At 42.2% G+C, this 288,358-nt stretch overlaps 1 protein-coding gene, 2 long non-coding RNA genes and 1 other non-coding gene across 9 annotated transcripts; 2 read left to right on the forward strand and 2 right to left on the reverse strand.

Annotated features, from left to right (window-relative positions):
* Nucleotides 1–68,096: 68,096 nt before the first annotated feature.
* Nucleotides 68,097–227,335, reverse strand: SNCAIP (synuclein alpha interacting protein). 6 transcript variants are annotated; one of them, XM_058737948.1, is made up of 12 exons: nucleotides 227,222–227,335; nucleotides 144,306–144,409; nucleotides 130,394–130,466; nucleotides 109,647–110,515; nucleotides 107,597–107,776; nucleotides 100,439–100,552; nucleotides 92,739–92,864; nucleotides 87,747–87,916; nucleotides 82,784–82,876; nucleotides 81,170–82,238; nucleotides 79,804–79,874; nucleotides 68,097–68,660 (listed from the first exon to the last, which is right to left on the reverse strand). In XM_058737948.1, exons 2-12 carry the CDS (start codon nucleotides 144,360–144,362, stop codon nucleotides 68,576–68,578), a joined length of 2,907 nt encoding a protein of 968 aa, XP_058593931.1. In that variant the 5' UTR covers nucleotides 144,363–144,409; nucleotides 227,222–227,335; the 3' UTR covers nucleotides 68,097–68,575. The 6 variants fall into 6 exon arrangements, with proteins under 6 accessions (XP_058593931.1, XP_058593941.1, XP_058593921.1 ...); XM_058737958.1 differs by lacking the exon at nucleotides 227,222–227,335 and adding an exon at nucleotides 227,057–227,137; XM_058737938.1 differs by lacking the exon at nucleotides 227,222–227,335 and adding an exon at nucleotides 226,608–226,873.
* LOC131516672 (uncharacterized) lies at nucleotides 82,237–83,000 on the forward strand. The gene is made up of 2 exons (XR_009264191.1): nucleotides 82,237–82,381; nucleotides 82,541–83,000. It is a non-coding gene; the product is annotated as an uncharacterized LOC131516672 (long non-coding RNA).
* Nucleotides 227,249–231,055, forward strand: LOC131516676 (uncharacterized). Its single transcript, XR_009264193.1, has 3 exons — nucleotides 227,249–227,323; nucleotides 227,978–228,117; nucleotides 230,922–231,055. It is a non-coding gene; the product is annotated as an uncharacterized LOC131516676 (long non-coding RNA).
* A 24,278-nt stretch (nucleotides 231,056–255,333) lies between these two features.
* Nucleotides 255,334–255,418, reverse strand: TRNAQ-UUG (transfer RNA glutamine (anticodon UUG)). The gene has a single exon. It is a non-coding gene; the product is annotated as a tRNA-Gln (tRNA).
* Nucleotides 255,419–288,358: the final 32,940 nt, after the last annotated feature.

The following is a 288,358-nucleotide window of genomic DNA, read 5'->3' on the forward strand; positions in this document are numbered from 1 at the left end:
AGAGAGAAGAGAGAGAAAGAACCCCAAGCAGCCTCCTCACTGTCAGCACGGAGCCTGACACAGGGCTCGAACTCACCAATTGCGAGATCATGACGTGAGCCAAGAGTCAGACACTTAACTGAGTGAGCCACCCAGACACCCCTGGATACTGAGACACATTTAGAAGGGCACCGAGTAGGTGGTAGAGTTGAGGTTATCTAGCTCACTCCAAAATCCTATTTTGTTAACAGTATGGTTTAGTACATCATGAAAATAAACAAGAATAAACAAGACATTGGATTTCATGATTTAGTGGATTAAAATGAAAATTAGTAAAAAAAAAATCCTATCAATTGGTAGTTTAGATATTTCTGAACTATTTCGGCCACAGATTTTAATTACCAGACCATAATTTTTGTTCAAGAGCTCTATTTACCTGTGAGCAGACTTATGTTCAAAGTTAAAGAATAATGCTTAGATACGCAGGAAATGAAATACACCCTTGCCTTTACATTCTTACAACTTTCCTATAATTTTCCAGATGTTCTTTAAGAATTCCAGATAACCCAGAAATCCCTGAAACCCCGTAACCCCAGCTGAGAAACAGATTTTTGGATGAACAAGATTAAAGACGATAAAATTCAGATTTTTCCATTACTATCAATACTGTTACAAAACACTTCTGTGGTTTTCTACCAGAGCAAGCCATGGGCTATGTTCTGATATGTGTTTTTTTGTGATCTCTCTCTCAATTTACAGAAAGCCACATACAATGGAATAATTTCTTTTTAATGAATGGACTCATCGAGTCTTACTTTCTGCATTGCTTTGATCTAGAAGATTGGTGCCTCTTTACTTCTCCAGTTATCCCTGTGTGTTATCCCTGTATAGCTACTGAGGGTTATGACATATTAGGCAGGGTGGGAGGGAGGGGATCTCAGTACTGAACGTGACCTCAGATGTAATAAACTCAAATATCCTCATTTTACAAATCTAGAAATTGAAGCTTCGAAAGTACTTGCCAGAGACCACTGGGCAAGTTTGTGGCAAAGCCAGGAAAGAACTTTAGTGACCACACTCTAGCAAAATGCGGTGATGCTCTCGGATTACTGTTTGTAACATCAAAATTGGCGTAAACAACATACAGGGCATTGTACTATGCTCCTTAAAACACTCTGTGAGCCTTGAAAGAGACTGGAATATTCTTTTGCCTCCCCTCTCAAGGGAACACAAACTTAACCTTGCCCAGAAAGATCAAGGTCACGCTTAAAATTATTCCCCCAAAAGTGTATGTGCAAGCATTCTGAACGTCAATATTGGTCATTGTCATTTCCCTTAGCACAGGTGGAGAGTTACTCATTGCCATGTAACTGTCTTCCCTGTGAAACAAAATGGACCCAGTGAATTTGAAAAGCCTATTTCCTGATTTGACCGAAGAAAGCAGGAGAAATGGGAAAGCAGGAGAATGGAGCAAACCAAGTAAGAAAAGAACTCTAGAGGAGAAAGAGCACAGGACAAAGTGAGATGTCTAACTTAGCCTCAGGACACGCTTCACACTCATTAGGATGGCCATTATAAAATAAAATAGGGTGCCTGGCTGGCTCTGTTGGTGGAGCACGCAACTCTTGATCTCAGGGTTGTAAGTTTGAGCCCACACTGGGTGTAGAGATTAGTGGAAAATAAAATCTTTTTAAGAATGCATTTAAAAATAAATAAAATAGGGGCACGCCCAGCTGGCTCAGCCGGAGGAGCAGGCAACTCTTGATCTCGGTGTTGTGATTTTGAGCCCCACATGGGGTGTAGAGATTACTTAAAGAAATGTTTAGGAAACTTGAAAAAATAAAATAAATGAAATAAAATCAAACAGGAAATAACAAGGTTGGTAAGGATATGGAGAATCTGGAACGCTTGTGCCCTTTGGTGGGAGTACAGAATGGTGTAGCATCTGTGGAGAACTTCATGGTGATTCTTAGAGGAAGTACGTGTAAAATTATAATACGATCTGGCAATTGTGCTTTTTGCTATATACCCCAAAGAAGTGGAAGCAACGACATGAACCTATTTTCACAGTAGCATTATTCACAGTAGCCAAAATGTAGGGGCAGCCCGAATGTCCATTGATGGATGAATGGAAAAACAATGTGACATATACATGCAATAGAATACTATTCGACCTGAAAAAAGAAGGAAATTCTTTCTTCTTTCAAGTCCATTCATGAAAAGCAAAGGGAATAGATAGAGTCAATGGGATTGCTGTTGTGTCGTATGGTAACAGCTGTAGCCACCCTTGTGGTGAGAGAGCATGTACAGAGTTCACGAATCACTACGATGTATATCTGAAACTAATGTAAATTGCATGTCAACTACACTCCAATTGTAAATAAACTAGATAGGGCTCCTGGGTGGCTCAGTTGGTTAAGCCTCTGACCTCAGCGCAGGTCATGATCTCACTGTTTGTGAGTGACTTTGAGCCCCACATCGGACTCTCAGCTGTCAACAAAAAGTCCACTTTGGATCCTCTGTCTCCCTCTCTCTCTGCCTCTCCTCCATTCTCTCTCTCTCAAAAATAAATAAACATTAATAAAAAATAAAATAAATAACCAAATAGATAAATAAAGGGGAAAAAAGAGCCCAAAGTAGAATAACGATACAAATAATATTAGCAAGGGGAGAAATTTCTATAGCTTTCACTCTGTGCTAAGTGCCATGCTAAGGCATTTGCATATATTATTGTAAATCCCTCCAACAACCATTCAAGGTGGGCATTATTATTTTTTTGTTACTTTTTTTTTTTTTTTGAGAGAGAGAAAGTACGTGTGCCAGCAGGAAAGGGACAAAGGGAGAGAGAGAGAATCTTAAGCAAGCTCCATGCCCAGAGTGGAGCCTGATGTGGGGCTGGATCTCATGACTGCGAGATCATGACCTGAGCCAGAATCCAGATTCTTGGATGGTTAACTGAATGAGCAACCCAGGCACCCCAGGAAAGGCATTATTAAATCTGGTTTTCAGGTGAATATCCTGAGGATGAAAAAGACTATGTAATTTTTTTTTTTTAATTCTGAAGCATCAGTAAAGCTGAAGAACTGAGACTAAATCTAGGTCCTTCTTACTCCATAGACTGGCTCTTTCTACTATGCAGGTATTTACCATTTGCTTCTTTTGTCTTTTCTGTATGTATTTTAGCAGAGCCCTTCACATGCAAAACTTACAAAATTTTATTTTGACCTTATCTCTGTGAAATTCATGAAGGTGTGCCCATTGGATAACTTCGTGTTCATCTAGTCACAGAGGGGATTATTTTTTGGATTCAAAATTGAAGTGCTCAGACATCTCATGGATGTCTCATAATGCCACAAAATGTGCCAACATTAGTAAACAAAATGATGCCAATACAGTCAAGCTGATTCTCTAGGGGAAAAAATAAAAGGAGGGGATTCTGACACATGCTACGGTATGGATGAAACTTGGAGACGTTACGCGAAGTGAAATAAGCTGGTCACAAAAAGACAAGAACTGTGTGATTCTATTTCTATGTTGTACTCAGAGGAGTCAAAGTCATAGAGACAGACCATAGAAGAGTGGTTGCTGGGGGGGTGGGGTGTGGGCGCCAGAATGGGAGGTGGTTGTTTCATGGGTACAGAGTCTCTTCTGGGAAAGATGAGAAAGTTCTGGAGATAGATAGTGGTGATGGTTGCACAGCAGTGTGAAGGTATTAATGGCACAGAACTGTTTGCTTAAAAATGGTTAGAATGGTAAGTTTTGTGTTATGTCTATTTTGCCGCAATTAAAAACAAAGGGGTACTGTTAACAAAAAGAAAAGGAAAGAAAAGTACCGGGGAAATACATGAAAAATGTAAATGACCCTTATCCTTCATATCCACTTAAAAAAATCTCTCCAGGGGCACCTGGGTGGCTCAGTCAAGTGAGCATCTGACTCACGATTTCAGCCTACACTCATGAGATGGATCCCTGCGTGGGGCTCTGTGCTGGGGGTGGAGGCTGCTTAAGATACTCTCTGTCTCTCCCTCTGCCTTCTCCTGCTTGCTCTCTCTCTCTCTCTCTCTCTCTCTCAAAATGAAAAAAATAAAAAAGAAATAAAAGGAAGATCTTAAAAAAAATCTCTCTGAAGTAATATTCATTATTTTCAGCAATTTTCAGGCACTCTTTTTAGCTTAAAAAAGATACCAAGGATTTCGGAAGTATATGCCCTATCGAGCACAACTATTTTTTTCCTTGTGCCTTACAATATTGAGTGATTTCTATTTGAAATTAAATAGCCAAGTCTTGACTCTTGCAATATTCTTTTTGATCGATCCAAAGGCAGCAGGAATGAAATATTTGTTCTTTCTACTCCTTTACAGTTAGTTTTTCTTTAATTATGGGAAACTCTTATTATAAATACACTGTGTTATCAGGCAGCATCGGCTACTGGATACTTAGCTTAGCTGCCAAGTTTATTTTAGTCTTTACGGCTGGTACCTTGCAAGGATATTCCAACTACTCCCATATCCTTTTAGAGATTGGGTAAATGGTCAAACTGCAAAGATCATTATTTATTCAATGATAAAATGGCTTCCCATGAGCACAGATGGTACAAAGCAACAAACTGAAATTTTGGTGGTGCTCATTTTTATTTAAGGCGGTACTCATTTTTATTGGCAAAATACACAGTATCGTGAGATGAATGTTTGCTTAATCACCACCGCAAGAATGTCCTATTACTATTACTCTTTGAGATTTTAGGAAGCTGTTCTGTATGCTAGATCACTTACGATGTTGGGATAGAAATGGCCGACAGATATGGTTCTTGCTCCGAGGATCTCGCCATTTATCAGAGGCACCTATATGAATTGTCCTTGGTTAACTTATTGTATAGAATTTTGTAGTTGCAATGGTTCAAGAGCAGTCCTGTCCCCAGCGCTGCCAGAAAATGCATCCTTTTTCATCTATCTCGATCTCTTGTAGTGTGAGGACCACACCACAAAGCCTAGTATCTATAGTAATACAACTTTATGATCCCACTGCTGTCAAGAGCAGAACTACTATTTCAAGAGTCTCTTGCCCAAGTAAATAAATGGATTGTTTTTTACAGGAATTTCCTGAAAGATCCATCAAGTCTTTAACTGAAAGCATCAACAGGCAGCTCACAATCTCAAGACTCCGTAAGCTTGTGCTTCAAAATGCTTGCTGTTTCTAGGAATCTCACACTATTATATAACAATCCTTACCCAGTCCTACTCAAGTCCTGGCTTTAGAAGTCGACCCTTGAACCCAGACTTCATAATTCCAGTAAATCAGAACTTACCCTTCCCTCACAGCCAAAAGATGAGACAGCAACAACAAACCAAACTCAAACGTCCATCGGTGGAAGAAGAATGGATAAACAAAGTGTGGTCGAGGCATAGAATAAAATACTACGCAGCCATAAAAAAACAAAAACAAACAAACAAACAGAAACAACAACAACAACAACAACAACAAAAACCAGAGTACTGATACATGCCACAGTGTGGATAAACCACAAAAACATTATGCAAAGTGAAAGAAGCCAGATGCAACAGGTTATATACTGTATGGTTCCATGTAAATGAACTATCCACAGTAGGTCAATCTATGGATAAAGAGGGCAGTAAATGGTTGCTGGGAATTTGGGATAGATGTAGGGAAACGGGGAGTGACTTCTTAATAGTTACAGGATTTCCTTTGGCAGTGATGCAGATATTTTGGAATTAGATAAAGGTGATGGTTGCACAACATTGTGAGTTTCCTGAATGTACAGACCTGCCCACTTTAAAATGGTTGATTTTATGTCATGTGAATTTCACCTCAAGTAAAACAATGTTTTTAAGTCTATGGAGCTATGTTCTCTCTTACCTTGATAAGGAATAAATTGTTTTGTATTATCAACAGGTTGTTCTACCGATATTTGGGTAGCCAGCATTTGACAGCTGTAATTTAAACCAGAGCCTTGTTTGGGTTTCGTAAATAGATCACGATCCCCTTGGTTGGGACCTTGAATGACTTTCAAAGCTAGAATGCAGTTTCCCTTCAGTTTACCCCCTGCTGTGAGTAAATGGTCCCCTGTTTACCAGGATGTTTTATCCTTGTGTGTCTCATCTTCCTACACTTGACTGATCTTTAAGATGTCATTCATTTCCAGGCACTCTGATTTGTAAATTCTAACCCTGTTGCATTGGCTCCACCTTTCTATAGCTCAGTTTTTCCTTATGGTGTCTCAATTCTTTAAAAAATCGCAGTGATGGGGCGCCTGGGTGGCTCAGTCAGTTAAGCGTGCGACTTCAGCTCAGGTCACGATCTCGTGGTCCATGAGTTCGAGCCCCACGTCGGGCTCTGGGCTGATGGCTCAGAGCTTGGAGCCTGGTTCCGATTCTGTGTCTCCCTCTCTTTCTGCCCCTCCCCCATTCATGCTCTGTCTCTCTCTGTCTCAAAAATAAATAAACGTTAAAAAAAAATTTAAAAAATCTCTGTGTTCATATATATCCACTTTTTGGGTTGTTTTTGCTTATTTGCAACCTTTGGAAAAAAACTATTCATTTTTTAAGTTCAAGTTCTTATGTTGAAAGCATGGAGACCCTCTCAAGCTTTCCTAAATAAGGAGATCTGGCGTGAGGACCCTACTTTAGGTTGAATGGTTAGGCTCTGCTTCCCGAAGTGCCAGTGTGAGAGGTGTGAGTGTGTGGGAAACAGGCCCATGCCTGTCTTATTTGTCCAGGTCCTTTCTGTTTTGTTTTGTTTTTCTACTCAGATATGCTTGTGCTGACTCTTATTCCATTTTTTTCCCCCGATGGCTTTTCAATTTAATCAAAGTATAACACAGCCTGAGATGAGCAATCAGTGTGAGGGTGTGTACGGCCTCCCACTGCCATTTTCGCGTCCATTACTTCCCACACCGCAAAATTCACTCGGATCTAAACATGTTCTAAGTCACGGATAATTCGTGTAAGTATGTGTCTGCTCTGTTCAGAGACAACTGTTTCATCCTGAAGCCCCAAATCACTAGATTTATCTTCAACAATTACGGGGCTTTGATCACCCTGGAATAGGTGGTGTCATGTGGTATGTAGCTGTCCTCTTCCAGTGCACTTCCCTTATCAGGATACATGTCTGTTGATTTGCGGGAAGCTGGCTGTTTTTCGTTCCTGACAAACCCCAGTGATTAAAATGTAGTGACAGCTGCAGTTTCCAGTGGTGGTGGATAGCGTCCATGCAGATTGCTTTTTAATGAAAGCAATATATTATCTTACCTAGAGACCCTGAAGCCTTACCTTGTTAATGTATTCTAGTTTGGCACCACATTTATCTATAAATTAGTTGCATTAAACACACTCCTTACTATTTATCCAGCCTTTAAAGAGTTTTTCTAGCGGGAGGATTTTGCCCCCTTTCTTCACCCTGAGTATTGTTATGCCCAGTGACAAACCCCAGTAATATTTTTAAAGTGTCGTTTTGAATAGAACATTCCCAGGCTGGAAAAAATGTGACTACAACTATACGCCATAGCTCGATAATCCTTCACCGCGTTCAGCCATTAAAATAAAAGAGAGGATGGAATTCATCGGAGAACCAGCCTTGCAGCCGAATCTCTAAAACGTGGGCAATAATTCTGAAAGCAGAGTCCACCAGATAGTGGTTAAATAAACCAGAAGGAAGAAGTCAGTTTAAAATTTACACTGTACACATTGAAGGTTTGATATTCTAGGAACCCTCCTATCCATAGGTAGAAAAAGAAACAGAAAATCCTGCCGTTAGTTAAAAGTCAAATAATCCCCAAACACGCAACTCTTTGTGGTCACCCTATCTCGCATAGGGTATATGTAACGACACCAGGTCCACTGTGAGTAGTCACCTTTCGGCGGGGAGTGAATGGCATCTATTGTCCTCTTGGATGAGGACTCCACAGTGCGGGGCGAACTTCATGCTGTGGCTTTGGAAATAGTTACAACACCAAGGCCTCGTAATGACCCATGAACCGAAATTGGAAACAAACAACTATTTTGCTGAATGTGTCCTCTCTGACCTAAACCCAATATTAAACTTTTTACAGAACTATAAATCAAATCCATTAAAAACAAAAAACCCAGTGAACCAGTCTGAACTAAATCCAAACCTACATATTTTCTAAAACAACTGAACTGTAACAAAACTAAAACATCAAAATATTCTCCAACCTGAATCGATATTTCATTTGGTTCAAGTCTCTGAACCATATTTTCTATTTCAAGACAGGATTACTGTTACGTGCTAACCATCACTTTAAAAAGGAAACACAGAAGGGAAATAAATGCCATAGTTAGCACTGAGAATAAATAAGAAAACGCATGCAGTTAGATGTGTGAAATACGTCCTTTTTATAAATTACTTAAGTAGACGTGCAATCATGTAAGTAGAAGCAGAGGAGAAAAATTACTGAAAAGAAACAAATGCAATAATCAGATTTGTGATCAACTGAGAAAATGCAGGAAACAACGCAGATCACATTCAGCAAGTGGCAAATTCCACGGGGGAGTGAACAGATTCCATGTAGGGGGTGGAGGAAACAAGCTAGAAAATGTATATTAAGTACTGCTAACATTAACTTATACTTTAGATTCCAGGGAATTATATTCATTCTTGTTAGCTTTTTCCTTATTTACTGACTCCTTTTGTTGATTATGAATAGTAGAGAGAGAAGTAGTGAATAGAAAATAATTTCAAAGTAACTTTTGGTCTCTATAAATAAGAAACTAGAAAATTCAAAAATATTTTTAAGTTATGCTAGCCAGGTAAAAATGTGGATGACTTTCAAAACAAATCTATGTTAAGGAAAGATTCTCCAACATCCAAACTTCTGTAAATTGTCCTTTGGTAGCGTAAAAATAGGAATATGTCTCTAAAAATAACTGAAATGTATTTTCACATTATATTTAGTCTCTGGCATATACGTACATAAGTATGCACACACACACATTTATCTAGAAAAGTCCAGCTTTTTATGAATGGCATGTAATTAGGGAAGTGATCACAGATCACAGCCTGTGAATCCATTATTTTTCCAAGTTAAAGGAAACCATGGTTCCTGACAAGGATAGTAACATATTCATTCTATCTATCGCTTAGGGCTCTGATGAAAAGCTAGAAGCCGGACACGTGTTCAAAATACTTCTAAAATAATAAAATGATTCTCCATTTCTGGAAATTTCTCTTAAAGAAATAATCGTTAAAATAGGACACTTACACACAAAGATTATCTGCAATCACTATGCGGTAGAAACTATCAACTAATCACCAACCCCATTTCCTCATCTTCCAGGGCACATGGCTAATGCATATTTCCCAGCCTCCCCTGTCGTCAGGGTGGGCCATCTGATTAAGTCCTATCCAACGGAATGTGAAAAGAAGCGATATGTGACGTGTGTCACTTCCAGTCTCACTGGTGACTGTTTATGCTCTTGCCCTTTCCACGATGACCTTAAAAGCCACATGTTAAAGATGGCAGAGCCTTAATGTGGAAGGACATTGCACTGAACGTGACCAGAAACACTGGTTTGTACCATACCTGAGCAATGAATAAGCAGGAAATAAATACATTAAGTATGAAATCTATTGAGATTTATGTGGTATAGTTCATGTGGTATAGTATCACCTTAATATGCATCTTTTTTAATAGTACCAAACAATCGGAGACAAGCTGAATACCTAACAAAGTTGCAGTGACTATTTTGTGATCATTGATAATTTTTATTTTTTTTCTCCTGAATACATCTGGATAGTCTTCATTTTCTATCATTTGTATACATAACATTTAAAACTAATACATAAAATTTATGATTTTGGATATTATAAAAATCAAATTAAATGTGTGTAGTTAGGCCGTGTATGGAATTGATGACATCTAGAGTGATAGTTTTAACAGACGGAGAAAATATTTTTAAGCTCATAATACATTGTAAGTAGTTGGGAAGAAGAAATATTTTTTTATTTTTCTCACAGCTTAATTTGATTTTACTCAATGGAAAATTTGTGATTTTAAGTGGAAAAAAGGTTATTGGTTGACTCTTGCATACATATTGTTAAAAGGCTGTGTGTGTGTGTGTGTGTGTGTCCGTGAGAGAGAGAGAGAGAGAGAGAGAGAGAGTGAGATCTAATAGAAATCAAATCAAGATGTGACCTAACAAATGACTGCGGATGACTGGATTCTTCCTACTTCTAAAAGTCATATTGAAGGAGAGCCTAACTGCTGTGGAAAATATAAAGAATCATTTATCATTAGGTGACTAATATAAGGATACAAGGGCATACTGAATTTTCTTTTATATTCACTAACTTTTATTCTAGGTTTCAACTATGTTATTACCCCTTTTCATGATTGTCATTATCTCTATTACATGATCAGCTTTAACTCATTACTTTTATTAAAGCTACGTTCATGTTATCATTTATTCACAGAGTATGTGGTGTCTTTTTAAAAAAATTAATTATCTTTTTTTAATTTTTAATTTTATTTTTTAAATTTACATCCAAGTTAGCTAGCATATAGTGCAACAATGATTTCAGGAGTAGATTCCTTAATCCTCCTACCCATTTAGCCCATCCCCCTCCCCCACAATCCCTCCAGTAACCCTCTGTTTGTGCTCTATATTTAAGAGTCTCTTCTGTTTTGTCCTCCTCCCTGTTTTTATATTATTTTTGCTTCCCTTCCCTTGTGTTCATCTGTTCTGTGTCTTAAAGTCCCCATATGAGTGAAGCCATATGATATTTGTCTTTCTCTGACTAATTTCACTTAGCATAACACCCTCTAGTTCCATCCACGTAGTTGCAAATGGCAAGATTTCATTCTTTTTGACTGCCAAGTAATACTCCATTGTATATATATACCACATCTTCTTTATCCATTCATCCATCGATGGACATTTGGGTTCTTTCCATACTTTGGCTATTGTCAATGGGTCCCTTTGAAACAGCATCCCTGTATCCCTTGGAAAAATACCTAGTAATGCAATTGCTGGGTCGTAGGGTAGTTCTATTTTTAGTTTTTTGAGGAACCTCCATACTGTTTTCCAGAATGGCTGCACCAGTTTGCATTCCCACCAGCAGTGCAAGAGAGATGCTCTTTCTCTGGATCCTCGCCAACATCTGTTGTTGCCTGAGTTGTTAATGTGAGCCATTCTGACAGGTGTGAGGTGGTATCTCATTGTGGTTTTGTGTTTCTCTGATGATGAGTGATGTTGGGCATTTTTTCATGTGTCGGTTGGCCATCTGGATGTCTTCTTTGGAGAAGTGTCTATTCATGTCTTTTGCCCATTTGTTCCTTGGATTATTTGTGTTTTGGGTGTTGAGTTTGATAAATTCCTTATAGATTCGGGATACTAACTTTTTATCTGATATGTGATTTGCAAATATCTTCTCCCATTCTGTCAGTTGGTTTTCAAGTCTTGCTGATTGTTTCCTTTGGTGTGCAGAAGGTTTTTATTTTGATGAAGTCCCAATAGTTCATTTTTGCTTTTGTTTCCCTTGCCTCTGGAAACGTGTTGAGAAATAAGTTGCCATGGCCAAGATCAAAGAGGTTTCTGCCTGCTTTCTCCTTGAGGATTCTGATGGCTTCCTGTCTTACATTTAGGTCTTTCATCCATTTTGAGTTAATTTTTGTGTATGGTGTAAGAAAGTGGTCCAGGTTCATTCTTCTGCATGCACTGTCCAGTTTTCCCAGCACCACTTGCTGAAGAAGCTGTCTTTATTCCATTGGATATTCTTTCCTGCTTTGTCAAAGATTAGTTGGCCATATATTTGTGGGTCCATTTCTGGGTTCTCTATTCTGTTGCATTGATCTGTGTGTCTGTTTTTGTGCCATAATTAATTATCTTTTTTAAGTTTCACTTATTTAAGTCATTTCTACACCTTACATGGGGCTCTAACGCATAACCCTGAGATCAAGAGTCACATGCTCTTCCAACTGAGCCAGCCAGATTCCCCTCATATAGTAGGTACTGTCTTAATTTACTTGTACCTAGCCAACTTAACCAGAATATCTATGTTGGCTTTCCACTGAAGAACCAACGTTCCGATTGAAGTTTATTGCACATTGAATGCATGCAGTTAACAGGTTATTTTCGAACACCTCTGCATATTTCCAGAACTACCAGTTGAGCTTCATGCTTGCTAAGTGTTGTCAGGTCTGAGATTTGATTTTTACTCTACTTACAAACTAATAAATCAGCCCATGATTATTTCATGGATGCTGGCAGAAGACATAAGACTCTTGGGTCAGGGACAAAGCACTTTTTTACTCATGGTGTAACAAGCAACAGGAACATTGGCAGATTTGCAGGAGTCCCCTTTGCTTCCAAGTCTCACCAATGTGATAGACTACACGTGCAATTGGCTTGCATTACAGCCAAGGATCACTAGAGTTGGGGAATCTAACTTTCTTTAAGCAAGCAGTAAGCAAGTCTGCTCTTTGTCTGGGGAGAGATGTTACCTTATCTTCCAAAGTCACTGCAAAAACAATTCTGAGTAATGATCTGAATGAAAGAGCAGTCAGAGTCATTTGGTCTTTAGCAAAGTTGTTTTTAAAGATTGTCCTCAAGGGGTACCTGGGTGGCTCAGTTGGTTGTGCGCCTGACTTCGGCTCAGGTCATGATCTCACGTTGTGTGAGTTCAAGCCCCACCTTGGGCTCTGTGCTGACCGCTCAGAGCCTGGGGCCTGCTTTGGATCCTGTGTCTTCCTCTCACTCTGCCCCTCCCATGCTCACACACTGTCTCTCTCTCTCTCAAAAATGAATAAACAGTTAAAAAAACATTGCCCTCGAATATAGTACAAGGGAGATAGTTTTGAAATCCTGGTAAATACTGCATACAAACCTAGTTGGCTCTTGCACTAAGAATATATCACAAATTTTATGTATTATTTAAAAAAATTTTTTTTTACATTTGTGTATTTATTTTTGAGAGACAAAGAGAGACAGAGCACAAGCAGGGGAGGGGCAGAGAAAGAGGGAGACAAAGAATCCAAAGCAGGGCCCAGGCTCTGAGCGGTCAGCACAGAGCCCGACGTGGGGCTTGAAGTCAACACGAGGTGAGATCATGACATGAGCCGAAGTCGAACTCTCAACTGACTGAGCCCCTACATCACAAATTCTAAAAGATCTCATTGCATTTTAGAGAAACCGGAAATAGAAATCACAGATCATGCATTCTGGTTTGTGAAATAAAGTCAACAAAGGATTGCAATTAGTATGTACACAAAGTAATGGCACTAAGTGAAAAGACTGGCAAAGAAATGCACATTTATGTGTGAAGCTAAAAATACATATATATTTAAGGGGTGACTGGGTGGCTCAATCGGTTGGGCGTCTGACTCTTCATTTTGCTTTAGGTCATGATTCCAGGGTCATGGGATCGAGACCTGCTTTGGATTCTCTCTCTCTCTCTCTCTCTCTCTCTCTGCCCCTCTCCCCTGCTCACATACTCTGTCTAAAATAAAAAAAAATTATATATATGTGTGTGTGTGTGTGTGTGTGTGTATACACATACATATACATATATATGTATATATGCATGTGTATATATATATATATATATATATATATATAGGTAACTCCACATACCTTGGAGGTACTGTGGGTTCAGTTCCAGATCATTGTAATAAAGCAAGTCAAATAAATTTTTTGTCTTCCCAGGTCACATTAAAGTCGTGTTTACGCTATAGTTTATTGAATGTGCAATAGCATTATATCTAAAACAACAAAGTATATACCTTAATTTAAAAATACCTTATTGCTAAAAAGTGCTATCCTCTGACCTCTCTGTGGTCATAATCACTGATCACAGATCACCATAACAAATATAATAATAAGGAAAAAGTTAGAAACATTGTGGCAATTACCAAAATGTGACATGAGACCCAAAGTGACCAAAAATGGCTCCGATGGACTTGCACGACAAGGAGTTGCCGCAAACCACCAATGTGTTAAAAAATGTAGTGTCTGTGAAGCACCATAAAACAAGCTATGTCTGTATAAGTGTTTCTGACTCAGTCAGTTGCTTTCACCCACTTTGTCAATTAATTATCGTCCCAACTATTCCACTTTTCTTCCTTTCCAAGAGTTGTTTATCATGGCCTCACGCGTGGTAAAGAACTAGACTCTCCCTTGTATATTTCAAAGAATGTGTCTAAGCTCAGAGTGTGATAGCCATGCAAGATCCAGAACCACATTACTCGTTTTCCTGAGTGAAGACCATACTTTCTCTCTCTCAGAAAAAGCACACCTTTCAAGTTGTGGCAGCAATGGCAAACCTAGCTACCACAAGAGCTAGTTTCCACTCTATGAATCACTCACCAGAAGACGTTTGTTGACAACCAGTTTCCAGATAGAAGGTCCACGGCAAATTAAAAGGAAAAAGGGGCCTGAGTAGCCACAGCATGCATCCTAATGCAATTACTTATGAGTTGTTTTTCCAGAACTTTTCATGAATCATCAGCTGCCTTGGACTGAGCTGCTGTTTTTCCCTCGACAGATGCTATCAAGGTTCACACCTATCCTGCATGGGTTTGGAGCCTGGGATTGAGAACAGAGAATGTGGATGGCCCCATGTGAAGAGCCCCAAGCTAGAGCCATCAGTATTATTGTGTTTTATGAGCATCTCAACTATGTCAAAGGGTATTGTTATTTTATAAGCCTAGAGGGCTCCTAAGGGGGCAGTAGGCCCATAAATACAGAGACCCATTCACACTAATCAAGTTCAAAGCTTTTAAAACTTAATCTGGTGTAGGACACAGAAGCTTGAAAATAGCTTACTTCAGTTCTTACTGAAAACAAATTGTGTTGAAAATGTTGCAACCCAACCTAAGTTTGACAAATTAGTGCTGTGACCTGAATTTATATTATATTCAGAGATACTAGGACATAAAGAAGCCTTCTTCGTGAGAAAAAGTTTTGGCCGTGACTTTTCCCAACAATTACAGAGTTCCACAAAACATATACAAGCAGATCCCTGAAAGCCCAGACTAGCCCATTTATCCTGGGCGCCCAGAACACCAGTTCTGGCTTTCTAAACTATTAACCTGCTGGGTCGCTCCTTTTTTCCACCTCTGTTTTGGGCTTAATTCCTGTTGCATCCAGATAATGTGATTGACAAAAATGACCTCCTGATGCAAGAGAAGCGAAAAATTTGCAGGTTTAGATTACCAGGGAAAAGAAGGAGATTATCAAAGATCTAAATAATGCAACCGATGGCAACACATCCTAGTAAATCATGCAAACCCAGCTAAATTAGATAGCACTGTCCATATACAATTACACTGTTCGGCTCCCATGACAGCCTTTAAATGTGACATGTTATTTGACATGTTTGCAATTAGAGCTTAGAAAAAAAAATCAATTTTTTTCTATTCCACTTAAAATAAAAAATGTACTGTTTTCCAATGAAACGTACCTTTTTTTAGTTTGAGACAGACCAAAAAAAAAAAAAAAAAGTAATACCAGAACAAACATATCACAGCTGCATTATGAAGATAGACATTTAAAGTCCGATTTTATTAGATTTTATGAAAGGGCAGAACCTAGAAGTAATTACCAGCATGTTGTATTTACTTTCACATCATTATCCTTATTCACGTTGCCCCTAGACTTGAAGAGGCAGTGAGGCAGACGGTAACTGGCGGTCCTGGGTGAGCTGAAGGGGCTGTGGGGATCTGTGTCTTTTACTAGCTCAGATAGGGGGCACGTCCCTCCTTTCAGCAGCCCCAGACCCGCTAAAGGCCCGGAGAAAGTTGAGTTGCCCTTTATCCCTCCCCCTTCTGCTTTCCCTCAGTGTTGGTTTCAAACTGCACTGAATAATCCATACGTGTTGGATATGGATATTCGAAGGTGAGATTCTCAACTCAATAAAATGCCTCCAATTTCTTGTTGTTCTTCCCTTCTCATCGCCCCTTTCTTCTTCTCTCATGCTCTTAAGATCTAGAACCAACATTTGATATTTTTTTCTCTTTCAGGGAGGCATTTTGACCTCCCACATACTTCACGCCATTATTATGTATCAGAGAAATTAATGGTAATGATAACAATAATAGGAGAAATAATAGTTTCAATAAACTACCATGGATTGTGTAGTTTCTATGCACCAGGCACTGTTCTAAGTGATTTATAGGAACTGTTTCAGCTGATGTGTACAGCAAGCCTATAGTTGTTATGACCATCATCAATAAATGTATCTGCCATTATCAATAGGTTAAGCGATCCCAGCAATAAATCCAAAGTAAATGATTGTAATTCTTCTTAGTGACTTTAATGCAAATAGGGGGCTTATGATACTTAAATAAACTCTGAGATAATTTTGGATCAAAATTATTAAGCATTGTGGTAGGCAGAATAATGCCCCTTCCCTCAAGACATCCACATCCTCATTCCCAGAACCATTGAATGTTACCTTATATGGCAAAAAGGACATTGCAAGTGTGATTAAGTTAAGACTCGTGAGATGGTGGGGGGTGGGGGGTGGGGGGATGTGGTGCAGGGGTGGCTCAGTTGGTTAAGCATCTGACTCTTGGTTTCAGCTCAGGTCATGATCTCAGGGTTTGTGGGCTTGAGCCCCGCATCGGGTTCTGCACTGATAGTTCAGAGCCTGCATGGGAGTCTCTCTCTCTGTCTCTCTCCATCTGCCCCTTCTGAGATCTCTCTCTCTCTCTCTCTCTCAAAACAAATAAATAAACTTGGATAAAAAAGACTCTTGAGATAGGAAAGTTATCCCAGATTATGTGGGGACCCCCTCTCCCCCAATCACAAGAAACCTTAGAACAACTGGTGGGATTGTCAGAATGGGACAGAATGGAGGATGCTAGGCTGCTGGCTTTGAAGATAGAGGAAGAGGCCATGAGGTAAGGGATGGAGGTAACCTCTAGAAACTGTAAAAGGCAAAGGAACAGATTCTCCTCTATAGCCTCTAGAAGGAACACAACCCTGCTGACACCTTTATTTTAGCCCAGTGAAATCCATTTTGAAATTGTGAGGGCTGGAAGAGTAAGGCAATAGAAGTGTTTCTTTCAGCCACTAAGCCTGTGGTAATTTGTTACAGCAGCAATCAGATACTAATACAGGAACCCTGATATATTGTGTTATTATGTGGTATGAAAACATGTGGGGCCCCAGAGGAGGGGCCTCCTGGAAGAGTCAGAAAGTCTCTCCAAGGGCTGGTCAGGTTACTGGGAGCACCATCCATACAAGACTGCTCTCACTTCTGACACCAACTTTAAGTTCAGGGAGTTCCTAAACAACTCTGTTTTAATAATTCTGAAGAAGGACTCACAGAGCTCACTCAGAGCTACTATACTCATCATCACGGTTTATTACAAGGAAAGGATATAGGATATGGATTAAAATCAGCCAAGGGAGGAAGCACATAGGGCAGAGTGGGAGGAAGTATCCAATGCAGATATTTCATTGTTCTCTCCTTGTTGACTTGGGGACAGCCTCACTTTGCTGGCATTGATGTGTGACAATATTGGTGTGTGGTGCAAAGCAGTGCCAAACAGGGGAGCTCACCCAAGACTCAGTAGAGTTTTTGTTGGGATTCTATCATGCAGTCACAACTGATTGATTAACTCATTGCTCACATGGTTGACCTCAGTTTCCAAGTCAACTGATGCCCCTTTACTTAAGGTATCCACTTTACCTTCTATTATCGATCTTCCTGGCCAGTCTCCACTCCAAATACCACATGGTGTGGCCGGTCCCATCCTACGTCACATTGTTAGACTGCCAGATAGAGCATTACCTAAAACCCCCAGGCAAACCAAAAACCTCTTAGCAAGCATGACACTTACAAGAGCCCAGAGATGACCTCTGAGGACTTGAGGGAAAAGGCCAAGCCTTCTCTTTGGGCAGAACTAATTTTTTTTTTTTCAATTTCAATTTCTAGAGAGAGAGGTGAGGGCAGGGGGATGAGGGAGAGAGAGAGAATCTCAAGCAGGCTCCATGCTGTCAGGGTGAACCCCAACATGGTGTTCAATTCTAAGACCATGGGATCATGACCTCAGCTAAAATCAAGTGTCAGACACTCAACCCACTGAGCTACCCAGGCATCTCTGGGCAAAACTAAATTCTTTATGATACACATCAAGCTTTAAAGTGTGAGGGGGATTGTTGCCACTGGAGCATTAAGAAAGGGAAAGAAGGTACAAATGCTTGCGGTATTTCTATAAAACAGCCAGTAACTGATTGTAATTTGAATACAGGGTACTGGGCCCTTGGAGATGGGAGTGGCTGGAGAAAAACCTGATTGTGAAGGCCCTGATGAGATATTAAGGACTTCTGTATCAAGAGCAAGTGCCATGTGGAAGATTTTTCAGAAAAGAGGGATCTAAATGAAGGACACTGTGTAATGTGAATAGCCATCTCCAACTTTATGTTTTATGAGTTCATGCTTTTGTGTATTGGATGTATTATTGTTATTTTCATGTTTATTTTTGAGAGAGTACAGTGGGGAGGGGTAGAGAGAGGGGGACACAGAATCCGAAGCAGGCTCCAGGCTCTGAGCCATCAGCACAGAGCCTGATGTGGGGCTCAAACCCACGAACTGCAAGATCATGACCTGAGCCGAAGTTGGAGGCTCAACTGACTGAGCCACCCAGGTGCTCCTGTATTGGATTTATTTTCAAGTAGCACAATTTGTATTTATAAGAAAGGGAGAAATGCCTCTTTTCTATAGGAATGCTGACAACAGAGTTAGACAATCTGCTCAGGGTAGACCAGCCAAGTTCTAGTGTGCAGGAGAGAAATTCAGGCAGGGGTGGGCCAGTAGGACTGCTTCTTCTGATTTCTTACCATCATCTGTAAAATGCAGTGTAAGTTCTGGAAAATGCAGTGATGGCAGGCCTGTAACTGGACTCCTGGCCAATAGCCCCATGTGGCTAAAACTCAAAGAACGTTGCCCTAACGTTCGTCATTGAATCTTTGTTGTATTGAATGTTACAATGCTGTGCTGGTCAAGACTCAGAGAAAATCTGAAACTCACTGTCTTCATCCAGTCTGCTGTAATGAAATACCACAGACCGGGTGGCTTAAATAACAGATATTTTTTCTCACATTTCTAGAACCTGGGAAATTCCAGATCAAGGTGCTGGAATATTCAGGTCTCAGTGAGGGCCCTCTACCTGGCGTGCAGACAGCCACCTTCCTGTGCTAACCTCACATGGCAGAGAGAAGGCTCTGGTGTCTCTTCCTCCTCCTAGAAGGGTACTAATACCATCATGGGGCCCCACTGTCATGACCTCATCTAAACCTCATTACTTCCTAAGGGCCCCATCTTGTAGCATCATCACACTGGGGGTTAGGGCTTCAACCTATGGATTTTGGGAGGGACACAAACATTTAGACTATAACACTTAACGTCATTTTCCCTATTTAGTTGAGAAGGGCCCGTGGGGGCTTCCCACACAAAGGCACACTGTTGTCTGTCATTCGTTTTTAACAACAGACTTATTTCTATACAAAAGCTAACTTGAAGCTGTCTTTTTTTTTTTTTTTTTTTTTAGAGAGAAAGAGAGTGCTTGTGAGCAGGGGAGGGGCAGGGAGAGAGAGAGGGAGAGGGAGAAAGAAAGAGAGAGAGAGAGAGAGAGAGAGAGAGGAGAGAGAGAGGGAATCTTAAGCAGGTTCACTCAGTGCAGAGCCTGACTCAGGGCTCCAACCCATGACCATGACATCACGACTTGAGCCGAAATCAATCAGTCGCTCAACTGACTGAGCCACCCAGGCGCCCCAAGAACGTATGTATCTTTCATTTGACAAAATTATGCCATGTTGTTCCTATAGGAAGGAAGGACTACAGGATTTCTTGGACTGAGAATGTGACTTAAATATCTCATTTATCTTTTGTGTGATCTTGTGCACATCTTCTTTCTAATTTTAATCTGTAAAATGGAAACAGCAATTATGTTTTTTTTTTTTTTTTTCTTGAGGGAGCTTACTTCACAGTGTTGTGAGGACTGAGGAATACTGAGCAAGTTACAGACAATTGTACATGTTACTTTTCATCTACAGAGCACAAGACTACAAAACACAGCTTTCATTTTCTAGGAGATTTGTGGCCCTCCAGGAACTGTTCAAGGACCCCTCAGTTAGAAATCACTGCTTCCTGAGGAGGCTCTGGGGAAACAAAAAATTCTAAAACCTGAGGCCCATATTCTCAAAGACCTTATGATCTAGTTAAGGAGATAAGTTTCATAGACACAAAGATAACCCCAGAAGTTGTTAGATTCAGCAGACAAAAATACAAGATTTTTAGTTAAATGTGAATTCTGATCAACAATGAATGACTTTCTTTAGATAAGTATATCCTAAATATGTTGCCTGGGACATTCTTATACTTAGAAAAAATGACTTGTTGATCTGAGGTTCAAATTTCACTGAGTATTCCATAGTCTACTGGGCAATCCTACTCCTAAGCCAAATGTGCAGATGAACGCTCTTGGGACTCACAGGAGGACCTATGTCCGTAGGCTCGCCAGGAGGCAGATGCTGAGACAGAGCTGGCAACACAAAGTTTAAGGCGCAGCGAGGCCTGCGAAGGGATGGTCAAGAAGCAGAGCTGGGTGGGGAAGCCGTCAGACAGTGATGCTATCCTGACGGAGTCAGGTCACCAGGGGCTCTGCATGGAATGTCCACTGGTGGAGTCCATGTTGGGTAGAAATAACGAGGTGTTTTGCACCACTGAGTTTCTCATTCTCCTCCCAGTTCCCACCCAAAGCAACTTCCTTCTTAGCCAGTCACTGATGCCCCAAATTCTATAATTCAAATACCATTGTCACCCACCAGCAAAGTACTGGGTACATCCTCTACCATTTCACGTTGGTGTTCTATGTTTTCATTAAATACAATTTTAGAAAAACGTTTCCAAAAAGTAGGTTAAAACTCAGGTCATGAAACAAGAACTAAAGTATGCTCTCATTCTGTGAACACGTGTATCTGAGTCCACGTTTACACGCCCACATTTGCACACACACTCACAGAAGGGGGATGGAGAGAGAAGGAAGAAAGAGAAGGGGAGAGAGAGGAACTGTTAGGATATGCACTAAAATATTAGCGATGATTATCTCTGAGCGATAGGACCATGGGAGACGTTCCTTCTGTTTGTAGGTGATACTTTCTAAAGTTTCTACAACGAGGTAGTGTCATCTTTGTCTCACAGAGGCCAAATCATTATGACTTGTTTCAAAGCCACTATAACACTTCTTGGCCTTTCCTTCCCTTACCTGCAAGAATTAAGTATTTTTGTACCTGTTATATTTAAAGCATCAGTGGAAGCTGCCGTAGGAAAACACGTCACCCTTGCTTCGTTCTACTGGAGAGAGTGATGGAAGCCGTTTCCCAGGGTTCTGCTTCTTAGAACTCTGCACCTGATTGCAGTGAGAGCAGACAAAACTGATAAATGCTGGCGGTCGCAATACAGATGACCTTTGCTTTTTTCCTCCCCTACACAAGAGGGGAAGAAACAGCAGCTTCCTGTTACTATATTCTTCTGTCTTTTTACAAAACATTTCACCTCTTCCTCATTCTGGGGAGCAAACACATCACTTTACTAGTAAAACACCTTGGCTTCCTGAAGAAAGTGTTTTAGATCAAGGAGCTAGATGTGGAATTGAAGAGGTTGTGACAATTTTATTTATCGGGGCTATTGATGTCTGCCGGTTTTCTCGAACCATATCAACTACTGCCTTCAGCAGCATTGTAAGAAGGAAGTAAATACTCTTGAGAAGAAAAGAGAGAACTTAAGTTCTGATTTAGTTTGGATGTTTTGGAGTTACTTCTTTGATATGGTGAATCCTGTGAGTTTGCTTTTTATCTCACTTTAGGCAGAAAAGGTAAAATAAGACAAATTAGAAAGAAAGAAGAAAGAAAATGCCTGATTCATTCATGAAGGATGTTTTCACTAGAGCGATCAGTAAAAGAAAACTGAAGATCTTTTAAAAGCTAAAAAACAATCTCCTTGCCTCCTCTTTCCCTGGAGGAGAGGGGCTAAGTCTTCCTAGGGGTCCAAAGAGAAAGTTCCCAACCTGCCTACGTCTGATCTGTATAACCTGGCTGACAACGGTTCTCGTTTCCAAAATGATAACATCCAAGTTTGGCTGTATAAGTTGGAACATATAGGCGAGCTGCCTTTCAGCTTTAAAGTTCCATATTGCATATGTTTTGCAGAACAATCAGAATTGGAAGGTTGCCAAAATCAAAGCAAGCTAATGGTTTAGCTAAATATAAAGAAGAAGTGAACGAAAATCAAGAAGGTGGCTGCCTACTCAGCCTGGGGGAGGAGACATGGGGAAGTCTTCCTGCAAGAGGGAATTCCTTGTCTGAGTCTTGGAGGGCAAGGAAGGGGGGAACGAAGGACAGCAGAAGGGGCAGCTGTGCACAAGGGCTCTGCAGCAGTGGAAGGGTCTTCAGTGACTTTGGGGACCCAGAAATGGGTTGGTATAGCTGGAGGGTAAAGATGGTCACCATGAGAGTGAGGTAGAGGAAGAGCTCATGTTGATGGCTCGACACAGTAAATTAGGACATTTGGGGAGCCCATGAAGGGTATTGAGCTCTGATTTGGAATTCAGAAAAGGACCGTGACAGCAGCTCAGAAAACAGGTGTGACCTGGGGGTGGGTGGAGAGGGGGAAGCCAGAACAAGGAGAGAGATAGGCGTCTAATTGGATGGCCTGAACCAAAGCCATGGGCATAAAAAGAGATGTGTTCTAGATCTATTTAGAATGCAAGACTGGAAGAACTGGATAACAAATTAAGTGGGTGGGAACTAGGGTTCCGTGTGAGGGGGTTGGGTAGGATTCTGGATCAACTCCCAAGTTTCTGGCTCATGTGACTGAGGGATAATGGCATTACTCACTAAGGGCATGCAGATTAGGAGGGCAGCAAAGATGATGATTTGGGTTTTGGACATGCTGAGTTTTCATATGTGGCGGATCGTATTTTCTAGAGATGGTCACATGCTCTTATTACATTTGGATTTCAATATGTCCACCGCTGAGAGACGGCGGGGGGGGGTCTATGTTCCTTCCTTCTGAACCCGGGTGGGGACTTTGTGACTGCCATGACAAATACGAAATATGACAGAATTGATGCCATGTGATTTATAAAGCTGTATCATAAAAATTTCACGCGCTCCTGTTCTGTTGCCCTCTTGGGATGCTTACGCTCAGGATGCAGGTGCCATATTGGGGGGATGTCCAAAATGGCACCAGGTGGAGACACCACATGCAGAGGCTCCGTGCAGTTTTCCCAGCAAACAGCTCCACTGAGCTTTCGACCAACAGGTCACATCAACCGTCCAACATATCCACATGATTTCAGGCCCAAACTATCAAGTTGCCTGAACCTTGAATTGTCCCCACTGAGGTCTCTGACATGGTGTATTACAGATCAGCCAGCTCTCATGTATCCCCTTTGAAATCCTGGCCCAAAGAATCTGTGAGCATAGTAAAATGGGTGTTTTTTTTGTTTTGTTTTTTAATTTTTTTTTTATGTTTATTTATTTCTGAGACAGAGAGAGACAGAGCATGAGTGGGAGAGGGACAGAGAGAGGGAGACATAGAATCGGAAGCAGGCTCCAGGCTCTGAGCTGTCAGCACAGAGCCGGATGTGGGGCTCGAACTCGCAAACTGTGAGGTCATGACCTGAGCCGAAGTCGGTCACTCAACCAACTGAGCCACCCAGGAGCCCCTAAAACGGGTGTTTTAAACCACTATGTTTTGGGGTGGTTTGCTACGTAGCAAAAGTATGTGGACTAGGACACACGCAAGATATTCATGTGAATGTGCCAGTGACGCACTTGAGATATTCGCATGAATGTGCTCATTGAAGATTTGGCTACATGTACGGGAGCTCACAGCAGAGGTCTAGGCTGGAAATGCCGAACTGGACATCACTGGCATAAGATTATAAGTGAAAACATAGATACAAGTGGTATCCCAAACAGTGTAAGAAGACAGGAAGGGACGATCTGGAATCTAAGAGCGCCCTTGTATTTAAGGAGTATTTAGAAGAAAAGAAGCATGCAGAAGAAGCTATGAATAATACCGGTCAGGGTTTAGACAGGAAAGGAGAAATAACTAGAAGCATTTCAAACAGAGACAAAAGTACTAGAAAGGCTAGGCGTCTGTGACTAGCTTTCGGGTTCACTGCCATAGCTGCGGTACGGAGTCAGAGAGCTGCAGAAACCGTTGCGATCCTGGAGAACCACCTCAGCACTGAGCTGGTGATCGGTAGGGGGGCACGGAGGCTACTCTTCTCCACAGCCCACGCCTCTGTTGCCACTGTTGGTGGAGAAAGAATAGCTTCCAACTTTCCAAATCCAATGCAATGCATCCCACTGCGTCCAGAGCACAGATTTTTACCCAGGACCCGCGTGCAAAGGAAGAGAAAGAAACGTATCCCAGGCTCCTCCTACTAGAAAGCCTACGAGGGACGGGAGAGTGAATGCTTTTTACAAAAACCAACCAAACTGAGCCAGAACACAGCCCTGTGACTCTCCAAAGACATGAGGTAGCTTGAGGTGCAGAAGAGAGTCCATTTCTATAGCGAGGACTATTGGGGAGGGGAAATTGAGGGGTAGAAGGGCAGTGGCATCTGGAGTCCAACAATCCTGAGTTCACATCCCAGTTCAGTCATGTACTATGGGGTTCACCACCCTTCCTTCCAGGCTTCTGTTTCCCCAGTTGTCAAACAGGCAAAAAAAAAAAAAAAAAAATACAAACACTGCAGTGTTGTTGGGAGAACAGAGAACAGTATGTGTTGGGTGCTGAGCACAGAATGGAACACGGAGGCAGACATAGATGGTGGCTTGTGTTATTCTTAAGGCGCTAAGTGTGGCGTGATACAATCCAGCAGCGGGAAGGTCCTTGTCCCTAAGGGGGGCAGGTGCGGGGGAGGGTTCCATCTACTTGGATGAAGGGCAACACATTGGGGAAGCAGAAGCTTCCCAAGTGGCGTTTTGTGAGACTTTATTCAAGAGCCCTTGATTTAACACTGCTCCTTCAGATATCTCTAGATAAAAGATGACTTATATCCCCTTACAAAGTTAATTTCCGTACATACTTTGAAGGGTGAAAGGAAGCGGCCGAAACAACAACCACAACAGTTGCCAAGACATTAGGTTAAAGCGGCTGGTACCAAACTGGCAAGTTTCAGAACTGACTCCATCTCTCCTTACGTGGTAAGCTTGCTCTGATCCTAGGGGGTGGCTCGCTTAGCCTAGTATATCTTGTGAATGCCACGCTGTTTCAGTCCCATGCCTAAATGAGAGTCCAAAAGATGGAAGAGTCCAAATCTAGTGTGTAAGATTGAAGAATGCTTAGCACAGTGTAGTAGAAAGATCACTGCTCGATTTTGATCCAGGTGATGCTACTTTTACGCTAGGTCACCACAGCTACATTCTGAACATCACTGAGCCTCAGGAGTCCTTACTTATACAATAGAAAACATGGACTCGCTACCTTGCAGGATGATTGTGGAGATAAAATGAAATCGGTAATTGGGGACGCTTGGGGGGCTCAGCCCTTGTGGGCACCAGACTCTCGATTTCAGCTCAGGCATCATCTTGCGATTGGCTTCTTGGGTGTGAGCCTCCCACTGGATTTTGTGCTAACCCTTCTCCCTCTCTCTCTCTCTCTCTCCCCCTCCCTTGCTCGTGCTCTCTCTCTTTCAAAATAAATAAATAAATAAACTTAAAAAAAAACAAGAAAAAAAGAAATCGGTAGTTGATGGCAGCTGCCGTTTGTTGACAGGTCAGGTGATGTGTCTAAAGGCTTTGTATACATCCACTTAATTTAATCCGCAGGGTAATTTCGGGAAGATTTGTTCTAGCTAATCTGTAGACAAGGAAACTGAAGTTTAAAGAGAGTAAGTAACTTGATCCAAATCACAGAGATCCCCCATGTACAGCAGAGTCAGGATTGGTACCCCTGCTGATGGAAGGGCCTCGCATGGGGTCTGGCATGCAGTAAGTGCTCAGGACATGGAAAAGGATATTTTTTTACTAGTCCAGCCCACCCCCTCCTTTGACAGCCCCCAAACTGATTCACAGAGACTTGCCAAGGATGAGCTTGGGCTACGGTTGTATCTTATGTCTCCTCATTCTGAGTCCAGTGCTTTTTACCTTCACCTAAGCTGTCCTCCCCATATCAAACCCCGTTCTAGGAAGACTGTAAACGAAGCTTGGCTTGGCTGGAGATGCAAGGTTACATGTGCATGCCAACAGCGCTCTCTGCTGGCCATTAAGGGAACTGCATGGGGGCCTGAGGACGGTTGATCATGACCGTAACTTTGCTGTCTCCGCAGCCCAGGACTATGTTCTCCTCCTTGCTTTTCTTCATTTTCATTTTCATTTTTTTATTTTTATGGGAACCCTTGTGCCCTTATATCTTTATTTTATTTTACTAGAAATGTATCCTTGGTCTTGGAAAACCCTGTGATCCTGCCCCCAAGGAGATGGACCCAATCTTAGGGGGTTCCTCTGATTGTCATCTAAGATTCTAGCAGGCTGTCGCCAACCGCCTGGCTCGCTGTTACTGACAATCGCTACCTCGGTGAGTACGCTAACCAACGTCATCAGTTTCAGGTGTGCTGGTGAATGAGGCCGTACCAGGAACACGAGCGTGTAAAGAGAGAAGTTTATGGCAGAGAGTTTGTCTCGTCTCAATACTGCAAAAGTCATGCGGAAGAACCAATCTGAGCATACAAGGCTACGTTTGACTCCAGCCTAGGTTTCGTACTTCTGTATCCACCAAGCTAAACAGATGTGCAGGCATATATTCTGTAATGAAAAAACCCAGAATCTTTTGGTGTCTAACTCCACAGATGAAATAGATGGTATTCAGCGACCACTATGTATTTAGTTACTAATGTTTTGAGCAAGTGCTGGTGTTTCTAAGTGATGAACACACCGAGAGTCAAATCCCTGCTCTCGCTGAGAGTTTGCAGGGACATAGTAGGTTATGTGCACGGCATGGTGCCTGCCACTCAGAAAGCAATTAAACAGGAGGTGCTAGAACAGACAAGACAAAACCAAGCCATTATCTTCCCGGGACTAGCACACACTCCCCAATCTCCTAAATTCCTTCTACAGACTGAGCGCTGGCAGAGTCTCAGAAAGACAATCTGGCTGCTGGTCATTTCATCCCAAGCTCCAATCCCTCAACAGCCCTCAACAGCCTTCTCATGGCATCAGAAACAAACCTGTGATTTTAAATATCCTCCCCTTCAATCCTCCTGCAATTACCAAGAGAGTTTGCTTTTCTACCCTTGATTTTCAAATTAAAGATAATTCACCCAAACTTTTCCTTGAGAGCTCTCGTCCAGAAAAGGAAGGGAGATGGGGCTCCAGGGAGGAAAGGAACTCAATTATAGCAGTGACAGAACCTGCCAATACCGGCCTGGATGCAGTTTTCCGTCTTATTTTCACGAGCAGGGACCAGGCAAAGTCCCAATGATGTATACAATTCTACGGGAGTTTCTGTTACTACTTCAAGGCTGACTGTATTTATATAATCATTTCATTGAAAGGGGTTATTAGGCTAAGAGCACAGACTAAGACAGTCCTGGGATCACAGCCACATCCATCACCCACTCAATGGGCAGTTTTGGATAATTTAACTTCTTTGAATCCAACGCTCAAATAGTGATAATGGTAACAAGATTTCTCCCAGCAGCTCTCGCAAGGTCTGTAGAGGCAAATGTCTGGAACTGCTGGTAATTATATCTGGCAAAGTATATAAGCATTTAATATTTATTCAACAAAAATTGATTGAGTACCTACAATGTGCCAGGTGCCGATCCAAGTTCTGGGGATTCCGTGGTGAATGCATGTAATGGCCAGCATCCTGCCCTTAGAGAGCCCACAGTCTAGCTGGGGGAGACAGATGCTAAACTTGTGAGATACATCTGGAGGGGTGCACTGTGAAGGAAAAAGAAGAGTAAAGGCTACGTCATGACCTGGGCACTTTTTGACAGAGGGAAAGCTTTTCTGGTTATTTTGTTTGTTTGTTTGTTTGTTTGTTTTTTTGACAGGAAAGTCTTCTCTGGGAAAACGGCATTTGGGAAGAGGCGTTAAGGGAATTGCGGAAGACAAGCCCTGGGGATGATAACCACAGGAGGAGTGTTCCAAAGGGATCAGCACATACCAGGCTCGGAAGCAGGTGCATGCTAAGGGAGCGACAGCAGGCGAGCATGGCTGGAATGAGGGGGGCAAGGCGGGGGAGTCAGCTCATGTGTGCAGGCGGGATCTGCAAGGTCACGGGAAGGACCACTCAATGAATGACGATGGTTTTCGGGCCAAAGATCCAGATGAGGCCACCATAGTTTTCTTTTTTCTTGGCTTCTTCTCATTTGCCTCTTTTACACCTGGCGCAGTCATAGTAAGTGTCTGCATCCAGCAGCGACCTTGAAAATTATTCTACTTCGTGGCTGTCATGTGACCTCTCCTTGATCCTGGAGATCTTAAAGCCTCCCAACAGCTGGAGCTCGTGTTGTCTGGGTTAGAGACGCCTCTGAAGGAACTCTATCCTGGCATTCCTTCTGCCTTCTCTATTCAGTACCGCCATCAATATCATTATTAATATTAACTGCTTCCTAACAATAGCCTATTTTCTTGACTGCCCAGAGAAGGCGTTATAATGACACATTTGAAAACTTCAATGATTAGAGTTGAGCAAATTAACCCAGTTTGCTTGGCTCATCCAACAGGCAGGAGGGTCGCACTTGCCTTTCCCAGGAACAACAACTAAAGCTATGGATTCCTTCTTTCCTTCAGTCCACAGAAGTAAATATTTTATTTTCAAACTTGAGAAATATCTCAGAGAGTGATCCTGAAAATGTAAACCTGTCTGTCAAGAATGTGTTTGGTGACACAAAACAGATGGCTCAAGCTACGGGAATCATCTTATCGGAAGAGGAATCTTGTTTTGAAGGATATTTGTGTTTAATTCCTGTGTGTGTGGTGTGTGTGTATAGGCATATACGTACGTATACACACACACACTCACATATGTACGTGCCTAACAAATTATCCCAAAGCTTAGTGACTTAAAACAACAAATGTAGCTTGTATGTTCTGTAGCCCAGGAACCCAGGCAGAGCATATCCGGGTGGCTGTGGCTCATGGTCTGTTACGTAGCTGCGATCAAGCTGTCGGCTGAGGCTTTAGCCATCTTGAGGCTTGACTAGGGAAGGATCAGCTTCCGAAGTCACATATACTCACATATACATATTCAGTCTGTGGTAGCCTCCAGGGTGGGCTTCCAATAATCCCTCCTCCCCTAGAATTCTTGCCCTTGTGAAAATCACCCACTCTTCTGTGTGGACTGGCCCTCGTGACTTGATTCCAGCAAATAGAAAAGCGAAGAGATATCACTTCTGAGTTTGTGTGCCAAAGACTGTGGCTTCTGTCTTGCGGACCTTTGACTCTCTAACTTGTTCCCTCTGAGGGAAGCCAGCGGCCATGTTGTGGGCTGCCTCATGAAGAAGCCCACTTGGTAAAGGACAAGTGCCTTCGTCCAACAGCCAGTGAGGACCTGAGGCCTCCAAGTGAATGATGTTTCCCCGGTGAAGCCTTACACTCTGGATGTAGTCCCAGAGAAGGCTACAGTCTTAGCTGACAGCTTGATCTCAGTCTCCTAACATGCCACGAACCAGAGGCACCTTGATGAGCTGTGTCTGGATTCATGACCCACAGAATCTGTAAGATAATATTTATGAAGCCACTAAGCTTTGGGATAATTTGTTATTTAGTAACAGAAAGCCAACTGGTAGCTCTTAAAGAAAAATTTTTTCCCTTCTAGCTTTTTCTTGACATCCTGGTTCAAAGAAATATTTTAGGAACATTATGCTTACTAAGAGCACTAGATTTGCATTATGACTCCAGAAATCTAAGCCCAAAGACCAAGGGTCTAGGATCTTTTACTACAGAGACTGAAAAGCAAGTAAACAAAACATTTTAAGTGAAAAAATAGTACAACAGATGCTTTAAAATTGTTTCCACTATTATTCACTGCTTTGAAATATCTCAAAACATAATTAAAGAGTACATTCAGTTCAGCACTGATTGGCATTTATATCACATGCCACATGGGGGACAGGTGCAGAGGGTACAAGTTGACACATGGCTCTGCCCAGTATCTTGCAGCCAAGTTCATAGTTGCCACACCAAATAATCTCGACAGTATTATCACCACCATGTACCAGGCCTAGGGAAAGTTCCTGATTCCTTCTAAGAAGATTTGTATGACTTGGATTAAAATGTCAATACTACCCAAAGGGACACCTGGGTGGCTGAGTCGGCTAAGCATCTGACTTTAGCTCATGTCATGATCTCACAGTTCCTGGGTTCGAGGCCCACTTTGGGCTCTGTGCTGACAGGTCAGAGCCTGGAGCCTGCTTGAGATTCTGTGTGTGTCTCTCTCTCTACCCCTCCTCCACTCGCATTCTCTCTCTCCCCAAAATGAATAAACTTCAAAAAAAAAATTAGAAAATAATAAAATGTCAATACTACCCAAAGCAATCCTCATATCCAATGCAATCTCTATCAAAATAACACCAGAATTCTTCACAGAGCTAGAACAAACAATCCTAAAATTTGTATGGAACCAGAAAAGACCCTGAATAGCCAAAGCAATCTTGAAGAAGAAAACCAAAGCAGCAGGCATCACAGTCCTGGACTTCAAGCTATATTACAAAGCTGTAATCATCAAAACAGTATGGTACTGGCATAAAAACTGACACTCAGATGAATGGAACAGAATAGAGAACCCAGAAATGGACCCACAAACGTATGGCCAACTAATCTTCGACAAAGCAGGAAAGAATATCCAATGGAATAAAGACAGTCTCTTTAGCAAGTGGTGCTGGGAAAACTGGACAGTGACATGCAGAAGAATGAACCTGGACCACTTTCTTACACCATATGCAAAAATAAACTCAGAATGGTTGAAAGACCTAAACGTAAGACAGGAAGCCATTAAAATCCTCGAGGAGAAAGCAGGCAAAAACCTCTTTGACCTCGGCTGCAGCAACTTCTTACTCAACACGTCTCCAGAGGCAAGGGAAACAACAGCAAAAATGAACCATTGGGACTTCATCAAAATAAAAAGCTTCTGCACAGCAAAGGAAACAATCAGCAAAACTAAAAGGCAACTGACTGAATGGGAGAAGATATTTGCAAATGACATATCAGATAAAGAGTTAGTATCCAAAATCTATAAAGAACACCCCAAAACACAAACAACCCAGTGAAGAAATGGGCAAAAGACATGAATAGACATTTCTCCAAAGAAGACATCCAGATGGCCAACCCACACATGAAAAAAAATGCTCCACATCACTCATCATCAGGGAAATACAAATCAGAACCACGATGAGGTACCACCTCACGCCTGTCAGAATGGCTCACATTAACGACTCAGGCAACAACAGATGTTGGCGTGGATGCGGAAAAAGAGGATCTCTTTTGCACTGCTGGTGGGAATGCAAACTGGTGCAGCCACTCTGGAAAACAGTATGGAGGTTCCTCAAAAAATTAAAAATAGAACTACCCTAAGACCCAGCAATTGCATTACTAGGTATTTATCCAAGGGATACAGGGATGCTGTTTTGAAGAGGCACATGCACCCCAATGTTTATTGCAGCACTATCAACAATAGCCAAAGTATGGAAAGAGCCCAAATGTCCACTGAAGGATGAATAAAGAAGATGTGGTATACACACACACACACACACACACAATGGAGTATTAGTTGACAATCAAAAAGAATGAAATCTTGCCATTTGCAACTATGTGGATGGAACTAGGGGGTGTTATGGTAAGTGAAATTAGTCAGAGAAAGACAAATACCATATGACTTCACTCATATGAGGACTTTAAGACACAGAACGGATGAACATAAGGGGAGAGAAGCAAAAAGAATATAAATACAGGGAGGGGAAGAAACATAAGAAACTCTTAAATATAGAGAATAAGCAGAGGGTTGCTTGAGGGGGTGTGGGAGGGGGACATGGGCTAAATGGGTAGGGGCATTAAGGAATCTACTCCTGAAATCATTGTTGCACTATATGCTAACTAACTTGGATGTAAATTAAACAGTAAATAAATTCTTAAAAACTTTGTCAGTTCTGGTATTACCATTTGCTCCTATAAAAAATCAGATAAGCAGAATGATAAACCATGACTTGGATCTAGAATATGGATCTGAGGCAAAAGGAGGACTGAGATATCATCTCTTTCATTTACCTGAAAAATTCCACCAGGTGCAAAGTGGTTATAAATGTTGTTGAAGATTCCAGAGCTAAGTAGTTACACGCGGTTGTAGGGAAGGGTTTTACTCCGGTGCGGGCACTTGCCTACTGATAAACAGCTGGAGGTAAAACAAAAAATATCCCCAGAATCAGTGAAATGGCAGCAAAGCAAATAGCTTTGTTTATGGAGGGAAAAGGGCCCCGGATAAACATAATAAATAAACCAAAAATAAGAAGCACTGACATAATCATGAGAACTCACATAAACAGACCTGGATTTCTGCAAATTATATTTACTTCACTAAATGTGAATGCAATATTGCTAAGGCTTATTTAAAGAGTCAGGAAGCAAATGAGACTAGAATTAAACCAGATACGCTGGCCAGGATGCCTTTAAAACTTGCTTTCCGAGTCATAAAAATAGTTTGGAAATCCAATGACCTAAAAACTATGGAAAACCAAAGCTCATAATAAATATGTGTTTATCTCTAGTTTCAGCTCTTAGTCTGTGATCTATGTGCACATACAATGAGTAGTCTAGGCATCGAAGATTTGTTCGCCAAGAGACCTTCATAACTTTTCCAGAGCATTTACTGCTCTGTATGTGTCCTTCTTCCTCTCTCAACTATGAACCCCCGGGAAAGGGGTCTAATTCATTTCTTCAGTTCCCAAGTAGTCCCATTCCTGGCACACAGTAGATGACCACCATCTGCCAAATGAATAAATGACAAAGTAAAGAAGCAGATGGAGAACTTGTTCGAAGCTTCCATGCCATAATCCTTCAAGAGAGGACCACCTCACCCGACCTTTACTTTCCCCACAAAGGACCACCATCCTTGATGTGAACTGCAGGGGTCTCCCCCATGGACGAAGACTCTACTCTAAAGCTGCTACCATCACCTTGAATCTTTCCATCTTGAATAGCTCTCTCTACCCTGCCTCCTTTACCCAGTTCTTCTATTTCTTCTGCGCTGTGCAGGGTTTCCAACATAGCATTGCCACGACGGGGTGTGCGGACAGAGCTGAGACTGAGGCTTTCTGTCCATCCGCCACTGTGGGGTCAACTGTTACCCAGAATTACTTTTATCTTGTTGCATGACTTGAGGAAAGTCAATCAGAGCCCAATTAACTGAACAAGAAATAAATCTAACTTATCCTATTTAACTTAACGTGTTCAGGAGATTTTAACTGGTACAGAACTTTTAGAATCCTGTTATGAACAGGGTGTCTTGACTAAAAAGAAAAATGATTTACTACGGAATCATTTAAAAGGATGGACTAGGGGTGCCTGGGTGGCTCCATCGGTTAAGCATCTGACTTCAGCTCAGGCCATGTACTCACGGTTGGTGAGTTTGAGCCCTGTGTGCTGACAGCTCAGAGCCTGGAGCCTGCTTCAGATTCGTGTCTCCCTCTCTCTCTGCTCCTCCCCTCATCATCCTCTCTCAAAAATAAATAAATGTTAGAAAAAATTGGAAAAAAAAAAAAAAAGGATGGCCTAAATATATCAAAGGAGTTGTTGACATACAGGCACTTTCTGAACTTTGGCTCAAAGCACTACCCTGTGGCCACTCCCTCAGCTCTTTTACTGCCCTTCCATTAAAGGTCTTGAAGCATACCTTCTGTTTCTTATATGACCTCTGAAGGAGGAAGCCACCACTTTACAGAATGGAAAACTGAACTGTCATAGCTGGTTTCTTAATCTGGCACAGAGACGGCCAATAAGTAAGTCCTTCATGGCACAGAGTTGTCAATCAGTCATGAAGCTCCCTTCTGTTAGGTTTGGGCATGACCCAGCATCGTTTTCACTACAGCTAAGTATAGCTACACCAATTGGTGGCCTGTGGGAAGATATGTACGTACCACTCCTGAGGACACAGGGCAAATGCTAGTCGTGGCCACGGAGAGCCTGTCCTGTAGGCATCTTAGCAACCGGGGCCCGCAAGTTTCCTACATGAGCACCTTGAAACTCAGTGAGATTGTCAACTGACCAAGATTATGCAGCAAATGGAAGGCACAGCACAGTACAGTTCGAACATGTCTAAGCTGCAACTCTTCAACAGTACTGGGTCACTTTCCTTTTCACCTCGGTTTTGTGTGCCATGTTCCTAAGGGAGAGCATCTGGGAGAGACAAACAGAGCTAAAGCCTCAGTATTTTTCCTGATTGTTCACTGCCCTTCTCTAACCTCTTTGCCAAGTTATGGCTACATAACCATTATGTTACCTTCAAACGCCTTGCTGTCTAGAGCCCAAAGTTCAGAGTCTTGTATACCCCTTGCCCCACTCTTGACAGGCACTCCTCTCTATTTCCCCAACTATGGGTCTGCACAAGTGTTTTCATCATGAAGCCTTTCATAATAAGCTCGAGACTCTTGCCTTCCAGAATATATCCAAAAAAACACAAAGAGCTGAAATCAAGAAATGTGTGAGTCCGCAAATAATTTTGGAAATAGGTGACAAGGCAGTCAGAGCCCTTGTAGTTTTATAGGAGAGATATTACCAAACACGTATTTTAGAAACCCTTCCAGAGCAAAGAAAAATGGAGAGCTTCTCACCTTAGTCTGTGCGGTGAGACAAAATGCCTCCTCCCGAAGTGAAGAGAGAAAAACACACAGGTAAGCAAACAAACAAAAACAGCAAACCCCAAACGAACCAAAGGGTTCTTACCCCTTTCATCTTGCCACCTTCCTGAGGACTCACTTTAGGGCCTCAGGACGCAGGTTGGTCACAGATCTCATCAGTGGAATGAGCCTGATTGGTGGTCCACTTGGAGGACAGTGGGCCAAGGGAAAGGGGACTAGAGCTTGGTAGGCATTTCCAACTGCCAAGGACAATGAGTTACTGTTTTAGTGGGGGCACTGTCAGAAAAATAATTCTCTTTTCCCCAACAGCAGAGTCTCTTTTCCCCAACAGCAATTGGCTCAAGACACCAAATATTTTTTTAAATGTTTATTTATTTTGAGAGAGACAGAGAGCGCGCGTACAAGTGCGGTAGGGATAGAGACAGAGAGAGAGAGAGGGGAGAGAGAGAAAATCCCAACCAGGCTCTGCGCTGTCAGCACAGAGCCTGACACGTGGCTTGAACTCATGAACAGTGAGACCATGGCCTGAGCCGAAATCAAGAGTCCGACACTTCACCGACTGAGCCACCCAGGAGCCCCAATCCTATCAATTTAAAAAATTCGTTTCGCTCCCACTTTGTGGCACATATTGTAAGGAGAAGCCTTCAGAGAGTTTAAAATCCAGAAATTAGAAACTAGTTCTTTAAAAAACGATGCCAGATATCAGAATAGCTTTGTGTATCTGTTCCTTACAGGCAGTGTTTTGGTATTTAAGAATCTAACATACTTTTGAGGCAAAAAAAAAAAAAAAAAAGATCCTACAGAAGAATTCCAAACTCTCCTTTGCCTTGGCTGTGTTCAATTGCTTTCCTACAAAAAAAAAAAAAAAAAAAAAAAAAAAAAAAAGAAAGAAAGAAAGAAAAAGAAAAAAAGAAATTTTATCTAGTGTTGCTTTTGTGTCTCGGTCAAGAGCCCCAGGATCTGACGGAGGAGATGTGGAAACTCATGCCTTCACACGCAGACAACGGTGTGTTTGCTCAGGCTTCCGGGGCTGAGGCTCTGGGCAGGGGCTGGACCTCGTCAAAACATCCTCCTTGGACTTGCACACTCCGGTAAAGCTGCTCCTTACCATTTAGAAACAGGCAAGGAAAAGGAAGATGTAGGACAGGAAGTGGAGGAAGAGGAAAGAAAGACAGCAGGAGTAGAAGAAGAAATTAAACCCAAACAAAGAGTTCCACCCTGGTTGTTTTCCTCCGGAGGCTCTGGGCTTTGTGAATTGTTGCTGAAAGAGACATTCGCCTGCTGATGTCTCAAGCTCTGTCTCCCTCTGGTGACCACTCTTACTATCTCCAGATTGCGGCACAGTCCGCGGCCATCCTTGTTTTTCTAGAAGCTGTGCTCTTCACTGATAAAAATGCTCACTTTTCCCCTCCGAAGACTCGAAAGGGGGCTGCCGGGGGGGGGGGGGGGGCGGCAGCCGCGTAACAACGACCAGCTCTGCCAGCTACTAGGAAGCATCGGGTGTTCCTGAAGCTCTGCGCGTTTCCTCATTGCAAAATGAGGGTGTGAGTTGCACTGTGCGAGACCAGAGGCTGCTGTGAGGACCGAACACGACACTCCCTGTCAGCACTTGGCGCTTCGCCTGGCAGAGGGAACACATGTTTCTGTGGTTCCGGGAACCCAGAAAGTGGGGTGGGTGAAGACACTCTTTGTCTTTTGGGGAGCATGGCTTTTCCAACAAGCCGAAAGCATCTGCAAAAGAGGCATTGGCTACGCAAGACTGGGGGCGGATCTTTATATTAGGAGTCAGTTTCCTTGTGGGAATTCACAGCTAGTATTTTCAAATCAAATCGTAGGTGGTACAAAGCAGACAAAAAACGGATTACCCTCCCCCCCCCTCCCCACCCCCGATCCTGGTCGTTAGAAGAATTTAGAGATTTCTGTCTCGGGGAGATTCCAGAGTCTGACTCTTTGGGTCAAATCCTGATCCCACCATTTTTCAGCTGTTTGACTTTGGGCAAGGGATTCGGCTTTTCTGAGCCTTAGCCTCCTCCTCTCTAATGTGGGAATAAGACTGCTTTTGCTGTCGGTCTCTAATGTGGGAATAAGACTGCTTTTGCTGTCGGCTCCCACTGTGTTCTTGGGAGGATTACACACGACCCGCCACAGGAAGCATCTAGTATCTGCTCGTGCAGAGGAAGCCCTCAGCATATGTTACATATTATCAACTCCAATGCAAGCTGAGTTTTTCACTCTCCAAGGAAGATCTGAGCCCAGCATCAAGGGAGAAAGCTTGCTAACCATACAGAAATTTTGGAAGCAACGGGGTTAGCAGGAAGGAAGCCTGCGTTTCTTTAAAAAAAACAAAAAGTGGTTTTTCAGAATTAGCTGCATATTGGAATTGCCTGGGGAGCTTTAAAAAAATGTCAGTACCTGGGCTCCACCCTCTGACGTTCTGGTGAACTTGGTCTGGGGTGTGGTCTGACACTGAGATTCGTAAAAGTTCCCCCAGATGATTAAAATACGCACCCAAGTTTGGGAACGCAGCGTGTAGCTTTCTATACACCTGCATGATATTAGGTTGTTGAAAAAAAAATTTTTCTTTTTAGAAAAAGACTTTTTTTTGCACCTTCATGCAAAATCTGCTAGAGTGTACAAGCTAAAAAGCAAAATGTTAAGAACAGAGTGTTTTTGTAGTTAGAGCAGTGTGACTGGCTTCAAGGATCATGTAAAGCAATGGAAACAGACACCGAGGTTCCAGCAAGTATTTGTGCAAATTGTGAGGCTCTTTGGGGTCATAAACGTGTCCCATTCTCTCAACCCCCCCCTTTATTTACACAGAGGGCAGATGGCCACTGCTATCCCTTGGAGAACTAAAAGCTGGGGTAAGTTGTCTGTACATGTGCACATGTCAACCTGAGTCAACAGCCAACAGTGAGGGAAGCTTGAAAGGGGTAGGGTGGGGGTCCATGGGAAGAGGAGAGGGAACCCCCCAGTGTTTATGTGTTCGAGGCCCAGAGCCCATCTGAAAATAACTGAGGGTAGGGAGGTGGCCATCAGCCAGCCCTCAGGCATGAGCCTCTCTGGGGAAGGGGAGTTTGGCGTGGTAGGGAGAATACAGCTTTCCAGCTGAGGCAGTACAGGCACATGGAGAGATGTCGACCCTGAGGGGACAGAGGGACACATATCTAGTGAGTGTGGGGACAGCAATTAGCAGTTGGATGGAGGGAAACTTTCCAATACAACCATGAGGTGTCCCTTTTCTCACACAGCATGGACTCTGGAGCCAGATTACCTGAGTTTGAATCCCAGTTCTACCACTCTGTGACCCCAGCACGCTACTTAACTTTGCAAGGCCTCAGTTTTCCCATCTGTAAAATGGCAATGATAGTAGCACTCACTTCACTGACTTGGTGAGAGGGTTAAATAAAATAATCCATGTGAAGTGCTTTGAATGGTGTTTAGGACATGCTGAGGGACCTAGTAAGTGTTAGTATTTTTATGACTTCCAGTCCAGCTCTGAAGAAACAGTTTTTAAGTCTTTCAAAAGGAAAGTGTTATTAAAAAGCAAAACTGTAGAGAGTAATTTTTGGTTTGCGGAGAGATTTTGTTTTCATATTTATTTATTTTTGAGAGAGAGGGGGAAAGAGGCAGATAGAGAGGAAGACACAGAATCTGAGGCAGGCTCCAGGCTCTGAGCCATCAGCACAGAGCCCGATGCCGGGCTCGAACTCACGAACCATGAGATCATGACCTGAGCCGAAGTCAGACGCTTAACCGACTGAGCCCCCCAGGTGCCCCTGCGGAGAGTTTTTATACCCTTGCAATGAGGACCCTTCCTTAGACATGTTGGGGAGGTGCAGTGGCTGAAATCAAACTAGGAAGAGAATGCCAGCCTGGCCAAAGTTAGCTGGTGTCCTCCAAAGTGACAGCCAGAGACATTGCAGGGAAAACAGAGGCAGAGCCACAAATTTTCACCTCAAGTAGAATTTTATGGGCTTCAAGGAGAATTCCCAGCTACATTGGGAAGCAGGGATAGGAATAAGTTTCTAAGTTTGGTTGTTGGGGTGACTGAAAATGACTGTTGAAGCGTGAGGGCTATTACATCTGAAGGCAGAGCAACTCCTCACACTGTGTCATCTTTGGGGGCAATCCTGCTGCACGAAAGTTCAAGAGCAACCCCAGAGGTCTTGGGAACTATCTGAATGTGGGATATGATGAAATTCACAAGGAGACACCCAAACCCTCATCATTTGCCGTGACAAACTGACAGGTTCTATGACTTTTTTTTTTTTTTTAAGTAGGGTTCACACATCCAGTGTAGAGCCCAGTGTGGGGCTTGAACTCATCCCTGAGATCATGACCTGAGCTGAGGTCAAGAGTTGGATGCTTAACCGACTGAGCCACCCAGGAGCCCCGACTCTATGACTTTTCTCATACCACCCTGGAGTTGGGGGGCAGGTCCCTGCTGATTGTCAGAGTCAGACATTTCAGTCAGATATTTGGCCAGAGGTGTTAGAGTAACCAATTCCACATCTACTCAAGCAATGGTTAATGGATTCACCAAAAAGCTGCGGCCCAGAGAAGAGTCTAGAAACAGTATAAATCAGATGCTAAACGTAGTATGATGAAAGAAAAACTGTGTAAGGGTATCTGTTAGTGAAGCCCTCATATAAACTTTTCTTAGGAAAGGTTTTGCAAGAGGCTTCAAAGTTTTTAAAATTAATTAACATTTTATATTCAGCATCCTACGAGTTTCACATCTGCCACTGATTTTCTGACTAATTAGAGAAGCTGTTGGTAGAGGGATTGTTCGATGTTTGCACAGTACAAATTAGGGCATAATTACAAGGCAGGATGTATGCTAATGAGAAGCAAGGCTGATAAACCAGTGTTTACACCCACAGAAGAATTCTCCTTCTTGTGGTTCTTTGAGCTCATTCCTGTTAGAATCCTTTATGAGTAAGGGTACAAATCCCTTTTGATAGTCTGGTGGGAGTTGTTTGGAACTATACAATCTTTGGAAGAAGACCTGCCCTCAAAAGCCCATGGAGATTTGTAGCTGTGCACCACCTGTTCTCAAGTGTAATCAGGTGAGCCCTAAGACCTCTTCCATTTCTACCTGAGAGTTATTTTGGAATGCTCCCAGATACGCATCTTTAAAAAAAAAAAAGTTCACTTATTTTGAGACAGAGGGAGAGCACAGGGGAGGGAGAGAGAGAACCCCAAGCAGATTCCATGCTGTCAGCACAGAGCCCAATGTGGGGCTCAGTCTCACAAAGCATGAGATCATGACCTGAGCCGAGATCAAGAGTCTGACGCTTAACCAACCAAGCCACCCAGGCGCCCTCCATATGCATCTTTTTTTTTTAACATTTACTTATTTTTGAGACAGAGAGAGACAGAGCATGAGCAGGGGAGGGGCAGAGAGAGAGGGAGACACAGAATCGGAAGCAGGCTCCAGGCTCCGAGCCATCAGCCCAGAGCCTGACGCGGGGCTCGAACTCACGGACCGTGAGATCGTGACCTGAGCTGAAGTCGGACGGTCAACCGACTGAGCCACCCAGGCGTCCCCCTCCATATGCATCTTAAAGAGTCTTTTCTCTTTGTGGAATCTCCAGCCTGGCAGAGGCCAAAGAGATCCTGGCTCCCATGGAGGGCAAAGCAGGCACCTGCCTTGTTCCCATTATTGCTTGGCCATTTTGTCTAACTCATGCTGTGAAGACTGATTCAATTCGAAACAAATAAGGAGCATGAGCTGTTTGGCTAACACACAGTAGTTTGTCAGACATGGTAACAGGTGAAACGTAAGGCATTTCACTGGCTCACAAACAACTACCTTATTGAAGAAGTAAAAACATACACTGAAAGCCAATAGCAGATAGGATATGGGCGGTTGTCAAAATGAGGCCTCTGTGAAGGTTTCTGAGGCCAGAATGCCTGCCCCAGCATCAGAAGAGAGCAGTGACAGTGATGAGAACCTTCACCCCTTGAAGCAGGGAGAACTCCTCTGGTATCCCTGCTACCCTGTGGTTCTGCAGAAGGAAACTTTGTAGAGGCAACTGCCAAGGGGTAGCCTGTCAAAAGTCATGACCTGTGGGTCCCAGGTGATACCAGCGTGTTGTTGATGCAATTGCCATTTTCTTCTCTTAGGGGACCCCTGCCCACTGTCATCTAGACCATCCTACAGGCATCTGCAACCCCTATAGATATGTCCTGATTCTCTAAGCCTGAGAGCCTTTCCTGAAGCTTTATGGATTTGGCCATACTAACAATCAGGTTCTTTGATCCACCACTGGTTAGGAGGTTCTCAGCAGCTGCCTTGGCCTGCTTTCCCATGTCTAGTGGGTTTGCACCAATGTCTCATACAACTTACCGTGCCTGTGGGCTGCCTTGTATATTCAGAATCCACAGAGGCTAGACAGGAAACACACAGGACAGTGGAGACACTGGCAAACGAGAAGCACCTGCTATTTCTACGGAAACTAGCCACCACTTGGCTTCAGCCACTTGAGAATGTGCACTAAGCATTACCAGATCTTTCTGATTCTTGGATTCATAGGAGACATCGGCCAATTGGTAGAAAGGTTCACAAATTGAAAAGTTTGCAAAACTGCAAATCAAACAAAATAACACACATCCAGTAAACTCTTACTGGATTCATTCTACATGTGGTCTATATGGAATCTGCCTTAGGCTGACAATCTCCATCTCAACAAATGCCAACAGAAAGTGCCAAAAGAATTCAGAGGTAGGTGATCCAGGCATAAGCTGGAAGAGTCGTGGAAGACTGTGAGAAGGAATGTGACAATTCTGTTGCTTTGTGCCAAAGATGTGACCTCTGGTGCCCTGTTTATTATTCATTTTTCCCATTCTAAAAAAAATTTCAAATTATGGAATATTTTTAATTTCAAAAATATTCTATTAATCTAAGGCCATATTATGTCTCTGTTCCTAGAAAGCTCTTCCTGGCAGTTCACGCATCTTCTTTATGACGTAGTATGTTGGGATAGACGTAAATCGATCCTTCAGGCGAAATAAACTTTTTACAACTCAGGAATGTTAACACACAACATTTAAAGGATCTAGCAGAGTTACCTTCTACCCAAAGAATGTTCACTCTCAAAAGACATATTCGTAGCTGAATGTTGCCTTCAGGAACTGGAAATGTCTCATTTTCACCAAAAGCTTGTATATGAAATAAGACTACACTGATAATTAGAAGACAGTTAGGAAAGAATTCCTTTTTTATATGACAGGGAAGGGATGCTTCTGTAATACTATGCATCTTTTTTGTTATAACATTAAAAAGAGTTTTTGTATGCTTATTTGAAAGAGTGGGAGAGAGAGAAAGAGCATGAGTGGAGGAGGGGCAGAGAGAGAGTGGTGGGGGGTGGGGTGGGATTTCAAGCAGGCTCTGTGCTGACACAGTGCATGGCTTGGCATGGGGCTTGAAGCCACAAATGATGAGATCATGACCTGAGCTGAAATCAAGAGTCAGATGCTTAACCAGCTGAGCCACCCAGGTGCCCCTGTTAGAACATTTGTAAAAGAGAAAATTGCTCTAAAAAATTTTTTTTAATGTTAATTTCTGAGACGGAGACAGAGCATGAGTGGGGGAGGGGCAGAGAGAGAGAGGGAGACACAGAATCAGAAGCGGCTCCGGGCTCCGAGCTGTCAGCACAGAGCCCAACGTGGGGCTCGAACTCACAAACCATGAGATCATGACCTGAGCCGAAGTCGGCCGCTTGACTGACTGAGCCACACAGGCGCCCCCAGAGAACATTGCTTTTAAATTTTATGATGGTCACAATGACATATTAAAGGGATTTGTTTTTCCTGGTACATTTCTTATATTCTTTCTCATTAGAAAAATTAATTTATCCCCAGCAAATTTCACTCTATTTTGTGCCCAGTTTTATCAAGCGTGTGCAGCTGCAGTATCTCTTGACACTGGAAACTCTCAAAACTAGATTCATTAGTTGCTTCCATTTACTCTTTTCACTCAGTTAACTGTTTCAGCTTCTGTTATGTACCAGGCAGTGGGAATACAAAGGAGCAAAGACACAGCCCCAGCTTTCAAGGAGCTTTCTGTTTTATAGACCAGCTAGACATTCGAAAGTGACAATGTGGTAAGACAACTGCTACCAAGGATATCTGCCCAGGTATAACTCTCATTTATTCATTTCGCTAATGTAATCTGATCCAGCCATCAGTACCAGGCCCACCAGTGTGTTGACAGTGTGACAGTAGGTGACAGAGCTGGGAGCCCCTAGACACACAAAGGGGGGGTCCTGTGCTAGAGAAGGACTGAAGCCCCGGGACCTGGACAAAGCCACAGCTTGTCCTGGGACTGGCAGGGAAGGCGTGCTGGGGCAGACAGGAGGCTCTTATGGAATTCCGTATGTAATTCCCAAATTTCAGAAGGGTTGAAGAAATTGACATGGAGAGGTACAGAAGTTGCTGAGTAGAATGATGTATGACTGGTTAATGGTGAAGAAAACATGAGAGAGAGCATCTACACTCAATTACAGTCCAAGAAACCTTCTGCTTTTCATGCTCCAAGCAGGCATAGAAAAACGGGTGTCTTGCTGACAGATTCCATGATCCATGCATTGGCAGCACCAGGGAAGCCATTTCTTAGTAGAGGGAGGACAGAGAATGGGACTGGGTGTCTGGTACCAGGCACCCTGCCTGTCCCCTGGCTGACCCAGCTCCAGGAACTGACAGCCAGAGCTGGGCCATGGGGAAGCAGATATTGGCCCCGGCCTTACTCCCAGACAGCTATGGTGCCGAGATAAGTAGACCCCGTGGGCTGCCTTGGTTATTCCATCAAACTCAAGACAGGCTGACCGTGGTCAGGAGGCAGCCAGAGCTAAGGTTCCCTGGACTGGAATGCTTGGTTTTGTCCGGATCCATTGGCATGGATCATCTGTATCATCTACCCTGCAGGGTGGTGCTAATCAGCTGACTAAGGGGACAGGTCATTAGAGTGATGGGAAATTTCTTGGCTTGAGTTGTGTTCCCTGTTCACTCCCCGTCTCCATTACAAATGAATGGAAATTTCTACCTCAAGCCCGTGTCTTCCCTTCATCTTCTTTTTGTTCTTAGCCACATCCTCACTCTCGCATCTTTATTTCCTTGCACATGTAGATGCTGGATGCTCTGCCAGGCACCGAGTCAGCCTTAGAATGAGCGAGATGGGGGAGTTCTCAGCCTCGGCACTACTGACACTTGGGGCTGGATAATCCTGGGTGGTAGGGGCTGTCCTGTGCACTGAAGGATGCTGAGTGCCATCCCTCTGCCCACGCCATACCCTGAGCAACCTCCTGGCCATGACAACCAAACACATCCCAAGACATTATCAAATGTTCCCAAGGGGGTAAAACTTCCCCTTGTTAAGAGACACTGAGATAGGCCTGGGTTCCAATTCTGGTTTTGCTATATATTAAGTTACTTAACCTCTCTGAGTCTCAATATCCTTGTCGATAAAAATATTTTCTATGGTCATTGTAACCATGAAAAAGATGTACAGCTGGTTAATTCCTGGCATGTGGTAGGTCTTCAAAGGGCAACAGTTATTACCATTTCACTACTATGGTGAATTTTCTTGGATAATTTTTGTGGTTGTTGTAATTACAGATTTCTGGTGACCAATGAGTTCAAGAAGAAACTGACAGAAATGTCCTTGGCTCTGTCTCTGGCCACGTAAGGATGGCCTGGCTTGGATTCTATCACCTAAAAGTATAGTTTGGGGTCTCTCTCCGGGAAAGCTGGTGTTTTCAAAATTCCTGTAGAATGGGATCAGCAGCCCCAGGAGCTTAGGGATTTTGGCCTTCTTGCAGCCCATTCCAGGGTTTGAACAACCTCTTTCACTTCTCATTATGAGTGTGTAGGTTGTTGATGGTTTCTGAAGCCAAGGTTTGAATCCCCAGCCTTTGGGATTCAGGGCTTAGAACCAATCCAAACTAATTTAGTAGTAGAGTTTTTAAATAGTTGTAAAGAGGGAACCAGTTCTTGGAAATTTATAATTTTGAGAAAATGGCCTTTTTAGGACTGCCGATCAGGATTTATGGAATGTTCTCCCTTTGCCTCCACCATCCAGACATACACATTCTTGGATATAGGAACATTTTTATACAATTACATAGAAAAGCATTCTTCCAGAAATTAACCATCTTCTCTCAGCTGACTTATGAGATACAGTAGGGGAAGACACATATAAAGAGGAGACCTATTTTGCAGTTTATCAAAGTATGAGGTATCACGTCAGTCCTGTTCCAATCTCTCCTCTCTCTTCTCCACCCCCCCACTTCTCCTCCCTTCTCTTCCCTCCTCCCTCGTCCCTTCTATCCTTTCTTCCTTCCTTCCTTCCTTCCTTGTTTCTATAAAAATCTTTGTTTGTTTTATGACCTGTCATGAATGATGATACTTACAGACTGAAGACATAATAACTGAACTGATGAATAATTGAAAATTAATGTTTTAGTTATACTGAGAGACATGTAAACTTAAGTGGACTCTAGTTGTACACAGATTTTGGTCAATTATTATTTTGGGTGAATAAGAGTATTTGGTACTTAATATCCAAAGAGGAGTAAGATAGTACCTATACCCAAGAATTAGAGAATCTAACTGGGAGAGATTAGATAAGAGAGTTCCTGAGAGGATTATATTACAAAATTGACTGAAAAGAGATGAGAACAGTGCTCACAGAATAAGCAGTCAGGAAATTTTAGAAGAGGGAGAAGGGGAAGTGGAAGGAAGGAAGGAAGGAAGGGAGGAAGGGAGGGAGGAAGAGGGAGGGAGGGGAAGAAGGGACGGAGGGTCCTATAGAATTGTATACATTAAATGACAAATGAGGGGCAAAGATAGTTCTTCAGGAATTTAGAGAAGATTCCAGGCCATGGGTCAGAGAAAACTCCTTGAATCATGTGGAGAGGCACAAATGCCAAGTAGTTGAGTAGAAACAGAAGTCTCAGTTTAACCAACAACAAATATTTCTAAGAGATAAACACTCCTCAGGCAACCATCTATGAAATGTGAATTCTTCTGAATTGCTAGAATTCTCTGCTGAGCTCCTTCAAGTATCAAGATAATGTAAGAAGATCCCCAAACCATTGCCTCTTAGGGTCTTAAACTATGTATTCTTATAATATAGGCCTAAGATTTGCCTATGTACTGGGTACTGTGTGTCTGATGGAGAGACCGAGGCATGCCTTGTGAAGGGGCTCAGCTCTCTTTCCTAATGGAACCAGGAAGAGTGAGAGACATACCTTGTTTACCTCCTCTAAACTGGTGGCCATGAATTTCTCACAGCGCAGGGTTACGTTCTTTACCTGCTATGTACGTAGTGATTTCTTATACCGCTTCTAACTGTTCTAACCTCTTTTGGACTCTCAGATTCTTATCTGAATCCCTACATATTCCAGGTCCCAGATGAGGGAAAACATCTCCAACAACAAGTCTTCCATTTACCTATTGGCCAGCACTGTTGGTTCTTATCCAAATACATTTTTAGGCTCAACTGGGATCAAATATTCATTTCCATTTAAGGCAACGGGGAGCCACACATGTGAGAAAACAACATGACAGCCAGCCTGGACCCCAAAATACAAGGCCCCATGTAAGGTAAATCACTTGGTATTCCTTCAAATGGATACATTCTTTGTATACTTGTTTAATCTATACATGGTAAGAGTGAGGAGGTACTGATTTTTTATTAATAAAACTTGTATATCTCTTTATTAGTGCTCAATTAAGACTCAATGACATGCAAAGTATGTAAAATTACTTGTTTTTCCTTTTTATTGATTTGTAGTTGTCTTGGAGTTTCCGCATTCTGGACTAGTTTCTTGGGAAGCATACTAAATTATCTAAACTTCAGATAAAAAAAAAATCACTTATTCTCAGTGAGCAGCACTCCTGTGCAGTGGGACTGGAAAGACAGCCCTTCGGGAAGAGTGCTTTTTAGAGTCCACTTGAGGGATGCCTGGATGGCTCAGGCAGTTGAGCGTCTGACTCTTGATTTTGGTTCAGGTCATGATCTCATCGTTCATGAGATCGAGCCCCACATCAAGCTCTATACTGACAGTGTGGAGCCTGCGTGGGATTCTCTCTTTCCCTCTTTCTCTGCCCCAGTATCTGGCCCATGCTCTCTCTCTCAAAATAAATAAACATGAAAACAAAATCAAGTTCACTTGAGAAGTTGTCTACTTTGTGGAAAATGAGACCTATTTATATTTTACCAGTGTGATCTGTAAGAGGGAGAGCAACACGGGTTAAGGGGTGCCAGATTCCTGACTCATTCTGCCCAGTTGGCCTGCCACTGGACCCACTCTGCATGACAGACTGGGCACTGCCTTTGCAGTTCACCTCTACCAGTTACCCTGGGCTCTCCTCTGACCATCCCTTGAGGGTTCACTATTTGGGGATTGCTCATGAGGGACTGGCTTTGCAGAGGCTTCTTTTTACAGATCTGTAAAAAACCAAAATTGTCTAGACTTCAGCACAAAACATCCTTAACAAACGATAAACATAATTGTATTAAGACCCTATTACATCCTTCATCGTTTGAAAAGTCCCAGTTAGATCTCTCCAAGTGTACCCTTCCTTTAAAATTGTGTTAATCATCATATTCCTTTTGGGGATGACTCATCCTGCTCGCAATCTGCTTTTACTCTGGTGGTCTACTTTATAATGCATGATAACTCGGGCGCCTGGGTAGATTAGTCGGCTCAGGTCATGATCTCATGGTTCATGGGCTCAAGCCCCACGTTGGGCTCTCTGCTGTCAGCACAGAGCCTGCTTCTGATCCTCTGTCTCCCCTTCCTTCCCCATCTTGAGTGCTTTGTCTATTAGAATATAAGCTCACCTGGGGCAGGACGTCTATCTGTTTTATGCATGACTGTATCCCTAGGCTCTATCTCTAGAGTCCAAAGGAGATGAACTTAAGAATAACATAAGGAATGAAGATAAAGAATATGGCAGGGAGTTACCTAAAGAACTCACAGCCCCACATTGAGGGAAATTAACAGCCACCTGTTAGAGGGGTTAAATGAGGGAGATGGTGATATTTGAGGACAAGTCTTGGGCTCTTTCTGATTCCTGGCTCCATAGTAGGGGGTGTGACAATATGTATATTTGCATACATGATTAAATGCCTCAAATTAAGAGTTGGGACTATACAATTTCCAGTGTCCTTTCTAATTCTAAAATTGTATGAGTCCTTAAAATCCTCCAAGTGTCACCAATTTAGTAAAATAGGATGCCTTGGCAATTCCCAAGAGATTCTAAACCAGGGGGAATTCTGTCAATATCATATTGACAAGAGGGAATGTTTAGGGAAGTAATGGGCTTGTCTCTTTTTTCTTTTCCACTAGAGAGAATCAGGAAGACATAATAAAGAATCAGAGTGTTTCAACAGTGGAAACTGGGCTAAACGATGGAAGGTGTGCTCTGTATTTTCCAAAGCACCCTTGTTGGCAAACACAGAGAGAAGTTTGAGAGTGAACAGCTGTCACCAGGGCCCCAGGCAACGCTGCAGAGAAGGTCAAGCTTGCATTTTGCATTCCAACCTGCCTCTTTCTTTCTGAGTCCACTTTTCACCCCAGTTATTGGACTCTAGCTATTGAATTTCCTCGTGCTGTCATTTGGCTTCTAAATCTTTCCCCTCCCTGTCTGCTCTGCACAGAGATTTATCTTGTTTCCTTCTCATTCAGCTAGAGTTCCAATCCCCCAGGTTCTCATGGTAGCCCAAGTGATTAAAAACACTTCTATCAAAGTTTCAATGAGGCCTAAAGAGCTTTTGCAGTTTGAAAAAAATGGTCCAGTGTCTTACCTGGTCTTCTAGGACCTTAAATGCATGGAATTAAAATTGAGATCTCAGATACGTTCTCTTTGCATACACACATGCGCAGAGAACACCATTCCACACTCCCTCCCCCCTCCCACCCTATTTCCCTGGAAGGTTACCCTGGAAGGTTACCCTGGAAGGTAAGAGGCAGCAAACAAAACCTTACATTGGTAGAAATCCTAACTGAGCAGCCTCACGCATACCCTGATATTCACGGGTTTGCAGGGATAATCTTTGATATTTTTCTAACCGGACCAGACTAGCAAATAAACGTTTTCAGACAAAGATGTTTTTGAACCAGTGCAATTTGTACAGTCTTGCAGCACAGAATGCAGAGAAACATACTCTGACTTCACAAAAACAGTCGAGTAGTAAGAACCCCTTAGAATCGCCTTGACGTGGAGCCAGAGCAGCGACCCTCATTTTTGCTTTGCCATTAAAGGATTTTATCCTTAATCCTGAATCTCAGGGGGAAGTGTGAACTCCCTTTCTCCTGACAAGCAGTGATGATGAGTAGGGCTGATTCCTGAGTCCAGGTAACCTCCTTCCCCGGAGGTTCTTGGCGTTACTGAGGGATGGGGACCCTACAAAAAGACTGAGCTGTTAATTTGTCTCGGAGCCCTCATAATTTGCTACATAAATGATCAGAATGACATCATTTTGTCCCTTAAGATGCTGAAGTTTGAGAAAGGCTGTTATTAAAAAGTGAGGCCAGTGTCCAGTAAGGCCAGCCTGGACACAAGGGGGAATCGAGTTTCAACAGAGCCTTGTAGCAGTGACTCACATCTAGCATAGTTAGGAATGTGAACAATGAACACAGGACAGCACTGTGGCATTAGTCTTGGACTTCAAGTAGAGTTTCCAAGGATAGGGCCCAGGAACATGCATTAACAATTTTTGTTGTTGCTGTTTATTTATTTTTGAGAGAGAGACAGAGCACGAACAGGGGAGGGGCAGAGAGAGAGGGAGACAGAGAATCCGAAGCAGGATTCAGGCTCTGAGCTGGCAGCACAGAGCCTTACGCAGGGCTGGATCTCATGAACCATGAGATCATGACCTGAGCCAAAATCGGACGCTTAACTGAGCCACCCAGGCGCCACCGGGAACATGTGTTTTTAGTGGGCACACCAGGTGACTCTGAGGCCCAGCCAGCCAGACCTGAGATCACTTCCTACATAGACACCTCTTCTAGTGGAGCAGACAAGGGCTGGGGGGTGTGTGTGCTGATCCCTAGAATCATAGCACAGAAATCCCTAGAAAATGGGGAAAAGCTCTGCATGAGTTTGCAGGCGGACATCGCAGCGTGCAGAAGGTCTTGAGCAGCTGTGCCGTGGAATTGGAACCGTCTGAAGAGAATGTTTTCCCAAAATCTACTTTCTCAATTTATTGAAGTACAATTTGCATGTAATGAAATGCATCAATCGTACTGTCCAGTGGGTGAAACCACCACGCCAGTCATGGCATAGAACGTTTCCAACACACGTAAAATTTCCACCACGTGACTGCAGGCAACCCCCTTACTGGCCAGATCCACCCACCAGGCAACACTCCTCGTTTGTGTCAGTGTAGATTAGTTTTGAATGTTCTTGAAATCTGTGTAAAGGAATCACAGCATATATCCTTTTATGTCAGGCTCCTCCTCGGACTCGGCACAATGTTTATGTTTATTTATTTGTTTTTAAGTTTATTTTGAGAGAGACAGAGACAGCACGAGCTGGGGAGGGGCAGAGAGAGGGAGGGGGGAAGGGAGAATCCCAAGCAGGCTCCATGCTGCCAGGGCAGAGCCTGACACAGGGCTCGAACTCACAAAACCAAGAGTAGGACGCTTACCCGAATGAGCCACCAGGCGTCCCATCAGCATAATGTTTTTAAGATGAATCTACATTGCATATATCACTAGTTTGTTCCTTTCTGTCACGAAGTAGTATTCCACTGAATCAAAGTATGAAGACTCGGTTAACCGTTTGCCTATTGATGGACATTTGGGCTTTTTCCAGTTTTGTGCTAAGATGAATAACATTTCTGTAAACATTTTGGTATAAGCTCTTTGTGGCTATGTTTTCACTCCTCCTGAGTAAATGTGGTTGGTGTATGTTTAACATTATAAAAAAAGTGCCAGTTGTCTGTACCATTTCGCATTCCCACCGTCAGTGTAAGAGAGTTTCAGTGCTTGAGGCCGTCGACAATACTGGGTATTAATGTCAGTCTTTTTAGCCATTCTTGTGACTATATGATGTTCCATTCAGTGGTGTCTCATTTGCTTTAATTTGCATTTCCCTAATTAATGATGAAGGTGACTGTGTGTTTGCCATGTGTCTATCTTCTTTTGTGAAATACTGGTTCAGATAGTTTGCTGATCTTAAAATTGAGTACAGGTACTTTATATATTCAGGATTTCAATCCCTTGTCAGAAATATGTACTGTGGTTATTTTATACTGTCTGTGGCTTATCTTTTGTTATCTTGGTGGTGTCTTTTGAGGAGCAAATTTTTTACGTTGCTTAATTCCAAGTTATTTTTTTCTCTTGTTGTTAGGGTGCCCTGTCCAGGAAAATCCTTGCTTCCAATCCAAGGTCACAAGTATTTTCCTCATACTTCCTCTAGAAATTTCAAACGTTAGACTTTTATATATAGGTCTACGATCCATTTTGAGTTCATTTTTATTATGCTCTAGCATTCAAGTTTCTTTTATCCATTGTATTAGTCAGGGTTCTCTAGGGTGGGATGGGGAGGGAGGGAGAAAGAGAGCTTTTAAGGAGTGAGTTCATGTGGTCACAGAAGCTTGGTAAGTTCACAATCTGATGCAGAGGCTGGAGACTCAGGAAAGAGATGCAGTTCAAAGGCTGTCTGCTTGTAGAATTCCTTTTGGCTCAGGGGGCATAAGTTTACATTCTATTAAAGCCTTCAACTGATTAGATGAGGCCCACCCAAATTAGGGAGGGCAGTCTGCTTCACTCAAAGTCCGCCAATTTAAATATTAATCTCATCAGAAAATGAAAACAAAAATCCTAAAAGAAACATCCAGAATAATGTTTGGCTACATATTTGGACAAACATTATTTTGCCAAACTGACCCAGCCAAATTGACACATAATTTCACCATCACATCCACACAGATATCCAATTGTCCTAGGACCACTTGTTGAAAATTCTGTCCTTTTCCCACTGAATTACCCTGAGAACGTGGTCAAAACTCAGTTGAGCATATATGTGTGGGTCTCTCTACTTTTGGATTCTATTCTGCTCCACTGATGTATATAGCTATCTACCAATACAACAGTCTTGAGTTCTGTAGTTCTGCAGCAAATCTTGAATTCCGGGAGGGTAAATCCTTTCACTTTCCCCCTCTTTTCCAAAGGTATTTTGGCTTTTCTATATCCTTTGCATTTCTACATATATATAAATATATATATATTTATATATTTTGAAATATATATTTATAATATTTATGTATATAACATATTTTATATATGTTTGTATATTTATATATTTTTATATATAATAATTTATATATATAAATCTATATTTAATTCTATTGATTAAATAGATCAATAATTCTATTGATTCAATTCTATTGATTAAGTGATTATATATAATTAAATATTTAAATATTTAAATATTTAATATATTTTATAATATATTTTATATATTATATATTATATAAATTAATATATAATATAATTAATATAATTATATAATTATATATAATTATAATATAATATATATTATATATTAATATATAATATAATTAATATAATTAATATATAATAATATAATATATTTTATATATTTAATATATTATATATATATTTATATATAAATATAAATATTTAAATATTTAATTATATATAATAATATATATATATTTTATATATTTATTTATATATTATATATATTTATTTAATATTTATACATTTATATATTTATATTTATATATTTTGAAATCAACATGCCAATTTCTTAAAAAATAAAATTCTTTCAGGAATTTGATTGGGATTGTAGAGGAGCTACAGACCCATTTGGGACAATCGAGATCTTAACAATATAGAAATTTCAATCCATAAACAAACTTTATTCTTGTGTTTCTTGTCTTCAATGTTTTGTAGTTTTCAGTGTACAAGTCTTACATGTATTCAGTTTTTTACTAAGTAGTCTCCTTTTTGACGCTATTGCAAAATATTTTTAAAATTTCACTTTGTAATTATTCACTGATACTATATAAAAATGCAATTTATTTTGTTTATTGACCTTATATCCTGAGACCAAGCAAAATTCACTTCCTAATTCTAGTAGTTTACTTTGTATATTCCTTAGTATTTTCTCTGCACACAGTCATGTCATTTGTGAATGAAGACAATTTTATTCTTTTCCAAGTTGCAGGCATTTTATTGCTTTTCCTTTCATTAATACAAGTCCAGGAATTCCATTACAATTTGCAGCGATTAGATTGCTCATCCTTGCTTTATTCCTAATTTTAATCTCAAGGGAGATAGTAACATTTTCACCATTATATAGAATATTAGCTGTAGGCTTTTCTGATGGCTTTTATCGTGTTAAAAGTGTACCTTTTTCCTCAATGTCTACAAGTTTTTACTTGTGAAGGGATATTAAGTTTTGTCAAATGCTTTTACTATAACTATTAATATAGTCATATGTTTTTCTATTTTATTGTTTTTTTGTGGTAAATCGTATTGAATCGTTTAAAAATTGTAAAAATCAACCCTGTATCCCTGAAATAAGCCCCACTGGGTAAAGATGTATTATTCTTCTCTGTATTGCCAGCTTCAGTTTGCTAAAATTTTGTTGAAGATTTTTGGCTTCTATTTTCACAAGGAATATTTATCTGCAGTTTTCTTTTTATGTATTTATCTGATTTTGATATCAGGGTAATAAAATGAATTGGGAAATATACCCCTTCCCTTGATTTTCTGAATTTCTGTGAAATCAGCATCATTTCTTAAACGCTGGACAGAGTTCACTAGTGGAACTATCTTGATCTGAAATTTTCACCAAGTTTTTTAAAAAATAACTAATTCAAATTATATATTATTTAACATTAAAAAATTTTTAAAAGTTCATTTATTTTTCAGAGAGAGAGAGAGAGAGAGAGACAGACAGACAGACAGCAGGGGAGGGGCAGAGAGAGAGGGAGATACAGAAATTGAAGCAGGCTCCAGGCTCTGAGCTGTCAGCACAGAACCTGACACAGGGCTTGAACCCACGAACTGTGGGATCATGACCTGAGCTGAAGTTGATGCTTAAGTGACTGAGCCACCCAGGCGTCCCCTCTTTTTATTGCTTCTTAATGTGGAAACTTATATAAATGATTTTAGACTTTTCTTCTTTTCAATATATGCATTAAATTTAAAAGTTTGCCACTTAGCATTGCTGATGCTATATCCCACAATTTGTGGGATTGTGGGATTGTGTTTTCCCTATTTTTCATTTTAAAGCTTTTTTCTAACTGCCTTCGTAATTTCTTCTTTGAACCAAAGATACACACACAAACATTTAAACATATAAGGAAACGGAATTATATTTTATTTGTATTTTTGACCTGCCGTTTTCCTTTATGGTAATATCAAGAACACCTTTCTGATAAATAATTCCCTGCAGCACCTTTCTTAGTGAATACAGTTTAGTACATTACGGAAGTATCACACGAAATTTATTTAAACTAAATCGCTGTTGTTGGCTAGCTTAGTTATTTCCAATTTTTCAGTTACAAAGTGTTGTGATAAATATCCTCATACATTAACTCTTGTATAATGAAGACATTTTTTCATTGTATAGCTTTCTTTTTTAATTTTTTTTTTAACGTTTATTTTTGAGACAGAGAGAGACAGAGCATGAACGGGAGGGGCAGAGACAGAGGGAGACACAGAATGGGAAGCAGGCTCCAGGCTCTGAGCCATCAGCCCAGAGCCCGATGCAGGGCTTGAACTCACGGACCGTGAGATCGTGACCTGAGCTGAAGTCGGACGCTTAACCGACTGAGCCACCCAGGCGCCCCTACATTGTATAGCTTTCTAAAAGTGGAGTTGTTATGTAAGTTGTTATGTTATGCTCTTTCAAAGCAGTTTCCCATTTTGTACCGACTTCTTGGGCCTAACCCTACATATTTTACATGTTTAATTTTTCCCCGCTGAGTTGATGTGGTCTGTGGGCTGCAGCAGCCCTTAGGCATGGTGATTTGACATTCACAGAGATGAAAAATAGTCAAGTGCCAACACCCAAGATTGTGGGGGGAGGGTCTTACATATAGCATCTGGATTTTCAGATTCTCCTGGAAAAGTGTGAATCTGACAGCACTAAGCCAAAATTCCTACATGGTAAGAATTAGTGGGAAAGGAGTAATTACTTTAGAAAGGGTAGGCTCCTTCCATTTTGTCATAACTCTTACCTAGCCTTGTCACTTGATTAGGCCACGGCTTGACTCTTAACAGGATCTGGGTTCACAGCCCTTGAATTGCTGGGATAGAACCTATTGGAAAACTCAGGCCAGTCATGTACAGGCAAACCCCGATTTACCATTCCAAACCATGTGACATTTCCCAGTGGGTACAATTGCCTCCTTCTGCTTCTTTCTCTAGGAAATTCTAGACCTCCCCTTGGTAACCTAACAGATTTGTCCTTCCAGGAGGAAACTTCATTCTTTTGAGATAGAGCACAGAGCTATTCTCTGTGCTTTAATCCAATGAGTTTTTCTAGGTGAACATTATCTCTAGAGCTAGGCAAACATATGTCAGATTTTTCAGGTCTCAGTTTTAAAGATATATTGAAAGCATAGCCCTCCCCCACTTGTCATTTTTAATTCATGACACAGTTATGTTAGGATCAAATTATTAATGTGGGATGACTGCTGTCATTCCTCTACTCTATCCAGCCAAAGAGAATTCTCTAATTACCAAATCAATTTCCAGATTGTTTTTCTTCCTAAAAAAAATTTTTTTTCCTGCTAACAGAGAGGTAAGGTCAATATGCATGATGAAGTGATACAAAAAATAGTGAAGAAAGGCAGAAAAAGGAGAATTATGTGTTGAGAGATATTATAGGGAATTGTGAATGGAAAGGCTCTGTATTGGCACCAAGTGTGACGGTGGGGGTGCAGAGTAGAAGAAGGAAGGGGGTTTTAATAAATATTGTTATGGTATTTGAATCTGGATCCCCTTTATGGTTCTCAGGAAACCTAAGGAAAGGGTTTGAGTTATTGAAATTGCTTTTGGTTGCGGGAAGCTGTTTCTTGACTGCAGTCTTGCTCTGAGACCCAACTGTGTCTGCCCCAGGTTTATAAGGTTACACAGGCTTGTGGATTGGTTTTCCTTGCTCATATCCATCTTATACTGTGCTCTGGTTATATTAATTTGCTGTTCATGAGACAGTAAGTACTGGCCACCTGTTTCAACAGATTTCAAGATTGTTCCTTCTGGCCGAGAGTTTTGTTGTGCACCCTGTTCTTAAAAAAAAAATCGAAGACCTAGACAATCAAGACACAGATTTCTGTTCTCCTTTTCTGTTTATATTTCTCATTCAATGGTCTTTCTGAGGTAGGGAGTCCATACGAAAGGTCACAATGCTTCTGGCTCTAGGGTTGGATTTCTTAAACACATCCCCAGGTCAACTGGAGTGCTTGAGTTTATTACTTTTTAAAAACCAAACCCCTGCCAAGTGAAAGGAGAGAAGGGCATGTTTAGATGAAAGTGCTTGATGTTCAAATTCTGTAGTCTGTTGACATTTTATTGCTCAGTGCAATTTTTCCTATCCTTCGGGGCATTTTGCTTAATGGTTTCCCAGGAACACTACGATGAGGCTTCAAAGCAAGCCCTAGGTTTTAGCAACAATACTGTTATTCCAGTTTATATGAGTCACATGTCCAAAGTCTTGTACACAAGTTCTTCCCATAAACACTTATGCCCAGAAAATATGGTAAGCCATGTTAACAAGCCATATTGGATGTCCCACACTAATATGGAAATGAATCAGGTAATTCCAATGTAAAAGATTTTTGCGGGAACTTGGCGGGGAGGAGAGGTGTTATTAAACTAGATTTTAGCCGTATTATACTAAATTCATGTAAGGGTATCTGTTACTAGAAGCATATAGTACTGGCTGTTGAGTACAAACTTGTCAGTAAGAATTGGCTATGTAGGTGTGATGCCTTTAAACACTGAATTATAACAAATACTCCAACAAGTTGATGTATGACCCCGAGAAGTCTGTCCTTCATGACTATTCCATGAGTCAAGAGGAATATAAGCTAGTTATCTGCTTTCAGGTGGTTCTCATCTTTTTGACCCCCATGTATGCTAGTAAAACATGGCTTTCTGAGGGGACCCATTTTAGTACTTTTAGGGTTATTAGACTTGGCACTCAAAGTGCTATCTGATTCCTCTCTTTCAATGATCTCCTTCCAGAGCCGATTCTTCCTCCCTCTTTCTGTATTTGCACGGGGTTGGGTACTTGTCATGGTCAACTCGATCAGTCTGAATGAGAGCTTTTCTTGGAAGGCAGGCCCACTGACATGAGTAGGCCTGGAGGAAGAAATGGCTGGCATTAATTTAACTCAGAAACAAAAGTTACTGAAAGGGTTGGTGGAATCTCATTCTCTGGAGAGTTAATAAACTTAGTCCATGCTTCCATTATCTGAGAGGGTATACATGTACTACTTCTAGCAAGTATGGGGGGCAGGGTGCTGACCTCTCAAGTCTCTGCTCAGAGTACCATGCTTTTGCTTTCCACATGTTTATTACCAAAAAGCGGAAGAAAGTGTGCTCTTACCTTACAATAAGAAAATGTAACGGCAGGTAGAGTTGGCAGAGCCACTTCTATGGTGATGGTTTCTATCAGCACAATCCTCCAGGAACGAATGTCAGCCAGACCTGCAATGTTTAGGAGACCGTGGGGTCTGAACTTGTGTTTAGGAAAATGCTGACACGTATTTGAAACTTCATCTGACATATTCTGCAATACTCACTGCCCAAGAGAAGACATTTTCATCCCTGGTTTTTAATGTTATTCTCTTTTGAGGGCTTAGGGATGGACCTCAACGTTATTTTAACATCATTTCCTCCAAGCAAGGACATTTACTTGATTAGGTAGCCAATTGAGAAACTGTTGCTGAACATTTTCTACGGTATGGGCTGTGTATGCTCCTTAGGGTTTGTGGTAGGTCTGAAAAACAGAAGGGGCACGGGATTCAATTCTTTGAGTCTTGTCTAGAAGGAGTATGAAGGATATTCAAATAAAGTAACTATTTTTAAGTGTCCATTGGACCAAGAAAAGTTCTAGCAAAATGGCGCTGAAATCAGAGGTGTGATTTTTCAGAATGTAATTCTAGGAAGGAATGATACCTAGGAATTCACTTGGAAAGCTGCTCTTATAGATACAAGCAGAAAGCGTGTTCCATCCTTTTCTGACCACTCTGAAACTTAAGGATAAATGACTTCCTGCTGGAGACTTATTACCATTCAGCAACTGTTGGGAATGTGACGTGGCCGGATTGTTCTTGCAGATTTGTGCATGGATCCAGATAAGCTTCGAGGTTTGCAGCCATGTTGCCAAGAATCTATTCAGACGGGCCACAAATGGAATTGTTCTTTTCTCTTTAAAGCCTGGACAGGTTTTGGAAATAGGCTGTGACTATAAATCTTGCACATGAATTGAAGAAGGCAACCACCATCAGTAACAACTAGTCACTTCTCAATTTACTCAATATTTACTTCCTGTACCTGCAATTTACTGCTTGGACCAAGTTCATGAAAGTTTTAAATATGTTTATGTTTAAAAATACAGCTCTTTCAATAGCGATGAATGTAAGGGAGATAAATGCTATAGTGGTGAGTAACTCTAGTAATTTGCTTACATGTTCTTTGTGCTAAGTTAGTATATATGTGGAGGCTGATGATGTGAAGGAGGAGCCTGAGGGGAGAGAAGGGAATGTGAGTTAGTCACCTGTGAAAAGATTTTTTATTATTATTTATTTTGAGATAGAGACACAGAGAGAGAGAGCGTGCATGTGCGTGAGAAGAGAAAGGGCAGAGAGGAGAGAGAGAATCCCATGCAGGCTCCATGCCGTCAGTGGAGACCCTGATGTGGGGATCAACTGGATGACCCATGAGATCATGGCCTGAGCTGAAATCAAGAGTCAGATGTTTAATGGACTGAGCCCCCCAGGCACCTCAAGATTTTTTGAGCAATGGGAAATGGATGCAAAAAAAAAAAAAAAAAGCATTGAGGGAGAGGAGCTTCATGTACAAGAGAACTTCTCTTCCACCTCTCATTGACAATTCTTTTCTTTGAACTCAGAGAACATGCTTTACCTGTGTTGTAGGGTGAGTTTTCCTCCATCACATACCACCTCTCCCTGCCCCACCGGCCCTGCTCTTTCTCCCACCAAGCCAAGACCTGGCCCGTGCATTTGGAACTTACGCGGGCTAAGGACACAGAATAGGCTTTTTTGTGATGTAACCCAAGTTGCGCGAGGAAGGAAGAGTAACTCAAGTTACTCTTTCAGTGTAAGTTACAGACAGTGTCCATGGTTGCACTAAGTTCATCTTTGCCATGAGAAGAGAAGGCTGGTAGCCCCACCCACCTCCACGGGGAAGATCCTTGACGCCATCCTCACCCCACTCCACACCCTGCCTCGCGGGGCAAGAGAGGAGAGCCCGTGCTGAATGCTGAACCCAAGAGGGGGCTGAGCCTTGAACTGAGTGGTAGGGGCAAGTTTCAGGGGGAAGACCTAGGAGGAGGGTCAAGGAGTGTGTGAGTTAAGGTCGTCTGAGAAGCGGCCACCTAAATGGGATTAGATGTGTAAGAACTTCCTTGAGGGACACACGTCTGAAGGATAAAGGAGAGGGGGCAGGATCAGGCAGGGGGAGCCTTCAGACTGGGATGCAGTGTTGACGTGTGTGGAAGGAGAGAGGGAAGGGCCGGAAATCACATGGGAAGGGCCTCAGACAGCAGAATATCGTGGAGAAAATAATGGCGAGATTAAGGAGACTCCCAGTCCAGCTGGCAAGAAGATATGTTTGGGCTCTAATACCCCTTCTGTGCCCAGTCATTGTCCAAGAAAAACAGGGCAGGGAGTGTGGCCCTGAGGTGAGCACCACAATGGTGTGGGAGGCATGTCCCACGGTAGCTTCTCTTGAAGACAGCTGAGCGGGGTTACCGTCATGGCCGCCACAGGAGGGACACGTGGTGTTGTCACAGGAAGGGTCATAGTGAAGGTCTAAGGGTCTATGACCTTGGCCCTGGGTCTGGGTTAGAGCAAGAAGACAAGCTGAGTTATACAGAGAACTCACTTCTGAATCATTGCCCACCTGCCTGTGGGTTGGAAAATACCACTTGATCAAGTTAAGGACTCACTAAACATTTTCCAAAATTCTCTGAGTTGGACAAGCTACCGGCCAGTTGGCGTGGACATGTAATGCTGTGTTCATATCTGCAATTGTCATTTTGATAATAGAATTATATGGGGACAGGGGTGGTCAATCAGTGTATCTGAGTGTATCTGTCCACCTTTATTAAATTTTAACCTTACAGGGCACCTGCCTGGCCTTGGCCAAACTCAAAGTGATTTCTCCCAACTCTGAACAACTAAGCCCCCACTACACATACAGTTTCTTTCTTTTCTTTCTTTCTTTCTTCTTTCTTTCTTTCTTTCTTTCTTTCTTTCTTTCTTTCTTTCTTCTTTCTTTCTTTCTTTCTTTCTTTCTTTCTTTCTTTCTTTCTTCTTTCTTTCTTTCTCTTGGTTTATTTATTACAGAGAGAGAGCATGTGCTCAGGGAGAGGTCAAGAGAGGGGGAGAGAGAGAATCCCAAGCAGGTTCTGCTCAGGGCAGAGCCCAACGTGGGGCTCGAACCCACAACCACAAGATCATGACCTGAGATGAAATCAAGTCGGACACTCAATGAACTGAGCCACCCAGGAGCCCCACACATACTGTTTCTCTCTTGCACTTGACCTCTGTGTGTCTATGACTTCTCCCATCCTCAAAAGACAACGAGCAACTTGAAAGTAACAGTTGTCTTACAGTTTGAATCAGCACTGCCTTACACACATAGTTGTTTTGGGGTTTGACATCAGGTAAGCAAAGGGATTGAGCAGCCTGGGGTATAAGCTGGGAAAAAAAAAAAACAAACCTGAAGAAACATTTATTTCAGCCTACTTTACTTTCAGAAGGTTCTAGCAGTGACTTATAATAGAAGACACAGATGTGTCACAATCATGAAAAAGGATAAATGTATAGAATGCTTTCAATTTATATAATGCTATATGTCAAATATATTTCAAAAGAAAGAATAAAGAAATAAGGACAAAGGAAAGGGGTAAAGTTGGCATGGGTACAATGAGAAATCACTGAGCTAAGGATTGCTACTGAGATTGAATGCAAACTTTACTTCTGACCTTTTCCTGGCAGGCAAGACGAAAAGGAAAACACAAGTTATATAAGGTTCTTATTAGCTAATAAAAAAAAAAAGCATGCCAGTTTTTCTATACAAGCAGATTTTTTTTCGAGCACTAACTTTAAGAAGAACTTATTTTATGGTCCCTTATAAAGCCATCGAGTTTGAAAATATATGATGGTTTCAATAACAGTTTTACAAAAAAAAAATATAGGGAAAATTTTTTTTCCTGTATGGCCATTTCTTATATTGATTTTTGATAAATGCCATAGTTCAGAGAGGACATTTCTTTGGGGACTTAGGATGTAGTTCAACCTTCAGCAGGGAAACGAGATTGATGGATTATGTCTGGGCCTGTAGCCTGGGAACCATGGGATACAGTAATAATGCCCACAGGCTAAGTATCAACTTGAGATGATTAGCAAACGAATGAAGTTGTATTAAAACAGAATATAACTTTGGCTGTATTTTTTTTTTTTTTTAATCTGGCTAAATAGCTCTGCCCTGACAAATACATTTTGTCTTGACACTGGGCCTTTACCATAACAAACTCCATGTAGGTACAATAATCTAAAATTGATTCCACTAGGACCCGAACTCCTACTAAGACAAATCCTGGAGGATGTGACAAACAAACGTTCCAGAGGAAAAATCCTTGGGTTTACAGATCCGTTGAAGCACCCAACATAGAGGAACCAGTTGCTGTTAAATTCGGAGATTCTTCAAGACTTGAACGTGCTAATATGCTTTCACAGATTGAGTTCCCTGGTAAACAGACTCTGATTTAGCAATGAGTGCGTAGTTTATTGCAGATGGCTTGGGGAAACAACACCTAAGGAAGACGAGAGAAGAGGAGGGGGAGGGAAGGGAGAGGAGGAGAGCAGGATAAAGCAGAGGAGGACGTTGGGTGAAAGCCATGGGGAGCTCTGAATTTGCATGGCTTTTTGGGGTTGTATCCAGTTGGATGAGGAGCTGGGTCTGCACACCCCCACAAAGACCACTCACTGGGGACAAGCTGTCCTCGGAAAGGGTGTGCTCTTGGGCAAGGTGGCTTTCTTTAGCAAATGGCAACTCTCTGAGAAAGCTAACATCTCAGGGCCAGCAGCACTGCCAATGACTGGGGACTAAGCCCCAGACATTTGAAGGTGGCACATCATAATCTATCAAAGGATTTTCTCCGCACAGTGTTTTTGTTTTCGGTTTTGTTTTTCCAAACTAGCAAAACCTACTTTTATCCTGCAGCACAGCTAAAATATTTCCCAAACCTAATGGTAGACAAAATATAATTTGTGAAACGCTGCTCTATTCCAATGACCAGATGTAGACTCTTTATTCTTTAGGATAAGTACCTCGTTTCGGTCTTATATTGGGCTACTCTTCCCAGAAGCTAGATGGAAGAGACTTAGTCGATGAAAAGAGCTTATTTTATTCACATAATTTGGGGGGAGAGTCCAAGGCCTGTGTAGCTGCTCACGGAACCGGGTTCTACCTCTTTTCTTCTGGTCCCTTTTTGGCATGTAATTTTTGTTCTCATGGCTGTAAGAGGTGCTGCTCTGCCCGAAAGGGAAAAGCGGCAAAGGACAAATGCCAGGCAAGCTTCTTCCTCCACAAAACATTCAGAGGCACCGTATGCTTTCTACTGGCTTTTCATTCGCCAGAACAGTCACGTGACCGTTCCTAATTTCCAGTGCGTCTGGTAAAGTGATTTTACCTGAGAACATTTAACTGGTTTCTCCTAATTGGGAAGAACAAGAGAAAGGATCCTGAGAAGGCAGCTAGCACTGCTGACCACAAATAATAACTGTTAAATCCTTCCTTGTTCCTGACTGGCTGGGCAACTGCAAGAACAAATACCGTAGAAGGAAAAGAAATACAGTTATACGATATTCCTATGGATATGAGCACAACATCGCAACAGATGGCTATATTTTCCAAATTTATCCGGTTTAACTCAGACTTTCCACATTTCATCAAAAGCTATATACATTTATTACCCTAGATTTATGGTTGCCTTTCTACCACATGGGACAGAGCTGTGCACGTGGTAGACACTGACTGTGTATTCATATGTGTGTGTGTGTGTGTGTGTGTGTGCATGCGTGTTGTGTAAACAGAGGAATGTCTTTGGCATACATTATGGCACTCTACTGAGTCATGAAGTCATAAAATATATCCTGTGTCTTGCTGACATTCATGGGAAGCCCCCCCAGTGGTGGTTGAGGAGAAACACTGAGGATGGGTTTTAGTCCTTGCTTTGCTGTGTTTGGTCTTCATTACAACACTGTCAGATGGGTAGCTTCTGGATAATTTGATTTTTTATGTATAGATTTTAGACAATCTTGAGAAATAACAATGGAAAAGCTACTCTAAGATTTAAAAAGTAGGGGCACCTGGGTGGCTCAGTCGGTTGAGCGTCCGACTTCAGCGCAGGTCATGATCTCATGGCTCATGAGTTTGAGCCCCCCCGTTAGGCTCTGTGTAGACAGCTCAGAGCCTGGAGTCTGCTTTGGATTCTATGTCTCCCTCTCTCTCTGCTCCTCCCCTGCTCATGCTCTGTCTCTCTCCCTCTCAAAAAAATAAATAAAAATTAAAAATGAAGATCCCTTATTGAAAAATTGTTCTCTCTTCTACCTATCCCATTCAGAAAAGACGTCTCCCTTTCTATATGATTTTTAACTTTCTGCATAGGAAATTACAGTTGAATATGATTTCCACAGTTACACATTAAACACACAGACACACTAAACAGAAGAAGAGTGTGATGAGCCCACTGATATTTCTTTAAAACACCTAATACTCTCTTCATACCCACCTCCAGGGTTAAGGGCTCTCCATTCTTCCCCTCTCCCTGAGGAAGGGTCTTTTTCTGTCTGTCTTCTCAAGTACTGTCTCAAAGGACAATTCACAGCATCACAAAATTAGAAGCAGAGGCCACAGTGGACGCCAGATCATTCTGCATGTATGATATGCTCCCAGCCGATGCCAATGCCACGTTGCCTGGCCCCACTTTGAGTAGCAAGGCATTGGTTTTAAAGATTGGTGGCCTAATTGGAATTTTGGATAAGTTTTTACAAATACTGATGTCTGGGTTCCACCCGGAGAATTGAATTTATTTATTATAGGGTTGGCTTGGGCATCAACTTTTTAAAAGTTCCCCCAGGAGATTCTAATGTTCAGCAAAGTTTGAGAACCAATAAGCTATGAACCAATTACAATACTTTTTTTCCCCACAGGTCCTTCCAAATACACAATTTGTTAACTTATGTACCCTTGTATGCTCCCGCTGTAGTTAATGCCAACTTCTGGGTGTTTTTGTTTTTGTTTTTTTTTTTTAATTATTTTTATTCCAAGAGAGAGCCTAGCACAGGACCCCATTCTTGGCATGGGCTCCATCAGAATCTGTTGACCACATCGGCATATAGAAAGAGGATTGTTTCTGCTTCTGTGCTGTGGCAAGAAAGGAGAGATTTCCTTTTCATTGTAAGTATGGGTCTAGCACGTTTCTATTTACTGCAACCCCTCTGCCAGGCTTCTTCCAAGGAAGATCCTATGAAAAGGGTTTCCAGATCTTGGGAGCCTAGGGCAGACAAAGGAGAAAAAATGGGGTGTGGAGATGTCAGCAAGAGAGAAAAAGGGAAAAACAGGAGGAGGAAGGGGTGGAAGAAGAATGGGGAAAAATGAGAAGAAAATAAGATGGGTATAAGGGTTGTAGGCGTTGAAAAATACTGAAAAAAATTGCCAGTAGATATTTACTAGCCACCATTTATGAGAGGTGACATAAAGATTCTTGTTGAGATGAAACAAAACAAAACATAGGGGCACCTGGGTGGCTCAATTGGTTAAGCATCCAACTTCGGTTCAGGTCATGATCTTGCAGTTCATGAGTTCAAGCCCCGCATCGGGCTCTGTGCTGACAGCTCAGAGCGTAGAGCCTGCTTCGGATACTGTGTCTCCCTCTCTGTCTGCCCCTGCCCGCTTTCTCTCTCTCTCAAAAATAAATAAACATTAAAAAAGAAACATAGGGTCTCGTTAGGAGACAGGAATCAAGCACTGAAAAAGTTACATTAAACTGTGCAGTGAAGACTAAAGGGGGAATAATACCAGAGATAACACAGGACTTTTAGAGAGACTGATCAACAAATGAGAGTTATAAGGCAATAGACAGCATAGACTCCATTTTTATGTGGGGAAATGGTATCAATCCTGTTGCAATGGATCCCTTATTCTTACTCGGCCTTATCAGTTCAACTCCAATTATGCATATAGGTGGCTACTGAAGAAGTAACATTTAACCCATTCTGTATCTGGGAGTCTTTCAGGCAGTTATTTAAATATTTTATAGTTATTTCCTCTAGCACGTATGATCCAGTATGTTGTCTGCGAATATTTGCTTTGAGGAAAAAAAATTAATTTTCAAAATTTACTTGAAGATGCCCTTTAAGAGTCTCATCCCCACTCCTAACGCCACGATGCACCTCTAGAAGTTTCTTCTTAGAGGTGAGGTCTCGATAACTAATAAACATTAGTTTATGAGAATAAAGAATGGGAATTCAATCCAGTCAAAGTGGTGAAGGTTTGGTATCTGGTTATCTTTTCTGAGAAACATGGTTGATTTGATGTTTGAACTTGGGCAATACGAGTCCCTTCAGTGGCATAAAAGAAGCCGGCCTTTAAAAGATGCAGACAGATGCTGAGAGAGTTTTTTACAGTGGGGCTGAGTTTCCTGTTCTGCTGCATATAATTAGGCATGCAGTTAGAGCTTCACTCACTTTACTAGCCCAGGGGGAGGGAGGTGGGGCAGGGGTCCCAGACTTCAGCTTACTTAAAGGAAACACACTGTCTCTTTCTTTAACATCTAAGTGTGTCTCCATTTCCGTAAAGATAGAAGACTTTGTGCATTCATTTTACAAAGTCTGCACAAAACTAAGCTTGTGGTAAGGAACACATCAGTTCTATTTATTTCAAGCAAGCATAATTTATCCATTTCATAAAGAACTTGGGTGGTAAAGACGGTGAACATGCCTGATTTAAGGATCAACATCTTTGGTGTCCTAACAACATCATTAGACACAGAACGCACTGCCTCGGCAGTCTGGCTAGTCTCCATTTCCTTGATTTTCTGATTTTACCTTTTTTTTTTTTTTTTTAATTCTTTTCTCTTCTGGGCTTAGTACTGTGGTATCTGCAATGCTTGTGTTGGGCGCCTGGGTGCCTCAGTGGGCTAAACATCTGACTTGATTTTGGCTCAGGACATCATCTCGTGGTGTGTGAGATTGAGCCCCACGTGGAACTCTGTGCTGACAGTGCAGGACGTACTTGGGATTCTCTCTCTCCCTCTCTCTCTCTCCAAAATAAATAAATAAAAACTTTAAAAAATCTATAAACATTCAAAAAATCAATAAATGAAATGCTTGCATCAATAAACAACTGAAATGCCAATTTTCCAGGTCAAGGTAGCGTCTCTTTCTTTCAAACTCTTGGTTTTCTCTGCTATGTTTCATTGAGAACTCGGTGTCTGGCTCACAAAATCGCTATACAATGCTCAGCCCACTTCAACTTTTAAGTTAAAAGACCCAGTCTAAGAACAAAGCTAGGGTGCCTCAGGGGGACAGAGAGAGCACTCTCTGGGTCCCCATTCCTTTGCAAGCCCCATTCTAGAACTAAGTTCAAAAGGTTGGCTGTGTCACTCTACTGTCATCTCTTCAGCAGCAGGCGGAAAACACGGGAATCTAGTTTCCCACGTGCTGGCCATAGATTCTCTATTAGAATTTCAACACCAGGACGCAGCAGGGAAATGTGAAGAAGGAGAAAGAGTACTTGAGTCCAAGGGGCCCAAATCAAAATAGGGCATCTCATTCGAGGAAAAGACAAGGTGAGCAAGGCGGAACCACACAGGGCACTGGGCTCTAACCAGGGGAACTCATAAGACCCACACAAGGACAGAGCAAACTGGTTGAAATGCCTAGATGGAAAGGAACTTACCTACTGGCCTTGCTCTTTTCCAGATTTCTCGAGGAGGCAAGGTTTCTTGCCCACGACCAGAGTTGTCCAGAAGTGGAACCCATACCCACAACTCATGATTCCTGTGTGCGAGTCCAGTGGGTAACGCACTGAAGAGAGGACATGGGGCAGGACAGGTAGGACAGTGCCGTGGTGATAATGAGCACACCCGTGCCGGAGCCAATTCTGCTAGTGACACGTAGCATGACTTCAGACGTAGGACCTAAGCTTTCCAAAGTTTTAATTTTGAAGCTATAAAAGGGTAACGGTAGTATCTCCACATAAGTGTGGCTAGTACATAAAAGGCATTTGAATATTAGGCCCTTTTTCTATACCTTCCTTTGTCTTGTCAAGCTTAAGTTTGTCACACGATCCACATTGGCAAGATTGCCTCTCTACTCAGTCTCTAGGCCTCTGGTGCCCACCAGGATACAGAATGGTCTACAGTTGACCGCAGAAACACTGCTAGTAACTGTGAATAGCATACAGTACTCCCTCCTACTGGTAAGAACACATTTGACTTCCCAACTCAAATTTGACAGGCCTCTTATGGGCCATGCCAACACTTTGAAAATAAAACTCTTGAAGTTTCAACAGAAATATATTCTTACATGATAGGACGAAACCATCTGGAACTTACTGCTTACATGCATTCAAAGAGCTGTATCAACAATAGGGTTGTTATAAACTCAGGCTCCACACTGTCTCCTAAAGGGATTAGACAGGTCTCATAATATGTTATAGACAGAAAAAGTGACCCAAGCAGGGGCTGAATCCTTAGCTGTCATTAGTATTTTCTCATGTCAATGCTGGGATTTGAGAAGACAGAAGGAATTGACTTACTTTATATACTTGTCTGATCCTTTAGTACTTAATGAAAACTAGAATGTTTTATTTCACCCCTATGGGAAATAGCTAAACCCGGCAGTTTGTTCCTGAAATAAAATATCAGCAATCAAAATACTCTCAAGGTCCCTAAGAGACCAGAACATCACAGGCTGATTAGAAAGTAGGTGCCTCGAGCTTATAGGTGCTGTTAACATTGTTTTATTTCCTTTATACAAAAAGTAGAAATGACAGAAAAAACGCTCTTGACAGAAAACAGTACCACTGACCTGGTCTCACTGAGGAGCTGAGCCAAACTGCCCATTTTACTGGAAAAAGAATGTTCAATCAACATTAGCAAACACCCATGCAATGGATGAAATAAAAGATGGTACCGGTGGCTTGGTGGACGTTGTGTGGGCAGGCTGAACCAATCCACGCTCAAAACAACATAACATTTGCCCGATCATGCTTTTAAACAGCATCTCTTTAGAAACAAGTTATATATACAAATATCACCCCAAAATGTGTATTATAGAGTATACTACTATAAATTTAAGGCATCCTGATATTGTTCTTCTGCTGGTGAGGCATTGTTCTCATGATTCTATTTCCATAGTGGAGAGTCCAGAAACTTCCAAATGGTGTCCCAAGGGCAGCAATGAGAGATAATAAAAAAAGTGATTTACAAGAAGAGTTCATTTGACTCTGGCTCAGCAATGTGCTTTATGCTGCAGGATTTCTTCATTTTTCTGTTGATGTCATTATGCCTAAGCAGAAGAGAAACCATAAAGGCCAGAATTAGATAAAATTATGGTCAAGTTACAAGACAACACCACTAAACAGCTCACCAAAAATGGAAATTATCCTCATACAAACCACACTGAAGAACACTTCATTCCAGTAGGCAAATTATTTTCTTTTCATATAAACCACTCTTTAAACAATAAAAGCTATAGTCATGTAATAACGCATATTTATTGAACACTTTTAATTCAGTTCTGGAAGTAATTTCTCAAGCATGCTGACTGGAATCCAGGCACAATTCTAGTCCAGTGAATTTTATCAGAGTCAGATAAGATAATAAGCATAGTAATGCTGGTCGAGTGGAAACAAGAGCTGTTTCTAGCTGATTGACATGGATTCCCTGGTGATATCTTGAATCTCCAAAAAGCTTGAACCTTAATCACATAAAGAAGATGCTAAGGGGATGTGACTACTGAGTAGCAGCATGTTGGAAGACCCTAAGTAGGTAAGTCTAGGGGAAAAAGAAGAAACTAGGGAGCAGCAATGCTGTTTTCCCATCAATAATTGATACTTAGTGAGCCTATGGAAAGAAGGACAAGTCAAGCCCTGGAACAGTTCTGTTTCCTAAGTGAATTTCCCTCTAGGTAGATGCATTCATTTTCATGAGATATTACTCACACTCTAGGTATAAGAATCTTCCAGAGAAGAGTTCTCTCCTGAAGGTGGGTAGCCTACATATTAATAAATTCCCTCTTGTTGGTACATCAGACAAAAACAGTGTTTCTGGGAATGCTACTTCCTAACATGAGGACATATGTGGATGAGAACCCGAGGTGGAGTTTTATGGCCTCAGAAATGTGCTCGCTTACAAAGACCATGTAGTCTATTCTCAGGGTTCTAGGAAATATTTGATTCTCATCAACATCTGAAAGTTCTAATTCTTACTTCATTTATTTGTCTGAATAAAACTTTTTTTAAAGAAAGATTTTGTTTCTAAGTAATCTCTATACCCAACAGGGGGCTTGAACTTAAAACCCTGAGATCAAGGGTCACCTGCTCTAGTGACTTAGCCAGCCAGGTGCCCCTAAACAGAACTTTGGAGCATTTCCAAAGACAAGAAAGGGAAGAAAGGGAAAAAAAACCCTGGCTGATTAAAAGATGTCTGAGGGACTTCCAATTAAACACGGTGGATTAAATACACTCATTTGCCACCCCTTTCTTACAAAACAACGCTAAAAGGAAAGTAAAGAAATAAAAAAAGGTATAAATCTCAACGAATGAGGGAAGTGAGCGAGGAGATGATAACAAAATACCAACACTTTCAGAAACAAGAAGGTTGATGGACCTGTGGAATTGATTTAGTAGAGGAGAAGACGCAGAAATCTAAACTTTCAGTCAGGGAACCCAACATATTGATTGGCGACAGTGGGTACTGAGTGGGTGCTGAGAGTGGGAGGTTGATTTGAAAAATTTGTGGAAGTAATAGTTCATATCCCAGATTACCTCTCCAACCCAATGAGGCCAGGTGACTGTCCCTTTCCCAATGTGAAGGAAGATTAGAAGTTACAATTTGCAAGGCATGAACCAGAGAGACTCTGAATTCAGCTGAAGGGGGTGGAAACCATGAGATTAAATGAACATTTCCCTAAGTGAGAAAGCAAGAATAGAATTCTCAACCTGTCTCCTATTGGTCTGACTCATGGATTCTTGGCACTCAGGTTACTGACTCTACCAGGAGACTGTAGTTGCCTTAGCTTGATAAATCAACTGGCCAAGAGAAAAGACCTACAAATACTGCCACTTCAGGATTTTCACAAAAAAAGAGCCTGGTCCTTGCCAGTGTGTATATGAAGCAACATCTACCAGTGAGAGAGCTTCGCCCATAAAATCAGAGCTTCTATTCAGCTTTACTGTTTTGTTCTTTAATATAAATGAGTTAGGAATCATCAGACATTTGAGTAAAGTGCTACTAGGGAAGACAGGGACCAAAATAAAGAGAGAAATGGAAGTCAAAGTTAACAGAGATAACATAGGGAGACAATGAGAACTTTAAACATTTTTAACAAGAAAAGAAAAACCGAGAAAATGTTTGTAATTCATATTACAATGGGTTAGTCTTTCTAATATGTAAAATATAAAGAGCTGCTATAAGTCAAAAGGAGATGACCAGAATGTCAATAAAATGAAGGGTTAAAAATAGTACATTCATACAATGAAATAATATGTGGCTATATAAAAGAATAAAGAAACTCTTTATACATGAATACATAAAGAACTTTAATGTGTCAGGTGAGAAAAAGCAAGAGACAAAACTGTGTTTATCGCTTGCCACCTTTTTTGCAAAAAGGAAGAAAAGACAAAATATACATTTATATTTGATTGTACAATTTAAGTAAGTCTTGCATGTATAATGCTATAAAAAGGAAACAAAGAGAAAACCAATAAGGTGCTATTAGAAATTAACACCATTACAGCAAAAATAAAAAAAAAAAATTAGAAAGATTGGAAGGTACAGGTCAATAAAGACCTTAGAAAGAACTAGAGAAAGCAAAAGTATGGGTAAAGATAAAAAGGATGGATAAAGATAAAGTATGGATAAAGATAAAGACCTGAGGGTTGACTCAGTGTGTCCAGCATTACAATAATAAGATTTCTAGAAAGAGTGAACAGAGAAATTACAATGTAGAAAACATTCCAAGACAGCGTATAAAAACATTTCCCAGAATTGAAGCATATAGGTTTCAAGACTGAAAAAGCCTTCCAAGTGTCACAGGTCAGGAATGAAAATAGAATCACGACAAAGTAACAAGAAATCATAACACTGGGAAATAAAGAGAAAATCGTAATAAATTCCAAGGGATTAGCAATTAGAAATGGAGCTTATCAACAGACACATTAGAAAAAAGAAGAAAAGGAAACAATGTGTTCAAGATTCTGTGAGAAAATAATTTCCTATCTAGAATTCTATACCCAGCCAAACACACCTAATCCAGTATGAGAGCAAATTGAAGATATTATCAGACAGGCAGAGTCTCAACAAATTTAGCATCCACCTCCATAGGAAGAAGGAGATCTGTTTACCAAAACAAGAGCATACACCAAAAATGAGAAAGGACAGATTCAGGAAATAGGGCTCTAGACAGGAGAGAAGCAAAAGAAATTCCCAGAATGATGTATATGGGAAACTCCGGGAAGGCAGCTGTATAGCACTGCCAGATAGCAGCAGTCCAGAGTAGGGCAGGAGGAAAGAGGTTGTCTCTATGAACAGACAAACTGAGAGATGCCTGATTTGTCTGAATGCACTGAAAGAAGATTTCTGTCTCCAGAAAAATGTTAAGAAATGAATTGGAAACTAAGAAGTCCAAATTATTTTCTCCTCAGAAAATGTAATGTTATAATTAGAAAGGGAATACGATATAGCATACTGCATGCATTTAGATAGCCACAGTAATAATAAACACCAAATACTGATTTAATCTCAAAGATATATTTAATCCCAACTATATTAATAGTGGCAAGAGGATGTAGGTAGGGGTGTGTGTGTGTGTGTGTGTGTGTGTGTGTGTGTGTTGGGTGGGGGGCAGTGTTGGGTGCTGAAATAGAGACAGACAAGTTTGGTTCATCATGGAGAATACTGAGTTTTGGAATCCTGGCTCCACAATTTATTATCCTTATTGTATAAACTTGGACAAGATACATAATCTCTCTGTGCCTTGGTTTCCAATCTGCAAAATCTGATAATACTAGTATCTACCATATTGTGTTGTTGTGAAGGTTACAACAGTCGTATAATGCTTTGTAACTGTTAGCTGTCATTTTTACCTTCTATAGTAGAATGCCAATATATAACAGAGAGAATATCTAAAATTGAAAACCTGTAGGAGCATGTGATTTAGCCGTACAGGATACGAGAGAATACATCTGAAGGAAAGCCAAATGACTGATTCAGGAAAGTGGGAACAGGACACGGTAGGTTGGGCAGAGGACAGCTAGTTTTTGTTATAATGCTAGTAGGACTATTGTATGTACCTAGACCAGTTCAACAAAAAATTAAATGAAAAATAAATAAAAGTGAAAAAGAAGGCTTAGGTTATAGTCTAAAGATAATATCATCATTTAGACATTAACAAAGTGTTTCTGCTTTAATATGAGGGGTGCGGTGGTCACAAAATACTAAAAAAGAACACTTTCCATGGGACAAAACCCAGCATGAACAGGGCTGACTCTAGAGCAAGTAAAATGTTAATCTGAGGCATTTATTTGAATAATATCAGGATAATTCAAGCCTCTCTGCATCCTTCAATTACCTAGTCCTGAATTACCAGTATTCAAAAGAACAAAAGTGTTTGGGTAATTCTGGCATGAATTATTCAGATAATTTGCTGTTCCTTGATTTCATTTTTGGAGATGAAATCGCATTCTCAGTGACCAAAATTGGAAAGAAGAAAGGCTTAAATTTAAGTAACAGCTTTTCAAGTAATCTAACTTGCTGATTCATCCAGGCCTGGATTCCATATTTCCATAGCCCATGGTGACCAGACAGCAATTTACTTAGAGGATTAGTCAAAAATGGCCCACGGGCATGCATTACATTTTCACTGATCACCAAAACAGGGAGACTTTGTAACTTTTTGTGATCTCCTTCAGAACTTTACCGAGAGCAAATCTAGAAATCCCACCCACTAAAAGATGGGATTCTGGTTCAAAGAATGAAAACCTGCCCTTAAAACACCCACACTAAAACTCACTGTAGGTAGGTGGGTTGTAATCAAAAGGCCTAGGTTTTTACAGAGGACACCATTCTTTCTGTGGGGTGATGGGCTCAGTCCTTATTATTTCTCTTTTTCCCTCTTTAGCTTTCTCCACTCTCCCTCTCGCCAAATGTTTAGGAGGTTGCTAGCGTGTGCGAGGCACTGAGCTAGACACTGGGGGTAAAGATGGCAATATGGGGAGGCTGTCAAGCACCGTATACATTTTACAGAGTTTACTGGTGTTTTAACCGTGTCCTCTGTTAATTGTCTCTGGACTCTGATCTCTTTTATGAAGGCAGCATTGCCTTGTGCTGGCACAGCAAAATGCGTGGCTGTTTGCTAAAGACGTTGCAGTGAGTACACTGGCAAACCAAGGCTGTGGCATTCGGTAATGTATCTGCACTGTTCTCAGTGTGGGAAGGAAAATCCCAAAGGACTGTGGTTGGAGCAGGGAAGCTTGGTGAAGGTACTGGAAGTTGTCTGGTAAAGTCTGTACTTTTAAGCCTCAAACAGATTGCTGCTTCTCTGAAACTCCAGCCTTACTAAGAGTTGATAAACAGGCACCGCTCTTTTTTTGTTGTTGTTTATACATTTATTTTTGAGAGAGAGAGAGAGAGAGATAACAGGGGAAGGGCAGAGAGAGAGCGAGGGAGAGAATCCCAAGCAGGCTCCGTGCTGCCAGTGTAGAGCGCTATGCAGGGCTCGATCTCAGGAACATGAGATCTTGACCTGAGCTGAGATTATGACTTGGAAACTTAATTGACTGAGCCACTGAGGCTCCCCCAGGCATTTCTCTTTTAATGTCTGGAGACACCCCGTGGTGGCCGAGGTGGTGTAAATATGACACTAACAGAACATTACACAGTTCAAACCTGGACCCTGGAGGGAGGTGAGGAAAGGAGGGTGGATGTGGGAGAAGGGAGTTTCTTGTTCTTAAATTTTGTGATTACATTTATCCAAGAATTCACATGCTGAAAAAATGTATTTCAGGTGGGGTGATTTTGGGTTTGAAGGCAGGTGTTCCCTCTGTACCCTCCTACTTATAGTTCACGGCTGTTCCACACGCTCATTTCCTGCCTTCCAAGGGCAGGGGGATTGAACATGGGATCTTAGTTGCAATAGCTTTTTCTAGGTCTCATCAGGGCTTTGGGACTAAACTAGGTCTCACTGTCTTCCTGTGGTGGAATGTGCCTTTTCCTTTCCCAGTGGGTATATGGGGCATATGAAAAGAAACTTTGGGGCACCCGGGTGGCTCAGTCGGTTAAGCGTCTGACTCTTGGTTTCGACTCGGGTCATGATCTCACCGTCGTGGGATCGAGCCCCCTGCTGGGCTCTGCGCTGACAGTGTGGAACCTGCTTGGGATTCTCTCTCTCCTCTCTCTCTCCCCATCCTCAATGTGCTCTCTCTCTCTCTCTCTCTCAAAAAAAAAATTAACTTAAAAAAATTTAAAAAATTAAAAAAAAAACACCTCCATTTGTGAATCATGTTCTGGTCATCCTTGGGAACTCTTGCAGCTTTTATAAAAAGTTTGCTAAGTTGTGCTGAGACACTGGGAAGGTCAGATCATTTTAACTATTCCCCACACATGGGTATTTTTCTAAACACACCCAACTGTACTATGCAACAGCCAATGACAGTGCAGTACTGTGGCCTATACGAAGGAGAACCTTCCCTTGGAGAAATGTTCAAGATTGGGGTCTTCTCTCTCCTCCAAGTCACAGGGACAAAGCTTCAGTATGAAATAAGGGTTTTCCCTCTGAAACTAGTATGAACTCTACGGAAGCAAAGGTGACGGTGGGTGCAGGGTGAGTTGTGCAGGGAACACAGAACCTGGGGATACACGAAGAGGTGTAAAGGGGAAGCTGACCAGGTGGGTTCTAGGGGTTTCTGGGGCTGAGGAAAGCACCTCAGGGGCCTGCTATCAATTCCTACTGATGGACTGGCTCTAGGTCCCAGAGTTAGTATATTAGGAATGAACACACACTGGAGTGCCTGGGTGGCTCAGTCGGTGGGGTGTCTGATCCCATGGTGGGTGAGTTCAAGCCCCGCATCAGGCTCTGTGCTGGAAGTGTGGAGCCTGCTTGGGATTCTCTCTCTCTCTCTCTCTCTCTCTCTGTGCCCCTCCTGCATGCTTTCTCTCTCTGTCTTTTTCTCTCTCTCTCCAAATAAACTTTAAAAAAAAAAAAAAAGAAATGAACACACACTTCAGATCAGGGCTTAGAAGTGGAAAGTACAGTTTTTGAGCAATAATATTGCTAATGTCTCTAACTACTAAATCCCCTTTTAGTATTAGCACTTGAACCAACTTTTCTGAACTGTTACATTGATTAAGACTCTGTCTGCCCTGGGGAAGTCATTCTAGAACTCTGCAGTCAACATGTATCAGAGAGCATGGTAACGCAACAATGAGTAATTACAGAAACATCCCTTCAAGAATCCTTAAAAAAGCATATGGGTTAAAAGTAAATACTTTACGCTAAAAACTTCAAGACAAGATTAGAATGTGGTTAATTTACTGTATTCAGAGAGACTACGGCAAGGGTGTATTTACTCAGCAGGATCAGAGATTCCTTTTTTGCGCTGACTGCATCTGTCTGTCATGGCTCTGGAAGGGCTCGTCAGTGGGGCTGAGGGTACACTGTACTTGGGACAGCCTTACGCCGGGGCCTCACCTCTCCTTTTCCAATGGCTTCCACATCTTTGTTCATTTTTCTGTTTAGCATGATACCCTGACACTAAGGACATACACATGTGTGTGCGTGCGTGCACACCCGCTGGCGGGGGTGAGTTCCCTGAACTCTGACCTCCTTCTTTTTTTTTAAATTTTTTTTTTTCAACATTTTTTATTTATTTTTGGGACAGAGAGAGACAGAGCATGAACGGGGGAGGGGCAGAGAGAGAGGGAGACACAGAATCGGAAACAGGCTCCAGGCTCCGAGCCATCGGCCCAGAGCCTGACGCGGGGCTCGAACTCACGGACCGCGAGATCGTGACCTGGCTGAAGTCGGACGCTTAACCGACTGCGCCACCCAGGCGCCCCTGACCTCCTTCTGGGCACGGCAGATGACCACTGCCACACCTCACATCGTCTCAGGCCAAATACACCTCTCCCGCTGAAGTGGCTATCGAACAACGCTGACATCGATGCAAAATATCTGATACTAGCTCTTGGTTCTGGATGTGTAATTCCCGGTGTGGCTAATTCCTTGGCAGTAAAATGAACACTAATGGTGTTCATTACTTAATGTTTTTTTAACAAGTCTGCTCTCGTGCTGGTGCTACGACTAGGGTTCCAGGCCACAATGTCACTGTGGTCAGAGGGGGTGTGACTGATGGCGGCCAGGGGATAATACTCTCTGCCTATTGGTAGCTGGAATCAAATCTCACTTCCTGTGTTACAGGTCTCACATGGACTTAAAGTCTGGGAAATGAATGTCTTATTGGCATTTTAAGACAAATAATTGCAAACATTCCCTTGAAGTTGTAATAACTCAAAACCAACTTGTCCTTTATAAGGAAAAGTAAAGATAAATCTGCTTGTTATAAACAAAGTCATCCTCTGCAGTTGAAAACACACTGGGAAAGCTGTCCAAAGTAATGGAGTTGAATCTACTTTTAAAGGACATTGAAAAGAAATTTAGATTTTTTGCCATCAAGCTGTGACCAATTTAGAAAAATAAATAGTAAACAGAACTACCGTACAGAGGTGATATTCTTTAAAATGCATTTATTGCCCGTATTTTTCTCTTACCAGGAAAAACAGATGTTTCTTAGGAACTAAAGTGTGGTTCCAGCATCTGCCTGGAACTAGGTCTCACTGCCCCCACTCTTTCTCCGGGGACACAGCAATAGGGCCGTTCAGGGGCATAATGTTTGGAACCAACTCCAACCCAATGACCCCCAGTGGTTTCCAAAGTTATATAATCCTGGGGAATCCCTGCTACCCGAGAGGAGTCATTTAGCCTTCAAGCAAACTCTTGGGCCAAGATGTGAAGGCGTCCCTGATGGATGAACACTTGGGTTTCTTTCCATATTGCGTCCTTCTGTGGGATGTTCTTTCCATGGTCCCCAAGGCAAAATGGAGCAAGCATTAGAGTCACTTAGGTGTTTTTCATGCTCACGATCTCATGCTATTTCATTTCTCTGAGTTACCTTCATTTCAACTACAGCTATCCATCCTTACTTTATCTAAGGAGTGAACTCCGGCCTTGTTCTCTCCGCCTCTGTAAGTATGAGTGAATCACAGAAACCTCTCCTCTCCAGCCTGAGCAAACCGGTGAGTTTTCACTTTCTACAGAACACATGCTAAATTGCAACCATGATAGAGGAGAGTTTAATTTATAAGGTAGGGAGGGGAAGGGGTCAGTAAGGGATGCTTACTTAATAAAATACACTGAATATTTTTATTTTGGGGTTTCTGCTGATCACTGCACTCAAGCTCTGTTAATATGTAGAGCCAGTGAATTTGAGATTCAAGACTGAACCTTCCAAAGGACTGTTTCTTAAACAGACTACAAAAGTGTTACCCTAGTGTCAGACAGCTGAGTAGCCCTAAAACCTCTTTGATGCTCTGATTTTTTTCTTTCAATGTTTTTATTTATTTTGCATATGCAAGCGGGGGAGGGGTAGATAGAGAGGGAGAGAGAAGATCTGAAGCAGGCTCTGTGCTGACGGAGAGCCCGATGCGGGGCTTGAACTCACAGATTGTGAGATCATGACTGGAGCCAAAATCAAGAGTCAGACACATAACCAACTGAGCACCCAGGCGTTACTATATATACTATATATAGGCGTTATACTATATAATTATAGTATAGAAGACAGCTCAGCTTTGCTCCTTTGCTTGTGAAAAGACAGGATGAAATATTTCTGGCAGGATGGTTCTACTGTGATACCAACTGTCTTATTTCCGGGTACTGGAGGAACCTGTAAGAGAGGAGAGATGTTCTCCTTCTCTCTCCCAAGAGTTTGCCAAGTCTTTGTGCTGCCTTTCCTGAGGGTATTGTTGGTGACTTCTGTTTAATGACAAAAGCAGAATTTTCCAGGCACCTGAAGACACACTGGACCTCATATGGGACTGAGAAGGGTATAGGGGTGGGGAAGATGGGTTGAGAGGAAAAGAAAAAAGCCAGTAAGCAATGGGTTCGCAGCACTGGCCACGATTCCCTGCTCCATTGTGGACAGAAGCAGCCCAGACTCAGGCAACATGTGAGTCTGACCCAAACTGAATGGTGGTGACCAGTTAATACCCAAGCTCCAAGGTGCTTCCTTCAATACACTGACTTAGTGAGACCCCTAGGGGCACTCCCTGAAATGATGGGGATTTACCTTTCTTCCAGCCTGATTACATTTGATTTAAAGGGGGGGAAAAGGAGAATGACATTTCTTGCACCTTGGTATTCTGACCTGAAATTTACCCTCACAACAACAAACACACCCCTATTCGTGTGTGTTTATCATTATACGTACAAACAGGCATACATTCGCCAAAACATTGTGGAGGGTTTGGGAAGGGTGCTGGAGGAGGTGCCACTGTGTTCCTTTAAGTCATTAAATTAAATTAAGTTTGAGTGATTTACAAGCGATAGTCTCCCTTCTGATGAATTTGGGGGTTACTTCCGAGAGAAGCCAGTCACAGGGCACTGGTTACATGCACTCACCCTGAACCACTCTCCTTTTCCATTTCCTGCTTTGTCAGGAAGTGGTGCGCATTCCCTCGGGAGGAAATAAAGTCCTGATGCAGAAGGACTTGGCCCAGGGAAGTGCCTGAGCTGCCGGGGACCTTCGGACATGCCGCCGGGGACCTTCGGACATGATCCTTTTAGGTGCACAGCGCATGCACTTTGCACCGTAAACATTTTGTTTGAGAAAGACCCCTGTGTCACTGGTGGGCTCACAGACTGGCTCACTGATGGGTGCGGCGGTTCTGAGTGTCAAGCTAGCGCAATCTCAGAATGGCAGGGTCCTGTTTCTCCCAAGCACAGTGATGACGCTTTCAGCCTGAGGATCAGCCATGAAACCAAACCTCACCTCTGCTTCGCAGTGCTGATTCTGATCAGAGATGGGCTAATCCCACCCGTGACAGGAAGTTTAATTTCTAGACTTACTTGGTACTTGACTCCATTAAAACAAAGCCTGAAAGCCAAAGTCAACTGGGAGACACAGCGCGTTTGTAAGCTGAGTAGATTCCTCCGCTCTCTGCGGCTGGATCAAAGCCCCTCCAATGGGGCACTGGTTCCCTTCCTAAGGCCCATCTTATAAGACTGGCTGCTTCTATTTGCGGGGGGAAAGGTGGCATTTTCTTCTTCCTTTCGGCTCCTGCTAAGGGTGCTCTGGTACTGTAATTTACAAGGTCATGCAACTGAAAGCAAAGGCGTGGCCCTGCTGCGCAAGGCACCCGCTAGCACCACGTACCGTGCACGGTTACGCAGAGGCTCTTCGGTCAGCGTGTTAGAGGAAAGGGTGACGCAGCTGCCGTACATCTCCTAGAGAGGTGCAATCAGACATCATCTGAAAACATGCAACGAGCTCAGCACATGCACGCGTCTCGATAAACAGGAAGCATGCAGGAGGCAGATTAGTGGATGCAAGCTTCATACATACTTCGAGGGGCACGAGCTGGTGGGATCCTTCTCTTACTCCTGAGTGACAGAACCCATTAAGTTACTCGGGAAAGTCTTATTTGAGCAAGGTAAGTTTGGGCATATGAAACCCAAAGGGGCTGGGCTTCGGGGCAGGGGTGTGACTTTTCTCGCGGAAATATACATGTGAGGAAGTCCTTTGCAACAAAGGCAACTGACGTTGGATATCAACGTATAGTTAAAATCGGTGTTCAATTAATTAGATACTAACTGAAACTCGATTTTAGTATTGCAAAAGGAATCTGGACAGTTCTTCAACTGCGCTGTAATGGAATTTTACCATATGGCAAATTATCAGTTATGCAGGCTGTGACTCTCTAGATCGCAGGATGGATATTCTAGGTCCTTCTACCCCTCAGCATTTCGCATTTTGGCTACTGTACCATTTTTTGGATGGCATGGCATGTGCAGAGCATACAGGACACATTGCCTACAGCCTACAAAGACATTCATATCTCCCATTCACCAGTTTTAAACCACAGATTATAGTCCCCGGTTTTCTAGTAAATGCAATTATAAGATATAGTTCCCACCACACTCTGCCATCCCTTATGTACTGCCAAGTGCTTCAGACTGCTATGGCATCCTGATCAACACTCAGGGGTGAGTATCATAAAACGCCAACGTGGAGGTCCCTGTGGTGTATTCATTTCAAAGGTCATTCCAAAGTGGAGTAGTTAAGTCTTTGGAAATAGTTTCTATTTATGTGCTCTTTAATCGGGCTTGAGGATAAACTATCCGGTCAGATGAGGAGAACAAACTCTTCCTGAGGCAGAATCTATGCCAAGGAAGGGCCTGATTTCACATCGATTGGTGGTCTCATCTTGCAGAAATGCCTTCCAGTTTAGGACTCCTAACACTCAAGGATGAAACTATTTTGGGAAACTGGGGGACCAGAATATAACCTCCTGTGATTTCTTTCATCTTTCTCTTTTAGCATATTTTCCAAGGAAGAGCAAAGCGTATATACTTTAATATGACATATATCCTTAAAGAACACATGGACTTAGCTGTCCATGCATCCCTTTGGAATTTTCTGGGGATTCCCTCAAGGTGGCAAAGGTCAGCAATCTGTAGTGTTAGGAACAGCACAGTGAATTCACAGGCAAGAAATGGGATATTCTCCAAAAGGCACTCACCGCCTTATTCTTTCCTTTGCTAGCAGAGCTCACGGGACTTCTCTTGGCATCTGTTGTCTTCCTTCCAAGTGAGGTTAATGGCAGTGTGGAGGTCTTCAGCTGGTTGGCTGCCTGGTAATTGTTATTATTGTTCTGGTTGCCACTGAGCGTCTCCATGATAGATCGGAAGGTTCCAAAAGGCCTTTTCAGTTGATCCCCCGATTCGCTACCCGTAGAGGTCCTCTGGGGGGTCCTGCCCTTATCTCTGTCCTTCTCCCCAGTGGGCTCGAGGCTAGCTTGCTCCATCTGGACCACGGGCTCCTCAAAGGTAACTCGGAGTTTTAAGTTCTGAGATGTCCGGCGCTTGGAAGACGGAGACTTGAGGGCACTCTTGGGGCTCATGGCCACTTTCTGGGTGGTGGTGCTGTCAGGGCTGGGCTGAGTAGGGTCTCCGGAGGGCTGGCTTGGGGGAGTGGTCCCTGAGGCGGGACACTGGGATTCCAAGTCGGGTTCGCTGCTCTCGGAGGTGGGAGATGGGCTATGGCCGTCTAGAGATTTGGAGGCTTTGATACCAAAAGGAAACCTGCGTCCTGATGCCAACGTGTGTTTCTTGATCATCAGGTGCAGGCTTTCTGCGCTATCCACACTCTCCACACTTCCCACAATGGGCTGCGGTCTGGGCCTGTCGGCCTTCCTCACGGGTGTGCTCTTGGGGTCCTCAGAGGTGTTGGAATCAGTGTCGGACTCACTCAGGGACCGCTGCATCAGCTGCCTCAGCCGAGCCAACTTCAGCTCCCTCTTGTCTGCAGGGATCTTCTTTGAGTTTCTAGAAGAAGCCTGAGCATCCTGGAATTCCAAGGACAGCTTTTCCTGGGTGCAGACACTCTCTGAGATATCCTTCCCCAGTAACTGGCGGAGGATTTTGTCAGAATCTTCATCTTTTGCTTTGGCCCTGGCCCGGCTGGATGCCGACAGGCTTCCGAGCACCTGAATCCCCTCTTGGACCCCGGGTTTGCTCTTGGCTACAGACTCATCATCCGCATCTGGAGATTTCCACTGGGACCTTCTGGAAGCGGGGGAGGATGGCGAACTGAAAGATGATGAAGAACATATGAGGTGATCTCCTATCACTGATTGCCTCCACTGCCACTAACGACTTACAGATCGACAGGACTGGAATAAGAAAAATCACTTAATGTCTGTGCTCATCAATCTCCAAATAACTCCAGAGTGGTAACCATGACCACAGTGTAGTGGGCCTCATACCTAACGCTATGACGAGAGATCTGTCTACTGTTTTACTGTTTACACATCAATGTCGTGCCAATTGCATTCATTATTCTCATCTTCACCAACCTTATACACCTACGTATCCTTATTCCCATTTCACAGGTGAAGAAATGAAGGAATCTGACTGTGACTTTTCTGTAGTCAGAGAATGAAGAAATGGCAGAACCAGAGATGAAGCCGGGTCTTCTGACATCAGGTCCAGGGCGTTTTCCCCCTGTAACGTCTCATATTTATTCCTCTTTATAAACATAAAATATGTTCTGTTTTTGTCTTCTTAAAGTCCAAAAGAAGGCTCAGAGACTTAAGACACCTAAGAACTCTAACCATTAATGTTCCTGGTATTACCTGGGCGAGGAAAGGAGGGACTTGCCCTCTGATTTCTGGGCTTCTAGAAGTTGTTGGAGCTGGTTCTGCAGTGTGACACGTTCCATTGTCTGTCTGGGAAAAGTGAAGCGAGACACATAAGCTCTCTGATACATGGCCACTACTATAAATGAGTAGGTATAAATTTTGTCATGATAATTTGCAATAAATTGCAATAAATCCCAAAGCCTTACAAATACGCATGGCCTTCGTCCTCACCGTGCAGAAATCTTCTAAGGACACAGTCAATTACCCAAAAGGATGCTTATTATTCACATTAGCAAGAAACTCTAAGTAGCCTAAATGCTCATCAATAAGACTCAGTGAATAATTTAGTTGCTTCCATAGAGGCAGCTATTAAAAATGATGATCTATTCCAGTATCCATGACATAGAAAAAGTTTCCCTAGTATATGTATAAAGTAGATACATATAGATATAGAAATACATATACATATATATACATACATATATTAAGTAAAAAAGGAAGTTATAAAAATAGTGGGTGTAGTATATTTTTTTTATATTTTAAGAAACAGAATATAAATATAAATATAAATTTCTTTATATGAGAGAAATATAAAGAAACATTTTTAAGAAATCCCTCTCTGTATATAAAATATATATTACTTATAACATATATGCTTATATCATACTTATATGTATTATTTACTCTTTCCACACTGTTTAAATCTTTAAAGTAATTGTATTAATGCAGTGATCAGTAAAGAGCAAAATAAGAGCAACAAAAGCAGACTATTTCCATAGGGGGTAAAAACAATGAAATAACTTAGCATTTTCTTACATAAAGGGAAACCTGGTATGGCAACGCTCAATTTATTCTGGACATAAAAGCGGAATGTACTTTAAATGGTATCAGAACGTGCTTTAAATTTAAGAAAAAAAATCAGTTAAATGCCGCAGGTGACGGAAATTAACATCTGTTTAGAAAACATAATTAGAGAACTTGAAAAAAGTAAATCCCACTGATTCTGACTTTAGAAGAATAAGCAGTATTTACTGAACTCTTTATTCGTTTTATGACCACCCGCCACCCCCCAAGGATGGCCATCAGATTCTAATCCCTGGAAGGTGAGAATATACGTTATCTCATGCGGCAAAAGAGAATTAGTGTTGCAGATAGAATTAAGGTTGTTATTGGCTGACAGGAAATCAGAGAGGCTATCTTAGGTTATTCTTATTGGTGATGCAATCCAACCACATGTCTTTAACAGTGAGGAGGAGGAAGATGAGGTCAGACACACTCAGTGTGAGGACTCCATCTGTGATTGCTGGCTCTGAAGAGGAAGGAAGGGGCCAGGAGCCAAGGAATGCAGCGGCCTCTAGGTGCTGGTGGTGACCCTCAGCTGACAGCCAGCAAAAGAAGGGAACCTTGGTCCTACGACCACAAGGAACTGGTTCTGCAACCGGACTCTCATTCTAGAGCCTCCAGAAAGCAACATAGCCTGCAGACACCTCAATTTTAATCTGGAGGCCCATTCTGGGTTTCAGACCTACAGAGTTGCAAGATGAATTTGTGTTGTTTTAAGCCACTAGGTGTGTGCTGATTTCTTATAGGAGTAGAAAATGAATACAGGTAGCATCAAAAATGGTTAGACTCTCTCATGGGTCAGGGTGTGGAACCAGATGAATGAATTACAAGTGTTCTTATGACGACCGCCAGACTTTAGATACAGGCTTGAGGAAGCCTAGTGTTCTCCTTGCTGAGTGTCACTGCACATACTCAACAACCACTGGCCACCTAAACCTAATTCTGTGAGATCAGACCACGAGGATACCCTGCCATCTCCCCAAGTACTCTGTTTTTCAGACATGGTCAGTTTTAGTCCCAACATTTCACCCCTAAGAAAAGAAAAGTCTGTGATTTCAGTTTATCTCACTCGTTCTGTGACTCACCTACTGAAAATTTAATTGTCTAAAGAAGGAGACAGCAGGGGCGCCTGGGTGGCTCAGTTGGTTAAGCATCCGACTTCAGCTCGGGTCATGATCTCAGGGTTTGTGAGATCATTTTAACTTGATTCCTTCTATAAAGACCCCATCTCCAAACAGGCATACATTCTGAGGTACTAGAGGTTAGGACTTCAATTTATCTTTTTAGGACAGGACATAATTCAACCAGGGAGACCTAGGCTTGTACATGAGGACTTCTAACAGAGCTGAAGGTTGCCATTTAAATTTGTTTTTAAATTTTTTATTTACTTGTTTTGAGAGAGAGAGAGAGAAAGAGAGAGAGAGAGAGAGAGAGAGAGAGAAAGACAGCAGGGGAGGGGAAGACAGAGAGGGAGACAGAATCCCAAGCAGGTTCCACGCCGTCAGCACAGGGCCCACTGTGGGGCTTGAACTCATGGACCATGAGATCATGACCTGAGCCAAAATCAAGAGTCGGACACTTAACTGACTGAGCCACCCAGGCACCCCTGGAGGTTGCCATTTTTAAATAGTAATTATCTTTATAATGATAAAGAGTTAGTAAAGTTATTCTAGTAGGAAAAGGCATTCAGCACTGTCTCTCACTCAAAATTTTGGACTAGAAAAACTCTTATTTTTCAACCCTCCTTTTTCACCTTTCTGTGTTGTTGGTACCCTGGAGCATGAAGGGTATAGGGTGCTGTGGCTAGACCAAGTGGACCTCCCTTTTCACTTCTAGTTTCGCCCATCTCACTGAGGAACATGGTAAGTAAAAGACCAGGGTCTACAGCATAACTTCTCATATTTTATCTTGTCACTGGCCTAACGATAACTGTCTACAGCATTCAGCTTTGGGAACAGCAGAAGAGCTGTTATCTGTTAGCATACATGTGTATTTTATCCTAGGCCCATCGACAGGGAAGGCAGCCAAGACCCTGACCTTGAACTGCTCACCAATAAAACAGCTATTATAGCTCATGAAAAGCTCACAATTCCACAGTATAGAGACTGAGGACCATGTTTTTTGGTCTTTCCGAGGATGAATCTTTAGAAAAAAAAATTCTACTGGATTATTTGAAAGCTCCTCTGAGTGGTGCCCCCCCCCCCCATACACTACTGGGGGGCAGGGATATTGCTACAATATTTCTGGAAGGATATTAGGCAGCATCCATCCACATTTTAAATACTTATGCCCTGTGTTCTAGCAATTGCCTTTCTAGGAGCTTAGCTTTAGAAATACCTACACATGTACCTAAAGACGTGTACAAGGATGTTCGCTATGGAAACGTAACTTACTGAGTTGTGAGTTTGTGGGCATTTTCCCCTCGGTTACAAGAAGTTCTTAAAGCTCACTTCGCTCCCTCCCCCTGGGGAGATTTGTGTAACTGGGCAGAGGATACTTGGAGGGAACCCCTTTAATGTTTAATTTTGCTTTATTCTTCCCATTATAATTTTTATTTTATTTCTTTTTAAAATTTATTTATTTAGTGGCACCTGGGTGGCTCAGTTGGCTAAGCGTCTGGCTCTTGATTTCAGCTCAGGTCATCTCACAGTTTGTAACAAAATCCCGAGTCAGGCTCTGCGCTGATGGCAGGGAGCCTTCCTGGGATTCCCTCTCTCCCTCTCTCTCTGCCCCTCCCCTGCTCATGCTCTTTTTTTTCCTCTCTCAAAATACATAAAAGAAACATTTTTTTTAATCTTTAAAATTTACTTATTTCAATTCAACTTCATTAATAAACTGTGTAACAATGCCTTCAGGAATAGAACCCAGGGATTCATCACTTACATATAATACGATACCCAGCGCTCATCCCAACAAACATCCTCAATTTTTAAGTCCTGTTTCCAGTGAAAACCTAACTGGGTTTTCATTAAAGAGGGCATTCTAGTAGGGAGGGCAGGAGGGTACAGAGAGACCTGGCCTCTGAGACAAGAGCGGGGGAAGTAGGGAGACCAAGGTTTTGCCAAGCTTAGAGAAGAGCTGGAGGGTCCGGGGACGTGCCAGACTGTGGCCTGGTTACACCTATAATCAGGTAAGGCCTCCCATCCACCATACGTCTCTTTTCAACTGGGAAAAAGAAGGTTTTTAAAAATAATTTAAAACACTTCGTATTTTGCTTCTAACATTTAATTTTTAGGGTTCATCCTAATCTGTCAACATGACTCTGCATGCTGATTCCGATTTTTAGTGATTCCCTCCCCAATATGGTAACTGTCATTCGGCTGGTGTTTCCCAAAGTCTGACTTTAATCCTCTAAAGTGCTGTCGGCACCTTGATCTTCATCCTGCTAGACACCTACCTGACAGCTTCTCCACTGTCCCCCTCTCTTCACGCTTATCCTGACAACCTCCCACAAATGGTTCCTGACGTCTAGGTAAGCAGTGGGTAGCCGTTCAATAATCTTGGCAAGAACAGAACTCACTCCGTCTAGACCAAGAAGCTTTTAAGTAACATCACGCTGACTGAACACTCTTCTGCGTTCTGAAGAGTCACGAATCGTCTGCTTAATTTTTCTAATAAATTTACTGGTGATGGTTGCCAGATCATCTGTCTGTAATTCCTCAAATACACATTTTTCTTTTGCAAAGCTGGGAAATGGGTCTACCTCTAGTTTTTTGCTTTTTTTGTTTTTCTCTCTCAGGTACTTTATGATTTCCTAGCACGTAAAGGACAGGAGTCTGGAGACGCTGCCTGTGTGTTCTTTCTATGACCGCTAAGAAGTTGGCCCCGGAGATACGCACACAGAGAGAGCCCGTCTGTCATCCCACACACCTTACGTTCCCTGCTTAGGAAGTTTGCTCTGCACTGTTTGTTTAAACGTCAATTTGCCTCTGGTACCTGCGGCACGGGTGCTGGCCGGGAAGACCTGGGACAGAAGAAGAAAAGGCGAGAGAAGAAGGCTAGGAATTCCCTGTACAACCAGCATGAGACTGGCACAACCAAAGCACCCGGCTCAAACCTAAGCGAAGTGAGGACAAGCCAGTCTCGGTGGTCACGGCAAGAATGGGTCACTTACTCTTTCAGCTGCTTGGTCAGCTTCACCACCTGAGAGGCCAGCGACATGCAGGTCTCCACCACCACCAGGTACCGGGAGCACAGGGTGTGCCCGTGGCGCTCGGCGCTCTGGGAGGGCTTCTCCCCGGCGTGGTTGTGCATGGTGACATTTGCTCCGTATTCAACCAATGTCTGTCAGAAAATGCAAAGGCACGTGTCATTCCAAGACCTCCCCCTGCAGCATTTTTGTTTCTTCATAGGACTGTAACAGAAAGGCGAATGGAACTTTTCCTGTTAGTCCCAAACCAGTTACGGGAGCCCAGAGCGGGCTGGGGTAGCGGGCGAGGGGGGGCCATGACAAGCAAAAGAGAGGTTCTGGCGAGGTTGCAGGAGCTGCTATCAGACACTTTCCCCAGAGCCTACAAAAGTGCAGCAGAGCCAATGTCACTGCTTCGGATCCCACTGAGCCTCCAAGGAGCTGTAAGGGGCGGGCCTGATGCTGTCCCCAGGAGGCTGCCTCCTGAGCAGGGAGAGGCGGTGGCGAGCTGCTCTGTCCCTTTTAGTGTGTGGGCCCATAAAGTTGGGGATGCGAGGGGTGCCTGGGTGGCTCAGTCGGTTAAGCTCCCAACTTCGGCTCAGGTCATGATCTCGTGGTCCGGTCTGTGAGTTCGAGCCCCGCATCGGGCTCTGTGCTGACAGCTCAGAGCCTGGAGCCTGCTTCGGATTCTGTGTCTCCCTCTCTCTCTGCCCCTGCCCCGCTCATGCTCTGTCTCTCTCGCTCTCAAAAATAAATATAATTTTTTTTTTAAGGAGTTGGGGATGCGTGTAAAAAGGACAGAGTGGAATTTTGTTTACCTGTTCCTATTTGCTTGGGAAGCATGCATGATCTGTGGCTGAGCCGACCGCAGCAGAAAGAAAAAGAACTCGAGAAAAATGATCTGGAGGGGCTGTGAAGCTACCCACACTCCCACCACGTGTCGGGCAAGAACATGACCCATAAATTGAGCAGACGTTACAGAAGGGGCTTGCAGTGAGCTGGCTATCATGCCACTTAGAGAAGGAGAGGGTTCTCCAGCAGCAAGAGCAGGGAGCTGTTACACAGGCAGAGGGAAGTGTATGGGGGACAAGGATGTGATGCTAGGGCCAGATGTCCCCTGTCAGGTATCAGTGGGGAGGCTCCAGAGAGGCCTCACCCACCAAGCCCAGCAGAGGGTCAGTATCTGAAGGCTGCCACAGAGGACATTAGTGGCCAACCACAGTGAGCCAAAGAAGCAGTGACAGCTTTCAGGGAGAGTGCCATGACCTCTGACATTAAGCAAAGAGTCAGTTCACTTTTCTCTCCTATCTCTTCCTTGTCTCCAACACTGAGCCCAGAAGAGAGAGGAGAATAGGAATAGGGGATAGGAATAGGAGACAGGGGTGTACAAAGCCAATCATGCCTCTGTCTCCTGGCCAAGTCCCTTGAACCCTGAGTCTAATCTGGGTTGGAGAGCAGAATACTTTGAATCAGAAGACTGAGATTTTAAAAGGCGAAAGATTTATGCGATCTGAAGAGAAACCAGAGTATAGAAGATTGAGATTTTAAACTGGTTTGGAGTAATGTTACGTCGCAAGCAAGCAGAAAGTTATGGAACCCGGCCAAGGTTATCATTAGTAAAGAAGAGAGACTTGATGGACCATGGTTGACACCAGTAATTAAAAAAAGAAAAAAAAAATCAGGGTGCCTGGGTGGCTCCATAGGGTGAGTGTCTGACTCTTGAATTCGGCTCAGGTCATGATGTCACGGGTTCATGAGACCCAGCGTCGCATCGGGCTCTGTGCTGACAATGCAGATCCTGCTTGGGATTCTCTCCCCCCGCCGTCTGTCCCCCACCCCTTCTCGCAAATAAATAAACTTTAAAAAATTTTTTGTAACGTGTTTATTTTTGAGAGACAGAGAGAGACAGAGCACGAAGAGGAGAGGGAGACACAGAATCCGAAGCAGGCTCCAGGCTCTGAGCTGTTAACACAGAGCCCGATGCAGGGTTTGAACTCACAAATCGTGAGATCATGACCTGAGCCAGTCGGTCACTCAACAGACTGAGCCACCCGGGCACCCCACAAATAAATAAACCTTAAAAAAAAATCAAACTTTTTTTCTATTTATACTGTGGTGACATTAGAAAAGCTGTCCCATCAGTATTAGTCAACTGCCACAATCTGACATAGTCTTTGACACTATCAAGAAGAAATGTATCTCTGGATTTATATGAGTCAAAGGTACTATTGCTTCCAAAAGAAACACCTGTGATTTTTAAAAAAAATTTTAACATTTATTTATTTTTGAGAGAGAGACAGAGAGAGACAGAGAGAGAGAGGCTGAGCACAAGTAGTGGGGGGAGAAGAGAGAGAGACACACACAGAATCCGAAGCAGGCTCCAGGCTCCGAGCTGTCAGCACAGAGCCCCACGCGGGGCTCGAACCCACGAACCATGAGATCATGACCTTTGCCGAAATTGGACACGTGACCAACTGAGCCACCCAGGCGCCCCGAAACACCTGTGGTTTTCAAATTCCTAGATGGCTTTCACCGAGGGGTCATGAGGAACTTTGGAGCCTCCTGGTTTACGGTTCGGAGCCTCCTGGTCACTCACCACGAAAGGCCAATCTGCCCCGAAGCCACTGCCGCCAGCCTGACAGAAGTAGCAGGCAGATCACCTCGGCCCTGAGCTCCTGCAGCCCTCCCAGGGCATCCCTGTAAACACCTGCTGTTACCACTCCCTTGATCCCCGGCCCCTGGCCTCTGCAGTTTTCCATACTCAGTCTCCACCTCACCTCAGAAGGGCCCTTGCGATCGCCCCCGACCCCGGCCTACCCTCAGTCTCTCTGTATCTTTTTTTTTTCCCCCCTTTTAAATCTCACACCCAGTGGACAGACCTGCTTCCAAGATTATCCAAGTTTCCACAGCCATGGTATCTAGTGCCAAAAACATCATTTGTGTTAAGTGGAGAGATGAATGGCCTAAAAGCACAGACAGCCTCTGTTCACATATAAAAGAAAAATAACCAAGATCCCAAACAGAATTAGTGATATCAGCTGGTTTTCTTTGGCTGTCGGTCACTTATTAGCTGATGAAAGAAGTTCAAGATGATTAAATATTTGAGGGTTTTGTTAAATGGAAAAATTGAAGGTTTTGGTTTTTATTCAATTATTGTTTTCCTCCACAAAAAAGTCCTGCTACAGTCCTTTCATCTTCCAGAGATCCTGGGAGTAATTTAAATTTTTCTCTTTGCTCTCCTTTCTTATCACTGCTTTTGCAGTGTGGCACCTTAAATGAGAAGATGCACACTTTGCCAACATTAGTGGGGAAACTTCCAGACACTCGGAATACTTCCTTTCAACATTGCTCTCCAAAGAGCGGACGCTCCAGAGAGCGTTGTGCTGTTACCTCTGCCTTTTGCTTTTATGAACCTCTTGCCTTTCACACTGACAGCTTTTCCAGATCGAGAATTCTCCTGTCATTTCCAGAGTAGAGTCCCTTCTACCTTCATAAGCGACTGGTTCTCAATGCCCGGATTTTCTCTCTCTCTCTCTCTCTCTCTCTAATTTATGTATGTATGTATGTATGTATGTATTTATTTATTCATTTAGAGAGAGAAAGGGGTAGGGGCAGAGAGAGACGGGGGCAGAAGATCTGCAGCGGGCCCCATGCTGACAGCAGAGAGCCCGATGTGGGACTCTAACTCATGAACTCTGAGATCGTGACCTGAGCCCAAGTTGGACACTTAACAGACCGAGCCACCCAGGCACCCCATCAGATTTTGTCTTGTGGCGACAACCTACCCTGCACACAGTAGGACATCAGTAAGTTCCTGTTAAATCAGCACATTGAGTTGCAATAAAAGAAACAACGTGTAATAAGGTAAGTAAATAAAAAAAAAGACTGCTGCTTCCTTAGAGCTGTTCTACGCGCCGAGCTTATTCTGAATGTTGTGAACTCATTGAGGTTAAAGGTACTTTCTTTAATCACAGCCTTCAGTCATATGCTGTCAGTCAGGAGGGAGTTTTCTTACATTTCAAGAAGATGTGGTAACACATCCAAAGATGCTGGGTCATTATCCACGATACGAATGGGGTGAATGGTCTGACTCTGGTAATTACGCCTTCATACATCAAATTCCGGGCCAAATTCAAACTTTGTTTCCAATGCAAAGCCTCTCTTTCCCTCACAGGGTCACTCCTCTTTCTCGTTGGTCACTGTCTCTCTTTGCTTCATCACTCAGGGCCTTAGCATTTTTAAGAAAAGGGGTTTATCTGGTTTTACATGCATACATGCCCCAAACTTCTGAGGACCCTCACTGGGCTTTCAGCCATGTGTTATTACAATGGCGGCACTGGGTTTGGCTCAGGTTCCTGCAACAGAGCGTTCGGCTGAGGGGAAGATTCCGACTCCTCTTCTTGTGGGAACTCTAGGTGCTCTAAGCAGCCCTCCTGGATCCTCTCTCAGGTGGCTGGGGGGCAGGGAGAAGAGCGTCCTCACCTCTCCCGTGGCTCTGCTCCCCAGCCTTCGTACACCTTTGCACACATAGACCATGGTAATACTTGTGAGGCATGTAGGGCTACATTGATGAGGCCTCCTGAGGCTGTTGGGTAGAGTGGCTGGCCAACCAAGACCCTGCCTGGCCTGCCTGAGGGCTGAGGGGAGCAATGGCCCTGTGTAATCAATTCTGGGCCTTTCTGACGGCATTTGAGAAGCTCAGCCCTGCCCCAGAGCAAGGGGGCAAACCACAGCCCTCTGTCTCTAGTCCCTTTCGACAGCCTTCAACACTCAAGGAGAAACTTCTAGGACTCTTTAAGCCAACATTTGTGTGGATTTCTGGAAATACAACTATATCTACTTAATTCCTTATTATCGACTATAATGGAAAAAGCTGACTTCACTCACATATTTCTTCCAGTAAACAAAATGTCAATTTTTTTTGTTTCATTGCTTGATAAACTCATTTCTCTCTTCAAAGCAGCAGAGCCTGCGTACCTGTATGCACCCGAGGTAGCCATGCTGTGAGGCTACGTGGACGGCACTGTTGCCATCTGGGTCCACTTCATCCAGCGAGATGCCCTGTTCTTGCATAAACTGAAGAAGCCAAAGAAGAATTTTCTCCTATAAACACACAGACAGTTGCAATTAATGGAATATCATGTCCTAAGTCTAAAGTAAAACACAGAGGCAAGCAAAACTTCTAACTTGGGAAGCTTACATACCACCAGGTTGACTCTATCAGCAGAAAATACCCATTCATTCTGAACTGAAAATCCATGCTTCTCTCTGACTTGAGTCAATGTAAGAGGCACGCTCAGAGACTCTTAAGAGCAGGAAGTTATGTCAGAAACGTTCTTGTTGCACTGACATCCACTAGAGATGGAAAACTGATTTGTAGAAATTTGAGTACCTCCTCAAAGTCACACACCTAGACAGATCCAAAGTGAGGGCCAAAATCGAAGTCTTTTGATGCCAAGGCAATGTTCGTGTTATTTTGTTACACCATCTTTAGGGTTCAAGAATATTATAAAACCTCAGACACTGAGATAAGCAACTTATCCTTTGAAGTTGATAATGCTTCAACCATGCCTTCCTAATCCCAGACCTCTTGCAATCAACAGGCTGTCAGAGAGAGGCAACAGCTTAAGTTGCTTAAGCAGAAGAACCTCACCAAAATAAAACCAGGACCTTTTGGATTTTTCTGACCAAATGTTGGTGGGGTTTTAAAGGTAAAGGTTTCCCTTATTCTGCGTTATTCACCCAATGTCTGAGCACAACCTTTCAAGAGCAAAGACACAGAGTGCTCAGTGTGTTGCCAAAATCCGTTTGCATTTTGCCCACTGGGTCTTTTGTGGTATTTTCATGTTATCTTTGGCCTCAGGAGAAAGCAGGGGGATGGGATTTCACTGTTTTAAAATAGAAGAATTAAATACAATGTTAAAAAAAAAATAAGAGAGTGGTAAAAACAACAGCGTGAAGTTTAGTGAGTGGAATTTGACATTTAAAAGGATGATCATGTGTTTGAAATAGCCTTGAACCTCTCCTTAGCCTTCTAAAGGATTTTTTTTTTTTTTTTCCAGTTACTTGCTCGGACTGGTCATGAACTTTTATACTTTTCTGGATTAAATTTGCCTTCACCTTCTGAACATGCCAACTAATCTGCTAAAGGAATGTTGGATAAAAACAGCCAACCCCTTCAGGGCTTTGCCCTTCACGGGGGACGCAGGGCACTGTTTATGAAGGCATTGGTGACATCAGGGACAGAATGAATATTCCCACCACACTCTTCCCATGTGAGCAAGCAGAGAGTAAGACCCCTAAAGAGCAAGAAGAGAAAAATGTAATGAATGCCTATAAACTACCAAGAGGGCACCCAGGGAAAGCAGGGTGTCAGCGGCAAAAGCAGACAGACCTTGTAGAACATCAAACCCTGAACATCCCTGGAGAATGAGGTGGAGAAGGAAGGCCCTGGAGGCCAGGCTGGGAGCTACAATCTGGATAAGGGTAGACTAAAGTGCTTGTCCTCTTTTTCCGAGGCAAACATGGATGGGGGTTTGGGGCTGATATTTGGATCAGAGCAGGTGATGCTTCAAAGGCACAAGGTAGAACAATTTTATTTTTCCTTATGAGGAAGGGGTATTACTTTTATTTGGAGCCAGATGATTCTGCCGTGTGATCTTGGAAGACCTGGGTGAGTGGACATATCTCAGGTTAACAAACATAAACCAACTGGTTTGAAGTCAATGGATAAGACATGGAAACATCAAGAGGGCAGGCTGTCGTGATTCGACTGGTGAAAAAGACGGTCCTGTCATCTCGGTGGGTCATTCTCAGGTATGCGGTGACCTGGTTTGCTCTATGATATTCAATCATGGGATGTTAAAATGGCAGAGTGGGAGATTTTAGGAGTCATCCCATTCGAACACCCTTGTTTTACCAATCAGAAAGCCAAAGAAGACAAGTATATATTCTCTGATACTCTAGCAGCTCCCTTCTTTAGCAAGTAAAGTTCAGGGGAACGCAAGATAGTCAGAAATATCCTATACGTACCTTCTCGTCAGGCACATTTTCATATTTTTCAGACTCAATTAATAGCATAGTGGAGAAGTCTATTCTTCTATTAACGATAGGGTTGTAGAAAATGGGATATAGCATTTCATACGACTAGACATTTTCCCCTATAAAAATTGGGAGAAGAATCTGGACACCTTGACTTTGCAGGGGCTTGAAAATCTGGGCAGACAGGCCACGGTCTGTATAAGGCAAGAGCTGCCTTGGCTCCTGATGGTCTTTCACGTCAGGTTCAATCCACGTTGTTCGATAACCTGCCTTCTTTTCTTCTGATGCCATGGATAACTCTCCCTTATAATTACATTCCAATTCAAGACACAAGACTTATATAAAGGAAGAACCATTATTCTACTGTTCAGAACAAGGCAGGTCTTTGCCCAGCACCTCAAATTTCAGTTTTGTGTTCGGTAGTGGGCAATTTACTTTAATAAGAAGCTACAGAATCAGCCTGTTCTTTGATAAACTTCATGAAAACAAAAGGTCTTGAATTCCTGGGTTTGGGTAAAAGGATGGTCAGCATCCAGTCTCAGAGGAAATGCCGTTTTCTGCTCTGATTCGGGAGAACATGCCAGCAGAAATCGATGGGACTATAACGTAAAGAGTGACTTACTCGACCAATATCTAGTAAGGAGAAAAAATACAGCTATTTTCTCCAACTGAGAAGGGCCTTATGAGATACATGTGTATTAAATATACATACGCAGTGATGGCTACCTCTCTTCTTAGACATTTAGCACTCTCTTTCTGTGCACACCTGCATGTGTGTTGTGTGCTGTGTGTGTCAGGGAGATGTTTAAAAAATGTCATTTCTGATTTTCATTTTGCCGTAATTCACTGCTTTCAGAGAACATCCAGTGAAGTCGTAAGGATCGAGAGGCCCTTCTGTATTACTTCCATTTTACAGACTGCCTCTCCAACTTACCATTCTACCCAGCCGCCCACACACTCATCTAGACGTTCGATTTTTATCTATTGACTGAAAACTTCCTTCATGTCCTGGTTTCCTCTTCTGGGGGTTTTCTGCTCTTTTGGTAATCTGTTTTATTGGGGCATTTTGTGTGTTGTTAAAGGCAATGCAAGTCGTTTCATGGGGCAATTAATACATGTAATTTATGAGATTTGCTGGACAAAGTCTAATTAAAAAAATGTCACTGCAAAGCGTTCCACAGGTCTCTTGTTGGCCTCAATCAGTAGTGTCTACAGTTTTCATTATGACTGTAAGTTCCAAAGGAGGCAACTTCTTCTGCAATCAGAGATCATCGAATCTAATATACTATCAAAGGTAGAATTCAGTCTGTTTTTTGAGATGTTAAAATGTAAAAAAATGGCCAGCCACAATTTCAGGGTGTCATATATTGTAAGATAAATGCAGAATCCAGAGACGGTAAAATGTGAACAAAAAGTGTATCCGAGAACTTGTTAAACAGGTTAAGGCCTAAATCGTTCGTTGTCAAGTTTCCCTTATGTTTTACTTATGGTGAAATAAGCCAATTGAACAATATTGAGATCAATAAAACAGGAAATTGGAAGATACCCAATAATCGTAAGAAGCAACATTTATCTAATGTCTACTATGTGTCAGCAACGGGCAGTGTTCACGTGGCTTTTTGCCCCCTGGCAAATAAACCACTTTTATCTCCATGTTAGAGATGAACAAACTGAGGTCCAGAGAGATCTTTTCTGTTTAAAAATAATAATAAACGTTTCCAAGACCCCTGAGCTAGTAAATGGCAGGGCTAGGATTTAAGATCAGACACGGAGCCACTGTTCTCCAGGCCTCTGCTATCTGTCTACTCAGTATGAGTATGCTCAGCCACTCACTGACCCATGGCCCCTGAATCCGTAATGGACACACTCATTTTGCACGCTTGGGTCACAGAAAGCACAATTAACAGCCCATCAGTCTGTGGGTTTATGGAGCTCTGTGTTGCTTACGCTGTTTCAAAGATCAGTCCCTGGAGAGCGGATGGGTGCTTCGGCTAATCAGACATTTTTCTATTTTGCTTTTGTCTGCAATCTCAGTACTTTGAGTGTTGTTTTCTTATTTCTATCCGGTGACAGTGAAACAATCAAGTCCACAGAATATTTTGCTTTTTTAAAGTCGATCGTGGAAAAACAATCGCACGTAGCCTCTTGCCTGCATGCCTATCGCTGTAGGAATTGCTGCTCTGTTCCTTTTTTTCAAAACTTGTCCCTGATCATTCTATCCCTTTGTTTTTTGTTTTGTTTTGTTTTGTTTTGATCTGTGTCAGGGCCGACATTTCAAACGCCGAATGCGGGGTGCCTGGGTAGCTCAGTTGGTTAAGCATCCTGTTCTTGGTTTCGGCTCAGGTCATGATCTCATGGTTCGTGGGTTCAAGCCCTGTGTCAGGCTGCGAGCTGACAGTGTGGAGCCTGCTTCGGATTCTCTGTTTCCCTCTCTCTGCCCCTCCCCTGCTTTCTCTCTCTCTCTCTCTCAAAATAAATAAATAAACACAAAAAATAAAATGCAGAATGCACCCAGTGTAGACAAAGGTGCTCTTGTACATGCTGAGTGCTATGAGGGAGGTTGTTTTCATAGCAGGATGTCCTTACCAAAAGTGACAGGGGAGACTCAGAAACACAACGGTCATAAGGAACACAGAACCCACTGAACCAATGACCGGTGCAGAATGGGCTGAAGCCCCCAAACTGCTGAGGGCACTACAGCTTTGCTGAGAGCGTGGGCCAGACCCTCAGAGCCTTCGTGGTGAAATAAAACAGCGCCCGTGACACAGGTTAGCTTTGACTTGAGACAATTCTGTCTCTACTGTTTGGCCGGCAAGAACTCTCTCCAGGGACAGCAAAGCAGGCCGACTGGAGGACATCCCTGCTTTTTCCGGGAGTTTCCCCGCAGTTTTCACCTCCGTGCTCCCTGTGGCTAGTGCTGCTCCGTACGATCAGGCAATGGAATAATTGCACCCTCTGAGACTTCATGTGTCAAGAGGAGGAAAATCAATTCTTATCACCCCAAGATCTATCACTCCAGGAGACCGCTAAAATCTGCCGGCTGCCCTGCGGTACCGGAGTCTTTAAGGTAATTTTTGCGAGAAAAAGGACACAAATTGGGAGTCACGTAGAGCCCCTTCTTTGAGAATCTATATGAGGGGCAGAGGGCAACTAAAATAAACCAAGGGAGGAATTTTCCTCTGTTCTATCCTTTCCAGCAGTATTTACTGAAGAAACAAAAGCAGAGCACACTCAAGTGCCTGCCTGATGCAGAAAAACCTGCATGTGCTGAATCCATTAGAAAAATGTTCAATAACAGTCTTCCTTGTGAAAATATTAGCCTTGTAACGGTTCCAAGTTCAGCATCTCCACAGGTTACCTGTTACATAAGTGCCTGCGGCGGATGCGGGATGGCTGGGCAGAGGAGGACTTGTGGTTCTAAAGGGCCTCGATGCCTTCCACTTGGGGAGGAGTGCTCTCCGAAAGGCGCTGCTGGGCTGCCCTGCTCAGAGCCGTGCTCTGGGTCATTAAAAAGGCCTCTCAGCTTGAAATAACAGCCTGAAGATTGATATTAGCGTGAGGCAAACGTCTGACGTGGCTCTTCTGCGAGGTCCCCTATTTCCGTATTTTCCTCTAGTCCAGTCCAGTAAGCCACAGCATCACCCAACCAGTCCCAGAAAGGACATGTGCGCTTCTTTGGTCCTGACGGCTTCACAATTGCAAGAAACCCACTGTGAGAGGCGAACAGAGAAGCTGGCACACATAAGCAGCATTTCCCGACACAAAGAAGGCCAGGGGCCCAATTATTTACTTAGAGTCTCAGAACAGCAATGCAATCCCTTCCTCCTTTTCTTTGGCAAGCTCTACCAAAAGCACAGGTAGCCTTTCTATGGGGATGGAAAATTCCTTGCTAGGCTTTAGATAAACCGATGAAATTAGGAACACGAAACGATTATTCAGACGGTTTGGGAATAAATTACATTCAGTTTTATACTGAAAATGATTTAGGAAGATCATCGGTGATTACATTCTTGTGGTCATTCGAAAATTCGATTCTCCCCTTTGCCAGTACAAGCCAAAAAAGGGCATCCTCAGCAATTGCTTAGGAACTGTTATGGTTGTGGAATACTGTGACTGGGGCTCGCCAGGACAGGACACTGAGAAAATGGAGTAATTCTTTCAAAGACGGTAGCTTTTACAAATTGTCAGTGTTCTTTCTGCTCTTTTCTTCATGTCGTAAATTTAGTACCAGGTACTGACTTCGATGACCTGTGTATCACCATGTGTTGTTAGATGGAATTGTAAGAAAGTCTTCCTCAGGTCAATGCAGCTGGGAACAGGCTATAGGAATTGCCTACACAGGCAGATGCAAAACAGAATCTGGTCCTGAAATCAGAGGGCCTGAGCTGAGGTGCACTCTTTGCTTACTAGGCACTGGAACAAGACAAGTGTAAGCCACTTAACTTTCTTCCTTGACTCTCACCTCCAGAATGGGTACAGACAACAGGATCCAACAGGGTTATTTTAAAGAATAAGCGAGATAATGTACACAAACTCCAAAGGCTTGGTGCCTGGCACATAGAGTGAACGTTACATATTAACATATACATATATGTTGTATATGTGTGTCACATACATGTTATATATATCGTATTTATATATATGTGATATATACATACACACACTCATACATACATATATGTGTATAATTTATATTCACTGAAGTTACCATGGTACAACATAAACTATTACCTAACATGGACTCGCACTAAAGAAAGACTGCAGTCATATTCTCCAAGGGTATTTTTTGAACTTGAGATTGTCATGCTCGGAAAAGCTTAATCTCTTGTTGACAATACCACAATTTACTGCCACCAGGACAGTTTATGAAGCCAAAGGGGATATGGTTATAGGCATGAGAAGCAATTTTCTTTGCCACAGACAAATATGATTAAATCTATTTTAATACAGTGCCGACTTTCTTTTTTTAAGGCTGAGGTTGGCACTCTGTGGTTCCAATTTTTTAGAAAATATAATTTATACTTACTCCTCTCAAAGGGAGTTACTGATGATTTTTGTACTCCACACCCTGGATTGTGATCTGTGTACATCAACTACTCACACTGGGATTTCCTAAGGTAGAAACTGGTTGTAACTGCGAATGATCTAGTTAGTGTGTTTGCTCATCTTAGAGATTTCCTTGATTAATATCTTACTGAAGATTTTCCTTTCAGTGTTGGGTATGAGAAAATGTATCATTTTCCCTTTTGACGACAGTTAAATGTATTTGTTGTAGGAAATTTGGAAAATACTGAAAAATACAAAAAAGAAGATAAAAGCCACTTGTAATTCCGCCTTGAGTGGTAACAGCTGTGAACGTGTGACACAGCTTGTTTTCTAATCTTATTATTTACGTCTCTTCCTCTTTCTCTAGAATTCAAAGTTGGTACCAAATTACAGGAATGGTTTTATAGCATACGTTTCAATATTTTATAATGTATGTTTTTTCCCATAAAATTCCATCATATGTATGTAGCTTCATTATTTATCCAATATCTTATTATGGAATATTTAGGTTGTTTAAAACATGTTTTTCATTTAAAAATATTACAACGAAGTGACTGCTTATAAATCTGATTATTAAAAATTCCTCATACCTGACCAAAGCAACCTGCATAATGAATGAGGCTTGGAAAATCCTTAGAACAACTCAGTTCGGCAATGGCCTCGGTTTCACTCACCATCCAACGTACACACTCCAACTGACCGTTCTAGATTGGCAAAAAGAAGAAAGAAATTCAAAGTAATTCAGGTTTGAAAAATACCTCATAGGGGCACCTGGGTGGCTCAGTCAGTTGGATGTCTGACTCCTGATTTTGGCTCAGATCATGATGTTACAGTTTGTGGGATCCGGCCCTGTGTCAGGCTCTGGTGGTGGCAGAGACTGCTTGGGATTCTCTCTCTCCCTCACTCTGTGTCTCTGTCTCTTTGCCCCTTCCCTGTTTGCTTAAACAGGTTCTCTCTCTCTCTCTGCCTCTCTCTCTCTCGAAAATAAATAAAATAAACTAAAAAAAAAAAAAAAAAAAGCCTCACGGGGCGCCTGCATAGCTCACTTGGTTAAGTGTCCAACTCTTGATTTTGACTCAGGACATGACCTCACACATCAGGTTCGAGCCCCACATCGGGTTCTGTGTTCACAGCACAGAGCCTGCTTGGGCTTCTCTCTCTGTCAACCTCTTTCTCTGCCTCTCCCCTGATTATGTTCACTCTCTCTCTCTCTCTCTCAAAAACAAAACAAAACAAAACCTCACAGACAGTAATTTTGCCGAGGGAAAAAAATCACATGAATTTTGGTTCTTGTATTTGTCTTAATTTATTTGCAGTATAAGCATATCATGTATTATACTTCTGATCTGTGGTTCTGACTCAAAATCAGTTGGGGAATTTTTACGTAAATGCAGTTTCATAAACTTAATCAGTTGGTTTAAATCACTTTATTGAGGTATTCAGTACTATAATACTATAAAACATACCCTACCCTGTTTTAAGCATGTGATTTGAAGAATTTCAACAAATACATACTCTCTTATAACTACTGCTCTAATCAAGATACAGGACATCTCCAGCGCCCCCTTTCCCCCAGTCTCTAGGACTCCAGGGTCTCAGGTCCTCACCTTTGCCCCAGGCAACCACTGATAGGATTTTTATTTTATTATGAGCATTCATGCCTCTGAGAGCCCACCGTGCTGCTGCTTGTATGAAAGTTTGTTCTTTTTTACTGCTGCCAAGTATTCCATTGTATGAATATACCAATATCCGTTTATTCATTAACTCTGAGAATAGGCTTTAACCCTTGAGAATTTGAAATGGCAGGATTCCAAAAGAAAGAAAGAAAATAATCCTATTATACTGGCTCCAATGCTACCTGCACTGAAGGCTTTGGGGACTCCGTCCCCAGAGCGCACTGGCTTTTTTCTCCAGTGCTGAGATCCCACCCTGTGCAAACCAGGAAGGCAGCCGTGACATGTATAAGCTAGTCAGGAGGATCCAGACTTTGGAATGGATTTAAATCCTGAATCCACTACTTAGTTACAAGACCTCCAACAAGTTGCTTCCCCTCTCTGATAGTCCGTTTTCTGCTCTGTGAAATGGCAGGGATAGTAGTAATGACCTCATACAGTTACTGGGAGCAGCAGATGAGACAAAGCATGTGAGAGTCCTTGGCACACAACACTTATTACCTCTTACTAGCAGCACGCTCTTTTAGATCCTCTATAACACCAGCGAGACATTCAGCCGCCTTCCCAGTTTGCCCAGGGTGGGGCCTCAGACCAGGAGAAAAGAGCCACCGCGTCATGGAGTGTGGGAAGCGTATTCTAAACATAAGATGCAGGAGGTAATCTCATTATTCATCTACACCTATTTGCATATTGGAATTTCAAGTAGTCAACTCACAACTATTCGCAGCCAGAGACCATTCTTCTCCTGGGGGAACCTAGCAGGGCCAGGTGTGGGCCGAGTAGCTTCCAGGTGCCCCCACTGATCTGTCTCCTCCCTCTGCTGCCCTCCTTGCTGCCCAAGGAGGTTGGTCTGTATGGGCCGCCTCCCTTGCCCCCAGATTTGGCTGATGGAGAGTGGTAGTGGGACACCACGAAAAGAGAGTGAGTTCGAGGTCCCATCTGTTCCTGGCTTCCCCAACCCCTATGGGGTTGCCACTGGCTGCTGAGTCCCTCTACCAGTCAAAGGTCAAAAATCAGCCAGTTCCTTCCTTCAGCCGCGTCTTGCTGGCACCCCCGGCTCTCAGACGGTAACAGTGCTCTGCTCTTAGTCCAGGACACTGCACTTTTCTTCTTGGGCTCCCTATACCCCACCCATCATCCTTTCGTGTATGGATCCTTCATTACAGATGTTTTTCAAACCGCACGCTTTGAGTAAGCCAACTGTGCCCTACCAGGATGAATCAACACCCAACAAGGCACTGACACCATGCGTTCCGTTCCTTCTGAATGAACAAAGGAAGGAGAATAGTGGCGAGCATCTGCTAGGCAAGACCGTTCAGAGCAAGCAGCACGGACGCAGAACACGGGAGTATACGGCAACATTTCTGACTTTAACGATTTGAGTCTTGTCTCTTTTTGTCTTATTCTAACTAAAAGCTTACTCATTTTTGAAAAAACCCTTTCATGGAACTAGAATTGGTTTTGTTGACTTTCTCTGTTGGTTTTTTTTTTTTCCCCCTGTTGTCTGTTGCATTTATTTCTGCTTGAATTTTCAAATTTCTTCTGCTTGCTTTAAATGTAGTTTTCTTTTCTTTTTTTTAAGTTTCCTAAGATAGAAGATTAAGCTGTTAGCTTTATTTATTTATTTATTTATTTATTTATTTATAAACAATTTTTTTGAGAGGGGAGAGGGGCGACAGAGGAAGACCAAGGATCTGAAGCAGGCTCCACGGCCAGCACAGAGCCTAAAAGGAGCTTGACCTCGTGACTCCAAGATCATGACCTGAGCCTAAATCAAGAGTGGGGTGCTTAACCAACGAGCCACCCAGGCGCCCCTAAGCTATTACTTTAGATCATTTTCTTTTTCTTTTTCTTAATTTTTTTTTAATGTTTATTTATTTTTGAGACAGAGAGAGACAAAGCATGAACAGGGGAGGGTCACAGAGAGAGGGAGACACAGAATCTGAAACAGGCTCCAGGCTCTGAGCAGTCAGCCCAGAGCCTGACGCGGGGCTCGAACTCACGGACAGCGAGATCATGACCTGAGCCGAAGTCGGCCACTTAACCGACTGAGCCACCCAGGCGCCCCTCCTTTTCTTTCTTTTAATTCTGGCATTTACAATTATACATTTCATTCTCAGCACTGCTTTCACTACATCCTTAAATGATAATATATTGCATTTGCATTCACCACCAAATATTTTCCAGGATCTCTTGTAATTTCTTCTTTGATAAGTGATTATTCTGGAGTGATTATTCTGGATACATGATAATAATTATTCTATTCATTCCAGACACTTGTGAATACCCCAAATTTCCTTCTGTTACTGACTCCTAAACCTCATTTCACTATGGTTAAAAGGGCTTACTTTGTATGACTTCAATCCTTCCTAATTTACAGAGACCTGTTCTCTGGCCCAGCATATGGTCTATTCTGGAGAATGTCCCATGTGTACTTGGGGGGGAATGTGTATTCTTCTGTTGTTGGCTAGAATGTTCTGTTAGATGTCTGTTAGGTCTAGTTATTCCACAAGGTGATGTTGAAATAAATGTATTAAGTGACAAAATGCAGCCACAAAGGTGGAAGGAAACATATTGCTACTATGATTTTGAACGCAGCATCACTTGCCGTAAATAGAAATACCAACAAAACAAACAAACAAAATGTTATTACATTCTGGCAGGAGACTGTTTGCCTGAAGTCTCTGAGACTGGGGTCACTCACTGGATGTTAAAAAGGAGTGTCAGTAGGTTATGTCTCTGAAGTCATTTTTTCACCAGACCAACATGTTGTCTTTGAGCTTGATCAGAAAGGACTGAATGAGAAATGAAAAAGAAATTAAGGTTATTTCATTCCATGTCTGTTTAGCTCCTAAAATAATGTATCGTGTTGGCCCTATTTGAGAAACACACTGCTCTCACCTTATAGAAATCTTTCTTTCCAGTTATTTTTGCCAAACTGTTCCCAAAGGGGACTCAGTAATGCGCTGAACTGCCACAGTATTTAGTGCTGGGTTCCCCAGAAAACCCTCAATAAATTCTGCATGTAACTGGTAAGAATTTATTATGTTCCATCTAAGGAGTTTAAGTGTAGGGGAGAGGAGTTCTTAAGCCTTCAAAGCTGCTTTCCTCAGGTAATCTTTTTATGTGATATCCTATCTCTGACTTTGCTTCCTGTCAGCCCAGTCATATTATCTCAGCAACTTTGGCCATTTGTACCGAGTTTGTTCTTTTTAATAACAGCAGGGCTCTCAGAACTATGTTTAATAAGCTGAAACACCATCGGCTGGTCACTGGTGTTCAAAACAAGGTCCTAAAACAAAAGAATGATGACTTCTTAGAACTCCCTCAACTTCACCAAGGTCTGTCAAATTACATTGAATGGACTGAGGCAGGATTTGTGTCAGGACCAATTTCCAAAGGGTGTGGCACTCACAAAATATCTGTATTTACTGCTTTTGTAAATTGTAGATTAAAGGAAGAAATAGAAGATTTCCCTTTCTCATATCATTGCCTGGAAGTAAAAATATGAAAAGTCTGAGACCCCAAATAAGAGCTTTTAAGTTTTATGGGTTTGATATGTGCTCTTCATTAAAACAAAAAACCAAAATGCACTACAGTTTTATTCTTATTCTTACTCTTACCCTTACTCTTATTCTTCTTATTCAGTAATCTCTACACCCAACATGGGGCTTGAACTCACAACTCCAAGATCAAGAGTTGCACACTCTTCCAACTGAGCCAGCCAGATGTCCCAAAATGCCCTGCAGCTTAAGTTTCCATGCCGATTATATGATAGCAGTGTGCTGACTGAAGCAGTTTATTAAGAATGGATTAACAATATGGAAACCATAGAAAGAGTTTATACCCAGGTGGCTGAAATGCCACCAAGTTTCTTATGTACTGTCCTACTCTGAAGACTCTTAATCTGTGAAAACAAGCATGAAGGGATATAAACAAAGAAAAAAAAACCTTTCTCTTCCAACTATGTAGCTAAGATATACTCCATAATCTAACATTAGTTAGAAAAACTAATAAGACCTGTATTTTATAAACACTAAAACAGCAAGGCAAATGTCAATATTTATTGGCCATGCAACAATAATTTATTCATCACTGACCCATGTCCATTGATGATCAGACCCAACCCCTGCCTTCCCGCAGGACTCGGATCTAGGACTAGATCCTGAATTCGCCACCTCACACTTGAATTGCTGGTAACTTACCTGCCGTATCTATCTGGCTATCAGCTCCTTAAGAAAAGGGACTACGTCTCATTCAAATCTGAATTGCCTTCATCTAACATAGTACCTACTGGACTTGGTACACATTGTCAAACTCAACTATGATGCACCCTGACTTCGCATCTAATTTCTCTTTCTTCATGATGGCTGCCTTCAGTTCCGCTCTTTTTAAATATTTTTTTTAAATTTTTTTTAATGTTTATTTATTTTTGAGACAGAGAGAGACAGAGCATGAATGGGGGAGGGTCAGAGAGAGAGGGAGACACAGAATCCGAAGCAGGCTCCAGGCTCTGAGCTGTCAGCACAGAGCCCGACGCGGGGTTCGAACTCACGGACAGCGAAATCGTGACCTGAGCCGAAGTCGGACGCTCAACCGACTGAGCCACCCAGGCGCCCCCGCTCTTAATGTGACACGGCAACATTCGCTAAAGGAAAGCGATATCTACCAAGGTCATAGATTTCTTATTTTATAAAAAAAAATATTATTTTCTATAGCATCTTTGCAATAGTACATTATCATTGAGTAAAATTAAATAAAACAGAAAGCAACTTGTAATACGTAAAACTTTATCACATGGTAAATAAATTAACGATGCAAAAATTCAGATTTGCTTAAAAGATATGTGAGAGGCAGGCCAGCAACCACTTGTTTTTCAAATGTAACATGTTCTTCGGTGAATTCACAAACAGATTTCTTTAACTAGCAAGTTCCCCTAGTAAATTTCAAAAGTAATTCCATTTCTAAAAATTATGATCATTCAGCTTTTAGAAGACATAACTAGCAAAACACATATGTAGAAGCACAGGCTGTATTATATTTCCCTGAACTTCACTTCTGGCCTCTTCATAAATATGACTGAATTCTACATTTATTTGCCAAAGATCTTAAAAGTAATTTTAGTTTAATAGCTAACCTTCTAGCGATGTGTTATATTTTACAGAGGCACTCACTTGCAGTGCTATAAAAGACCATGTTTCCCTGACTCACAATTTCTAGGTTTTAACTCTTTCCCCGTCAGCATTAATTTGTATAGATTTTGACAGATAGCGTACTGCGGTCCACCAAGAGCTAGACTCAAACTCGGCACTGACCCTCTAAACAACTTTGGGTCCTGAAGACATTTAAACTTCAGATGTGATCCATTAGAAGCCTGCTATATTATCTGAAATACTCCTGAGAGCTATCATTCCTTAAAATACACCTTTTCCTCATTTGTTTCGCTCATTATATTCACATTAGGAAAAAAATGAAACCGTCTCAGATAAATCCAGGTGTGGTTAAGAATCTGAATTGCAGTCACCAGCAGTAACAAAAGTTCTGAGAACTGCAATAGATCATTTTACTTCCTCTTTATTAGCTGACTCGAAGCTTACCCTCATTGCACAATAAATTGGAATGTAGTCTCCAAATATCAAAGCAGTTAGTAACTGAAATGATTACTATCTTAAATGTCATATGCTCATTTGCTGTTTACTAGGTATACTGTGCTTCCCCCTCCCCACCCTACACTCATGTGTCTGACTTAGCTCACTAGGAATCTTAAAACAACAATCAGGGGCAGCGGGGTGGTTCAGTCAGTTAAGTGTCTGACTCTTGATTTTGGCTCGGGTCACGGGTCATGATCTCGCGGTGTGTGGGTTCGAACCCCATGTCCGGCTTTGCGCTGACAGCGTGCAGCCTGCTTGGGATTCTGTCTCCATCCCTATCTGCCCCCATCCCCCACTTGCTCTTTGTATCTTTCTCAAAAATAAATGAAAATAAGACCTAAAAAAAAAAAAAAAACAACCAAAAACCCCAACAACCCCAACAACGCGACTTTTAGCGGTGGAGGGCGCAGCCCCAACCGATCACCTTGATGGCCAAGCCTGCTGGAGTCAATCTCTCCGCATTCCGCTCACTGAGGCAGTCCTCTCCCATCAGAGACGTGAGGTGCTGCAGACATTCTGCGTGTCCCTGCGATGCGGCCACGTGTAAGAGATTGTTGCCACTCTCGTCGTGAATTTTGTCTAGGTTGTCAGCAGCTAGGTGGGGCTGTACAAAGAGTTAAGATTAGAACACTTAAGTCAATAATCAGAACGAGATGCTGTGGGGGTTCTGCTGTGGGCACTGGTAAGAAGAGATGATCTTCCGGAAGCTCTGGTGCCAATCCTGGGGATGTAGTAAGTCAAAATTCCTTACCATCAATTCTGATGACTGCCCATTACAGAGTTTGCTCTGCTACACTTGAGAACATGAATTCTCAAGAGACTTATCTTCATGGGAGACATGGAGACTGGGATAGGTCAACAAGACTGTGGAGACTCCGAGCTGGCTTTCTAAACAACTGCAATGATATTTATGGTAATTGGCAAATTCCCTCTCTGTCTACTCCACTCGACTGCTAAGTGCTGACAGCCAGACTGTGTTTTATTCTCTGTTGTAGGTTTGTTGAATGAAGGAACTACTTCTCTCAATCATCTCGTCTGCCTTGAACTACAGAGAATTGGCTTTCACTGCAAACTCCATGATGGTTGCCATGACTAGCACCACCACGGGGTTCTTCTAGACACTTTCACCCCAGACAGACTCCTGGACACAACCTGGACTTTGATTTTCTCACCTGTAGTGAAGCTTAGTTCCCTGTGTCAGTTCCATTGTTGACAGAGACTGTTGGGTGAACTGAGAGGTATTATCACTCGGGAAACATGAAAACATGGGATGGACAAAAGGAAGAAATGAACCAGAAAGAAAAAGAGAGAAAGAGCCAGGAGAAATGGAAAACCTATTTTCAGCAGGAAAACATTTTTTTATTACTTTACTTGGTAAAACCATTCAATCCTATTATCCTATAACAGTGAGATTTGGGATAATGGACCAAGCACATTGTACTTATCTCTGTATGGCTTTACCCTAGGTGGAATCACACTGCCAAGATATGATGATTTTCTTGAGTGAGACTTTAATTAACATCATGGTATCAGCCCAGGCTTGCTACTGTTTGATCCAAGTCTGGAAGCCAGAAAAGAACAATGCAGGCAGATGGGGTGTGATTTCGGCTGGGCTCTCTCTGAGCCGAGGCAGAACAGGCTTTTCTTACACATCATGTTAACTCTGTGACTAGAGCCTTTGGAAAATCTTCTTTGCACTCCCTAGACATGCAGAGCTGGACTGAGTAAAAGCCCCATGTAGGTCAGAGGGCAACCAAGCTCTAGGGTAAGCTCTATCTGCAAACGTTCTTAAACGTCCTGGTCCAACTTTTCTGAATAATGATCAGGATAAAACAGAAGACCCTCTGTTCATGGATCTGGCAGGTCCACCATCAGCAAGGAACACACGTCCCCACGAGTAAGTGAGTGGGAACATTAGGGACCATTTGAAAAGGGAAAAGAAAGACATAAAGAGTCGTGTTAAAGCAAGTGCTGGGCTTGTGCTTTTGTTTTTTTTTTTTTAATTATTTTTTTATATTTATTTATTTTTGATAGAGAGAAACAGAGCACAAGTGGAGGAGGAGCAGAGAGAGAAAGAGAAGCAGAATCGGAAGCAGGCTCCAGGCTCTGAGCTGTCAGCACAGAGCCCAACGTGGGGCTCGAACTTACTAACCGTGAGATCATGACCTGAGGCAAAGTCGGACGCTTAACCGACTGAGCCACCCAGGCGCCCCTAGACTTGTGTTGTTTTAGGTTATGTGTCCCATTTCAGTCAAAGTCCTGCAAAGTTAAAGGGGAATAACTCTCCCTCTATAGCTGTTTATTTTCCCTGGTACTAATCCAAAGTTGGATTTTGAACTTCAAAAGGCACATCATCAAATTAAAGCTACGAGTAAAGATTAAGGCAGGATGGGAACAAACACTCATCATTCTGTTACTCATGAAGGAGTTGGTAAAACTGGAGTCTCCAGATTACCGAATTAGATCATACTCACCAGGAGAGATATCTGTCCTTCTTTAACGATGTTCAAGATGCTTTTCCCTTTTTTCAGATACTCGCTCCTTTCTTCTGGGCCTTGGGAGCTGGTCCAGCTCACACCCCCGATCTGCTCTTCCAGTTTGGGTTCTGTTGTGGAGGACTGTGGATGGAAGTCCCTGAGCTGGCAGTCTGGCATTGCCTTCTCGCGCTTGCGACTCTGAGGATCACTAAAGGTCTTGTTTAGGAAGTCCTTGCTCTGGTTTTCAGGCTCGTATGCGGAGCCACACTTAACCAAAGGCGGTGAGCTCTCAGATTCTTCAGCAGAGAGCTTTTGCTGGTCGCGGATGATGGATGACGCTTTTCTCAAGTGAGGGCTTTTCACGGGAGAAAGAACACAGAATGGTGTCAGGGTGGACGGTGAGCTCTCGGCACTTCCGGGAGAACAGGCTTTGCCAGAAAGGCCATTGATGGTTGTGCACAAACCCAAAATTCTCTTATCTGAAGTCACCTTGGTAAAAGGGGCAAGCTGTTGACTGGATTTAATGTAAGGCACATCCAGAATCTCATCCATGTCAAGGTCATAATGCTCCAGTTCACCCAGCAAGGTGCTGGGCTCGGTGCTCTTACTTTGGGGGCCACTGTCTCCATCTCCAGGGCTGAGCTCCTCAGGTGGGGGGCCTGGCTCTGAATCACTCCCTTTCTGGTACTCCACCTTCTGGTTCTTTTGGTCATCACTTTCATTGTTGTCCAGAGTCTCTGGCTGGTGTTTCAGTGGGGAAACTCGCTTCACGGGACGGAACTTACTGTACACATCAGCGATGCCTGTGGGCTTCTGCGTGTTTGTGATGAGAGCCGACACACTGCAATTCCAGCTCGAACTAGAAACTGTTTTGAAATATATAAAAGAGGAGAGCATGACATTGAAACACTGAAGGTATCTTGGCCATGCGGCCAGACATGGACCACTCAGGTTATGTTCAAAGAAAGCCCCTGTCTAAGGGGACACCTATAGGGAGAAGGCAAATCAAACACGAGATATCCCAAAACAAACGGTTCGTACTTACCACTAGAACACAGTGAGTGATAAAAGTGATGGCATATTGGCTCAAAATGAACTCAAGTAGGAAGCATGGTAAAAGGAGACAGCCAAAACAACAACAAACCCCGACAAATTTTTAGGTTCATTCCCTGGATGGCTATACCTCTTTGGAAGTATTATGAGACTTGTCACCACCTGGAGAAGCAGAATTGGAGATAGGATCCTCTATGTTAAATAAACTTCCAAACTAGTTTAGGGAGACAAGGGATGAACGTACACACATGCGTATAGTGCGTACACACACACATGCACATCCTTAAAGCTTAAGAAGTCTCATATAAAGAAGGGGTAAGTTATTTAATATTGGGCAAACTCAAACTGTGACCTACTGGGAGATTTTTCTCCCACAGATGAGTATCCCAACGAACCGTCGCTCGGGGAATTTCACCATGCTTTCTGGCATATGCACACAGCAACATAATTTATTTGTACTTTATAACTGAACACGCGGGAAGATTCAAAGCTGCCTTCCATTGTTGGCAAAGCTGGGAAGAACCAGGAGGAGAGGAAGTTACAAAGGGAGAGTGAGATGTGCAGGTTAGTGGTTTTTTTGTTTTTTTGTTTTTTCCTTCTCATTTCTCTGCGAAGCTCAGATAAAAAGTGCATAGTTTGTCTTTGAGTGAGGGTCTGGTTGAGATGGAGCGTCCAGTGAAAGAGCAATGTGTCTGGACGTTGAGGGTAAGAACACCATCTCTCCCAGTCAGCCTGATGAAAGGCAACCCCGTGCCTTCTCGTGGTGCAGGGTGACAGGACACCAGTCTCCTCCATTGTGATGATCCTGCCTCCTCTCTGGGACACTCCCCTGACTAGACCGATGACCCACCTCTTGGAAACTTGTAGGTCACTGATTTATGGACCCCTCCTCCTCCTCTTCCATTACATTTACACCATCCCCCTTGGAAGGGGGGAGGTTTCAGGACATGCCTTCCAACTAGGAGCTCTCTCTCTCCTCTTCTGGAACAATTGGTGGGAAGTATTTAATCCCAAAGCATGTGCTTGTGTCTGTTCTTTGCTACTGGGCACAACCAAAGAATTAAAGAGATGGGGTGTACTCAGGTCTGTAACTTCTATGACAGTCCCCAGCTCCCACTAAATCTTGGGTGAAAGTGGCATACAAGTCATTAAAAGCTCCCCAAATTTAGATCGCTGGTCATTCTTGTTCTTACTGGGATATATCTAAAAGGATTCAGAGAAGTTCTGGAAGTAAGTTACGGAGGTGAGAGAAAGTGTTCTGAGCCTGAATGCGATGTAATTGTTGGTGGATGGCTCTTTCCTCCAAAAGAGACCAAAATTTCGCATAGGTTTTCAGAAGGTCTGCACTAAGCGGAATTATGGCTCTGAGACCTTTAACGTCTAAGAAGAGAACATTATGAGCTGTGGCGACAAGCCTGGATTCTGTCCAGTAAGGGACAGGTATTAACGAGGAATGGTCCAGGAGGGAAGGGAGGTATCTAGATGCCGTTAAGCTGCGGCACCTCTTCTTTTTCGCTGTCTCTGCTTCTAAGCTGTACCCAGTACTTGGCACAGAGAATACAATTAACAAACGCGAGTACTTGAATTTGAATCTCACTTTGCGCAACGCATTAAATCTCCTTCGAAGTGCCCAAAGCGCATCCTTCTCAGGGATTTACAGCTTAATATCACAGGGGACGAAAGCCCCCGTTAATAAACTCAGAGGAGTGATAGTCACCAATAAGAGTTGGATCTTCTAAAGTTATTTATGAGAAGTAAATATGCAAAGGCAAAGCCTAATTCCAGTTGGTCCATTATATATTTAAAAGGTTTCCTATCCTTTATAGATCCATTTTTCCCTAAAAATGTGAAGCTATGAAAAATTGTCTGCCAGAAACTTCCACCAAGCTTTTCTCTCTTCCTTTCAAGAACACATGGTTACTTCTTTAAAATAGCAGAGAGATAGCAGACACAGAATTTACAATGTGTAAATATGCCTTTAATTTTATCCACTATTTTTTCTAAAAAGCTTAAAATACGGTGGCGTGTGTGCATATGCGCACGTGTGTGTGTATCCCTTAACATTTCAGGAATACATACTAATTGTTAGGCATGGTATTTGCTAATATTTTGCCAATTACCTTGATTCCTTTGAAACTTCTTGAAAATGTGCATCTCAGGATGTGATAAAAACCTTTAAAGTCACATAACTTAGTGGACCAATACAACGAGTGCATTGTGCCAATACATTTATGTATTGTATAAGGTCGTAGGTTCAAAGGGCTACTCTTTTATGTTGGCTTTATTTACATGTGAAATTTTTTCCAAGTGATACAGGGAAATGGATACCATATGTTTCCCAGCTGTTTTGTACTGACAGGAGCCATTAAGAATGCTCTATGGAAATGAATTCTGTCTGAGTCTTATAAAAACACTTCTTTCCACAGAAGGGTCTAGAAACTGAAGAAGAGGCATCAACATTAGGCTTGTTGTCCTTCCTCTTATTTAAACGTATGACTCTTTTTTAGGCTGAGAGGGTGAACTCCATGCTTTCTAGTCTGTGTCTTGATGACCAGGAAAAAAAAAATCCCAGTTACATAAAACTGATTGTTTAAGAGACTCTCATGAGACGGCTCTAATTTATTACTGTATATACTCATCTGAGGAAGAAGGGAAATTTTATTCTATACATAAAACAAAACTTTATATTGTTTCTCCTAAGCTGGGAAAATGAGCATTTTAAGCACAACATAAGAAAAAGGAATACTTATGATTGAAAAGATTTTAACTTACAGTTCTGTAAGTCTACTCCAAATTTCATTTATACTATTGTTCTACCCCAACACCATAATCAATTTCTTAAAACACATGGAAATAAAGTTCAGACTAACTATAGTTACTAGAAAGATTTTGAGGCTAAATAGGTTTTCTGGAAATCATGAATAAAGCCTTCGTATGTTAAGCTTTAAATCCCTGAAAATTTTCTCTCTTATCTTATTAGATCTTTACAAGCTCTATGAGAACAGGGTCTGTGTCTAATTTATCTCTCTCTGGCTCAAAGTTCTCAGCAAACTGCTTTATAGAACTAGGTTCTTAATGACTTCTTGGTTGGATGGATTCATTTTGAACATCTTATGAAAGTAAACATGTCTAATACACCTTAAACCTGTCTACCTGATTATGTCACCAATTTTCTAAAATGGTTGGTAGGTAAGTGCAAATGTTTTTGATGCTGATTTATAGACCACCGTGATCTCTTCCAATCTAACTGGCAGTGGGGATGTCCCTGAGCTCCAGCAAGGTGGCCTCCAATTGCCTGCCATCCACACGTTGCCATTTCTGCCACAAGCATTTAATGTGAGCCTAGGATAGGGGCATACTTGTCACAGGTAGATGTTCCAAAGCTGGGGTCTTACCCCTCTCCTCCCTTACTTGCTCCCTCCCTTTCTCCTCATCCGGCACACACACTCTACCGCGTAGTCTTTGTAAACCTGGCCTGGGTCACATGACCACTCATGCAGTCTCTCAAGCCATCCATCTGCAAAGCATCGCTGGCCTTTCACTTCCCTCGACCTGTGGGTCTCATCCCCCCAGGCACCAAATCTGGCTGTGGCCTGATCCCAAATTTCTCTCAAGTCTGGTCTCTCTTGTCCATCCTGTTACACTGACTAGTCCACGCTGGGACCCTTGCACTGCAAAGTTCTAGCTACTTCTCTGGTCTCCCTTTGTAGTCCTGAGTCTTCCCTCTTCATATAGGTGTGATTTTGTCACTTCTTAGCTCAAAATCCTCAGGTGACCCTGTATTGCCTATGACATTTCCCCCTATGTCACATGCATATCTTTGTAGTATCTAAGATGACACACAGGAACCATGATGAATACTCCTGACTTAGAAAATAAGGAAGCTTTAGGGTGTCTGGGTGGCCCAGTCGGTCAAGTGTCCGACTTCAGCTCAGGTCGTGATGTCACGGTTTGTGGGTTCGAGGCCCACGATGGGCTCTGTGCTGACAGCTCAGAGCCTGGAGCCTGCTTCGGATTCTGTGTCTCCCTCTCTCTTTGCTCTTCTCTGCTCATGCTCTCTCTCTCAAAAATAAATAAACATTTAAAAATTAAAAAGGAAAATAAGGAAGCTTTATGCCATTCAACTGCCTTTTTTCCTCCTAATTAATTTAAGGAATCTCAGTTTGGTGCTACAATGAATTTAACTCCTCTCCAAAACTTATCATCTCCCTTAAAAATGATGAGACAGCAGGTCTCAGGCTCGGAGACTTTCACAAGCAAAGACTTAACAGGAACGTTTTATTTTCGTCACATTCATTTTAATGATGGCCTTTAATTTATTGCAATTGATGTTGATTTTTCTTTTTTTTTAACGTTTATTTATTTTGAGAGAGAGAGAGCACGTGCACACATGAGTGAGTGGGGGAGAGGCAGAGAAAGGAGAGAGAATCTCAAGCAGGCTCTGCACTGTCAGTTTGCTATGTGGGGCTAGATCTCATGAACTGTGAGATCATGACCTGAGCTAAAACCAAGAGTCAGACGCTTAACCGAGGTTAACCTGGTTAACGCTTAACCTGAGCCACCCAGGTGCCTGACGCTGGTTTTCTATTTACAATACTGATGTGAAGTTTCTTTTGAAAACAGGTGTTTCAAAGTAAGGCATTTTAGGAAACTGTAAGATAGTATGAGTAGTATAAAGGTAGAGCAAAAATAACATAAGACAACTTTGGATATGACACATATGGTGGAATTAACACTTAAATTACTAAAGTTTGGGAAACTAAATTCCTTAGCATAGGATGCAGCAGTTTTTATGCAGACATAACGTCAGAGATTTTGTGGGTTTGGTTCCAGACCACTACAATAAAGGGAATATTTCAATAAAGCAAGTCAAGTGAATCTTTTGGTTCCCCAGTGCATATAATAGTTACATCCACACTATACTGTAGTCTATTAATTGTGTAACTGCATTACGCCCAAAAAACAGTATATAGACCTTAACTAAAAATACTTTATTGCTGCAAAACGCCAGTTACTATCTTTTTGCTAGAGGAGGATCTTGCTTTGATGTTGATGGCTGTTGACCGATCAGACTGTGGGAAGCTCTGGCACTCTCTTAAAGTAAGACCACAATGAAGTTTGTCACACTGATAGATTCACTAATGGCTTCTCTGTAGCACGTGGTGCCGTTTGAAACCATTTGCAGAATGGCCGAATTTCTCTCACAATTGGACACAATCCTCTCGAAGCCTACCACTGTTTGATCAACTAAGCGCAAGTCATGTTCTAGTTCCTTTGCTGTAATTGAATAATCTTCACGGCATCTTCCCCAGGAGTACATTCAATCTCAAGAAACCACTTTCTCTGCTCCTCCATCCATTCAAGTTTTATCATGAGATTTGCAGCAATTTAGTCCCATCTTTAGGCTCCTCTTCTAATGCTAATTCTCTTGCTGTTTCCACCATATCTGCAGTGACTTCGTCCACTGAAGTCTAGAAACCCTGACAGTCGTCCATGAGGGTGGAAATCAATGTCTTCATACTCCTGTAAATGTTGATATTTTGACCGGCTCCCATGAACGACATATGTTCTTAATGGCGTCGAGGCTGGTGAATCCTTTCCAGAAGGTTTTCAATTTGCGTTGCCCAGAGCCATCAAAAGAATCACTATCTATCACAGCTATTGCCTTACAAAATATATTTTTTCAATAACAAGACTTGAAAGTTGAAATGACTCCTTGATCCACCGGCCGCAGAAGGAATGTTGTATTAGCAGGCAAGAAAGCAGTATTCAGGTCACTGTACTCCTCCATCAGAGCTCTTAGGTGACCAGGTGCATTGTCCACGAGCAGTCATATTTTCAAAGAAATATTTTTTTCTGAGCAGTAGGTCTCAGCAGTGGGCTTATAATATTCAGTAACTCATTCTGTAAACAGATGTGCTGTTATTCAGGTTGTGTTTCATTTGCAGAGCACAAGGTGGGTAGATGTAGCAGAATTCTTAAGAGCCCTAGGGTTTTCAGAATGGCAAATGAGCAGTGGCTTCAACTTAAAGTTACCAGCTATGTTAGCCCCTAATAAAAGAGTCACCTGTCCCTTCAAGCCAGGCACTGACTTCTTTTTAGCTATGAAAAGTCCTAGATGACCTCTTCTTCCCCTAGAGGGCTGTTTCATCTACACTGAAAATCTGTTGCTTAGTGTAGCTGCCTTCATGAATGATCCCAGCTAGATCTTCTGGATAACTTGTTACAGCCTCTACCTAAGCATGTGCCGTCCCCCCTTGCACTTCTATGGGACAGAAAGCTCCTTACCTTAAACTTCATGCACCAATGTCTGCCAGCTTCAAACTTTTCTTCTGCAATTTCCTCACCTCTCCTGGCCCTCACATATTGAAGAGAGTTAGAGCCTTGCTCCGGATGAGGCTTTGGCTTAAGGAGATGTTCTGAAGGGACCATTAAAACTCTCTCCATATCAGCAATAAGGCTGTGTTGCTTTCGAATCTTCCGTGTGTTCACTGGAGAAGCACTTTAAATTTCCTTCAACAATTTGTACTTGCCTTCATGACTGACTGCCTTTTGGTGCAGCAAGAGGCCTAGCTTTTAGCCTATCCTGGCTTTTGATCATGCCTCTCCCAACAAACTTAATCATTTCTAGCTTTTTTATTTTTTATTTATATCCAAGTTAGTTAGCATCTAGTGCAATAATGACTTCAGGAATAGATCCCATTGATTCATTCCCTGAGTATAACACCAGTGCTCATCCCAACAAGTGTCCTCCTTAAAGCCCATCACCCATTTTCCCTGCCCCCTACCCCCACCCCATCAGTCCTCAGTTTGTTCTCTGTATTTGTCTCTTATCATTTTGTCCCCCTCCCTGCTTTCATATTATTTTTGCTTCCCTCCCCTTTGGTTCATCTGTTTTGTACCTTAAATTCCACAGATGAGTGAAGTCATAATCATTTCTAGCTTTGATTTGAAGTGGAGACATGCAACTCTTCCTTTCATGTGAACACTTTGAGGTCCTTGTAGTATTCTTAATTGGCCAAATTCTGAAACTGGAATGTCTCAGGGAATAGGGAGGCCCAAGGACAGGGAGAGGGATGGGAAAATGGCTGGTCGGTGCACCAGTCAGAACACTCACCACATTTATCAATTAGCTTTACCATCTGCTACGGCCATGGAGTGTGGCGCTCCAAAAACAAATGCAAGAGTAACATCAAAGATCACTGATGATAGATAACATAACGAACATAATAAGAATGAAAAAAACTGAAAAACTGTGAGAATTACCAAAATGTGACATGGAGATGAATCGAACAAACGCTGTTGGAAAAATGGCCCAGAGAGACGTGCTCGACACAGCACTACCACAGACCTTCAACTTGAAAACCACAACGAAATATTTGACAAGCTCAATAAAAAGGAAGCACAATAAAAGGAGGTATGCCTATATTTATTTTATTTTTTTAATGTTTATTTTTGAGAGAGAGAGAGAGAGAGAGAGAGAGAGAGACCATGAGCAGGGGAGGCGCAGAGAGGGATGGGGACAGAGGATCTGAAGTGGGCTCTGTGCTGACAGCAGAGAGCCTGATGTGGGGCTCGAACCCACGAACCCTGAGATCATGACTTCATGAGCTGAAGTCATCCAGCTAAGCCACCCAGGTGCCTCTGTGTTTATTTTCTAATTTATCTTCTCCTCTAAACACTCATCTTCCCACATCACACAATTCCTCCTGCACTGTCATTGCTAAACTCCCTGTTTCTGGATACACCATGTTCCTCCTTCAGTGCTCCTGCCTTTGGGCAAGTTCCCCCTCTCCAGCAAAGCCCTCACTGCTTTCTCTGCCTGAGACAAGGCTCATCTGACAAGATTCCCCTCAATGCTTACGTCCATGGTGCACTTCCTCAGACTCTCACAGGAAACTCTTGCCCCTTGCTTCTCAACACCCTGAGATACACTTGCCCACGCCTAGAGTTGGGTATTTATGAAGCTCTTTTGCAACTACTCACCCATTCACCAGTCTCACCGTCTGTCTCGACAAGTTCCTCTAAGGCACAGATTGCTCCTGAGCTTCCTTGTGTTTATAACTGGCCATCTGTCTAGCACAGCATCTCACAGATAATAGGGCTCAGGGGCCTCTCTCTTAGTGAATGAATGAATGAATAAATGGAGGGGGGAGGGAGAAAAGGAAGAAAGGAATATGCTAGACCAAAGGTGCAAAGTATAGTATATAAATCAGAGTCTTGTAACAATGAGTCCATCTCGCCATATTTTGGGAACACCATGATAAACATCCCAAAGGCGGTGTTAGTGATGTATTGAAGATAGACATTTAGAAGATGTGCGGCATATGGAAATCTTTTTATATATTTCCTACAATAAGTTCCAAGGCCTGATTTCTTCATGTGTAAAATAAAAGGGTTAGACTATATGATTGTTAAGACCGGATCCATCTCTAAATTTCTATGACTATATGGAATGTCTACAAATAACAGGGCTCTCTATTCTAAGTGACTCACTATGAAACACTATAATTCTTCTGGATCCATGTCTTTCAACAGATCCTTACAAATTTATAATTATGAGGCTAAGCTGATTGCTGACACAGAACAACTCTTTGGCTCTTGGGACTGATAAATTAGTATTTTCTTAGGAAGATAATGTACAGTTTGCTATTGCAACAGTGGATTCAATTTTCAAGGCTGAACGTCAATGCTGGCTCCCCAGATGCCCATTTATTTTTCTTCTAAATATGGAGTTATGTGTCCATCTTAGAAAATTGGCTTTGGACATCAAGAGGAGAAAGAAATGGTCAGGATGAAATAGTGTTTCCCCTATTATTCACTGTTAAAAGTTAAATAAATTCTATCTTCCATGAAAAACACAATGGTCAGCTTTACTCGTAAGTGCCTTAAAATGTGCCTAACGATGTGCTTTACATCTATAGCTACCGGAAGCCTGAGGACCTTCACGGACATAGCTGCTAAGTTCTCCAACATTCCACTTCCTTCTATTTTTACACTTAAGGGAGGGACATTTTGAAAGACTGGAGGTGTCAATATTGGAGTCAAGAGTTCCCTTAACCCACAGTAAACTGAAGTCTGCTGTGGGCCTGCTTATTGCCAACATCTGACGCTCTGTAAGGAGGGGTGACAGGTGACTTATGCCATCTCACAATGAGAGGAAGATGGGGTCTGGAATCTTGAGGGTGGACGATCTGCTGGGTACTCCTCCCCACACCATCCTCGGAGACTAGACTGTAACCTGATCCAGAACAAGGGTGGCATTAACTCTGGATTTGGAGAAGTGTGTAGGGCCATTTACATTGGGGGGCACAAGTGTGAGGAATGCATGTTCCTGAAATGTTCCCATGGAGTTGCTTGTTCATCGCTTTCATTGATGCCGTAAGCCCTTTATTGAGGGTATTGTGAGTCTGAAGGGGAAATACTGAGCACGTCCTTATTATAAAAATATCAACCAAAGATTTATTCACATTAAGACATTAAAATACTATTGGAAAAGATTCATTGATTTGCTTCTAAAGTTCCGACTTCAAGTGGCTGTTGGTATCAGGCAGCTCTTGAAAGGGTCAGTTTCATGTTTATTTCCAGCTCTTCCCAGGACTGTGAAGACTTGCTCCTATAAATTTGTGCCCTATCTCTACCCATCCCTTTGTTCTGTGAAAACTCATTTAATACTCAAGCCCTTACTACACTAGGTAGGAAAGTCACTTCACCAAAGAGGCACGTTCTATCATGAAATCACTCAATATTTGGACAAGTTTAAAACTTTGAGCTTCAAAAGTACAGTTTACGTTTCAGAACAGGAGTTCGTGGGTCTGAAGAAAGTATATGGTTTCAGAGTTATTCTGTCATGTAAAAAGTATGCTGACCTTCACTTTGCCATTAGCAAAACCTCGTGAGTGCATTAAGTCTTGCATTCACTCCAGGTCCATTTTCCAGGCTCCTTTCTTTCTTTCCCTCCCTTCCTGTGCTGAATTGGAGAGAGAGACATTCATGTCAAGGGACAGCGGAGAGGCTCACCCAGCAAAGAAGCACTGAAACCAGGGAGAGCTTACTCTGGGTGGTATCTGGAAAGTGTTAGGAAGCTCAGTGTGGTTTTGCAAAGTGCAGACACACACCAGTTTTAACTGAAGGTGGCGATGTTTTACAGTGCTGATCTACAGTCAAAGACAAAGAACACCAGGTTCCTGCGAGCTTTCTTTCCAGAGAAAGAGGAGGCAGATGGAGGAGGGGTGGTGGCTGGAAAATCCGTATGCTACCCCCTACTCCCCAGCCCCAACTGATGACTCCCCAAATGCCCGATTATTTTATTTCTAAAAATGGAGCTAGGTACTTACGTTAGAAATATAGCTTTAGATCCAAAAAGAGAAACAGAAGGGTTATGTCTTCAGGGCATAAGGGTATTCCCTACTGTTTTCTGGCTAAAAGCGAAATGAATTCTATCTTACCTGAGAAGCCAAGTGGTGAGTCTGTGAAATCGGGCCCCATTTTGAAAAGGACACTGTTTAAGGTCTGGAGGGGGTAGGGGAAATGGGAGGAAGGCCCAGTGCTGGCCTGCAGCATACTCTTTCTCTCCACAGCCCGCCTGGTTGGGGGGCGGGGGTCTGTTCTCAAGAGCTCCCACCTGGGCCACAGGTTTTAGTTCATGGCCCTCGGAAAAGACAGGTGGAGCGAAACTAAGCAAAGCACACACTGTTGCTCTTCCCGGGGTAAATGAACGGCAGGGCTACTGCGTTCTGTCTTCTGGCGCAGTTTGCCATGTACTTCACAAGCACTATGGTCAACAATGGGGAGAAAAAAACAACCCTTATGTGTATTTTAAGAATTTCTCAAAATTATATATTAAAAAAAAATTTGGGGGGTGCCTGGGTGGCTCAGGCCATGATCTCACTTCTCGTGGGACTTTGGCTCAGGTCATGATCCCACCACTACTGGGTTCGAGCCCCGTGTCGGGCTCTGTGCTGACAGCACAGAACCTCCTTGGGATTCTCTTTCTCTTCCTCTCTCTCTGCCCATTCTCTGCTCTATCTTGTGCTCTCAAAATAAATAAATAAGTAAACATTTTTTAAAAATGCAGATCCTGATTCAAGAGTCTGAGGTAAGGTCCGAGAGCCTGCCTTTCTAACAAGCTTGTAGGTCATGCCGATGGGTGGTGGTCCTGGCCCTGGGCCACACTGTGAGATGCCCCAGACGGGTTGGACTTTTGCAGGTGACACTTGACTCTCTCTGAGGACCCTTCAACTATGAGACTCTAGGATTCTGTGTCTATGACTTGAGTTTCTTTTATGACCTTTTTTTTTTTTTTTTTTTTAGGGGAAGAGTCAGCACAAAGGAGGCATGTGAATAAAGAAGGCTCATTTAAAATTAAAAATATATACATTTTAAAAATGCTTATTCATTTTTTGAAAGAGAGACAGCTTGACAGAGCACAAGCAGGGGAGGGGCAGAGAGAGACAGAGAGACCCAGAATCTGAAGCAGGCTTCAGGCTCTGAGCTGGCAACACAGAGCCCGAGATGGGGCTCAAACTCATGAACCATGAGATCATGAACTGAGCTGAAGTCGGATGCTTAACCCAGTGAACTACCTAGGTGCCCCTAAAAATTGTTAATGTTTATTTATTTTTGAGAGAGAGCGTGAGCAGGGGAGGGGCAGACAGAGAGGGAGACAGAGAATCCAAAGCAGACTCTGAGCTGTCAGCACAAAGCCCACTGCGGGGCTCAAACCCACAAACCATGAGATCATGACCTGAGCTGAAGTTGGACTCTCCACCGACTGAGCCACCTAGAAACCCCAACAGGGCTCATTTTAAATGGGAAGACGGAGCACATTTAGTTTCGGGAGACAAAGAGGATGTTTTCGGCAAGAAGTAGGCAGCTCTCAGAGGTGCCATGAAGCCCTGAAAGTGGTATTGTCCACACCCCTCCCCAACCCCATTGCACATGCTCACACTTGTGCCTTGGATTGGGAAGACGGGACAGGGAAACCACTCACTCTCCCTTATGACAGGATGGAACTGTGGAGGCTGCACAAGGTACAAGTCACTCTGGAGGCTTCTGTATCGCTTCTTCCTTATCTCTTAGTTTCTTCTTTCCCTTTACGCCTAAAGGATGCTTATCTCCCTACTTCCAAAGTTTCATCCTTCCTTCCCACAGACTTCCATGAACTCACTTCTACCAAGATTTCTTTATCAATGTAGAGGGTGGGGGATACGTTTCTTAGAGTTCAATAAAAAATAAACCAAAACACGAGAGAGGAGACCCCTTCCCCGAAGTTTTCTTTCCCTTTAACATTGTCTTTCTTTCTTTTCTTCTTTTTTAAGTTTATTTATTTTCAGAGAGAGAGCCCCATAAATGGGAGAGGGGCAGAGAGCGAGAGGAAGAGACAGGATCCCAAGCAGGCTCTGGGCTGACACAGGGCTCGAACGCATGAACCATGAGATCATGACCTGAGCCGAAATCAAGAGTCGGACACTTAACTGACTGAGCCACCCAGGCGCCTCGGTCTCATTTCTTAATTCTACAATGCTAGTCAAATGTAGAAAATTAGGGAGCTGTGGTATTTGTAGCTCTGGCTAAGCAAACATAAGAAATGTTCATGGAAAGAGATGATGGGGCAAGTGTGTGATGTATTTAAGCTTTGCTCCTTCTAGCCCCCACTCGTTATTTGCAACATGACCAGAGGTTTACTTTGAACTTTTCCATCATCCCCCTGCTCCTATCTTTCCCCGCACTGACTTACACCCTTCCTCTCAGAAACATAAGCTAAGTGTTAACAGATTAAAGGCAGAGGTGGTCTCTCCCTCTGGATGGGGAGGCAGGTCTACTTTCATGGGTAAGTTTTGGGCTTCATTCAGAACGATGGCTGTGCCCATTCTGTAGCAGCAGGAAAAAGCAGCAGCTAAAAATTTCCCTGCATTATGATTATAACCGTACAAAAACAAGACCTCAGGAAAAGAAAGGCTAGAAACAAATGTAGAGTGACATTTTGTTTTGGTGGCAGGATTAGCTGTAGTTTTTACCTTCCACTTTTTTTTTTTTTTATCTTTTTAGAGAAAGAGAGAGAAAGCAAGCATAGCTGGGGGGAGGGGCAGAGGGGGAGAGAGAATCCCAAACAGGCCTGCACTATCAGCACAGAGCCTGACCTGGGGCTTGATCCCAAGACCCTGGGATTATGCCTTGAGCTGAAATCAAGGGTTGGACGCTCAACCAACTGAGCCACTCAGGCACCCCCCATCTTTCATTTTTCATAATGGATTATATCACCTTTATAAGTGTAGTTTTGGTAAAGAAAAAGAAAAATAATTGTTTTACTTGACTAACATTCTCATCTAGATGTTTTATTGTTTGCACATTTTTACTGTGGTTAGATAACTGAGATTTTTGTCATAGTTGTTAGATTCTTTGCCATATTGGATTGAAGTGTTCATTTTCTTAACTGAGATTTTAGAAAATGTGTTTCTCTTTTCTGTGGAGTCCATTTTGCATTATATCATATGAGATACAGTCATCAGCAGGCCTTCCAATTTAAACTGCCCCACCAACCTTCACTTACAAGCTTTTAGCATTAAACCTTAATACAATTGAAGATAGAGGGGTTATATATTTAGCACCATCAGCTATGTTACAGAAGGGTCAGGGGGATAAATTTCATGTCAACTTACTCTTTTTGCTGCTGGCTGAAATCCTTGAAAATCTTTAAAAACCACATATTTTCTTATTTTATTTATTTATTTTTTAAATATTTATTTATTTTTGAGAGACAGAGAGAGATAGAGCATAAGCAGGGGAGGGGCAGACAGAAAGGGAGACACAGAATCCGAAGCGGGCTCCAGGCTATGAGCTGTCAGCACAGAGCCAGATGCAGGGTTCGAACTCACGAATCATGAGATAGTGACCTAGGCAGAAGTCAGACGCTTAATCGACTAAGCCACCCAGGCGTTCCCCCCACCTTTTTTTTTTTTTTTTTAATTTTAGACAGAGAGAGAAAGAGAGCGCACGCTGAGGAGAGGGGCACATGGGGAGGGAGAGAGAGAATGGTAAGAGGCTCCATGCTCAGTGTGGAGCCCAATGCAGGGCTCAAGCCCAGGACCCTGGGATCATGACCTGAGCCAGAATAAAGAGTTGGATGCTCAACCTACTGAGACACCCAGGTGCCATGAAAACCAAATATTTTCTAAGGTATGGCGTTTGTCACAAAATCTGCTCTCAGAGAGGCTAAAACTATAGCAAATGTGCAATGCGTTTAAATATACAACCACAGTGCCTTTTACCAAGTACCTACCAGATTTGAAGTTTAAAAAGAAAGGCTTTCCTTTGCTCCCTGTAATGTAAATTGTAGTCCATATTATGTAGGGTTTAAAATTCTTTCAGAATTGGGGTGCTTGGATGACTCAGTCGGTTGAGTGTCCAGACTTCAGCTCAGGTCATGATCTTGCGGTTTGTGAGTTCGAGCCCCGCGTCGGGCTCTGTGCTGACAGCTCAGAGCCTGAAGCCTGCTTCAGATTCTGTCTCTCTCTCTCTCTCTCTCACTGTCTGCCTCTCCCCCGCTTACACTCCGTCTGTCTCTCTCAAAAATAAAACAATAAAAAAATTTTAATTTCTCTCAGTCTGTTGTCAAACACATCCCAGGGCCATTTATTACTGTTACATAACTGAGTTTTCTCTCCTCGGTGCATTCTCAGTTCTCAGATGCAGAGCAGCATTAATATTTATCTGCCTTCTTTCATGAGAAAATTATCCAATGGGCTTAGCACATGCGTATTTGGAAAGAATCACAAGACACTGAAAGCACCATGAATTGAAACCTGTGTGCATTTGAATGTCCAATCAGTTAAAGAAAACTCCAAGTCAATGAAACTGAGTATGTCTGATTTGAACACCATATGTCGACATACATTACTCATCATCTGGAGAAAACTGTACGGCAGAGTTAACACTCACTGCCTTGTGCTGTCCTCTTTTCCTTCATGAGCAGCAGGGATTAAGCGGAGGATACGTGCAAATGTTTCACCAATAACTTCATTTCCCAGGTGCAAGTTTTCACACATAACTTCCTTGCTGCTAATCCTTGTTTCACACCAGTAGCCACCCATGGCTCCTGGGATGAAAATTCCTGCTCAGTTGACTCAACTTCATAGGGCTCTGGAGTCAGAGCTGGTTTTAAAGGCACCTGCCAGGTCCAGAATTTTGGGAAAATTATTTATGCTCTACGAGCCTCAGTTTCCTCGCCATTAAATTGGGCATAATAATGGTCTTCCCTCAGAGAATTATCCTGAGGACAAATAAGCTGCTTATGGAGGACCTGGGACACTGAACACCTAAGAAATAACGTGGATCTCTCAACAGCACCAAGGAGCTCCAAAGAGAGGCCAAGTCTGTCCTGAAGGGTGCAATTTCTAGTACTTCACCTCCCTCCGACCTTGTTGTGGGACCTCCAGTACCTTCACACGGCTTTTCAAACTTCTTTTCTTGCAAAAATCTGAAGCTCAGTCACAGTGCAGTGTAACTGATGGAAGATAGTTTGAAATATTATTCCTGGCAGAGGAAACCGTATATTTCAACAGGAATCGAAGCCCTCGGCTAACAGAAGGGCACCTCTAGGACATGGTCATGCCCATCAGAGAGCTAGTGGAAGTGAGTGGGGCGCCGCCCCAAGCCTCTGACAACACTTTGCCATTTGCCTTTCTCAATGCCCACCATGGGGCTGCACCAGGGTCTAGGGATGGGGGGGGGTGAGCTCCAGGCTGTATGTCTCATGGAAGGGCTTCCAAGGCCACCAGCAGGCTCTTCTGATGTTCCGGCTCCTTGAGAGGAAAAGGCAGAAAGGACAGGCATGTGTGTTGTCTCTGCAGCTCACTTGGGAAGGCAGGGGAGTTGGGTGGTGAGTCTTGGCAGGCTGACCGTGGGGCTGACAGGCTCTCATCAGACCACACGTGGAGCTACCCCAGGGTGCTCAATTTAAAGGAGGGTGCTGGTAATTTGCAGTCATCTGCGAGACAACAAGAATGAGCAGGACACACTTAAAACTCTGGAGGGAAACTTCAACCTGGAGAAGACAAGACCCGGAGGGCCTGCCATCTCTAAACCCTTGGCACCTTGTCCAGGAGGGGTGGCCCTTCTCCATGGATCCAAAACAAGAACCAGGACTGAGGGATGGAATTTCAGGGATGCTTATTTGGGCTGAAAGTAAACAATGAGCCTTTATGGATGGGCAGCCTCATGGGACCGTGAGCTCTCTGTCATTCGAATGAGCAGGAAGGATAATGAGGATCCCCGTCGATGGGCTTTGGACCACATGATTTTGGTTTTTGGCCTTTTAAAAAACTTTTTATTTGTAAGCCATTAATTTTTCTCATTTGTAAATACATTTATGAAAGTTAAAAAGAATCAGTACAAAGAACACCTGTGTACCTTTTATCCGTATTCATCAACTGTCCACATTTTACTCATTTACTGTATTACCTGCATGTTCACTTGCGTGGTCTATCAGACCAGATAGGTTTTGGGTTCCTTCTGTTGAGAGTTAGGATTCTACACACCGAGGCTTCTTTCCAAGTCACAAGATTTTAGAAAAATTGAAATCCTGCTGGTGGTGCTTTCCGTAGCACTTAGCATAAAGCCGAAGTCCGCGTACGTGATCGATCGATAGAGCCCTACAGAGTCTGACTCTGACCATCTCCCAGACCTCATCTTCATTTCGATCACCCTGCTGCAGCTACTCTGGTTTTCTTTTTCTTCCTCATACATGTGAGGCTCATTCCTGGCATAGGGACTTCGCACTTCTATATAGCTCCTCTGCCTTCAACAATCTGCACTGGTTATCTCTGGCCGGGGCTTTTATTAACACTCCCAGACACTCCCCTCTCCCCTGCCCCACCAAGTGCCCTCCTCCAACTCCTACAAGTTACTCTATCACATTGCTTCGTCCCCTCTTACCACTGTGTGAAATGATCTGGTATTAATTCATTTGCTTGCCTTCTTGCCACTCCCCGGAATGTAAACATTGTGAGAACGGGGGCCTTGTCTACATCTTACTTGTTCCCATGTCCTGAGTGTCAGTGACAAAAAGTATTCAATTATTTGCTGAATGAATAAATAAAAAGGACAAATGGGTCCGAGAACACCTGGTCAAGGACTTGTTTGTGCAAAAATGGTTTTCAAAAGAGCCTTGATCAGGTGGAATGTATTCTAAGCGAGGAGAGGTTTGGGGAAGAGTCTCCCCAGAGGCTGCCCCATCCAAAAGAAGGGGTGGACTCTTTTCAGAGGCCAGTGTGCCTTCGACTGCCATCTGTTTGAAAAGATTACCATAAAGGTAGACATGTGCAAGGCCTCCTGGAGCCAAATCCTCGTGGGTAGTTGATATGAGCAAGAGTGGAGGGGTATAAGGAGGTGGTACTTCCATATCTGGATACCCTTGGAACTGAGAATGCCTCAATGCTTTCAAAAACTAGCTGTGAAAACTCTTTACTATGTTGAGATTCCTTTCAAAGGAGCTCACAGATTATCTACAGTGATGCTACGGATAGATGGATTTTTCTATATGTTCTTTCTCTAGGATCACTCTTGCTCTGGGAGAAAGTAGTTTCGCAGCCTCCCAGTGAGGCCTACATGGGATGCTAGTAAAAGGCCTGAGTCTTGCCCACATACGTCCATTTCCTGTCAGGTCTAACTACTGCCGAGGACCTTGAGCACTGGGTCTTTGCCCTGGGTGAAGTCTAAAAGCTTTGACACTTGAAACTGGCCTCCTTCTCAACCAGAGCGGAAATATCCAACATCACCTATTGCGCAAGAGGTGGGAAGACACGTGACTTGGAGAAAGTGGAGTGAATCAGCCCCAGGAAAAATGATCTTTAACGGCTTTGGTTAATGCACTTACCTCAGTAAGTAAGAATAGCTATTAAACAGAGAAGAGCAGTTCACCACAGTCTATGAGGCAAAAATGCTGATTTTGAAAGTTTTGAAAGGATAATATCCTAAAATTAAATTAATGCCACTAAGTCAAGCTATTTGAGAGGAAGCCTACGCGATAGAAAAAGAACCCACTCGAGAGGTACACTTGCTGCTGTTTGAATCCCAGCTCTGCAACTTAACTGCTACGTGACTGCAGGCAAGATATTTAACTTCTCTGCTGTGCCTCAGTTTACCCACCTACAGCATTGGCATTCTACGTACTCCACCCATGGGGACTTTAGGATTAACAGAGCTAATGTGAGGAAAGGGCTTACAACAGTAGCTAGCACAGAAACAGTAACTTCAGATACCTCACCTAACTCTAATCCTAACAACACCTGGTAACATTGGCAGAACAAGCTTCTTCTTTATTTTGTTGACAATCAGTTTGAGGCTGTACGTCATATGGGTGATAAGTCACTGAACCCTAACTTGGACTCAAGTCACTGCCCACAGTCAGCAATCCAACCTTGGAGCCTGGTGATGGCTTGTAAGGAGGCACATCTTTAAAAGCCTCATGGCTAGAGCCTTTGTTGAACCCGCCAGAAACTTGACATTGTTTGAAATTAAAAGGAAAAAGATAAAGAAAAAGAAAAACCCAAAACTCTGAAGGTAAATGAAGACTTTTATGCGAATGTAGAACTATCCTCTGCGTTTCTGACCCAAACATTGAAGTATTACTTTCACTCACACAAAAAACAGAGATAAACAAACCTAGAAAGACTAATTATTTGTCCCATCTCCTCTAAGCAAAGTCTCCAAAGTAAACAAGCTGTCCAGGAAAAAAGTAGATTAGCTTTGGGCAAGTCTTCGGTTAGAAAGGCCTAGAATTCCAGTAGCTATACAGGTAAGGGTCCTCTATGAAACCCGATACACATCATCTGAGGATTATCTGGAACCTTCCATTCCCCATGGTTCTCAGGATCCTAGCTACTATCAGAGGAGGTGAGCTTGGCACGATCAATGGTGGTACCTTAGGGCAATTACTTCGAAAAATAATAAACATCCTTTCTTAGTTTAATGCCATTGTATCATTTCCATCAACATCCTTTTTTTTTTTTTTTTTTTTTTTTCATTTTCGCCCATCATGGAGAGAAAAGGAGAGAAACTTAATTTGATTTACAGAGGGAAAAACAACCCTGAATGTATTTTTTTTTTTTTTTTTTTTTGGTCAGGGGTGGGGGTGTGTGCAAGGAGAAAAGGTCAACCAGCTGGTTTTCATCTGTATGCCATAATTCTCTGTTTAGTTTACACTATTAAACTCCAAAGCTTTGCTTTAATCTTAACTGTTACAGTATGCCTTCTTGCAGATCCTATCATGTCGCATCCCTGATAGGGTTTCAGATTCTGGCAAAGCACCATCCCCCAAGCTGGTCCTTGCCATATGGGTAGTAAACGCATCCAACATTTTTTCATTGGCGCCTCCATCATTATGTTTTGTCACCAATGGTTTCTCGGGTTTTCAGTAAATTGCCGCGTATACTGTGGTTTGGAGCTGTCCAGATGACAGCCTACGTTGATTTGTAGACAGCCGAGTCCTCATTAGGGCCTCCCTGTCCTGTTAGCCTGTGGAGGGTGACCTAACATCTGTTCGTTGAGGGAGTGTGCGTAGGGGGGTGAAGGGAGAAGCTGTAAAGGAAAGACAGAAGGCAGGGGCAAGTTGTGGAAGGGGGAGGCAGCTTCCTGGAGCCCTCCGCTCTCTCGGAGTCAGGAGAAGGAGAGGGATGAGGAGAGGGACCTACCTGATCTGTCTTCGCTTTGCGCATCACATCTTCGGCACAGTTCGGGGATGGTCTTGAGCGACGTCACCGAGTACTGGATGGGAAGCCGGAAGAGAAAGGGAATAAAACAACAATTTAAAACAAGAGCATTGCATTCATTCAAGTGGCCAGAAAAAGCAAAGCACAAGAAGTGACACTTGAGTACAACATGTAGATCCAGAAAAGTCTAATTTTATCCTCAACGGGCTCCTCAGTGATCTGGCAGTGACCCAAGCTCTATCTGTATACATCTAAGCAGCTGTACATCAAGAAGGGCTATGTACCCCTGCTTTAACATGCAAAGTGTATCCGGCAGACATTCTCTCTCTTGTTGCTTCTGCGACTTATGGAAGATGGAAGAATATTCTGGCCTTGAGAAATTTCCGGAAGGTGTCTGGAATACATGCGTTTTGAGTCCGATTGTGAAGGGCCAAGGGGAGAAGCACCCAGCTTCCTGCAGCACCCAGGGTAGCCAGGAGCCCCACCTGTGCTGATATTCTCTGGGCTACACCAACGTCCCTCATGTCGCCACTTGCCAGAGGTTTTACTGTGTGGCATCTGTGAGCTCCATGGGAAACACAGGGGGTGATGTTATAAAGAGCAAGAGGAGTTTGGTTCTCTGTCTGGAAGCTAATCTGTTTTATGTATAGATTAGACTGAACTGAAAGAAACCAGCCCCCGGGATCAACCGGGCACCGACTCAGGGGCCAGCTATCAGGATAACAAATTACGACATAAGGGGGCATAAAACCAGAAGGGCTAAAACAAATGTAAAATCAATAGCTCTGATTTACGGGGGTTCTGTCTGATGCCAATCAATCTTTCTTTAGAGAAGGATGTTTTAAAACAAAATTGATAGGATGAACTATTTCTTTAATCAAAGGACCATCTTCAATCATACATTAACTCATAAAATCCAGCTACCTACAAATATTTGGCTCTGTACCTTTGGGAATACTGTTCTTATGGGAATGAGAATGTGTGATAAAGGACTTCACTCAGAATTTGGGGGGGGGGGAATGAGAAAAAAAACCTTTAATTAATCTGAAAGAAAAATGATCACGGGAAACTCATTAGGATTATTCTAGCATTACAAGTGAGGAATGTGTAATTAGGGTACATTTGTCAATAAGAAGGTACTCTAGTGAGCTTGATGTTGACAGATGAAGCGAAGGGTCTACATGGAGACCCCCCAGTGCTTTCCACATGATGGCAGGACAGCAAGACAGAGGGAGGGGGCAGTTGTATGTATTGTCAATTTGCCAACCGCATGTCACAAACAAATTAAATCTGCAGGTCTTGCAAGTGAAAAATGAAATCTCAAATGACCAATTAGAGAAATTACTCCTACCTGTCTGATGCAATAACATCCTGTTTATGTTGGCCAGTCCTCAGAGACTACAGGTGCTACTAGTCAATCCACTCACATACTCAGAAAGAGGGAGGGCTGTCTCTTGAACCCAAACTGAACTTCAAGCATTTTTCCCCTTTTACAGCATGTTCTTTGGGGGATGGGGGTAACATAGGTACAGAAGGCATTTTTCTTGTTCCTAATAAGGTGCCTTATGTTCCTGGCCAAGTACAAGCTCTCTAAGGAATCCGGTAGCTTCTTGAGACCAGCTGGTACAGGTTAAATAATTACACAGTTTACAATTCAATTAAAACAGGGCCTTTTGTTTCCATGGCCATGCGCCCCACAAAAGCACCCTTTGGCAAAGTCTCACCCCTGCTCCTTCTGTCTTGTTTTGTTTTTCTCCCAAGGCAAATTTTAGAAAGAGGGAGCTAAAGATGGATTAGTGTTTAAATGGAGTTAATGATAAACTGAATAAGGTTGTTCACGGGGCTTAATGATATATATTTGATTAAACTGGCTGCGGGGCTTCCTGCATTTTCAGCCACATGCATCCTAACCGCCACCTCTCACCCCAAAGTCGGCTACATCAGAATCTCTGAATTATGAGCTCTACCCCCAGCTCTTCTTACGTGACCTCAAAGATCCTGAGTGTGCAGCAACTTTTAACATAATGACATTTAAGTTCGAGCAGCACAGGCTGCCCGGATGGTGTGGGGACTGAGCAACAGGCAGAGGATGAACCTCGCGGAGCCCCACGCACCACCTCAACCTGTGTTACCCGCGGCAGCTCTGTCTCTCCACCCTTGGCGTACAGAAAGTCACTTCTGTGACGTCACTTCTGTGACGTCTCAATTCTTTGGGAATAATGACCTTGAGGAAAAAGTCATGTGCTGTGCCTGGTGATGAAAATTACAAATACAGCCATCTGAGAAAAGGGTGATGTGTTGGCCAGACAATCAAAGTTTTGGGGAACCGTAAGGGTATGTGGAATGTCAAATTCAGCAAAGACTCCAATCTACACTGTGAACAAATTTATCATCCTTTATAAAGACACAAGAAACAGAATCAGTTTGGGTATTTGTTTCAGTAAGCACAAACGCTGCTCTCTGGATAGGAGATGAAGCTTAAGAGAATGCTGTACGGTCAGGTCACGATGGGAAGAGTGGCCGGAGAAACATACAATTCACAAAACCAACATGCGAAAACATTTTCATATTTGCACATTTGGGAATAAGCAAATGACCCAGGAAGTCTCTCTCGCATGAGTGCATTGTCCTACCATCTGGGAGCTAAAAGGGAGGGCTCCCCAGCCCTTCATCCCAGTACAAAGGACAGATGGCCTTTTAGAAGGAGCTGTCTGATAGCCAAGCCACCTCATTCTCCGGACAGCGGCCAACTCCCTGGGCAACAACTATTGTCATTTTGGCCCTATCAGAACCAAAGTCCAAAGTGTCTTCCCTGTCTCTTGCTCCCAACCCCAGCCTTTATATTCTGTTCCCTTGATGCCTTTTATCCTTGGGTGATTAGAGAGAGGGAGGTTGCAGATGGTTGTTTCCTGGTTTTATGTCACTCTTTTTCTTTTTCTAAAAATCTTCCAGAGGTTAGTCCCATAGAAATAGCCTTTGTGATTCAAACTTCCTTTCCAGGTCTCAAGAAAAGCCCCTTCTACAGGTGGACCAGTTGCCTCCACTTCTTCAGTGTGCATGCAGTGTGCATTCAAAGTTTAGTTCCACCTTCTGTACCTTGGCTGGCAAAGCTTTCCTCTGGCCAGGGAAAAGCTGCCTTTCTGCAAGGCCAGCTTGCGCTGTGCTTTCTGCATGAAACCCTGGCTAACTGCTTCAGCCCTAAATGACCTTGCTCTTTACTGCCCTTGGTAAAATACTGCCTTGCCTTGGGCTCTGTTGTTTCCTAGATGTTAGTGTTGGCTCCCACAATTGCCTGAGGGAACGGATGGTGTCTCTGACTTGCATATATACGTGGCACACAGTGGCTTATTAACTATTTGACTGGAATACCAAGACAAACACACATTTGATGGATCCCCGGCAGAATATTACAGCTGTTCAAAGGAGTTCTTTCATACTTAGGTAGTAAGTGGGCATTTCTTCCATGCTTCCATACTTGCACCCCAATTAACTGGCTTTCTAAAATGCAGATTTGACTAAGGTGCTTCTCTGTTTCACATCCTTCAGTGGCTCTGCACGGACTACAGGGCAAAGCCTCAGCATGGCACAGGAAGCCTTCCATGAGCTCAGACTTATCTCTTACCATTGTTCACTTCTTTTTTGATTGTGGCAATATGAAATTTCTTAGGGATGCCATATCTGCTGTTCTACCTGTCTATACTGTTAGGCGTGCCATTCCATCGACCTGGAATGATATTCCACCCAGTTCATTAGGCAAACTTTTTTTAATTTTTCAAGATCGGCCTGGGAATCGCTTCTATAGAATCTTCTCCCACACTCCCAGATGGAAGTAATTCCAGCTTTCAAAGTGTGGTGTCTGGACCAGGGGCACAGACACCATCTAGGAAGTTGTTAGGAATTCACAGTCTTGGGCCCCATCCCAGAAACTCTGAGGGTAGAGCCCAGCAATCTGTATTTTTACAAGCCAACTAGATGATTTTGATGCATGCTAACATTTAGGAACAACTGCTTTATATATAATTTAGGCATAAATCCATTACAGAATCCATCCATGATATTTCACCTATATGTTTGTGTCACTGCTTTCTCTGCTTCCTGAGGGTGTGGACAATATTGTGTTTACCAAAGATAGTGGGTACTTACTGACCTTGAATAAAATGAATTCCCCTATGTAATCATGATTTTAGTGGCAATAATAAAAATAGTAATAGTAATAGTTAATAGTTATATAGCCCTCATCTTCCTAAAAAATCCCTCATTATTACAAGTCTAGCCATGAAATTATGGTATATTTAAAAGAAAAAAACACAGCTCTAATAGATTAACAGTATGGGTACTGGCTGATGCCTTAGCCTTCTGTATAAAGAACAATGGATCTGGACCCAGAAGATGCAGATTCAAGCCCCAGTTCTGGTATTTGCTTAGTTTTTAAATGTTTATTTTTGAGACAGAGAGCAAGGGCACACAAGCAGGGGAGTGGAAGAGAGAGGAGGAAACAGAGGATCCAAAGTGGGGTCTGAGCTAGAGCCCCATGGGGCGCTCGAATTCATGAACTGCGAGATCATGACGTGAGCTGAAGTCAGATGCTTAACTGACTGACCCCGCCAGGTGCCCCAGGTTCTGGTATTTATTAACTGAGGTTCTGGACAAACCAGTCATTTCATATCTCTGGGGTTTGCTTTCTTTATTTATAGAACACAGATAATCATATGTGGATAATACAAGTGAAGTCAGTTTACAAGCCGTGAAACGATGTTGAATGTTTTTGTCTCTTCTCCCTAACCTGTTTTCCACCTGTGCACACAGCCCTTCCCTCATCATCTTCATTGCCCTCCTGACTTTGAAGCTCAGTTGATCCAGATGTGGGAATTTAAGAGACAGAAGACGGGGTTGAGCTGGGACTGGAAAGGAGAGCCCAGCCTGCCCCAGCACATTATTTAACTTCTCTTTGGTCTTTCCTCCTTTATGAGAGTCCATGGCCAAGGGCCGACACTGAAACATTCCTTTGCGAACTCGAGTTGATATGACACAAGACAATCCTACACATCCCTGCCTGAGCCAGTCAATTTTGTCACTCAGCCATGCAAAACAGTTTGAGCGTGCATGGGATTCATAACAGTGCGTGATTTCTACACCAAGCCATAAGGATCTCTGACCATCCTAGATATTGTTCAAGACTGAAAGGCTTTGGCCCTTACTCCTGAAAGCTGGAGCCAGTTGGGTGAACATGCAGACATTACTCAAGCGGTAATGAGCCACAGGGAAAGAATAAAAGAACTAAAATCCCAAACACCTTTTGAAGCTAGAGACTTTTAAACAGCTAAGGTCTCATTAAGTTTCCAAAAGAAACAATTAAGCCAGTCATCCAAACAACCATCCTGAAATTCATGATTTCTCACAAAGCTTTCCAAAATTCAGGCAGGCATCTCAATACACACCCAGTGAAACAGCAACCGTGTGTGCACGCAAAGCTGGCAGTGAAAGCAGACACACCCTGAAGCGAGGTTTTCAGAAATGTAGTATTTTCCTGAAGTCTGGAACTCCTCTCCAGTGGCCTGCCCTTCCAATTGAGGAAGGTGTGTCCTGACTTCATGCCTTCCCCACAGAGGATGTGGCATTAACAGTCCACCCCTTCGCCACTAGCCCTCCACTTGTGCTCCTGTCTCTTCCCCTCCCATCCCTTCAGGTCTCTGGCTCTGCCATCATCCCTTGTCCCTCCATCTTGTCAGTCACCCTCTCGACATCAGCTCTCTCCTCTGACAAACAAGCAGCTCTGCCACCTGAAGACATGCTGCCTCCTCAGTGAATCATGGCCTTTCTTGCTCTTGTGTTCTCTGCCATCTTTTTTTCAAGAATTGCTGTGGTTCTCTTCTCTCCTCCCTCATCTCTTACATTTGCTCTTCTAGCCACCACAACATGGCTTCTGTTCACTACCCCCAAAGGCCCTGCTCTTACTATGCCCTTCAATGGGTCTTAACTGGAAAATCCAACCATTCTCTTTTTTTATCATGACCCAATCCCTGCTATTTACCCCTTGCTCCTTTAAATTCATTAGATACCTCTCTCCCTTTTAAGATCCCTTAGCATTCCTCGTGTACTTCTGAAAACGATTTCCCAGTCTCTTTCATAGAAGCCTCTTTTCCCTCGTCCCATGTGGGACATACTTCTACGCAGTTCCGTTCTTGGAATGTTATTCCTTCCACATTCCATGTTTCACAGGTGGCCATACAGATGCCCACAGTCTTAACGACCACCTCTACATAGTACAAATACTGGTGATCTATGTTTTCATACATTCATCCCAGATGGCTTTAAATACCTTCTATCATTTAGGCTTTGTGAAAGAAAATTATTACAAATGATCCTCTTTTCAAATGCATTTGATTTTTGTTCTTGTTCCTTGTTTTTATTCTATTGAGAGGGTTTTTTTTTAAATTAATAATAATCAAATTCTTGGGGTGCCTGGCTGGCTCAGTCAGTTAAGTGTCCTACTTCATGGTTGGCCCTGCATCAGGCTCTGTGCTGACAGCTCGGAGCCTGGAGCCTGCTTCAGATTCTGCGTCTCCTTCTCTCTCTGCCCCTCCCCCACTCACGCTCTGTCTCTCTCTGTCTCTCAAAAACAAATAAACATTAAAAAAAATTTAAAAAGATAATCAAATTATTTTACGCTAAGGCATATTTTGTAGCTGGTATTTGGGAAAATTCAGTAACTGTTTTGCCCATTTTAAGAGTTTACCACATACACCATTATATTGCTCATATGTGTAGTTAGGCAAAAGATGAAGGTCCACATTGGCAAGTGTGGTGAGATATCACAGCAATGAGTGGTCCCCCTTTGTGAGGACAAGTGATCATGGATGAGAAGAGACCTCAATGAACTGAGCCAACCACAGGTAACCAACAAGCCCAGCAGCAGTCATTTTCAACACAGGGGTTACATATATGGTTTCTTTAGCCAGACCATCCATGTTATATCCTGGCTTCACCATTTTCCAGATAATTCATATTAGTTACTTAACCTCTGCCTACCAGTTTCTTCACCTGTAAAGCAGGGTAATAACGGTGCTTATATCAAGAGCATGCTGTGAAGACGATGAATTTAATAATGTAAAGCCTAGGTAAGAGTGTCTGATACATACTAAGTGTTCAATAAATGCTAGCCATTACTTACATTAACAAGTATACAAAATGAGCATGTGGAAGTGAAGCCAAAGCAACGGCAACTATTGAGGCAAAAATTCCAAGTCACAAAAAAATTACAAAAGAAATTTAACTTGCAGTAGGACACAGGGCTGGCTATAATACTTGTTCAGCCTCAGTGATGGTCTAGTTTCAATTGTGAGCCAATTATCAATCACCACAAAAATATAAAGGCCGTCAAGAACAGAGTTTGACATTGTAATTAAATCTGACCTTCTATGGATTCAACTGGACATTTCATAATATGCTCAATTATTATTAAAGGGTCCTGGAAACTCTAAGAACATCGATCTGGTCTGTGTCATTCACCCGAGCTTAGAACTGCTCTTGGAACACTGTAACTGTTTAATACATGTTGTTGAGTAGATCACCACTAAATCTAGTACCTAAAAGGTAAATAGTTTGTGTGAATAATCTGCATTGCCAATCTAATATGTGCTATAACTCATAAGCAAGATAAGACATTTTAGGGCTATCTGCAGAGTAAGAGAAGAGCAAAAGAAAAAATCTGGCAGTTGTTCATTCTTGGAAATCATTCTATCTATAAGGCTGCTCTCCACATTCTCAGGAAGGGGTATGGAATCCAAGATGTTGGGTCTGGGTCCCCAGGTTCTGGTCTTGGGCTCTTATACTACCTATGGGACATGAACACATCGTTCATCTTGTCTGGACTAGATTATTCCTAATTCCTTTCCTGGCGGGTGTTACCGAAACAAGAGAACACAGACGACACAGGGTAGTAGAACAAGGCATGAGGTTTTTGATAACGGGCACCACAGGAGGAAGGAATGAAAGGTAATGTAGACTTGAATACAAGACATTTGCAGAAAGAACATGTGAACACCCGATAAAAGTCGATCATACTGGGACACACTAAGAAGATAAGAGCAGGCAACCAGGCAACTGCTAGGAAGGGCAGGGCTGATAGACGGGACAGTGAAGAAGGGACGGAGGTGGCCAGAGGCCATGTGAGAATCTTGGCAACCTTGTAGGGGAGCACACAAGAAAGTATATTAGGATCTCGCTCAGGTAGATTTCTTGCTAGAGAGGAGGGGCAAGCCAGGTTCTCTTTACCTTGATTAGCTTTACACTCCTTTTCACTCCTAAACTCAAGGCAAAACTTATATTCTTGATCCAATCAACTCTCTGCTTGAGTCCACTTGATAAGCTCTATGTGCCCTTTCTTGGGGCCTCCCACCACAGCACATGGCTTTGTGGAAACGTAATGAAATCTCGGAAGTGTCAGTGGATTGCATTGAGTAAAAAGTGGTGCACACAAACCAGACAGGGGCAGGCACTGTAGTGCAAGGTTGGAAAAATGTGAGAATCCACTAAGAGGAGACTTGTTTACCAGAAGAAGTTATTTTCCTACCACGCTGTGGCTCAGTCACTCAAGGAAAATGAATCCATACCATTCTGTGCTATTAGTCTAGGCTTCAAGGGCTTGGGTCAAAGGTTAGAGTGAGGTGGAACGGCATTTATTCATTATGTTCTCATGTGGCTTGCACAAAAAATAGACTGTCAAAAAAATGTCACCTTTCACCCATTGTAGTCACAATGGTACAGAAAGGTGGCAAAGCTTCCTGAGGAGGAACAGAGTGTGTCCTCACTTCTGTCTGCGTGCATGTGCGGGAGTATATTTACATGTATATGTGTATGTCCATATGCACACACAGGTATGCAAATAGGTATGTGTGTATTATATAAATATGTGGGCATGTATTTGCACACATACATATATAAAATCTCGTATTTTCTCCATAAAGTCCAGGGCAATAGGTAGAGATGATAATTATCATGTTACAGATGAGAAAGCAGACATGCAGTAAAATTAAGAGGTTTGCCTACATTCTCTTTCACTCGTTTTATTTTATTTGGAATATATACCAACCCCATTACTTCCAAGCAGCTATTTGCAACTGCATCAGTACCGACGGAGGAGAGTGATGGCATTTGATGGACTGGTCCGGAGTCTCTACTCCACCAGGTCGCTCAGAAGGGGAAGAGTAACGTGGTCACATAGTTCTGTATTTAAATCCTGACCCTGCCACTTACTTATCCATAACGTTGTGAAAGTCATACACCTTCTCGAAGGGTCAATTTTTTTTTTTTTTTCAAGTGCCAGACTGGGTATTGAAACAGGGCCTGCCCCGCAGAGTTGATAGGAATCTTTAACAAGACCCCTGATTCACAGAGTGGAGTGTGGTACATGGCAGGGCCCGTGTCTCAGGGCTGGGAGGGATGCTCCTCACGAGATCTACAGTTCGGCTTCTGCTTTGTTCTGTTCTGTGTATAATATACTATCTGGAAGAATAGCAAATTGGCCTTTCTTTTTTTTTTTCTTAATTTTTTAATATTTATTTATTTTTGAGAGAGAGAGACACACACACACACAGTATGAGCAGGGGAGGGGCAGAGAAAGAGGGACACACCGAATCCGAAGCGCACTCCAGGCTCTGAGCTGTCAGCACAGAGCCCGATGTGGGGCTCGAACTCATGAACTTTGAGATGGTGACCTGAGCTGAAGTCGGACACTTAACCGACTGAGCTGCCCAGGTGCCCTGCAAATTGGCCTTTCTTAATAAAATAAATACACCGTGGCTACTAAGAAGTCTGTGGTAAAATAATATCCCAGTGCATTTTTCTTTTTCAGGAGAAGCATCTGGCTTCTGCAGGAATAAAGAAAGAAATCTGCAAACCCTTTTGCAGAGACAGAAAAGCCCTATCATCTCCTTCACAGACCTGCAGGGAATGTGCAATGCTCTCTCCTTGGACATGGCAGGGAGACGAGCCTGTAGTTAGTTTAAACCCTGCATTTTGGAAAGGATGAATGTTATTTTTGAGTCTGGGTAACTTCAAAATAATTTGATTGCCTTCTGGGTTTTGTCTCATTAGGTAAAGGCAAAGAAGTTCTAGTTGCTTTTTTTGAACCAATATAGAGCTTGTGTTTTAATTAAAACAAGAACCAGGCTCATGACCAGAGGGGAAAATCAGGAAACAGAAAGCTCAGACGATGTAATAGGGCTACGGCTAGAGAATCAGAAAAACACTTGTGAACTTGGGCATCTTTTTTAAACGTATTGAGCATTTTCTTCCCCACTCCTGCCACTTTACCAGGAAAGAGGTGTAAGCGCCATCAGAGATGGAGGTTATGGAATCCTAAAAGCAAAAGCATGTTTATGGGAGGCTATATTCTTTTTATGCCAGTGAATTAGCAAGTTGAACACATCTTGTTAAACGTCAGCATCGGAATCGTCTCCATTTAGCTCTTAAAGCGGTTGTAACATTCACTGCTCCTCGTTTACCTAAAGAGGCTGAGAACAATCATCTCAATATTGAAGAGGTCATCACTGCTTTCTACAAGAAGTGATTATATAAGAACAATACGATTCTGGCACATGTAAGGGCTTGAACCTGGATCGGATGGAACTATGGTAAAACCCTGGATTGCGAGTAACTTGTCCTGCGAGTGTTCTGCAAGGGAAGCAAACATTTCTAATAAATTTTAACTTGATAAATGAGCGATCTCTCGCAGTACGAGTTGTACACAATGCCGGATGTCACAGGATCACAGCTGAACCAATGGCTCTTGAAATTCACTTTGATAGATGAGTGCTTTGGATTACAAGCATGTTTCCGGAATGAACTATGCTTGCAAACGGAGGTTTTACTGTATTATAAAATAACTTACCATATTATAGAGGTTGCCAAAGTAGAGCTTCTTTTAATTTCATGTGGTTTAAGAAAAACCAGGATTGCTTGCCCTCAGTACTACCAACATTTTAGGCCGGGTAACTCTTTGCTGTAAGGGATGCTGTAGGGATCCCTGTGCACTTTATGTTGTTCAGAAGCATCCTTGATCTCTATCCACTAGATGCCAGGGGGGACACCTCCCCAGCCATGACAACCAAAAATGTCTCCAGGCATTGCCAAATGGTCCCCTGGGGGGGTGGGTACAATCAACCCTGATGAGGACCACTGTAATAGATTTAGAGAGGCAGTCAGGTGTTGTAGCCTGAAGCAGGTATCCCAGAGACAGATGGCTCCCCACTAGCAGGGTGGCCCTGGATAAGTTAGGTAACATCTCCATGCTTCAGAGTCCTCGTCTGTAAAATGAAAATCATGACAAGTTCCTGCCTCACTGGATTGTTGTGAGGATTAAGCAAGATAACGCCTCTCTCAGAGTGAGTGTTCGGCAAATGTTAGCCGTGATTGTTTCAACCATTCCACGCAGTATCATTTTTTTCCCCCTCTGATTTAAGTTTAAATGCAGGTTAAAGATCCAAACAATAGAACATCTTTAAAGGGGTGGGGGAAGGTTTGAGTGCAGTTACACAGTTGCAGATGGATAATCTTTATTTATGTTTCAGAGTGGTCAAGTTGTAGGAGCTTGACTATTACATAATCCTGTATCCCGATTTGCTAAACAGCGTGGGCTATTGCTTAACATGGTTTATTATCTTTCAAGTGGAGATCCCTAATTCATCAAAATTATAGGCTGCTGCCAGATGATTCTTCTGTAAGTACAAATGCTCTATTGTATTAAAAAAAAAAAAAAAAAAAGTCCTGACATGATGCCTGGTTTTTTCCCTTGAGCTCTTTCTTCACCATTGGCCATATAAATATTATTGTTATTATTCACTGAAATAATAGCAAAAGCTACCATTTTTAAGGGCAACTTAACGGTGGGCCAAGCTGTGTGCTCCACATATAGTATTATTTCACTCAATCCTCAACACAGCAGTAAAAGTTGGTGGGTATCTGGGAGACGCAAAGTTACTGCTCTTCAGTCAGCACAGGTCAGAACAAGGCTGGAGCCCAACAGGGGCCTTCCAAACCCCAAGCTCCTTAAATGCTGCTTCATTATCAAACCTAAGAGAGCTACTCTGAACTCCTAATCATAATGTATGTTTTTCTTTCTAAGACAGCTTCCACACTCCCTACCTCTCCCCACATTATTCTTTACTTTCTTTGCTTCTCCCCACTAGGCTCAAAATACCTCGAGGTGAGGGATGCCTGGGTGGCTCAGTTGGTTGACTGTTGAACTCCTGATTTCAGCTCTGGTTGTGAGCTCGTGCTCATGAGCTCGAGCCCCAAGTTGGGCTCTGTGTTGAACTTAGAGCCTGCTTGGGATTCTCCCTCTCCCTCTCTGGCCCTCTCCCCACTCTTGCTCTCTCTCTCTCTCTCTCCCTCTCTCAAAATAAATACACTTAAAAAAAAAATACTTCAAGGTCAATGCTGTAACAGAACCATGTTCTGAACACTTTTAAGTATAGTAACTTAAAAAAGAGAGAAAGAGACAGAAAGATAAGGTGGGAAGGAAGAAACTCACTTCGCATTGGTCTCAATGAGGATTAATAAAGATTGTCTGGAAGCTAAAATAGGGAGAGGCGGCATTCACATTTCCCTGGCACACCAAGAATCATCCAAGGTTGTATAAAGCAGATCATTCATCAAACTCACCCGAGGAATCCAATCCTTGCATACAGTATGCAAGTTTTACTTCAAAGTGAATAGCGAATAGCGGAGTAGAGAAATAACTTTGCCAGAGGTGTGTGAAAAGAAGCTTATCTTTTTTGACACCATTTCTAGTGGTGACCCAAAGCTCCATGCCCTGAGACAGTGATGAAAAGTAGGGTCAGCAATTGTGACCACGGAGGTCCTGGGAAGAAAAGTTATATGGCTAGTTTAGAAAGAGCAACCTTCGGGGCGCCTGGGTGGCGCAGTCGGTTAAGCGTCCGACTTCAACCAGGTCACGATCTCACGGTCCGTGAGTTCGAGCCCCGCGTCAGGCTCTGGGCTGATGGCTCGGAGCCTGGAGCCTGTTTCCGATTCTGTGTCTCCCTCTCTCTCTGCCCCTCCCCCGTTCATGCTCTGTCTCTCTCTGTCCCAAAATAAATTAAAAATGTTGAAAAAAAAAAAAAAAAAAAAAAAAAAAAGAAAGAGCAACCTTCTAGTCACATATCCTGAGAGCCGGTTTATCTGGGGTTGTGAGCAGCCAACATGGCTGCTGGCTGGCCTCGGAGGCAGAACTGACCGTGTGGCCTGAGGTAAGTCACAGGCACCTCTAGGCAGGGTGCGTACAGAGGACCCCTCAGAGCCATGGTGAGATAGGCTGGAGGCAGCAAGAAGGTGGTGGCTCCTGACAGTGAAGAAGTTCATCAGCTCAGAGCTTCACAGGATTAAACAGGGCCTCAGAGAGGAGCTGGCCCAGTCCTCATCAACACATGACTCTCAGTATTCCCCAATAGCATCCAACCTGTGCTTTGACACCTACAGTGCCTGGAAGGATTCCTCTTACTGTTTGTTCATCAGTGAACAACTTGGCTGTCGTGTCCTTGTGAGCTCCAGAGAAAGCTGGCTGCGGTAAAGCCAGTCCTATAAAGGGAATTATCACTGATAGGGTTGATCATGTGCTCTCTGCAGGCATTTCATAAATTTTCTCGGTGAATAATTTCGACAACAATTAGGAAGGGGGGAGCTCAATGAGGTCAGATGCCTTTCCCACCCCGCCCCCACACACACACCATGCAATACACACAATTAAGTGAGAATCGCTTCTTGGTCCAGGGGACCCCAAAGCCACATTCCATCTGCCATCAACTGCTAAACGCGATTGGAAGAGTTCAGGATCCGCAGATTACAGGTAAAGGCAGAACCTCCTGAAGCATTGTTTGCAAGAAGTACGACTTACAGATATGTCATCACTGAAGTCAATTTCATCCAAATCCAGGTATTCAGGGGCTTCCATTATTCTTCTTTGCACATTTTGAGTAAAGTCAAATCTTTATAAAAGCTCTGGAAAAGACAGAAGCAAAAAAGAAAAGCCAAAGGGTTACTAGCTGTTTTACAACCAAAAATCCTAAGTCTGTTTAAACCAGCAAAATGAGTAGGGTAACTGGGTGCTAGCTCATTTCCTCTCTTTGGATATTACCCCAGGCCTGGCTTTCCAGAAGCAGGAAGCACAGCACCTCAGGCTCCCCAGGGAGCAGCCTGGGTCCTTTGTTTCACCTAGGTCTGTATTTGCCTGGGTTTGCTAGAGCCATAGCTCAGGTCAGACACTTCCCCGCTGACCAATATTAGGAGGCACCCAGCCCACAACCAGCACTTACCGCACCCTGGGTGAAAGCCTCAAAATCGTAGGATATTCACCCTATTCCCCTGTTTACTGCGGTCATAGCCTTGGAAGCTGCACACAGCGCCGTAAATACCGGCTCCCCACAGGAATGACCCAAGTACACGACGGAGACCAACTAACCCACAGCAACGGGTGCTTCAGACTCTATAGTACAACGTCCAGTTCCCCCACCCCCGCACCCCCAATGCACAAAAAGGATCCAGGCAGAGATCGAAAGCACAGAGTCTGCGCACTGCTCCCAGCTCTTCACAGCTTTGCCTGTCTGTGCCACGGTGACCCATGCAGGCGCCAGAATGTCCTCAGTCAGCACTTGCCTCGGGGCTGCCCGCGGCAATCCTTTAAATCTGTCAAGGAAGATACATCACCTCCCAGTTCATCTTCCCATCACTTATCATCATCACCATTGGCAGTGGCAGTGGCACCTACAGATGTCAAGAACAGAAATATAGATCTCCTGGTGGTGCCTTAGTGCACAGCATCTCCCGCATAGCAGCCTTGGAGATGGAAAAAGACCGCACTTCCAGGAACTTGTCTTTGGTATTACAGAAACTATCTTAGGTACGCAGACTGGAGGGTCGGAAATAATTTAGTTTTTCCCTCGTTCGGTTTTCTAATCAAGGGGTATCTTGATGAGACCAAGAAATAAGACGACTAAGGAATACATTATTGGAAAGTGGAAATAAATCCAGGCTGATAAAAATGGGTTTCATAAGTGTAAGACTGAGAGTGTAAAAATGCCTGTTTTTGAAAAGGCAACTCTTACTCCGGGGGCACTGCTTTCTCATTTTGAGGCATTCTTGTTGTTGTTTTTGTTTAAGTTACACAAATGGTTTCATTACAATAAATGGGGGGAGGGAATCACTTGCTATCCATAACTCAGGACCATCAGCTGATTTAATTCGCAGTATTTCCTCTTCTTCTCTTCCCGCATGCATATACCATTTTTACACATAGATTTAAGCTTATTTATAAGTTTTATGTATTCTCTTATTTATTATTTATTTTGTGTGTGTGAGAGAGAAAGAATGAGAGGTGCAGGGGCAGAGAGAGAAGATTCCAAGCAGGTTCTGTGCTGTCAGGGCAGAGCCCGATGCGGGGCTTGAACCCATGAACTTTGGTATCTTGCCCTGACTGAAATCAGAATTGAATGCTTTACCAACTGAGCCACTCATGCACCTTTCACACATTTTTAATTATAATGGATACAGAGCTGATCCAAGAAAGGATTAGGATGTTACTACCATGTTCAAATGAGATTACCCATTGAGAATTTTTTTCAATGTTTATTTATTTTTGAAAGAGAGAGAGAGAGAGAGAGAGAGCGAGAGAGAGAGCATGAGTGGGGGAGGGGAAGAGAGAGAGGCAGACACAGAATTCAAAGCAGGTTCCAGGCTCTGAGCTGTCAGCACAGAGACTGATGTGGGGCTCGCACCCATGAACCACGAGATCATGATCTGAGCCAGTGTCAGATGCTTAACCGACTGAGCCACCCAGGTACCCCTAAAAGTTCTTCTGAAATCACGTTAAAGTTTAACATGAAAATGAAAAGAAAATTAATTTGTATTTGTTATATACATATATAATATTGCAAATCAAGGTTACATATTACATATTAATATTATTAACAAAATTGTAATAGTTTCACAATAATTATGTTAATTATCCTAATAAATAATGGATTTTAAATAATGACTATTAATACATGCTGCTAGTATATATTTATATATTATATCTAGTAATATAATATTAGTTATATATATCCCAGATATATGTATATATAGATAGATATATACATATCCAGAATTCTTAATTTTTATAAGAAATCTTAAAAGAGGTCCTTAAGTAAATTGCTTGGTACAAAAATATATCACTTCAATCCTCACAAAGATGTGCAGAGAAAAATATACACACTCATACTTGCAAATTACACAAAATAACTTTCTCTTCCATTCTGGTGGATTCTGGGACAACCCAGACTATCTGGATTCTAGCTCGTCAGCTAACAGACTTTCTTCCAGTCTAATTTCTTTTCGCTACATCTGTGCTCCACGTTGAATTGTTGACATACAGACTCTAATCCTATGGTCTTGGTGAACACATGATAATCGTGGGGGTGAGGACGGCACACAGACAAAAGCATATCACCAGAAACATGGATACATGGGGAGAAGAAGCAGAAAACCATGCATCAAAGCCAGGGATAGAGTGGATCTCTAAGTACCTAGAAATACAGACCACATATAAAACGTGTATGAACACGTCTTACTGAAGCAAATTAACAAGTAATCAGTGAGCCCCTATTTGAGGTGTTCTGATGATATAAAGAGCAATATCTACTCTAGTGCAGCCATTCTAATGGGACACAGCCAGTGGATGATATAAAGCATGACGTTAAAGCAGACAATCTTTACACTACACTTGGAGATGGTAGTGAGATTCTTCTTTTGTTTTTAATGTTTATTTATTTTTGAGAGAGAGAGAGAGTCGGGGAGGAGCTGAGAGAGAGAGAGAGAGAGAGAGGGAGACAAAGGATCCAACGCAGGCTCTGGGCTGACAGCAGAGACCCCAGTTCTGGGTTCGAACTCACAAACCTTGAGATCATGACCTGAGCTGAAGTTGGACGCTTAACTGACTGAGCCACCCAGGCGCCCCAGCAGTGAGATTCTCTATTCTGTAGGCCAGAACACAAGTTATAAGAGTTCCAGCTCGGGGCGCCTGGGTGGCGCAGTCGGTTAAGCGTCCGACTTCAGCCAGGTCACGATCTCGCGGTCCGTGAGTTCGAGCCCCGCGTCGGGCTCTGGGCTGATGGCTCAGAGCCTGGAGCCTGTTTCCGATTCTGTGTCTCCCTCTCTCTCTGCCCCTCCCCCGTTCATGCTCTGTCTCTCTCTGTCCCAAAAATAAAATAAAAAACGTTGAAAAAAAAAAAAAAAAAAAAGAGTTCCAGCTCATGAGAGGAAGACCTCAGCCACTGCACATAATTATCTCAATGGGCTGGGTGGTCCACACTCAGATCAAGGGGTCAAGGCATCCAGGACCCTTCTCTACTCCAAATGGGCTTCCAGATGCAGTCATCTCCTTAAGATGCCTTATTTTCTCTACCTCCCAGTTCCTTTTGTCTGGTTTCAGTGCTTCTCTCTTTCCAGGGGCCACCTTGGAAGTGTTACGTCCTCATTTGTAAAAGTGCAGAAATGCCCATGGTTCACCAATCCGGCCAGGTTCCCAAAATTCATTGCTCCTTTTCAGTAGACAGCGAGGCTACAGTTGTCCCAAGGGATCATGACATTGCCCCTGCCCTCTGCATCTGCCCTTCCATGGGGCACCTGGCATGGCTGGACACTCCTTTCCGAGGAATTCGGGATGATATGGGAAGGGATGAGGTCAGCTTAGAGCAGCTGCAGATAGTCTTCCAACACGATAAAGAAACGGAGCTGGGCTGCGGGCGCTTTTCTCATCCTGCTCTAGGGACACCGTCCCACCACACACACCAGCCCACAGTGGAAAGCAGTGGGCCCCCTTTCCTGACCACATGCTCTAAGGGAATACACAGCTACAGAGGACACACACAGGATGCCCCCGTGAGTGGACTCTGGCCCACAGATGTGTCTGGCCCTAGCAATGTTTTTTAAAAAAACCGAGTTAGTTGCCAATTTGCAGACCTTGGGTGATTTCACATAAAATTCTGGATTTCTGGCTTTGCTTTAAAAATATCTGAAGTTCTGGCCAACACGGATCCATATTCCCCATGACAACAACTGGCTACAGCTGAGCTGCCTCAGAGACAGGCTTGTGCTCCCCAGTTCACCAGCTCCCCTTTTCTGCTCTCCTCACTGAGCCTTGCCTGGCCTTGGGGGCATCTGAGTGTGCGATCCTTGGAAGGAATTCAGCATGAAACAATAAGGACCATCATCACCCCTTTCTGTTAGTGCCTCCTGACAAATCATGTTTATTTCATTTGTATTCCGAGATCAAATTTGTATTCTGAGATTGTTTTAAATTCTCGTGCCACAACAGCAACAATTTCTTACAAAAAAAAAATTTACCAGCTTGTTACGATTCATACTTTTGTGGAGCCTCCATTTGCTCTAAGGTCTAGAGAAAGAAAACCTCCACCAAGGTCATAAAATGTTGCAAGGTGGGGACTGTGTTTCCTTCACTTCACCCCGGAGGAAGGAAGGGTTCTTGCTTTGTTGAAATCGGTGTTGGAGATTTACGTGAGATTTACGGGGAGCCACTTCACTGTTGTGACCAGAGGCAAGGGTGCCAGCTGTGTCAAGTGCAAGCACACGCACACACACACACACACACACACACACACACAAAACCAAGGCCACCCTCCATCTGGCCAGGCTAGCAGCTTGGATGCAAGAGAGCTAACCTTATGCAGGGCCGACCAGAGTGGGTTTGCACTTAGGTGAAAAATATTTTTCAGCCTCCCCAGAAAGGGCAGTTGAGCTTAAAATCCTTTACATGAAATTTTTATTGCTATGCATCATAGTTGGCCTTGGGCCCCTCTGAGATCTCGAAACCCGGTCATTTATAAATTTGTCCCGTTCCCCCTCCCCATCAGCCCTCACCCTCCAAGCGGCAGTCACCTGTCCCCGATTCTCTGAGGTCCTAAGGGCTTTCTTTTGTAATGCTGTCCCCCTTCACCCCGCACACCTAATATTTTTTTTAACGTTTATTTCTTTATTTTGAGAGAGACAGATAATGTGAGTGGGGGAGGGGGAGGGAGAGAGAGAATCCCAAGCAGGCTCTGCGCTGTCAGCGCAGAGCCCAACGTGGGGCTTGAACTCATGAGACTGTGAGATCATGACCTGAGTTGGAGGCTTAACCGACTGAGCAGCGCCCCAACACACCTCTTACAAGATCTGTCCGCCTTGGGTACTGTTGACTGGCTGAAATCATTCCCTTTCAATCTCAGCCGGGCTTTTCATTTCTCTTTATCAATGCCAGCAACTTTCAGTTTGTTACTCACCGAGGCGGGTAGGCTCTGTGCTTAATTTTTTTTAAGGTCTGGGGAAAGATGGAAGACGGAAGGTAGTCAGTGAGTGACAGAGCAGAGAAAGGTAAAGGAAACAGGTTCTAATGGTTGAGTGCTACCAACTTCCATAGGAAAATTTACAGGAGGGAAAAAAGAAGTGAAAGAGTAGAATGTGGAGACACGAGGCTAGGCGGCTGGAACCTGGAGGCTGTGCAGAACCTGTTGGTGACACATTTCCCCCTTCTTTTGATGCGCCAAAAGTAGTGGGAGAAACTTCACCCAAACTCTGAGTGGCTGCTCAGCTAGAGGAGATAAAGAACAACATCCTGAGCACCAACTGTTCACCATGTCTGGAAGGAGTTTTTCTATTCTCATGGCGTTTTGATGATCTGCCAGGAACAGAAGTCCCTCCAAGTGCCTATTAAAGTGTACAGAGGGGCTCATGGCCCTACTGGGTCTATCAACACCATGTCACCCTCTCATAGGGGACCTCAGGGATGGTCCAACTGTTTCCTTCGAGGGAAGACTCAATCTGGGGCAAGAGCTCAAAGTAACTAAGACCAACTGGATAATAAAAGGCAAGCAATTTATTAAAAAAAAAAAAAAGCCTTCCCTCACTCTAGTACTGTGCTGATCTTCAGGTGATATTTTGAACTTTTTGGTTGTGACTTGAAAACAGGCTCTAAAAGTAATTCAAAATGAAGGCTTCCAAAAGTCTGTTGGATGATGGCATCATCAGTGGAAAAAGCTTGGAAGGGCCAACAGAATTTCTGTGAGAAATTACCCTGACTTAATGGACACATTCCGGTGTGCCTGGCTCATAAAAGACTCACGGATTTGTGACTACAGTCACACGTTACTTAAACTGCTCTACCGAAATTCTTCTTAAAATGAATTGCCTCACTCCATTTTACAAGGAGTCAGCATGGACTCATTCTGGAGGCTCACGTTACACAGATCTCTCCTTTTCTGCCAAAGTCACTACTGCTCCGTTTACCAGTTTGCTACAAGGCTTGGTAATTAAACCCAAGTTGGGCTTGTCAAAATAAATGAGCAGAGTACTTTGTCGGGGATGAGGTAACCTCACTCGATTTGCATTACAGCTGCTTTCTTTGCTCTTTAACTCACCAGTACTTGGGAAAACATAGCAGCCTACATCCCTACACACACGCGTGCGGGCGCGCACACACACACACACACACACACACACACGCACACACACACAGAGCCAAATCTGTACTGGGATACATTTTCAGTTTGAAAGCTTGCACATACGATACTGGACTTACTTCCTTTATTATAACAAGAACTCCCCCCCCCCCCACCTCCCAAATCATACACTAAGTACTGGAAGGCATGGGTGGAAAAAAGTGAAATATATGAAATGTCGTCCCCACTTGGCTCAGTAGCTTGGTTGGCAAGGAAGCAACTCATTCCAAATGTTGGATTCAGTTTCTTTGACTCTTTGATTCAACAGTGGCCAGAAGCATGGCAGTCGCTAAATGCCCAGTCTTGAAGGAGAAAAATGATAGAGGCAAGAAATTTCTACTGGAAAGAGGCAACTGAAGGAGAGCCAAGAAGTATACACGAGGGGTTAAGGCAGAAAGCATGAGCTCTGGAGATTTCATCCACTTCTTCATTTATGAACTATCCCTGTAGGTAAATTCTGGGTAATAATACACTGTTCACACCCGTACAGGGCACGCAGTCCAAGGTGACACAGAGAAGCAAACAAGTCATGACAATAAAATGTAGTCCTTGCTGAGAGAAATAAATACACAGGAATCCTGAGACAGCCAACCTAGACCCTGGAGATGAGGCAGTCTGATTGGGATGGGTAAGGTCTAAGCTGTACACTGAGGAACAAGGTTATGAATGGTGAGGGGAGCTGTAGGGCTGCGGCGGGGCGGGGGGGGGGGGGCGGTATGTGTCCCAGGCAGTGATTACAGCGTGGGCAAAGGTGGAGAGTTCTTGAGCAGAATTTCCAGAAAGATAGAGAACACCAACTGAACACCTACTGCTGTTGTGCTCCAAAAAAAAGGGGTCTTGAAGGGTGAAGGGCCGAGGGGTAAGCTGGGGTGGTCAGGGGATTATTTCCAAAGCTGGAGTGTAAACACAGCACATTTTCTTAGAGTATTACATTTTCTGGCATGCTTGGAGAAAATACAAGTGAATGTTTGCCATCAAGCAAGAGACTTCACCATAACAAACTAACCCGGCTGCTCTAGCTCCTAGGGGAGGGCTGCTGATACTTCCTGTTTGCCCACAGGAACAGTAGTGAAGCAAAACTTTGCACTGGGGTCTAGGTCTGGTGCTCGGTCTGGAACAAACTTTACACCCAGGGCCTGGGTGCTTCTACATCTACTTTCCCACTTATGTTTCATAAAGGCTCTGAAAGACAAATATCTTTATAATTTCTTTTGTCGAGATAAGGAAATCAAGGCTCAGAGAGGTTCTATAACTGCCTCATAGACACACAGCCGGGGCTGTTGATGTTCAATTGGCTTTTCTCCCTTTTCCCAGTTTGCCAAAACTGCAGTGTTAAACTGTGCCTGTATCAGACATTTGACGTTTTCTTTTTTTTTTTTAATGTTTATTTATTTTTGAGACAGAGACAGAGCGTGAGTGGGAGAGGGGCAGAGTGAAGGAGGGAGACACAGAATCCGAAGCAGGCTCCAGTCTGAGCTGTCAGCCCAGAGCCCGACATGGGGCTCTAACTTCTCAACCTTGAGATCATGACCTGAACCGAAGTTGGACGCTCAACTGACTGAGCCACCCAGCCGCCCCAGACATTTGATGTTTTCAAGTCACTTTTAATTTTTTTTAACATCTGACTTTATTTATTACAACTCTGTGAGGAGGCAGAGGGTATATATCATGGTTTGCAATCATATCCTTTCCATTTTACAGATGGGAAAATACAAGAATAGTTTGGCCAAAATTAAGTACTATTAAGTAGGAGAAAGGCAGCTCAGACAAGCTATTTCCTACTAATTCTGGGACTCTTCTAGTTTGCCCTCCGGCTTGCTCTGAAACATGGGCATGTCTTTGAACCAACTAGGTCAGAGTTCCACACACATCCTTAGCCCTTAATTGTATCACTTTGGGTGCTCACAGACTGCAATGCCAAACAAATTGCCCTTTCTCCTCTCCAGCAGAGTCTAAATAGAAAAAATAGCAGGCATGATCATCATCATGATACAAAAGGGTACAGATCTTTTTCCACCTACCATCCCTTACCCAAAGAGATCCCTGAACTGGTCCATAAAACATTATATTGCATAGCTAGTTGGTTTAATATTTCGACTTCATCTTCAAAGGAAATGATTATGATGATCCTTCCTTATGTCTTATTCAAAAGGCTAGGTAAGATATTGGAGAATCTCACCCTGGAGAAACTCCAGAGGTCAGGGCTGCTCTGACAAATCTTCATAAAGATTGGTCTTTTTGTAGTTTTGAGCATTAGCTTATAGTTCAAAATTCTTGCAAATAATTTGGGGGATCATTTCATTATTTCTAAAATCTAAAAGCTGACAATGAACTTACACTAGAACCTAAGAGCTTGATAAGATATTAGTTTTTAAGCCTAGAGGCACTTTTAAATCTGTGTGTGTGTGTGTGTGTGTGTGTGTGTGTGTGTGTGCATGCGTGTGTGACAGAGAGAGAGAGAGAGAGAGAGAGATTTAACATAAATTTAATATTTGATGGGGCACCTGGGTGGCTTAGCTGGTTGAACTTCTGACTCTTGGTTTCAGCTCCGGTCATGATCTCATGGTTTGTGAGATCAAGCCCCGCATCAGGCTCTGCACTGACAGCGCGGAGCCTGCTTCAGATTCTCTTTCCCTCTCTTTCTGCCCCTCCCCTACTCTCTATCTCTCAAAGTAAATAAATATTATAAAAAGAAATTTAATATTTGAAATTCTTTCTGGAAAGAGGAAGGAGAGAAATCTATGCTTATAATAGCTGCCCAAGACAAAATAATGTATAATAGAAAAAATAGTAACACACACATAAACACAAGAAAACGATAACATATTCGGTTCTACATGCCACTTTTAAGAAGGCCAGAGGCAAGCTGTTATGCACTGAGACAGAATAAGGAGGTCAAGACAGCTGGTGGTCGGAAAACTCAGTCTCATGTGGCAACGCTAAGGAAATATCTAAGTTGGAGAAGAGAATATCCTCTCCCTCTCATAATTTTATAAAGAGCCACCATGTAAAAGGAAGATTCGACTCCAAGGGCAGATCTTAGAGGAAGTTTCAGAAACACCCATTTCAGAAGACTTCTTACCAATGGCGACTGCAATGGGCTTAAGTGGAATGAGCTGCTTTTTGAGATCATAACCACACCAGCAAGAAACTGTTCATCTAGAAGTTGGGAAGGATCCTCCAGGAGCCAAAGATGGGAATCCTGCATTTGGAAGGAGGAACAGAAGATCTCCTAACACGAAGATTCTGTGTGGGCTGATACGGCAGTGGGAACCCCCCTGAAATCAAACCAGGATCTCAGGACAGTCCTGACCATCTCCGACCCCTCTCCAGGGTCCTTCCATGACAGTCCTGTCTCATCTGCCACCCTGATCCCACAAGGAATGTGAATGACTTATGGAGGTTGAGAGAGAGTTAAAGAGAAAAATAGTTTTTAAAAGGGAATCAGAATGTTGTTCATTCACTGAGAATATGATTTACTCTTTGTGGTAGATGAAAACTTATCAATTCTACAAGGACAAAACTATGACCTAATGAGGCCCAAACAAAAAAGAAAATATCTGGGAAGAAAAAGGAAACATTTCTAGCACTGGGAGATCGAGCCTGGACTGTAGCCAGTCGTGTCTTGCACTGGCTTCTGGAAAGGAACTATGGAATAATTTTGGAACTGGATCCCCTACTCAGTTATGTACAGGAAACTATCCAATTCCAAGTTCCAAAATTTCTGGCACACCTGAAGTGGTCATGCTTTACTCTTGATTTTGCAAAGATTGTTTGATTTCTAGAGTGGATCTGCTTGGCAATTATTATCGAGAATGTATGGAACACAGATGACAATCTCGATTCCCCTTTAGACAGGAGTAGACGCAACAGCACTCTGCACAGAGACCATTACGGACTACGTCAGGCCTGTTATCTTGGCTTCCTTCTCCTACCTTTCAGTGTTTGTAAAGATTAAACTACCAAGCAAGACCAGTGTTCTCAAAGTTCAGCCCACATGAGAATGATCTAGAAGGCTTATTAAAGCAGGTTTCTGGATCCAGCCCCAAGAGTTTCTGATTCAAAAGGCCTGGGTGGGAGGCCTGGGAATTTACATTTCTAACAAGTTCCTGGGTGACGCTGATTCTGCTGGTCCCAGAACCACATTTGAGAACTGCTACCTAAGATCAATGGCTCATCCCAGCCCTGGCTACATCTGCACTTAATTAAAAGATGGTGACCTCTTCCCCACTCCCCCACCTCCACAGATGTTAACTTCATTATACAGGATCCATGCCGAGTGCCCTTCTGATTAAACTGCCTCCGTGGACTCCAGTAAGCATTTCCCATGAAGACCACCCAGAAAACTACGAGGTCTTAAGCCTGTGTGTGTGTGTGTGTGTGTGTGTGTGTGTGTGTGTGTGTATGTTTTAATTCCCACTGCTATACAAGGGACAGATGCCGGCCTACAAAACTCTACAAAATTTAGGCCTTGGTTACTTTAAAATTTCTCTTCTCCATAGCACTTTATGGCCACAAAGATGTTCTAAGTTTCTCCTGTTAATGAGATCCAGGTTTATAATTTTAGACGCAGCCTTTTTAGAGCAAGAATCTCAATCTAGGGATATCGAGTCACCAGAACTACAGTATTATAAATCCCAGGTCTACTAATAAAGGAGGAGAATGAAAAAAATGTAAAAATCTAATGAGAATTAGTGTAAAATCCCATGCTTATACAATACGTATGCGTTAGAAGATATTTAAAATAATTACTCACTGAATCTGAAGCAGTCCAAATGGCTATCCTGGCTAACTGCGAAAAATAAAATCCTGGCCATGTATTTTTAATTATGTCTATAATATGCTTATTTTTATTGACTCCAAGTCCAGAAATCAGATTATTGGGAAGATTTTATCAATTCTTCCAATTAGAATGTACCAATTTAATAACCAAAAGAGGAAATAAACTCTCCATAAAATAAATGTTTTTTTTTTTTTTCCTGAAGAAGAGTACTCTCTGATATGTAGGCAATTAAGCAAGCATGGTGGGCTCAGCAACCAAATATTTGCATGTCTGTGCATATACGCAGACTATGATTTGGCAAGCACTAATTCTTTGATCCGATGCTTTCATCTATCCCTAATTTACTAAAGACACTTAGAGAAAGGAAAATGAACACAGTCTGTTTCCTGCTGAGATGAGGTACTATGACTAAAAGTGCAAAAACTGAACGCTGCATGCTTAACTAATGATTTTCAATACGTGGCAAAGCATGTTAAGAAAAACACGAGATGAAAACACAAGATTACTGTCAAGCACCTTCAGGAATTCTGCTAGTAAGTATCATCCTCAGTGTCCATAATATGCCGTTTTTGTTTTTGTTTTTTTATTAAAAACATTTTTAACATTTATTTATTTTTGAGAGAGAGAGAGAGACAGAGTGTGAGCAAGGGAGGGAAAGAGAGAGAGGGAGACACAGAATCTGAAGCAGGCTCCAGGCTCTGAGCTGTCAGCACAGAGCCGGATGTAGGGCTCGAACCCACCAACCTTGAGATCATGACCTGAGCCAAAGTTAGACATTTAACGAAAGGAGCCAGCCACCCAGGCGCCCCAACAGTATGCTGTTTTTGAATGCAACACCTTGCAGAGAGTACATACTTTATATATTAATTGTTACAATGAGTTTATTTCCAGACTATGTTCCTTTGTTGAGTCACTCTAGAATTCTATATTCAAAATCTTGGCATTGTCCCAAAGGACAAATGTTAGGATGCCTATTTTTCTTCAGCTTCTAATAAGTAAGTGTTTGCGTATCTTCTTACCATTTCCCTCAGAGCTCTGATTTCGGGGAGAAGGGGGTCTTTAAGCCCCCTTGCAGAAACTGTCTAGGATGAGGGCTAGGGAAGCCTCGGCTGCACCTTCTAGGACTGGGGCCTGCTTCCCCGCTATTAAAACTGAGTGTTTTAGCTTTTTTAAAAGATTTTTAAAAATGTTTTTTAACTTATTTTGAGAGAGTAAGAGAGAGTGGGGGAGGGGCAGGAAGAGGGAGAAAAAGGATCCCAAGGAGGTTCCGCTCTGTGAGCACAGAGCCCAACGCGGAGCCCCAACGCACGAACCGTAAGATCATGAACCTCAGACGCCTAATGGACTGAGCCACCCAGGTGCCCCAAAACTGAGTGTTTTAAACCGATGGTTACCAGAGGGGAAGTGGGTGGGGGAAACAGATGATGGCGATTAAGGACGGCACTTGTGATGAGCACCGGGTGATGTATGGAATGCTGAATCACTGCACAGTACACCTGAAAGCAGTACAACACTATACGTTAACTATACCGGAATTAAAATAAAAACGTAATCAAAAAAAAAAAAAAAACGGAGTTATTTTCCATTAAGCATATGGAGGAAGGGTAACCTTTGCAGGCTGTGGTGTGGGCTCTTCCTCTTTGGGACCACAGAGGGACACCAACTTCATTTTGTAATTCACCAACATAAGCGGGAAAGGACTGAGAGCCGAGAAACCTGAAGAGAGTGCTGTGAGAACAGCTGGAAAAAAGACACAGGCTGCCAAGTCTTTTAAGAAATAGACTAAGATAAAGTGAGAAATCCAAAGTGGAGTGATCAGCCACATTAATAAAATACTGAACTTGGCCCCTCTAAGGATTTCAGTTTCTGAATCATCATCTCCAATCCAGATGTCGCCATATGTCATTTTCTTTCTTTCCAAGAGGAGGAAAGACATCCAGAAGCAGACAAAGACTAAGGTGGCTAAAGGAAGAGTATCAATCAGAACCAAAAATACTTTCCCATAGTAAAAGGCTACCTGCTTGTTTCCAAAGTCTGTGAGACAATCCACGTAAATCCTGTTGGGAGACAAGGGGTCTGTATCATTTCCTGCACTCCGGTGTTCGGATTTTCTGGTATAAAGCAAAACGGGAATGTATACTGTCACACCAGCCACCCAAAGCACGGACACCACCTTCAAAGAACGCTTCTGATTTTCCAGATTGGCAGCCTCACTCGAGGGGTGGACAGTCTGGTAAAGCTTCCGGTGGTAGGACAAGGCAAAGTGTAACATGAACCAGATGGCCAGGGAAGTGGTCAGGCTTGCCGTGAAGTGCAGAACTCTGCAGCCAGCTGAATCCAACACAAAACCAGAAGAGTAAACAATTTTCATGACATTCACCACTGCGTTTTTAACGAGGTGGACGAATAGAAGGCTGAACATCAGAAGATGGGATGTCTGCAACCGGCCAGGGCTACATCTCCTTGTAGAAAAAAATAAACACACGTTTCCGACAATGCTCACAAGGATTAGAACGGCACAAGCGGTGATCTCAAGGACGTCCGCAGATGGCTTCATGGTAAATAGCAACCTGGTCCTCTCAAATGTCTCCTCCTCAAAGCTGAAGTCCTTGGGCATTTGGAGGACTTTTTAGTGAGGAGACCTGGGTTTTTTGATCCACTATGTTGACGAAACTGATTAAGGGTGGAACATGAACTGGTATCATCCAGACAATTCTGAGATGGTCTGTGACAGAGTCCTGCTTGCTCCAGCGATGGGTGGCGGAAAACACAACAGCTTCCCAAGAGGAATTTGTTTTTATCATCTCCGGGGATATAACGAGGATGCAGAAGTTCTAGGTAGCACCACCTAATTAAAAATTCTCAGAAATCTATTTATAGCTACTGTAATGCAATTTCCTGGATACAATGTGGTATAGTTTTCAACAACCATGGGAGAGAAGAAAATTAAATACGTGTTAGCAAAGGAGAGGGGGCCAGAGATTGAAATGACCCTCTCCAAATCAAAGAGGTAGCGTATCTGAATAATAGTGAGGATTTCCAAGTAAGAAAATGACAAATTACCAGTGACGGTACCAAGTCACATTCATGAAGCACATCAGTTTTCTAGCATCTTTACCATTTTAACAAAGCAGGAATATGATTATTTATTCTGATGACCTCATGGCGTTGTTGCTGACATTACAAAAGAGATGACAGAAAATACTCTCAAAGGAAGTAGGGAAGGGAATAAAGAAGGAAGAGAGGAAGGCAGGGAGGGAAGAAGACACTTTTAGAAACACAGGCATTACGTCCAGGACCAAATCTCTAAACTACTGATTAAAGAAACACTCTGACAATTGGGAAGTAATGAGGGGACCTCCCCACTACCCTGAGCACAGAAGGCTAGGAAAAAATTTCTGTCCTAAGTATGGTTGGAGAGTGACAGAGCAAGGACAGAAAAATGGCACTGAAACACACTGCTCAAGTAATCTGGCATTAATTCACTTTCTGGATGAATTCTGTTGGCTAAATATATCACAATGATCCATTCTGGGGACAAGCTACTTTCCCTCGACTGTATTTACTCATAAATTCTGCTGCCAATCATTCCACTCCATACCGTCGCCCCATATGCTTCAGGCTACCTCAGGAGTACTGGACCCGGCCTGCCTCGACTTCACCAACTGTGGATGCACACCTCTTCCCAACTCTGTGTGCAGTGGCTTCATGTTGGGAGCTTGGAATTAGGCATTGGGAGAGGGCGAGAGGGTATTTACACATCATGCAAATTATCAGATGCTACAAATCAGAGCTTCTGGTGAGGGACGTGAACTACATACTCTCTGTATCTACATTATACTAGGACAACACTGGCCTGAGCAAAATATACCAGAGAGATATGAAATTAGCAGATACTTTTTTTTTTTTTTGCGTTTATTTATTTTTGAGACAGAGAGAGACAAAGCATGAACGGGGGAGGGTCAGAGAGAGGGAGACACAGAATCCGAAACAGGCTCCAGGCTCTGAGCTGTCAGCACAGAGCCCGACGCGGGGCTCGAACTCACGGACCGCGAGATCATGACCTGGGCGAAGCCGGCCGCTTAACCGACTGAGCCACCCAGGCGCCCCTAGCGGATACTTTATGTAACAGTAAGATCGGTATTTGGTACACACTAGCTCTTTCAGGAAGGGTACATGTAAGAGATTTATGGCAGTAGTTAGGTAAGAAAGCTTCCACCAGGGGAGGTGACGCTTGGGGGTGCTGACACTTCCTATTAAACCCCCTATCTCTAGTTGGCTATTCAGACACATAGCCGTCTAAGAGTGCCCACACCACATTGCTGCTCTTCCCTAAATATCTATTACTTCAGTGTTAACTGTAGTCAGTCAAATAGGTACCCTGGCGTTTCTCATGATACTAGTAATAATAATAATAATAATAATAATAATAATAATAATGAAAAAGAATAATGGTAATAACACAACAGTAATGCTCATTTTGGCTACCGTTTATTTCATACCGACTTGAGCCAGACACTGTGTTGGTGTGTTCCTTTATAAATATAATCTCATTTAATACTTAATATCATTCTCGTTTCACTGATGAGGAAACACAAGACCAGGCTGGAAAGTAAACTGCTCAAAGCTACTGAAAAACGGGGACAGGAATCCAAGGCAGGTATGATGGATTCCCAAACCACCGGTTCTTGGGCCTGGTCTCTCCACCTGTGCTGTCAGAGTATGGATTTTCTGTTGAGTATTCTCCATCTTCCCCTAATGGTTTACGATAAGTATACCCAACATATAGAACTATAAAGAACTGCTTTTGAGAAGAGTTCCCTCAGGTTTATAATACGAAGTCATGCAGATTTTCAGACCACAAGGGTCTTTTCCCTCCTCCGATGATACATGTTATGGGTGCTTATACTTCGACATCCATAAAAATCTTTAAACACTCTGCACGTCAGTTCCTGCTGCCTTACTTGAAAGAGAAAAAGGCTGTTGCCAGCATTGGTGAGCCCTCTCACTCCAGACCGTATTTAAGCAAAGGCACAATGACCGCCTGGAATGAATTTGTAGAGCAGGCAAGAACCACCCTAAACAGCAGACAAAAGATAATTATGAGACTGTAATTGTAATTTGAAATTTGATTTTGGGATAATACATAAAGAAACTGTGTATGTGATGCTATTTCTCAAACAGGCCAAATAGCAACAATTTATGCCAAATAACATTGACTTCTCAGAGCTGAGGGTAAAAAAATGTTTTATAAGCCTCCCCCACCCTCCCTCAAAAAATAAAGGGTTACATAAACATTGTCTTTCAAAGGATTAGCAAACACGTAATATGTTCCTTTGCATTAGGGCAACAGGGTAAAATAGAAGTCATTTTTTTCCTTTAGGGTTATTTCTATACTAGAGAAAAAACATACATTAAAATATAAGGAGAGTAAAATTAATTTTTGTGACTATTGTCTTGACTGCTGGAGAGTACTTTTCTTGGTTAACTACACACAGTAGGGCTGAAGAGAGACATTCATAAGATGGCACTCACACTAATGACAATGCATCCCATGCCCAGCATGGTGCTCGACTCTGGGGATGAACATCCACTGTCACAGTCCTGCCTTCAAGAGGCAAAAAATGATCTAGTCATAGGAACACACTCATGAAAATTTATCCATTATATATATATATATATAATGTTGTATTGCACATATAATACATGCACACATATAAAGTGTTATACCATTATAAGATACATTTAAGTAATTATTAATCATTAATAAATGAATATTAGACAGGAAAGTGATCATGAGTCCAAGCATAAAACATTCAGAGACAAGAGGGGCTCCTGTGGGCAGGGTTATTTTATTTTATTTTATTTTTTGAGAGAGAGAGAGAGAGAGAGAGGGAATGAGCAGGGAAGAGGGAGAGAGAGAATCTTAAGTAGGCTTCACACTCCAGACCTCTTGCTTCCAACAGCTCTTTCCAAAAGGGAAAGAGAAGGGAAAAAGCTGCCCGAAATCATGAAGCAGAGGTGCTAAGAAGCCTGGGTGTCAACTCCGGGGAATCCCAGAGAGCCTTGGCAGTGAGCTTCTGACAGCACAAAGCCCATCTCGCAGCGGCACGAACACGGCACAGAGCACGGAGGGCCCCATCCTCTGCCCAGGAAGGTAACTGTCACATGTGTACTTAAAGGAGGGAAGGAAAAAATCTTCCTTTGGAAATGGAACACGGGCTCTGCCAATCCAACTGCACTGAGGTCATCTGAGAACCGAGGAGTTCAAAGGTTCTCCAAGGCTTCCATTTACTTTGGCATAAGATTTAACAGAAAAGAACTAAAGGGAAATTTATACGGCCCAGGCTGTTTTCCAAATCGCAAACTGCTAAAGTTACTTAGATTTTACTTTAACTCCCAATCACATGTAAAGTGGTTCAGATGTAAATGTTTTCCGTGTGGCTGAGGGCAATCTAGGTTTCCTCAAATGCACATGTGCAGTTCTAACATTAAAGATTTGGATTCAAAAGTCTCAAAGAACTTCGAGTTCCCCTTGATTAGAGACTGCTGTTACTTTATGCAAGGTTGGGTCCAAGGAGGAGAAAAAAAAAAAACACGCTGCCTTCATTTGGACGTTAGGTTCTCACAGTAGCACTAAGATAAACAAACTTTGCAGGCTGAGGGAAGGGCATTTATTCCTTTAAATTGAGTATGTAATATAAATAAATGTCTTCTAAGAAGAGATGCCTGAAACTTGATTCTAGGTCTGATTCTATACAAGGGCACTAATTTATTTCAACGAAGATTGGTATAGTGCATATTGGGAAGGGCATGCCTTCTGGAAGGCAGGGCTGATCTAACCAAGCAGGATAATTCACTAAGGCACAGAAAGCTGCTGCTTGAAATTGTCTGATTTCTTCACTGGCCAGGAGCAAATTGATATTTGCATTTTTATATACAGCAAACTGGAGAGAATTACCAAATCTTTTACCTTGTAATCAATGGCTGCCTAAAGTTATTTTCAATTCTCGATAAGGCAGTGATTTTGTGAACAGCCAGGGTATGACTAAAAACCCCTAGCTCCAAATTAGAAGTGAATGAAATGGAACTTCAGGCTGGTTGGGGTCAGAGCAATTAAATGGTAATTGCCTTTTAGATACATTAATGTTGCTAATTATATTAGTGTGCTAAGTGCTGGGAAATGTGGATAAGAGCTCCGGGCCACTGGGGTGGGGAAAGGGAGCTAAGATTGATTAAGCCTGGCACTGCACCGGATCCTTCACACACGTTTTCTCCTGAAATTCTCACAATAACCTACAAGGTATTATTAGCTTCAGTAACCCTGAGAAACTTGCCCAGTTGGTTCCAGCTGATATGCAACTGAATCAGGAATTCTCCAAGGACTGCATGGCTCCACAGAGCAGGGGGTTGGCAGGGCCTTAAGTTGGAATGGGGAGAAACACTGGATTCAAATGCTGGAAGAAATTTGGTAGCAGAGGAAGATGAGAGAACTTGAGAACCAGGCCTTGATGGAAAAGTCTGTAAGTGTAAAGACCCCAGCGGGCCTTTCCTTACTGTATATAGAAAGCAAGAGCCCAGGATAGAATTCTGCTCCATGGGCAGAATCTGGAGAAGGATGATATCAGGGTATGGAACACTGGGAGCAGAGGATCTCCCACCATAAGAAGATGATTATGGAACACAGGAAACCCACTCAGCACCTCAACACCAGAGGTGCCAGAAAAGAGGTCCCCGGTGTCTGAGGCTGAAAGGCCTGGTCAACCAGGAAGTAGAGTGGAAGGGCCAGTGCCTCTCTATCTGACACTCTCTAGGCCAATCTACGAGAATGACAAAGGCTGTGCCTAGGAATCTGACGCCAGAAGCCCTGGGTTAAATCACGTATGGGTCGTGAATGCTTTGTCGAAGCATATCTGCTCTGAGTCTTAGGCTCCTAATAAGGATTTTCCAAGAAACAATGAAATATATATAGCTGTGTGTGTGTGTGTGTGTGTGTGTGCGCGCGCGCGTGCACATGTACAAGTGCACACATCTATGTTAGTATGCATATGTGCATTTCTGTTTACACATATAGCTAGGAGTGATCATAGCGTCAATGAAATTGTGAACCCAGGCTGAAGGTGGCAGAGTGTTTTACAACTGCTAGTTTTGTATTGATGTCCTAAAATCACACAGTCAAGGAGGTGCTTTCTGCTTGTAAGTGGAAGGTGCTATGTGGCTCTTTGCCAAAGGCCGGACTTCTGAACGCACTGTTTCTGCAACATAGGCTCAGTTCCTTGGCAAGCAGCTGTGGAAAGTTCTAGGAACTTCCCCAGGCCTGACTCCAGCCCTGAGACCTTGGGTCTCTACCTCTACTCAATCCTCTAAAAATAAAGCCCATCTTTGGCTGTATGCACCTGACCACACACATCCTCCCCTCTCTAGCACAACAAAACTCATCTTGGCTTTGGATTCTGTTCCATCTTTCCCCCTGCCCCCTCGTCCAAACAACTCAAAAGAGGCATCTACTTTGACTGTTGCCACTGTCCTGTCTCCTTTTCTTTTTAACTGACCACAGTTGAGTTTCTACTTTTTTCCTCTGGAAATGATTTGGAACAAGATCAGCTCCTAAATACTAAATCCAATGACCACTGGACCTGTCTGACATTTTTTCTCTTTGCCCTTTATGGCTCCAGTATTTTTTCTCCCTGTGGGTCCAAAGTCTTGGTTTGCTTCCTACTCAACCACTGACCCCTACATATACAGACAGCCTCCTGCTCCTTGATATCCCTCTTTGGATGTCGCACAGGCCTCCAACTCCAACAACCTTACTCGGGAGACCATCATTCTCTGCTCGGCTAAGGTCAGAGACTTGGGTTTCATCCCTGTCTCCTCTCTCTGCCTCACCTGACATTCACTTATCCCATCAAGTAACTATTTATCCTTACCATCCTTCTGACCATTTCTTATTACAGCTTCCTCTCATTGTTTCTTGCTTGAATGAATAGAGAAGAACAAGACTAAAGGCCAAAAAACTAGTACATTTTTCATTCTTCAAAATCGTTCCCTGCATCTATACAACTGTCCAAATGACTTAAAACACAAAGATGGCCTATTGAAAATACCTGAGTGTCTTCCCACTGCCCATGGGGCAAATGGCCAGTTCTTCCATCAGTCATAAGGAACCATTTTGGGGCCCTCCTGCCAACCTCTGACTCATGTTGGAAACTTTAATGACGCTGAGATTCTGCGCATATTCCATGCTGCTCCATATCCTGTGGTGTTGTTGGCTTATGCTGATATCTCTGCAGACAACCTCCTCCTCTTGTGATCACCCCAAAACCTCCAAACCCCTACCTATGGCTTTTTGTTGGCCAATAAATAGTGCAATCACTTGCCTATTTGGTCTCAGATCCACTCTCTTGGATAACTATTTCCTGAGCTCCTCTGCCAGCTGACTGGCTTCCTGGTAGGTCTGGGCAAGCACAGGCGTGGGCAGAAGATGAGAGGGCAGGGAGAAGGGACATGGTAAGTGTCTGTCTCTCTAAATACCTATACACATCTATATATCATACACACACACACACACACATGCACACTGGCACACACACAATTGCCCTGCTATAGGCAGTGTCTCCTATAGGTGATCAACTCCTACAAGGCAGCGTCATTAGCATCATTCTCAATTGTGCTAGAAGGAATGGTCACCCTCAGTTGAAGGTGGTAACAGACCACCTTCTTTTGCCCTTATGGCCCTAGGAGTGGTGGTGGCTTCCCTGCCTTTGCTGATCACAGGACTGTTTTATCTTGCTTAGGTTAGGGTTTCAGCCCTTCCAGCAATGAAGTAACTAATGCTCTATTTTAATTTCCCTCTGTGTACAATTTCTGGAGTGGTTTCTGTTTATTGTGATTTCACCCTAACCAATTCACTTAGTTTGCCCTTTTAAACTACTCTTATACACTTACCTGGGGGGTTATGTAGGAAGTAACACATAAGGAAGTGTCCAAATCTACACCTGACTTCAAGTTTAGAGTCCATGCCTGCCTCTTCCTCTGTGAGAAATCCCTGAGAAAATTATATTCAGTGTACTTACAAGAACTTAATAGTAACTGCTCATGTTTCTGCCTACTTCATGATGAGATCCTTTGTCTTGTCCACCATAAGCCATAGGACTCAGCACATACTGTGGCATATGGAAAGCACTCAAGAATTTAGCAAATGAATAAAAAAAGTCCACTGAATGAAGCAGTGAAACCAGAGATATTTTTATAAGAAGCTAACTTTAGTTTAGCCACACAGGGCATCCAAAATTTTCTGTACCAGGACTGTACAAAGTCTTACCACAAAACAAATCATAGTTTAATATAGTTAAAATAAATATAGGACATAACTACATTTGGGGGAATAGCATGTATCATAAAAATCAAAGTCATTATCCCTCAAAATTTAGGGTTCATGGTTCAAATTAGTTCAGAAAGTAAGAAAAAGATGGGTGTTTGACAACAGTGAACACACCTAACAAGGCTGACCAAAGGCTAGGGGAAGGCAACAAAGCAGGCAGGAATCAAAGGGGGACAAAACCACCAATGAGAATGACAGGTTCTTCTGAGAATCACTTTAAGTTCAAACTCTAGCCTTATACAAATGTTTTACATCTACTTCTTTTTACTACTATACTCTTCTGTGTTTCCTTTCATTAGAGAATACCAATGAAAACTATTATTTTAAACATTAATGAATAGAAGAAAACTTCCTCAACTTAAAGAATGTTTACAAAACTCTGCAGTTAACATTATACTTAAATGGAGAGACTTAAAGCTTTCCCACTCAGATCAGAAATAGGCAAAGAGGTTCCCTCTCACCATTACTTTTCAACATTGTACAGTAAGTCCTACCTGATGCAATTAGACAAAAGGAAATAAAAGGTATAAAGATTGGAAAGAAAGGAATGAAACTGTTTTTGTTTGCAAATTACATGATTGTCTACTTAGAAAATATGAAAGAAGTGACAGAAAAACTCCTAGAACTAACAAGCAATTACAGCAAAGTTGCAGGATATAAGGTTAATATACAAAAGTCGATAGCTTTCCTACATACCACAATGAACCAAGTGGAATTTGAAATTGAAAAAACAATATCACTCACATTAACACCCCCAAAACGAAATACTTAGGTATAAATCTAACAAAACATGTACAATATCTATACAAGGAAAACTACAAAATACTAACAAACAAAATTAAAGAAGAGCCAAATGAGAGATACTCCATATTCATGGATAGGAAGATTCAATATTGTCAAGATGTCAGTTCTTCCCAACTTGATCTATAGATTCATTGCAACCCCAAACAAAATTCAAACTAGTTATTTTGTGGATACTGACAAACTAATTCTAAAATGTATATAGATAGACAAAAGACCCTTAATAGCCAACACAATATAGACGGAGAAGAATAAAGTTGGAAGACTGACACTACCTGATTTCAATACCTACTGTTAAGGATATTGTAATCATGACAGGGAGGTATTGGCAAAAAAGACTATACAGATCAATAGAACAGAAGTGGGACCCCAGAAATGGATCCGCATAGTCAATTAATCTTTGACAAAGAAGAAAGGCAATACAATGAAGCAAAGGTAGTCTTTTCAACAAATGGTGATGGAACAACTGGACATCCATGTGAAAAAAAAAAAATGAATCTACATCAAACTTTATACCCTCCATAAAAATTAACTCAAAGTAGATCACAGACCTAAAATGTAAAAGGCAAAAACTATAAATCTCCTAGAAGATAACATAGGGGAAAACCTAGATAACCTTGGGTATGGTGATGACTTTTTACCTAAAACACCAAAGGCACAAGCCATAAAAGAGATTAATGATAAACTGGACCTCATTAAAATTAAAAACTTGAGCTCTGTGAAAAGACTGTTTCAAGAGGATGGTAAGACAAGCCACAGACTGGGAGAAAATATTTATGAAGGACACATCTGATAAAGAACTGTAAGGCAAAATAGCTGAAGCACTCTTGAAACTCAACAAGAAAGTAAACAACTGATTTAAAAAAAGGACTAGAGATCTTAAAAGACACCTCACCAAAGAAGATCTATAGATGGCAATTGAGCATATGAAAAGATGCTCCATTTCATATAGTATCAGGAATATGACATTAAAACAATGATGAGATACCACTATACACTTACTAGAATGGTCAAAATCCATAACACTGACGACACCAGAGGCTGGTAAGGATATGGAGCAACAGGAACTTTCATTCATTGCTGGAGGGAATGCGAAAGGGTACATATTGGAAGACAGATTGGCCATAGTTACAAAACTAAACATATTCTTACCATGAGATCCAGCAACAGTGCTCCTTGATATTTACCCAAAGGAGTTGAAAACAATGTCCATACAAAAATCTGCACTGGGATGTTTACAGCAGCTTTGTTCACAACTTCAAAACTTGGAATGGCCTTCAGCAGGTGAGTGGATAAATAAGCTGGCGTATATTCAAACAATGGAAAATAATGCAGCGCTAAACACCAGTGAGCTCTCAAGCCATCAAAGGACACGGAGGAATTTTAAATGCATATCACTAAATGCAAGAAACCAAACAGAAAGTCTACACACTGCATGATCCTAACCATAGGACACTCTGAAAAAGGCAAAATTATAAAAAGTTGAGTCGTTGCCAGGCATGGGAGGTACGGGGACAGGGATGAATGGTCAGGGCACAGAGGATTTACAAAGCATTGAAAACAATCTGGATGATTCTGCAATTGGGGATACATATCATTACACATTTGGCTAAATCCATAAACTATACAACACCAAGAGTGTAAGGTAAACCGTGGACTTTGGATGCTTAAGATCTGTCAGTGCAGGTTCATCAGTTGTCACAAATGTACCATTCTGATGGGGATGTTGATAACGGCGAAAGCTATGCATGCATGGGGTCAGGAGGTGCACAGGAAATCTCTGGATTTTCCTCTCAATTTTGCTGTGAACGTAAAACTTGCCTTAAAAAAATCCCAAAAAACAAAAACCAAAAACCAAACAAACAAAAACCAAGTCCTTTATAAAATACTAAATTATCTAGCACAATGTTACCAGCTTACAAGTTAAGGAAATTACTTCTTTTTTTTTTTTAATTTTTTTTTTTTTAACGTTTATTTATCCTTGAGACAGAGAGAGACAGAGCATGAACAGGGGAGGGGCAGAGAGAGAGGGAGACACAGAATCGGAAGCAGGCTCCAGGCTCTGAGCCGCCAGTCCAGAGCCCGACGCGGGGCTCGAACTCACGGACCGTGAGATCGTGACCTGAGCCAAAGTCGGAGACTCAACCGACTGAGCCACCCAGGCGCCCCAAGGAAATTACTTCTAAAAGGAACCAATGAGGGGCGCCAGGGTGGCTCAGTAGGTTAAGCGTCTGACTCTTGATTCGGCCTAAGGTCATGATCTCACAGTTGTTGAGTTCAAGCCCTGTGTCAGGCTCTGCAGTGACAGAGCCTGCTTGGGATTCTCTCTCTCTCTCTCTCTCTCTCTCTCTCTCTGACTGCCACTTGCTTGTTCACTCTCTCTCTCTCAAAATAAATACACATTAAAAAAAATAAATAAAAGAAACCAGTGATTTGCTTAATTAAGGTCACAGAACTTTCTCATGGTGTGCTGGGGAAGAGAAAAGAGGTCTCCTGAATTCTGCCTACTACATGTTTTGAATTTATCAAAAATTAAATAAATAATAGGAATACAAATAAACGAAGTAAAATGAGTGGGGAAAACAGTTATTTTTTGACATTAAGGCAACCTCACCTCAAGTTGGCTGCTGCCCATATATTCATACCAAAGCCCCTGGTCCAAATGACTTCATTAGCGAGACATCCGTCAATACAGAGGGTCCCATTCTCATTACAAACAGGCAGAGGACATGTAAGTACAAATCTGTCTTGACTACAATTTTTTAGACTAAGTGTCAAAAGTCTCACATCTGGGGCGCCTGGGTGGCGCAGTCGGTTAAGCGTCCGACTTCAGCCAGGTCACGATCTCGCGGTCCGTGAGTTCGAGCCCCGCGTCGGGCTCTGGGCTGACGGCTCGGAGCCTGGAGCCTGCTTCCGATTCTGTGTCTCCCTCTCTCTCTGCCCCTCCCCCGTTCATGCTCTGTCTCTCTCTGTCCCAAAAAAAAAAAAAAAAAAAAAAGTCTCACATCTACATCAATAGCTGAGTAAGAAGTTGAATACAGATGCTTATTTTTTCAGATGCATTTTATGTATTGTTTCTTTAAGAAAAATTTCAGCTTCAAATCATTTTAATCAAGTGACATTTTAAGCTTCTCATCAGTTTCCTACACTGTTCTAGGTGCTATGACAACCTGGGATTTTGTTTTCTTTCTTCCTTTTCCCTCTGTACCTAAGTCACGTTAGAATCCTCAATTTCAATGCTTATGTTTACTTCTACTTCTACACCAATTTTCCCTTTTTCTGGGCCTAACTCTTCCAGCTGGAGTACGGCAAAGGGGGCTAATTTCAACCAGTAGGACCCTAGTGAATCTCAACCACCTTATACAGGGTCTCAGGAAGAGATCTGTCAGTTTCGGACCAAGACCCTTCCAGGAAGCAATGCCAACTGGTAGAAGAGGCAAGACAACTTGGGGACTAACGGAATTGCTGAAACATGGACATGGGGACATGGGGACATGGGGACTAACGGAATTGCTGAAACTCTGTGCAATCAAGTGAGTGCAACTAACAACAGAAGCCATGGAAACACAATGTTTTAAACATAGATTCCTTCCCTCTTGGACACATCTTTTGTCTGGGACTCAAACCCTTGGTGAACTTTTCAAACTGTATCCCAAGGTGAGGCTGGTTGGAACACATGCAGCTGTACAATCTAATTCATTTGCATGGGTTTGTTACATCGTTATCCAGGGAGGGAGGCACTGCCAAGCCACAGAGTGTGGTTTATGCTCCGTTCAGCCTCGGGTGGACCTCTGCTTCACCTGTCAAACTCCAATTGAGTTACTGGCTCACTCCTTTCTTGTTATCTAGTGAACTGTACACATTCTCCACTTTCTTCCACTCCCATTTAATCTGATTCTACGTGTGGTAACCAGCACACATTACTATGAGTTCTCTGACTTCAAACATTCCATTTCTACTGACAAATCTTAAATTTTCCCTGTTCTGATCCATTACAATTCTCTTCAAGTAAATATTATAGTTCCTCTGCATGTTGCTGAGCTTAACATAGGAAGAACCTGGCTCTCTACCATTATGAGTTCTGTTTGCTCCATTTATGGGGTCAGAAAACACTAGATTCCTTAATTTCCAATACCCCCCCCACCCCGACTGGTGATTCACACTGGTAATCTTTACACCTCCGTGGGCAACAATATCCATATTCATCCCATACTCTTGTTAGATTTCTATTTCATCAATGTTCACAAGCTTTTAAATGATGGGGACTCAGTGTCTTCATCTGTAAAACAGCCACATTTGACCTTTGGGGATATTGTGAAGATGACAAGAAATCATGTAGGCAAAGTCCTTAGAAGAGTGCTCAACAGGTGTCAGTTGTAACTGTTTTTATTATTCTGAGTATAGATCAACTACATACATATCTTCAATAACAAGCAAAATTACTCAATGCCTCCAGGTCAGTGATGATTCAGAAATTATGACCCTGCAGATGGATTTCAGAATGTTTGCCACTATTTTCTATCTTTAGTTGTCCCCAACTGTATCCATATTCCAGTAGATGATTACAAGGACCAGTTTTTTAAAAACCATTTTATAAATGGTTAAAAGTTGACTGTGCTGATACAGGGCTAAGGAAGCAAGACACATCTTTCCTCCTCTTTCTATGTCTGAGCTATCATTAGGAATGGATTACATGGAAGCAGCAGATCAAATGGTACTGATGGAAAGCTGTTCTGGAAAACCCAGGGGACATGTTTCAGCAAACATGCTGAAGAAGATCATGCTGGGACCTTTAGCTCAGTGATACAGCCTTTCCTCATCACAGGAGGACAATCATTCTACACAGGGAGGCCTGGTTATCCAACTTCCCACAGTTTCAAGGTTGCAAGTGATATAAAAGTCATCATAACATGAAAATATTCATGCGTTAACTGTTTTAAAAAACTCTCCCCGCTGGGGGGCAACTGGGTGGCTCAGTCGGTTGAACGTCCGACTTCAACTCAGGTCATGATCTCATGTTTGTGAGTGTGAGCCCCACATTGAGCTCTCTGTTGTCAGCGTGGAGTCTGCTTCAGATCCTCTGTCCTCCTCTCTCTGCCCCTTTCCCCGCTCAAGTAAATAAACATTTAAAAAAATCCTTAAAAAAATAACTCCCCCTGCTCAAGGGTCTCTCCCTGCTTAGAAGGAGCAAGCTCTATATCCTCTAAATCAACATTTTTGGAAATTGATCCTGCACTGGTTAAGTAAGGGAGGCTTTTTTTAAACCTTCCTTCAGTGCAACACAAATACAATGTAAGTGGATTGTAAGTTAAATTGCAAAGCTTACAAAAACATGCAGCATTCATGAAATCAGAAATGATGATGCTAAGTAACTCTTTGAAATATACATCAGACCACATTAGAGAAGCTGAAGCAGTAATTTCAGAAACATATCAACAAGGATGGTGGTTTAATAGGTTTCACAAGAGAAGGGGCTATCAAATGATAAGAAGCTTTGAGTAAGTTGGTGAAGCCCAAGGATTGACTGACTGATAATTTACTTACACAGAAATGACCACTGTTATATACTGCAAAACCAAACACAAAGTGATGGATGTCATGTTATATGAATACATAATATTGTTGAAAGAACTCACTGCCAATTCATTCAAAGATCTAACCTAAGTCTCATTAATTTTGTTTGTTTCACTATTTACCACAAAGACATGTTCCCATGTTTAGAGACTTCACTTTAAGTGGTCTTTTATTCCGCTCTGGACTATTCTCAGATAATGAGGACCTCTGGTGCAAATAATCATACTTTTTTTTTTTTTTTCAAGGAGTATACTTGGAGACATAACAAAATAAAACTTAAGTGCTAAGCGAACGTAGTCCAAAAACAGTTCTCTTCTCCAGGAAGAGTTCCAGCTAATCAATTTCATGAAGCTAAAGAGACATTACAACCTCCTGAGCAATTCATCCCTTGCCAGGCACTTGACACGCTTGACTTCTAAAACTTGTAACAAGTCTGCAAAGCTGGTACGATTCTCCCCATTTTAGAGGCAGGAAAGCAGATATTGGTTAGAGAACAATCATCAGTTCACAGAACAAGTGACGGGTGGAGAAGGGACTGCAGCCTATGTCCAACAAGACCCTAAGATCATTCCACTTGATGCTAAACAGAGAATATACCTGGTGCAGGAGTCTGGAGCTGGTGGGAACCAGGAGTTTTCAGTTCAGTTGCTAATAACCCTATTCATTACCAGTCTCCGCAAGAAATGAACTGAAGTGTAGTTTCTGGGGCTGGCTGGGGGCAGCCTGTCAGGAAGACAGAAGATGCATGGCTCCTGTGTGGTTCCAGGTACTCTGTTGAACACGTGCTGCTAGAGACATCCAAAGCACTTCCAAGCATTCTTATGTATTTGCCTGTTGTGGGATATTCTTTTGAGGAGAGAGGCTGGCTGTGTTACAAAAAATTCTGGTCTCAATAAGCTAAAAGCAATGCTGACATCAAAATGTTAAAATCCAAAAAGAAATTTGAGAAAGTGGTTACAGGTGCTCTTTGGAACAATGTTTTCCCCCTTTTGCATGAAGGACCCTTGCCATGAGTGCAAATAATCAACCCTGTCTGCATAAAGAGGGTCTTAAAATCCAGTAGGTTCTCCAAGCTATAGCATATTCCATACATAGGATCCCTGCAGCGTGAGATCTCCCTTCCCTTAAGAAGCTGAAGGGAATATTACCTGTGGTCCGTAACACATGTCAGAGACCAAATCTTGATCTCTAAGCCTACAGACTCAGACACTTCTTAGCACTCTGCTTTTAAAGTTTTTATTTATTTTTGAGAGAGAGAGAGAGAGAGAGATAGAGAGAGACAGAGCATGAGGGGGGGAGGGGCAGAGAGAGAGGGAGACACAGAATCCAAAGCAGGCTCAAAGCTCTGAGCTGTCAGCACAGAGCCCGATACAGGGCTTGAACGCGTGAACCACGAGATCATGAGCTGAGCCGAAGTGGGACACTTAATTGAGTGAGCCACCCAGGCGCCCCAGCACTCAGCTTTTAAAGACATATTATGCTTTACCTCTTCCAATAAAAATAGAATACAACTTTCCACTAGTAGCTATTATATTTCTCTTGTAAGATCTTATTAAATAAAAGGATTTGCTAATTCATGAAGCTTTCTGGAGGAAGGCACAGTGGATCTGCAAAGGGTTGTTGTTTTATTCAAGATATCAACATTTCATTTTGTTTCTCAGGGCAACAGAACATTTGACATGAAACTTGCTTAAAAATTTAAAAGTTTGGACACTGTGACAGTTCAAATCTAATAAATTTTTGGTTATCTAGGCTTCAGAGCATAGTTTAGTAAATTATGGTGGGCTTAAATGGAGTCTCTGTCTTAAAGCAAAAATGACAAAAATTATTGTTTTTGAGACCATCCTTACTTAAAAAACATTTTCATGTCTACTATATGGAATGATTTCCTATCCAGACAATTATATATTAAGTTACTGTTAACAAACCTTCTACGAAGTATATTGCAAGGTTGTGGATAAGTTTTAAAAAATTAAATTATACGAAAATCTTAAAATGCCAACAATCATGCTTATTTCTTCATAGACGTGATTCGTTACGAGAAAGACACAAATCCTTAGCCTTGGATTATCTTACTTCTTCTTACATATATTCAGAAGTTTCTCTGAGTTCAAAAGTTCACAGCAACAATTTATAAGGGTCTTAGCTCTTAAGCAAGCCAGAGAGAAGGTGCTGCTTTTAATCAGCACTCAGCTACAACCCTCGCCAGATCTCCCCAGTCCGGCACGATACAGAAGGTGGCAAATGCATACACTGTCACACTTTCAAAAAGTATGACTTACCACAAGGCAAATTCAGAAAAGTTACACAAAGAACCTGTAGGTACACACACATTCCACATTTCTAACTTTGGGGAACTGTAGCCCTAGAAAGAGAAAAAACTTGTGCAACTATCTTGGGAGATAAAGGGAGTGAAAAAGGTTTATTGTGAACACAGACCAGGAAAAATGTGCTTTGCTCCTGGAAGTCACATATGCCTTTATTTGTAGGCTGGAGGCCCCCAGGTGATGCTCCAAAGAGATGAGGTGAAAAAGCAATAGAGGGATATTAAAAGGGATTCCATTACGATGGTTAAATAGTCTCCCTTAAGAACCACATTTTAATTTTTTTAATCCTGATATTTAATCCTATTTAGAGGTATGGAGGATTGGAGACAAATATTAAAATTGTGAAGATCTCTTTACCTGAAAAATATAAGGCTCTTCTCCTCCCTGCCTTCCTTTCCTTCCACTCTTATCCATTGAGCACCACATATGAGACATCGCCATTGGGCATTCAGCAGTGAACAAGGAGACAGGTCTGGTGCCTTCAGGGAACTCCTATTTTAATGCAGTGCCATCCAATAGAACTTTCTGTGATGATGGGGATGCTCTTTAGCTGCATTTTCTGACATGGTGGCCACCAGCCACAAGGGCCTACTGAGCACCTGTAAGGTGGCTGGTGTCAGTGAGAGACGCAACTTCAAATTTTATTTCATTTCCATTTATGACATTTAAAACTCAAATAGCCACATGTGGACAGTGGCTACCATGTGGGACAGCACTGTTCTGATGGATTGATCAGACCATAAACAAGTAAACAAATGGACATAAAATCTTTCCAGGTTTGGATGAATGCAATAAAAAAAAAAAAAAGGCTAAAGCTGACTGTGGGAAGGTTGGGCTTTTTTTTTTTTTTTTAAAGTTTATTTTGAGAGAGAGAGAGAGACAGAGAGAGAGAATGTGAGTGGGGGGCAGGGCTGAAAGAGAGAGAGAATTCCCAGGAGGCTCCACACTGTCAGCACAGAGCTGGACATGAGGCTCGAACCCACCAACTGTGAGATCATGATCTGAGCTGAAATCAAGAGTCAGATATTTAAATGACTGAGCCACCCAGGTGCCCTAAGACTGGGCTCTTTTTTTTTTTTTTTTTTTTTTTTTTAAATAAAGTTTATTCATTTATTATTTCAGAGAAAGAGAGAGAGAGAGGATAAGCAGAGGAGGGGCAGATAGAGGGAGACACAGAATCTGAAACATGTTCCAGGCTCTGCGCTGTCAGCCCAGAGCCCAATGTGGGACTCTAACTCACAAACCGTGAGATTGTGACCCGAGTCGAAGTCAGATGCTTAATGAACTGAGCCACCCAGGCACTCCAAGGCTGGGCTCTTTTAACAATGGGGGAGTCAAGAAGGGCTTCTTTCTGCACGACAAAAGGCATCAGGCCACGCAAAATCTGGGGAAAGATTACCAGCAGAGAGAATTGGAAGTTCAAAGGGTCTGGAGCGAGAGTGACCCTCAAGAAGACACAGCATGAAGGTGGGCATGGTGGGCAGTGGGCGCGGGTCTGAGGGGGCCAAGTCAGAGAGGCAGGCAGAGGCATTACAGGGCGCTGTAAAGGGGTCTGGAGTTTCTTCCAATGTGGAAGGAAGCCAGAGGGCAGTCAGAGGCGGGAGAGCACCACGAGCGAGGAGCTCGCAGAAGACCAGACTGCAAGAGGGGAAGGGTGCAAACAGGAGTTGGTTAAGCAGGCACCGTGTAGTGGGGCCCCCTGCCCCACGGCTTGTCTAGCGCCACCTCAGGGCCAGACTCAGAGTGTCAGGTGAGCCAACAGACCCTGGCTTGGTGAGGGAGGTATGTGGTGACAGTACAGGTGTATGTGAGGAAGAAATGGGAGGTGGAGGAAGATGATTCCCAGTTAACTGTACAGCTCATCCCCACGTCACCAAACTCTGAGGCGGGGAATGACCTTTGAACCCTTAGCAGCAGGAGGAAAAAGGTGCTCCAATTCCCAGGTCTAATCAAACCAGAAACGCCCTTATGGGTAATGTTAGGAAGTGTGTATGTGTACATAACATTTTAAGTAAAATATGCCCAATTACTGCAGTCTGATCAAAAAGAACTTCTTTAATGTCAGGCATATAAATTGTGTAATGACCTTTTAAAAAGGAAGCCAACTTGTGCAAGATTCTACTGTCGCCAAAATACACTTGGCAGAGTATTAAATACACTCTCTCTATATTTCGACATGCATAAATGCCACCTACCTTCAAAACCAGTTATTCGAAACCATAATAAATGCTGTCTAGTAGGAGAGCTGGGGTACAGACCACTGAAATTTCTCATTAGGCATGTTCTTCTCAAGTGTTTACAAGGGATATGGCCATTGGTAGGTTACTCACAGAAAAGTCCTGGGGCTTCATACGGTGGTGTCACCGCATAGACACATTTAACGTAAATTAACTCTACAGAGATTAACTCTACAAAGAAGAGGCGGGGGGGGGGGGGGCGGCGATGAGAAAGGAAAGCAATTGACATAGGGTACGAAATTCCACTCACTGTGCCTTTCCTTGAGTCTAGGCCTGATCATGAACGTGAGAGTCATGACAGGAAATGAGCTGTCCCACCCACTGGCTTGGTTCCCATGTATTTCATGGTATGGGGATCTTACCAGGCTGGTGCCCTTCTAGGGTTCCTTTTTCCCAGCACGTGGTTGTACCTCAGCTGATGCTCAAACAAAGCGTGGGGCTTATGGGAAGGTGGATTTCATGGGCAATTTAACAGGCATTCAAGGGTCATTTTGGTTAGACATCATTGTGGCCTCATGCACTGGTTTTACAACCTAATCACTTTACAGAAAGGGGGTTTGCTGTATACCATCATTGGCACAGAGGTGGCTCAATTCTACTCAGAAGGGAGGATCATGAAGGAGCTTAGATTACTGTCTTGCAGTTTCAAAGAACTTGAAAATGAAGCTCCCTCAAGAATTTTTGGAGGAACTTAAGACTCTATGCAAAGGACATTAACACAAACAACAGAACATAGACATCTTACCTATTAAATTGGGAGCCTCTGAAACATAGTTTTAAATCTAAATTGAATTTGTTGTGTGTTTATTTAAATAACCTGTGGAGAATTAACAGGAAAGGTGTTGCATGGAATTTGCTTTCCTTTCTAGAAATGTCTATGGTAGGAAGCTAAACTCGTGAACAAAGAACATATGCACCCCCTCACACACGAACTTTTTATTCTACTAAAGATTATATGATCTCAAAACCTAAACATTCTTTTGGAACATAAAACCAGAATTTATATCCTGGCACTTGAAGATTTGGGAGTGATGCCCAGAAAAACAAACATGTTTTCTTTAATTAGTCCTAAAGGAAAAGAAATACAACTGGAAATTAATATTGTTGGTTTAAAAATGCAATAGAAAACACAGCTCATAAAGTGAAGGAAATCTGAATTTGTTCTAGGCTTTAATCTGAATAAAAAGTATAAAAATAAATAAAAGGCCAGTTGACATGCTTTAAAAGGGATGTTTCATTTACTGTTTTTGATGAGTTTGTGTTTTTGCTCATGTTTAAACTCCTACTAGGCTGATCACTGAAAATATCGTATAACCTGAGTCACATAATATTAACATGATTACTTCACTATATATCTGCTCCAAGACAATCAGCTCAGTCAGGGCAACTTTCCTTTCAATTGCCTTTGCTGAAAAGTTGCATAAACATCCCAGACCAGTTAATTCTTTCCACGGGCTTTAAGCCTCATTGACATGCAGATGAGAGCCTGATCAAATGACAGGCCTGGGAGCCAAGTGGTGTGAGTGAATTTACCCACCCAGAAATGATGGGGGCTCAGTCTGCAAGCCCCGAGGCCTGGGCGGACTTTTTCTCTCCTCTCCTCACAGCCTCTGTAGAAGACCAGGGTTTCTCGTAAGGAAGAGTCAACTACCCTTGATTCTTAAAACATGCTTCCTTGAGCACCATGAAACGCATACCAAGTCGAAGTGGGAAGGAAATGAACGCTAGGCTCAGCTTCAAGAAAATGAAATACCCAGTCTTCTGACATGGAGAAATTAATGTGAATTAAGGAAGTGCAAACTCAAATGTCTACTTGGGTGGGGCCAGTCAAGCGACGGAGTCAGCTGGAAAACAGGAATTCTAAATTTTTGCGAGGGCAGGGTCCGGCTGGGTCGGTCTGGTTCCCAACTATATCCGAGCGTCCTGGCCCACATCTGGGACATGGTACGTACGTGTTCTCTATCTGTACAGAATGAGTTTATAAATGTTGTCAGCAAGTAGCTGTGTAATCTGGTCAACGCAGGGTCTCTGGGGGAATTCTCCTTCCCTGAGTTCTAAAATGGGGTGGGGGTGGGTTATACCAGTGGTTTTCACACTGGCTCACCCTCACCTGACCCCCATTTGAGCCCCCAGTACTATCCCTGCTTTAACTACAGCAGCTCTTTCCCCTGCGCCCCCCCCCCCCCCCGCGCCATTATATCTCATGATTCTTACAATTGTTTGAAGCTTGTGGCTGTAAAGTACACAAATCAAAGCTGTACGGTTAATGAATCTTCACAAGCTGAAATTCTCTCCTTGTCCCATTTCAGTCACTGCCCCTTCCCCACTCTCCTGAATTCCCACACAATCAGGCGGGTGGCCGTGTTGACTTTATATAAGTGGAAGCACACAGTATCACAGTATTTTGGCTTCTTTTGCTCAACATAATGTTTGGAAAATTCAGCCACACTGGTGTATGTAACTGTTCATTCCTTCCAGCTCTAAAATTCTGCTGCTAATTACTAACCCAATATACAAGAAGAATAACTTTTGAAAACATCTAGGGCGATACAACTGATCATAGTAATAAAAAGAGCTACAAGCAAAGCCTAGGCAACATCATCTTTGTTTACAAGTGGATTAAAGGATTTCCCAAAGGAGCGCGTGGGTGGCTCAGTCAGTTAAGCTTCCAACTCTTGATTTCGGCTCAGGTCAGGATCTCAGGGTTGTGAGATCCAGCCCGATGTTGGGCTCTGTGTTTGGCGTGGAGCCTAAGATTCTCTCTCTCTCCCTCTGCCCTTCCCCCTCTCGTGCTCTCGCCCTCTCTCTCAATAACATAACATAACATAACATAACATAACATAACATAACATAACATAACAAACATAGCATAACATAAGAATAAAATAAAAATAAAGGATTTCCCATGGAGATGGGCCTCTATATCTACTGGTAATGAGTAACTGGAAGCTGCTGATGATTCCAGAACTGTTCTCAATCAAGTTCCCAATAGTCTACAGCTCTAATAGATTGTTCAAGTTAGAGCCATGGCATATAAACTATGGTTAACCATATATTTATTTGTAAAGCAAGGTGCTTTTGAGCAGCCTGTAATTCACAATGACAACAAAAGGAAATATTTGTTGGAAGGCTAGACTAATACCCTCTTTTCAAGGAACTCAAACTTGTCTTATGTTCTGTCATCTGCCCACAGTGTTTTTTTTTTTTTGTTTTTTTTTTTTCTTGGCTTATAACTGTGAAGATGAGAAAACTTGATTTTTTTTTCATAAGGTTCAGAGTGGGCAAGAAAAAGTATCTGCAGGGAGGAAGGAATAGTCAAAACACAGAGAATTTATAGGGCAATGAAACTACTCTGTATGGTACTGTAAGGGTAGATACATGTCATTATATACTTGTCAAAACCCATAAACCATCCAATACCAAGAGTGAACCCTAACTAAACTATGGACTTTGGGAAAAAAATGATGTGCAAACGTATGGTCACCAATTGTACCAAATGTACCACTCTCCTGGGGGATGTTGATAACGGGAGGCCATGCATGTGTGGAAGCAAGAAGTATCTGCAAAATCTCTGTACCCTTCCTCTAAATTTGGCTGTGAATCTAAAACTGCTCTAAAAAACAAAGTTTATTAAAAATATGGTAAGTGGGGGAATTGACAAATATCCAGGGACTTCCCATACAGCATAAAGTTCTGAAATATTTACGTTAATACAAATTTTTTGTAATGTTTATTTTTTAAGAGAGAAAGGGGGGAGGGTCAGAGAGAGAGGAGAGAGAATCCCAAGCAGATTCCAAACTGTGCCAAAACCAAGAGTCAGATGCTCAACTGACTGAGCCATCCAGGTACCCCAATCACAATTTATTTATATAGTTATAACATAGGGAGGCTGAGAAGTTATTCTTCCTAGACAACTCTTCTCATGAACTTTTACAAGAGTAACATTCCAAACAAAACTATTTCTAGTATTTCTGTATTTTAAGATGAAAGTATATATCTTCGGGATATTTCCCATGACTACAAAATCTCAAAAGTTGTTTTAGGTATAAAAGATATCCTTGCAATTTATTTATTTTTCTGTATTTACAATCTCAATTGGGGAATTCAGAAAGGTTTCAAGAAAATGTACACATTTCATTAAGAGAGGATCATGGGTGACTTTCAAATAATATTTGGTTCCTTACTCAATCTAAGTAACAAGAAACATCTTAAAATAGTCAAAAATGATAATGAAATTAAAAAAGAAACTTAGCTCTTTCAAAAGTGGGAAACATTTTATTTTATTTTATTTTTTTAACATTTATTTATTTTTGAGACAGAGAGAGACAGAGCACGAATGGGGGAGGGTCAGAGAGAAAGGGAGACACAGAATCCGAAACAGGCTCCAGGCTCTGAGCTGTCAGCACAGAGCCCGACGCGGGGCTCGAACTCACGGACCGTGAAATCATGACCTGAGCTGAAGTTGGACGCTTAACCGACTGAGCCACCCAGGCACCCCAAAAGTGAGAAACTTTTGATCAGATATAGTAAGGTCAAAATAAAGTACTTCTTAGACAAAAAAAAATTTTGATATCTAGGAAAATCAAAAAGGAAGTAAAGAATAATCTTTGATTTTGTAGACAATAATGTTAATTGGTAAACCAAGGAAATAAAATATCAAAGTTGAGCCATGAACTTTTCTAAAATTTTTAAAAATCTCTGAAACCTTGTTTCCAGACTCAGATATATTAACTAGGGTAAATAATATTTACTTTCCAAGTTTTGTCTTTCAACAGAATAGGATTCCACGAGGTCAAATCTTATTTCAAAATAATAGTGTATGTTGTTTATATTAATACATAATGCATTAATATCAAATAAACTGAATATATTTTTAAAAGCAATCTGAAATTTTAAAGAGATTACAAACTTTTTTTTTTTTTAATTCCAAAACCCAAGGGTGCCTGGGGGGCTCAGTTGGTTGAGTGTCCGACTTCGGCTCAGGTCATGATTTCATGACTCATGAGTTATAGCCCGGTGTCAGGCTCTGGGCTGACAGCTCAGATTCTGTGTCTCCCTCTCTCTCTGCCCCTCCCCTGCCCACGCTCTGTCTCTCTGTCTCTCTCAAAACAAATAAACATTAAATTAAAAAATTAAAAAAAGAAAAAAGAAAACTCTCCAAAACCTGTTTTGTAGTGACGAACCATTTTCCCACATCTATATAGAACCATGAAGAAAGGTTTCTGTTGTTTGTTATACAGAATCTCACAAATCAAAAAATTGCTGGACTCTCATATTTGCAATTTGTCTTTCAGGAAGAGAAGTAGAAAACTCAGTAATCACAGAAGCCAACTTAGCCAAAAAAGTAGATTTTAACCCTATTAATGAGAGCCCAATAGAAACTCCAATAATTTAAAGCAACTGTTAAATCTATGGGCATTTTTAAAAAGAAGTCTTAATGAAAACATATAGTTTTTAAAAAAAAATCACTGGAAACTGTGTAAAGGCCTTTGAGATTTTTATACAAGCAGCAGTGTAATCTTTGATGACAAGGCAGAAGTGACATACAAGGAACTCACTTTTCTGGGAGGGTTTGGATGAAATCTGAGAAGAGGAGCAGAGACAAAAAGATAAGAAATGACTTTCATGGGAAATACTACATGTGCCAAATTAATACGTTTCTGAGAATGACATTAACAAACAATGAGCATCCAAGATTTTGAAAACTGCACTCTGCCAATCGTTCATAAACCTTGTTGCTTCCAACACAGACATTAGATGAATCAGACATGGCCTGCGTCCGGGAGGGTATCAGTGGATGAGATCACAGTGTCTTGCTTTTTGGGAAACAAGAAGTCATCATCACTGACAGACCCTTCTTTCTGAGCAAGACAATCATTTGGTCTTCTGGTATGCAGCCAACAGACTGTATACAAACTCTTTTGGTTCGAACTACGGTTGGCCAAGTTTGCTAAGCAGTCAGTCTTTCTCGATGAGGTCAGGACAAACATCCTAGCTCCAGCTGGGCACAAACATAGAAGATGTGGCATACTACTGATGAGTGCCCTTTACTGAAGCCTGTCTGGGTCCTAACGACATTAAATGCAAAACATAAAAAAGCTGCTTACTGGTCACGCTAAGTGCAAAACCACTACAGAAGAAATAATAGGTCTTTAATTAGTTCACATTCTTAATTAACCTCTGGAATCAAAAAGCACATCTATTAGTGGGGGAAAAGAAGATATAAAATGAGCACAGAAGATATCGCCAAACTGAATTTAGACAGGGTAACCAAACATGAAAAGGGGGGACACTTTATACCAAGAAGACACAAAGGTACATGGGCTGAATCAGCAAAAAAATGTTGGAACTGTAGCACACATGGAGTAAAATAAAATCTAGGTTACCGTAACTGATGCGCTAGACCCATAGTTAATGTGTCTAACAAGGCTTTTTAGGATTAAAGAAAGTAAACAGCACTCAACACTGTAAGCAAGAATAAATACTGAATGTCTTAGCTATTCCATGATCTTTGGTGTTCTGGCTTCTGTTAAGCATCAAGAAATCCTTTGGTACCGCCCCAATCTATTCTCCCAACTTCACTGTGGGAGATCTCATCTTGTGCCTTCTCTTCATTCCACCTTCCCCTCTGGGGTCCACCTTTTTATCACAGAGTGATTTGAGACCTGTCTCCTAGCCCCATCATGCATATTATGCGACCTCTATGCTTTGGGGGCACCCATAACTCAAAAAAACCTAAAATGATATGGTTGTTGCCCAAAACCCACATAATTAAGATCGGTCACTGATGAGCTGTGAGTCAGAGTCTGAGCTAAAACGCAAAGATGATTTATAAGACTTTCCTAGTAATCAACAATGATTCAAGCTCAACTGTAATCCTTATAAACCCTTTCTAAGGCATTATTCTTTGGGCACAAAAGGAATGCACACGAATCTAAACTATCAGAGCCACTCAGCATACACCAAAATAAAATAAGAAGATTAAAAAATTCTATCATCCCAGTTTTTAAAAAATCCATCAGCTGAAACTGAATTCAGAAAGCAACTATCTTCTGTTTTTGAAGGCAACTTACACAATTACCTCTGATATCTCCTTCCTCTAAAACATATTAAATGCAAACGTATTTACATATTTACAAGTCTTTCAGTTAGGATAGACCCCTAACTTCAGACACTTCCATGGTTAACTTGCTCTAAATGCAAAAACACAACGTGGCCAAGAAAATACATCTTGACACGGAGTAAACTTCCACTATACTTGAATGCAACTTTGAGATTCTCCCCACTATTTCGTCCTTCTCTGTCATCTCCTATTTAAGAACTACTGTCTCTCTAGTATGAGCAAAGTGTAATTCGCTTGGAGGGAATAATGATGCCTTTCTAAAGTTGCTCTTTCTAATAAAGAACATTCAGCTGATAGCAGTGCAAAAGGCTGCGGAAGTTGGGAGGTGTTCTAGAGGCTGGCCAGGAGGGCTGTGATAGGCAGATGAGCAAGACAGCCATGCCTAAGGAAGAGTTCCATCAAAAGCCTTATGGCTGGATGAAGCACCAAAAGTTTAGGAAAGAGAGGGTACACCTGGGTGGCTTGAGTAGGCTGCATGATGGGAGGGCAGAGCAGAGGAAATGGGAAAGTTTGAGGTATGAGGAGTCTGCAGAGGTCCTGCCTGCAGGGTCCTCAATCTCACAAAAACAAGTAGTACTGGGATGCTTTCTCTAAAGACAGCAAATGCAGCACAGAAGACAAACTAAAGAAGTACCTTTCAAAATAGAGAAATGGGGAGCACCTGAGTGGCTCAGTTGGTTAGGCATCCGACCTCAACTCAGGTCATCATCTCATGGTCATGGGTTCGAGTCCTGAACTGGGCTCTCTGCTGTCAGCACAGAGCCTGCTTTGGATCTTCTGTCCCCCTCTCTCTGCCCCTCCTCTACTCGTTCTCTCTCTCTGTCTCTCGCTCTCTTTCTCAAAAATAAAATAGACACTCAAAATACAGAAATGAGTTATGCTGCTCTCTCTCTTGTCAATAAAGACCTAATACGCGGAGCTCCTGGGTGGCTCAGTTGTTTGGGCGTCCGACTTCAACTCAGGTCATGATCTCATGGTTTGTGGGTTTGAACCCCGCATCAGGCTCTGTGCTGACGGCTCAGAGCCTGGAGTCTGCTTCGGGTTGTATGTCTCCCTCTCTCTCTGCCCCTCCCCTGCTTGTGCTCTGTCTGTCTGTCTGTCTCTCTCTCAAAAATAAATAAACATTACAAAAATTAAAAAAAAAAAAGAGACCTAATATGCTATCATAGTTTTTTCAAATTTGACTTAGAACAGAAGGGAAAACCTTAGAAGCTTTTGATGTATTAAAAAAGGTATGAAGGGGAAAAAAATCATATCCTATCTTTTCTCTGGTTGTAAAGCTAACTGTTGGAAGTTTTCATACCTTTGTGGTGTACCATCAGTGGTACTCACTAGAATCTCACAGGAAGCTTTAAAGAGTTCACCTCAAGCTTCACCCCCTCAGAGGTTCTCATTTAAGAGAGCAGCTAGGGCATCAGTATTTTAAAAGACATCCCAAGTATTTTTTTTAAAATTTTTTTTTTTAACGTTTATTTATTTTTGAGACAGAGAGAGACAAAGCATGAATGGGGGGGAGAGTCAGAGAGAGGAAGACACAGAATCTGAAACAGGCTCCAGGCTCTGAGCTGTCAGCACAGAGCCCGACGCGGGGCTCGAACTCATGGACCGCGAGATCATGACCTGGGCCGAAGTCGGCCGCTTAACCGACTGAGCCACCCAGGCGCCCCCCAAGTATTTTTAAAGTGACCAGAGTTGAGACTCACTGTGCTAAATTAATATTCTAAGAGACAAATAAGTACTTAGGGTTTTAAATGCAGGGGTCAACTGAGGCACATTCTATTCATAATTACAGGTGAAAGAGAATTTAGAGTGGTGGCTTTATAGAGGAAGTTTTCATTATGAGAGGAAAATTGGCAACAGGAGAAGGCCAATCCACTTTTTCAGGAAAATAGTGAAAAATATCATGTTGGTTTATTGTAAATAAATTCATTAAAAATTGTACCAGAAGTTTAAGCTATTATTGTGGCTATGAACTGGAGCAAAGATTGAAACAAGGGTTGATTTTTCCGGACAAAATTTTTCTTTTCTGACAAAATTAGACAACAGTTCTGCCTGAATTAGAACTGGCTAGAATTGCAAAGAATTCTCAAAAATGTCATTAATTTTCCCAAGAATGTCTTTATTATATTAAAAAAATTATTTTAGAGAGCTGTGTGAGTGGGGGAGGGGGTTAGAGGGAGGGAGAGGAGAGACAGAGGGGAGAGAGAGAGAGACACACACAGAGAGAGAGAGAGAGAGAGAGAGAGAGAGAGAGAGAGAGAGACAGGGAGAGAGAATCTCAAGCACACTCCTCGCATGGCACAGTCCCCAATGTGGGGCTGGATTCCATGATGCTGGGATCGTGACCTGAGCCAAAATCAAGAGTTGGATGCTCAAGTGACTGAGCCATCCAGGCGCACCCCGCACCCCCTACAAGAGTTTCTTTTGAAACTCCTTGATTCCCAAATAATTCTCATATGAAACAACTAACTTATGTCCTCATCCATTTTTGTTCTCTCATTTTAAACTGTTCATTGGTATAACTCTGATGGGTCCTCATTTATCAGTGTATTTACATGTGACTCATGCCATTTTTCAACATTAATTTCTTTGAACTAAAGAATACTGGCAGGGGCACCCAGCTGGCTCTGTCAGTACAGCATGCAACTCTTGATCGTGGGATTGTAAGTTCGAACCCCACATCGGGTGTAATTAAAAAAATAAATAAAACCTTTACCAATAAACAAATAAATAATATTTGCAATCAACGTACTTTGATGTATGTGCACTATTTTAGCTTTGTAGTTTTTTCATTAAATTGTTGTGTCTTACAATGACTCCAAAACTGATTAAAAGAGACATTAACTTGATGTGGTTTTAGAACGTTACTTTTTTAACTAGTTGTTTCTTCAGTGAACATTTTCCTCTTATGACAGCTCACCTTGTAACTGAACTGGAGGACTCAGATGTTGAAGGCTTACCATACCACTTATTCAAGAACATCAAGGTAATGAACAACCATAATTCCCTAGACTACAATGTCCCAGAAAATGAAAGCCAGGTTTATATATCTTTTTTTCCTTTAATGAACAAAGACACCTTAATACGAAGAAATAAACTTTGTAAATAGTAGTTTCCATGTTTCACATTTCTTTAAGCAACATATAAAATACATGGAAATTAAAAATTTTTCAAATGTAGGGCGCCTGGGTGTCTCAGTCAGTTGAGCGTCCAACTTAGGTTCAGGTCATGATCTCACTGCTCGTGAGTTCGAGCCCCATATCAGGCTCTGTGCTGACAGCTCGGATCCTGGAGCCTGCTTCGGATTCTGTGTCTCCCTCTCTCTCTGCCCCTCCCATGCTTGTGCTCAATCTCTCAAAAATAAACAAACATTAAAATAATTTTTTTAATTAAAAAAATTTTTTTTCAATTGTACCTCAACTGTTAAAGTATTTTGAAAGACAGACACAGTCCCTTGGAATTTAAAATAAGGGAGCGAATCCAAGAAACTTAAAATATGAACATAACCAATAATTAATATTTGCAGCATTTAAATATGGAAAATCACTTTTAATTTTAGAGGTAAAGGAAATTATCTATAATTTGGTTTGCTCATTACATGCTTGGTAATATTGAATATTCAAAGGCTGAGAAAAAAGTCAATATAGGAAGGGAAACGCTTTCATTTCTATTTAAAATTTTTTTAATTTTTTTAAAGTTTATTTATTTTTGAGAGACACAGACAAAGCGTGAGCGGGGGAGAGGCAAAGAGAGAAGGATGCCTTTAAAATTTTTTTTTAATATTTGTTTTTGAGAGAGAGAGAGAGAGAGAGAGAGAGCAGAAGCAGGGGAGGGGCAGAGAGAGGGAGACACAGAATCCAAAGCAGGCTCCAGGCTCTGAGCCGTCAGCACAGAGCCCGACATGGGACTTGAATCCATGAACCCAAGATCATGACCTGAACTGAAGTCAGACACTTAACCAACTGAGCCACCCAGGTGCCCCTCATCTTTATTTTTTAAATAAAAAATGGTATCAGGGGAAAAATTAGGAAGAATGTTTCCCAAATTCAATTTTTCCCTCCCTTAAAGAACTTGACAGTTTTATGTCAGGCAAAAAAGCCTACAATACTTCTTCTTTTCACAATATTCTACAAATAAGACACAAATAGAACTGTTTGAATATGGTGGTCATTATTCCAAGGTACCACTCTGAATGTGTTATTTTAGTCAAAAACGTAACACATGTCTACAAATTGAGAACTTAACTACAAGGGAGACAAAGCAAAATTATTATTATTATTCTCATTTTTTTTTTTTTTTACAAATGGAGGGTATGTGCACATTATGTAAAAGTCCCAAGGACTTTCCAATTATTTGCTAAAACAGAACGTATTCTTATGTGTCCATGCTTTTGATTTCCGCACGCTCTACGCACATGCAAACACACGTACACACACACCAGCACATGCTACTGTTATCTTTGCAGTCTGGCCTCGAGCACAGAAGCCTGTCAAGACACAAAAAAGAAATCATTCCCTAAAGCACTCCTACAACCAGTCAAAGAAAGCAGAGCTGGTAAACAGATGTTCTTCGCGGTAAGGATGCCATGATTGCCACTTTATCCCAGAAAGCTTTAGAAAGCATTTCTCACACAGACCTTCCAGAAAGCTGTAATATATTATGGATGACAAAGAATTCGTAGTCTACCTTTTCAAATAATTTGTGGGTAAAATGAAGAAAGGTAAATAACACTGGCTTCTTGAAGGTTCTATTGAAGTACATCTTTTATTTTTTGCTCTAGCTGCATTAAAACGTTATCTCTAATCTAATGATAAAAATTAGCTTGCTCACATCTGGGCATCATTCCTGGAAAGCTTGCCTCAAAACTCTGTTCTAATTATTTGGTAATATAGTTAATGTAATTGAAAAAAAAAACCTATACAATCCATTGACAAGTGCTTTCGTTATATCAATAATTATATTTGTATCATTAGTTTCGCTTACAACCCCACAGTTCAAATATCTCAGTAGTCAATAACATGGCTATTAAAAGGTTTTAAAATTGACTTCTTGGCTTTATATTCCTCTGGACTGGACAGGTCAGAGGGCTTGCAAATAGATTATATCAACCCTACTTTCATTTACCTAAATTCGAGTAAGTTATTAGGAAGGAATGTGAGAGTCCTATTATTTTTTTTTAACGTTTATTTATTTTTGAGACAGAGAGAGACAGAGCATGAACGGGGGAGGGTCTGAGAGAGAGGGAGACACAGAATCGGAAACAGGCTCCAGGCTCCGAGCCATCAGCCCAGAGCCTGACGCGGGGCTCGAACTCACGGACCGCGAGATCGTGACCTGGCTGAAGTCGGACGCTTAACCGACTGCGCCACCCAGGCGCCCCGAGAGTCCTATTATTAAATGACAAGGAAGAAGATGTGTATTTAAGTGGCTACTGATTTAGCTGTCTAGATCATCTCTAATAATTGTACAGTTCTACAATGAATTAGTCTATAAATCCATGCTTTACAGAAGACAGGATATAGTTGAACTTATTAGTCAAACCGCCTTCTACTTTAGTGGAGAGAAAAGAGGAAGTTTCGTTTCAGTTTTGGAAAAATCATCAGCTATTTGAGACAGGTTCTATTCCCTCCTCTCTAAAACTGGAATCCTACTTTTAACCTCACTTAGTGATGTTAATGTACTTAGAAAATATAAAGCTGTACAGACCTAATCATGGGATAAATGAAATGTATTTTTGAGTTAAAAAAAAAATGTCTCTGGGAGAATGAAAGCTAAAGAACTACAAAAAATGCTACTGGCCAAACCATACATCGTAATTTTGTTGGGTATCCAAAAGTCGCGGGAGCAGGATTTTCTTGAATCTCTAGCACTTCCAGAAAGGTCTGGATAGATTCCAGGAAGAAAATCATTAGGAGGCAAGCTTTCCTGGAGGGCAGGGCCAGATCATATTCATCTCTGTGACTCCCATATCACCTATTAGGATATTTTGTACCCAAGAGAAACTTAGTACGTCTGTTGGACTGCACATATTCCTAAAATGTCCTGTTATCAGACAGAATTTAAGGCAATGACAGCTCTGTCTTTTCTCTGTGTTCCCTATCACCTGCACTCATCATATTATCATTATAAAACTAGGCCAAAAATCCTGACTCCAGGTATTGAGCAATGTTAAAATCCACGAGGGTAAGATAGGGTCATACTATAATATAAATGGAGGATGGGAAGAACAATGGACAGAGATCGGCAAGGATCTGTCAGGGACACAATGTGTGACACTGGGTGGGTCCACTCTTCTCCAAGTCTTGGCAAATAAAGGCGCCAAATCCAGTCCTAGGTCTTCCCTGGACTCTTCGGGACTTTGCTCTATCTCGTCTATCTTGGGAAGCAGGTATGGAGAAAGAACAAAAACAAAACAAACCTAGTACGCTTAATCACTGTATCATCCTTTGTTTCAAAGTGAGAAACGTTAGGTTCTTTGAAAGACCTAAACAGGCGTCATAATTAAGAAACACTTGAGGGCACTCTAATCAGCCAACAACAATGAATTTGATAACAACACTTCAGGAAAGAGAAATTATCACAGCCCTTTCATGGATGATACCAGTGAATTCTAGCATCTGCCCAGGGCCAGCTTGGTCATTCCTGTTACACAAAATTTCAGGGGTGTTCAGCTCACAGCCTGAAGAGGCTGCACTGTTCACCTTGCCAGGACACATGTCCATAATTTTCAAGACTAAAACACATTTGGTCGAATGTGTATCTTTGCTATTTGCTAAGCTTAGAGGATTTTAGCCCATTCATTTTTGGGGCCTCATAGCTAAGCTGAGGATTTTGTGTTCCATCTTTATGATGAAGGGCAGATTTCCTATTAAAGGCAACTCTTTTAATTCAAAAGACTGAGTGTAGTAAGGGGGCTTAAAAATAGTTGCAGTTGGTTACATTTAGGGGACTAAAAAGATGAGTACGAAACAAGAAAAGTTTGGAAAGTACAGAATGAAAAGGTTAAGCTCTTAGTGGATAAATTATTATTTGCTCTCAAGTCCAAACTTCAGTGGTTAGTTCAGCAGCTACAAAATAAGTGTTCTTGTCCTTTTTTGCCTTCCAGGGAAGCGCCACCTAACTGCCTTTTCCTTACTGATGCATTTTTAGTGATGGTTTACATAAGAAATGTTGGTATTTTCCTATTGTCTTCTGACTTCATGCATCATCGGGGCTTTCTCTCCTTCCCTGACAGCTCGAAGCTTTCTCTCATCCAAAGCCATTGTTTGCTGGACATGAAAAATAGGCTCTAGTAAAACAAATTACATCAAATGAAGGTGAAAACTTCAATCTCATTTATGGAATAATTAATTATAAAACCATTTAGTGGAATTGTCATACTTCAAGCCACGCTTCCTCATTTAAAACTCTCAACAATTTATTTGTAGCTGTATTTGTGATCTTTAATATCCTGACTCTTTACCTTATTGTGGCAAGGGTCTCTAAATGATTGGCTCATTTAGCCAATAATTATTCACGGACCGCAAATTAGGTGCCAGACATTGATCTGTGCTCTGGCCTTATGGTACTGAATATAATGCAACTTACCTGCTCCCCTGTGCCTTACATTTTGATGGGGGAGAAAGTAAATATGTAACTTTAGGGTGAGGAGGGGGCTACAAAGAAGAGCAAAGGAACCTATGGGAGATGGTCATCAGAGGTGTGCTACTTCTCAACAGAGTGGCTATAGAAGGCTTGGTAAGACCACACAGGGGTGGAGGTGTCTGAAAAGAAAAGACCAAACAAATCCATCTTGGCCTTAGATGTTAGCCATGTTCTCTACTCCAGCTTCGCCATCAAAGAGCGGACACTTTGATCGCTAACTGTGGTTTTTCATTTGGAGAACCACAAAACGATGGTTCTCATCCTGGAGTGATGTGTGCCCCTACGGGATACGGGGCAATGTCTAAACGTTTTTGATCTTCACAACTGGGAGGAAGGTGCTACTGGCATCCAGTGGGCAGAGGCCAGAGATGCTGCAGAACATACTTCAATGCAGGGGGACAGCCCCACAACAACAAATGATCTGGCCCCAAATGTCAGGAGACCCGAGGTTGAGAGAGAAACTTTGTCTTCAAGGATGAGGCACGCTCGACCTCTCCCACACCCTCACTCCCTACTCAGGAGAAAACAAACAGCATAATATCCACTAAGAATATCCATACAATGGGGGGGCGCCTGGGTGGCTCAGTCGGTGAAGCGTCCGGCTTTGGCTCAGCTCATGATCTCACCGTTTGTGAGTTCAAGCCGCACACTGGGCTCTGTGCTGACACCCCAGAGCCTGGAGCCTGCTTCAGGTTCTGTGTCTCCCTCTCTCTCTGTCCCTCCCCAACTCACAGTCTGTCTCTCTCTCTCTCTCAAAAATAAATACATGTTTAAAAAAAAAAAGAGTATCCAAACAGAGGGGTGCCTCGGTAGCTGAGGTGGTTAAGCATCTGACTTTTGATTTTGACTTGGGTCATGATCTCACAGTTTGTGAGATCCAGCCCTGTGTCAGGCTCTGTGCTGACAGCATGGAGCCTGCTTGAGATTTTCTCCCTGCTTCTCTCTCTGCCCCTCCTCAACTCTGAGTGTGCTCTCTCTCTCTCACTCTTTCTCTCAAATATTAAAGAAAAAAGAATAGGGGTGTCTGGGTGGCTCAGTCGGTTATGCATCTGACTCTTGATTTTAGCTCAAGTCATGATCTCATGGTTTGTGAGTTCAAGCCCCATGTCAGGCTCTGTGCTAACAGTGGGATGCCTACTTGGGATTCTCTCTCTCCCTCTCTGTCTGCCCCTCCCTCACTCTCTGTCTCTCAAATAAATTCAAAAAATTAATGAAAAAAGAATATCCACACAGGGGCACCTGGGTGGCTCAGTTGGTTGAGCACCCAACTTCAGCTCAGGTCATGATCTCACGGTTCATGGGTTCTAGCCCTGCATCGGGCTCTGTGCTGACAGCTCAGAGCCTGGAGCCTGCTTCGGATTCTGTGTCTCCCTCTCTCTCTGCCCCTCCCCTGCTCATGCTCTGTCTCTCTCTGTCTCAAAAATAAATAAAAACATTAAAAAAAAAAAAGAATATCCACACAGAGAGTGATGAACCACTAAATTCCACTCCTGAAACCAATATTACACTATATGTTAACTAGAATTTCAATAAAAATTTGAAAAAAAAAAAGAATATCCACACAGAACTTATTTACGAAACAATCTTAGTGATAGATTAAAGCAAGATATAACTGGGGTGACTGGATGGTTCCATCCATTGACCATCCAACTCTTGATTTTGCTCAGGTCCTGATCCCAGGGTTGTGGGTCATAGAACTGAGTCCTGTGTTGGGCTCCATACTGAGCATGGAGCCTTCTTGAGATTCCCTCTCTGTCTCTCTGTCTCTCTCTCTCTCTCTCTCTCTCTCTGCCCCTCTCCCCTGCGCATGCTCTCTCTCTAAAATAAAAAATAAATAAAATTAAATTAAAATAAAGCAAAATATAATTACTAACATTTCATTACTTCAGATAAAATAACTGCTTATATATAAAAGCCAGACTCTTTTTCTTTCAAATATCCTGTAACTACACTTTGCAGTAATTTCAATAGTCCCCAGTTCAAATTACTGAATTTTTAAAAAATGTGTTCCTCCCCTAATGGGATGTTTCTAGTGGAGCGAGAGATCTGACAGCACTGATTGCAAGGAGGGTGGGGAGATGAAGAAAAACATGAGAAAATGACTTGTCCAGCAGGAGTTCAGTTCCCTAAGCAAATACGTGGCTCTTCACAACAAAGAAGCAAGCAGAAAATGGTGCTTGACTGACTTAGTTTGACAGCCAAGCGCCTAAGTCGGTTTCCACATTAAAGATTCAGTTTTTACTGTTTCATTGGCAAAACTGGGTGGTACGAAAAGCTTCTATAATTTTAACTCATGAACATATTTGCTAACACTATTTTAAGATGCCATCTGCCATGGCATCTCTTAGCGTTCAAGTGTAACCACAAGTTTGAGAGGGAGGGAGAGAAGAGATTCTGTTGCTTACTTGAGGCAAATATGGAGACAGTTTCACACATCCACTGCAAAAATCACTTAGGAACCATCTCTAAGAACAACATATATATCTTAAACACTCTGCCGCTGGAAAAAGAGCAAGGCCTGCCATCATATGGTTGCCATGAAAACAAGTGACAGAATAAGGAAGCTAACGCCGCGGAATGCACGTATGCACTGGTGAGGGAACAAGAGAGTTGGGAGGATATATGGCTGAGCTTTGAAGCCGGGATTGAGTCCGCTTACCTGAACAATAATTATGGGCGAGTTCCATGACTTCTTTATAAGCCTTGCTGCTTCCTCTGTAAATTGGGGATCATGGTCATCAGAGTGTCCCCAAGGACTATCATGAGGCTTAAAAGAGACACCATCTGAGAACAGGTGCACTTGACCGAGCCCGCCATACACTTCAATAATGACTGACAGCTACAAGTGGATTGAAATGAACCTGCCTTTTCTTTAGCATCCAAATCCATATCCAACTATCTGAATCGTAGTAAAGAGATGCCAGATCTTAGCTTGCTGGAGGCCTTCGAAGCCTGCCACGGTGTCATCCCCGTGGGCACTACATAAGGACCTAGGCACTGGGGAGCAGTGGATCCTATAGCGGGGAGAGCAGAGCAGTGCTGGTTCCACCCCCTAAATCGTCCAGCTTAGTCTTCTCTACCCTTTGACTTAAGTACTTGGGCAACAGACAATAGTGGATCAACCATGAAGGAGAAGAGTAGACGAGGAGGAAAGGAAAAAAATCGAATAATGGTAACTTTGGGTATATTAGTATCGATGCTGGTAATCGACAGCCAGATCAGTGTGAGAATACGCAGCTAAAATCCCAAACATCCCACAAATCTCCAACCACAGAAGGGAGGAGTTCAGTTCCAATCTCCACGAGGCAGAGGTGGCTTGGAGGCAGAAAACTTATTTTATTTAAGTTTGCTAGAGAAAACCATGTTCAAGTTTCATCTTACACTCCTTTAACTCTTGATTCTATGACACAATCAAGAAGTGAATTTATGAGAGACAGAGGACTCTGGTAATTCAAGACGGGGTACTGTTAATGGAAGTGCTGTCTACTCCCACCACACCACCACATATCTCCTTCTATTCAGCATTTCCAAGATAGTAGGGGTGGGTTTCAAATGGTGGAGGCTGCCCAAAGATTACGGTTTCCTCCAGAACCCCAAGAGACAAAGGCTGTTACTGCTCTTCTGAAGAGTTTCTGAAGGCATCAAAGTTCTAACGTGTCAAGAGGCTTAGACGATCCTACTGGTTTCCAAACAACAGCGTAATATAAACTGGAGGATCAGTGCAGTTGTCTGAGTACAGAGTTTAAACAGAGTTCGTTTAAAATCTGGGATTGGGTTAATTTCCAAAAGATTAAATCCGAGTCTTTAAATGGGTTGCCTTTTTAACATTGTAAACAGCTGAAAGGCTTACCAAACTGGGAAATGCATTGTTCCTTTTATAGAAAAAGTACCACAAAACCAAACAAAACGAACACTGCTTTGAAGAATGTCAGCTTTTATACTTGAGAGGTTGCACTTGTGATTTTTATGCATTAGCTAGAAAATACCAATGACTAAAAAAGCCGACTCATTTAACTGACCACAGTGTGTTACCCCCGACGACTGAAAACAACTGAAGTTTCAAAATCTTCGCCAAGGCCAGGGAATTGCGACTGCTCAACCTGTAAGCTCTGTATACTTCTCTTTCAACGCTTTAAAAATGCACCGTGTCAGTTTTAAGAGAGACAAGGTGCTGATTATCCTCAATGGTTAGCCAAGACATAAAGTCGAAATTTCTGGCACTACAGATTGTAACTTTAAATATGTCCTTCCTTATGGTGAAGCAGGCTCCTGGGGTTGAAAGGAAGGGAGGGGTGGCGGGCCAAAAATGCATTAAAAAGCATTTTTCTTCCGTCTTAGACCGTGATCGCTTGATTCAATTTATGAATGCCTAATCTCTGTTTAAGCTTAAATTCTAAGGTACTAAAGCTAATTTATGAAAGCTCTCATGTAAGCAGCCTGAAAAGCAGCTTAATAAACAGGTATTACTTCACCATCAGCAAGTGCCTAATAAATGTGTCTAGACACAGGTGACGAGGCAGTAAAATTTCCTTCAAGATTTCCACGGCATTGTAAGATCACGTGCTACTTATACTGACATACAAGTGTGCATATATTTTAACAGGAGGGGTCAGAGAAATTATGTTTGTAGGACAAAGTAACAGTAAACATTGGCGCTCACATGCACGACTGACGTAGATGAATACTTGAAGGGCAGATCACCCAATGTTCCAAGCTCAAGACTGCTGTAAATATTCTGAAAACCATTCCTCTGCTCTGAAGTGTCAACAACCCTCGCTGGTCTGTTGCCCATGTTTTTTGATGAAGGAAGCTACCCAAGCGAGGGAAGGGAGAGGTCTGTGTGCGAAGAAATCGGCATGATTCTTCACTCCTTCAACTCATCCCCATTCACATCCTCCAACAGTTAACTGTTACCAGGTAACTTGGCGCCAATGAGGGGGAACCATGATGGTTCCCTGTATTCACATATAGAAGGGAACTGTGCTGCAGGGTACCATTTACGCTTGGGCCTTCAGTATTTCAAATAACTCAATTGCATCTCGACCCCGCCTCATCCATCACAGCTGGGAGAAGCACAGCGGAATTCCCATGTTCTCCACTGAACAACCAACATGAAACCCAACACATGGAAAAAATACCTCAGGTGCAGCGGGGAAAAGAATCTTCCTGCAGTTTCCAATTCTAAGTAGGCTTCATACAGTGTCCGTTTCTGAACTGCCTGTAAGGGCAATTTATGAGCTCCTGATGACTATACCATATTGTGCTCCCAAGAAGAAAAAGGTAATCGTAGTTTGGCTCCTTGTTGGCATTCCATTTTTTATAGATTATTATATGGTCTTCAAGCTGGGTTGAGTCTGCAATTAATATAATTAACCTCCTGCTCGGCTACACACATCTATTTTCCACTCCCATTCATCTTTTCTCTCTGCCCCTGAAGGCAGACTTGGAAAGGAAAAAAACCGATGTTCGGGGGTCTAACATTCGTTGCTGGTTCCCAGACTTCTGTTCTAGAAGCCAGTATCAGTCGAATGTGAAAACAACTTGAGAAATCACAAGAGACCCTTTACAGCCAGCCGGTTTGCTTTCCACAAAGAGCACTTACACTTTCTGTTCAAAATGTTATAAAAACATATCAAGGATATCAGACAGACAAATGGTCAGATAAAAACAGGCTATGAAGGCTTGAAACAAGACAGGAAATCTCATACTGAGGTTAAGTGGGAAGGAGGAGATGTAGTATCCAATTTTGGACCAATCAATAATAAAAGACAACATCCCAAATAAAACAGGATTCCACACCTTCCTTCTTTTAAAAAAAAAATTTTTTTTAATGTTTATCCATTTTTGAGAGACAGAGACACAGAATATGAGCAGGGGAGGGGCAGAGAGAGAGGGAGACAGAGAATCCGAAGCAGGCTCCAGGCTCCGAGCTGTCAGCATGGAGCCCAACATGGGGCTTGAACTCATGAAATGTGAGATCATGACCTGAGCCAAAGTGGGACGGTCAACCGACTGAACCACCCAGGGGCCCCTGCATCCCTTCCTTATTTGGCTAAAAAGTAATACACATGGCTTTAACTAGAAAACTGGAGAGATGTTGGTTTGAAGGGTTTTTTGGTGTTTTTTTTTTGTTTGTTTTTGTTTTTGTTTTTGTTTTTGTTTTTTTTGGAACACTTGAAGAAAATTTAAGGAAAACTATCCAAAACTGGTTTTCATTCTCTTTTGAAGTTTCTATTAAGGTAATTATTTTCCTTGTATTGGCATCCCATGTATGTAAAATGGAAGACAACCCAGGACTCCAGTTTCCATGACTTAGATGAGAATGTGAACACAGGAGGCCTCTGGGCCACATGTATTCCACATAGGGGATTGATCTGGCCCACTTGGTCCTCTAAAAATAAGGAATTTTACAAAACCATCATATTTTTGTCTTCTCTTAAAAATCAGACATGGAGAAACTGTGACTAACTTTCCCAAATGATCACAAACCCTGCTGCCTCCTTCAACCCATACCTACACCATTCAATTTGTCGGTTTCCACCACGATACCCAAGTCCCCCTTCTGGTATCCAAGTAACTTCCTGTCTCTGTACTCCCATGACTTTTGTACTCCTGCCCTTGAAGAAGAGGTGCGTGTGAGTTCTGCTATAAACTCTTACGCTTAGCCCATAAAGAAGTTTTAGGAAATGAGCCTTCCCTTGAAGCCTTGGGCCAACAGACTTGAATGACACACAAAACCTCATTTAAATACTATAGGGATCTAAAATAACGTTGTAACTCGAAAGTCTTTATTGAATCATGTACATTATATATGAGTTTTGAAATATTTTATTAGTACTTCATTTCTGACTTCACTGTAGGGGGAAAAAAGAGAATTCAAAGACATCTTTAATTTGGTTCTTATTCATAAACCTTTACAAATTGCCAGTGTCACCAGAAGTTAATAATATGCATACATAGATATGAAATAGTCTTACTCCAGTTCTGTGACCATCTTAATAGCCAGAATAGTAAAAAAATAATAATAAATCCTTAGCTGGTCTTGAGTGCAGCACTAGTAGTGATAATCCAGTTTAGATTAATACAAATAAATTGTGAATGTGTATTTTTAAGCTGACTTGTGATTGTTAATGAACACACATGCAGGTATGTGTGTTCATGATATATTCAAATCCCTCTATGTGTATACAAAAATGTCCTCTTTTCTGTATTTCAAAAAGCAAACATATTGTCACCTGTTTTTAATACTAAGATCCCATATAACTTATAATGCAGAGTTATACAGTATATATACGGAATGCTGCATCAATCATGCAAAAATATGTGTTCCATCCAGCTGTTCCTGAAACCTCCATTAAAGATCCGAGCTGAAACCAAAGACACATGAATAAAGTAATAATTGCTAGAGAAAAGACATAAAATACTTCACAATGAGATTATCTGTCATTTACTTCGTTACATCAAAGAAGATATGTGACTAAAAATACTATACTGATGGGGCACCTAGGTGGCTCAGTCGGTTAAGCCTCCCATTCGTGGTTTCAGCAGGTCACGATCTCACGGCTTGTGACTTAGAGCCCTGTCTGGCTCTGTGCTGACAACACCAAGCCTGCTTGGGAGTGTCTGTCTCCCTCTCTCCCTCTGCCCGTTCTCTGCTCACATGCATTCTCTCTCCCTCTCTCTCTCAAAATAAACATTTAAAATTAAAAAAAAAAATACATATATTTAAAAAGTAAATAAAGATGGCATGATGGCTCTCATTCTGATTTTTTACTGTAGAAGGTGAAAAATTGTAGGCAAATCTGACAGACATCTTAAAGTCCTCTTGGACCATCTGACACAAGCAGTGCCCTATTAAACTAAGCAAACGAACAAGAGAACCTTGGCGGCTTTAATTGTGCTGTGAAACAAACTGAAGGAAGCCGATTGTCACAGGGCAATGCTGGTGTTGCATCATTTGTAACCTGATTCAACTATGGGGAGCAGTCAACCATATCCTCGCAGAATACGTAAAGCACTGTGAGAGAATACAGTTCAGGCATTCTAACCCAAGGAGAAACCCACAGGAAGTTATTCTAATTTAAATGAGGTTTAAATTCATTCCCACAGTCACATACTTCAGGTCTATATACTTCCATTTTTCCTAGTGGCAACTCTAATGATTTCTTTCTACCAGTTCCAAAATTTCATCATCAATAAAATGATTATAATGTAGAGTCATTTAAAGGTTGGTTTGTTTCTGTACTTACTGCACACACACACACACACACACACACACACAGTTTTTTTTCCCCCCATGTTAATTCCACTGAAGGGGAAATCAAGTATGGGCTCTAGAATCAGTACACCCAGCTTCCCCTCTGACTCCTACATTTTAGCATCAGAAATTTCCTTTACCTGCTATCTCATCTACTAAGTGGGGCAGAAGGACAAGGCAGAAGCCTAGAAGTGACCCTTTTCACAGGATGCTGGGCCACTGCCATCAGCTCTAAAGTCTTGATAGGTGGGGATAAACACACTTGCTTTTTATCTGCAGAAGTTGTGGCAAGGGTCGAAGGCGATAAACACTCAGTTTAAATATCAAATTTCTGCGGTGAGGGAGAACAAAACTCTAGATAGGGAAACCTCATTAAAACAAAGGTAGAAAGTTGTCTGGTGAAGCAGAAAATCTTTGGCTAAGGTTCAAAGATTAGAACTAACCACGGAGCACAGGACCAAGAAAAGGGCTTTGATTTGGGCAGATTTGATTTAGAGTCATGACTACACCACTAATTAGCTGGATGATCTTGGAGCAGTCACCTGACCTCTGTGAGTCTGTTTACATAGCAGTAGAATCCGGACTACATTCCCTTCCTTCCAGGAGAGTTACACAGATTAAATACGTTAAGTTCCCGATACAGCGCATAACTCAAAGTGGCTCTATCTATATTACACATGTTCTCTTGTGCACACACACACACACACACACACACACACACATATTCTCTTGGTCACCCATATGTAATTAAAGATAGGGCCTCTTCCCCTTTTCTTTGCAAAAAAAAAAAAAAGATTTATTCGAATAACAAGAATTACTCTTAGCTTTCTCTGTAAAATGAAAACGTGGTCACACAAGATATAATGGAAATGTCAAGAAGAAATTGTAGATATTACTCTTTTTATTATTTCCAGTGTGTTCCTAAAACTTCAAAATATTTTAGCAAATTAGTAATTAGCAAATTACTGTTTAGTAATAACAGTAACAGTTTAGTAGTAGATGGCACGAGTGTGTTCCCCTTGCTCCCCTTGCAAGACTGGATGATTTCCTTCCTCAGCTGCTGGCAGCACTCAGCTGTCACCTTTCTCTGGGAACTGCCCCCTGGCTGGCGGGAGCCACCTTCTAGGCACAGCCTGCATCCAATAACTGGGTGGCACGGAGTTACAGAGGCCAGGCCTCCTTGTCCCAACTCTCTAACACTGCTGAGAGGCCCTCCTGGCTTCAGAGCTCTCCACCGGCTGGATGAGGCCTTTGGTGAGACTGCATCAGGGCACAGCTATTTCTGCCCACTTCTGCTTCCTTCCCTTCTTTCCACCGGGGTTGATCTCAAAAGAACTCTCTAATAAACTGCCCGCACAGACTCAGTTTCCAGGGGATCTGAAGTGCAACAGGCTAGTCCAGAGAAACCACGTGCCAAAACTCAGTGTGCTTTATTTCTGTATCTTTAACTTTTTTAATGTCTATTTTTGAGACAGAGAGACAGACAGAAGAGCATGAGTAGGGAAAGGGAAGAGAAAGGGAGACACAGAATCTGAAGCAGGCTCTGCGCTCTGAGCTGTCACCACAGAGCCCGACGTGGGGCTTGAACCCACGAACTCTTGAGATCATGACCTGAGCTGAAGTTGGGTGCTCAACCAACTGTGCCACCCAGACACACATTCCCTTTTTTTTTTCAATTATTTTAATGAGAGAGACAGAGAGAGACAGAGAGAGAGAGAAGAGGAGGGGAAGAGAGAGGCAGACACAGAATCCAAAAGTGTGCTTTAAAGGTTTCTGAGATCAGGCTTCCTATGCCATCATAACTGAAACATCTTTTATTTGTCCAAACAGGTCGTGTGTCTGCTATCTCTACAGCCACAAATGGGTACTTTGGGTTGAGAAAGATAAGAGAAAGAAAGCCAAATGATCAGTTTTGCTTATTCACAAAATTAAACAGTTAATAGAACTGAACAGTTATTGAGACATCGTAAAGACAAAACCTTAGATATGGCATGTGATGAAACCTATCTTTTAGGTCCTTGGCAACTCAAACTTCTCTAGAGAGCTGTTTCCCCCACCCACACCCCCCCCCCAAACATATTCCATTAACGATGAATGTTAGAACATTAGGTTTTGTTTTTATCTGAAATAAAATTAAACAGTATCTTGCTTGTAAAAAAAAAAACAAGGAAATAGGAAACAGTCTTGAAAATAGGTATTTGAGTTGCCTTGAAGTGTTCCTCTCACCCTTTCAACTGTGTTAGTTGTTAATAGTGAAAGTGCTTTGTCAAATGCATTTTGAAGTACCTTCTGGCCAAACCTACCCTGATTGAATAATATCGCTGGCAATTTAATAACAGTTCTTGAAAACTGAAGGAACTAAACCCACACCTTTAGGGTCAATATCCCTTTTGCCCAAGGGGACTAATTTGAAGGAATAATCCACCAATTACTGGACACTTATCCCACATCAGCGCTTTACACATTTGAACGGTGGTGACAAGGAAATATTCCATATGCTAGTTAATCTAGGACCACTGCAAAGGTGCATATTAGCACATTTTTTTAATAAGATATTTCTCTTTTTCTTAAAGTTTATTTATTTTGAAAGAGAGAGAGAAAGTGTGCAAGCCGGGAAGGGGGGAGAGAAAGAATCCCAAGCAGGTTCCATGCTGTCAATGCAGAGCCCTAAGCAGGGCTCAATCTCATGAACCACAAGATCATGACTTGAGCCAAAATCAAGACTCAGATGCTTAACCGAATAAGCCACCCAGGTGCCCCAATAAGATATTTTTCAATTACAAAAGAGAACTTTGACAAGAAAAATTTTTTCTAATATGAATCCACATTTTCCAGATAAGGCTTTGCTATTAAAAAAAATCTTCTCTAATCCACCCTGTTTTCCCTCCTCAATTTTACTACAGCTGATCCCACTGACATGAACTCGTGTGTCCTCTTTAACTCATCACCTCCCCGCTGGACCTTTCCTGAGTATGAATTACTCAGACTCTGGCCTTGAGCAAAGACCTGCCTGCCAACTCATTCATACAACAAATAGTGAAACTCTTATAAATCATCTGAATTTGTCACCCATGTCTGAAAGGGACAACAGAGTGCAGTGATCAAGAGCACGGACTTGGATCTAAGGTGCACAGGCTCAAATTCCAGCTGGGCCTCTTGTTAGCTGTGTGACTTGAGCAAGTTACTTTAATTTTCTATGCTATCTTTAAAATTTTTTTTTTTTCAACATTTTTAATTTATTTTTGGGACAGAGAGAGACAGAGCATGAATGGGGGAGGGGCAGAGAGAGAGGGAGACACAGAATCGGAAACAGGCTCCAGGCTCCGAGCCATCGGCCCAGAGCCTGACGCGGGGCTCGAACTCACGGACCGCGAGATCGTGACCTGGCTGAAGTCGGACGCTTAACCGACTGCGCCACCCAGGCGCCCCTCTATGCTATCTTTAAAAAAATTTTTTTTCCAACGTTTTTTTTAATTTATTTTTGGGACAGAGAGAGACAGAGCATGAACGGGGGAGGGGCAGAGAGAGAGGGAGACACAGAATCGGAAACAGGCTCCAGGCTCCGAGCCATCAGCCCAGAGCCTGACGCGGGGCTCGAACTCACGGACCGCGAGATCCTGACCTGGCTGAAGTCGGACGCTTAACCAACTGTGCCACCCAGGCGCCCCTATGCTATCTTTTAAAATCTATATAACGGAGATGTTAATCATTCCTACCTCACTGGGTTATTGTGAAGATTCAATTTGCTAACCTGTGTCAAGCACCTGGGACAGCGCCTGCACACAGTATGTACATGTTTGCATTTATTAGTTCGCCATTCTATTGTCATTTTTCTGGAGTTCCTCTTCTTGTAACTTCTTCGGAGAATGCGCGCCTTCTATGGCATCCTCTCCTGGCACTACCTGGCTCATTCTCTTGATTCACTTCTCTCCTCTTCACAAAGCTCAAGTCTTCCACACTAATCTGCTCTTTCGTGGGGCTGCCATCGCCTCTATGTCCACCATAGTATATATCCCACCCCTCACGGCTTCTGACTTCCTGACTGTCCTCCGTCTCAAAACATTTTCTTCGCGGCCGAAGATAACATGTAAAATGTAATTTACTAACATGGATGGTAGATCTCAATTCAGAACCTGCAAGGTATAGAATATGCAGGACTGGAGCTGGTTTTTTAAAATGAGTTATATAGTAAGTTAGGCAGTAGGATGCCTCTGTTAAATTTGGTAGGGAGGTACCATAATAGCTTGAGTGTGTGGTAGAAAAACTAGAATGTAAGATGTCAAGTTTCAAATAAAAAACATGGACTTGAATTCTGAAGAGCCCATGGCTTTATGGTAAATGGTCTCTGTCAACAAAGAGCCTTTATTTCTACTTCACCTAATGTCATGGTCAACGATTTCAGCTCTGGCTTGAAGAGGTCCTGAGATCTTCAGGACTGTGTGTGGTGCAAAGGACTCTATCTTGCTTTTACAATAGCTACTGTGTTTTGGCTATACGAGGCAGGCGGTAGTGAAACCTAGTGGGAGTTAATAAACAGAGCAGATAGGACTCGACAAATACCTAACCAACAAATAGGTTCCATGATAATGTGACATTTTTATAGTCACATTTTTAAACCATAACAGCGCTTGAATGGTATGCATTATAGTATTTCAATTTAGTCATTTATCTAAAAATGAGTTTTATCTTGGCTCATAAATAAACAGTGACATTCCAGAAATTTGAAAAGCTCAGCTTCACCTTCTGCTGAAAAGCTCATTTTACAATTACAGAAACACATGCCCTTTTGTGCCATGTTGCTTAATCTTTGATTTATGGCTCCTATCTTTGCGCTAACCTCTTTCTGTAAACTACACGGAGTTTGTACAAGCTCAGCTATTTCATTCTTACTTCTAATCTTAATGGGTTATTTTCTCCCTACAGTGGCGATGTCTCTCTACCCAACAGGTCAGGGGAAAAGTATTCACTCTTAGTTTACCAAATGCTATTTAGTGTCTTAGTATGTTCTCAGAGTCTGAAGTGAGTAATGTATTTCCCCAAAAGCCTTGGCTGGCTCTTCCCGAAAGGTTTTTCTCTTCTGTCCCAGAGCCTTCTAGTGCTTGCTCCAACATGCCTTGCAGCAAAGCCCTTTTGGGAAATGGCGGCCCACTCTCTCTCCTTTCTGCACTTCATTTTGACCAGGTTCCCTCAGCCAGGAAGCTAGCTTACTTGGCACATCGGAATGGTTTCTCCGGGGGTGTGTGGGTGGCTTAGTTGGTTAAGCATCCAACTCCTGGTTTTGGCTCAGATCATGATCTCATGGTTCCATGAGCTCGAGCCCCACATTGGGCTTCACGCTGATGGTGCAAAGCCTCCTTGGGCTTCTCTGCCTGTCTCTCTCTCTCAAAATAAATACATAAACTTAAAAAAAAAAAGATGGCTTCTCCTCCAGTTCCATCTTTCTGCCGTTCAGTGGTGACACTCAGGTGTTGACAGAGTTGCCCTCAACTTCTCCCACAGTCTATGTACAGCTCCAGGTCTGGTCACATACCTCAGGGACGCTGGAGGAGTCTTTTACGGCAGTGTACTTAATCTGAGGGAAATCTGGGTCTTGCTCAAGGTCTACGATGATGAGAAAAGCACAGGTTCTTATGTCTTCCTTCACCTGGATCCCCACATTACACACCTGGCAGGTGTACTTCCAGGATTGTGCTCTGGGCTTGTTGCAAAGGACTTGTTTCATTACAGATGCATTTTCTTCTCTGTTTTTCACTACTCCTGCTGTCATGTGGAAGGGGGCAAGAAATGTACTTTTACTCCATCATTTTTAAATAGAAAAGTCTTTGTAAAAACTTTCGTGAAAACATAAAAAGGTACTGGTGATACAATACTAAGCAAAAAAAAAAAAAAATGCAGGGTACAAAATAATATAATCTGAGACGACACCTAACTATGCTATCGAATGCATGAAAGGAAGAACACGCCAGAATCTGAAATCGTTGCCTCAGAGTTGGGAGACTGATTTAACATTTTTCCATTGATTCTTCTTCACATTTCCCAAGTTGTGTTTTGCGTGTCCATGAACAAGCAACCCAACATATTCAGCAAACAATATTTACGAAAACACATTTATGTGGCTGCACAACCTTTTTAAGACTCTCCACTAAGCACAGGCTGCCATATGCACACTTACTCATTCAACACATATTTACTGAATTTCTGTGGTGGGCCAGCCACTCTGCTCACTTTGGGGAGTATAGCTGTAAACAAAGGGAAGTCTTAACACAGCTCGGCTTACATTCAGGTGGGGGTGACAGACAATATAAATCAAATAAACATAGGATATGTTAAGATGGGGTGGTAAAAGAGAAAAAAATAACAAGGTAAAGGTACAGAGAATGTCAGCAAATTGAGAGAAGAAACCAAATGTATGGACTCTACCAATCAAGGAAACCAACGAAAGCAAAAAAGCAGACAGTTAGAAGGATGTCGCTAGGTTCACACTACAGGTGTTTATCATTCATTCGTTGTTCATCACCAGTTAGGCGGTCATTATTTAAATCAAATATTTTTTTAATTTCCCAGCCAAAGCTCCTTAAGGACATACTACTTTTACCTTGAAATACATACAGGCTAATTAAATCTTCAGAACATTTGGAAAACAGCGTATTTTAAGGGTTCTTCCTATCAAGATGTTTGGCTAAAGAGCTAAAGTAACAAATCGTAAAAAGTACTGCTCAATGAACATTTAAAACCAACAAACTTGAGAATTCCCACCAAATAGGAAACAACTAGGTCGACGAGGGATCATATTTAATACGTTGTGTGCATTAAATGATTGTTCACCACTAACATTTGTTCATCTCATAACTTTTCTTTCAGGAATTGTGGGGAAAAACCAAATGCACTTAGGTTGTGCACTACCAAAGTCTCTTTCAGGGGAGTTTAGTTTACAAGATTGTCATTTTTAATAAGAAACAATAGCAAAATAGCAAAATTTCTCCTATGATAACACATCTTCAAAACATCAGCAAAGCTGGTTGAAAACATATGGTGAGGCACAAATGCAGTAACTTCTCCCTTTCTCACTGTTGCTAAGGAATGAGTTTATGAAAGGAGGTAAATCCCAACCTGAGCGAGTGCTTGCCATATCCCACCACGCTACAACGGCACATGCTTTTCTATTGTCGTTTCATTGTTACATCACCCCAACAAAGACGGCACTGCCACTTGAGAGGTTAAGAACTGGACCCAGGACCTTGATGTGGGTGACAACAGCTAGTAAATGTCTGAGCAAGAATTCAAACCAGGAAGTCTGACTCCAAGGTCCATGCTTTTCAGCATTACCCTCTGCCGAGAAGCCCTATGCTTCGGATGACTTTGCTCAAAGCTTCATTTTTGAGTGAGAGAATTCTAAATATACAGCATATTCCCATAACTACCTCAACAATTTTGAACCTAATTTAATAATTTTATACATAAAGTTTTAAACATCTATTTTTAAAAGCCATCCCATATTACTCTCTTATGATGGGTCTGCTTTTGACTTGGTTTCCTCTCAGGGTGTTGCCATACAGGCTGCTTCTGCAGTTGCATCAGAGAGCTGGGGTTCTAGTCCCACCAAATAAGCTTGTCGCAATAGAGTTAGTAAGACTTAGAAGTTAAAGAAAGTCAGTTCTGCAGTAAGTTCTAAGGACCATGTGCTGGACTCACCATCCATTCATCCATCCATCCATCCATCCAATATCTCTAAGAATCACTATAACAAAGTCTCTCCACTAAATTTCTATTGCTTCTACCACTAATACAGATCTCTTTGAAATTCTCAGTTGCTAAAACAATGTCCTAAGTTGACTCCCTATAACAAATGTCTTACCCAGTCTTCACTTTTCTGCCACATTCCTTTTCCAAAACATGGCTTGATGTTGTTGTTGCCTTTTAAAGGAGACAATGTATGTAAATAAATTAACAGTTTGCCTGAGCTATAACAAGCCTTTCGTAAACATTATTATTTTTGCTACAACTATGTGCCAGACATGAAGGTAAGCGCTAGGAATATGGAAGACATGAATGAGACATGGAGCCTGGCAGTGAGGACCTGTGAGTCTAGTGGAGACAAAGAAAAGTAAGCCATCTATCACCACACAGTTGTGGAAACACCTCACTCCAACCTGGGTGGAGGCAGAGGTCAGGGGGAGCAAGTTCACAGAGTAAGAAGTCTGGGAACAGGAATAAGAAAATTCCTAGGAGACTAATAGACTGGAAATTGCAGGCAGCTTCAAGTTACTGAATAAGTCTGGAGAGGCGTGGGGATCGGCCACCGGACCCATGAGGATGGACAGGTATGCGGGGCCAATCGTAAGGGCTTGTAGGTCATGCTAAGGATTTTTTATTTTATAAAGAGGCAATGAAAACCTATTACAAATTTACTGGCATGATCACAGACGCAATCAATTTTAGAAAGATCAACATGGTAACAGTGCAGCAACTGATCAGAAAGGAGTAGGGCTGGGTTAAGAGGTTGCTGGGCTGATCAAAGGGAAAAAATGATGACATCATGAATAAAGATACGACAAATGTGGATGGAAAACGTTCAATGATGTTGAGAGTAACTGAACAAACAAGGTAAGATCTGTTGAGGACTGGGATTGTTGGGAGATACTGGGCATGGGGAGGTTCAAGAGAACAAAGTACTACAGATAATTTCCTTGAAAGCTGGGTCCATTCACTCAATTAAGAAATTGGAAGACAGCCAAGATTTTGAGGAAAACATGATGAACTTACTTTGGAGGTGTAAACTTTGAGAGCTGATGAAACAGCCCAATGTACATGACCAAGAGACAAAGAGGATCTCTAGCCCAAGGCTAGCGATAAAAATTTGGAAGTCATCAACACAGGTGACGACATAAGCCTTGAGAATGGATGACACAAGAATCTAGGTAGGATTATTTATTAGCATCACCCACTGAAAAAGAAACATAAGCCCCGCTTTGTCCGCAGTGGGAAACAGATCAAGGTTTGGCCCTGGTCATCCTTTTGACATTATCTCCTGCCACTACACACCATATATCTTATTGTGAAGTCACATCAAAATACTTATATTTTCCCAAGTGTATCAGACACCATTGCCCTCTCCTAAATTTTCTGCCTGGTGAACACCCATTTGGCCTTGAGCTCTAAATCAAATGGCACTTTTCCTGACAAGCCCTTGATAATCTGACCACCTTCCTCCCCCATCCCAGGTGGAGTTCATGGCTCCCTCCTCCTTCTGACTGTAGCACTTGCCCACACCTCGACTATCAACACCCAAGTTTCTCTCCTCTACTGGATAGAAAGTTCATAGAAGAAAAAGACTGCATCTACACAAGGAAAGGTATCAACTCATGTTTACAGAATGACTGCTTCAAGTAATCAGTCTTCAATCTGCAAACACCATCCATCAGTCACTCTGTTTTAAAGGACTCATGACTCCTTCTGTTTGGCAAGCAGCCATAGAAGGTTCTTAGGTACAGTAATATGATACTTTTGGTATGATCTACTAAGAATTTAATTTTATTCCCATGTTACTAGTACTCACGTCAACACAACTGCTGTGGTGACAACAGTGTAATCATTTAAAATAATGATTACTATGAATACAGTAGTTCCTCTCACTGAAAATGCCACTGGATTTTACTCGGAGCAAAAAAAAAAAAAATGGCAAGAGATAAAAACTAAACAGAAATAGAGGACTGAAATGAAGCAAGAGGAGGCTTCATTAGGATCAACTGGGAGATCCTGATGGCACTGTGTGGAATTACCTCATCCAAAAAGGACAATTCAAAGACAATAAACAGGCAAATGATAGATGAATAAAAGAGTTATGAAACTTTGCATTTGCTAAGTGCACAATATCTGAAAAGCATCTTCTTCACAAACAAGGAAGGCAGGAAGGCAGGAGTTGACTTTAAGGCAAATGTGAAAGGACAAAAGGGGATTCAAAGGTTCTAGTCACAATCATTCCTTCCAGAAGCATCGGTTTTTCTGGCAACAAGATATGTGGCTTTTCTTTTCTTTTCTTTTTTCTTTCCTTTCCTTTCCTTTCCTTTCCTTTCCTTTCCTTTCCTTTCCTTTCCTTTCCTTTCCTTTCCTTTCCTTTCCTTTTCTCCCCTCGTCCCCCCCCCCCCTGCTCAGCAACTTGAACAAAAGGGACAATATATAAACTCTTATTTGGACTGACATCAAAAGGTCTTTCAAACTTCTATTCCTCCCCGACTCTACTTAATTGTAAAAACGAAACACCGCAGACATTCACTATCTTTCTAGTTTGAGAACGAACCCTCACACAATTTTCCCACAACCTCGAAAGATGCATCCATACAGTTTGCAATTTCAAGAGTTGTGACCAATTCATTATCAAATGGAAAGAAGTCCTAGCATGTTTGGTTTTCAAAGGGGCCCCTACCTCTTCAGGGGATGTGTTAGTTTTTGTTCTTGACCAACAGTTTCATCAGCATGCTGTTAAGTTAGAGACAAGAGACTCTAAATATCACAGCGAACTATTTCGTGTGATTCAAGAAAGAGAACTCTTAGAAGTCAAAAGAATGTGTATGTGCACAAAATCTACTCCGCAAGCACCATAATGCTGGTCTCCTATTCAGCTTTGATTATAAATGAGCACATCTACACCCGAGGGTGGAGAAGAAATACAGGGCTAAGGATCATCTGTCTTGAGTGTATCAGGGGGGCATAAATGTGAAAATCTTAGCCCCAGCCCTTATAGTAATTAAAGTAAAGACGCTGACACATGCATGATTCAACCCAATTATGACTCAGTGGTCACAAATGGGGCTCACCTGCACTAAATGGACCCAATTATCCCAAGTAGGTTATGTTTTAATTTACTAAGCACTTTGAAGTTTTAACTTCCTTTTCCAGATGTGTTGTGAGGGAGAACCCTGTCCAAAGAGACAGAGACAAAACTCTTTAATTCGCTTTTTAGTTCTGCCACTGTAGCACTTGCTGACCTTAGCCCTTAACCTCTCCGTTTCACTCATCCTGTTCTTAACCTTTGGAAGATGATAGCTGTCTTCTCGTCGTTTCAAGATTTTAAAACAACAACATAATAATTATTATGACCAACCAATACGCTGTATTAAAAAAAGCTAATGACGATGCTCACACTTAACCTGTTGAATACCTACTAGAAGCCCATCGTTGTTTTACATTCTACCTAAATCGTGTCATCCTCACAATGACCTCTGAGACAGGGAGTCACTTGGAGGAGTTTAATAAAGAGACCATGTGCAAGCATGTGGGCAGGCTTTGTAGTAACTACAAGAGACAGTACAATGAGCTAGTAAGTCCAAAGGACGGTGGTATCAGCATGAAGTGTCTGTAGGAGCGCAGTCATCAGACTTCAGAAAGCATCCTTGTGGAGATGGCTCCTGGTAGGAGCCTACAGTAGCAGGCAGTAACCTGGTAAAGGAGGGAACCCAGGAAGTAGACACCTCGCACTCTCTTCCCACCGGCCTGCTCCTGTCCTGATGATGCCTCCCACCGGCCAAATCCAATCAGAAGTCAGAGAACAAAGGAGCCTCCTGATTCAGTCCAAACATCTCAGCGCACAAAGCAGGTAGATAAAGGAAGAGAGTGAACCTGGTATCTACTATTCCCAGTCATCCCAAACATCCAAAAATTACCTTGAATAAATGAGGTTATCAATAAATATCTGTTAGTAAAAGAAGAAATGAGATCAAAGTATCAAGAGGTTCAGTACGTATGTGAAAACACACACAGGAAGAGACTGAGGCAAGCCTTGCTCTGAGGTTCAAGCTCAAGCTCATAACCAGTATGGTATTCTGCCTCCCATTCACTATCTATTTTTTTTAATGTTTATTTATTTTTGAGACAGTGAGCGAGGGAGGGGCAGAGAGCGAGGGAGACACAGAATCGGAAGCAGGCTCCAGGCTCTGAGCTGTCAGCACAGAGCCCGACGTGGGGCTCGAAACCACAAACTGGGAGATCATGACCTGAGCTGAAGTCTGTGCTTAACCAACTGAGCCACCCAGACACCCCTCCTATCCACCATCTTTATGCCACACCATTTAATAAGCATGCTGTGGGGTGTTTGGAGGAGACGGTGAATATGATGGAGGTAATTACCACCCCCAAGAAACTTGTAATCTGTGTTCTAGTTTTATCTCACCTTTCCATCTCCAAATCCTCAAATTCCTCTCTTGCAAAAAAACTTCTGTAATAGTAGGTCTCTCACCCCTTACAATTCCATAACCTATTCCAACTAGAGGCTCGGCAGTGAAACTTTCCATCACATCGAATTTTGCCCACTTGATAGTATCCTGCCTTGGAAGGATGTTCTGAGCACATATAACACAGGGAGCATGGTGATATCTTTTGAGAAGACAAGGCCTTCAACTCTATTTACTGCAATGGACTAAGCCTTAGGTCTTATGTTAGCACAGTGACTTTCAAGACATGTTGAAGGATTCATTTATTCAGTTACAATATATTGATCATATAGTATATACTTGGGACTATGCAAGGTACATGCACAGACTGAGAAAACAATTTTTTTTATAAAATGTTTTTTAAGTTTATTTATTTTATTTCTGAGAGAGAGAGAGAGAGAGAGTGAGAAAGAGAGACAGAGAAAGTAGGGGAGGGGGGAGAGAGAGTGAGAGAGAGAGAGAGAGAGAGAGAGAGAGAGAGAGAATTCAGAGTGGGCTCCACACTGTCAGCACAGAGCCTGATGTGGGGTTTCAACCCACAAACAGTGAGATCATGACCTGAGCCGAAATCAAGAGTCAGACTTGAACTGGCTAAGCCACCCAAGTGCCCCAGAAAACAATTCTTACCCAAAATTAACAACTGCTTTCTGCACTAATGAGTCAATTATTACCCAGAGGGAAGTTAAAAGTGTGTTAATTACCAAGAGAGGTCACAGGCACACATCTGGGAGTGCAGTCGTGATCCTGCCCCTCAGTGGCACCCTCCTTTACTTCTCCCCACATTGTTCAGAGCTTGGATACAGGATAAAAACCCTGTAATAAGCATCCTAACCCTGACGTTGTTCCTGGAGACAATCCAGTATTCTAATATGTTTCCATCTCTTCCTAAGAGCCTCCGCTTGGAAACGCCAGCTCTACATATAGGGGCCTGCCTCAAAGAGATCAAATAGTAATTTGCCCCTGTGGGTTTTTTCTCAGTTCTACTTTGGAGCTTGAGGAGGCCACTCTTTGCCGCCTGATCCTAACTGAAATAGCACATAGAAATCTTTCGTCTTTTTCAGGGACAAGGCGAGTGCGCTGGCACGGCAGCTCCCTTTCATGCTGTGCAAGCATTAGCTTTGCATTTTTAAAAACTATTGTACAATGTGTCATGCGGCGAGGTTTGCCAAAGGGAGGGAAAGGGGGGAAAAAAGAATAGCAGAGTTGATTTCCTACATGGAAGTTTTAATGATTCTGGAAAACCATCAACCCGTATCAAATTTCTATACTAATTTCACAGTTTCCCACAAATGGCAAGAATGCAAAACCATCAATTAGCCTCGTGGTGATTATATTTTGAAGAACAATCTATTTTCCTGATAATTCTACCAAATGGAAAAATTCACTTTGTTAGAAACCTGAACACTTGATGATGTTTATTTCATGCAAGGGGCTCAAGGTAAAAATCGCCCTTTCAGTCATCTTCCAAATGTTTACTCAGGTGCACACACCTGTGCTTTCTGTCGCCAACCAAAGCTCTGAGTGTGCAGGATTTCTGCTCCGTGACAGTCATTTACATACATTATGAAACAGAAACTGAGGAGAAGCCATCAAGCCCTTGCTGGGAGGAGCCCATATCCCTCTACTTACCAAATCAATCTGTAACTTAAAAAGAGCCCTGCTATTTCCTAGCAACATGAGTAAACATTGTACTATATCCAGCTCCCAAGATTTGTAACCATGTTAATCTGTGAGTACTCAATTTAATTAAAGATTAGACTTTTAAATTGTATTTTTAGTGCACAACAGTACTGCTAAATTATGATGATCAGCAGTTAAGTGTGCTTATGTCTGCAGAACTCGGGGAATGAAAATGAATCATTTATTTCCATCTTGATATGACTGCTCTTCTCTGAGGCGCTATGCTCCGAGTTCACAGGCTTTGGAGTTCATTGGAATTCGATGGTTAAAACACAGCTTGGAGACCTCATTTATGAAAATTCCTTTAAACCTTTCACCACTTTGACAGATCCAGTCCAAGTGCACTGAGCCAATTCAAAAGTAGCTCTCAGCCCTTTTATAGGTTTTCAATTACACCAACACAGCACACCAGAGCCGTCATGTTGGACAAAGTCTATTACGGTCACAGAGAGGCACGAGAGCCTTTGTAAGAGACTCGTATGAAAGCAGCATTCTCACAACTGGAGCCAATGGATGTAAAGCTTTGTCTGTCTCGAACCATCCTTGACTTATTAAAGAAGGGATCTTCAAATGACTTAAACGTGGCTAGTGCTTAGTTATCTACTACAGGATGCAGGCTATGTGGGTTTTTTGGCTGTTTTTTTTTTTTTTTTATCTTTTTAGAATTTACTTTGCAAAAATACTGGCAAGCTACCTTGTCTTCAAACTGTTCCAAATAGCTTTCCCAAAGAATTGTTCAAACATTTTCTAGGCTTCATTCATTCCCTACCCCCTCATAGCATGTGACAGCAGGATTCACTTTTCACCATGTGCGTTCCGAGAAACAAAAACCCCAAGCGGGTCAATGAGCTTTCCAGGCTGACACTGGTCATCAATGGTAAAACAGAGGTTAGGCCTGATTCCATTTACTATTTCAAAGCACTCTTTAAGCCGGCCTGAGACGCCTAGAGTCTTCTCTGAGACAAGGATCCCTTACAATGTTTATAGGACCTAACAGATCGTACAGTGATAGTTTCTTCCATTTGCAAACTGTGCATTTATTTGAGTATGTGGTTGGTATGGCTTTATGGGAGTGCCAATCTTTGAAACTTGGTTGTATGAGTTCTTTTAAGTGACATTCACCATTAGGGGTAAAGGGGACAAACGTGCCCATTAGTGGGTTAGAAGCACTTGCAAAATTTAAATGCTGTATGTGCAAATGCTAATTTACTCAGGATATCAATCTCCCATTTTCTCCAGGGAGTGGTGAGGTCTCTAAAACCACTGGCAACAGAGACAGCTCCCTGACACAGCTATTCCTCCCCTGCTTATTTCATGTTCTGGAGGGCAGATGGGCCTTTTTGTGTGTTTGGTCTATCCTGCTTGTTTGGGATTTTTTTTTTTTTTATCCTGTTAAATAAGACCATGAAGTTTTAATATACTGGACTGTGCCTAAATTCCTCTAATCATCGATATTGGAAGAGGCAAAGCCTAAAGCTGAACACGACATGGGGAACCTCAGAACAGTTTGAGGCTAGGAACACCCCTATCCAGTGTCGAGGCTTCCTGGCCATGCGGTGGGACTCAAATGCAGTTCCGTGGCACTGGCCAGAGCCGGGAGCTGACAGGCAAAGTGAGTGCTGGGAGACAAGGCCCCACAAACCAATCCCGGCAGCTCCTGGTGTTACACATAATCTTTCCTCGTTCATTAATGAATTCCCAATGTACTGAATGCCAGCTGCGGGCCTACTAAATGCCGCATTCCACATTGGGGACAGGAAGCTGACAGGTGCAACCCTACCCTCAAGAGCCCAGGTTGTAGCGAGCAGCCAGCCCCATCCAACAGGCACAAGAGCAGAGGCGCAGGCTCACTGTGGAGGGACGACAGAGGGAGTTGTCACTGAGTCTGCCCTTGGGACTCCCACTGCCTCCTCAGAGCCCAAGCCTGGAGTCCACTATGGGAGCCACAAGCCACATGTGGCTACTAACCATCACAAGTGTGGCTCGAGTCTGAGTTAAAAACAAAACACACACCAACTTTCAAAAAGTATGAAAAACAAGAACGAAAGGGAGGTAGTTAATAGTTTTTTTCATATTACGTGAGGAAATGCTAATATCCAGGATATACTGTATTAAGTAAAATAGAGGACTGAAATTAATTCCACCTGTTTCCTCTTATTTTTCCTAACGTGCTTGCTAGAAAATGAGAAATTAATTAAGTGGCTCACATTCACAGACTTATTATTTCTGTCCACCAGTTTTGTTGTTTTTTTTTTTTAACGTTTATTTATTTATTTATTTTGGAGAAAGAGAGAGAGAGGGAGGGAATGTGTGTGAGTGGCGGAGGGTCAGAGAGGGAAGGAAACAGAGAACTTGAAGCAGGCTCCACGCCCTCAGCACAGAGCCCGACACGGGTCCCAGACTGCCAAAGCCACCCAGGCACCCCTCTACCCGCCCACTGTGGTGTAAGAAGTCACAACACAACACTTAGAGAGAGAACCTGGGAGGCTGTCTCGGGGGCAGCTGGGGGGCAGGGAGAAGGAAATGTGTAGAACAGAGCACACAGGGGCGCCTCTCAGGGGCTGCAAAGATGGGCAGAGGCTGGCAGTGCGTTTGCTTCCTGAGCAGTACATGCCTGCCAGATTCATTTGCAGCAGACAGACCACAACATCAAAGCCAAAATGACAATAATCACATCACAAATAACTTAGAAGCAGCCTGTGGCTTACACTAGGCTATGCTCCGCCAGGCACCAGACCGGCTAGCTAGCCTTGCCTTCAACCCCATCCGGCCAGTCATTTGGTCACTCTGCCCCCTCATCTGAAAAGGGGTGGCTGAGATGCACTGATGCGCCTGTGTCCCCCTTACTCTGCCTACTGAGTCTCTGGAAATCTAAAGCACTCTCAACAACCCAGGGGAGGGATGAAAGTGCTAGAGAAGCAGACACGCTTGTGCCTGGAGATGTAAAGCTGCAAAGAACGGAGAAGGGAGTAGAATCAATCCTTTGTACTTTCTCTTTCCGAAAACATCGCCTTTTCTTTCTTTGCTAGCCCCCTTCCCGGGTAGATCCGGAAGAGATGGAAATGCCACGAGCTCAGGAACCACACCTGTGAGCTCACTGTGGTGACCACAGCTCCGAGAGGAGCCTGGCATAGAGCAGCACCTCACCGTAACGGTCTGTGAGGGGTGCCAATGGAGAATCTGCAGCCAGTTTTGCTGCTGAGTGTTGCTGCTGTGTGGTTAATGACTCTGAGGGTGCAAGGTGCACTCAGGAAAGAGCGAGGGGCTCACTGAGGCAGGGTCAAGCAGCAGCGATCTGTCTCCTGGACGCTGGGGTCTGCGTGCGAGCTGTCAACCCAGGCGAAGGTGGAGAGGAGCCGAGACCTTCCCAGCCCTTGTTGGCTCCTGCACGGGAGACAACCCCAGAGGTTGCTGCAGCAGAAGCGGCTGCCTGACCCACTGCCACCAGGGAAGCTGCAGGGTGAGGGAAGTCAAGGGGGAACAAAGGCTCGGAAGGTCACGGGCACGGGTCTCACGCCCAGCGTGGTGAGAGGAATGAGCACGGATGCCGCATGAAATAACAGTGATGCCCGCCGGGGTTTGACTCCACTCTCAGCACTTGGTGGCTGGGAGACTGAGCTCCTTCTCTGACCCTCATTCTCCGCAGCTTACAACAGGGCTGGGAACACAGGTCTTAGGGGGCTGGTTAGCCACAATGTACTTTTCAAAAAGGACTGGCACACAGTAAACACTCAATAAATGGTCAATAAGTGGTATATATTCAACAATGGCCATTATTTTTCTTCTGGATTACAGCTTTTTTTTTTTTAATTTATTTTTTTAACATTTATTCGTCTTTGAGAAACAGAGAAAGACAGAGCATGAGCGGGGGAGGAGCAGAGAGACAGAGGAGACACAGAATCAGAAGCAGGCTCCAGGCTCTGAGCTGTGTCAGCACAGAGCCTGACGCAGGGCTCGAACTCACTGACGGCGAGATCATCACCTGAGCCGAAGTTGGACTCTTAACTGACTGAGCCACCCAGGTGCCCCAACAGCTTTTTTTAATTTGTTTTTTTGATGTTTTTAATTTATTTTTGAGAGACAGAAAGAGAGAGAGCATGGAAGCGGGGGAGAGGCAGAGAGAGAGGGAAACAGAGGATCTGAAGTGGTCTCTGTGCTGTCACTGTAGACCCCAATGTGGGGCTCGAAAACACACATTGAGCTAAAGTTGGATGTTTAACCCACTGAGCCACCCAGGCGCCCCTGGATTATAGCTCTTAAACAAGGTTTTTAACCTGGAGTCTGTGGGGCCCCAGGAAATCCACAAATGGGCTGCCACATATTCTGGAAGCCCCTGGACTCAGTGGTGTGTATGAACATCTTTTTTTCTTTTTTCTTTTTTTTAATGTTTATTTTTGAGAGAGAGACAGAGCACAAGTGAGGGAGGGGCAGAGAGAGACAGGGAGACACAGAATCCGAAGCAGGCTCCAGGCTCCGAGCTGTCAGCACAGAGCCCGATGCGGGGGCCTTAACTCACGAACCACGAGATCATGACCTGAGCTGAAGTCAGATGCTTAACCGACCAAGCTACCCAGGCGCCCCCAAACTTTTTTTCTAAGGAAAGTATCCTCAGCTTTCATCAGATCCCCAGAAGGCTCTCAGACTGGAAACCGGTGAAAACCCACTGAGCTTCTGTGACTTCCAAAGTGTTTAGCATATTTTCCGTATCTAGGGACTTTCTGAATGACCCTCAGGACAAAGACTTCACTCTGGCTGTTCAAGAGGCGTGAGTTTTATACACAGCAATACAATCTGCAGATGGGCCCTTTATTATCTGAAGTACAGGAATATGGCTGGAATTTCTAAGGCAGACATCCATCTTAATTCCATCTGTAGTCCCAGAGCCCTTACCACTCGAAATACATCTTTCTCCGCGGTCTTTTTGACATAATTGAAGGCGAAGGGAGGCAGGTGGCATGTTTTATACCTCGAAGGTGGTCACCCGGTTTTAGAACCACGAGAACCGAAATTGTAACTGGGTGAATTGCAAGAGCCCAATCAAAGCTTGATTTTACTCCTCACCAACCCAGATGAGGGTCTGACAGCTTGGCCATCTCCAGGAAGAAGGACCTTAACTCTGTAAATCATAAGCTTCCTCACAGGCAGGAAAAGGATAGATAATGGTAATAGCTCCTTCCTAGGGCTGCTGTGAGAATTAATAAGAAAATAATTGTAAGTCATCTGTTAAGCAACCAACGCAGAGTAAGTGCCTCATAAATATTAACTATTAAATAACCTCTCTTATGGAAGAGGGGGAAAAAAAAAGTATTCCTCATCTGATCTCTGGGCCGTATATTTTAGCTTCGAGATGGACTTTGGGCCACTGGTATTTTTCAGCGTCTTTCTTGAGGTAGCTGTTAGTGACCAAGTAGGCATCGAGCGTTACACGGAGCCAGGAAAACAGCAGAAAGGTGTCTGAACGGTGATTTCAAAGACACCCTGCTTTCCTGGCCAACATTCAGAGATGCAAATTTAGGAATCACGTTAAAGGAAACAGGACAAATCTTGAAAATCACCGAGGTTAATGACTCAGCACACCCTTTTCATTCCTTCCCCTAAAGCTTCTTCATGTTTGCTGTGAGGACCCCTGCACTAGACACAGGGATACAGAGATGAGAAAGCCCCTCGGAGCTGTCACAGCACAACGGGACAGGACGTCACACATATGGCACCACAGGGTAAAGTAGGATGTGGGGCCGGGCGGGGCTGGGCAGGACCTGGTGTTCAAGCAAAGGCTTCTCCGAGAAACAACACTTGGGGTGCATGTGGAAGGAGGAGTGAATGTTCAAGGTCAAGTCAGGTCAAGAAAGGAGAAACAACATTCCACTGGGACAAAAGCACAGCCAGAAAAAAACCCATGAAGATGAGAGAAAATGAAGCCTTTGGGGGCCTTCAAGTGGCAGAGGTCAGCACAGCATGGGGGTCACGTGGGCAGGGGGCAGAAGCCACACGGCACACACCTCCCTCCCATCCAACCTCCTGTGTCCACAGGAGGCAGGGCCCACGTTACGGGGGTCCCAGGAACTGTGGAATTCAAGATCAGGAGGTTGCTCTTTTCCTCCAGGGCTGTGAAGTTCTGAATGGCTCTCAGGCAGCTACCCAATTCGATTTTATCTATTTGTTCTTTGAAAGAGCACCCTGGCCACGGTGAGGAGGATGGAGTTGAAGCAGAGAGACTGGACGTGGCATTCTCAGAGGGTACTTGTGCAGGGTGAAACGGGGGGGGGCCCTCTAAACTAACGGGGGAAAGAGTGAGACAGAGACAGGGGTCCTGGTGAGTGACCCAATGAGAGGTCAAATCAGGGTCATTCCCAGGTTCATGGCTTGGGGGCAGAGAGACGATGCATCCTCCAGGGAAAATGGATGGAAGAGTAGATATACCTTACATACCTGTTCTTTTTGCTTGCACAGGATCCTTGCTCTCTTCTCGATAGTTTCTTTTTAAAGAACCACCCCTTGCTTGCTCTCAGGCTATTTACTTGGGGAGGGTTTTACCCACCACCCCCTCATGAAGTTCCCACATCCTCCCCATGTCTCACCTCTGCCCACAGACTGTTCCTTCCATTCACGAAGGCTCCAGGCCTGGGCACATGATCAAGGCCAAGTCAAGTCGAATTCCATGTTCCAGATCCCTGGCCACAGGAGCTGGTTCAGGCATGGGCATGTGCCCATTAATTAAGAGTTAATCCCAAATTATTCTCCTCCCCTGCAGGGGTTAAACTTGAAGCTGCTTCGGACCATTGTACCACCAGGAAGAAGAGAGGAAATCAGAATTGGAGTCTTCCTGAACTTTTCCCATAAGGGAGACAATATATGCCCCTGCCTAGTTGAGTAAGTACAAGCTGGGTTTCTGTGACTTGCAGCCAAGAGCCGTGACAAAGATAAGTAAAGAAAATTGTGTTTCAAAAAAGAAAAGTCTACTTTTGTGAGTGGTGGATTATAAAAAAACAAACAAACAAACAAACAAACAAACAAAAAAAACCTACATTTCTGAGACAATAGTACCTTAAAACATTTGAATCTAAAAAAGACACTTAGGGACTTTATAGCAAATTCTACTGTGACTAATGAAAAGCCAAACCAGACTGCTTTTGAAAATGTTACTGCACCAGATAATGGCACATTCACTCATTAAGTTAACATTTATTGAATATCTTCAGGGTTCTTAGACGTGCACAAAAGAAACTATAAAAGCGTACGCTTGGATTTGAGCTGGTCCATCCAAGCCCTTCCATAACGAGCAGCTGTGCATGCTGTTCAGACTAATTGTGTGACGTCAGAGAGGCCAGGTGTTCCTGTCTGGCCCACAGCTGCACTTGATGGTGAGGGCACCACCTGAATTTCAGACTGGCCATCAATAAAACACGGCGGGTTGCACAGCACCTCAACAGAGCCCTTAGGTACAAGAGTGGAATGTGTTGTGAATTCCTCTCCCCTCCAATAAAACAAGCCCCCGGACCTTCTTTCTTTACTCTCCTTCCATGAAAAGACCCCCACACTGGCAAGGGTTTAACTGTTACCGATGCACCCTCGTCTCTGTGTAAGTATGCCTGTACCATCACCTCCTGCCCTGTCCGTTCCTCAGGGGCCAGGTCCAAATAAGTCTGGCGGGTGTTCATTCCTGGTGGGCATTGGCTGGTTTGGCCACCCCGGGTGGATCCATTCCCACTTCTGAGGGCAGGTCTGCCTTCTCCTCCGAGGAAGCGCCTACCTACTCCCCATCGTGTGCTGTCTTAGTGGGCCTGTCAATCAATGCACCGAGCGAAGCAGTGTGCGTGCCATTCAAACTAGACCAAAGGTTTTCTCTGTGTGGGTATGCCAAGTCCAAGGGCAGACCTCCAGCTATGCCTTGCAGAGAAAGAACATCAGTCCCCACTCCCGAGCCCCCTTGAGGAGTTCTGTTTCCACCCTGAAAGTGGTTCTTCTGATTTCCCTTTGACCCTTGGGATAGCCTCCGTGTTCCCTTTTGTTTTCTGTTGCTTTACTTGGGAGAAACTCCAGCATATGTAAATTGCTGCACTTTAAGCACGAAGCAATAGCTACCATTCAGAGCATACTCTGCAGCTGATAAAGTACTTTCACATCCAATTTATCTCTTTTAATCCACCTTTCTGAAACTGAATTTTTCTCCTCCCCCCCAAATAAATCACTTATTGATCTATTTCTCACAATGGCACATTCTTTCAGCCACTTAAGCTTTTTTTTTTTTTTTTGTAACCTCAGAATGATTTTGACTAGAGGCTTTCAGTAATGCCGTGTCATCAGTCACCCCATCCCAAAATACGGAATCTCCCAGAATGATCCCTTCCTTTCTGTTTTCTTTGCTTCTGCCTTTGCCAGAGCCTTCCTCACTGCCCACCAACGGTCTGCTGACTTTGCCACCAGCCTACCATCTCTAAACCATCCTGATGCCACTGGCAGAAGGCTGTGACTAACATTTTACCGTCACTGTGTTATTCATCATCTTCCGAAGGTTTACAGAACGAAGACTACAGGACAATGAGGTCCAGGACATTCCCTGACCTAAATTCTGGGGTGCCTACGAGCAGGCTTCACTCAACTCTCCAGTCTTGCAGTACATTCCTCCTTAGCAGAAAACATTTGCGAGAATGAGTGTCCTCAAACATGTAAATTGCAAAAAAAAAAAGAAAGAAAGAAAGAAAGAAAGAAAGAAAGAAAGAAAGAAAGAAAGAAAGAAAGAAAGAAAGAAAGAAAAAAAAAAAGGAGGCTATAATTTCTTGCAGCTACCTCTCATTAGAAGTGGAGTCTTTCTTGGGGTGCCTGGGTGGTTCAGTCAGTTAAGTGTCCGACTTCGGCTCAGGTCATGATCTCATAGTTTGTGGGTTTGGGCCCCGCATCGGGCTCTGTGCTTACAGCTCAGAGCCTGGAGCCTGTTTCAGATTCTGTGTCTCCCTCTCTCTGCACCTCCCCTGTTCACTCTCTGTCTCTGTCTCTCTCAAAAATAAATAAACATTAAAAAAATTAAAAAAAAAAAAGAAGTGGAATCTTTCTATACTGCTTGAATCCAAGGTGACCTTGTGATTTGAATCGAATTGGTCCATGGGATGTAGACGTCTTGGGTGCCTGTTAACCTGGCTAACAGTCTGATTACCGGCAGATGTAACTGAAGCCCTCCTAGATGACCCTGCCACCAGCTCACCCACCAGGTGACTGAAGATGCCTGAAGGAACCCCACCAAGATCAGCAGCAGAACCATCCAGCTGAACTCAGTCCAAACCATGGACCACACAACCATGAGCTTTAATATTTGCTTTAAGCAAATGCTTTTTGGGGTGACTGGTTATGCAGCCATGGACAAGTGATAAAAACATCTGAGCTGATTTGGTCATTTTCTCCTTAGAATCCCTTTTCATTTACTATTTAGCATCTTGGTTGCTCAATCATACAGTATCTTCCTTCATCTTTTGTATGATTCATTTTTCATGTGTCCTATTTCCTCCCTTCTAAATTCCTTGTGAAGAGTTCCTGTGTTTTATACTCTTATATGCCACAAATGCACAAAGTGAATACACAATAAAGAGGAATCAACTAGTGCATTTCGGGGCCCAGCCATCAGCCTTATCAATTCATAGTCATCATTTGGACAAATATTTTGGTCACTAACTTTTTTTTTTTAATGTTTATTTTTGAGAGAGAAATAGAGCGCAATCAGGGGAGGGGCAGACAGAGAGACAGAGAGACAGAGAATCTGAAGCAGGCTCCAGGCTTTGAGCTGACAGCACAGAGCCCGACGCTGGGCTTGAACTCAAGCACCATGAGATCATGACCTGAGCCGAAGTTGGATGCTTAACTGACTGAGCCACCCAGGCGCCCCGCCCTGGTCGCTAACTTTTAAAGCTTAAAAGAGAGCTAAGATGGAAACAGCCAATTATGAAATCTAGTTATCCACATAAAGTGCAAAATCATGCAAAGTATATATCATAGTAGTAACCGATTCATTACTGATCCATTTTCAGTAAATTATTTCTTGTAACTAAACCCGCACATCAGTCAAAGGTACACAAGAATGAGGCACCCGGGTGGCTCAGTCGGTTAAGAGTCCGACTTTGGATTTCTGCAGAGGTCATGATCTCACAGTCATGGGATCAAGCCCCGCACTGGGCTCTGCGCTGAGCGTGGAGCCTGCTGGGGATTCTCTCCCTCTCTGTGCCCTCTCCCCTGCTCACACTCTCTCTTCCTCCAAATAAATAAACAAACATATTTTTTTAAAGGTGCACAAGGAACCAAGTATATAAGGGTAAAAGTTTCACAGAAGCAACTGTTTGATTTTCACCAGGATGTTATTGTTCTCCCAAGACACATATTTCTCCTATGTGGTTTGCAACGGTAACCTGACAGACTGCCAAAAACAAGGTTTCTATTCGAAGAGTGTCACTGATTCTCTTGTTGCCTTTCAATTAGATTTTGCATTTAAAAGAGAATCTCCCTTGTGTTTCTTATAATGATGCACCTGCTCCTTGGGAGATTTCCTCTTTTGACAAGTAATGCCTTAAATCTGGCAAGAGAAACAGCTCCAGGCTTCCTGTGATAATATCAAAGATCATTTGTTTGTATAAGATGTTTGTGTGGGTTTCCCTCCTAAGAGCAGTAAAGTACTACTCCACTTCCTTCCAAAACAACGGCGCACACAAAGTTTCTTGGCCTCTGTTCTGCATTTCCACAGACACCTGCACCAGGACAACTGCCTGGAATTAGCAAGGCTGTGACATAGTACATGGAGAGCTTCATTTGCCCTGGTCACTTGCTTTTGGACATCAATACACAGTAAATGTCAAACCAGTACAGGCAGTGTTAGTTCCAATCTACTATCTTGTAACTTATCCTCATGAAAATTAAATCTATATTCAAAGTTATATCCCTTAGTTTTTAATAATTATTTTTTTTTCTAACTGAGATGTCCACAGATCCTTAAGAGAAGCACCATCTTTTTTTTTTTTTTTTTTTTTTTTTTTTTTTTTTTCTGATTCTAGACCTAGGGACTCCTTCCTATTTGATTATGGGTAATCTTCAGTTGAAACTGCCTTCGCATGAGAGACTTCTGTGATGGATAGAAAACATCACACCTTCTTCAAACAGTTTCAAGAACCCCTTAAAGCGATCTCCTTTCACTCTCACCAGGCTGAGTGTAAATTAACATTGAGATGCATCAGGAATGGCCAATAGACATTCTCTCCCAGAGGTGAACACATTAGCATACCGCTTTCCTATACCTTGTTCTCTCTGCCTTTTAAAATTTCAATATGTACAAATGAAATACAGATTTCAACCCATTCCCCGCTGGGATGTCTGCTCCATAATGAGAGAAATAGGTTTTTGCCTTCCTGCAGATTCAGCAAGGAAAGTGGTGCTCGAAAATTACGTGTTTAGAGTGACACCTTGGAGAACTGACATACTGTGCACACATGTAATCCTCATAAACCTCCCCAGACAGCCCTTATTTCATTTTGCAAACTGCACCCTGGCGGGGCTCCACAGCACGTGGTGTGCGGCGGGCCTGTCCTGCACCGTCTCTCCCTTCCTCTGGGCTCTTCCTTGCCTCCGGGGTGTCTGATGGGCACTTGTCAGTAACAGTCAACAGGAGCGAGGTAGCACAGCCACCCGCCAGTGAAAAACTGACACCGACCGGAATGCTTCCTTAATTAACTTTCCCAAGGAAAGCAACGTTCCCACAGGAAAAAACAACACGTCCCCGCCGCCCCCCCCCCCCTCCTAGCGGTCCATTGAAAATGAGCAACAATGCCGTTGCCTTTTTGTTTCCTAAAGACTTTTCTTTGCTGCAAGCAGTAGCGTGTTCCTCAAAGAATGCTAGTATTTCCTGTGGAAACTGTATGGCTGCCAGTAACGGCTCATAATTTTCCCTTCTCTTCTTTTCGTAAAAATGAAATAAACAAAACGTGGCATTTGACAATAGCCAAAATACCAGTTCACCCCACTTACCACCTGCAGATGAAAGTCATCACCACGAGAGAAGGCCAAGAGAGGCACATTCGCGGCTAAAATCGACGCGGACGAGCCCGGGACGCAGGACAGCGCCGGAGGGGCAGGTCGCAGCCCCGGCTGGACGGGGCAGCCAGGGAGCTCCGGGGATGCGCGCGGGGCTCCCCTGGGCGGCACAACCCCAGGCGCCCCCCTTTCGCGTTTATTATTATCGTGATTGGGTCCTGTCGCTGTTACTATTACTTCGCTCCTCGTTATCTCGGCTTTCAGGCGCTGGGGCACTGCCCATCCCTGCCTCCGAGGTGGCAGCCAGGATAATAACCACACGAAACGGGCAAAGGGAAGGAACAATCCTTTGGAAACCGAGGCGGGGGCTGTCTGCCCACCCCCCTTCCCCTGAGTAAAGCTGCCGCTCGGTAGCCGCAGCCGTTACTATAGAGACCTCCTCCCCACCCCCCCCACCACCCCCAAAACCCTTTCTGCAGAGGCGCAGCCGCTGCCCCGGCCGCCGGGACTCGCGGCACAAAGGGGGCCCGGGGGCTGCGGGGAGCAGGGGCGACACCCGCCGGGGTCTCCCGGTGCAAACTTGGAGAGGCTCAGCCGCCCGCCGCCGCCGCCCGCCGCCTCCCCGCCGCGCCCGCCGGGGACCTGGACTCACCGGGGGGCGCCCGGCGCGCCGGCGGCTCGGAAGCGCGGACGGACTGACGGACGCACGGTGGACGGCGGCGGCGGGAGCAGGAACCGCCGCAGCGGGAGCGGGAGCGGGGCGGGCGGCGGAGGCGCTGCCGCGGCCCCGCTACGTCACAATGCGGCCGGGCCGCCGGCGCCGCTCCCCCGGCCCCCCAACGGGCGCGCGCGGGCGGGGGCAGCCCCGGGGCGGCCGGGCGCGGAGCCGGCGCGGGGGGACGCGGGGCGCACCGCCGGGGACGGGGGCGCGGCCACACCGCCCGGGCTGCCGGAGCCGCCGCGCGCCCCGCGTCCCCGCGCCCGCTCCCCTCCCCACCCCGGGCCGCGCGCCCCTGCTCCGCCCGCCTGACGGCGACCCTCCCCGGTCGGCCCACGCCCCTCCCGCGCCGCCTCCCCACCCGCCCGCCGCTGTCCGCGAACCTGCGCTTCCTTCTCCACCTTTCGCTCGTTCGCCTCTGCCGCCTTTGCGTCTCCCCAGCTGGGCTTCTCCTCTCCTCCCCTCCTACTTTTTGCCCCCCGCTTCCCTCCTTCTCCTCCGCCCCCCGCCCGGCGGCCTCTCCCCCTGGAAATGAAATCGACCCTCACCGGGATCCACGCGTCAGCCGCTGCCACCTCATTGGTCCCCAAATCAGTCCAGCGGGGTCCGGCCTGAACCGGGACGAGGGACTCGGGGAGGGGAAACGGAAGGTGGGCACAGTACTGGGACACTGCTGTGCCTGCGAAGCCTTTGGCAGAGGATGTGGCGCTGGCACGGAGTCCTCGCCCCCACTCCTCCTTCCCGCCCCGGAGGCTCGTCCCCTCCAGGACTTCGCCAGGGAGAGGAGGACAAGGGGGCTTGGCCCGGAACGTGCTTTGCTCAAGCGTGGGTGCTGGCTGGAGACTTTGGTCTGAAATAATGGCTTTTTAATTGTACAGCGTTGAACACATCACCGTCCCTACAGGAATATTAACTTTACTTTTAGCGTCTTTTTCTTAATGGGAGACAGGGAGCAATGGGAGGGATGGTGGGGGGGGGGGGGCTGTGGGCAGCTGGTGAGGCGTGTGGGCAAGCCAGCAGTGGTGACTGCGTCTTTCCTTCCTTATTTCCGAAATGAAATCAGGGAGAGTGGAAGCATTTATGGTAACATTGGCTCACGACCATCTCGCTTTTGCCCTTTGGAAAGCTTTAAATGGTTTTTAAGAAATCTCTTTCCCAGGAGAGATGACTGGAGAAGTTCACTCAGCATTGCTATGGAGGGCCACTCTCTTGCTCCAGGGTGTGGCTACTTGCCCATTGCTGCCCCAGAGAAAAGTGTGAGGAAGCAAGTTCTCGTCCATCCATCCTCTTTGTTCCCTTGCCAGGTCCAAGCAAGCAAGAGTGGCGCCACGATCCTGAGAAACTCAGCACTTAATCTGGGTTAATGGCACTGGGGATGTGTAGCATGTGTGAGCCTGTCAGTGAAGATACATCATCGATAATATATTTACCCCATAGAATAATGGTAATGTATTATATATTAATGGCATGTAATACTGTATTATTACATATGTTCATTATAATATAGATTCAATATGTAACAACCAGCAAGGACCTGGTTGTTTAAAAACTGGGGTTCTCTGGGGGCACCTGGGTGGCTCAGTTCAGTTGAGCATTATAGGACTTCAGCTCAGGTCACGATCTCGGGGTCTTTGAGTCCCAGCCCCACATGGGGCTCTCTGCTGACAGCTCAGACCCTGGAGTCTGCTTCAGATTCTGTGTCTCCCTCTCTCTCTCCACCCGCGCCCCCCCCCACCCCGCTCACGCTCTGCCTCTCTCATAAATAAACAGTAAAAAAAATGAAAAACTGGGGTTCTCTGGATGACTTGTGTAACACTGCACACAGTGCCTGTGGAGTCCATGGGTTGCTCTGTTGGCCGGAAAAAGGCAAGTTGTAGGATTAGGAGGACACAGCTCAGCAATCCTGTTCTGGACCTGTTTTGGACAAGTACATAATTACTAAAATGAGGACTACCTTGAAGGCCAGCAGAAGACATTTCACATGCTTTTAATTTGATTTCCTATTGAAAAACTAAATCTCTCCCTCTCTGCTTTTCGACATAAACAGCCAAGAGCGTGTCCTGCAGCCTTGTAATTTGTTTATTGTCATTTATCATACATACGACTTTGAGTACATACATGGAAAGTGGCTTCACAATTTTAAAAACACACATTATCCCTCAGTAGAAAATACAAAATCAGATGACATCATATGGCACTAAAAATACTTGAAAATATTGGGCTTAATTCATTCACATCTGGTTAAAATAAAAATACCGTTTTTTTGTGTGTTTTCCCTTTTTTTTTTTTTTTTTTTTTTTGCCTCGTATAAACTCCGAGAAAAGCACATCTTGCTTCCATCCAGTAGATATGGATGGAAATTGGTGTCATCCTTGACGTGGTCTACAGAGAGCATTGTTTCACTGCCATCTTGTTAAATATTTTTGACGTCCTGTTCTTTAAAAATCAGATTTTAATTTATTGAAGGACTAAGTTGTTGAAGAGTAATTAATGGACATCTTCCCACTGCTGTAAACATCTACTCGCTCTAACAATGAGTCAGGTGTTAATTCAGTTTAAATCGTTCCACAAGAGGGGCTCGACTGTGTTGCAGGTACAGAAAATGGGTTTTCCCAGGAAAAAAAAGTTCTCTGGTTTTGGCAGCCAAAGGCATAGCATGCCATAGTGTGAAAGAGCAATCTTTGCGATGTTGTTTCAGATATTTTTCCATTTTTTTTAGAGTTCTTTCGTTATGGTTTATTCTCTTTCTAACATGTTTTTGATTACATGTTTACCATTGTTTCCATGTGATTATTTTTACACTGTGATTTTAGCCTACGCTTATATATACTTTCCTACATAGTCCATGAGTTTGCTTTTGCTTGGATTGTTTGTTGGTTTGCTTCTTCTGTGCAATCTGTTGCTAAATCTTAAACCACATGCCAAAGCGTGGAGGTAGTGTAGTTGCGTTGGAACAGAGATGCTAGATTATAGAGCGGATGGCAAGAAAGCCAGCTTCCTCAACAACGTGTTGACTCTTTTATCAAGTTCATGAACTACTCTGCCTAGTCTTTCAATTGCTTATTACCAACCAGTCTGATACTCAGTTTCCTAATCAAGCAGCTGCCTTGGTAGGCTAGTTAGTACCAATGAAAGCGCTTAGCAACCTCCGCTACTGGACCATTTACCCCTTTTAGGAAGACTCCTACCTGTGCCTAACACCACACAGGATGTTCCCATTTTGGAGCACCATTTCTGCTTTGTGTCCATTTCTTATCCCCTACTATTCAACTGTCACCTCCCATCAAGATGCCGGGGAGTTTATATTCTTCGTATTTCGATTCAACACTGAGCACATTTTTATACTCAAGAGCTAGCTACTGAAAATAATTGGTACAGAAGTGCATTTCACTGTATATCATCTGCCAAAGAGCTGACATCTAATTGTTCATTCAATTATTACAATTAAACATCTGCCTCTATCCTTTTACCCAGTTTCCATTACATATCTTTATTGTGCTACAAAAATTGGATAAACCTGCTAGAACATTGTCAATGATCAAGCAGAAAACAATTCTCTTGTTTTCCTATTCTTTCAATGTAGATTTTGCCTTCTTTAAAAACATTTTTTTTTAATTTATTTATTTTGAGAGCATATGAGCAGGAGAGGGGCAGAAAGAAAGGAAGACAAAGAATTCCAAGGAGGCTTTGTCAGCACAGAGCCCGATGCAGGGCTCGATCTCATGAACCATCAGACTGCGACCTGAACCAAGAGTCGGAAGCTCAACCAACTGAGTCACCCAGGTGCCCCTCCCCTTCCGTATTTCTTTTCTCTCTTCTTGGGGCAAGATTTAGCCTTTGCTTCATCTTAGACTTCTAATAAACTTAGAATTGGGAGGGAGATGAAATTCAAGTCCAGCAGCTTAGCTGCTTATAATATGGCAGCTTTAATAAAAGATTTGATATAGAAGAAACTTTATGGATTGTTAACCTGACTCACTGAGATTATCCTGGGATTTCAACGAATCCTGTTACTATGCTTTACCTATCCTTACAGATCATTAGAAGTTTTGTTGGTATTTTTAAATGGAAACAATGAAATCACGTGCAAAAATATGATCAGATGAAGGAGAGTGTCTTGATGTGTTCTGAGGTAGCTTGGGGCAAAAATACAAAAAGACTCTACTGGGGGCAAAGGGTTTTTTTTTTTGGTGGGGGGAGTCAACTGATTGGGAGCCATGATCTTTCCTCTGGGTTTCTCTTCCATAGTGAGCTACCAACACAGAGCACAGTGAATCTGTAAAGCCGCTGAAATACCTAGAGGAAGTCTGGATCCAAACTCTATTCAGGCAGGCAGTATGTAGGTTTCATGACTGGATTTAACTACATTTACTGTAACCCAATTGCCAGATTTTTGCAGGTTAGCACTTTATTCTACCTGAGGTTGACTTGGGCTCCCACTTCACCTGCACCCCCGAGAGACTCCCTGCCCATTCTTGTAAAGCTTCATCCAAAAACCTCCAGTTTTCATTTAAAAGTAGCATTTCTTCACCATCCCAACGGATTTCCCAAGAATTCCACTTACATCATGTGTAATAGGTCACCTTCCCCCCGCCCCCACAACCGCCGGATCCTTTTTTTTTTTTTTTTTTTTTTAAAGTAGACTCCACACCCAATGTGGACCTGAACTCAGGGCCCTGAGATCAAGACCTGAGCTGAGATCAAGAGTTCAATGTTTCACTGACCGAGAGCCACCCATGGACCACATTTTTCCAGATAATTTTAATGGAAAATATTTTCCCCCTCAGGGTGGCTTGTTGCCTTTGGATCTGTTTGAACAGACTCCCCCTGAGTTATATCCCATCTCCTTATCTGTCTACTGACGCCTCCAATCTGAATCAGACTAGCATTGACAACAGTAAAATGTGCCTGAGGCTTGTGCTCCCAGAAATCAGCAACGGATGAGAAATGCCCCCACCTTTTCGTGTTCCAGGAAATGTCTTACCACAAAAAGCCAACTCCCCGTATAATTGATAAAACTCATGGTCTCCTCTTTCTCATGACTCCATAAGCTCTGTAGGTGACTCCCTTGTTTACCTATGACCAAGGCCAAACAGAGACTTTCCCCTTCTGCATGAACGTGCTGGCAGGACTAGACACAGACCCTCCAACTTCCCTTTCTTTGTCTCATGAATGAATAGCTGAGATTCAACTGTTTGTCCCTCTGAAACTTGCTACACACAGAAAAAACATTTCCTGTTCAGCTAACTGATCTAGACTTCCCTTGATTGCAAAGCAATCCCAATGATACATCACCCCACCTGCAACTTGCCTCTCCCTCCCTGTAAAAGTCTAACACAAAATGCCTGTGCAGAAACACTCAGATGCTTGGAGTTAGGGTGCTCAGGGTATTGCCAGAACCTGAATAAAGTCAATCGTACTTGTCTGTGTTTGGCTTTGATTGGGTACTTGTGTCTTTTTTTAATCTTCATGAATAGCTACCCTAGTCACTGGTATAAATTAATGCCGTGGACCTGTTATGTCGCCGTAAGATGGTTATTTCTAAGCAAACTTTTACATCCAACATTTTTGTCTGCAAGGGAAATTCCTAACACTCTACAACAATAACTGAGGAGTGTTTTAAATCCTTCAAAATGCAGTCTGATTATTCAACTTTTCCATACATTTGGTTTTTTTGCTGTTGGTGATTTACATAGCCCTTTGACATCAGAGTATTCAACTTCATTAGGGATAAATGAAAATGCTGTAAGGTGCCAAACAGTCAGCATATTTGCTTCCATAATATGATACGTGTACATAACAATATCTTAGTTACTAACTAGTCATCCAGATTCTTTATGCTATACCATGGGATTGATATATTTTCCAGAGCTTCCACATTAGTAATTTGCCTACTGGCTTACACTACTTTCCAATGTGGGTGAATAGGAAAGAGAAATAGTTTCTAAGACTCAGGCCCAGGATGGGTGTTTTCAACAATTGGTATATCCCACAGATTAAAGACCTCTTAAGAAAGAGAGGAGGGGGATGGGGAGGGGGATGGGGGGGAAGGGAAGAGGGAGGAGGAGGGGAAGGGGGAGGGGAAGGAGAAGAGAGAGAGAGGGAATCCATATAAGATTGAAAAACTATGGCTGGGAAGTTCTGCAAAATTCTGTAAACATGGAGTCTCCATCGTCAAGGGCACACGTGGACACTAGAGATTTCATGCGTGTGCATAAACACCGATTAAATCTTGAACTGGAGGTTCTGGTATTTGAAATGAATTTGATTAGATTGTTCTAAAAAGGAATGCAGGTCAGCTGAGTGTGGTTAAGTGATTTGAAGAGGAATGTGGGTCAACTTCTGAACACCGTGCCACGTTCGCATGGACCTGCCCCGGTGGTAGAACAGGAGATTTACGAAAATGCATTCCACTGATTACTTATCAATTGTAACCACACTGTGGATTTAACTGAATTCAGTCTTCCAGGCAACTAGAGTCTCGCTTCTTCATTTTGATAATGATTTCACTATAGCACATCATCTGTGCTTTGAGTATTCTTGTGCTATATCTTGGATTCAGAGTTTCTGTTGTCTTTATAAGTAACTCACCTTTTTTCTTACCTATTCTATCTTGAGACCAAACCCATGCACTTGAAGATGATTAGATGGGTCGACAGACGACGCTCATTATTATGAAGTGCAACAAGGAGATTTTGATGCTATGGGGATTAAAGCTAGGATGCACTGGTTTTTGGCTTTATCCCTGAGCAGTTTCTAGTGGGTTAATAGAACAAAATCTTTTTACCCTTGGATAAGCCACACAGAGACATTCGAACTGGTTACCTCTAAGCAGCAGGAGAAAGCCGGCAGTGAATGGAATGCATAAGTAATTATAATCCCCTCTGTTCCAAAGCAGAATAAATCCTGTTTCCAAACAGCTTTTCGGAAGAAAAACTAGTTCAGAAAATGAAGTACGGTTTTCAGTCTTCTTAGATATGACTGTGTTGTGAGTTTTACTTTTTCCTCTAAATTTATAGCTTCCAGTTCCCAATTCCTCAGCTTGGGGACATATGGTCCCCTTTAGAAGAAAACAAGGGGAGAAAAGCGAAATTCATATTGAACTAGATGAGGAAAGCTGATGGCCGATGAAAAATGTTCCTTGTAAATCATGGGAAATGTTTTAAAGGTGGCTTGTGGGAAGAAGAGAGAAAGATGTAATTGTTGATAGACTAAAGGCTTGTAAATTTAAAGTCTAGGGCAGCCCTGCAGAGTAGAGGTTAGGCACACTGATCTCAGTGTCAGACTTCCTGGGTTCAAATCTCAGCTTCATTTCGTACCATCTTCGAAGTTAGGGAATGTGGCCAGGACTTAGTTTCCACAACTACAAAATGGGATGCTCATAGTGCCTATCGCACAAGATTGTTATGATAACTGAATAAGTCAGTATTCTAAGAGAACTTAAACCTGGACACATAAGAATATTAATAAGTATTTGCCAAACAAATGAACTGTGGAAGGCCTACAGCACCTGCATGAATTCCCTGGAAATTTCCCTGGAAATGTGGGTTCTGAAGCCCAGTGCTGTGCTAGCTGACTGTAGAGTTCATTTCTTCTCTACTTATATCACGGCATTAAATAACACTGGGATGCTTTGCTTCTCGAACTGGAATTGAAGTACATCTTGGGTTCCTATGGGGTATGTGTATAGTTATCCACGGCCCTACTTTTATTATAAGCCCTTAGATTACATGAGATGTTATTCAGAAAGACTTTCAGTTCATGTTTAAGTATTGTCGCTGGTGCTCTGGCAATTTAAGAGTTTTGAAAATGTGGCTCTCATTTGATATTTACCATTGGATTGTCAAAGGCACCTAACATTCTTCCCAGACCACTGTGAGTGATGTGATGCACAATTCAAGAACTGATGAAGTAGAAGTATTTTGAAAAATGGAACATCTTTAGTGAGAAAAGTGTCAGTATTTTTAACTCTAGGGCGGTCAATATGATTTTGATGAGTTTACCACCAATGTGGTGTAAATGGAAGAATACAGTTCTTGGAAAAATATAACTTGTTATGCACTTATCCAGCAAATTAATATAATCGAGCACCTGCTGTACACTGGGCAATGAGCTAGTTGTTTAGAATATATTGGGGTGGACAGAATGGACACACTGGGCTGCCCTTTGACAGAGTCAATAAACAAGTGCATTTCAGTGTTGTTAAGAGCTGTAAAGGCAGAAAACAGACTTTTGTGGCAAAAAAAAAAAAAAATAAGGATCTAATAGAACACTACATGGTCAGGGAAGGCCTCTGAGATTTGAAGGGTGAGAGGGAGCCTAACCAGTGAACATTGAGAAGAGAAGAGTCCCAGGCAGAGGAACCAGCTGGGACTGCTGAGCACCCAACCACCCCACCACTAAGAAGCCAAGAGTGTTCAGAGTAGGTCTCAAATAACGAAGTGATTCAAGGAGGGTCCTATCAATCTACCTCTTCGACTGGCACCACACACATACAAAAACAACCAGCGATGCCGTTAACCATATATTCAGGAAACCCAGGTGGAAATGCTGACACATTCAAAGTGCTTGCAAAGCATCTGTGAGGACAATGTCACGGCACGCTGCTCATCCCCAGACAGCGAGACTTCAGAGAAAGTCGAGCTCCTACGACATCCTCCCCGGTGTGGAGGTCAAGCAGGGCTATTAAACACATGTATCTGAGGTGGAGAGATGAACTGTTCCCGAACCTTGGACGACTGAGACTGGAACACAAAATACTTTCCAGAACAAGTCAGGGAGCGGGAAATCACGCAGGGGATGGAAAACGTCTGTGAGAATCATAAATAATGAGGGACATACATCTGAAAATGTTTGGTATCTAACGTGGAATTTAAGAATTGTGACTTCGAAATGTGGAGGGCTTTTCCTCGGCTCTCACTTTCCACATTTTCTAAAACCTGTCATGACCTTGGCAGTGGCTTTGCTAGCTAGATGGACAAGGGGAAAAGAGCTTGGAATCTTGGTACGGATTTGAGGAAATGAGTGTTTTTGGAAAAAAAAAAAACCACCACAATTCTATTGTTCATAGCATCCTGTACTACTCAGACTATACTATGTAGTATTATATAAAAGCATAACAAGTCCACAGCAAATAATTTAAGTATAGTCTCCAGGGACCCTCTAGGGCCACGCTGTCCAATACAGTAGCCAGTAGCCAGAGGTAGTTACTGAGAACTTGGACTGTGGCTAGTCCAAACTGAGATGTGTGGTCACTGTACAATGCCCACCAGTATTTCACCATCTTAGTACAGAAAAGAGAATGGAAACGATCTCATTAATAATTGTATAATGTCTGGATATATTGGATTAAATCAAATACTGAAAATTAATTTCTCCTGCAATTTTTTTTTTTTTGTTTAAATCTCACTACCTTAAAACTGAAACTCCCACGTTTTGCTCACATTGTATATCTGTCGGACAGCTCTGTTCTAGGGAAAGTGAAAAATCACCCTCACCATGCCTGCTCCCTAAGCATCTTTTCTAACCCATTCTGTCAAAATGGATGGCAGTGTTGTCAGAGGGAAAAACAGGAGGCTAACCAACTTCAGGTCTAGGTGGAAGGTAACAGATGGATGTGACAGTTACACAGTATTGGAAAAATTGATGCTTGGTAGAAAACGCATCAATAAGTGTTGGAAGGAAATTACTGATGTGCTCTGAAGATGTTTCCAAAGAAGGAAACCAGGAGCGTAAAATAACAAAATAGAACAAAACACTACTTCATCCTTGGGCTAACTGACTGAGGAACTGCAGAATATATGGCCCTTCAGATTGCATGTGCTTTTTTTTTTTAATGTTTATTTATTTTTGAGAGAGAGGAGGGGGAGGGGCAGAAAGTTGCAGGGGGGGCAGACAGAGAATCCTAAGGGGGCTCTGCTGACAGGAGCGAGCCCGATGTGCAGCTTGGGGCTTGTACTCACGAACCGAACCGTGAGATCATGACCTGAGCCAAAGTAAGATGCTCAACCAACCGCTCAACCCCTCTGAGCTACCCAGGTGCCCCTGTTTGTGCTTCCTTAACAAAAGAGCCTGCGTGATTCTCCAAACTTAATCCCAAACTCCCTCTCCCTCCCTCCAAAACAACAACTAAACAAACAGAAAACAAGCCTTTGCAATCAGTGAGCTAAGGCATCCAGTGTATATTCTGGAAATTTCTTGGCAATGGCCCCACTCCATGCAGACTATGCAACAGATGTTGAAGACGCTTAGCATGATCTGAGAACAGAGGAAAAAGCTATCATATCTTCATACTTGGCTGAAGGAAAAAATCTTTTCCCTTGAAAAGATCTGTGTAAATGTATGCCATTAACAACCTAGCTAATATATCAGACTTCAAAGTGACCAGACTATAGGCTCACTGTTTTACTAATCCTTTGGCTTCCCCTGCTTTGAAATGGTTCTAGAAAAATCCATTTTGGACTATTTTGCCCTTGGCTTTAACACTTGGCAGGCGAGTTCACTGTCCTCTGTTCTTCCTTGTGTTAGTTATAAAGCTGTTTGTCATCTCTAGTATCCGGAACACCTGCTTTTTTTTAAAGGACTCCTGGCTTGGGGAAAAAGAACATAAGTTATTTTTATGCAAAACTCACCAGCTCAAGGCTTTTAAAACGCCTATCTGAAACACTGTATTTTCTGTCCCCCACCCCGTAATCAAAGAAGAAATCTTTAAAATCAGAATTTTTTTCATTTTGCCAGTTTCCTTTGGAGATAAATCACTGGAAAGGCAAGTGACAGGACAGTTGAGCAAGTCAGAGAAAGAGCCTTGTGCTCGAGACAGGATACACAAGGGAAGAAAATCACAGGCAGTCATGTCTTCCAATCCACTGACAGAATTTTTAAGAACTCATGGAAGCCTAACTTTCAAGAATTTATGAAGACCGAGAAAATGAGAGCAGCTCTGTTACTTCTTCATATGGAATGTGACACGTTTTAAAATCCCATGTTTAGCATGTATCTGTAATTTTTGCCTACTTAAGTAGACCTTCTCCCTTCTGGTAATAGCTGTTATCTTTTTCTTCTGGGGAAAAAAGGGGGAACTCACCCTTCCTCAGTTGATAGATTTGTTTATCACTTGACCTGCCTCCTTTACTGTGGGGATGGGCACATGGCCAAAACTAACCAATCGGAGTCTCTCATTCTAGTGGCCATAGAGATTGCACAAGAATGGGAGATTGGTTGAGCAACAGACAGAGAGGCATTCGCTCTTGTTCTGTAGGGTTGTTAGCTCTGAGGGTGATTTCAGTCCAGGGCAGCTGTGGCGGCCATCTTTGCTCCCTGAGTCGACAGCCTAATTGAGAATGAAGCCAACATAGAGAAAGGTGGTACTGGGGGGGGGGGGGGTGGGGGGAAGAAAGGAAATGTTGATGAAAAAACTTCAGCCCCTGGTTTCTTATTCACATCATCCCCAATTTCCAGTCTGCTTTCCTTATTACCATAGGCTAGTTTGAGCTGGGTTTCTGTCACTTGTAATCGAAAGATTTACAATTTGTACTTTCTGTTTGAAAGCAAATAACAATTGTGCACAAAAGAGAGACGGTGAGAGAACAAAAGCAAACAAGAGTAACAAAGGCTTCCCAAAGTAGAGAAAAGAAAGAGGAAAAGCAGAAACAATTACATAATTTTCCTTCCTTCTCTCAATGTGTTAGCGTAAATTACACACACACATACACGGAAATTTTAAAGAGACTATCAATCTTAACTTATCCACTGGAATTGAATACCAACTAAATCATCACAATGAAATTAACTGTTCTTGGCATACAAGGTGCTCTGCAGGCAAAAGTGAAAATTTTGAAAACATATCTCTCAGCTCTTTCCATATTCTTTTTTCTATTCATCATTCCCTCATTTTTAAACAAAAAAATTGACTATTAAAAAAATTAATCCATTAATCTATGTTCGTTTTTAAAAATATAAGTAGTAAAGAAGTTAATTCATTAGAAAATGAAAATCCAAACCTTACTTTTCAAACCTATTCTTCAAGTGTGCGTTTGAGTGTACTCTTCCAGATCCTTCTCCTTGAGTGTATCAAAAGATATTTCTTTTCCTTTTAACACAAAATCAGGTCAAAGTTTGGATCTTGTTCCCAACTTAATTTCTTAAAAATTGAAAGAATCTTATGGACGTCTTTTCATGTAAAATACATAGGTCTGCCTCATTTTGTTTAGTGACTGATTAATATTTCAATGCATTGATGGACATTGGGTCTGTCGTTACTTTTTTGTTTGCTTTTGCTATTAGCTCTAGTGATACACTTAGAAGAATGAGTATATATTCTTATACTCTTTCCCTTTTAAAAATTACGATGACTTTTATTATTGTTACCATAGTTTCCTACTCACAAACTATGAACTAATGACCAGGACAAGGGCCAATTAAAATCTTCATCTTGCACATCCTTGTGTTCGCACACACAGAGGGTCTCATGAAATAGGCAGTAGCGAGGCATGCTTTGAAGTGTGAATGGAAGAGAAACATGAACAAAAATTATCTGGCCCAGGACAGACGAGGTCTGTTCCCACACCCACCCCTGCACTGTTGCCTTCCCCAAGGTAACAGATCTTGGCAGATGACTGACCCCCTAACCTACATCTCTGCCATTTTTGTTGTCAGCTTCTGTCAATTACCACACGAGACAGTTAGTAAAACAGCTCTTCACCTTCAGGCAGATGTCTGTTGTCCATTTGTCTAGATCAAGAGGCTTACGAGCACCTCTAATTCTGAATTCTATAGGGCCATTTGAGTCCTGGCAGGGTTGACAACACAGTTGCTACTCTTTAATCAGCCTGGTGGACAGGATTCATTTATTTTGCCTTCTGCTTTGAATTCCTTTCCAGGGAAAGTTCTAGAGTTTTAAAAAAAAAGGGTAACCCTTTCTTTTTGCTTTTGCATCAGTATTAAACCTGCAGACTTTATCAGTTCTTTTGGGGGGCAGGGAAGGGTGGTTTATGATGCTTCAGGTTTCTGAAGCCTGACTCAATTACCTGTAATATTTTCCTCTACCTTCTCCAGGCAGATGTTGAAAAAAAAATCCCTTCTTGTAGTGGTTTATCAAGTGGCTTAATTTTTTCACGTTGGCATGTTTATGCCTGCTGACTGATGTGTACAACTTGTTCTCAGATAACCTGAGCAGTCCAGGATGTGCTGGTGCCTTGCCTGTGACCCCAGAGAGGCAGCAGCATCCACTTTCACTTCTGTTTTGTGTTCTTCTGTTCTACTGAAAGTAAAACAAAAAACAAAAAACAAAAGCAAAACATGAGACAATTTTCCAGTGAAATCTCCGATTGGGGCAGATTATTTGACCAACGAACCCTGGCCAGTAAAAACAGCAAGGCTTGCCTCTTTGCTGACGAGCAAGATGGGCTCCTGGTGGCAGATTCCTGTTCAACACTGAAATGTAGAGGAGCATCTGAAGCCGAGGTCAACCAGACGTCTGGGTTGTTCTTCTGTTTTGCATTGGCCATCATCAATAAGTCACCCATGGCTGCCCTCAAAGCAGGGTCCCATCTTTACTCAAGGCCAGTGCTTTAGAGCAAAATTGTGGGATAAGCAAAGTTTATGTTGGGTACTGACTACCTCAATGCACTTTTTTATCCACTTATTTTTTTTATTTTTTATATTAAATATAATTTATTGCCAAATTGGTTTCCATACAACACCCAGTGCTCATCGCAACAGGTGCCCTCCTCAATGCCCATCACCCACTTTCCCCTCTCCCCCACTCCCCATCAACCCTCAGTTTGTTCTCAGTATTTAACAGTCCCTTATGGTTTGCCTCCCTCCCTCTCCATAACTTTTCTTTTTCCCCTTCCCCTCCCTCATAGTTTTCTGTTAAGTTTCTCAGGATCCACATATGAGCAAAAACATATGGTATCTGTCTTCCTCTGCCTGACTTATTTCACTTAGCATAACACTCTCCAATTCCATCCACATTGCTGCAAATGGCCAGGTTTCATTCTTTCTCATTGCCAAGTAGTATTCCATTGTATATATAAACCACGTCTTCTTTATCCATTTGTCAGGTGATGGACATTTAGGCTCTTTCCATAATTTGGCTATTGTTGAAAGCGCCGCTATCAACATTGGGGTACAAGTGCCCCCAGGCATCAGCACTCCTGTATCCCTTGGGTAAATTCCCAGCAATGCTCACTGCACTTTTCAAGTGCCTTCTATCTTTCAAAATAGGCCCTGTCTTACCACACGTATTCTTACATCTGGAATGTGTACCCCATCCCAAACATGGGGATGCCTATCTCCAACCAGCACATGCCACCAAAATATACTTGTCTTGTGTCCCGCTGCATCTGGATTCTCATAGGATCTGGAGTAAAGCTGATAAACTTATAGAAGTGAAGGCTGCTAGTGGGCACATTTCAAGGATAATATGTACAGTTAACAGTCTCCTCATAAACCTGGTTAGAATCCCCTTTGTGCAAAATAAATGAATATGATGGCAGGGCTTTCAGGCCCTTAGTTGTGGGAGGTGTTCAGTGACAGAAACTTGCTTTCAGAGACTCTGTAACGTACATTGAGAGGCAGCTCCCCACCACACCAACCGAGTTCCACCTTCTGCCTTTGCTGTTCTGACAGAAAGCTTCACGGAATATCCTTACAGAGCTGCAACTGTAACTCAGCAGTCATGAGGCTCCTCTCCACAGCAGGGGAAGAGAGCTCCGCCAGGGAACATTCTCCAGCATAAGGCAGCCTCTTGACATTCCACAAGAGAAGGAGTGAAAGCTCTTGTTGTTTGAAATGTGTGGGTTTTACTGATTCCTTTTCTCAACCCTACCTCTGCCTTCCTCCGTGGCTAACCTGCCCTTGTCTTTTTGAAGGAACAGGAGATTCTAGGTGTGTGAACTCCTTCTATAGGTAGTCATTTAAAGGACTACCATGTTATGTACAGCGAGGGAGCTCAAAACAAAACACGTGTTGAGTCAAATTGGGATGAAGACTGCATTTTCCCAGCTGAATAAAACGTTCAGTGATTGCTTTTGTTTCGTCTTTTCAGTTCAGTCCCACATTTTCTAATACCTTCAAATGTTCTTTTTAAAATATTTATTTATTTATTTATTTATTTATTTTGATAGAGAGAAAGAGAGAGAGAGAGAGCACACTGAACGGACAGAGAGAGCGAGCGCACGAGAGAATCACCAACAGGCTCCGCACTGTCAGCGCGGAGCCTGATATGGGGCTCAAACCCATGAAATGCAAGACCATGACTGAGGCTGAAATCAAGAGTCAGCTGCCCACCAACTGAGCCATCCAGGCATCCCCCACACTTTCTAATACCTTCAAATTCCGTGTTTCATATTATGATTGTTTTTCCTTTAAACCGTGTACAGGCAGGGCATCCAGGTGGCTCAGTCGGTTAAGCATCCAACTCTTGATTTTGGCTCAGGTCATGATCTCATGGTTCATGAGTTCAAGCCCTGCGTCAGGCTCCACGCTGACAGCACAGAGCCTGCTTGGGATTCTCTCTTTCCCTCTCTCTGTCTCCACCCCTCCCCCTCCAATCTTTCTCTTTTTCATGATTTCAAAAATAAATAAATAAACATGACAAACAAACAAACAATATACAGATCTCCCAGGACATACTGTGGTTTGACTTCACAATTTTTCAGCCTTATTATGGGCCAAAAGCTCTATGCATTCTGTACTTTGAATTTTGAATTTTGATCTTTTCCTGGGCCAGTGACAGGCAGTATAATACCCTGTCATCATGCTGGGGCAGCCCCAGCTCCTGGTCAGCCTCTCAGTCACAAAGGTCAACAACCAGTCTACTTACGACCTTTTTGTTACTATACAACCGTTCTGTTTTTCACTTTTAGTAAAGTATTCAATCAATTGCACGAAATATTCTACACTTTATGATAAAAATAGGCCTTGGGTGAGATGATGCTATCTAACTGTAGGCTAATGTAAGGGTTCTGAGTACATTTATAGGAAGCTAGGCTAGGCTTTGACGGTAGGTTAGACATACTACACGCATTTCAACTTACGATATTTTCTATTTATGATGCGTGTATTGGGATGACCCCATCATAAGTTGAGGAAGATCTGCAGACTCTATGTAGGATTTCAATCTTATTTTCCAAGCAGCACCTGAAAATGCAGTATGTCATACAAGTGATTCTTGATTAGGATCTTACGGAAGAACATTTAAGACAAGGTTCTTAGGAAGAAGGTGATCTATTTGTATCTCTTCAATATAAGTGAAAATTCACCTTCTAGACTTCAGTCTGTCCTTTAAAGATGTCTTTACATTCAGTCGATTATTCTCTGGTCACTCCTTCTAGTTCCATTAGGTCCTTTTATAAGGTAGTTTGAAATAGCCAACTAATGTTCTCTGACAAGGAGTAGATTTTTCTGGCTACTTAACTGTTCTGGACATAGTTATATCTAAACACAACACTTTCTGATTTTTCCATAGGTGAAGACCTTTGTTCAATTTACTTAACTTTTAGCACAACATAAAGGAAATTTATAGGTAGACATTAATTTTATATTCGATGAAGTAGCTATGTGAAGGATAAAGAATAATTGAAGACTTTGATTTACATTGCATCAAGTGCTCAAATATCAATTATAAAATAAAAATTTATTTGCCTCTCCCTTAATCAAATATGTTCATGCTCAAGACAAGAATTACACAGGGGAAAACTTCACATCTCTAGAACTTTAATAAAAATAAGATTGCAGTTATAAATCCCTAATCGGGGGATCTTAATGTTGGTGACAGGACATTGGGAACGAGCTAATTGGCAATGTAAGAAAGACCTAGGGCAGGAGGGAGATTTTTAAATCAATAGAGTAAACAACTGGCTGACGTTGGGTAGATAAGAGAAACCTGGTTCTGAAAGCTGTCTTTGCCCCTCGCTCACAGTCTGAGAAAGGCTGAATTTATAATGTGAAGTGGCAAGTAGGGGATGAACCCAGGGATTTCATCTTGGGGCTTTGCCGTAGTCCTAAATCATCCCCGTGGTCTCAACTCAGGCTTCCCTCCTTTGTCCTCCAACCATCTGGCAAGGCAATAAAAATACCTGTCATTTTAGCATTTGGAGGCAAAGGCTTAGGAAGAAGGCAAAATTCTTTTTTGTTCAAAAAAACACCGTGATGGCCTGGATCTTTCGGCTCTGAGAGTTGAGCACTTCCCCCTCCTCCCCTCTAACCTGAAAGGGTCTTCTGCCCTGTAACATAATTTCTATTAGCCAGAACATTTTCCATAGACTTCTATATTGTGCTAAGAGTACTTTTGCAAGTTGCATTTTTTTTTTCAGCTCTTACGTTGCCCAGTGCCAGGAACACCATTTGTTCTTAGATGTGCTCCAGAAGGTGTCATTCCCCTAGACTACAAAGTGAGCAGTGCTCCCTGGCTCCGTGTAGCAAGGTGGCCCGCGGGCTGGTCTAGAATGGTGTGAGGGAATATTAAAGGGGGTAGGCTGCCCCCCAGGCACAGGTATTCAGAGAAGGAGGTAAACTGGAAAGCAAATCCTTTTGGGAAATCTGTGAAAATATGGGGAGGAGCACCACTGATTGGGTGGTGATCCCGGTGATTTGGATGTTGAAGAGACGGATGGTTCCTGAAGGCTCCAGGGGGTAAACTTAGGGCACGCGTTTTGAATATGTCTCCACAAATACATACCTCCCTGCATTTCCTTTCAAAATGAATCACAGATCGGTGATACTGAGAGAGCTTATTCCTGGAAGAGAATAGAGACTCGCCTTACGTGAGTATAGGAAGGGAATCAAGAGGCTGTTCAAGGAGAGTTGCTAATGAATCTTGTTTTCCTCAAACCCTTCCTTTTCATTGATCTTGGCATGTTTCAAAGGCTAGAGAGTTGGTTCTCTTACCACAAAAACACAAGTCTGGGCACTGAACTCAGGACAGTTAATTCAAATATGTAGGTAATTAATTTTAGTTAAATATTTATATTCTTAAGAAGGGATTGAGAAATTAGGTGGAAAAATCAGTCTGATATCACTGGATTTGGGTTTTACAAAGGCACATGTTTATTCCTTCCTTTCTAGCATAATTTTTCAAAAACAGTTTCTTGTTTGTTATAAAACTGCCTCGACCCTGAAAACAACACCATCAGAAAAATCGCAAAACAATCAGGGTAACGATCTTGGTATTAAGCTGAAATGAAACACTTTGACCTCCCTTTGCCCTACAAGCAGCCCCTCCCTATGTTAATTAAAAAAAAACCAAGTTTTGTTTTAAATTTTTAGTTTAGGAGATTGAAATTAAGGTACTGTAAGCTAATGTGTCTCTGACTTAAAATATTTTGCATGTGAAACAGCCAAATTACAGAAAAACCCGGTTCAGCTGCAAGAACCATGTGGCACCTATAAAGCAGGCATTCCAGGGGGGGCGTTTTTCATGGTGAGCCAAATAAGAAGCAGCTGGGGCTCAAGAGCATTCCTTCTCATCCCAGACAGTCCAAAACTGGGAACTGACATGCCCGCTTTCTATGTGTGCTGAAAGAGCTTATCTTTAAATAGTCTTTCTGTTCAATTCATCGTTCATCTATTAATAGGAATACCCCCCTCCAACGCCAGCCACCAAACTCCAAAGGAGCCTAAACCTCAAAGGAATAGTGGAGAATCCTTATTCCCTGGCACTTGCCAGCATGTGCGCAGATGACCATGAAGAAGTATAAATCCCCAAACGGTGACACTACAGGTCTGCCATATTGGCTCCGAAGTGAGGCAGTTCAAAAACAATGTCCGTGAAAGTGGCAAAGCACCTGGTGAAAGGATTTGAACCCAAGCCAAAATATCTGGGAAAATTATACCAGGAGCTTGTCCCCAACAGTACCAGAATGGACATGAAAGGCAAGGCATGCTTTGAGCCTGAGGAAAGTTTGCAGGTCCACAAAAAGGGGAAGAGATTTTAGCTACCATCACACTAAAAAATTTTTTTTTCAATGTTTATTTATTTGTGAGAGACAGAGCACGAGCAGGGACGGGCAGAGAGAGAGGGAGACACAGAATCCGAAGCAGGCTCCAGGCTCTGAGCTGTCAGCACAGAGCCCGATGCGGGGCTTGAGCTCACAAACCATGAGACCACGACCTGAGTGGAAGTTGGACGCTTAACTGAGTGAGCCACCCGGGTGCCCCTCCTCACATTTGGTTAACTATTGAAAGCTTGTTACCACACAGATGTATCAGCTGGTTGCTAACCTTCCAGGCTGCAGAGTTTGAATGGAAGTCAGTGTGGGGACAGAGGACTTGGGGTCAGGTACTCAAGGTGCAATTCAGACAAGGAGTGCAATTTTATCCCTGTTTGCGGGAGTAACAACATCGCAGCCTCATGTCACAGGCCAACTCTTCAGGCTTCCTAACATGCTGAATCTGGCCTGGCTACCCCTCCAAGGGACAATGTTTGCATATGTATGCAGACAGAGTCTCAGTCTATTTGAGTTATGGTAGGCACACGCAAAGAACAGCTTGGAAAATTTGCCATTTACATGGAGCACAACCCACAGAGGCAAACTTGTGTTCAGTCAGGACCAGAGTAGCGACATACTGTCTACCGTCATACCCCTCTCACAACCACTGCATGGCTAGACCTATGGCACGGTGCCATCCTACATTTCAGAAAAAGCTGGCCACTGAGAGACCACTTTTGCCTGGAGAGGGGCTGGTGAGTTTGATGTGCCCTGACCATTGTGGGAGATACTTAAGCTAGGTTTGGGCCATGCCCTTAAGTCCCCCGAGGCTTCCAGCTGCCCAGCACAGCAGAGATTAGAATGCCCAGCCTGCTCAGGGAGCACCTATCCGTTCTAGACCAATCCAGACCTACAGTGGACCTCTTCCCACTTTTCAAAGAAACTGTGGTCCTGCACACAGTTGGGAAGGTCTTAGTCACTCTGTGAGTTGCAGACGTATGCCCTGGTGTGAGGAAGCAGAAAATGGGCTGCAGTTGCTGCCAGCACTTGGGCCATGTGGTACCACACCAGATACCTGTTCATCCAGGGACCTTCCTTTGCTACGTATCCTGGGAAATTCATGTTCTTCCACCTCCCAAATGATCCTAGTCCTGACATTACGCCAGTGATGGATGGCTTGGGTTATGAGTCTACCTGACCAAAACACATTTTGCAAAGCCAAATATTTCCATCAGTACAAAATCAACGCATTTGCCAAAAACGACAAACCCACAATTCCAATCTGTTAACGCTTGTGAAAGATAAAGATACAGAGTAATCTGTTTCCTTGGATTCTTTAGTCTCCTGCGTGAACTTCACAATTGTTTTTAATTACCTTTCGGTTCCTGCTTGGACACCAAGGTAACTACAGATTTTAAGAGAAAACGTACGTGTCAGGATAAGAGTTACCAATTCAGTCCCTGACAACAGTTATCAGGCATCTCCGTGTGGAGTGATTTGTCCAGTGTGGAACACTTCATAATTTGGAATCAAGGCTTTAAAACTTTGTCCTCAGTTATGTACCCTTCAAAATCATTGTAACTCCCCAGCTATTGAGGGGTACACAGGCTTCCCATGTTTTTACATTGAGCATTATCTAAGGAAGAAAATTCTGACCTCATACTCATGATGTAATGTATATCAGAGGCCAGTTTATTCAGGTGAGTGAACTAGACCTTCACACGAGGAAGAAAACTCATATTGGATCTTGGTTGCCTGGTATCTGGTATGTGACATTACCACATCAGCTTATAAACGGTTGTTTTCTTTGGAGATTCTTCATGTTGGGACTGATTGCTTGAGAAAATGTACAGCCATATTTTATTCTGAGCAGTAAGAGTTTAGACATTTTGTTTATAAGGTTAACATGAAATCTACTCATCAGCGTTGAGGGTAAGCTCCGTGGGGCAATGTAGTAATTAAACTTCTCTGTGAAGTTGTGGGTTCTTAGACGGCATGTCTCCCAAGGAGTTCAGTCCTGCAATCTTGTGATTACAAAAGTTTGCTTCAAACGGGGAGGTGTGTGTGTGTGTGTGTGTGTGTGTGTGTGTGTGCGTGCGTGTGCGTGTGCACGTGTAAGCAAATGCTTCTTAATCCTCCTATCTACATGGCTGTTTGAAATATAGCTCATCAGGCTAAATTAAAAACACTCTTTGTTGATCTGAATATTTTCCTTCTTTTAAAATGTGCTGATTAAAACAGGTCTGCTATATGAATTCATAATATCGCTATAAAATTAGAAAGTGGGCGGAGCAGGAAGGGGCGTGAACAGCCCTGTGTTTACATTCCAAGACCTTGCTTATAGGTTGTTCTTACTGTGTCTCCCATTAGTCAAATTAGAGGTGAGGCATAATAAAGACCAACTGTTTTAACATTAAAAGTTTTTCGAGATCAAACCTGAGGTTTCAAAATTATCTGAAGAAATGGATCACTCTGGTATGTCTGGGACGTGATCAGCACACATACTCAAACTGAACCTAACTTCACAATTGTAGGGCTCATTACGTTTCATTTAACCGTTTTTTTTCTAAGATAAAAATTACTCTCTAGTTATTGGAAATGGTTCTTAGAGTTTCAAAGAAGTTTAAGATTAGTCTTGTGTGTTATGATCACCTTCCTTTATGTCTGCTTCCCTCTGTACTCCAGCATACACACGCACACAGACACATTTGGGGAATGTCCAGATTCTGAGGGGTGTCCAGATTCTGAGGGCGGACAGGGAAGAGAAAGTTCCAATTTGTGAGCAGACACTTCGTCTGACATTAAGACTTCACTAAGCATCTAATATGAAAGTGCATGGATGAGCATCAGAAGGATGTCCCCGATTAACTAATAAAATATGCAAATGAAAAATCTCATCACCTCCCTTAAACTCTTTAGAAGATTAATGGTAGATAACATAGGCACTCCAATGACTTCCTAGCCTGAACTTCACCAGGTACAAACAGCCACAAAAATGAAAGAAATTCACATCTGATATATCCTCACACTGACTCTTGTAACGCTGCCCCAGGATGATGAGTATCCATTCCTCTTTTTCTGTGGACACCAGTTCAAACTTGCCTGGTAGTTCAGGGTTGCCCTTCTCAAACCTGAATGCCCCCACCACAGAATTCAAGGGTGTTCGTGATTTCCTATCTGACTGCTACACTTGTGCCTGCTTCCTCTTATTCTATCTTCTTGCCAACGAAAATACTAAAATTATGTATTTATTTAAGTACTCGAGATATTCCTTCACTTCTGTGAAGTTTATCATTTATCTTATAAGTAGGGAAATAGTTATCTTGTCAGTAAGGAAACAGGTACCAGTAAGACATTGACTGAATGGCTGAAGAAACTTCTTTGCACGGTTGTAACTGACCTTTCCCTGAGAATCCAGGCAAGCTTGAGTGACCAGTGTCAGAGATTAAATTAAGTCAGTCCCTTTATTAGCCCAGATGGCCTCAGCCTTCCCTGGCAATTCCAAAGGGCCTTAACTACTTCCCTGTTTGAAACCTTCACTCTCAGGGAGGCTGGGTGGCTCAGTTGGCTAAGCATTTGACTCTTGGTTCCCGTTCAGGTCCCGATCTCATCATTCGAGAAATCTCAGCACAGAGCCAGCTTTGCATCCTCTGTCTCTCTCTCTCTCTCTGTCCCTCTCCTGCGGACTCTTTCTCAAAAAATAAATAAACACTAAAACAAAAACAAGAACAAAAAACACCTTCACTCTCATTCTGTTTAAATCTAGCTCCCTTAAAAATTCCATCCAGACATCATTCTCTCCATAAAGCCTTTACCAGTTTCCCTGGGTTGGAAAGACTCATTTCCTCTGAACACTAACTGTCCTTTGCTTATATGGCCTGTATCTTAGGGAATTTAAGCCTTTTATTTTATACTGTCGATATTTCTGGATGTGTGATAATTTGAAGTCTGCCTGAGGACAGGGCATTATTTACCTTGCTACTCGACATCAGTGCCCAGTGGATTTTATGCGCATATACTATGTTCTTGGGAAATGTTAGTTAAATACAGTAATCCAAAATTGAATGCATTAATAGATAAGAGAACACACGAATGGCCTGTTGTCTATGGTGTCAAGGTCAATACGTGATGGTACAAAGAATAAACAAGATCTCGTGGTATCAGCATCAATCCTCAGCCTCAATTCCTAGACTGTACTCTTCTAATGATTTTCTTTGCATGGAAATGATGAGATTTTCATTTCACATTATAGGATCACTCCAACTAATGAACAATCCACATTAACTCTCTTCATGTTAATAAATATGCCATCATCAGAGAAAAATACTCACTAATAAGCCTGAGTAGTAATGACAGAAGAAACACTACTGAAAGCCAAATTTGAAGGAATAGATAGAAATGCTTCTTTAATAACATACCACACAGAGAATCTGAGACTGTTTTCACACCCACTGTAAGTTTGGCTTCTCAGACACCATGTTGTTCCATATAAGATCTGGCCGGCAGGGGCCCCTGGGTGGCTCAGTCGGTTAAGCGTCCGACTTCAGCTCAGGTCATGATCTCACAGCTTGTGAGTTTGAGCCCCGCATTGGGCTCTGTGCCGACAGCTCAGAGCCTGGAGCCTCTTCAGATTCTGTGTCTTTCTCTCTCTGCCCCTCCCCCGCTCACCCTCTGTCTCAGTCTCTCAAAAATAAATACACATTAAAAAATTTTATTTTAAGATCTGGGCAGGCAATGCCATGTTCTGTTTGTCCTGCAAGATCCCATAGGAAGCCTCATGTTCCCAGTACATGTCATTAGTATCGTAAGTATTAGTCAATAGTCCATAAAACAGATTAATAATTCCTCTTTTCCTCTCCAGAGAGTTATAATTTGATTCCTCTCTTTTACATTGATAAAAAATTCAGCAAATAATTAGAAAATAGGAAAAGATGAGCACTGATTCTTGAAATTAAAGTTTTAATTCGAGATAATTGGAGGTTCACATGAAGTTTTAAGAAACAGTTCAGGGACATCCCATGTACTCTACCCGGTTTCCCTCGACGGCCACATCTTATAAAACTACAGTGCGATATCACAACCACAATAGTGATGTTACTACAGGCCAAGAGCCTGTTTTGTTGCCTCTTTGTGGCTACATCCACTGACTCCACCTGTTCACACTGGCATCCAGTAATCTGTTTCCATTTCTGTAATGTTTTCATATTAAGAATATCGTATAAGCAGAATCGTACAGTATGTAGTTTCTTAGAATTGGTTTTTTTCATGCATGTGTAATTCCCCAGAGATTCGTCCAAGTTCTCAAAGGGTAGGTATGCTTTTTACTGCTGAGTAGTATTCTATGGTATGGATGTACTGCAGTGTGTTTTACCGTTCACCTGTTGAAGGACATGTGGGTTGTTTCCACTTCTTGGCTATTATTAAAACATCCATAACATGTTTTGTGTGAATGTAAGTTTTCATTTCTTTGGGATTGCCCAAGGGCGGTTGGTGGGTCATATGCTAGTTGCACATTTTGATTTGGAAGAAGGTACCAAACTATTTTCCAGAGTAAGTAATACTATATTTTTCATTCTCACCAGCAATATATGAATGATTCAGTTTCTCTGCATTTTTGCCAGCATTTAGTGTTGTTGATATTCTTTATATTAGTCATTCTGATGGGTAGGGAGCGATATCTTATTGTGCCTATAATTTGCATTTCCCTAATGGCTGATACATTTTCACTTGCTTGTTTGTCATCTATATATCCTTTTGAGGGAAGTACCTGTCCAGGCTTTTTTGCCCGTTTTTAATTGGCTTATTTGTTTAACATTCAGTTTTGAGTATTCATAACATATTCTAGATGCTAGTCAGGTGTCAGATAGATGCTTTGAAAACAGTTGTCCTGGTCTGTAGCTTGTTTTTTCATCCTTTTAACAGTCCTTTACTGAACAAAATTTAAAACTTTTGATGAGGTCTAGTTTATTAATTTTATCTTTTTTGGATTGTGATTTTGGTATCAAGTCTAAGAACTCTTGCCTGGTCGGATAACTCAAAACCTGTTATCAGATTTTGTTATTAATCTATTACCAAAGATTTTCTCTTGTTTTTGCCTTCCTTCCCTCCCTCCCTTCCCCCTTCCTTCCTTCCTTCCTTCCTTCCTTCCTTCCTCCCTTCTTTCCTATTGAATGATTATTTCCTTCCTTCCTTCCTTCCTCCCTTCCTTCTTTCCTGTTGAATATTTCCTTCCTTCCTTCCTTCCTTCCTTCCTTCCTTCCTTCCTTCCTTCCTTCCTTCCTTCCTCCCTCCCTTCCTTCTCTCCTTCCTCTCTTCCTTCTTTTCTTTATCTCAGCTACAGCTTCCAGCACTCCATTCCACGCACTTACTCCAAGGGTGAGAATGGACATCCTTGCCTTGAGTTTCTCACCATTAGGCATGATGTTAGCTCTAGATGTTTAGTAGATGCCTTTGATCAAGTTGAAGAGGTTTCTCCTCTATTCCGAGTTTTCTGATGGTTTTTGTCATGATTCGGGACTGGATTTTGTCAAGTGTGTTTTCTCTGTCAATTGACAGGATCATTGACCTTTCCTCATTAGCCTGTTGATATGGTGAGTCACACTAATTGATTTTCAAATATTGACCCAGCCTCACGGACCTGGAATAAATCCCACTTGGACATGGCACGTAACTATTTCCATACATTGTTGGATTTGTACAAAAATATTTGCTCATATTTTCTTGAGGATTTTTGGAGTTAAGTTCATGAGAGATGTTGGCCTATGGTTTTCTTTTTCTGTATTGTCTTTGATTTTGATATGAAGGTGGTATTAACCTCATAAAATAAGCTGGGAAATGTTCCCTCCTCTTCTATTTCCTGGAAGGGATTGTGTGAAAGTGGTGTTAATTACTTAGGTGTTTGGTAGAATTCTCCAGTGAAACCATCTGGGCTTAAAGGTTTCTATTTCAAGAGCTTTTTAATTACCAACTGAATTTAATGTTTGTAGGACTATTCGGGTTGCCTATTTCATCTTGGCTGAGTTTTAGTAGCTTGTGATTTTCAGGTCCATTTCTTCTAAGTTGTCAAATTTATGAGCATACAGTGGGTTGTAGTGTTCCTTTATCACGATGTCTGCAGGATCAGTATGGATAGCCCCTGTTTGGTTCCTAATATTGGTGATTTGTGTCTTTTCTCTCTTTTTATGTTTGTCGGTCTTGCTAGAGATCTATCAATTTTATTGATTTTTTTCAAAGAACCAGCTTTTTGTTCCATTGATTTTCTCTACTGTTTTCCTGTTTTCAATTTCATTGATTAATGCTCCAATTTTCATTACGTCTTTCCTTCTGCCTGATGGTGTCCAAAGTATATATTTCTATATTTATACTTTACATTCTAAAAGCTAACAGTTTCTGAAATGACATGATACCCAGTCCATAAACGTGATTTTTAACTGTGTCAAATACTGAATATTCTTTAAATTAGTAACAGTGTTTGGTATTTAAGATAGAACACAGGAAATTCAGTTCCTTGGCATGGAATAAGTTCAAGTCTTATTTCAGTTGCCGTCTGAAGAGATTCTGGGTATTTACAAGTATTCTCTCTCAAACTAAAAAGTCCTATTTGAGGACAATTTGTAACCTAACTCTAAATCACTGTGCGTAGATATGTTGAGAGCTAGGAAGGTTCTATAAAAGGTCTTTCATCCAGGGAAGGACAGGGAAACTGCAGAGCGGAAAATAAACGGGAGAGAAATGAATTACCCACACAGGAAAGAAGGGATATTTTAACTGAAATATAGCTGGAAAAATTAGGTAGAGGTCTTACAGGAGAGAGGGGAAAAGGCAGAAATGTCTGAGTCAGAGAGAGATCGCTCCCTGAAGAGAAGAGGGCTGCCAAAAAGAGCAGAGGTTTGCAACTGAGCTAAGTTGAGAATAAATGTGGAGAGAAAACAAGACCTTTCTTAAAATATATATGTATATTTATATACATATAAAATATATATATTTTAAAATATATTATTACATAGAAAATAAATATAAATATATGTAATAAATATATGTGTGTATGTGTATATATATAACATTTATTTATTTATTTCATTATTTTAAAAATATAATTTACTGTCAAGTTAGCTAACACAGAGTGCATACAGTGTGCTCTTGGTTCTGGGGGTAGAGTCCCGTGATTCATCACTTACATACAACACCCAGTGCTCATCCCATCAAGTGCCCTCTTCAATGCCCATCACCCATGTTCCCCTCTCCCCCACCCCCGTCAACCCTCAGTTTGTTCTCTGTATTTAAGAGTCTCCTTTGGGTTCGCCTCCTTCTCTGTTTGAAACTATTTTTTTCCTCTCCCCTTCCCTGATGGTCCTCCGTTAAGTTTCCCAAGTTCCACGTATGGGTGAAAACATATGACATCTGTCTTTCTCTGACTGACTTATTTCACTCAGCATAATACCCTCCAGTCCCCTCCACATTGTTGCAAAAGGCAGGATTTCATTCTTTCTCATTGCCAAGTAGTATTCCATTGTGTATGTAAACCACATCTTCTTTATCCGTTCATTAGTTAATGGACATTTGGGCTCTTTCCATAATTTGGCTATTGTTGAAAGCGCTGCTTATAATATAACATTTTAAAAGAAGTACAGTTCAAGAGTAGAAGTCAAAATACTAGTTAATTAATCTTCAGGAGCTTATGACTGTAACTCACAGTTCCTGCCCTCCTAAAGCTTGCAATCTAACAAAGTGAGTCTGTGTTTTTCGGATTGCTTTAAAGTACCTTTCACTTAAGGTAGCTATTCATATGTTAGTTTGACTTTAAATTGCTTAAGACAGATAGTGTTTTTAAAATTTCGACTTTTAAATTTATATGAGTCTCTGAGGTTTAGCCGGTGTGTCTGCCTTAACCATCAGTCCCAGTGAGCTAAAGTGTGTTGACTTCTCCATAGACTAGAAATCTAAGAAGCTAGATTCTTATTGTTTATATCTGCTGGAGTACAAAAACAATCAGTAGGTAGCTCTACATTATTTTTAAATTTAGCTCCGGACATTAGTTTCTCCTAAGTCTCTGAAGATGCCCTATCTCTGTTTTGCTTTATCTTCCTCCCATGTCTCCCTAAACGTAAATAAACCTTCGTCAGTGTTTTGTCTCCAGGCTTTTCCTCTTCTACTTTTAAGTTCTCTGACATCTCAGTCTGGAATGTCTTTCCCTCCCCCACACCCCTCTCAAAATCTGTTCAACTCCCCTGTGTACCTTAAAACTCAGCTCAGAAGTCACCTCCTCTCAATCCCTCCAGTATGGTTCCCTTGTTACATGCATTGCTTGCGGTCACACCTGCGACAGTGTAGTCTGTTCGACATCTTACACGTGTCTTCCTAACTAGACTTGATGCCTGAGACGGGCCGAAAACTCTGGTGTTCCAAATTCCTAGCACAGGGAGAGTGCATGAAAATAGAGGCCCTTGGATGAATGGACACATACAAAAGCTAGTGATCAGTAGCTATTTAATAACTAGTTGTTAAAAACAGTTTTAACACATCCAGAAAAATACTCAGTATGTTCAGAATATTCTTCCATTTCTGATGTAATAACAAAGTAGTTTAAAAGATGACTTTTTCTTAATTTTTTTAATGTTTTAATTCATTTTTGAGAGACAGAGAGAGACAGATGATGAGTGGGGGAGGGACAGAGAGAGAGGGAGACACAGAATTTGAAGCAGGCTCCAGGCTCTGAGCTGTCAGCACAGAGCCCGACATGGGGCTCGAACCCACAAACCGCAAGATCACGACCTGAGTCAAAGTCAGACGCTTAACCAACTGAGCCACCCAGGCGCCACTAAAACATATTTTTAATAAAAGTAGTTTAGGGATGCCTGGGTGGCTCAGTCAGTTGAGCATCTGTCTCTTGGTTTCAGCTCAGGTCATGATCTCACAGTTTCATGGGTTCGAGCCCCACAGTGGGCTCTGTGCTGCTGACAGTGTGGAGCCTGCTTGGGATGCTCTCTCTCTCCTTCTCTCTCTGGCCCTCCCCCACTCGTGCTGTCTCTGTATTTTTTCAAAATAAATAAATAAAGTTTTTTTTTTAAAAAAGTAGTTTAAAAGATATTTTTAATAATTCAAGGAGACAAGTCACAGACTGGGAGAAAACATTTGCAGAAGACATGCATTAGGAAAGACTTATCCTTTTTTTTTTTTTTTAAGATAAGGCATCTTTTTTTTTAATGTGTATTTATTTTTGAGAGAGAGACAGACAGAATGCAAGTGGGGGAGGGGCAGAGAGAGAGGGAGACACAGAATCTGAAGCAGGCTTTTCAGGTTCTGGGGCTCAAACTCGTGGACCATGAGATCATGACCTGAACCAAAGTTGGACCCTTAATAGACTGAGCCACCCAGGAGCCCCAAAACTTATCATTAAAAAAAAGTTTATTTATTTTGAGAGAGTCAGAGACAGCACAAGTAGGGGAAGGGCAGAGAGAGAGGGGAAGAGGGAGAATCCCAAGCAGGCTTTGCACTGCCAGTGCAGAGCCCAACATGGATCTCAAAATCACAAAACTGCAAGATCAGACCTGAGTGGAAACCAAAAGTAGGACGCTTAACTGACTGAGCCACCTACGTGTCCCTAGAAAGAACTCTTGAAACTCGAAAATTAAAACATATAACCAATAAAAAATGAGCAAAAGAACTTAACGGACACCTCACCGAAGAAAATATACAGATGGCAGATAGGCATGTGAAAAGCTGTTCAACATCATTTATCATTAGGGAACTGCAAATTAAAATAACAATGAGATACCCCTAGACACCTATTGGAATGATCAAAATCTGGAACAGTGACAACACCGAATATTAATGGGGATGTGGAGCTGTGGCAACTCTCATAAGTTGCTGGTAGGGATGCAGAATGCTGTAGCCATTTTGGAAGGCCATTTGGCAGTTTCTTACAAAACGAAACATACTCTTACCACGTGATCCAGCAATTGCACTCTTTGGTATTTACCCAAAGGATTGAAAACTTAGGTCCACACGACACCCTGCACACGGATGCTTATTCACAATCGCTACAACTTGGAAGTAAGTAACCAAGGTGTTCTTCAGTACTTGAACAGATAACCTGTGCTATGACAATGGACAATGGCCGGGTCACGGAGTAAGTATCATTGAGTGCTCTAAAGAAACGAGCTACCAAGACATGAAAAAACATGGAGGAACCGGGGTGAAAAAAGTCCATCCTGAAAAGTCTACATACCGGATGAGTCCAAGAGCATGGCGTTCCGGAAAAGGCAAAAACAAGAGAGACAGTAAAAAAGGTCAGTGGTTGCCAGGGCTAAGTGGGAGAGAGGGATGAATGGACAGAGCCCGGGGGACTTTTAGGGCAGTGAAAGTATTCTGTATAACACATGCCATTCTGTATAACACATGCCATTAATCATTTGTTAAAACACATAGAACTTACAACAATAACAACAACTGTGCACACAAATGTAAACTATGGACTTTGGGTGATAATGATGGATGAGGGTAGGTTCATCAATTGTAATAAAGGTACCACTCTGGGCGGGTGTGGGGGGGGTGTTGATAGCGGTGGTGGGGAGTATATGGGAACTGTTTGTGCCTTCTGCTCAGTTTTACCGTGAACCTAAAATGTCTCTAAAATAAATTAGAACAAAAATATTTTTTTGCCTTTTCAGAATGTAAGTAATTAACACAAAGAAACCAAACTGTTGTATAACACAGTGTAAGACCGATCTACTCAAAGTCCGACTGTGGACCAGCTGCAAGGTCAGCACCTGGGAGCTGGTTAGAAACATAGAAGCCCAGATCTGCGCCCCCCACTCCCCCCCCAGACCTACTGAATCACAGTGTGTTTTATCTAGTTCCCCATATCATGTTGGATGCACGGAAGAGGTGAAGCACTGGTGGAGGAGACCAAGGGTGAAACCGGGAGCAAGAGGTTCTTTTCTTACCTCATCCACCTGCAAACTGTTTAGCAGTGAGCCCTGTATTCAAACTGCAGGTTCCCAGTCTGTAAATCAAGAGGGTTGGCCTGGGTTAGAGGCAATCAGAGTGTGGTTCCTGGAGCAAAAGCATCAATATCACTTGAACTTGTTGCAAACACAAATACTGCTGAATTGGAACTTCTGGGCCTGAGCCCACCCTTTGTGTTTTAACGAGCCCTCCAGGCGTTCTGAGCTAAATGTGAGAACCGCTGGATTGTCTCCAACGTCCCCTTCAATGTGAACATCCTAGGAGGATCTGGAAAAATTTAAATGTCATGAGATTTTGTATGTATCTAACTCTATCTGTATCTACAGCATCCTTTTCACTTCAGAGAGTACCCTACCTATGTAAAAATATTTCTTTTTTAATTGATTTTTTTAATGTTTATTTATTTTTTGAGAGAGAGAGAGAGACAGAGTGAGTAGGGGAGGGGCAGAGAGAGAGAGGGACACACAGAATCCCAAGCAAGCTCCAAGCTCTGAGCTGTCAGCATAGAGCCCAATGCAGGGCTCAAACTCACTAAACTGTGAGATCATGACCTGAGTCAAAGTCAGATGCTTAACCAACTGAGCCACCCAGGGGCCCCAAAATATTTCTTATATTGCTAAAAATCTCTACTGAATTTTTCAAGTAACCAAAACAGATTCTTTGGACTCTGATACAAAAGAAACAATTGATTTGAAGATACCCTTCAGACAAAGAAATTCTGAGCTTGCTACCCATTAAGAGATGAAGCTTTTAATCTGATATAATAGCTTTTTTTTCCCTTCTGTAATTAGCAAACCACATATTTTTAATGCCATCCAGGCTGGCTAGGGTCATTTTCATTATCATAATTCCCCCTGAATGCTAAGTATGTTCCTTTCATCCAATTAGAAAATCTGGGGAAAATAGCAGACAATGTAAACTTTAATTTGGGTTAATCACAGAAAAGAATGCCAAGATCACATACAAAGCTGTGAATCATGACAGCTACTAGGATTCAGGAAAGAAAAAAAAAAAAACCCACTAAGGCAGTAACTTCTTGTCTGGTTCAAGCAGGATGAGAGATTTAGGCTTCATTTGAAATTTTGTCAAGAACAACACAGACAAGCACTATTTTTAACTCCTGCTTTTATCATGGGAAAAGTCACCACGTAAGAAACAAACAGTTCTCATTTTGAAAGGGGAAGAAGGTGGGTGCCTAAGCTAGTAGTTGAGTGTTATCAGACAGTTGTTAATATGACTGGAAAGGGGGGAATCTGCCTCGTGCAGGTGCGGATGCATGGCCCCATGTTTGCCCACCTGCAGAGAGCTCCAAGGGCTCTTCGTTCCTTGAGTCTGACCATGAACTATTTCCTACATACAGTGTAGCAGTAGAGGGCAGATGATACATTTGCACACTTTATATTTAATTCACTTTAACTGTTTCCTTTCTGATAGGCAAGCCCTGATAGCCCATCACAGCAGATCGGCTGCTGGCTTTGACATCTTGTATCCCAGCCATTAGATTACAGTAGCCACAGCACGGTCATGTTTATTCTCCTAACCATGTCCAGTCTCTTGGTCTTTTGAGCCTCGATGAGTAGAGCAATCCCACCAACATTCCTGGCCAGATTTTCAAAGGAACAGTCTCCATTTCCCTGACATAAAATTGGCTTTGTTTTGTCTCTTATTTTGTAGAAAACAACTGACTGGCCTTAAGCATCAATCAAACAGAAGGCTTAAGTGTAGGAGACTCTGAAAAGGGAGGGCCCTTGAAAATGTGGCCTAAATGTGTTGCTGATGGCAATAAATCAGTAGGATTTCGATTTCCTATAAGGTGTTTACTGCTCTAAAACAGTCTCACCTCCCAAAGGGAATGATACATTTGGGTTACAAAGCATCAGTGTGGGCCAAGGGTGAGGTACGTAGTGGGACAAAGGACAGGACACTGGGGACAGCTGCCAAAATAAACCACAGACAATTTGCTCAGAGAGGCATCCATCCAGAAGGAATCAGGTAGGTCGATGAGAGAGATGAGGGAAATAGATAGAAGGGAAGGGAGGGGAAGACAAAGGTGGAAAGAGAGCAAGTAGAGAAGATGGAGGAAGAAATAGAGAAAAAGAGGAAGAAAAGGAGATGGGGAGGAGAACAGGAGTGGAGAACAAAAGAGCAGAGAGACAGGCTAGAAATGGGGATCTGAGGAGGAGCCCCAGATGGAAAGGAGGCAGAGCCGGGCAATCCCTCGAAGGGAGAGGGGTAAGGTGGGCGTGTGTTTACCTAGGGAGGGTCTTCATGGGTGTGGCCCTGGCCATTTTGTCTAATGAGGTCATAATAATTGCCTGGTAGACAGCCTGCAGAAGCTTCTCCCCAGCTTGTGTCTGGCAAATCCATCAGTGGCATGGACGAAATGAGCTGCGAGCCAGCTCTCCTGAGATTCGTCGTTTTCTCGGAGGAAGCAAGTCACAAGGTGAAATTGCTCTACTGCCCTCACTGGAAACCAGCAAGCACAGTCAGAAGGATTCTGCTGCAGAACTGTCACATCCCAATCAGTCTAGGAAAATGCCTCAGCCACGGGATAATTGTTTTCTCCACGATTCTTCCAGGAATCCAGGGTCAATCACTGCAGGATTGCCCGATGCATCCTCGCTTGGGATTTACACACCTCCCCTTTTGTGACATGAAGGTGTCTCTCACAGACTCACTCACAGCTTTATACTCTCTCTATGGTACACGTCTACTATATTTGTCTAATGTTTATTTTTACGACATAGGCCTAGGGGGAAACTTTAGGGAAAAGGTCCAGATATTTTCTCGGTTTTACTTACGGTGCAGTAAAATCACATTTATTTCTGTTCAACCTGACCTGAAAATGTGTCTTACATGTTTACTAATCCATTTGTTATGTTTGGGCTATATACAAGTTTACCAAAGACGATGGGCTTTGTCATTTGCATATTGTACGATACCAGATTTCTTTTGCCAAGTATTTCACACCTGTTTGTCCCAAGATAAAGTCTTTCCTTGGAATGAGCTGAATATTACCACATGTCATAATGATTCTGTAAATAAAAAGATGTCCTAAGACTTCTGCTCTTTCCTGACTTCTTTACTACATTAATAATATTAACGATTACTTTTTAATAATTGTAATATTCCACTATATTTTAAATTCGTTGTCAGATTTTTCCCCTAAGATACTAGAAAATAAATGACAGTAAATGAAACACCAGTTAAATAAATCTTCAAAAGCCTTTGTCTGATTTTTGTTAGAAGTCACTCCTACCTAAGCAATTTGGAATGTGTTCAGCACAAGTGTGAATCATCGATATGTAATCCTTGGGAGTATGTTGAAAGGCAAGTCTTTGCAGAAGAGAAAGTACCTTAAAATAATCTTATAGCATCTGGTTCACACCTGGAAAAGTAAATTTTATAGTTTGGCACCCTGATAGTTTCAGAACTCTGATGTGAACTGTCTTTGATTTTACATTTTCTTATTTCAGGCTATTTCTATGACCCAAACCTAACTTGACTGCGGTGAGCCTTTTTGTGCACAATAGATACCTGCAGTCAAAGTTCTAGAGGAGCGTAGATTAATTGCATTGTGCCTTTCTCTCAGATGCTCAGCCAGAGTTGGCTGTGTGTGAATGTGTGAGTCTTTGTGTCATCGTCAGGTTCAGAAGATTGGAATCTTTCCTCTCTTCAGTCTACAAAGTTTTTATTCCAGGTTTATATCTAAAATCTCTTAATATAGAGGAGGCACTTCCAAAAGCATGTAAAAGTGTCACTGAAGGTGGGCATACTATGAAGCTTTTTCGCATTGTCATGGTTTCTAAATAGGATTCTAGTTCATTCTGTCATATTATCAACGACAGTACATAGGAAGGCATTCAGCAGGCTTTTTGCTTTTACTTTGCATCCCCCCCTTTTGGCTCATTGGTTTTTAAATTTCATGCATGTAATAATTTTGTTAAAATGTGACATGTCAATGAAACGGTTCATTTTTTTCCCCAGATGATGTCAAACAAACATATGCGTCTACTTGGCATATTACTTTCGTTAATGGAGAGACTCATCTTCAACTCTCCTCTCTAAACTCCTTACTTGTGGGCACCTGGGTGGCTCAGTCGGTTGAGCGTCTGACTCTTGATTTCAGCTCTGGTCATGATCCTGGGGTTGTAGGACTGAGCTCTACGTTGGGCTCTGAGCTGAGACTGGATTCTCTCTCTCCCTCCTCCCCTCTCCCCTGTTCTCTTTCTCTCTCTCTCTCTCTCTCTCTCTCTCTCTCTCTCTCTCAAATTACAAAATAATAATAAAAATAAGCTCCCTACTTATGTACTTCCTGTTCCCTGACATGGCTTTGCTCATGTGAACTCACGAACATGTCTATGCATGTGTGTTGTCCACACACACATAACTTACTATTTTGTGACTTAATGTTAGATGCTTCCTTCCTTTGTGGTCGTTTTTTTCTTGATATTTTTGGCTCTGACTCTATCCCTTGATGTCTGAGATGAGGATCCGGAAAGTTGTGAAGGAGGCCGAGACTGGGTTCAGTATTCTTTCCGTCTTGGTCATTTCTGCCATCCCTCCCTCCTCTCGCTCAGCGCCGTGATGCTATACCCCAGGATTTTCTCTGCTCAGCTACGTTCTCCCCCCACACGGACATCCCCTAGGCAGATTCTCCTATCTCTGAATCTTCTCCTGTCCTGCAGTCCATCAAAGCACATCCATTTTGTGTCAGGGGGACTTAGCTATTTGAGAGACAACAAGAACAGTAGTGAATTAAGCAGAAAACTACTCTCTGTCCGTGTGAGAGAGGCAGTGTGCTCACCTTCGCAGAGGGCACTTGGTTTTCCCAGCCATGAGCCTCTTTCTTATCCTCCGGGCCTCCCTGCCGTGTCACCTCCTCAGTTCCATTATTATTTATTTCCTTCACAGCACTTACCGTTTGGATTCCCAGTATTTAATGTTCACCAAACAGTACCTAAATCGTAACTACACATTTTGATAGATGTCTACACAGTGACCTCCTTAGGTCCAGAAGTAGAACACTGCCAGCCTCCCAGAGACCCACTTCATGGGCCTCTGTCAGTCGTTCTTCCCCTTCCGCCCCAAAGGGAGCCACGGTCCTGATGAAGCTAATTTCATTAGTTTGTATGTTTTTTAACAGTTACTTATTTTTGAGAGACAGAGAAAGAGTGTGAGTGGGGGAGGGGCAGAGAGAGAGCTGGAGACACAGAATCCGAAGGAGGCTCCAGGCTTCACCGAGCTGCCAGCACAGAACCTGACCTGGAGCTCGAACCCACAAACCGTCCGACCTGATCCAAAGTCGGACGCTTATCCGACTGAGCCACCCAGGCGCCCCAGTTTGTATGTTTTTAAAGTTTTTGAAGTTAAGAAGTGCTTTCTGGTCTGCCTTCTTTATGCAATACAGTCTTTATGAGATCTATCCACGCCATTGCATAGTTGTGGTTCTTTCCTTTTCACAGCCGAGCATCGTTTCATTGTATAAGTATACCACAACATATATATCCCTATTACTACTGATGGACAATGGGGGATGATTACAAATAAGAATAATAGGAACGTTTTGGTCTGTTGTTTTGACATATGTATTTTATGCATTTCTGCTGGGTATATGCCTCAAAGTTAAATTACAAGGTCTTTGAATACGAAAACTTCTGATATCCTATCGACTGTAAATAAGTATTACAAAGTGCTTGTCCCAATGTACATTCAAACCACTAAAATACAAGAGGTCCACATCCATGCCAACACTTGGTATTTATTTTTATGTTTTTTTAATGTTTATGTATTTTTGAGAGAGACAGAGACAGAATGTGAGTGGGGTAGGGGCAGAGAGAGAGGGAGACATTGAATCTGAAGAAGGCTCCAGGCTCTGAGCTGTCAGCACAGAGCCTGATGCGGGGCTCGAACTCACCAGCTGTGGATCATGACCTGAGCCGAAGTCGGACGCTCAACCGACTGAGCCACGCAAGTGCCCCAAAGTATTTCAAGAGTTTAACCACTTTGATAAATGTGTTGTTACATCTCATTGGGGTTTTGACTTGAATTTCCCTGATGACTAATAACGTTCCGTTCATGTTTGTTGGTTATGCGGATGTTATCTTTCATGAGATGCCCGTCCACATTTCTTGCCCATATTTCTATTGTGTAATCGGGATTTCTGGGAGTTCTTTATATAATCTGGATGTGAATCCTTGAAGGATATGTTGAAAATGTCTTCTGGCACATTCTGGCTTAAGTTTTCACTCTCTTAATGTTGTTTTTTGATCAATAGAAGTTTTTAAATTTGATGTTGTCCAATTTGTAAATCTTTTTCTTTACATTAGTGCTTTTATGTTCTGTTTTACAAATATCTTTCAGCCCTCAAGTTCAGAAAATATGTTCCCATGCTATCTTCTGGAAGCACTGATGTTTCACCTTTCACTTTTAGAACTACAGCCCATCTGGAATTGATTGGGTACAACGTGAGTTAAGAATTAAATTTCATTGATTTTCATATATGGATCTCCAATGGGTCCATCATTGTTTATTGAAAAGACTACCCTTTTCCCATTCTGGGCAGGACAATTTTTGTCATAAATCAAATGTCCTTTGGGGTGTAGGCCTATTTCTGAAATCTCTACAGTGTTCCTTTGATTTGTTCTCCCTTTTCTGAATATTGTTTTAATAATGGTAGATTTCTGATATGTCATAATGTCCACTAGTGTAAATCTTCCAACTTTGATCCATAGGATCGTCATGGCTATTGTGGCCTTTGGCATTCCCATATACACTTTTGACTCAGCCCTTTTTTATTTACACACACACACACACACACACACACACACATATTTTTGAGAATGCAATACCTGACAACATGATAAATAAAAAACACCTCTCATGAACGCATTTTAAAAAATCTAAAATAAGATTTAGCACACGGGTGTATTTACCAAATGGCTACTTAAATATATGGCCTCTGATTGTTACTCATACACTTGGTTAAGCCATCTAATGCTTCTGTGCCTCTATTCTGTAGTTGTCACTCACTGTGAGGTCCATACAAAATAATGTATGTAGAAAGGTCCTCAGAGTGGCACCCACAGGGGCACCTGTCGGTTAAGAGTCCAACTTTGGCTTGGGTCATGATCTTGTGGTTGGTGAGTTCAAGCCCTGCGTTGGGCTCTATGCTAACAGCTGGGGGCCTGGAGCCTGCTTCGGATTCTGGATCTCCCTCTCTCTCTGCCCCTCCCCCACTCGGGCTCTACCCCAACACACATCAAACAAAATTAAAAAATAAAAGAGTGGCACCAGGGAGCCACGAGCAGTTGGGCACTACTACCACTCCTCTACACAACACTCCTCCATTTGGTCTCCTACTCATGGAGCAGGTGTCTATTTCTCTTGCTACATTACAGGCTCGGAGGTGGGACCATCCTGGCCCTGGGCAAGAGCCCGTGCCTCGGGTTCTATACTTTCCTGAGCCCCATCTATCACAAACATCAGAAAGCTAAGTTTGTTTTAAGAACCCATGTGTGCTTAGTCATATGAGATTCAGCCCCAGAGACCGACACAATGTAGCCTGCCACTCGAAACACAGCTCTTATGCCAAAAGGGTTCAGGTCTGGGAGCATCTCGGCCATGTTTCTTGTCTTATGTCCCGAAAACAAAGGGGATGGCACTTACCTGAATGCTGAAAAGATTTCCGCCTATGCCCCTGGCTGTGTCAGAAGCTAACGTTCCTCTGAAGTAAGGGGAAGGTTTGATGAGCACAGCTGTGCTGAGGAAGGAGACAACTGTCAAACTCTCTCTTTCACGTAAGATGAATACAGTAGGTTCTTGCCTAACAGTCATTTCTTTGTTGGGCCAAGAGTCTCTCTTCTTGCTCCTCTTTGTGTTCTGATTTGTGCTTCTGCGGGTATGATAGTCACAAGAGTTACCCATGGCAGCTGAAATATTAAACAATTCATGGATGCAGGTCTAGACATAACAAACATGGAGCATGTTACCAATTCTTTACATTGGTAATGAAAGAGATACTCAGTGCTCCGAATGCTAATAGTTATTATTTATTTTAATTTATTTTATTTTATTTTTTAGAGAGAGAAAGAGTGAGCGTGCAAAAAGGATAGGGGCAGAGGAAGAGAGAGAGAATCTTAAGTTGAACGTGGAGTCCAACATGGGACTCAATCCCACACCCCTGGGATGATAACTTGAACCAAAGTTAAGAGTCAGATGCTCAGCCAACTGAGACACCTAAGCACCCGCAAATAGTTTTAGTTTTATTAAAATATTTAGTGACATTTCCTTGTTTTCAAAATTTATTTTCAGCTTTACTTAAGTAATTTTGATTTTATAAGTTAATTTATATGAATCGCTCTTCAATTTTCCAAAAAATGGAAAAAGAGGGAACACTCATTTTTTGAGTATTGATCACCCTGATCCCAAAGTCAGACAAGATACCTCAAGAAAATAAAACAGTAGGCCAGTACCCCTAATGAACACAGATGCAAAAGTCTTCAATAAAATAGTAACAAATTGAATTCAACAGCACATTAAAAGGACCCTACACCATGACCAAGTGGGATCTATCATTGGGATGTGAGGTTGGTTCAACATATGCAACTCAATCAATGTGATATGCTACATTAACAAAATGAAAGATAAAAACCACATGACTATTTAATAGATGCAGAAAAATCATTTGAGAAAAATTCAACATCTATTCATGATTAAAAATCCTTCCAAACAGGTAAAGAAGGAATTTACTCATCACAATGAAAGCCATATATAAAAAGCCCACAGCTAACACCATAAACAATAGGGAAAAACTTAAAACTTTTCCTCTAAGATTTGGTTCAAGGTAAGAATGCCTGCTTTTCCCACTTCTATTCAAGACAGTACTGGAAGTCCTAGTCAAAGCAATTAGGCAAGAAAAAGAAATATAATGCATCTAAATTGGAAAGGAAGAAGTAAAATAATCTGTTTGCAGATGACATGATTGTATTTGTGGAAAACCCTGAAGATTCAACAAAAGACAGAACTAATACACAAATTCGTTAGAGTTGCAGGATACAAAACCAACATACAAAAGGTCTTTTTTAAGTTTTCTTTCTTTAAAAAAATGGTTTTCAGGTTTATTTATGTTGTGAGAGAGAGAGCCCAAGCAAGGGATGGGTGGGGAGAGAGAAAGAAAAAGACAGAGAGAGAGAGAGAGAGAGAGAGAGAGTGAGAATCCCAAGCAGGCTCCACACTGTCAGCACAGAGCTCGATCTCACTGAGAGATCATGACCTGAGCTGAAATCGAGAGCTGGGCGCTCAACCGACTGAACCACCCATGCACCCTGGTGGCATTTCTATATACTAACAATGAGCTATGCATAAAGGAAATTAATAATATTCTTCAGCCTTAAGAAAGAAGACACCTGGAGGACGTTATGCTAAGTGAAATATAGGAGACACAAAAACTCAAATACTACCTGTCCCGCTTAAATGTGAAATCCAAAGTAGTCAAACTCATAGATGTAGGGAGTAGAATGGCAGTTTCCAGGGGTGGAGAGAGAGAGGGTGAAATGAAGAGATGTTTAAAGGGTCCAGTTTTGCAAGATGAATGGGTTCTGGAGATAAAATGTACAGCACGGTGAGGACGATAGTTAACAATACCTATTATTACTGGTAATCCTGGAAGGCTGGATCTTCATCTGAATATTCTTAACACACACACACATACACACACAGTGGTAAGTATGGAACGACTATGGCTAAGTTATTCAGCTTGATTGTGATGATCTTTTCAGAACGTGTATATATATCAAAACATGAAGTTGTATGTCTTAAATACACACAATTTTTCTATGTCAACGATTCCTCCAAAAAGTTTAATATTTTAACTTAGGGATTTAAAATATTTACACAGATGGTAGGGAGCTTCCATTTACACTCTTGACATGGCCTGGAAACTGAGGTGAGTCTCTTGAAATCAGAGCCCATGATCTTAGCCCTACTCCAAACAGATATGAATATGAAACACAAAACTCTGCCCATGATAGGTCTCCTCTCTCCCCCAAAAGGTTTCGTGAACAAATGTATTATTGTGGAATAAAATTACGGGTGGGACTATCAGGTATTTGAGAGCTGGTCAGCCTTTTGACAACCCTACACTGTATTTTTAGAGATAGTGATATTTAGGCATTATCTGTTCCAGCCCCGAGCAAAGGCATTGCATTCTCAGACACTCTGCCAAGAAATGTACTTCTTCCTTCTTAACCACTTCCTTCCCCAATAGCTCAGGCACTCCTTCAGAACCCATCTCTTGGGGCTATCAGATTAAACCGAACAGGAAAACTGGTAGAAAGGTTAATACGAATGGATCCAAAACTCGGAATGGTTTAAATTCAAGGGCTTAGTTGCTAATTTTAGTCCCAGGGTAGGATAGTCAAAAAGTTGACTGGGCCTCTGTTTAACTAATCTTCCTTAATGATGATGTAAAGTAAAATAAATTAGCTTTAAAATGTTCTGGAGACAGACACATTTTTTAAAAAAAACTTCTGGGGTTTGTGTGTATGCCCACTCAGACTGGGTATAGACGAACACAGCCGCATAAAGTTGCCAGTCTAGAAAAAAAAAACAAGAAGACCAATACAATTTGGGGTTTATTACAAAAAGTAAAAAATATGATATAGACCTCCCACTGAGTTGCTCTGCATTAAGTTGACCCGTTTTCCCTTAACTGTTGTGGCATTTGTATGTGCAATTCTTTTCCTGCTTCCTCCCCCCATCCCTTCCTATCCTTCACCACCCAAACACTTTTAAAATAAATAAGAATAACACTACGTTTGATTTTTAAATATTTTAATTTGCTTTAATGCTTTAGCCAGAAATCGTTATTTAGGTTCGACATAGGATTGCCACGCTGGCACGTGGAATGAGACTCCTATTTAGTGCAACTCTGTCGTGCACATAGCTCTCTGTAGGATGTTTTCTTTCCTGGAATAATTGCAAATACTCTGTGTAAGACTTCAACTCTCAGAATCTCTGCTTGGGGGTTGTAATGGGCTTTCTGCTTTCCAGCACAACACCTTCTATTAAGCAAGATGTGCTTCATAAGCCAAGAAGTAAGAGCAGTAATTGCCTCCATGTTTATCAACTCAGACTCGTTCAGTTGTGTCTTCATGGTGCATTTTGCCACGTAAGGCAAAGCTGACAACTTGAAGTTTGTTTCTATTTATCTATTGCTTGCCAAATAATCCTCTGCTCTCAAACTCCCCAACCCCCCACCAACCAGGATAAGAAAAGGAGTTGACGTTATTCTTACTTGATGCCTTTATTTGGTTCTTTCATATTTCTGCGGCTTCTCATCCATAAAATTAAAAATAGAAGAGAAAGTCATCTTTGGCTTTATAATTAAAGCCTCATTTCATTAAATTGGGTTTCACTGGCAAGACTTAAAGGCATAACCTTCCACTTATTATCACCGTCCTTTACAATTCCTGCACTCATTACTTGTGTTGCAGACGATTGTGGTTCGTGCTTTTCTGTTGATGCTTTTAAAATATATGTCCCTTATTGTTCTTTGGAAAGTGGCCATTGTTCACATGGAGGTTCTCCCAGACTTCCAAGTTCATGTTTGCCAGATGCTCTAGAATAAATGATTATTCAAAACATACTTGAATTTTTTGGTTTTCTCCCAAAGCTTAAGTTTTGTACCCCAAGATCAGTGAAAACTTAAAACATAATTTTCTTCCTATGCATTTAAAACTTAGTCACATCCAAAAAAAAAAAATAAATAAAAAAAAAAAATAAATAAAAAAAAAAAATAAAACTTAGTCACATCCATATGCCAGACTTGTTCTTCTGTCTGTATACAATGCTAGAGACATTAACTCTGTAAGTCCGGTAGGGTCACCAAGGTGCCTGAGGCCTGGCCAAAGGAGTGTGAGGGGATCTGCAAGCCTCAGGAGGATATTGTGGCCAGCCCTGTTTCTGTCATCAGGTCAGCAAGGCTGAATGCTAAACCTGCATGTTAGGATTTTTGCTGTGTGTACCAATGGCCAACCTCAACCTGCTATCCGTTATCAAACAAGTGTCATGATTTTACATTAAAAAAAAGAAGTTGTTTACTATGTAAGAAGGCTTTAAAGAGGAGATGTTTGGGGTTACCAAAACTGTATGTCTCTGGCCAAAATAAATGCAGGTTGTGGTCATACGGTACTCCATCAACATGATTTTTGTTGCTATAAATTTCTGTGTTACTGTATCACTCTATCTTCTTAGCAAGTGCCAGTAACTGTCACAGAGGCATAGCTAAAGAAGTAAGAATGTGAAAAATACGGAACCAGTGGTCTTCAAGGAGCCAGAGAAGAACATAGGTAGTTGTAGGTGCTGAGTACAGATGATAAAGTCCAGTTAAGCTTCCAAAAGATAACTTAGCTGTATATACAGTCAAGATAGCAGCAAGGGGGCCCAAGGGAGATAACAGCATGGCCCACCCACCAGGGAGGCCATATTCAAAAAGAGACATAGGAACTGAAGGGCAAGTGAGACGCCTAAACGTAAGTTAAAATTCTCACACAGCTATCATTTTGGAATTTTTTACTGGAGTTGCCAAAAGTAAATTTGGCTCCTGGAGCAAGCTGAAAGAAAGGCATACAAACCAATGGAGGTATGGAAGGGGGTGTTTCTGTTTTACACACACACACACACACACACACACACACACACACACACACTCCTTTTGAACAAAGAAGACTCCTGTCCTTGACCTTGATTCCCAGATTCCATCAATCTTAGCAGAGCCAAGAGGGACTGGCAAAGGGCCTGGAGTTGGAGAGGGTATGTGAAATTTAAAAACATAAACATCATTAAAAATCATTAAAAATGTTTGTAATCCAAAGTGAATTCATTTGCCTCTGACAGATTAAATGGCTTGGGCTTTCAGTTGCTATTGGCGTTGAAAACTAGGTCTAGGCTATGTCTGCTGCCCAAGGTCACACGGTTTCACAGTGAGGAAGAGGAGTCACCATTTTGCACAAGGGGGAATCTAAGTTTTAAACATGGGCGCCTGGGTGGCTCAGTCAGTTCAGCATGACTCCTGATTTCAGTTCAGGTCATGATCCCAAGGTTGTGGGATTGAAGCCTGTGTCAGGCTCTGCACTGAGTATGGACCCTGCTTGAGATTCTCTCTCTCTTTCTCCCTCTGCTCCTCTCCCCCGATAGATTTCTCTCCCTCCCTCCCTCTCTCTCTCTCTCAAAATAAATAAATAAAGTAAAATACTTTTTCTTCAAGAGAAGTTCTTTGCACCTTGCTCCTTCTGCTGGTTCAAAGCAATAAAGCAAGTTCTTCAGTTTGTTCTTGTTGGAGCACATTGTTGAAATCTCAAACAATAAGGTATTTTCCTGGGGCGCCTGGGTGGCTCAGCTGGTTGAGTGTCTGACTTTGGCTCAGGTCATGATTTCACGGTTCGGGAGTTCGAGCCCCATGTCGGGCTCTGTACTGACATCTCAGAGCCTGGAGCCTGCTTTGGATTCTGTGTCTCCCTCTCTCTCTACCCCTACCCCCTCTCATTCTGTCTCTGTCTCTCTCAAAAACAAATAAACATTAAAAAAATAATAAGGGATTTTCCATAACTCCAGTGTAACTCGAAGTTGAAGTGAGTAATCTTTGGTTCCAGAACAAGGAAAATAGCATTTAAGATGGCGAGAAAGCATTTCTTTTCCCTTATGGAATACATGTAAAAACAGATTCGGGATTTTATATTAGAGACTGGGGTAGAGAGTCGAAGTATTTGCCTTCTTTCAAAATGAGGTAACAGAGAATCAAATTTTGGTGATTTAAAAAAAAATTAACCCTAAATAGAAAAATACCAGCGTATACAAATAAACCTGAATAGTTAAAAATATATATTGTAATATATTATTAATTTTAATAAAAACATGCAGAATATAGCTGGCTTGGGTTTTTACTTCACAGATAGGAAAATATCATCCAAACTTTCCTTTTCAAAGTCTGGCCCATAGTCTTGTTGCATTAACATCCCTTGGGAGCTTGTGAGAAGTGAAGAATCTTGGGTCTCAACCTAGACATACTGGGTCAGAATCTGCAGTTTAGCAGATCCTTCTGTGACTCAGGTGCACACGAAGGTATCCGAGGCACTGATGTAAATTAACGATTCACAAAAGGCAGCATCAACTAGGCTTTGGAAAGCCATCCTTCCCTCCAGCAACCAACCACCCATGAATCTCCAAGCAAAGCAGAAAATTATGTCTGTTATGCAAACATAAATTCAAAATGAGCCCCCGAATGCTGCCTTTAAACATTCTGGGACCACCACCTACTTCTTCACTTTTCTGCTTCTTTCTCTGAAATACTTCCTAGGGTAAAGAGCTTTATGTTTTGTGCAAAAAAATTTTTTTTTCTTTTTGGCTGTGACCTTGGAAGCTTGTAACACAGCAATGGAAAGGTTAACAGTGGATGCCTGGGTACTCAGTTGGTTACGTGTCCGACTCTTGATTTCAGCTCAGGTCATGATGTCATGGTTGTAGGATCAAATCCCCTATTGGGCTCTAGGCTGGGCTGGAAGCCTGTTTAAGATTCTCTCTCTCCCTCTCTGTGCCTCTCCCCCACTTGCATGCACTCAAGTGTGCTCTCCTTTAAAAAGAAAAAATGGTAACAGAAAGAAATAATAGCAAGAGGTTTATAGGAAACAAAACTAAGCGAGGGAAAGACAAGGCAGAGATGCAAAGAGCAAAAACAGCATGACTTATAGAAATATCTACATATTTTGTTTTACGTTGAAAAAAGACTTCTCTGTCTAAATATAACAATGCTGCATGATAATAGTTTTTCATTGTAGTGCTAATTAAAAACTGGTAAATTCTCAAATAATATACAAAAATAGGCAGAAAAAAAAATGTCCAAAAACATCATCATGAAGAGACAAACTTTTTTTGCTGTTTTAGTGATTCAACATCCACCTATCCTTTTCCAGGTAATCTTACCACCAATTTTATTCAGGGACACTCCCCCCTCCGCTCCTCCCCCCTGCCTCACCCAATGCTCAAGCTACATGCTATAGGTTTATGATATATGAATATATGGCTATATGAATATACATGTGCATATATGGTAGAACATGAGACACAGCACACTGTTACCTTCCAGGTAACAGTGTTGATTTGGGTGTGTGCACATGTCCCAACTTGGGTAACCAGGCTCAATGTACCTAGAGCTTTCAATTACATAATCAGGAAAAGACTTTCTCTTTCATGTTAGTACTGAAGTGGGAAGGAGTTGCAAAAGCAGTGGCAGCCATTTTGTCACCATGAGGGGAGACACTGTTCTGAAAACAGATCCACCAGAAAGGAAGTAGGGCAGAAACTTGGAAACAGAGAAAAGCTGGCTCTTCCTGACAACCTTGTTTCAAGACTTGAAAAAGATTTGCCTCAAATCAAACCAGAACGCTGTACTTTTTGGCTGAGCCCAAAAATTCTCCTTCTGCTTAAGTTGGTTTGGCCTGAGTTTCTGTCACTTATATTTAATGGAACTATAAGTGATACATGATTGTAAAAGTTTGTATGTTTCTATGGGTACATCTACAAAGGTGGATTTTATTATACATAATTTCGTACTAAGTTGATTTTCCACCTTGTATTTTTAACCTGATTTTCTCAACCAAAATATATATCATGAACATCTTTCTGGGTAATTATATTCAGATATGTATAATTGTTTTATTGGATATATAATGTTCTATAATTTTTACATTAATTTGTTGAATCAATTTCATACTGTGGGACAGCTATAGATTGTTTAACACATTAAAGAAAAAATATATATATATATATAAATTTAACCTATACAATGATCTCCTTGGGGAAAAAAAGTTTAGAAGTAGAGTTTTTAGGCCAAAGGTATCTAATTTAAGACATTATACACCCACTCTACATTCCAGAAATCTATAGAATTACATTCCCACCAATTAGACTTGAACATTTCAGTGTTCCCTATAGTCATATAAACATCTGCTAATTTCATGAGTAAAAAATAATATGTATAATTTCTTTTCCATTTGTCTATTAGTGAGGGTGACTATTTTCCATATTTACCAGTTCTTATATTTCTCCTTTTGTAAAACACCAGTTTTGTTATTTATTTATTTTTACTACTATTTCTGTTGGAGTGGTTGTTTTATTGATATGCTAGAACTCTTTATATATCATGTGTATTAACTCTTTCTCATATATTTCCTGGCTTGTATTTTTGGATTTACTTTCAAAGCTTACTTCATGGTACAGAAACTTTAAAGTATAATGCATTCAAACTTACCAAAATATAATTACGGATCCTAAGTTACTTATCTTCCTTAGAAAGATTTTCTTATTCTTATTCCATATTTCTTATTCCATATTTTCTTCTAGTATTTTACGTATTATTCCTTTCTTTCCTTATCTTTTTTTACTTTATGTATACATTCAAAACTTTGATTCATCTAGAACTTAGGAATACAGCAGTTTTTCATTAGGAATACAGCAGTTATTCCTCCCAAATTAGCCAGTAATTCCAGTGTTACTTGTTGGAAATTCTATTCATCTTCTCACCAACGTGAAATGCCATTCTTATCAAATACTTTACTATCACATATCCTTCGGTCTATTTCTGGCTACTTTATTATGTTTCAGTTCAGTCTCCTTCTGTGCCTCTGTTAGCACTTCTTTTTTAGATATTGTGTTTTTTAAAGTTTATTTATTTTGAGAGAAAGAGAGGCAGAGAGAGAATCCGAAGGAGTTTCTTCCCCGTCAGCACAGAGGCTGACTCTGGGCTAGATCTCACTAATCATGAGATCATGACCAGAGCCAAAGCCAAGAGCTGGATGCTTAACTGGCTAAGCCACCCAGGTGCCCCTCTGTTTTAGGTATTTTAATTTATTGATGTTAATACATTAATAAGTAGGATATATATTCTTATAGTTCTTTTCTTAATCCTTCAAAATTTTCTGAGCCTTATCTATTTTTTAAAATTAAGTTTAAAAAAGTGACAAGTTCCTAAAAAAACATTTCTTCAATATTGAACAAAAAAATACATGGATATCATAGATTATTTGGAAGAAAGTGAATCCATGAATACCCTTAAAATATTTTTTCTTAAACAAAAACATGGCCTGTATTTTTATTTATTAAAGTATATTTAATACCCTTTAGTAGAACGGTTCACTTTTCTTTTACATGCTTGTAGAATATTTCGTAATCAGTTTATTCATGCCCATTTTATTTTCTTTTGGTGCTTTTATGACTTTTTGAAGACCACTTTCCTCATAGTATCTTTTCTTTTGCCAAATTTGATTATTACCATGATAAGAATATTTTATTTATAATTTGGGAGAGCTCAAAGATTTATTTTTAACTAGTAAATTAATTAAAATAATGAAAATTAAATAATTTAATAAAATTTTCATTAAGTCAGGAATGGGTCCTCAATTTAATCAGATACCTTTTAGCATCTGCAATGACCTGCCTTATTGCAAGAAATCAACTGTATACCTTCTTGGAGTTAAGCCCAGTTGGTTACGTTGTATTATTCTTTTAAGGTACTTCTAAATTCTTTCTGCTAATATAAGATTAAGGATTCTTATGAGGAAAAAAGGGGAGGGGAAGAGGGAGAGAGAATCTGTTAGATGTTACTATCACATCCATGTGCTGGTGTCATAAAGGAATTTGCAGAGAATTCCTTGTTTTGTGTTGCTCTGGAACAAATTTAAATCATATTGGAGTAATCTGTTTCTTGGAAGAATGAAACAAAAAATGACCAAAGACTCCTTCTGTGTCAGAAGCTTTCTGGGAAATTTTGACAACATTCCCAATTTCTCCCACAATTTGAGGTCTATTTATTTCTTCTTGAAAAAAAAAATCCAAGCTTTAAAAGTTATGGGTATAGTGTTGTGCAAAGTATTTTCATATGATGATTTTCTCATCATCTGCAGTCATTTTCCCTTTTCATTGCTTATTTTACAAACCTGTGTTTCTTTCCTCTCCTTTCTGTTCTAGCCCATATGCAGTATTGGTAAATGATTTATTTATTTAGTTGTCTTTGATGTTTTTCCTCCCCACAGAACCAAGCCTATCCCTTTTCTCTTTCTGCATTTTTCCTCATTTTAAAAAATTCCTTCCTTCTGTTTTCCTAACGTTTATTTTGGTTTTCACTGTCCTCACTTAACAAATGGCACCTTAATCACTTACTTCCATTTTTTTCTGAGTAATATAAATGTATACACTTTAAATATTTTTGTCTCACTAGTATTTTTTACATATTGACAATTGTGATTTTATTGATTCATCAACCTGAGAAGTATTTAATAGTTTTTGTTTTGTTTTTAATTTTTATATTTTAGAGAGGGAGTGGGGGAGAGGGGCAGAAGGAGGGAGGGAGGGAGAGGGGGGAGGGAGAGAGGGAGGGAGGGAGGGAGGGAGGGAGAGAGAGAGAGAGAGAGAGAAAGAAAGAAAGAATCCCAAGCAGACTCCATGCTCAGCAAAGAGCCTGACTTGGAGCTGGATCCTGTGACTCTATGATCATGACCTGAGCTGAAATCAAGAGTCAGAAGCTCAACCAAGTGAGCCACCCACGTGCCCCAGTTTTTGTTTTGTTTCTAATTTTCTTAATTGGTTCTAGCATTGAATGCATTTTGGTCAGAGAATGTTACCTATAGTATTTCTACTTGGGGGAACTTACCAGGTTTTCTGTTTCAAAAAAATGATAAATATATGAATATCTATAGGTCCTTAAAAATATACATTTTATTATTTTTAAAATTGGGTATTTAACAAATGTGTCTCTGTTAATTACTGTTTTCTCTTTTTGGTCAATAAAGAAAGAGCAGTGTCACCTTCCACTAGTGTTATGTTTCTGTAAATGTATCTTTTATCTTCTGTAATTGTGTATTTTATTCATTTTTTAAAAAAATTTAATGTTTATTAATTTTTGAGAGAAAGAGACAGAGAGTGAGCAGGGGAGGGGCAGAGAGAGAGGGAGACACAGGATCCAAAGCAGGCTCCAGGCTCCCAGCCATCAGCCCAGAGCCCCACGCGGGGCTCAAACTCACGGACTGCGAGATAGTGACCTGAGCTGAAGTCGGCCTCTCAACCGACTGAACCACCCAGGTGCCCCATCATATTTTTCCTCATAAGGAATATGAAATAATTATAACTGTTCTGTAGGTTTTAACCTGCATCATTAAGTGATAAAAGGCTTGCAGCCCAAACTCCCCTCTGCTTGATATTAGTATGAAGTTTCCAGCTGCCATTTTGTTTATTTAGTAGATCATTATGCTGTTTATTTTATTGGCAAGCCAATATATTAAAGTTCTTGTCATATGAATGTTCTTTTCTACATTTAACATCATGTGTTTTTCTTTGCTGTTACTATACCATTTGAAAAAAAAATAGACTATTTGAAGTTCAAATAGCAATTGTAGTTATAATTTTATTCATTTATTTATTTTTAATGCTTTTTATTTATATTAGAGAGAGAGAGAGAGAGAGAGAGAGAGAGAGAGAGAGGAAGCGAGAGCAAGCTAGGAAGGGGCAGAGAAAGTGAGGGAGTCTGAAACAGGCTCCAGGTTCCAAGATGTCAGCACAGAGTCCTGTATGGGGCTCAAACTCACTAGGCTTGAGATCATGAACAAACTGAGACACCCAGGCTCCCCTAGTTGTAATTTTAAACAATATGTTTAAACCTATGGCTTTCAAAGTATCAATTTTCACTTGAAGCATAGTTACTTCGTCTCATTTTGGGAAATGAGGAAATAAATGTATAATCGGAATTTTAGTTTGTAAGTGCTTACTGTCACCTTTCTTGTTCTAAACCTCCAAGGGTTGGTACACAAATCACTGTAACATTGACTTGGGCCATGCTTGTACCTCTAAGTTGGTGGTCCAGAGAAATACCCATTGCATTGCTAAAAATGAAACCAAGGGATTAGTAACTGCAATAATTGTGTGAGGACACACATTTTAAAACTTAAACTTCTTACGGACAACTTTATCTCTTTACCTACAATGACAACAGAGAGACTGTTTCAAAACTGAAAATTGTTAGTATCAATGACCCACTCTTGCTTTTCTTGACTTCACACACTTCAGGGACTGCACAACCATTGTATTTTAGATTTCACGCCTACTTATCATGAAAATGCAAAAGAGGGAAATGCAGTCAGCCTTTCTCTAGTACAAACAACAGGAAAACAAATCCGCTGGAAGATAATGCTCCACTCCACTTTGACAGAGGAAACCTGTCCTATATTGATTAAGCAATTACGTAGCTTGATTCCTTTCTTATTTTTTGAATGATAATATTCCTTATGGCATTATATTAAAACTTAACCCGTGGCAGGGGAATAGGGAGGAGAATGGGAAGGAAGTTTATTTTCCCACCCACCCAAATTGCGGCCAAACATAGTAGTATGTCACCCTGCCCTAGGCTCAAAAGGAAAGTAATAGTCATCATTCCCATCTAGTTCCCAAGCACCAGAGTGAATTCTGAGAATTACACCATTTTCTCCACAGAGCTGCCTTTCTAGATGTGTGTGTGTGTATGTATGTGTGTGTGTGTGTGTGTGTGATATATATACGTGTGTGTGCACGTGTGAATCCTCATGTACACATGGATGCCTGCTAAAAATGTCTTGCTTCAAATTCTCTTTTCTCATGTAAACACATTCCTACTCCCGTCTTACGTTGAATTCTGCAAAGTGAGCCCTTGCAGTGCCCCATGCCTGCTTCAGCTCCCCAAGAATCATAATCAGGAGGATCTAAGTCTTCCAAGGGACTTCTTAGGGTGGTGTCCCAGGGAAGTTTGCATGACAACACAGTGATTTAGGAATAATACATAATTTTTTCTCTCTGCTTTGGAAACTAAAAGGTTGTCTCCTTTTCTCTCTTTTGTTTCCCTTTTACTGTTAAATTTTATTAACAATATACAAAGTATTAGAAATCTTTTGGATCCGATTATGATTTTGGTCCAGAAAAATGTGTAATCCCCAATGAAGAATATATTAAAAGAGCCAACTCCTTTCCAAACTGTAGTAATCAGATGTAAGTCTATGAATAGCTTTTGGCTTGGCAAGGAAACTTGTTCCTTCACCCCATGTTTTTTTTGACTTAAGCTATAAACATAATAGTAATCTGTTTTGTTTATCAGTCAGGGTTCTTGCAAAAAACAGCTGGCACATTCAAATTGGATAATTTGAGGATTGTTTAAAAAGAGACCCTTGCAAAGCTTTGAGCAGGGCCTAGAGAAACCCCAAGGGATGGTGCAGGACTTGGGGAAAGTAACTCTAAAAAAGCACTTTTGCTCCATGCCTGAGAAATCAAGGGGAGGAAATTGCTACTGGAAGAGGGAAAAAGGGAACTGGGCAAAGAAGGTTGGGGTCTTCAACTCCCTGGCCAGTTCAAATCAACCCGCAAGGAGGAAGCAGGTATAAAAGCCTGAACCTCACCCTGTTCCTCCCTCAGGTCCACTGGCACTTCCACTGATCAATCCTAGCAAATCTCAAAGACAAGGGAGCCCATAACTCTGGATGTAAGTTGGCCTCTTGACGTGCAGTGTGGCAGAAAGCATGAAGAGATCCGGCACATTTCTATTAAAAGCAACCGGTGTCTAATCAATGGTATCGAAGCAGTGTTGTATGTTGACAGATGGTAGGCGCCACTTGTGAGCAAAACGTAACACACAGGGTTATCGAATCCCTACGTTGTACACCTGAAAGTAACGTAACACGTGTGCCAACCCGATTTCAGTTAAAAAAAATAATTAATTAAAAAAAACCAATGAATATCTATTCAACAGCTACACTTGAGGAATTAACTTCCAAAATCTCACCAGCTACAGGGACTGGAATCCAAGGAGAACTTTCCTACGGAAATTGAGTCTCTAGGTTTCAGGACATTGCTATTGGAAAATGAAAGCAACTTGAATTTGGCTGGCATAAGGCGTGCACTCTAATACTGATTGCATCTTGGGCTAGATGACTTTGAATGAGTCCCTTCTGATCCCTGATACTCAATGGTATCCATCAGAATGGTGACAATAATCACACCTTTTTTGCTTTTGTCGTGGGATGGCTGCTAGTATAAAATTACGTAGTGTATACAAACAGGTTCTAGGTGTAATAAACTCGAATTTTAATTTGCTTTGGAACAACTTTTCTGAAGCCATGGCATTTTCAACCTTTTTACATGTCACACTTTCTTCCTTGGAAAAAGGAGGTCCTGTTGTCAAAGTCGTTTGGTCATTTAACAGTTTAGACATTTTGAGTGTGCAGAGTGTATACAAAGACTTTCCCCAGGGAATTTTCAATTTCCCTCATCACATCAAGGAAATCTTATAAACAATGTTGGAGAGAGAGAGACTGCTTTGCTCATTAATGACATACAGTTACCTCCAGAGACAGGGTCTGCCTTGCCAAGAATACTGCTGATCTGGCTCCAGCTAGGGAGATAAAGAGATGATGCGATAGGCATTGCATTAAGGACCCTTGAGTATTGTCTTCTCGGCTCTCCCCCTCTGGAGCTGGTTCCAGAGGTTATGGAAAGCTATCAAAACTGCAATCAATAGGTAATTTGGAACGTACGCTCAGGGACTAGTCAAACAACAAGAGAGATTCTCATTTGGGAGACTTTAACAAACCTTTTTAAGAAATACAACAAGTAGACCAAAAAATTTTATCTGAGGTAGACAAAAATGCCATAAAACAAAACAAACAAAAACTCATAAAGGATGGGGAAAAAAGAGAGAAACCAAAACAGGAAAATCTGTTCACTGTGAAACTGAGAAACACACAAAATGATAATCATAAAAAATGGGCTTGGAAGTATTTGATACAATATTAAATATAAAGGAACCAAATAGTTAACATAAGCTAGAGGAAGAATGAAAAAACACAGGCAAGGAAACTCGAAGAGGAATTAAAAGGTAGAAATAGAAAGTAATTCTTTAAGGGGCGCCTGGGTGGCTCAGTCGGTTAAGCGGCCGACTTCGGCTCAGGTCATGATCTCACAGTCAGTGAGTTCAAGCCCCACGTCGGGCTCTGTGCTGACAGCTCAGAGCCTGGAACCTGTTTCAGATTCTGTGTCTCCCTCTCTCTGACCCTCCCCCATTCATGCTCTGTCTCTCTCTGTCTCAAAAATAAATAAACGTTAAAAAAAATAATTAAAAAAAAAAGAAATTAATTCTTTAAAAAATAATAGCACAACAGTGTATATACGTAAACTGAAATTGTTGCCTCTTTGAAAGTTCCAATAAAATAAACAAAACCTTTAGTAATTTGATCAAGACTAAAAAACAGTGGAATGATAAAGAGATCAAAATTTTAAATACAAAATTTTTTTGAAAATAGAGAATATTTTTACACAAAGTAATTTTTTATTTAAAAACTTTTTTTAACATTTATTCATTTTTTTTGAGAGACAGAGAGTGTGAGTCGGGGAGGGGCAGAGAGAGAGGGAGACCCAGAATCCAAAGCAGGTTCCAGGCTCTGGGCTGTCAACAGAGAGACTGACGCAGGGCTCAAACTCATAAACCACGAGATCATGACCTGAGCTGAAATCGAATGCTTAACCAACTGAGCCACCCAGGTGCCCCAGCACAAAGTAGTTTTTAAAGCCAAAATGACTGACTTTCTTAGAAAAATAGAAATTAATAAGATTACCTTAAGAAGTTAAAAAAACAGAATAGTCCAGTCCAGCAGCATAGATAAAAAGCAAATACAATAAAAAACCAGGACCCAAACATTTTATGGATGGATGATACAAAATCATGGATGGATGATATAAATTAATAAGGTTACCTTAAAAGTTGAAAAACAGAATAGTCCAGCAGCATAGATAAAAAGCAAATAGAATAAAAAAGTAGGACCCAAACATTTTATGGATGGATGATACAAAATCAGACTATAAGATTAAAAGAAGAAAACACAACAGTCCTGCTCTTGTAGAGAGTTGCAAAAACACGAAATAAAATATTAGCACGTTTTCTTATTGAAGAAATGATCACCAGAATAAGACTCGTTAACATTTGTCACCATAGTATAGAAAATATTAGAACTTCATTAAAAGGACCATACACATCATGATCAAAAAGGGTTTAACACAGTATTGCTAAATGTTGGAAAAGTAATACATAAATAGGTGACAAGAGAACAGTGTAGAGAATCCAGAATCTAGAATTGCATTTATATGTGTATGTGTCTGAGGGACTCTACATAAAAAGTGATGTTGGAAACACTGGCTTTCTTTTAAAAAATAGTTAGGTTCATACTTCACTCAATTTTTGAACATTAGAAACCATGGTAAGTATAAAACAAGAATAATAAACATTCCGACCAAAAAAGATGAAAATAATAATGATAGATATTGGGAAATTAATAATCTAATTGATCAAGAGAACAGACTGGACAATCTGGAAATAAATTCGTGTAGAAAAATGATGTACTACACCACAAATGGTATTTAGACAATTATCCATTTATTTATGTTTATTTATTTTTGAGAGAGAGGCAGACAGAACAGGAGTGGGGGAGGGGCAGAGAGAGAAGGAAACAGAATCCAAAGCAGGCTCCGGGTTCCACCAAGCTGTCAGCACAGAGCCCGATGCAGGGCTCGAACCCACAAACTGTGAGATGGTGACTTGAGCTGAAGTCGGATGCTTATCCGACTGAACCACCAAGGCACCCCTACAATTATCCATTTAAAGTGAAAAAGAAATTAAAGTTAGATCTCCACTTTATCCCATGCCAAAAATTAAAGAAATAATTTTAGTTGGATTAGTGAGCATGCTTAAAACAAAACAAACAAGAGAACTTTGAAAGTGCTATAAGAAACAATATAGAATATATATTTTTATATATTTTGGGGATAAGGAATACGTTATAGGGAAAAGAATGCAAGGTTCAGAATCTCTGGTGAAAAAGATCAAGTTTTTCTATGTAAAACTTCTAAAACTTTTTGGGCATTTCAATACTGTCATGGTACAAAAATCTCCATCCACATGTGCTCTGTTCCTCTCATGGATTGTAACTGAAAACTCTAGACAAAATACACACAAAAAAACTACTTGAGACCATGAAAAGTGAAAAAAAAAAACAAAACAGCTTGATTGTGGAAAGGAGTTGTACCTGGAGAAGTAATGACATTAGAATGAGTTTCTCCTTTTTTTCTCTTCTCTCTTGTGGTTTTGCCCCAACAGCAGGCTGGTTCTCAAGTGCTACATCAGTGATAACTGTGAGCGGCTAAAATTCCAAGAAATATCCCATATATGTGGCTGGGGAGTGAGGAATACAAGTTTCCAGGGCCTGGAGTATGACAGAAGAACCCCAGAGGGTAGAGCTAGAGAAGGGCATGCCCCAATTCTCAGTATGAGCCTGTGCAAGTCTTAAGCACAGCCTGAAGTCGTGGGGGATGTCTACACCCATCTCTCGGCACTCACAGAGCAGTGAGACAGAAAACCTGCCGAGATACAGAAGACCTGAATAACACCATCAACCATCTTGATCTAATTTACAGAACAAGGCATTCCAAAACTACAGGATACAGGTTTTTTTCCCCAAGTACTCAAAGAACACTGACAAACATAGATCATATGTGGGGTCATGGAGCATGTTTTTGTAGAAGTAAAAGGATCAAAACTACATAAAGTGAGTTCTCTTACTAGAAATAATTAAGTGAGAAATCAATAACAGTAACACATCTTAGGAAAATCCTAAATATCTGGAACTTAAATAATAGTCATGGGTTAAAAATGAAATCACGGGCAGGGGGCAGGGGTGCCTGGGTGGCTCAGTCAATTAAGCATCTGACTCTTGACTGGCTGAGGTCATGATCTCACAGTTCATGAATTCAAGCCCTCCATCAGGCTCTGCAATAATAGTGTGGAGCCTGCTTGGGATTCTCTCTCTCTCTCCCTCCCCTGCTTGCTCTCTCTCTCTCTCCAAATAAATAAACTTTAAAAAATGAAATCATTTTTATTTGAATTACAATGAAAATACAGAATTTCAAATTTGTGGGATGATGCTCATGGAATGGACCCAGAATAAATAATACATTCTTGAAGAACAAAATTGGAAGACTCATGTTTCTCTATTTCAAACCTTACTGCAAATCTAAAGTTATCAATACCATATGGAACTGGTTTAAAACTAAACATAGATTAATATAATAGAATTAGAGTACGCACACACATACACACATACACACACACGCATACACAAACCCTCACCTTTATGGATAATTTATTTCCAACCAGAGTTATATTAGAAATTAGAAGAAGGATCTAAAAGCACCGACTTGAGTTTCACTTCAAGAAACCAGAAAAAAGAAGAGCAAAGTAATAATAAAGATAAGAACAGAAATCAATAAAACGGAAAATGGACAAAAAACTAAACAAAGCCAAAAATGGACTTTTTGAAGACAGCAACAAATTTGACAAAATTCTACCAAGATTAATCAAGAAAAAAAAAGAGAAGAAAAATCACCAATATCACTAATTAAGAGGGTTAGCAATATTGCAAGCATTGTAGAACAGTAAGACAATTCTATGAATAACTTTATGCTAAAAAATTGGAATATGGCGATGAAAACATTTCCAAAAAATATAACATACTAAAATTAACATAAGAAAAAACATATTACAAACTGAGGGTTGATGGGAGGTGGGGGAGATGGGAAAGTGGGTGATGGGCATTGAGGAGGGCACCTGTTGGGATGAGCGCTGGGTATTGCATGAAAACCAATCTGACAATAAATTTTATTAAATATAAAAAAAAGAAAAAAATATTATGAGTTACTCTCCATCTATTAAGGCAAAGTACTTTGTTATCAAAGCCTTTCCAGCAAGACAAAGTCCAGGTCCCAATGATTTCACTGGTGAATTCTACCAAGCACTGGAGGAAGACGTAACACCAATCTTACTCAAATATATTTTTTAAAAAAGAGGAAGAGGGACCACTGCCCAATTATTTAGTAAAGCCAGTATGTATGGTCAATTGAGTCTTGACAAAGTTGCCAATACTATTCAATGGGAAAGTGATTTTAACAAATATTGTCGTATCGAATGGATATTCTGAGGGCAAATATAAGCATCAACCCCCACATCACATGATACCCAGTATTTAACTCAAGGAGAATCATAGACACAAATATAATACACAAAATGAGAAAACTTCTAGAAGAAAGTATAAGAAAAAAATCTTTGCAATCTTGGGGTAGGTAGTTACTTTTTAAATAGAATACTGAAAGCATGAAGCATAAAAGAAAAACTGGTAAGTTGGATCTCCTAAAAATTAGCAACATTTTCTTACTGAAAACCACCACTAAGAAAACATAAAATGGCAGGCCATGAAGGATGGGAAACTACTGGCAAACCAGATATCAAATGACTTGTATCCAGAATACATAAAGCACTCCTATAACTCAATTGTAAAGACTAAAAACCTCTAAAAAAAAAAGTGGAAAATTTGAAGAGATTCTTTACAAAAGAAGCTATATTAGTGGGTAATAATCCCATGAAATGATGATCAATATCATTAGTCATCAGGGAAATGCATTAAAACCACATTGAGATACAACTGTATACTCATTAGAATGGGTAAAATTACAAAAGCTGACCATACCAAGTGTTGGCAAGGATGTGGAAAAAGTGGGACTTTCCAAGTACTGCTGGTAAGTATGTAAAATTATACAATTACAATAGAAAAGAACTGATAAGCTGTGGGCCTTAGCTACCTGTTCCCATTTATCATGAAACCTTTTAAGAGAGTCTACATTTGCTCTCCAAATTCTCAGGTTCCATTATCACTCAAGTCAAGCTTTTAAAAAAATTTTTTTTAAATGTTTATTTATTTTTGAGCAAGGCAGACACATAGTGTGAGCAGGGGAGGGGCAGAGAGAGAGGGAGACACAGAATCGGAACCAGGCTCCAGCTGTCAGCATAGAGCCAGACATGGGGCTTGAAGCCACAAATTGTGAAATCATACTCCTAGCCAAAGTCGGACGCCCAACCAACTGAACCACCCAGGAGCCCCTCAAGTCAAGCTTTTAAATTCTTGCCAACTTCACTTAAGCCTCTCTTGTGAAAATGACCAACGATCTTCTTCTAGACCAAATGTTTCTAACCCTGTACAACTTGTATGTTGAAATCCTGACTCCCAGGAGGATGGTCTTAGGAGGTGAGGCCTTTAGGAGGTGATTAGATCATTCTTGGTATTAGTGCCCTTAGAAATCAGCGCTCACAGAGTTCCCTCACCCCTTCCACTATCTGAGGACACAGCATGATAACTGCTGTTTAGGAACCAGACTGTGGCCCTCCCCAGACAGAGAATTTCCCTCTATCTTGGACTTCCCAGCCTCCAGAACTGTGAGAAATAAATTTATGTTCCTATTATCTTGAATGGACTAAGACATATTGGTATTGAAAGTGAGGTGAAGCTTTAACAAATACCTAAACAGCTCTGGAACTGGACATTGAGTAGATGCTGGAGGATTTTTGAGGTACTTTCTAGAAAAAGCCTATCTTGCCCTGAGCAAACCATTGAAGTTGACTTTAGTAAAAACTCAGGAGAAGAGGAGAGCTATAGAGAAAGTTTCACCTTCTTAGAGATTTTCTCAATAATCCTGAACAGAATGTTAGTAGAAATATGGACAATGGTGTCCATTCTGATGACATCTGAGAAGGAAATGAGGACCATGTTACTGAAAATCAAAGACAAAGCAACCCTTCTTAAGAAGTATTAAATGTCTTGACTGAATTATTTCTGTTCTGATGTTTTGTGGAAGGTAGAATTTGTGAGCAATGAAATGGACTATTTAGCTGAAGTATTTTCCAAGCAAAGTGTTGAAGGTATGGCTTGGCTCCTTCTGACTACTCATGGTAAAATGTGAGACAACAGGAATGACTTAAAGATGGAATTGTTAAGCAAAGAAGGAAGAAGCAGAAGGAGATTCAAAGGATGAAGGAAGACTGTGGGCTTCAGAGGTTTATAAGACAAAACCCTATAGTCAGAGATGATCACCACCACCTCCTTGTTTTCAAAAAGGGAGGCCATCACTTCAATTCCCAACAGGCCAGATGGTCTCTGTTCAAGCTGTGGGTGTGGGGTTGGTCAGAGCCTTCGGGAGGTCTAACCTCAATTGGGGAAAGCCTCAGTGACAAGACTACAACCCTAGTGGGTCCATGAGGTGGGACTTCCACTCCAGTGTGTCTGGAAGGTGGGACATCTGCCACCTCTGGACCTGGAGGGTGGACATCAAGCCAAAGAGGATGATACTTGAGCCTTAAAGATCTCATGGACTTTGCCTTGAAGTTTAGAATTATTTGAGACCTGTTATCCCCTCTTTCCTATTTCTCCTTTTTGGAATGGAGATATCTATCTGCTCTGGACTTTCTGTACTTCCTATCAGTCCATATATGTTCCTGCCTCAGGATCTTTGCAACTGCTGCTACCTGTCTCAAAGTCTCTTGCTCCAGGTTTTGGAATGGACTCCATGTTCTTCTTTAAATTCTACACTCAAATATCTCACAAGACACTTACCTGATGACTTTAAATAGAACGCCCTACAATCTTATCACTCTTAGCTATTCTTTATTTTACTTCAGAGAACAATATTTACTTTTATTTTCCCTCCACTCCTTCAGTGAAAGCCCCAGGACTTCAGGGATTTTGTTTTTTCCATTGACTGATGTATTCTCAGTGTCTGAACCTGGTAGGTACTCAATAAATACTTGTTTTCTGTTGGTTTAAGACCAGCACTATTTATTTTCTGACAAGAATTATGTGGTGCACTCTCTCAAATATTTGCTATCCCTCCCTGTTGGAGGATTATACACCCTTCCCCATGGAATTTAGGTGTGGCTGTGTGGCCCTGCCTGGACAGAGGCTCTAAGTGCCTACATGTGGCTCACCATGTCCTCTTTGTCACTGCCATAATAACCAACAATATTCTAGACAGAGACTGTTCTGTTAGCCTGAGCCCCAGAGGAAATGCTGCAGAATAAAGCCACAGTTGGTTTTATGGATCTGTAGCATGCACAGTCAATATGCTTTGCTGTATTAAGCCACTGAGATTTGGGGACTGTTTTGTTTCCAGGATATAACCTAATTTATCCTGACTGGTACAGACACCTAGGCAACCGTGGACAAAGAGAGGGCCCAAGAGTACCTAAAAGATATCTGACAAATTACCTAAGTTTGCCTAACCTGCCTCCTCCCCCCGAGTGCTTTGCCAACACCACGTTTTTGTTTTTTGTTTCTTGTTTTTTGAAAAAATAAAAACCAACCGAAGAAAAGAGCAATAAAACATTCGTTTTGACATGATTAAAAATTATCATCTTATTTCTTCGTGTTTTCATGAAAAAGCATTATAGGAAAAAGTGACTGAAGTCTCTTAGGGATTTAGAAGCTATTTCCCAAACGTGGAAGATCTTAAAATCAAATAAGAGACATAAATAGTACTGATTCCAAAGCTTTGCCTCATATTGGCTGAATAAGAGTCCCTGGGGCTAGTGTCTTCAAATCTGCAGTATTTTTTAAATTCCCCCACTGATTATGATATATCCAGTCCCCAAACCAGCCCTTGAGGTAAATGTCTGTATCGCTGTAAGCCTAGGAGATATATAGTAAGAGCTCAGCAAGAGCCCCTACTCTACCCCACTTAAAAATGCATCCACAAGTATACCATCTATAAGGCTTCACTGATTGACAACACTTCCACTTGTCAGTGGAAATTTTTGTAGGGTAACTTTCCACAGAAGGAAATATTTGTTTT

Source organism: Neofelis nebulosa, chromosome 1 (assembly GCF_028018385.1).
Source record: "Neofelis nebulosa isolate mNeoNeb1 chromosome 1, mNeoNeb1.pri, whole genome shotgun sequence".
NCBI classification, from domain to species: domain Eukaryota; kingdom Metazoa; phylum Chordata; class Mammalia; order Carnivora; family Felidae; genus Neofelis; species Neofelis nebulosa.

Excerpts from the sequence above, each read along its gene's own strand:
- SNCAIP (XM_058737948.1), bottom strand. The coding sequence starts at position 144,362 with ATGGAAGCCCCTGAATACCTGGATTTGGATGAAATTGACTTCAGTGAT. Across the intron at positions 107,777-109,646 it reads AAGGACAGATATCTCTCCTG|CCCCACCTAGCTGCTGACAA; the intron begins GTGAGTATGATC and ends CTCTTTGTACAG. Across the intron at positions 87,917-92,738 it reads GCTACCTCGGGTGCATACAG|ACATTGGTTGAATACGGAGC; the intron begins GTACGCAGGCTC and ends ATTTTCTGACAG.